The sequence below is a fragment of the Loxodonta africana genome, chromosome 10 (assembly GCF_030014295.1).
Source record: "Loxodonta africana isolate mLoxAfr1 chromosome 10, mLoxAfr1.hap2, whole genome shotgun sequence".
NCBI lineage: Eukaryota > Metazoa > Chordata > Mammalia > Proboscidea > Elephantidae > Loxodonta > Loxodonta africana.
The window spans coordinates 75,046,812-75,335,169 of record NC_087351.1 but is presented as its reverse complement, the minus strand read 5'-3'; the positions used below and the strand labels follow the sequence as shown (position 1 = coordinate 75,335,169).

General features: G+C 39.4%; 2 protein-coding genes and 1 long non-coding RNA gene across 4 annotated transcripts; 2 read left to right on the top strand and 1 right to left on the bottom strand.

Moving 5' to 3' along the window:
• Positions 1-42,364: 42,364 nt before the first annotated feature.
• Positions 42,365-48,051, top strand: GPHB5 (glycoprotein hormone subunit beta 5). Its single transcript, XM_003408508.3, has 2 exons — positions 42,365-43,754; positions 47,826-48,051. The coding sequence occupies exons 1-2, from the start codon at positions 43,551-43,553 to the stop codon at positions 48,012-48,014; spliced, it is 393 nt and encodes a 130-aa protein (XP_003408556.1). The 5' UTR covers positions 42,365-43,550; the 3' UTR covers positions 48,015-48,051.
• An 11,369-nt stretch (positions 48,052-59,420) lies between these two features.
• On the top strand, positions 59,421-287,678 carry LOC111750161 (uncharacterized). Of its 2 annotated transcripts, none has more exons than XR_010323174.1 (4): positions 59,421-60,010; positions 121,829-121,914; positions 260,854-260,977; positions 274,961-287,678. It is a non-coding gene; the product is annotated as an uncharacterized LOC111750161 (long non-coding RNA). The 2 variants fall into 2 exon arrangements; XR_002785316.2 differs by lacking the exon at positions 59,421-60,010 and adding an exon at positions 73,539-76,006.
• Positions 70,959-178,715, bottom strand: RHOJ (ras homolog family member J). Its single transcript, XM_003408697.4, has 5 exons — positions 177,701-178,715; positions 95,230-95,288; positions 83,834-83,998; positions 81,605-81,700; positions 70,959-73,544 (listed from the first exon to the last, which is right to left on the bottom strand). The coding sequence occupies exons 1-5, from the start codon at positions 177,876-177,878 to the stop codon at positions 73,398-73,400; spliced, it is 645 nt and encodes a 214-aa protein (XP_003408745.1). The 5' UTR covers positions 177,879-178,715; the 3' UTR covers positions 70,959-73,397.
• Positions 287,679-288,358: the final 680 nt, after the last annotated feature.

Sequence of the window (288,358 nt, the reverse complement as noted above, 5' to 3'; positions counted from 1 at the left end):
GTTTTTTCTTTTATACTAAACTCTTTAATCGAGCTTGAGTTGATTTTGGTATATGGCATGAGATGAGAACCTCAACTGAATTTTTTCTGAAAAACCAGTTTTCTCTTCATCATTTATTGACAATTCCTTCTTCATTACACATTTTGAAATTTTTTCCTTCCGTATTCTCACCCAGTGGTTCTTCTAGCTGAATTTCAGTATCATTTTTCAAGTTCCCCAAAATAACCCATTGGGATTTTATTGTAATTGCATTAAACTCAGGAATTATTTTGGTCTAAAATCAACATTCAAAAGATTATCCTCCAACTTTCAAACCCAGATAACCAAACCCCTTACTGCGTGACATCCAGTCCCTCAGCCTGCTACTGACGTCCCACAGGCTGTCTCCCCTTCTCCCCTTCAAACTCTTCATTTCAAGCCAGTGTCCTCCATGTCCCCTAAGCATGCCTTATTTATTTTTTCCTCCAAACTTTTGCTCATGAAATTCCCTCCCACCAGAAATGCCAGCCCTTCCTTCAGCTTCTGCTTGTCTTGTTTATTCAGACCCAATTCTCTGATTGAGTTTGATTAAAATAATAAGAGGGAGACAAGGGGAATTTCTCTGGAGAGAACTCAGTAAATAGGTTGCTGGTAAGAGGACCAGTAGCCAGGCTAGGCATGCCACTTTTGACATCTAGCCCTGAAGTAGTAAGACAAGTGGAAGGAAGAAGCTGGTGCTATTGCCTCAACACCCCACCATGCCCTGATGTGGCCAGACACAACAGTCATGAAGCCAAGTAATAGAGCAATCCATCATCATCATCATCAAAAAGGACTTAAATTTGAATAGTGCTTTAGTGTTTGCCAAATTGCACACGTATCTCGTCATTTAACCCTTGCAACAACTCTTGGAAGCAGGTGACATAATCATTTTACCAGTGAGGACATTAAGGCTTAGAGAAGTTAATTGGCAAGACCAAGGTCACACAGCTAGGAAGTGGTAGTGCCAGTTTTGCAACTTGGCGTTCTAATTGTCCCCAATTCACTGCTCTCTCTACCATACCCACCGCTGCTTCCATATTAACTGTGTTAACTTTTAAACAAATACCCCATTCTCACTGACTGTGCTGCAATATGTTGTCATTGTTAGGGCCATTGAGTTGATTCAGACTCATAGCCATCCCATGTAACAGAGTAGAACTGCCTCAGAGGGCTGCCTAGGCTGTAATCTTTATGGGAGCAGATTGCCGGGTCTTTCTCTCGCAGAGCCGCTGGTGGGTTCCAACGGCCAATCTTTCAGTCAGCAGCCGAGTGTTTAACTGTTGTGCCACCAGGGCTCCTTCTGCAATGTGTTAAAAGGCAGCATATTGCCTTCCCTCTAAGTACATTGAAAATAGCAATCATGCTCATATATAACCATTAAAACATGCTTAAACTTCTTATTTAAGATGCATCAATTATAATTTTGGCAACTGTAGACACTTCCATTTCCTCTCCAGCCTCAGCTAACAAGCTGTTCTTCACTTTTAATACCCCCTCCCCCAATATCAGGATCAGTAGATCAGAAGATGCACAAGGGAAGAGCCTATCTGTTTTGTTCAATAGTGTGCTCCGGGTGACTATCACAGTGTCTGGCATATAGTAAGCACTAAAAATATTGTCAAATGAATGACTGCATGAAGAAAAGACTATGTTATTGGGTATAATATAAAAATTTTTTGTTATTGTACTTTAGACATAGATTTAGAGAGCAAATTAGTTTCTCATTAAACAATTAATATACACATTGTGAGAATGGTTGCCACCCCCACAACATGTCAGCACACTCTCCTTCTTGACCTTGGATTCCCCATTACCTGTCGCCTCCTGCTTTCTCGTCTTTGCCCCTGGGCTAGTGTGCCCATTTAGTCTTGTTCTGCTTTATGAGCCTGTCTGATCTTAGGCTGAAGGGTGAATTTTAGGAGTGACTTCATTACTGAGCTATGAGGGTGTCCAGAGGTCATATTCTTGGGGTTTCTCCAGTCTCTGTCAGACCGGTAAGTCTGGTTCTTTTTTGTGTGTGTGTGAGTTAGAATTTTGTACTCCATTTTTCTTCAGCTCTGACCTGGTCCTTCTGTTGTGATCCCTGTCAGAGCAGTCAGTGATGGTAGCCAGGCACCATCTAGTTGTGGTAGACTCAGTCTGGTGGAGGCTGTGGTAGTTGTGGTCAGTTAGTCCTTTGGACTAATCTTTCATTTGCGTCTTCGGTTTTCTTCATTCCCTCTTGCTCCAGACAGGGTGAGGCCAGTGGAGTAGTTTAGATGGCCACTAACGAGCTTTTAAAACCCTAGACACTACTCACCAAAGTAGGATGTAGAACCTATTTTTTATAAACCGTGTTATGCCAATTGAGCTAGATGTTCCTTGAGACCGTGGTCCCCAGCCCTCAGCCCAGTAATTTGGTCCCTCAGGGAGTTTGAATGTGTCTGTGGAGCTTCCATGATCTTGCCTTCGTCAAGTTGTGCTGGCTTCCCCAGAATTGTTTACTGTCTTACCCTTCACCAAAGTTATCACTTATCTATTGTCTATTTAGTGTTTTTCCCTCTGCACCCCTTCCCTCCTTCTTAACCATCAAAGATTGTTTCTTTTTGTGTATAAATCTTTTCATGACTTTTTTTTTTGTAATAGTGACCTCCTACACTATTTGTTCTTTTGTGACTGACTTATTTCACTCAGCATAATCCCCTCTAGATTCATCCATGTTGTGAGATGTTTTGCAGATTCATCACTGTTCCTTATCTTTGCATAGTATTCCATTGTGTGTCTGTACCATAGTTTATCCATTCATCTGTCGATGGGCACTTAGGTTGTTTCCATCTTTTTGCTATTGTGAATAGTGCTGCAGTGAACATGGGTGTGCATGTGTCTATTCGTGTGACAGCTCTTATTTCTCTAGGATATATTCTTAGGAGTAGAATTGCTGGATCATAAGTATTTCTATTTCTAGCTTTTTAAGGAAGGGGCATATCATTTTCCAAAATAGCTGTACCATTTTGCATTCCCCCCAGCAGTGCATAAGTGTTCCATTCTTCCCGCAGCCTCTCCAACATTTGTTATTTTGTTTTTTTGATTCATGCAAGTAATGTCAGGGTGAGATGGTATCTCATTGTGGTTTTGATTTGCATTTTGCTAATGGCTAGAGATCCATATTTATGCCTATTCCCAAGCAAGGTGATCCAACCAAATGTGGAAATTATCAAACGATATCATTAATATCATGCGCAAGCAAAACTTTGCTGAAGATCATTCAAAAATGGCTGCAGCAGTATATCAACAGGGAACTGCCAGAAATTCAGGCTGGATTCAGAAGAGGACCTGGAACCAGGGATATAATTGCTAATGTCGGATGGATTCTGGCTGAAAGCAGAGAATTCCAGAAGGATGTTCACCTGTGTTTTATTGACTATGCAAAGGCATTCGACTGTGTGGATCATAAATTATGGATAACATTGAGACAAATGGGAATTCCAGAACACTTAATTGTGCTCATGAGGAAACTGTACATAGATCAAGAGGCAGTTGTTCAGACAGAACACGGGGATACTAAGTGGTTTAAAGTCAGGAAAGGTGTGCATCAGGGTTGTATCCTTCACCATAACTATTCAATCTGTACGCTGAGCAAATAATCCGAGAAGCTGGACTATATGAAGAAGAACAGGGCCTCAGGATTGGAGGAAGGCTCATTAACAACCTGCATTATGCAGATGACACAACCTTGCTTGCTGAAAATGAAGAGGACTTAAAGCACTTACTGATGAAGGTCAAAGACCACAGCCTTCAGTATGGATTACACCTCAACGTAAAGAAAACCAAAATCCTCACAACTGGACCAATAAGCCACATCATGACAAATGGAGAAAATACTGAAGTTGTCAAGGATTTCATTTTACTTGGATCCACAATCAATGGCCATGGAAGCAGCAGTCAAGAAATCAAAAGACACGTTGCATCGGGCAAATCTCCTGCAAAAGACCTCCTTGAAGTGTTGAAAAGCAAAGATGTCACCTTGAAGATTAAGGTGTACCTGACCCAACCCATGGTATTTTCAATTGCATCATATGCATGTAAAAGCTGGACAGTGAATAAGGAAGAATTGATGCCTTTGAACTGTGGTGTTGGTGAAGAATAGTGAATATACCATGGACTGCTAAAGAACAAACAAAACTGTCTTGGAAGAAGTACACCCAGAATGTTCCTTAGAAGTAAAGATGGTGAGACTGCATCTTACATACTTTGGACATGTTGTCAGGAGGGATCATTCCCTGGAGAAAGATATCATGCTTGGTAAAGTGTAGGGTCAGTGGAAAAGAGGAAGATCCTCAACGAGGTGGATTGACACAGTGGCTGCAACAATGGGCTCAAGCATAACGATTGTAAGGATGGCACAGGACTGGGCAGTGTTTCGTTCTGTGGTACATGGGGTCACTATGAGTCAGAGTTTGCTCGACGGCACCTAACAACAACAACACATTGGCTAGTGATTGTGAGCATTTCCTCATGTGTCTGTTAGCCACCTGAATGTCTTCTTTGGTGAAGTGTCTGTTCATTTCTTTTGCCCATTTTTTAATTGGATTATTTGTTTTTTTGTTGTAGAGGTGTTGCATTTTCCTACAGATTTTAGAGATTAGACCTTTGTTGGATTTATTGTAGCCAAGTTTTTTTTCCCAGTGTCTATGTTTTCTTTTTACTCTTTGGTGAAGTCTTTTGATAAGCATATATAACATGTTTAATTTTTAGGAGCTCCCAGTTATCTAGCTTATCTTCTAGTGTTTGTATATTGTTACTTATTGTTTGTATCCTGTTTATGCTGTGTATTAGGGTCTCTAGCATTGACCGTATTTTTTCTTCTATGATCTTTATACTTTTTCATTTTGTGTTTAGGTATTTGATCCATTTTGAATTAGTTTTTGTGTATGGTATGAGGAATGGGTCCTGTTTCATTTTTTTGCAGATGGACATCCAGTTTTGTCAGCACTATTTCTTAAAAAGACTATCTTTTCCTCATTGATGGACTTTGGGCCTTTGTCAAAGATCAGGTGACCATAAGTGGATGGATTTACATCTGGGTTCTCAATTTTGTTCCATTGGCCAATGTGTCTGTTGTGTTACTTCTTCCATACCAATTTGAATGCCGTTTATTCCTTTTTCTTGCCTTATTGCTGTAGCTAGGATTTCCAGCACAAAGTTAAATAGGAGTGGTGATAAAGGGCAACCTTGTCTTGTTCCTGTTCTCAAGGGAAATGTTTTCAGCTTCTCTCCGATAAGAATGATTTCGGCTGTTGGTTTTGTATAGATGCCTTTTATTATGCTGAGGAATTTCCCTTCTATACCTATTTTATTGAAATTTTTTGTCAGGAATGGGTGTTGGACTTTGTCCAAGACCTTTTCTTTTTCGATTGAGATGATCATGTGATTATTTTCTTTTATTTATGTGTTGGATTACGTTGACTGATTTCCTAATGTTGAGCCATCCTTGCATATCTGGTATGAATCCCACTTGGTTGTGGTGTATTATTTTTTTGATATGATGCTGAATTCTATTGGCTAGAATTTTGATGAGAATTCTTGCATCTATATTCATGAGTATTCGTCTGTAATTTTCTTTTTTTGTGGAGTCTTTGCATAGTTTTAGTATCAGGGTTATGCTGGCTTCATAGAATGAATTCAGAAGTATCGCTTCCTTTTCTATGTTCTGAAATAGTTTAAGTGGTACTGGTGTAAGCTCTTCTCTGAATGTTTGGTAGAATTATCCAGTGAAGCCACCTGGACCAGGGTTTTTTGTTGTTGTTGATGGGAGTTTTTTTTAATTACCTTTTCAATCTCTTCTCTTGTTATTATGGGTCTGTTCAGATTTTTAACTTCAGTTTGTGTTAGTTTGAGCAGGTAGTGTTTCTAGAAGTTTGTTCATTTCCTCTAGGTTTTCAAATTTGTTGGAATATAGTTTTTCATAATACTCTGTTATGATCCTTTTTATTTCGGTTGGGTTTGTTGTAATGTCCTCCATTTCATTTCTTATTTGGGTTATTTGTGTCCTCTCCTGTTTTTCTTTTGTCAGTTTGGCCAATGGTTTGTTGATTTTGTTGACCCTTTCAAAGAACCAACTTTTGGTTTTGTTGATTCTATTGTTTTCTTAGTCTCTATTTCATTTATTTCTGCTCTGATCTTTATTATTGCCAGTGTTTTGGTGGTTGCGAAGTTCTTTTGCTGTTCTCTATTTGTTTGGATTGTGTAGCTAATGTTTTGATTTTGTCCCGTCTTTTTTGATGTGTGCATCTATTGCTATAAATTGACCTCTGATCACTGCCTTTGCTGTGTCCAAAGGTCTTGGTATGAGGTGTTTTCATTCTCGTTTGATTTTAGTAATTTTTTGCTTCCATCTTTGATTTTATTACCCAGTGTTTTTTAAGCAGGGTGTTATTCAGTTTCCATGTATTTGATTTTTTTTTCCTGGCTCTTCCTGTTATTAATTTCTACTTTTATGGCTTTGTGATTAGAGAAGATACTTTGTATTATCTCAGTGTTTTGGATTTTATTGAGGGTTGCTTTGTAGCCTAAGATCTGATCTATTCTGGAGAATGTTCTATGTGCATTGGAAAAGAATTTGTAATTTGCTACTGTTGGATGGAGTGTTCTGTATTATGTCTGTGAGGTCAAATTTGTTGATTTGGCCTTTAGATCTGCTGTATTATTGTTGAGTTTTTTTCTAGATTATCTGCCTTTTCCAAGAGCAATGTGTTGAAGTTTCCTACTATTATTGTGGAACTGTCAATTTCTCTTTTCAGTGCTGTTAGAGTCTGTTTTATGTATTTTGGAGCTCTGTCATTGGGTAAAAAAAAAAAAAAAAATTTTTTTTTTTCATTGGGTGCATAGATATTTATTATGGTTATGTGTTCATGGTGGATTGTCCCATTAATCATTATATAATGTCCTTCTTTGTCTTTTATGGTGGATTTTGTTTTAAAATCTATTTTATCTGAGATTAGTATTGCCACTCCTGTTCTTTTTTGGTTGCTGTTTGCTTGATTTTTTTTTTTCTGTCCTGTGATTTTTAATAAATTTATGTCTTTGTTTCTAAGGTGTCTCTTTTGTAGACAGCATATTAATGGGTCCTGTTTTTTTAAATCCATTCTGTCTCTGTCTCTTTATGGGTGCATTTAGGCCATTTATGTTTAGTGTTATTACTGATAGATATGAGTCTATTGCTGTCATTTTTTAGCCCTTTTTTTTTTTTTTTTTGGGTGATGCTGACATTTTCTTTGTTCCTCTTACTCTCCTGTGCTGAATTCCTTATGTTTATGGATTTTGTTTGTTTGTTTCATTTTTGTATTTATAGAGACTTTATGTTTTTCTTTATTTTTATTTTGATGTGTAGGTTTTGCTAACTTTCTTGTGGTTACCTTGAAATTTACCCCTATCTTCCTGAGTTTGAACCAGGCTTTTATTACTTGATATTGCCTTGACCTCCTCATCATTTGAAAGTTCTATACTTACACGTTTTAGTCCCTTTTTTATTGTTCTGACATTGTTGTCATTTACAGATTGATCTTCCTGGTTCACTGTTGTAAATCTTTTAGTTTTTTTTTTTTTAATCATTTAGAATTCATTACTCACGTTGGTATCCAGCTGATGTGGTCTTGCATCCTAGATTCAGGCTGTTATCTGATGTCGGTTCTCTAACTTTAATAATTCTTGTAAGTTTGGTTTGGCTTTTACGTATTCCCTTAATTTCTGTTTATCTGGAAATGAGGATATAGCTAATTTTTTTTAAAGTTCTTTTTTGTAGCCTTCCAGCAAACTTTTAATGTATATCTTTGCATATATAATATACTTATACATCTAACATTTAAAAATTTTACCCTGATGAGATCACAACACTGTTCTATATTTTTTCTCTAGTATTTTATTATGGAAAATTTTAAACATACAGCCAAGTTTAAAGGATTTTACTGTGAACACTTGTATAAAAAAAATCAAACCCATTGCTGTTGAGCTAATTCTGGCGCACAGCAACCCTATAGGACAGAGTAGAACTCTCCCATAGAGTTTCCAAGGAGCACCTGGTGGATTCAAACTGCCGACCTTTTGGTTAGCAGCTGTAGCACTTAACCATTGCACCATCAGGGTTTCCATACACCCTTATAGGCACTATTAACAGTTTACTATACTTGTTTTATTGCATCTATCCGTCACTCTATCCATTCATTAATCCATTTTATTTTAAAAATGTATTTCGAGGTAAATTACAGACATAAGTACACTTCTCTTTAAATATATTAGCATTCATATTAACTAGAGTTCAACGTTTGTTTACAGTTGTTTTTTTCGGGAAGGGGTGAAGTTTACATACAACGAAATGAGTTTTGACGAATTCATACACCTCTATAACCCAAGCTCCTACCAAGATATAGAACATTACCATCATCTCAGAAACTTTTCTTATGCCTTTTCCCAGTCAATCCCTGCTAAACCCTCCGCTGACCAGGCAACAACCATTCTGATTTTTTCTCACCATAGATTAGTTTTACCTGTTCTAGAACTTCATATAAACCATGAGGAATGGAGATATGTAGTCTTTTGTATGGAATCGTGAGCTATGTACTCTTGCGTAAGACTTTTTTCAGTTGGCATAATGCTTTTGAGATTTATCCATGTCAATGCATTTATCAATTCATCCCTTTTTATTGCTGAATAATATTCCTTTGTATGAATATGTCAGTTTGTTTATACATTTTCCTGTTGATACACACAGGGTGGTTTCCAGTATTGGGTTACTATGAATGAAGCTGCTGTGAACATTCTTGTACAAGTCTTTTTGTGGACATATGTTCTCAGTGTTCTTGGGTACATACCTAGGAGTGGAATTGCACTTGTTGAAATGATCTTATAGTTTTTTTCTCCTTTATTCTGTTAATATGGTAAATTATATTGAATACCTGGGATAAAGGACTAGTTTATCATGATGTATTATTACCCTTTTTATATATTGTTGGGTTCAATTGCTAATGTTTTGTTTTGTGTATATGTTCAAAAAGTACAGCCAGAGTGCTCCCTGGAAGTGAGGATGGTGAGACCATCTCACATACTTTGGACATGCTATCAGGAGCGACCAGTCCCTGGACAAGGACATCATGTTTGCTAAAAGAGGAAGACCTTCAATGAGATGGATTGACATAGTGGGTGCAACAATGGGCTGAAACATAGCAACAATTGTGAGAATGGTGTAGGACCAGGCCGTGTTTCGTTCTGCTGTACATAAGGTTGCTGTGAGTCACAACCAACTTGATGGCACCTAACAACAACATATGTTCCTGAGGTTTATTGGTCTGTAAATTCCTTATTTTGTAATATTTTTGTCAGGTTTGGTATCAGGTTTATGGTGCAGAGTATTTCCTTCTCTTTTTTTTCCTGAGGGAGTTTTTGTAAGACTGGTGTTACTTCTCCCTTGAACACTTGATAGAATTTACCTGTGAAATCTTCTGGGTCTAAAATTTTCTTTGTAGTGATGTTTTTGATAAGGGATTTAATTTCTTAATAGATTCAGGGCTCTTCCGATTTACTGTTTTATCTTGTGTATGTTTAGGTAGTTTTATTTTTCAAGGAATTTACTTGGATCTTACTTTTTTTCTTATCCATTCTGAAAATGTCTGCTTTTTAATTGGAGTGTTTGTTCCATTTTCATTCAATGTAATAACTGATAAGATTAGTTATAGGCCTATATTTTATTATTTATTTTCTGTTTGTCTCTTTGACCTTTTTTTTTCTGTTTCTCTTTTCCTGTTTTTTTGAAGTATCTTAATATTTTTTAGAATTTTATTTTAACTATGATTTGTTGTGTTATTTTTTCAATAGTTGCCCTAGGGATTCCGGTATACATTTTTAACTATTTGCTGTCTATGTAGAGTTAATATTGTACAACTTCATGTAATGTAATATATACGGAGATGTGTGTGTATATGTATATATACGTGTGTGTATGTAATCACCCCATTTACTTCCCACCCCCTCCTCATTCATCATGGCATTTGTATCACATGTTTATATTTATACTCAATGCATGCTCCACAGGACAATATTATAATTTTGCTTCAAATGGCCTTGGTAGAAAAACTGGTATAACATTTGGACAGAATTACAGAAAGGTAGAAGGCAGACAGGGTAAGAGGATGGGGGAAAAAAGGTAGGCAATTAGAAACTCCAGGGAAAACAAAAGCTTTATAAGAGAGCAGTGTAATCATGGTATATTACTTGACTTACTGACAGAGAAAGTTTACACAGTCATATTAATCTAAACCCAGATTACTGATTACTTAAAAATGATACAGCTATTTTAGAAGGATGGGAGAAGGGAGATATATTTAATGCAAGGAGCCTAAATCCTTACAAAATAGTATCTGTAAGTTGCTAAATCAAGAAACAGCAGCATAAGCAAATCGGAAATGTGAAAACAGCTACTGACAGTTTAAAGAGTTAAAAGTAGTGAAAAAAGGAAAGAAAAACATGACCATGCAAAGGAGGCTTAACTGCCCCTTACAAAAGTCTTAGTGCCTGGAAAATAGGTCAAATAGTAATCTTTTTTCAGAAGTTCACTCTACCAGACCTTGGACGACCTCAACAGTGCTTGAGATCTGCCTGTTAGTATAAAAGGGGCTTTCTTTGGACCAGAGTGATCATATATGTAAGGATGAAGCTCAACCAGGGCAGCAATTAGGAATTAACTGGTTGATTTTCTCCCAAATACAAACCTATTTTTTGAGCTTTTGAGAATGCAGAGGTCAGGAATTGACCTGTGCCACTGTTTACTGTATCCTAGATTAGAAAGAAACCTGGCAGAGATAGCCTTTTAGTTTGCTTGAGTGAGGAAATGTGAACATCAGATGAGCGTTCATTAGTTAGGAGTTTACAGGCTATTTCACTGACACAAAAAGGATATTATCACTCTTCTCTACTGCACTTCAGCACCTGGAGCTTCTCAGACAATAGTGAATTCACATAATGAGCAAGCCTAAGTGCTAAGTGATTATGATTGAGCAAACTGAGCTTGTGGAATCCCAAAAGAAGCCCGATTTCCTTGTTAGACCTCTGAAACAGTACTATCTTTTTAGAAAGCCCAGTGTGGGCTACAGGAAGGTTGGTCTACCTGGAAGGGGCATGTGGAGGGACTTGTGAGGAGACAACTAGGAGCTGAGAGAGGGAGCTTTCATTATTGCCTATTCAGACTATAAATTTAAGGTCCTAAAAATCACTAAGCATCTGTGTGAGGGAAGTAGTGTAGTATTCTTCTTATTGATAATTTGATGAGGAATCATCACAGAGAGAGACCTCTGAAGATCCATAAAACACTGCATGAGCCATTTAGCTAAATTGCAGTGGAGGGATGAGGGAGAAGGTGGAAGTGCAGGGGAGAACCATTTTAAAATCTCATGAATAAAAAGCACATCAATTTGATAGGCTTTATTTTTATTAAGAAATTTTACATAATTTTTCTATACTTGCAGTAAAGTACACATAGACACGAACAGCTTGATGAATGTTTACTTATCTCTTTTTAAAAATGAAAACCAAGAAACCAAAATGAGATGTAGAGGACAGGATGGGAGAGACTGTGTTCTGCTCTGTCACCATCTAGTGACAAGTGGCTATGATGCTCCATTATACACCCGATGGTCAGGTGTGGCTGCATCCTCCTGGAATTGTCCCTACTCCTGGATGGTCCCATCAGGATTGCTTCTGGCAGGATCTCTTGTGGGGATACCCACAGCAAATGGCTGTGCTGGCAACTACAAGGTTGCACTGCAGAAACATCTGATAAGGCAGTGAAAGTCTTTAGGGCCAGACTATTTAAGAAATAGGACTACCAGCAAGTTTGATAATAAATATAAGGGCTTTAGGCCTTCTACGGTCTTTCCAGGAAGCTCATGATTTGTTTTTGTCTCATAATTCATCACTGGCTCAGACAAGTAAAAGAAAGCCTGAAGGAAAGGTGGCAGATTGTTCTGAATATCAGATCATGTCACTCCACTTCCTACTTCCTTCTATGGTTACTTGATCCATTAGGAGTAAGAACTAGATTCCCAACTGTGGCCTACAAGGTCTAAGTTATCTGGTACCACCTAACCTTCTGACCTTCTCTCCTGCTACACCTCTCCCTTACTCACTAATCTTATCTCTATTGGCCTCCATCCTGTTCCTCGGCCATGCCCCAGGTCCTTTGCACTTGCTGTTTCCTCTGCCCCAGGGTCTTTGTATGGTTGGCTGCTTCTCTCCTTTCAAGTCTTTGCTTAAAAGTCACCTCTTCAGTGTGAGAACTGTGCTTCACCTAAAACAGAATCGCCTCCCTCAATCATGTCCATTTTGCCATTTATTTACTGCATAATCAATCTATTTACTGTGTAGCACATTTACCATAACTTGAAACTACCTTTTATTTGTTCACTTGCCTTTTAACTACCTCCCCTTTCTAGAATGTGAACTCCATAAGGCAAAAAGACTTTTCCTGCCTCATTCATGGCTGTAACCCGGAACCTAGAACAACAGTGCCTGGAACATAGTAGGTGCTCAGGATGTGTTGAATGAATAAATGATATGGAAAATAAACATATACCCTAGACTGATGATTTTCAGAGGATAATCTCATCCATTTCTCCTTTCGGAAGACCCCACAGAGTCTTGAGCATAGAGGACTGAGTGCTTGCTCTCATGTAGACTCCTGGAAAGCCCAGGCTAGATTATCAAAACCTGTATTAGTTATCTATTGCTGTCTTAACAATTTATCACAAAATTAATGACTTAAAACAACACGCATTTATTATCTCACACTTTCTGTGGATTATAAGCCCGGGCATAGCTTAGCTGGGTCCTCTGTTTCAGGATCTCTCATGAAGCTACAATCAAGGTGTTGGCTGGTCTCATCTCAAGGCTTGACTAGGAAAGAATCTGCTTCCAAGCTCATGGTTGTTGGCAGAATCCAGTTCCTTGTAGTTGTTGGAATGAGGGGCTCACTTTCTTGAAGGCTGTGGGCCAGGGGCTCCCCTCATCTCCTAGCTGTTTGGTGGCTGGAGGCTGGCCTCAGTTCCTGCCAGTGGGCCTCCACAACATGGTCTCTTGCTTCAACAAATTCAGTAAGGGAGAGAATTTGCTAGGAAGAGGGATATTATAATCTTATATAATGAAATAACACACACAAAAAATATCTCATCACTGTTGCCATGTTGTATTGGCTAGAAGCAAGTCACAAGTCCCATCCACACTCAAGGGGCAGGGATTATACAAGGTATGAATACCAGGAGCTGGCAGCCATCTTAGAATCTGTCTGCCACAACCTGCCTTCTTGCCCCCAGTGATTCACCCCCTCCCTCATGTTCCCTCCTACATGCAAAATACATTCACCGCCTCCCAAGGTCTCCAAGAGTCTCAGCCTATTACAGCATCAGCTCAAAGTCCAGAGTCTCATCATCTAAATCAGGTCCATGTGTGCATGAGGCTCTTTAGGTGTTGTTTCCCTAGATCTATCAATTTTTGAAACTATAGAGACAAATTATTAGCTCGTCCCGCCCCCCCATCCCCCAACATGCAGTTGTGGAACAGGCTAACAGCTATATACATTTTCATTCAAAGAGGGAAAAATGGGAGGTACAAAGTAGTCCTGGGAATAATTCTCCTTGGCTTTTGCCTCTGCCTCTTTGTCTCTTGTGCACTTTGTTCCACCCATGGAGTCATCCTTCCTTTTTCATGAATTTACAACTGAGCAGTTTTATCAACCTGCTTCCTGCCAACAGAATTTTGGAAGTCCAGCTACTTCTTTTTGTCTTACACTCTTTCTATCCCTTTCAGTCCAAGCTGGCAGTGTTTTTGCTGAAATAACTTTCTCAAAAAGTTTGTGGATCTTTCATGAATTTCACTGGAGTTCATTCCATTTGACAGCCACACCTACAGATTTTTTCAAGATAAGCCCTGCTCTAATTTGGACTCCTGCTGAGATGACTGAGGGACAATGGTCTTAACATTTCTAGTGGCTCTCTGATTTGCTTGAAAGGATCTGTGAGGCACATGCTTAATGTCTTGAAAGGGTCCTTTGTGTGACTTGAATATACTACTCCAATTCTTTGGTCTTTCCTGTGATTTTAACAAAAGACTGTACAGTTATACTCTTGGCTTTTTCTCTGTGCTATGCTTTCCTGTCTGTGCCAGGGAGCCATTTCTTAATTTTAGCGTCCTTTACCATCTGAGAGACTAAATATTTTCAAAGTAATTAAGACATGGTTCTTTGTTGTTTAACCGTTTCTCAATTTTTCTCTCACCTTTTGCATTTTACTACATGCAGTAAGAAGAAACCAGGCAGTGGTTTCTTTGGTTTGGTTGGGAGCCTCTGGCTAAATGGCCAAGTTCATTACTTACACGGTCTGCTTTCCGTTTAACTGCAAGAGACAGCTTTGCTAAGCTTTCTGCCATTACATACCAAATACTTCCCTTCCTCCATTTTCCTATAATATATCACTCACTTCCTTTGGATTCCTCACTGGAAGTGTCCTCAAAACCCCGACTTTTGCCAACAGTCTATTCAAGGGGGTTTAGTCTTTCTTTTTTCTTTTTTTGTGCTTTAAGTGAAAGTTTTACAAATCATGACAGTCTCTATACAAAAATTTATATGCACCTCGCTATGTACGCCTAGTTGCCCTCCCCGTAATGAGACAGCACACTCCTTCTCTCCACCCTGTATTCCCTGTGTCCATTCAGCCAGCTTCTGTCCCCCTCTGCCTTCTCATCTCCCCTCCAGACAGGAGCTGCCCACATAGTCTCATGTGTCTACTTGAGCCAAGAAGCTCGCTTCTCACCAGTATTGTTTTCTATCTTATATATAAAAAAAAAATATAGTCTAGTCCAATCCCTGTCTGAAGAGTTGGCTTTGGGAACGGTTCCAGTTTTGGGCTAACAGAAGGTCTGGGGACCATGATCTCCACAGTGGTGGTTTAGTCTTTATCATGCTTCTTAAAATTCTTCCAATCTCTGCTGGTTCCAAGACCACTCCCACATTTTTATGTATTTGTTACAGCAACATTTGACTTCCCATTATCTAATCTGTATTGACAGACTGTCTAAGCCTCCCACCAAGCTGAGTTAAGGGGAGTTTAGAATTGATTCACTTTGATCCCATAAGTCTTGAGTGAAATCTTGCCATGCTCCCAGGGGAGTGTTAAGTTTAAGAAAAGTTTTGATGATAGATATATTTTTGGGAGAGGATGGTGCTATTTCCATTCCTGTTATTCCATCATCATGGACAGATTTATTTTCTCTGTACACTTATAGGAAATCCTGGTGGCGTAGTGGTTAAGTGCTATGGTTGCTAACCAAAGGGCCAGCAGTTCGAACCCGCCAGGCACTCCTTGGAAACTCTATAGGGCAGTTTTACTCTGTCCTATAGGGTCGCTATGAGTCGGAATCGACTCGACAGCACTGGGTTTGGTTTTTGGGTTTGGTACACTTAAAAGCCTTGTGAGGTTCAGTCTCTGTGTGCTGAGTGCGGACAGAAACTTCCCTTGAAGCCAAGCCATTGGGTGGGGATTCTGGGCTTGGAGTTCCTGGGAATTAGCACCAAGCAGGACATAATTGGGTGAGGGTGGTTTACGGGGGTATTAGGGATAGGACATTTATAGATAGGTTTGTGCTTTGTCATCTCTGACTTCTCTGAAAACATGTGGATTTCCCACAGCTCACACACTTCCTCCAGCAGTTTGACCTTTCAGCAGGATGAGCGGTCCCTCTGATGGCTGTCCCCTGGGGTGGTAGCCAGGGAACCCAAGCATCCTGACACAGGATGTGGAAACTCCAGGCTATAATGCCCTCCTGGCAACCCTGCTCTGGTTCTAACGAGCCAAGATGGCAGTAGACCACCGTAACTTATACCTGCTCCTGGGGATACATCCTTAAAGCTGAGCCTTGGGACCCCAGCTGGGAGCCTCCCACAGCTCAGGAGAGCTACTTGACCTTCATGCTTGTTCCTAATAATCCAGAATGTTTCTCTATAGCAAATACCAAAATGACAAATCTACAGACATTTGAGTACCCTAAGATCATGCCTGTCTAACTTAGTATGTATCCTATGAGCTTAATTCAGCATGATGTCATAAATGCCACAGGCATGTCCTTACATCTCAATTGACCGAGTGAAACATTCTTTTGCATGGGAAACGATTTCAAAATTGCTACTTCATAAGCAAGGTACATCCTTATAGTTGTTCCCATTTCCTCTGGATCCATGTATTCCTCAGTTCTAGCCAGAATCCTTTTATCCACAATTATGTAAATGTATTCTCGTTCTCTTTTGAAAGATTTATTTTTACTCCACTGTCAATTAGGAAGACTCCCTCAGGTCATGGGTGGCCCTGCCTTGTGATTACCCCTGAGAGCCTTTGTCCAGCTTTCCCATCAGCTTTAATTAAAACTCATTATCTGTGTCATTTTTATGAGGGAATAGGAGACAGGGCTCCCAGGGACAGGGTCATATGGGTAACAATAATTTTAGTTGATGTGAGAAACAGGCAGTCTTGGAGTCTCCTGCTAAGTAGAAAATGGCAATTATTTAGAGAAAGACTCAGAAAAGTAATTTGTATTTTATTAACTCTTTAGGAGGAGGTTCCTATTCAGGTCAAGTATGTCAGAGAGAAGCTATTTGGATCTGGGGCGTGGGTCCAGAAAGGCTACTGCAAGACCTTTGAAATGAAAGGAGGTGAAGGCAGGGGCTGGAAGCTGCCTTGGCCCCATAACACCAGGCACATGGCTGAAGGAGGACCAGAGCCAGGTTACTATGAGAAGTTTATGTGAGACTAGTCTGTGGAAAATTAATACTTGCTGGGGCAAGATTTGTTTACCCTTAGATAATTTCTGAGGAACTATTGCCAGTGGAGAGCCTGAACTGGAATTGGAAACTATCATTTTCCTCTAGCTCAGGGCGTTGGAACACCCCTTTCCCCCTTTGGAGCCAGCAAAAATCTGTGCATAAATGGATGAAGACCAAAGTTTATTAGTGGTTACCAAGGGCGGGAGGAAGGGCGGAAATGGAGTCCTTGATTAGAGGGCCCTGAGTTTGTTAATGCTGGTAGAACAATTTGGAAATGGACAGTTGTGATCACTGTACAACATGGTGAATGTAACACATGTCACTAAATTGTACGTGTAAAAAATATGGAATTGGCAAATGTTTTGTTATATATATTTTTGCCAAAATAAAACCATAAAAAAAAAACAAAAAACCTATGCATAGGAAAGTGTTCCTTACCACCTGGTTAATGCAGATGTTAGACTTTGTCAGATATAAACAATCTGAGCCTTTTTCATGTGGTGAGGGGTGCGGTTTCCTGGAGAGTTAGGGAATTCCAGGGGGATTGAGAGGGGCTGCCTGTGTCTATGTGCAGTGAATAGGGCACATCACCCACTTTATGAACAAGAAACCCTTTGTGGTCTGCTACGTGGAGACGGCTGCAGGCCAGCCCAGACTCTCCAAGCATGAGGAGATTTCCATGGATTATCTTCTCCTAGGCCAGTACTAATGGTCAGAAAAGAGGTACCCAGGCCCATTCTGGATATATTTGGATTAAGAAACAGTGTCTTCATGCCTTGGCAGGGTCCCTTTTAGCCCTGAGTTACTATATATTTTTTTTTGAAAGAGTTGTTGAGAGCTGGTTTATTTGACATTTTGTCAGCCTGGCATCGTTTTTATAGGGTCGTTATGAATTGGAATTGACTCGATGGCATTTTTTTTTTTTTTTTTAAATAGGACAAAAGTATTTCGAAATAGCTAATCCAAGTAGGGTGTCTCTGGGTGATGCAAACAGTTAATGCGCTTGGCTACTAACTGAAAGGTTACAATTCGAGTCAATCCAGAGGCACCTCAGAAGAAAGACCTGGCTATCTACCTCTGAAAATTCAGCCATTGAAAACTCTCGGGAGTACAGTTCTACTCTGACATGCACAGGGTCGCCATGAGTTGGAATTAACTTGGCAGCAACTGGTTACTAGTCACTGGTTAATCTAAATAGAAAAGAGAGAAAAATGGCCACTCTCCCTTCCTGATTAGCCATAATGGCGAATCTGTGGCTTTTCACCAATGATATGATCAGGGCTGCTAAGTTCTAACCAGGGGCAACTTTGTGGATGTGTTGCCTTTATTGAGATAGAACAACTTACTAAAGACAGTGTGACAGAGGAGCGAGACTAGACTGGTAGCCATGAAACCTGAGTTCCCATTTCAGCTGGGCTATGGATTTGCTGTGTAGTACACGTTTGAAGGGCTTTTGACTGTCCAATATCTGAACCCCTTCCTAGTCTTGGGACAATCCACATAGCTGCATCTCCCAGCTACCACTTTCCTGGGCTTTAAAATCTAGGGTGTAACAGAAGAAGCATCCCCTTCCTGTCCCAGGGTCCAGTGATGGGGGTTCCACTGGGGGCATCCAATGTCCAATGGAGGAGGCACAAGCAGAGCTGCCCAGTGTCACAGGACCTGGCCATTCCTGGTCTGCTTAGTGTCTGAGCATGTTCTCTGGCCTTCCTGTTGATTTGGTGAGCAGCCTAACACCCTTTGAATAAATTTCTCTCTCTTAAGCCAGCCAGAGTTGGTTTCTCTTGTTTGCACAACTGTGTAATTTTGTAAAAGTTAACCTTTCTGGTGTTCAATTTCACATTAAGTCCCTTGGAGCCTTAGGATGAAAGACTGATAGCTAAAAGGATCAGGGATCTGGCTATAGGGTTAACATACAAGCTTGACTATACTTCCCTCCTGATCAGGAGGCAAAAGGCTAGGTTTAAAGAATAGTCATATGTTCAATTATTCATTGAAGCATAGTTTGTGGTAGCAGAAGGTTGGGGACAACAAAGCAATAGGGAACTCATGGAACAAATTATAGAGTACTATGCAGATTATGTATGTATAGAATAAAAGGATATCTCTGAACTGGTAAGATGAGATCTCCAGGATATACCATTAAGTGAAAAAAGCAATATTCAGAAGAGCTTATATAGCGTGCTTAGATTTTTTTAGGAAAGAAGGAAAACAAGATTTATTTTTATAGTTCCTTATGTTTACCTGACAAAACATTGGAAGTTTAAATAAGAAATTATATAAATGCTTACCTGTAGGGAATGAGGATAGAACAGGGTGGATGGGGACAGGGCAGGGGCAAGACTTTGAATATTTGTTGTTGGTTTTTTTTTTTAACTATGTAAATATATTACCCTTCCAAGAAAAAGAGAGCAGCCATAAGATTTAAGCTCTTTATTTCTGTCTCTCAATGTAGTATATATTGTGTGATGTTGTTGTTTAGGTGCTGCCAAGTTGATTTTCAACTCATAGCAACTGCATGTGAAAGAGTAGAACTACCCCCTCGGGTTTTCTTCGTTGTAATCTTTATGGGAGCAGATTGCCAGGTCTTTCTCCCACAGAGCTGCTGGGTGGATTTGAACCACCAGCCTTTTGATTAGCAGCCAAGCACTTAACCATTGTGCCACCAGGACTGCTTATATTATGGGATATATATAAATGTGTATGTATCTCTATCTATATGCTATCTATTTAGTATTTTTTAAATTCAGTCTGACAGTTTATTCATTTACTATGAGTAAAGGCCCTGAGAAGATGAATGTTCAGAGTGGAGAGACAGCAAGGAACAAGACTGACGACATAGGTAGGGACTCGATCATGTGTAGCTTTTCAGGTCATATTAGAAAGTTTGGATTTTATCCCAGTAGTTTAGATTTTATTCCAGTAGCCATCAAAAGCTATTAAAGGGGTTTCAGAAGGGGAAGGACAGAGTCTGATTTCTGTAGATGGACCTTTTGCTTGCCCATTTCACTGATAGGTCTAGGGCAGTCAAGTTATTTGTGATTCCCAGCATCATATCCCAAATAATTGTGAACTGACCATATGGTAAGGTAAACAGTTTTTGAAATGTAAATAAAATCTAACTTTATTAAGAGATTAATGATCTAATATAAAGTCCATTTTATTTTTTCAGTTAAAACAGATTTTCCTAAAAACCTCTAGGAATTTGATTTTGAGATTGGGGAAAAAGTCTGTAGTAATCAGAGACAGTTAATATTTTACTAACCTCATGATCATTAATGAAAGTTGGTGATTACAGAAAATGGGTTCAGATTTTATTTGCATTAGTTCTACCACAAATAAAGTTTTGGCAAAAAATAGTGAATTCTAGAAACGAATTAGCCCAGAATAAAGTAATTCTGTCTGTCTTGGCCTCTTTTGTTTGAGTTCAGTCCATCTTTTTTTGTAGGAAGTAGTTCTCAAAATGTGGTATGTAGACCCTGAGACCCTTTCTGGAGGTCTGCATGGTGGGAACTACTTTCAGAATAATATTACAATTTTATTTGCTTTTTTCGCTGTGTGTATTGACATTGGTACTAATAGTATAAAAGCAATTGAGGGTAAAAGTGCTGGTGCCTTAGAATGAATTAAAGCAACAGCACCAAATGGTAATAGTACATGTTGTGTTTTTCACCATCACATGTTCTCAGTTAAAAAAAAAAAAGCTAGTTTCCCTTAAGAGTGTCTTGATAAAGCAGTAAGACTTACTGACTTTGTTAAAGTATGATCCTTGAATCATTTAATATTCTGTGTGATGATGATAAGGGAAAAATGCATAAGGCATTTCTGCTGTAAATCCATATAGGATGGTTGTCTAGAGAGAAAACACTCCTGCCTTTGAGTTGAGAACTGGGTTAGTTGGCTTCCCCTCCCCATGGGGTGCCACTTTTATTTGAAAAAATGACTGACAAACTGTGGTTATTTTGAAATGGATACTTGGCAGATCTTTTCTAGAAAATAAACCAAGTGGACCTGTCACTTCAAGAAAAGCAACTGATGGTATTTGATGCCAATGATAAAATTTGAGTTTTCAAGGGAAAATCTGAATTTTGGAAAACTTGTATGCCCTACTGTAAGCTTGACAGCTTCCCCAAACTTAAAAAGACTTTTCTGATGAGAGTACTGATGGCATTAATGAAGGAGGTTTTTTTATATTATATCAGGAAATAGGTGGGCATTTGGAAGATTTTCCCGAATTGGTGAACTAATGTTTTCTGAACGACCGATGTATAATGTTACAAAATCCTGTGTGAATAAAACATTCGAAGTGCAAAATTGATTAATGGATTTTCATGTAACTGAGTTTGAGAAGTTCACTGATATGCTTTCAGATCCACATTACAATCAACCTTTAAGAAACTACCCCTTGTTGAGTTTTGGCTTAGGACCAAAGAATATCTGTAACGATCTCAAATTTTTCTCATTTCCAACTAGGTATCATTTTGAACCTGAGCTTTATTCATATTGCTTCTGTTAAAACAACATTTCACAACAGATTCAATATAAAAATACCCATGAGATTCCAGATGTTTCTACATGCCAAACACGAAAAGAGATTTGCAAAATGGTGTAAAACAGAGCATTCCTCTCATTATTTTTTTTTGGAAAATATGGTTATTTTTCATTAAATGTATTATTTATCTGAATATGTAATGGGCTTGTTAATTTTATTTTTAAATTAATTAATAAATAGGTATTTTAAATAATTCTTAGTTTTAGTTTTTAATGTTGGTCGATAGAACCCACATGAACAAAAGGTCTCGGGCATCCTCCTCAAACATTTTTAAGAGTATAAAAGCATCCTGAGACAAAATGTTTGAGAACCACAGGTCTAGAAAAAGCTTATTGATTTATCTGCGCATGCAACGTTACTCTTGTGTGCGATGTTTTCACATCATAGAATCTTTCATTTCGAAATTCTTAGTTGAAGTGGAGCACAAATTCATAGACAATGACACATTTCAAGTTTTAAATGCCACTCTTGGTGTCACTTTATTATCTCATTTTTCTGTAAAATGGGATTTACAATGCCAATCTCATGGGGTTGTTACTGGGATTAGATGATGTCTGTAATATGCTTAGCATGATTGCCCTTGTCAGTCTCCGCATGGTTTCCATTATTTTTCAAGTAGATCTATACATATATGGAATATGTTGATGTATCTGAGTGTTACGTTCCTCTCTGATGGTTTTTCTAGCTCATTCATGTGTGATATGTGTAGTCCACAGCTTTCCTGTCCTCAACAAGTGAAAGTTTCACAAAAGGAGTATTTTAGATATTTTTCTTTATACCCTATGTGGGGAGTGAATCCAAGTGGTAGCCTCTAAGCAATTGCTGTTGCTTTTCTAAAAGAAAGAGTGATGAAGCCTGAAACAGAAAATCCCTATGGAAAGCTGGAAAACCCCATATGACAGCACATCATCCTAAAGCTATCCTGGATCCTCGGGGAATTTGAGTGGCAAGTTCCTAAAAGGAGAGATTACAGAGTTCTTTTAAGGCATTGAAAAATCCCCTCAAGCAACAGTGTTACCCTCCACTTGACAAACCATTCCTAAAAACCATTGTCATTACTACCATTTTCTGTTTTATAGAGTCACCTACAATCCCTCTCAAAAACCCTTGGCTGTGATGTCTGAGATTTGGGAACAGACTGTGGGTCATTATTGTGACTAGAAACCAGATAATGAAATGTGTGTTTGGCTTAATTACCAGGGAAAAGAGCACAGAGAATAAGCCAGATGTAGTCCTTCTAGTATTCTCCTTTGATCAAATGTCATGTTTACAAAAAATAGAAATCCTGGTTTAGTTGGAGCATTGATTAAATAGCACAGAGTCACTATGTAACTCTAAAGTAAATAAAAGTATCTTTGTCATCTTTGTGTTTCTTCATACAAGTGCATTTTTAAAAGTGTTATGTTTTAATAATATGGATTTCATTACCATTGTTGACATCTGATTGACAGCCTAGGAACATGAGTTGGAAGAAGATTAATTATCTAGAAGAAACTTTGGAAACGGTTGTAAAGTGTTTTGTTAATGTGTGGGCATCCTTTCTGAAGTAAGCTTTCCCAGTAATTAATCATGGAAGAGCTGAGATAGAAACCCATTTAGAGCACACTGGAGAGAAAGTGAATAATGAAATTGGAAGAAACTGATGTAAAAGTTAACTTTTCCATGTTATCTTATTCTAAGTCTTGAATAAGTTCGCTTTCTTTGCCTAAGGATGGAATAGGTTTATGATAGCATTGGATTATTGAAGTCTCTTGCTTTTCTGTCTTTCTCTGACTTCCTGATATTTGAATATTTCACTGCTCATTAACATGCATACTATAGGATGAAGATTATACAGAGAAGAAACTCAGAGCAAGATGGAAGTGCGATGGTTACTTCTAGCTGGACAGCCTTCATTTATAAATGGGAATGATAATCGTCCCTACTTCATAGGATTGTTCTGAGGATTCAAAGGCGTAATATGTGTGAATTGCTCAGCATCAAACCCAAAACCAAACCTATTGCTGTTGAGTCGATTCCGGCTCATAAACAGACCCTATACAACAGAGTAGATCTGCCCCATGGGGTTTCCAAGGAGCGACTGGTGAATTTGAACTACTGACCTTTTGGTTAGCAGTAGAGTTCTTAATCACTGTACCAGCAGGGCTCCATTATTCTTGGCATAAAGTAAGATCAATAAATACTAATTGAAAAACATTTTATGAGAATTGGTGGTGTCAATTGAGGGGAAGAGGAGGCTGAATTATTGGTTGAAATGAGGTTCAGATTTTATCTGTGTTTCTATTGGTTTCTCCTGAATTAGCTGGGCAGAAATATTGTCAGCAATATATTCATAAGCAAGCCCCAAGTAATCATGCCTCTGAACTTCCTGACCAGAACACGGTGTTTCCATTTAAGTGAATTTAACGCTACGTCCCTGCAGCAGCGACCTTATGTGACTAAAAGCTTGCAGGTGCACATTCTACTCTGTTGGTCTCATTGTATCATTGAGGATGGGGCTGCAACTAACAGATAGTCTGACTAACAGTCTTTTAAATAATAAGAACATTTGTAAACTCACATAGTAAGAAGTCTGAGGGCTGGTTAATTTAGGGGAACAATGGGGCCCAGGGACTTTCATCTCTCCTTCTGCTGTGCTCATCACATTGACTTTCATTTGTAGACTTGTCCTTCCTGTTTGCAGGATGGCTGCCACAGGTGCAGGCATCATATCTTCATGTTGCTGAATCCAGAAAAAGGAAGAAAAGTTTCTCCTTATAGGTCTCTTTTCATCAGAGAAGAAATTCTTTCCCCCAAGCCTCCCAGGAGACTTCCCTTTCTTCACGTGAGTTCTCCAGAATGCAGAGCCATAGTAAAAGTCTAAAATATTAAAGGGTAGAACAGCGGAAGGAAGAATTCAACTGCAGTAACAAGGATTAGCAATGATTAATAATAATAAGGAGCCCTGGTGGCGCAGTGGTTAAGAGCTTGGCTGTTAACCAAAAGGCCGGCAGTTCGAATCCACCAACTGCTCCTTGGAAACTAAAAATAATGTTGATGGATTTTGTCTAATGATGATGCTGGTCTTCTAGTGTGTATAAGGCTCAAGTGGACATGTATGTACTTACGGTTGTGTGTGGATTCATCCACCCATTTCCTTCACCTGTACATAAAGTTAGTATGTACTGAACACCTACTGGGCTGGGTGCTGGGAGTTCAAAGACGGATGTGACATGGCTATTGCTGCAAGGACCCCATGGCTTGTCAGTCCTCCCTTGTTCTGACTCTTTCATCTGTCTAGTTCAGACCTCTCTTCATTCTCTCACTCAGTTTGTTGGCAGTACTCTTTCTATTTTAGAGAGAAAAGATAATGAAATATATATTTCCTAAACTTCTTATTGACCTCTCTCTGGCAAACTCATCTTCTCTTTTACTGAATCCTGCTTTGGTACCATGTCATCGACTTTCAATGAGAAACAACATGATATTTAATATCATCGTAATAACATGAAACACAACCTACTCAATCTTGTACTTCCTATGGAGATGGTGTGGGGACTACTGTTCATCACATCACATGCTTAGTGAGGGATGATGGGAGAAAGTTCTTTCAGGTACTAGAGCCTGGAATAGCTGTGGTTCTTTCATGCTATTTTACTTACTATCACTATAAAAAAATAAAGCCTCGTGAATATTTAAATCTGTACTGGGCCATTGCTATGGATGAAAGGAGCCTCAGAGTTAAATTTGTGCTTTACTATAGTACAGGAAGGAGCCCTGGTGGTGCAATGGTTAAGCAGCTGACTACTAACCGAAAGGCTGGTAGTTGGAACCCACCCAGCTGCTCCACAGGAGAAAGACCTGGTGATCTGCTTCTGTAAAGACTACAGCCAAGAAAATCCTCTGGGGCGGCGGGGGGTGGGGGGAGCAGTTCCAGTCTGTTACATGGGGTTGCAATTGACTTGATGGCACCTAACAGCAATAACGATAGCACAGGAGCAAGGGCCAGTTGTGCACAGCAGGACACACCAGAAAGGGACTTGGCTGTCCAGCTTATGGGAGAGCCTAACACAATAGGGGCATTGTGGTAGTGGAAGGAGCCAGGGGGCTGGCAACCTGGAGTCCACTCCCAACTCCGTCCCTTGTTGGTTGTGTGTTCTAGAGCCATTTATATCTACTTTCCTGGCTAGAAAGACAATATTGTACATCTTTAAATTTCTACCACTCCCTTTCATTCATTGCAAAATCATTAGAATTTTTCATAAAGGATCTTATAAATGCTGAATAATGTTGAGGCTCGTGTCATACAAGTACCAGAAGCCCTTTTGAAGATGACACCCATGCAAGGCAATTGAAAAGAAGCAAGAAAGTTATACTCAAAGTTTTTTCTTCTCTGTGTTGGAAACAGGAGGCTTGCCTTTTGCTATACCTTGTGTGCAGCCTCCAGCATTGGGGATGGAGGGAGGGGGCAATTTATAACAGTATTGATGTATCTATCATTGAGAAAAGCATTTTCAAGGCATGTGAAATATTCATCCAAAAATGTCTCAGTGGAATAAGTGACACCTCAACAGCTAATTAGAAAGAAAATAAAAGGAATTCAAAGCATCTCGGTGAAGGAGTCAAATCGTAAGGAAATGATCAAATCTTTTTCAGGGATGGTTCATTAAAAATCAGTTTGCCAGGTTTTTTTGTTTGTTTTGCAGCAGGTGAAAATGGGTATTGTAATATTGTTCAAAGGGTAAACAATACTTCAGATGTGTTTCAATGTCTCGTGGTGGCTCTAGTAAATTATGCTAAGGCAGCAGTTGTGTTGGCCAGAGCAACTTCTTAGACATTTGTTTAACAGTTTAGGGGGCCTGGTTCGTGATTTGTTCCAGTAGTTTACAGCCTTGCTCATTTTGCTGACCAAATATTTTCTCCTGTGCTGAGCTCCTGCCTTTATTCACTTTGTCTGAACAGAAATTAAATGATTTTTAGTTTCTGTGGAAAAACACTATACTTTGTAGACGCTTCGTAGTTTGATGTGATTTGCAAAAGATGGTCTCTGATGAAATGTGTTTTGCATTGCTGTTTTGGTCTCCTTCTCATTCCCAAGAAAGAGATCTATTTGGCTTGGACTCCCAGCACTCAGCCTTTTCTAGGAGAGAAAAATTTTGAGGCAGCAACAGAATCAAAGAGTGGTACTTAACTCAAGAAATATCCCTAGAAAATAATTGTTTCAGACCTCAAGAGGCCAGCTACTCCAGGAGAAGGGGTTCCCTGAGCTTGAGGAGTTCCTCTAAGTCAGAGACTGAAGTGATTATGGCTGGTTCCCTATCAAGGAACCATTTCCTTCTGCTTCCCTCTTCCACATAACCCACTGCGGAACCATTTGATTCTGATACATGGTGACCCCGTGCGCTTACAGAGCAGAACTGCTCCATAGGGTTTCCTTGGCTGTAATCTTCATGGGAGCAGATTGCCAGGGCTTTCTTCTGCATTGCTGCTGGGGGGGGGGTTGAACCACGGCTTTGAACTGGTTAATTCTGGCTCAACTCCCTACTGAGAATTTGCATTTCTACCCCCAGAAATACTGAATCAGAATCTTCATTTTGACAAGATTTAACTCAGTATATCTGGGATGGAAATGCAAATTCTCAGCAGGAGTTTGAACCAGAATTAACTGGTTTGAAGCCCTGGTTTGAACAGCCAAACTTTAGGTTCGTAGTCAAGTGCAAACCATTTGTACCACTCAGTTGAAATGTAAAACATTTGTGCCACCTGAGGCAATTCTCTTCCACATACAACCCTGATTTTGTTCAAGGATCCATCTACCTCTTCACCATGGAACACATGTGACTCAGGGGAGACTCTGTCCATTTTCCAGGGGTGGGTCCTGATTCATGTGAGCCAATCCTGGAATTCCATCATCCTTGTCAGTGATTAGCTCAGGGTTAGGCACATGAACTAAGGAAACTCAATCATATTGAAGAGAATGACTTTTATTCCATGATGGGAGGAGAGTCTTGCTCTTTCCCATCGGACATGAAAGAGAAAGCATGTTGCCTTAGTTGCTGCTGTGGCCATCTTATGACCACGGGGGCAGCCTCCATGCGAGGACAAAGCTGGTGGTACACTGTAGAGGGAAGAACAGAGAGAATCTCAGAGAAAGAAAGAAATAGTCTTGCTTTTTCTTGGAGTCTGTCCTACCTCTGGGATTTTTCTCTGTGAGAGAATAAATTTCCTAATTGTTTAAACCTGCCTGGGTCAGGCTTTCTGTTGCTTCAACAGCAGATTGAACATAGCAGGTATTATGTACCAGGCACTGCCCTAAGTACTGGGTATGCAGTAGTGAACAATACTAAGTGTTTGCCCCTATGAAACTTAACTTTTGGTAGCAGAGAAAACAATAAACATATAAATACAAAATCTAATGTCAGATAAAAAAGCAGGGTAAGGTAACAGAGAGTGTTGGTGAGGCGGGGGGTCATATGTGTGAGAAGTATTCTAGTTGAGACAATGTGGCCCAGAGAGTGAATAAAGTGAGGGAGTGAGCTGTAAAACATTTGGGAAAACCTTTGCAGGCAAGGGGAGCAGCACGTTCAAAAGTCCAAGGCCGGAACGTGAATGGTGTGAGTTAGAAAAAGCTGGTGGAACTGGTCTCATCCTGTGTGGAGCAAGGGAGAATGAAGAAAACCAAAGACGTTTTAGATATTTTTTTTTTCCATTTAGGACAAATTTCCAGGGATGGATATGTAGAAAACTTTCTATGACTTTTGAGATGTACAGGAAAATTGTTTTCTAAAAAGGTTTTATCAGATTACAAGGGCCCTAGGAATTTGGGTATTCTTGGGTTGCATACGTTTGCATAACATACTGCCAGTGTTGGGTGTTATTTACCTAGGTTTCTCCATTATTAGGTATAAAAATGGCACCATAACATCTGGTCTCCAGTCTCAGGGGTGGGAGGCAGAGAGTGAGGAGAGTACTTTCCTTCCAACACTAACCATCCATCCCACTGAGCATCTTGGAGTCATCTCCCAGGTTTAGTAACAGCTAGTCCCGAGCTCTGTCTACGGTTTTGGGTCCCAGCTCTTGACTGCATTGTACTAACTAAAGTAAGAGCCCAGAACTCAGATTTCGGCACCTTTTTGTTTTGCTTTTCAGTTAACATTTACTGTGCTCCTACAATATACCAAGCACAGAGCCTTACCTGGATTTGCTTATAGTTACCAAGCAAGATGCAATGATTGGGAAACACAAGAAATTCTAAAAGCAGACAAAGCATGAGCCTGTTCTGGAAGCCTCCTTCTGAGGACAAAAAGCCTTCCACCTTTATTTCCTCTCTAATCCTCTGACATAGTGACTATAAACACAAATCACTACCTTCCGTGTATGTTGGTAGCTGGCTAAGGGGAGAAATCTCTTGGCTCTTCGACACTGAACTTGTGGTCCTTCCCTAGTTATCTGCAAAAAACCACTTGACACTTCAGCCTGTGCCTAAGGAAAGTAACCTCTTATTTTTGTGAAATCAAAGTACTTTGTAACCATGACAAATTTCCGGTGGCAGTAAACTGTCCTCTGGGAAAGATTCTGGTTACCAAAGTCTCACGCAGAAAAACCAGGTTCTCGTCTCCATGTCCTGGGAGTGTCACACAAGTGACTTCTCCAGGAGGGAGCCTGATCTTGCCCTCCCTGCCAGGGTCTCAGAGAAGGATTAATTGGAGAGCAGAAGCCAATTGCAAACATGGTTTTCAAATTTAGTTTTGAAAGTGAACCAGGACAATTAAGAAAAATAAAATACTTCTGTTTTCATAGTGATGTGAAGAAGCAAATGGTAGAGTAGAAACTAGGTTTCTGCACTGAAGTGAGGAAGAGAATGAGGGGTCTGAGAGAAGTATGCTCTTAGATTAAAATTCTTTCTGAGTGACATGCTGTGGGTGTTGTCGATTACATTTGTGTGGCCTTTCTAGTCATGGTCTTCTAACTCTTACCCAGGTGATTGTGTGATAGGGTAATTGTGGCCTACCAAGGGGATTGGTCAGTTTTACCTTAAAAGAGAACAATTCCAGAGCAGAGAGGAGGAGCTCACTAGCACTGAGAAAGGAGAGACCCTGCAGCAGGAGACCTCCAGGTGGGCTGGAGAGAAAAAGCTGAGTGCCTTTGGGCAGAGACTGAGGGCCAGGAAAGGACATGCCTGTGAGCCCAGCTGGAGAAATGCTGTCCTGATGGGAAGAACTGTATCCTGAGTGTTCCTGAGCCTGAATTGTAACTATTATTTCCCTAATAAATCCCATAATTGTGAGTATAGTCTGTGAGTTCTGGGTGGCCATTGCAATGAATTATCAAACCCAACGGAAAAGTAGAGAGTGCTATGGGAGGGATGGTTGGTGTCAGAATTGGTAAAGATGGCAGAGAGAGGAAGCTTGTCTGGCCTCCACCTCCTGGGAGTCAACCTTGTGCTGTTGATCTTGGTTCTCCTTTCTCCTTGAGAAGTTAGAAGAGGTCAGACACTTCCCCCACGCTGTTCTTACACATGTGAAAGCCTGGTGCTTTCCTGAGTTCAATGAATATTAGACTTGATATTTTCTGTGTCTTTAATAAACTGTGTGAGTACATATTCATGGTTTAATAAATATTTATTAAGCATGTGGAATATTCCTGGTTGTGTATTTGATCCTTGGGATACCAAATCAAATAAGATTTTGTCCCTACTTTCAAGTTGATTATGTCTCATGTGGAAAAAAAATACATGAATGTAAAAATGGTGGACATTAGATTAGAGTGGTTTGGGAACCCTGAGAAACTTGTCAGCTGCTATTGAGTCTGTCCTTGACTTATGGCAAACCCAGTGTACAACAGAAAGAAATGCTGCCTGGTTCTGTGCCATACCCATAATCAGTTATGGGTTGAAATATTGTGACCTGTAGCATTTTCATTGGCTGATTTTTGGAAATAGATCACCAGACCTTTCTTCCTAGTCTGTCTTAGTCTGGAAGCTCTGCTGAAACTTGTTCAGCACCATAGCAACATGCAAGCCTCCACTGGCTGACAGGAGATGGCTACACATGAATGCGTTGGGCAGGGATTGAAACCAGGTCTGCCGCGTGGAAAATGAGATTTTTACCACTGAACCACCAATGTCTTCATAAGTAGATAAACAGTTCGGTCTAAATATCTGGTTGGTAAACTATGTTGTTGTGGTTAGGTGCCATTGAGTTGGTTCCAACTCATAGCGACCTTAACCCCAAGAGCCAAAACTTGTTGCCATCGCATTGATTCCAACTCATAGCTACCCCATAGGACAGAGTAGAACTGCCCCATAGGGTTTCCAAGGAGTTCCTGGTGAATTCGAACTGCTGACCTTTTGGTTAACAGCTGTAGCTCTTAACCACTACACCACCAGGGTTTCCACTTAAAAGTATTAGCAATTATTATTATTATTGAGTATGTGTGGATATAGGCTGATGATTGGCTGGGAAGGACCTTTGATGCTATGTCAAAGCATTTTAGGTTTTATCCTGTAGACATTAGAAATTACTTCAATACAGAGATGCAGGAGACAGTCACTTTTAGTGCCTTATCATTCTGCTTGCCTTGTAAAAGTCATTTTCAAGGGAGCAGCAATTTTCCTAAACCCTTGCAACCCCATTACATGGCTACCCTCAATAACATGACAGGCCACTTCCACAAGTTCTTTTTTTTTTTTTTATTAAACTGACACTGGCCTCAAAGTTTATCTTGGCTTACTATTTTTGACTCCCCAGGGCCAATATGAGTCAATAATCTGTTCCTTTCATAACGTATCTTAGGCTGCTTGTGGTTTATTCGCTGCTTAGAGACATTTAAATGAATGCACTGTCGTGGGGTCAAAGACTGTTGGGGCTGGAAGGGACTTTGGAGGTGCTCTTATCCATCCCAGTTGCTTTCCAGATGAAGAAACTGAGGTCCAAAGTGGAGGTCAATTTTCTTATGGTCAACAATGCTCCTGGCTATAATCGTTAGTGTTTGGGGTGATAATTAATCATGTCCTATTTAAAAAAAATTTTTTTTTTTATTTCCTGCTCTGAGCTTGGAACTAGTAGGAAAATAAGACATGAACTCTGTTAGGAAGAAATAAACATATTGACTTTCTTACTGAATGAAGTGAAATTAGAGAACACACCTTGCTATGTGGTCAAATATACTTCCTAATGCCTTTGCTCTGAACTGAACCAACCCATCTGACAGGCACTGGTATTTGCCTGGAACCCTGGTGGCATAGTGGTTAAGAGCTCAGCTGCTAACCAAAAGGTTGGCAGTTTGAATTCACTGGCTGCTCCTTAGAAACCCTATGGGGAAGTTCTACCTGTCCCATAGGGTTGCTATGAGTCAAAATTGACCTGTTGGCAATGGGGTTGCTATTTGCCTAGGTCCTTAGGTAGCACAAGCCATTTGCAATCAGCTACTAACCTAAAGGTTGACAGTTTGAACCCACCCAGTGGTGCTGTGGAACAAAGGCATGGTTATCTACCTCCGCAAAGATTACAGCCAAGAAAATCCTATGGAGCAGTTCTACTCCGTAGCACATGGGGTTGCCCTGAGTTGGAATCGACTCAATGACAAGGGTTTTTTTTTTTTATTTTTGGTGTGTGCCTACTCTGGAACCATACCCTACCCTTCTTCTTTTCAAGCAGAGCTTGTCTCCCACTATAAAAAAAATCCCACTATAAAAAAAAAATTCACTATTTTTTTTTTTTTTTGGTGGCAAAATCCTGTACTTGCATTGCCAGCCTCCTTTTCAGCTAGGGCAAGATCATGTGACCTGATTCTGGCCAATGCGATTAAAGGGAAATCTGTAGGAGACTTCTGTCAGACATTTCCTTTCTTAAAAGAGAGAAGCTTGTGACAAGATACCTTTCTCTCCTTATTCCCTTCTTTTCTGTTTTTGTACACTAAGTTTGGAGTTGGGCAGGTCATGGGGGAAGGCATGTCAAGATGCTGAGGATGGCAGAGCAGAGAAAAGGAAGCATCTGGGTCCTTGATGTCATTGTTGAACAATGCCAGTCTTCTTGGCTCTTGGTTTCTTGTTATATAAACTTAAACAGAGAATTCATGACTCCATCAGCCACTCCTTGCAAATCCCGTAAGGCAATTCTACTCTGTCTTATAGGGACACTATGAGTCGGAATCAACTCGATGGCAATGGGTTTGGTTTTTGGTTTTCAGTGGCTTGCAGGTATTACTTGCAGTCAAAAATCATCCCAACTGATATATTTACCTGAACTCTTAGCCTCCAGGATGTTGAGTCATCATGTTTATTTCCCAAGCCCATCAATCAGGTAAGAGACTCAAGTGGAGCATGGAGTGTAGAGAGGCCTGCAGTATCCTACCCGTAATTTTCCCTCACCCTGTGTGGGAATATAGGAATGGGAGAAATACATCCTTCCACCCTGGTAGCAACATTGGAAAGAAAATATTAGACTGGAGTCAAAAAATAAAAGCTTCTTGTAATTTTTAAAATTGAAGCATTAGATCCATATTATTATGTCATGACCGGAGTTGAATTGTGTGTGTGCTCTGATATTATTCCTAAAGGTTCACACTTTTGGCTGTCAGCTGCCAGGTTCATTGATCTTCAAGGCAGTTCAGAAAACAGAGCATTAACAACAGGGGTTAGGCATGCCTGAAATACGTGTCTTGTTTCCAGAGTCCTGGACATGAACAATGCAAAAAGGATGAATCTAGTGACTACCTCTTTGAGGCACAGTGATTTCATTATGAAGTTTCCTTCTTTATCTTTTCCCCTGAGGGGAGAAGATCATCAGAATTATGTCATTGTCCATGATGCTGTCAGAGGAGCACAGAGAGCTACAGAGCAGCAAATGTGATCTAGGCAAATAGCTGGCTGTCAGTCAAGTCTAAGTTCAATACTCCCACATTTCCTTGATGTGATATTTCAAGCTGAAAAGAGGGAAAATGTTTTTTCCAAGTAATTGAAGTTTGTAATAAAACTCAACTGAATAAAACAAGGTACTGACCCTGCTGCCTGGGCCTAATGGTCCCAGGATTGCTGGTTGCCTGAATAAGTTCACACTGCTGTGTGTGGGCCCCACTACACCCTCATGAAGCTCTTGGCATTTCGTGATGACACCTGCACTGGCCCACTGGGTGCTCATTTTGATATGGGAAACCAATTAATTTTGCATTGACCATTTGCTCCTCTGGAATATTTGCCAAAACTTAATGGAAACTTTGACAATGTTTTGAGCAGAGAGAAAATGAGGATAAGTGATATTTGACTTTCACTATAATCGTGCAATAATTTATTCATTTACTTAAGTGTTTATTGCCTACTATGTGCAGGTATTAGAAACCCTGGTGGCATTGTGGTTAAGCACTACGGCTGCTAGCCAAAAGGTCAGCAGTTTGAATCCACCGGGAACCCCTTGGAAACTCTACAGGGCAGTTCTACTCTGTCGTATAGGGTCCCTGTAAGTCAGAATTGACTCAACGGCAAGGGTTTTTTTTTTTTTTTTTTTTCCCCTTTGGTATGTGCAGGCATTGAGGGCTTAAGTATGAACAGGAAAGTCATGGTGCAGCTCCTTAGAGCTAACGGCCCAAGAGGGCAAACTGTTGATGATGATAGAAGGTAAAAGGAGCTGCGATAGGGAAGGCACAGGGCACGATGAGAGCACTCATGTGGGCACCCATCTCAGACTTGGAAGATCAGGGAAGGCTTCCTGAAGGAAGCAGCAGCTAAGTCAAGTCCTAAAAGATAAGTAGGGAGTGAAGCAGAGGTAGAAGTCAGGGAAGGATGTTCTGAGCAGAGGAAATGGCAAGTATGAAGGCCAGAGGTAAGAGGGAAAGTGGTGCTTGGCTCAAGCTGCAAGTCATTGATTGTTAATTATGTACAACCTGAGCTTGAATAGGGGCGGGAGAAGAGGCAGGGTCTAAGGAAATGTCTTGTGAAGTGTGGAGCGGTGAAGAGTTTCAGCCAGAATGTACAAGTAATGATCATCAGATTAGATTTACATTTACAAATGACCATCCCAGCGAACAGGTAAGAAGGGAGCAATGCAGGAGTCAGGGGCATCAGTAAGGAGGGTACTCAGAGGTTCTGAGTTAAGACTGATTCACAAGGTCTTTGGGAAACAGTTGATGAATTGCATGTGTGTGTGTGCACGTGTGCTCATGTACAGGGCTGTATGGAGAAGGAGATGCCTAGAATGATTCCTAAGTGATATCTTTTACAGAGATGGGAAACACTTGTTTATTCAGGTTGGGTGTTTCTGTGACGTCCAAATAAAGAGGTCAAATATAGCAGGGAAATTAATGAATGGTATTAGATGTTTTATGCTTAATATCAAGAGTCCTGGTGGCACAATGGTTAAAGTGCTCAGCTGCTAACTGGAAGGTTGGCAGTTCAAACCCACCAGCGACTCTGTGGGAGAAAAGACCCGGCAATCTGCTCCCATAAATATCATAGCCTAACCCTGTGAGGCAGTTCTACTCTGTCCTATAGGGTCACTATGAATCAGAACCGATTCAACAGCACACAACATTAAAACATGCTTAATATTCAAGGTGTTTCAGCTTTAGGCTCTGGGCCTAGTTTGCTTTCTGTCTGTGGCTTGTTGGCTCAGAACCGTGCATTGAGACCTTTGCATTACTCAGCTCTTAAGCCTCAAACTACTTCTCTCTTCTTTGGCCAGCATTTTGCAAAGATGCATAACTGATTCCAAGGGACTCTGAGTGAGTTACCCCAGGACCCAGGGGCCACAGCTCCAAATAGAAATAGGTCTTAAGCCAGCCTTAAAGATGCTGCGGTTCACTACACCCACAGCTGTCACAGCTGCAAGAACTTGTATTTTCCTTGCTTCGGCCTTTGCCTGTCCAGCCTGGGCTGGCGATGTTTACAAGCTTATCTTCTGTTATGAAATTCCTCCGCCCCCTTGATTGTATTACCTTCCCTTCTCTGGACCTGATTACCACTCTGCCTTCATCTTTCACTAAGTGTCAGGGCCATCTCTGCTTAGGGGGAATTTCTCTCTGTAATTTATTTTGATAGAGGCTCTTCAGTGATGTTAAAGAAGCAGTGAGTCATCCAGGCAAACAGGCACATTTCCATAGAAAGAGACCCTCAAATCAAGTAATTAGGCTCACCAGATCAGAAATGAGGTTTCAGATAAATACGCATTTCGATAAATTCTGGAAAAAAAAAAAAAAGTTTCTGTTTAAGGGATCCCTTGTTACTTTAATTTTTTTTTTTTTTGTTACTTTAAGCTTTGAAATTTCATATGTATCAGCTGTGTGGGCTCAGCTGGGGAGGGTTTAGAATTTTCTGTAAGTTTGATCTAACGATTCCCTCACTGTAGACCGCGGTTTCTCACTGGAACGGCCTAACACAGTGGCCAAAGCAGCCTGATACAATAGAAGTCAGTCAGTCAGAGCTATGTGTGAGTCCTAGGTCTATCGCTGAACAGCTGGAAGGCCTTGGTTAATCTGTTTAACTTCTCTGTGCCTCAGTTTCCTCTTCATAAAGTATAGGTAATAGTACCTCATAGGATTGTTGTTAGAATTAATAGACATGCCACATGAGAAGTTCAAAGAATTACTCCTTCTCTGCCTCTTTTTTATTTCTGTTTCACTCTTCTAACATTGCAAAGGCCACTGGGTAGCACCATCTGTGTTATGGACTTGGTGCTGTCCAATATGGTAGCTGCCACATGTGACTCTTGAGCACTTGGAATATGGCTGGTTTGAGTTGAGATGAGCTGTCAGTATAAAATACAGATTAGAATTCAAAGTTGTAGCATAATAAATCAATGAAAAAAGAATGTATTTAATAATTTTTTATATGGACAGATGCTGAAATTAAAGCATTTTAGATATATGGGTTAAATAATATCTATTTCATTTATAGCACTAGCATACTGAATTAATTATTAAAATTAATTTCACCAGTTTCTTTTAATTTTTTTAATGTGGCTACTAGAAAATTTAAAATTGCATCTGTGGTGGCTTGGATTCTATTTCTATTGGACACTCCTGCTTTAGACATAGGACTTATCCCATGTGGCTTCCAGTATCTGAGGTTATAGCAAACTACTAACTTGGATTGCCACAGCCACCTTCTCAGCTTGTCTCTGCCTCAATCTGTCTCCTCAGTATTCCTTTAAGGTCTTTCTAAAACACAGACTTGGCTCCTACTTCATGTCAAGATAAAGGATGAAGCATCTTCGGAGTACCCGACCCATCCCTGTCCGCACTGCCACCATCCTGATGCCTGCCCACCTCCGTGAACACATGCCCTGCTCTACCATGGTGAACTCTTTGTCGCTTCCCAAACTCACCGTACTCTATTTCACATCTTCAGTTATCCATTCAATAAACATTTTTAGAGAATTAACTATAAGCCAGGCTGTGTTCTAGGCATTAAAGAAATAGAGGTGAACAAGACTGACAAGGGACCTGCACTCAGGGGTCTTACATTCCAGTGGTGGAGTCAAAATGTGGAATCCTTTGCCTGTGATGTGAATTCATTTTCCCTCTCTTTCCCCTAACTGAGTCACCTTTCTAAGAAGCTTTTCCTGACAACCCCCCATTTTACCCCCAGCCTAGGCTCTCATATTCCTATCTTCATTTTTATCATAGCATTTATCACACTTAGTGTTATTTTGCTTTTTCACATTTAATTTTATATTTTGAGATAACTGTAGATTTATATGCAGTGGTAAGAAATACAGAGAGAGCCTGTGTACCCTTAATTCAGTTTCTCTCCGTGATAACATTTTTCAAAACTATACTGCAATGTCACAACCAGGATATCAATATTTATACAACCCACTGTTCTTATTCATATTTCCCCAGTTTTACTTCTACTTGTGTGTGTGTGTGTGTGTTGAGTTCTATGCAATTTTATCTCACGTGTAGGTTCGTGTATCCAACACTACAGTCAAGATAATGGATCATGTCCATCACCACAAAGATCCTTTGAGTTGCCCTTTTCTGACCATGCTCAATTCTCTCCTGCTCTTTACCCCTCTTTAACCCTGGGTAAATGGGAATCTGTTCTCCATTTTTATAATTTTGTCATTTCAAGAATGTTGTACAAATGGAAACATACAGTATGTAACTTTTCAGAATTGTCTTTTTTTTTCACTCGGCATAATTCTCTGGAGATTCATCCAAGTTGTTTGTATCAGTAGTTTATTCCTTTTTATTGCTGAATAGTATTCCATGGTATGGATGTACCACAATTTGTTTATCCATTTATCCATTGAAGGTCACTTGGGTTGTGTCCAGTGTATGGCTATTATGAAAAAATCTGCTATAAATATTTGTATAATTTTTTTTTTGGTGAATATAACTTTCCATTTCCCTAGGATAAATAAATGCCCGATACCTGGATCATGTGTATGTTAGTTTATTTATCACCCTCACTAGACTATTTGCTGTTTGAGGGAAGGTTCCTAGCTCTATTCATATTTGCATCACATGAACATATCGTGTGTCTAACATGTGGTTGTTGTTAGTTGCCATCGAGTAGGCTTTGATTCGTGGTGATCTTACATGTAACACAATGAAACATTGTCTGATCCTGTGCGATCTTCATGGTCATTGGATGCTTGAGTTCATTGTTGTGACTATTGTGTGAGTCCATCTCATTGAGGGTTTTCCTTGCTTCTACTGACCTCTAGTTTATCAAACAAAGAACTTTAGTGATTGGCCTTTCCTGATGATGTGTCCAAAGTAAGTTACCTGAAGTCTCACCATTCTCGCTTCTAAGGAGCATTCTGGTTAGATTTCTTCTAAGAGTGATGTGTTTGTTTTTCTGGCAACCATGCCATACTCAATATTCTTCACCAGCACCATAATTTGAATGCACTCAATAAAATACGTAGTAAAATATGGAAAGACAGAAAGAAGGAAGGAAAGAGAAAGGAAAGGAATGGAGGGAGGAAAGAAATCTATCTTTACTGTCAGTTGTTAGGTATCCCCATCTCCATGCCTCACAACATTATTATTTTTTTAATCAACCCAGTGTTCCCAGTGCTAGAACAGTGCTTGGCCCATAGTAGTTGCTTAATAAATACTTATGAAGTTATTTGATGAATATCCTAGAGGGTAGAATAGCTTTCCTCCCTTCCCCATCCTCTCCTATCACCATGCCCCCTCACTCAAGCACACATAGACACACACATGCACACACTCTGGGACCATGATCCTAGGAATCTTTTTCTGGAACAAAGTCAATAGCTAACAAATGAGAAGCAGTTGCTTTGAAGCTTGGCTAACAACTTTGGCCTTGTCTGTGTGCCTGCCTTGGGAATTACAAATGAAGGGTTTGGGGACCCAGCAGTTTAGTGGACTCATTCCAATGAGAGAACAGGAGGCACTTGAAATAAAGAATGCTTCTTTGTGACTCATTAAGCTCCTCTCTGTTCCTCTCTATTAGGCGTGTGTCTGCCATGCCCGGCAAAGCGATGACATTCGAAAAGTGGAAAAGTCAGGCAGAAATAAAAACATTCCACTTCAGCATCTAAACCATGTGCCCCTTAATCTGAAATAAATCTGTGACAACTGACAGATACCTCTTTCAGACAATTGTGGAGAAAGGCTTGACTTGTCCTAGTAAATGTGACACAGGCTTCATTATTTTTAGTCTCGTTAAAGAAATGTTACCATAGCAACAGCACCATCATCTAGGGCAGATGTTATCTCTCTAAGTCAACAAAATGAGGAGCTGTACCACAAATACCCTGTGCTTTGAGGGCAAGAAATGGCTGTTCAATAAAATTAATTTCTTCCAAGTCTTCACCATTCATCTTCACTTGTAAGCCTAGACATTTTCCCCCGGTAAATAAGGGATATTAAATGCAACATCCGACTAAGATCCAAAGCTGACCTGTCCTATATCTGCAGAAAATCACCAATTCGACCACTTTCTTGAAACATGTAGTTTCATTTGTGACTTTTTTATTGACCCAAGGGAGGCATAATGCTAATTAATTTACCCTTAGGCCAAACACTGTGCATTCTGAGAGGACAATGGAGAAAATATATTGGAGCATACACAGCTTTTTAAAACTGCTAAGAGATCGTTTTAATGATGCAACAACCTGCTTAGTTCCTGTGGACCAGCGCTTAGTACCTTGTGGAATAGAGTGGGTACTTGGTAAGTGCTGGTTAGCTCAGGTAATATGACTCCAGTTTTTATGATCATTTGTTAATGCACTGAATTTTGAAAGTATGGTAAAGCTTTCCCAAAACTGTGAGATTTGGATCTTTATAATTAAACATGTCAGGCTTTTTTCTCTACTGAAAAGTGTGTTAACTTTAGTGTCAGATCAGTGAACCTCAGGCTGGGGAAACAGAGTTGGTGCCTACCCATGTGTCATGGTTTAAGAAGGCTGGTAAAGTCTCATAGCCCTCTAAAACTTCACTTTCTCTCTGTCACTTTTTTTTTTCTTCACTTTTAATACCTTTGGAATCAGGACTTACCTAATAGTTGATAGTGTGACATCATTTTTTGTTGGCAGCTTTTTATTGCTCAGTGGTCCATACAGTGATGATGTGTTCTCTGGGAAGGAAAGAGAAACACTTGTTGCCTGCTTATTGTGTGTCATGCACTGAGATAAACAATTTATAGCCATTATTTTGTTTGATCCTCATATAAACCCTATGAAAGAGACATTTTAAGTTAAAAAAAATTGAGACTCAGGGTTTATGAGACTTGTCCAAGATCATAAGTTAGCAAGCATCAGAGTCAAGATTTGCACACATATCCGGCTGACTTTGTTGTAACATGGCCCCTCAGATTTTCTATTTGACTTGCCCTCATCTTGCTCTGTTCATAAAAAAGTTTGCAAATCCATTGATTAAGGAGTTGGGAAAATTCTTATGAGTCATCATGTCTAACGCCATCATGCTACAGATGAAGAACCTGAGGCTGAGAGATTTGTCCAAGGTGGCCACAAAGGAAGTTATGCCACTGAGAATCACATGGCCAACCAAGGGGAGAGAGTGCTTCCAGGTTTTTTGAATGTCTCTGTCTCCTGGACACAGTGTGCACCTGCAGGCCCTTCCCATCTAGGCTGCCTTCCTAGGAACAAGACTCAGTGGCTCATTCATCCCTTCAAGGCACTGACACTTGGCTCATTCTTCCTCTGTTGTCATGTTCCTCAGACTCAAGATGATTCTCACATGTGCCCCTTCCCCCCTCCCCTTACCCCTGGTGAACCTGTACCTGTTGACTCATCCTCCAAGGTGACAACAAATCCATGTGAAGATGGTACTTGGAGACATTGTCCACGTCTTTGTTTACTGTCTCAGTGAATGACTTTAATGGTAAGAATTTCAATGTAGGTGGGAGGGAAGGTGGCAGAGGCACAGGCTCTGGTGCAGAGATATCTGCAGGTGACTGGGGCTTTGAGTAGCCTTTGAAATCGTACCACAACCTCTCACTCTGCCTGAGAGAGCCAAGTGGCATGGCATAGTGCTTTGCATTATAAACAGGTCAGAGATGGTGAAAGAAAGGCACTTTTGACCTCCGTTTTTTGTCTTTATCTGTGACATTGCAGATATAAGTACATATGTTTCAGGACTAAAAGGATTGAGTAGCCTTCTTCTGAACACAGCTCAGGATGGCAGCTCAGTGACAGCTGGCCAGCTCTTGGTCTAGCAAGTTAGAAAGATTAAGCCAAGTAAGTAGTCTGTCCCCATAGGACCCTGGTCTAGTTGTACTACTCACAGGCTGAAAGTCTGGAGAAAGTCCTTTTAACTACTCCCACCTAGTTCGACTATTTATAAAATACACATAAATAACTGACTCTAGAGAAATGGATGATGTATTGATGGACTCACTCTGTTATATGCTTTGAAAAACCAAGCCTTTAGTGAGTAATCGATTTATTTAAACAGCTCCTTTCATTGCAAAAAAAGGAAATGTTTTATCTTTTTTATTTAATTCACTATTTAATAAAAGGAGCCCTGGTGGCTTAGTGGTTAAGCACTTGGCTGCTAACCCAAAGGTTGGTAGTTCAAATGCATCAGCTGTCCACAGGAGAGAGATGTGGTAGTCTGCTTCTATAAAGTTTACAGCCTTGGAAACCCTATGGGCAGTTCTACTCTGTCCTGTAGTGTTGCTATGAGTTGGAACTGACTCAGTTACAATGGGTTTTAGGGGTGAGGATCGTGTCCGCTTCTGAGCACCCAGAAAAATGCCATGAACAACCAGACTTTTAATCTATTTGTATGCTGCTGTTGCAGATTGGAATATAAACTATGTCCCATGTCAAATAAATGTAAAGAATACTATTTAAGAACCAAGAATAGAATGAAAACACGTGTTTCTGATACAATAGCATTGAATATCTTTACATGCAGGACAAATGTATACTTACATGGTTTATTTAAAAAAAATTAATATTAATTGACTTGCTATGATAAAAGTCTACCCAATGTAAGCAACGTGAAAAATGTCGAAAACTAAGTAAGATAAATGAAAAGTCACTTGTAATTCCCATGCTGGAGGATAATGACTTTGAACGTTTTGCTTTTTTTTCCTATAAGATTTATTCTAAGGTGTTATTAATTTTATCTAATACTTAACTAGTTTCAGGATTTCCAAAATGTTCCTTTTCGCTGTGATTTCCATTCTTCAGTTCATGATTTTGTGTTCTTTCCAGTAGGAATTATTGTTTTGCTGTTTTCCAGTGTATTGAAATATGGGAATTAGGGGAAAGAGTTTGCCATTAGCTGCTAGTGACTTACTCCTCTTTTAAATGAAACTTGTTACCACGAAGGAAACTTTAATCCATCTTGCCCCAGTGCATTTGTTCTCCCGAGGGCCAGGTGAGCTACCTCTGAATATTTCCCTAGGATTATGTCACCCACCAAGGTAACTTTCTGTTTTACTAGGTGATGTTAAGAAACAAAACAACACCCTTTAAGTTAATCAGTTTTGGAAAATAGAGACTGGCTTTATATTCCAGGGCTTTGATGTGTTTAGTAGTTCCTGTAAGGATCTGCCTCTCTTTTGTTTTGATCGACAAGACCTTTCCTATATATTTGAGCAATCAAGCAGCCCAGTAACAGAGGTAGAGACATTTACCCAGAGCAAACTTCTACCATTCATTGTGACTTTCTGAACCTTGAGTATAAGTTTCAGCTCTAAAAGAAGAGTTAACTCCAACATGATCAGGTAAGTGCTTCTCTATATTTGAAACTTCATTCCACTTGAGGAGAAGCCCATAGAGCCCTGCTAAGGTGACAGGTCAGAAGTAGGAGCCATAGAGATAAGATTTGGAAATGAATAACCTCATGACCCATTTTAAATGATAACGAATTAGGGGCATTCCATAATGCAATGTCTACTTTCAACATTCCTACGTTCAACATTCAACATAGAGGGCCAAGCCTGATGATTCTGGTCCTGAAAGAACACAGAAAATGACCAAGATCCAGAGATGATAGACTTGATCATAAATTGGGATTGGATTTTAAACTCCTTCAATGCTTTACATCATTTGGATTTAAATGGATTCACAGCTAGGTACCTGTTACAGCAAGAGCCTTCTGCAGAGCCAAGTGGTAGGGGGAGGACACATTTTATGAAGGGGATTCTAAGTCAGGTGACCAGGTTTCATATCTCTTCTGCACATCCATGTTTTGTGGTAGGTTGGGTTAGTAACAATATGCGTAGGGCATAGAGTTGTTAATATTTGTTTATTCCCCACCCATCATGCTTGAAAATATAATTTTGAGCGAAGCATATAACATGGCATCCAAATACTCGGGATCTGAAGAAAAATAATTTACATGTGTTATGTTAGAATGTGCATTACTTTTGGTGTTATTCATACTTTACATTCATTTTGAAGAGACTGTTGGAACAACCTTTGCTAACACCCTAACAACAAGTCAAGTCCAGCAGTTGGGTCACAATAAGGAGTAGCCTGAGTATGCCCTTGGATGAGGGGTATCAAGAGGACACAGTGGGTCTGTGGAGCCAGCTACAAGGAAACCATGGGTACCTGTGTTGGAATTTGTCAGCATTTATAATTTCGTGGCCCATTTTTTCTAAGATGCTAAGAGCAAGGTCCCTTTGAATGCAACCAACATATTGTTGGCCTTCTGTCCCATCGGGGCAGCTGGTTCTGTAAATTAACTCTCCTTCCTCTCCCTCTCCTGAGGAACAGCATGAGGCCTGCATACCTTTTCCTTGGCCCCATGGCCCTCCTCCTTCTGGTTGGCTGCAGCTGTGTCCTCAGCACCTCCAATGAGAGCCTGCACACCTTTGTGGGCTGTGCTGTGAGGGAGTTTACTTTTGTGGCCAAGAAGCCGGGTTGCAGAGGCCTTCGAATCACCACGGATGCCTGCTGGGGCCGCTGTGAGACTTGGGAGGTGAGTGGCTAAAACAGGCCCAGGGTGGGTGCCTTTGGGGGCAGCCACTTGGGCCTGACTCTTAAGTGTTTGCTTTTTTTTTTTTTTTTAATGAAATTAGGTAGAATTGGGAATCTGCCTTTTCCTGTGGATTTAAAAAAAACAAGGCAAAAACAATTATTTGGCATCCTCCAAAAGTTATCTGAAAGAAATATTATTATGCCCCTCCAACAAAGCCTTGATAAGATTAATAATTTGATTTACATGGAGTCTGTGTGTTTGGGAATCATCTCTAGGAGGGCAAGATGTACTATTCTACCTATATTACAAAGGACATGGAGAAATTCAAGGTGTGAGTGACTGCAAAGTCACATAAAGAGTCAGTGAACAATTGGGAATAAATTCTTGGTTTTAACCTATGACCAAAGCTCCTCCCTCGCATCTATCACACATTGCAATAGGCTAGCATCTTGGAGCTCTAGTGTGATAATGCCAGACAACGACCAAGAGAGAGGCCCTAAACTGAATGGTGAGGTGGGTGAAGACTGGATCTCAGCCTCTCCTTCAGTGCCTCTCCCACAGCCCTGAGGTTGTTAGGTGTCATCAAGTCAGTTCTGACTCATAGTGACCTTATAGAAGAGAATAGAACTGCCCCATAGGGTTTCCAAGGAAGCAGCTGGTGGATTTGACCTTTAGGTTAGCAGCTAAGCTCTTAACCACTATGCCACCAGGAATCCCTCAACTCCCTAGGGCCCTCAGGGATTATCACTAATGGATCCGTTAAATTCCTTTGTATTCAAGTATCTACCTGTTGTCATCCAGTGGATTCTGACTTACAGTGACCCTATAGGACAGTGTAGAACTGCTCTGTAGAGTTTCCCAGGAGCTGCTGGTGGACTTGAACTGCCAATCTTTTGGTTAGCAGGTGAGCTCTTAATCACTAGGTCACCAGGGTTCCCTATTCAAATATATAAGGTTGTTTTAGAGGCATTTACATTTAAAATGGGGATAAAAATCTCAAGCAAACTTAGAACTCTGTTGGTCTGAGATGAGGAGTTTGAGGGAGGAAGAGAGGGCCATTCAGCACTCCGTCAAGTCACACCACAGAGCAACTGTCCATTCTTCTCACTGAGGCCCATGTTTGTTACTGAGGAGCCCTAGCTCTGATCTTGTCTCATCTTGTCACCTTTAATGATCACCCAGTACTGCCAAATCAAGAACCAGCTTTCAAGGTCCTTGGCAATATGGCGTCTGCTCGCTTTCCCAGCACACATATTCTTATTTCTGGCCCTGTTTGACTGATTATTAAAAGGCTTTATGAAACATTCCTCATGGAATCTCATTTTTCATCCTTTCCCAATATTCCTTCTCATTTCCACCAGTCATGATCATATTTATTCATAGGTGACCGTCTTCAGTGCCAACTCCTTATCTAAGCCTTTTCTAACTCCTGGGAAGGCCTTGACTATATTCTACCTTGTCTTACTTTGTTCCTCAGCACTGGATTTTAAGTTCTTGGAGTGCAGGGACTGAGGGTCATCCTCGTGTTTTCATAACTCTTGCCAAAGTGTCATGTATGAGCAAGGCATTCAATAAATATTCATTGCATTAAATGGAATTGACCTCTACCTGGAGTTTTATAGGTTCTAACCTAATCAATGCTGCCCTAGAAGCACATGAGTGCTGTGCAAAGATGCTACTATTCAGAAAAATATTCTTCTATTCAGGGATGCAGAATCTCCGGGTGGTGTAAACACTTCGGACTGCTAAACAAAAGGTTGGAGGTTCGAGTCCACCCAAAGGCACCTCAGAAGAAAGGCCTGGTGATCTACTTCCAAAAAGTCAGCCATTGAAAACTCTATGTGGCACAGTTCTACTCTGATGTACATAGGGTTACCATAAGTTGGAATTGACTCCACAGCAACCGGTTTTTGGTATTTAGGGACTCAGAGAGCAACTTGCTATTACTTAGATAAAATTATGGTCCCATGAATGCACTTGGGTTATGGTGATGAAACTTCTAAATTAAATGAAACTACTCCACTAGATTAGTTCTATTTTTTGCATCATTCAGGGGCTTAAGACCTGATCACCAAATGAAAAAATTCAGTTGCTAAGGATACTGTGGCTGTCCCTTGACATCAATTTTATGCAAGGAACTTTGGCACGTTCTCATATTCAGGGCCTGGCCTGGCATTGCCTCTCCTCACTTGTATCTTGCATCTTGGAGCTCTTTGTGGGCCAAAACCTCAAACCACTGTTTATCTTCAAGTCATCCCATCATCTCTTCTTTTTATAAATTGATGAATGTTTTTAAGGAGATCACAGTCACCAAGGGAGGGCGGTGCTCTTGCTGGAGAAGTGGACACACCAAGCATTAAAAAACAAGATTATCCTTACTTTGAGCCAGTTTTTATTTTTGTCTTTCTGTGTTACGAAAAAAGAGGTTACTTACAGGGAAAAAAAAAAAAAAAAAAAAAAGGAATGAGGTTTATTTTCCACGCAATCTGAAAGTTTCTCAGATAGGAAGCACTTTTTTTTTTGTAACTCAACTGAGGAGCATGTCTGACAATAAAGATGTTCATGAAGACGAAGTGGCCAGACTTACATCTGAAGGTGAATCTGTTGCTGAAAATAGCTTTTGCTCCTGACAAGGGTTTAGGGTTGCCAGATTTAGCAGACAAAACAAAACACAAACAGGACGCCCATTTAAAATGGAATTTCAGATAAACAACAAACAATTTTTTAGTAAAAGTCTGTTCCATGCAATATTTGAGACAGGCTTATACTAAAAAATTATTTGGTAAATTATTATTTATCTGAAATTTCTATTTAACTGGGTGTCCTATATTTTATCTGACAACCCAGTCTAGGTTCTGAGAATACTGAGGGTGAGAGGTCATGAGGCAAACTGAGGAAGGTTAAAATGCGGACTTAAAAGTTTGCAGAAAACAGTCAAGGACAATTCAGCATTTCTGTATGGTAGTCATCAAAGGCTAGACGGCTATTTTTATGACATTCATGTAAATACTTCCTCCTGAGCCTCCATTAAATATATCTATTTTTCCCCAGAACAAGTGAAGGTGCTGCCCTTTTGGAAATTTGTTAATTGTCATTTTTATTATTATTTATAATTGCTCACATAGCAATAATTGATGTCATTTATTGAACACTTACTTTGTGCAAGGCATTAGGCTGAGTGCTTTAGAAATACCGTCTTACCTTTTTCCTCACAACAATTGCTATGAGGTAGTTATTTTGTTTCACAGATGAGGAAACTGAGATTTCGAGCCATTAATTGGATTTTCCAAGGCTCCCAGCAAGTGACAAATCGGCCGTAGATCATGCTCCATCTATCTGACTGCAGGGCTTGAGATTTTATTGCCTGCCTTATGCAGGTTTTCTGATCTACATGCTCTGTTTATTAAAATTATCTTTGAATTTAGGATTCATAAAGGTGAAGAAGGAAATGAATCCTTGGATTAGCAGAACAACTCACAGGGCATTCAGCAAGTTGCCTTGCTCTATTTTGTTTCATTTATTCAACACAGTTACTGAGAATATCCTGTGTGCCAGATATTGTTTTAGGTCCTGGAGACACAGCAGTGAGTAAAATGGACAAAAATCCCTGTCCTAACGGAGCTTATTTTCTAGAGGGGAAAGAAATATAACTCAAATAAGTATATAATATGTCGGATGGTATTGATAAATGCCTCAGAGAAAAATAAAGCAGGAAGGAGGTTAGTAAGTTCCAGAGCGTGGAGGTGAGATGTTGCAATTTTAAAAGGGATTGTCAGGAAAGGCATCCCTGAAGGGGTGATATTTGAACAAAAATCTGAAATTGATGAAGGAGTGAATGTATAGAACGTTCCAGGTGGAGAAAATAGCAAGTGCAAGGACCCTCAAACTGCACTGGGAGCTCAGGATATGATGGTGAACAAAACAGATTCCTGCTTTCAGGAGTTGGCTTTCTACTGGCAGGAAACAGGTCAACAAGGAAACAACAATTTCTGATAGTGATAAGTGGTACCAAGAAAATGAAAAAGCATTGCTTGTTCTAATGGGTTTCCTGTTTTTTACCTGTGGGGACAGAAACCCATTCTGGAACCTCCCTACATTGAAGCTTATCATCGAGTCTGTACCTACAATGAGACCAAACAGGTGACCGTCAAGCTGCCTAACTGTGCTCCTGGAGTCGATCCCTTCTACACCTACCCCGTGGCTGTCCGCTGTGACTGCGGGGCCTGCTCCACTGCTACCACCGAGTGTGAGACCATCTGAAGCTGGCGTGGTCTGCACAACATAGCTGGCGGCCTTGAGCCTCACGGACCCACCTGCACAGGCAGCATAAGCAGTTCTACCCCCGGGATTCAAGGACTGTTTAATTTTGACCTTACCTGTGGAGGTTACCTTCTCCATTAGGTGCAGCCCACTTATGCTAAAAATGTAAAACAATATTTGTGCTTTCACCAAAATAATTGATGAGATTCATGCGTCTCCAAATTCATGTTTCTTTGCCTTGAGTCTTGGAATATAATTTGTGTATGGCAGTTCTCTCCCAATATGCTGATAATTCAAATGCATTAGGTGTAATTGGGAAATGAGGTGAGAAATTCTTTACATTCTCACATCCTATTTAACCACCAGCTTCCAGCTGAACTCTATGATCCAAGGGCCAGAAAGTAACAAAACCAGCGCTCTAGTCCTCCTGCCCCCAAGAAAATCCAGCTGTGAGCTTCCTTGGAGAAAACACCCATTCCCATTGTAACTGAGCAGTGATCTGTACGTAGAGACTGCTCACGTTAACAAAGCCGGGGGGGGGGGGGGGAGCAACAACTCAAATTAAGAGGTGTTTGCATTTTGTGTGGTTATTTGCCCAAGTGAAATTTCCTAAGTTTCTTTAAGAGCCTTAATAAAGGGACCCCTTTGTGATAAGAGCAAACAAACCAAAAACAAAAACTCAGAAAAAAAAATGTACTGGAGCTATCATTTAGGCTTAAAAACGTCTGGAACTAAACCCATATTTTTAAAGTGCGATGTTCTCCCAGAGCTATCTCCAAAATGTTCAATCACAAGTATTCATCCCCACTTAGGATATTTTAAACTTAAACAGAAATTCATTAAACTCAGAAATTTTACACGTTTGTTGGGGTAAAACCGTACTGCTGTCTTGGAGGAAAAAGTCTGTGATTATCTAGCTCTTGCCCTCAAATCTTACAGCAGCTGATCCTCTGTGGCTTTTTTTTTTAAAGTCTGTAATGTCATGCAAGTGTCTTTCACTAATTCTGGTATTTTGGGAGGGGGGGATTTAACCTTGTTCCTTTTTCATAATACGCCAGAAAAATCTATATTAATGCCAATAAAGCATGCCTTCTGCCTTTTGAATTCATAAAACTTAAAAAAAAAAACAAAACTCTTTTTAGTCATCAATACACTTGAAATAACAGTAAGAAATATACTTAAAATGAACTACAAGGTTATCTTGTGCATTAGTTTAGGGTGTCATTTTTAATAAGAGACACAGAGAGATGACTCTGGGTAGTCTGAGCCCCACAGGTGGCCTGATTTGCGTACATACCCCTGGCATAGCTGGGAGCCAGGAGTTCTGTTTCAGAAATCAAGGTGCTTCCATGCAAAACAGCCAAGTAACTGTTGATATTGATGGTCAAGCCCTGGGATGCTGGGGTGAATACCTGGGACCAAGGGGCATTAGCAAATGTCACCCTTAACTTTCAGTGCAAATCTACTAGTGGGCAAGGAAGTCACTCTTACATAAAAAGGAGTGCCAGGGGTCTTTGCTGGGACAGTAGGTGATGCTTAGGGAAGATACTGGGTGGTACCACTCAAGGGGTTTCCAACCCATCCCTAAGAATTTTTCCCAGGGTTTTCTGAGAGAAAGAGTTGCTTCTTAAGAGAACGTAGGGAGAAATAGCAGAAACAATAAGGGCTTGACAGAACCTGAGAAAAGATGGCCACTGCATTAGCAAGGGTCCTACCAGGAAACAGACATTCCATTTCAGTGGGATGTTGAGGAAAGTTTAATGAAGAAAGTATTTACAAATGTGTGGCCAGGGTAAAGGAAACCAAGGGGGTGGTGAAACACCTGCAGTTTAGAAGCAACGGGGAGTCCTATGACTCTAGGCTGAAAGAGCAAGAGGATGGAGTGGTTATCAGACCCAAAGAGAACTGTAGGAGAAGGATGTCTGGCAGGAGCTGTGGTCTTTGGTAGGAGGAGGCAGCCATTACTGACTTGAGGCCTGGTAGGGAGGGCGTTGGGGAAGCAAATACTCAACTCTCCTCCCATCCCCTCATCTGCTTGTGCCTCCCATTGGCTGAATCAAATAGGAAGGCAGATGGCGAGGGTGCCCATTGATTCAGTCATAAAGGTGAGCCTCCTGGGTGATAGGTTGACAAAGTGTGGAGAGTGGGTCAAAGAACATAAATGGATACAATCCAGCACAGCTGTCTTTTGGGAACTTAGCCGGCATGTGGTAGGCAGAAATGTTGGCTCTGAGAGCAATAAGGTATGTTGGTGCATCATAATTACTAAGACTCACATATGGTAAATTGGGATGGGATACATGTGGAAAGGTATGCGCTGGCTAAAACAGTGTCTACAACATTCCAGAGACAAGGAACGATAGCAATGTTAAGGACTGTAGGTTGGGGTTACTTGGTTGTTAAGTGCAATCAAAGCACTCAGGGCATGGTATGAATGCCAGAAGGTAGCTGTCACAGATTGAATTATGGCCCCCCCCACAAATGTGTGTATCAATTTGGCTGGACCATGATTTCCAGTATTTTGTGGTTGTCCTCCATTTTGTGGCTGTAATTTTTTTGTTAAAAAGGGTTAGGGTGGGATTGTAACACCCTTACCAGGTCACATCCCTGATCCAATGTAAAGGGAGTTTCCCTGGGGTATGGCCTGCACCACCTTTTCTCTCTCAAGATAAAAGGAAAGGGAAGTAAGCAGAGAGCTGGGAACCTCATACCACCAAGAAAGCAGTGATGGGAGCAAAGCGTGTCCTTTCGACCTGAGGTTCCTGCACTGAGATGCTCCCACAGCAAGGGAAGACTGATGCATCACAAGGACCTTCCTCCAGAGCGGACACAGACAGAAAATCTTCCCCTGGAGCCGGTGCCCTGAATTCGAACTTCTACCCTGCTTAACTGTGAGAGAATAAATTTCTCTTTGTTAAGCCATCCACTTGTGGTATTTCTGTTATAGCAGCACTGGATAACTAAGACGGTAGCATTTGAAAAGACTCTTTTCTTCTGCAGCTAGAGGGCAGACTGTGCTGAAAATCAGGCCCAGCCTTAATGGCAGAGCAGCTGAATTGTTTAAACGGCTGCATTCAAAATCCTGGCAAGTCTCCTACACTTAAGTCAAGATCCTAATAGGGAAGGAGTGAGGCACAGAGAGCTGCCGGCATGGGGACAATTAGGTGGATGCCTTTGAAGTTCCTGTGCAGGAGGGGTCCACTCTTCCTTGCCAGAGCAAAGTAGGTTCTCCTTGCTTAGAGACCATATAGAGACCCCATCTGAGAAGGCTGCTTTACATGACACTTCTTGCTCTCAACCCTTTATTGGTTCTAGATGAGTATGAGGGATAACCTGGCTGGGGAAGGACTCACCTTGCTGTGGGAGAAACGGAAGGAAACTCAGGACTTGACTAATGCAAACCAGGAGATACCTGTAGCATATGCCTGGGAATGGATCTTGAGGGTGTTGGACTGGAATGAGATGGGGAAAGTGGCAGAATATAAGAAAACCTGAGCAGAGCTTATTGACATGGAAGCATTCTCCAGGGCTTGGTACTTAACGTCCTCATAAGGACACCTGGATCTGGTCCTAATGTGCTGTTGGGATGGCTTCTTAAAGTTTGGGGAACACGATGGCCTATGGTAATGAGGAGGAGAAGCCCAAATGGCCCTGGCAGAGTACTGAGGAGCAAAAGACTCAGAGAGGTGGGCCTGCTAGAATGGATTTATCACACAAGACCAGAGAACTCACCAGTTGGTCCGTGGGAGGGCACAGCTGACGCTCCCTTTGCTAAAGCAACAAGGTGTCACTAGTGAGGAACACCTGCATCATAGAAAAGCTTAACAGCGGCTGTCCTTTGTAAGCTGGGGCTGATGACAGAGGAAGCTGTCTTGGTCTTGGGCTCCCTGGTATTATTAGTGGACGTGGTAGGGTTCTGGAATAGCAGAGACTGGGTGTTGACACATAGCTATAAGAGGCCAGATGGACATAATCCTGTAACAGGCAACAAAGCCACAATGGCCACTAGGGGTCTGTGGTGCTGGCTAATAATCCACGGTGTTCTTAGTCTATGGTCTTCCAAATTTTCCACACTAAACATATGTTTATAATCGGAAAAGCTTAAGAGAAAAGAGGAAACTATCTCTGTCAGGATTTATACCAGTGCTAAGCTTGCATTTTTCAAATCCTCCTTTTCCCTCTCTCGCACAAATATTTATTCTTATTTCATGCAAAGACACTGTGTTTGGGGAATAAAGACATCAACATTGTTATCTTTGGGGGGAGCTCTTACTATAAACCTCACTGTTTGCATGAATTATTCTTAATTCTTGTGACAATCACGCTAGTAGACATTGTTATTCCATTTTATGGATGATAAAACTGATGCTCAGAGAGGTCAAGTAACTTACCCAAGGTCACACAGCTAGTAAGTAGAATGTGTCAGGTCTCTGACCCAGAACCAAAGCCCTTTCTATGAGAGCACAATGGCTTTTTGTGAATGCACCTTCGAAGTCGTTCCTGCCTGGAAAAGCCTTCGGGTTGATTGACTTCAGATCATCTCTCACCACTGACTAGCATCTTTGTGACCTCTCCTACATGTGGCTCAGTGTGAGTATGGGTTGTTTTATGGAGATTGGAGATTTTTTTTCTGGTTTCCTATATAAACCCCAGGAAGATTATGTTTTGCTGTAGCTCAAATCAAAGCTTAAAACAACAGAGAGAATGAGGAGGTAAAGAAGCAGAGCCTCAAAAGGAAATTCAGAGGCTGCTGTGGAAATGAGGGTTATATGATCTTAACTCTTTTCCAATGCAGTGTGAAAACTGGGTGCAGGGGAATGGTGTTCCTGTACCTTTTAGGAGAGCTGTAGATAAAACCGAGAGTCCCTGGGTGGTGTAAACAGTTAAAGTGCTTGGCTGCTAACCAAAAGGTTTGAGGTTCAAGTCTCACCGAGGTGGCTCAGAAGAATCCTGGCTGTCTACTACTGAAAAACCAGCCACTGAAAACCTTGTGGAGTACAGTTCTATTCTGACACACATGGGGTTGCCGTGAGTCGGAACTGACTGTATGGCAACTGTTTTTTTTTTTTTAAACATCTTATTTTTTGAATCTTTTTTTTTTTTTGTACTGTGCTTTAGGTGCAAATTTACAGCTCAAGTTAGTTTCTCATACAAAAATTTATACAGACATTGTTGTGTGATCTTAGTTGCTATCCCTATAATGTGACAGCACACTCCCCCTTTCAACCCCAGATTTCTCATGTCCGTTCAACCAGTTCCTATCCCTTTCTGCCTTCTCATCTCTCCTCCGGACAGGAGCTGTCTGTTTAGTCTCATGTATCCACTTGAACTAAGAAGCACACTCTTCCTGAGTATCATTTTATGTCTTATAAAAAAAAAAAAAAAACTAGTGCTATCGAGTCGTTTATGTCTTATAGTCCAGTCTAATCTTTGTCTGAAGAGTTGGCTGCAGGCATGCTTTTAGTTCTGGGTTAACAGAGAGTCCAGGGGTCATGTCTTCTGGGGTTCCTCCAGTCTCAATCAGACCATTAAGTCTGGTCTTTTTACTAGAATTTGAATTCTGCACCCCACTTTTCTCCTGCTCCGTCAAGGATTCTCTGTTGTGTTGCCTGTTAGGCAGTCATTGGTGGTAGCTGGGCACAATCTAGTTCTTCTGATCTCAGGCTGATGGAGTCTCTGGTTTATGTGGCCCTTTTTGTCTCTTGGGCTAATATTTTGCTTGTATCTTTGGTATTCTTTATTCTCCTTTGCTCGGGGTGGGTTGCGGCCAATTGATGCATTTTAGATGGCCACTTGCTAGCTTTTAAGACCCCAGACGCCACTCACCAAAGTGCGATGCAGAATATTTTCTTAATAAACTTTGTTATGCCAGTTGACCTACATGTTCCCTGAAACCATTGTCCCCAAACCCCCACCCCTGCTACTCTGTCCCTTGAAGTGTTTGGTTGTTTCAGGAAACTTCTTAGCTTTTGGTTTAGTCAAGTTGTGTGGACTTCCCCTGTATTGTGTGTTGTCCTTCCCTTCATCTAAGATGATTCTTGTCTACTATCTAGTTAGTGAATTTCCCTCTCCTTCTCCTCATAATGTTTTCTTCTTTGTTTAATCCTTTTCTTGAGTTCTTATAATAGTGATCTTATACAATATTTGTCCTTTTGTGACTAATTTCACTCAGCATAATGCCTTCCAGATTCATCTATGTTATGAGATGTTTCAAGGATTCATTGTTATTCTTTATCGTTGTGTAGTATTCCATTGTGTGAATATACCATGATTTGTTTATCCATTCATGCATTCATGGGCACCTAGGTTGTTTCCATCTTTTTGCTATTGTGAACAGTGCTGCAATGAACATGGGTGTGCATGTATCTGCGTGATGGCTCTTGTTTCTCTAGGATACATTCTAAGGAGTGGAATTGCTGGATCATATGGTACTTCTATTTCTATCTTTTTAAGGAAGTGTCAAATGGATTTCCAAAGTGGTTGTACCATTTTACATTCCCACCACAGTATATAAGTGTTCCAGTCTCTCTGCAGCCTCTCCAACATTTATTATTTTGTGTTTTTTGGTTTAATGCCAGCCTTGCTGTGGTGAGATGGTATCTCATTGTAGTTTTGATTTGCATTTCTCTAATGGCTAATGATCATGAGCATTTCCTCACGTATCTGTTAGCCGCCTGAATGTCTTCTTTGGTGAAGTGCCTGTTCATATCCTTTGCCCGTTTTTTTTTTTTTTTTAATTGGGTTATTTGATTGTTTGTTGTTGAGGTTTTGCAGTTTTGTAGATTTTAGAGATTAGACCCTGATCAGATATGTTGTAGCCAAAATTTTTTTCCTGTCTGTAGGTTGTCTTTTTACACTTTTGGTGAAGTCTTTTGATGAGCATAAGTGTTGATTTTTAGGAGCTCCCAATTATCTAGTTTCTCTTCTGGTGTTTGTGCATTGTTAGTTATGTTTTGTATTCTGTTTATGACATGTGTTAGGACTCCTAGTGTTGTTGATGGTCAAGTGGTTTTTGTTGGTTAGATAAAACTAACTCTCAGGAACCCCTTACAGTTGGAAATATGCTTATTTTGCAATTAACAAAAGATAAGGGGAGGGAGAAGTTCCCTGTAAGTTTTTTTTTTCTTCCCCCGTGGGAGCATTTTCCAGTGAAGATAAATTCTCACAGCTTATTTCACTTCTGGCTTTAGGAGTGGTGTAAATCAATATTAGATCCATTAATAGAAATGGTAATATATGCTTCCCTTCTTCTTTTGGTTAGGAAATGAATGAGGCACCAAGAAAGTACCAAGCTTTGCTACAGTGACCCAACTAATTCTTCAAATTAATTAGTTTCTTAATCAATAAAAACATTTCAGAGATAATAGGTGAACTGTGTATATAATGTAACATTAATAAAACACATTGTATTTTATGAAGTTTTCCAAGAGGACTGCGTGCCTTCATTCAGGAGACATTTTCTTCAAAACAATGTGTATTATATCTCTTTTTGGTTTCCTTTTTCAAAACATTCCAGGAAACAATTAAGAAGTCATTTCAAACTGTTCTTTAGCAAATTCTGCAAATTTAATTTTCTGTTGAAAATTTCTACTAGTGAAACAGCTTATTGGATCGGAAAAATTTCAGTCCTTATTCGCAAGATGAATCTTCTGGCATTTCTTTTATAATGATTTCCTTTGGCTTAATGAATGGAATTGCTTAAAATTTTATATGGGGAGATATAGAAAGCTTCGTGTCTTGTTGCTATGATCCTGGAGTATCTGAGTGGGGTGTGAAGACCTCTGAGGAGGGGATGTCTAGTAACAGGGAGAGGATGAGAAGAAGCTCCGTAATTGGCAGTGCCAGGCAGAGGCTTGTCTCCAAGGTCAAGGAATTTTGTGAGATTATGCTATTCTCTTTTCCAAGTCCTCATTATCAGAAGTTAAGTAAACATTTCCTAAGTTCTTTGGTTTTATATTTGACCTTAAGTTTCCTCAGCTGTACGATTTCTTTGACATACTGAGTAATTGAGTTAAAAAAAAAAAAAAAGGCCTCTTGATACACAGGATCAATTATATGCTCTGACCTTGATCATGAGCCATCAGGCCTTCTGGAAAGTCACAAAAAGACAATAAAACAAAGAAACAAGACCCCTACCAACAAAGAAACCTCAAAATAGAAAGGAAGAAGCCATTTTGCTTTTAGAAAGAGTATCAATACAGGCAGTCTCTGGGTTATGGACAAGTTCTGTTCCTGTCTCTCTTTAAGTTGAATTTGTATATAGGTCAGAAAGGTTAGATATAGTTCATACATAACATTAGTTAGTCAAATGTCTACCTTGGTATATAGTGTATACTGTACCTTCCTATGCATAAAAAACATTAAAGAAACACTTTCAGATACCCTAAAACATCTTTAGCATAATAATGTTTTGTTGTTGTTAGGTGTTGTTGAGTCTGTTCCAGCTGATAGCGACCCTGTGTACAATAGAACAAAACACTGCCTGGTCCTGTGCCATTCTCACAATCATTGTTATGCTTGAGCCCATTGTTGCAGCCACTGTGTCACTCCATCTCATCTGGGTTCTTCCTCTTTTTCGCTGAACCTCTACTTGACCAAGCATGATGTCCTTCTACAGGGACTGAGCCCTTGTGATAACATGTCCAAAGTATGTAAGACGAATTTTCGCCATCCTTGCCTTTAAGGAGCATTCTGGCTGCACTTGTTTCAGGACAGATTTGTTTGTTCTTTTGGCAGTTCATGGTATACTCAATATTCTTCACCAACACCATAATTCAAAGGCATCAATTCTTCTTTGGTCTTCCTTATTTATTGCCCAGCTTTTGCATACATATGAGGCAATTGAAAACACCATGGCTTGGGTCAGGCACACCTTAGTCTTCAAGGTGACATCTTTGCTTTTCAGCATTTTAAAGAGATCTTTTGTGGCAGATTTGCCCAATGTAATGCATCTTTTGATTACTTGACTGCTGCTTCCATGGGTGTTGATTGTAGATCCAAGTAAAATGAAATCCTTGATAACTTCAATCTTTTCTCATTTATCATGATATTGCTTATTGGTCCAATTTTGAGGATTTTTGTTTTCTTTATGTTGAGGTGTAATCCATACTGAAGGCTGTGGTCTTTGATCATCATCAGTAAGTGCTTCAGGTCCTCTTCACTTTCAGAAAGCAAGGTTGTATCATCTGCACATTGCAGGTTGTTAACAAGTCTTCCTCCAGTCCTGATGCTGTGTTTTTCTTCATATAGTCCAGCTTCTTAGTTTATTTGCTCAGCATACAGACTGAATAGATATGATGAAAGGATACAACCCAGATGCACACCTTTCCTGACTTTAAACCATGCAGAATCTCCTTGTTCTGTTCTAACAGCTGCCTCTTGATCTATGTACAGATTCCTCCTGAGCACAATTAAGTGTTCTGGAATTTCCATTCTTCACAATGTTATCCATAATTTGTTATGAGCCACACAGTTGAATGCCTTAGCACAATCAAAACACAGGTAAACATCCTTCTGGTATTCTCTGCTTTCAGCCAGGATCCACCTGACATCAGCAATGATATCCCTGGTTCCCGGTCCTCATCTGAATCCAGCTTGAATTTCTGACAGTTTTCTGTTGATGTACTGCTGCAACCATTTTTGAATGATCGTCAGCAAAATTTTACTTGTGTGTTATATTAACGATATTGTTTGATAATTTCCACATTCGGTTGGACCACCTTTCTTTGGAATAGGCATAAATATGAATCTTTTCCTGTTGTTTGGCCAGGTAGTTGTCTTCTAAATTTCTTGGTGTAAATGAATGAACACTTCTAGTGTTCCATCTGTTTGTTGAAACATCTCAGTTGTTATTCTGTCGATTCCTGGAGCCTTGTTTTTCACCAATGCCTTCAGTGCAGCTTGAACTTCTTTCAGTACCATTTGTTCGTGATCACATGCTACCTCCTGAAATGGTTGAATGTTGACCAATTCTTTCTGGTACAGTGACTCTGTATTCCTTCCATCTTCTTTTGATGCTTCCTATGTCGTTCAGTATTTTGCCCGTAGAATCCTTCCACTATTGCAACTCAAGACTTGAATTTTTACTTCAGTTCTTTCAGCTGAATAATAATACATTAATGATAATAATGATGCTTTGATGGGCATCGCAAAGTAGTGCCTGTTTGTTATTATGAACCATTGTATATACCTCAAAATTATAATATAATAGGCTTTACAGGGCTAGTTTGTAACTACGGGTTGTAAGTAAGTCGGCCATTCCTAACTCAGTGACTGCTTGTATTACCAAGATGAGAAGGATAATTATCTTTGGGTGATGCTGAAGACAGGATTATGAGCAAGGGATAAATGTGAATATCCCCAAATGTCAAATAATATCCAGCTTAAAATAATTTGAAAGAGCATTTATTCACTGCAAACAAACTATATACAAACACAACAAAGGATACTGATGAATTATTCATTGTCATTACCTCAAGGAACTGTACATGTAGAAATTTATCCTGTTAGTTTGAAAATTGTATGCGAAGTGTTTGAGAGATCATGTTTTCTTGGCTTCACTGGGCTGCTCCTGCCAAGTGTCCTGAGATGTCCGCAGCATGGAAAGGTGGGCCATCAAAGGCAGGTGATCTAAACACCCAGGTGATTTTGACCCTTCATCTTCCATTTCCTCTTGGAATCTACATACCGAAATTAAAATATTCTGGGGGAACCAATTTTACCGAGTGGCATCAAAACATCTAGTGTTTTAAAATATGTGGGAAACATTTTCAAGCAAGAGATTTTGACCAACTTTTGGCTCCTGCTTGGCAAGCTCAAGAAGCCAATGCTGAAACATCTCCCCATTGAACCATAAATACCTTTTAGTGAGAAACAAGGTCCAAATGAAATCAGTCACAAATTTCAGCATTAACCAAATCTGAGCCAACTTGAGGACAAAAGCTAAAAGGAACTAATGTACCACATGTTTACTCATTCTAATTTCAGCATTCCGAACTGCAGTCAAGCGGAGGAGAAGAAGCGAGTGGGCTCTGATCAGGGGGTCTCGCTTCTTCAGCACTTGATTATTGCCATGCACTTAATTCAGCAGAAGCATTTTTATTCAAATGAAGAGAGGCTTTCGGATATCTTGGGCTGGGATTTTATTTTACTGTTGTAGTAAACTCGTTGCCATAGAGTCGATTTCGACTCATAGTGACCTTATAAGACAGAGTAGAACTGCTCCATAGGGTTTCCAAGGAGCGGCTAGTGGATTAGAACTGCTGACCTTTGGTTAGCAGCAGAGATTTTAACCACTGTGCCACTAGGGCTCTATTGCAGTAAAGGGACTGGGAATTAAACATTTTAAATTTACAAGTAAATAAATTATTCAAAAGAAATTTTGTGTTGATGCCGGTTTTCTTTCTATATTAGTTTCCAATGAAGAGGGTAAAATAGACTTTGTGACTCTAGGCAGGAAGTGAATGGGTGGGTGTGCAGTGGTGTGGCAGGCTGTGGGCAGATATGCAGTCCCAGGTGAAATCTTGAAAATAGTATGAGAAATACTTTTTGGAAAGCACCAGTGGTTATAAGCAAAAAATCAGGGATAATTAATCTTTGGTAAGACTCCAGTTTTGGATTTGATCGAACCCTTTCAAGAATGCTAACTGCTTTGGGTAGCCAAACTGCTCCCAGATGTAAAAGCAGTCCCAGTTTAAAAACCTTTCATTTTGTGGGCACTCTCAGGACACAGGTGGGTTCCTACATCCTAGAGCATGATGGAAGACACTGAAAGTATTTAAAGCCTGCTCAGACAGAAGTCAGGCCAGCAGTGCAAAGGGAAGCCTATTGCAAGAAGTGGAGGTGGTCCTTCAAAGAGGAAGTGGTCCCTTAATGACTGCACCTACGCAAAGACACCAGGGCCACATCCTGTGAGAGCGTTGTTGACAACCTAGCCAGGCCATTTGCAGGTGCAAAAGAAGTGGTGATCTTTGTGCTCTGTCTTGATTTACTTGAAGGTAGGTGTAATTTGCCTTTAGATCTTTTTAGTAGCGATGGGATTTGAAGACGACCATAGATTTCAGTGTGTGTGTGTGTGTTTACAATTTTTAAGGATTCTTGTACACAGGATGTGCTGTGGGCATGGAGAACACAGCATGGTCTCCAGTGATGTTTAGCAAAATATGTTGCTTATGTCAACAAGGGGGATAAGTGAATAAAACTCTGGTCTGTGCTTAAGGCAGTAAAGCAATGAGTCTGTGGGATGCCCTGTTTAGAGAACAAGTAGTTTGCAATTAACCCTCATTCTGGCACTGTATTAGTTATCTCCTGCTGCTGTAACAGAAATACCACAAGTGGATGGCTAAATTTATTTTCTCACAGTAAAGTAGGCTAAAAGTCCAAATTTGGGGCGTCAGCTCCAAGAGAAATCTTTCTCTCTGTGTCGGCTCTAGAGGAAGGTCCTTGTCCTCAATCTTCCTCTGGTTGAGGAGCTTCTCAGGTGCAGGAGCTCTGGGTCCAAAGGATGTGCTCTACTCCGGTGGTGCTTTCTTGGTGGTTTGAGGTCCCCAACTCTCTGCTTGCTTCCCTTTCCTTTTCTCTCTTGTAAGATAAAAGGAAACCCTGGTGGCATAGTGGCTAAGTGCTACAGCTGTTAACCAAGAGGTCAGCAGTTCGAATCCGCCAGGCCCTCCTTGGAAACTCTACGGGGTAGTTCTACTCTGTCCTATAGGGTCGCTATGAGTCAGAATTGACTCAAGGGCAGTGGGTTTGGAAGATAAAAGGTGGTTCAGGCCACAACCCCAGAAAACTCCCTTTACATTGGATGAGGGCTGTGACCTTAGTAAGGGTGTTATAATCCCACCCAAATCCTCTTCAATATAAAATTACAATCACAAAATGGAGAATGACCATATAATACTGGGAATCACGGCCCAGCCAAACTGATACACACATTTTTTGGGGAACACAATTCACAATCCACGACAAGCACCTAGACCACTATGTCTTAAGCAATGAAGACAGAAACTTCATCAAAAGCTTTATGCCTAAGGAATTTATTTTATCCTCATTTTATAAGTTTACAAATTCATGTGATATAAATTCTTATTTCTTTAAGGAAACTAATTTTTGGGAGTATTTTTCTCTCCCTTATAAACTTCAAAAAGACTTTCAGAACAGAAGTACTTTAGATTTAACAGATCTTTCAAACCAGATGCAGCTTTTCTGTTTTTGATTCCAAAATATGCTATTCCTTTCCTGCAGCTGGACAGCACATGATGAAAAAAAGCAAGGACTTTTTATTTATCCAGTAAATATGAATAATTCATACATTAGCCTGAGGAATGCCCAAAATCTATTATCACAGAGATGGGCTAAGTTGATGGTTTCTTCATCACCTTTTTGTGCCAGGCAGCTACATTTTTTTTTTTTTAACTTTTGTTGTGCTTGAGGTAAAACTTTACTGAGCAAATTAGTTTCTCATTCAAAAATTTATACACAAATTGTTTCCTGACATTGGTTGCGATCCCTGCAATGTGTCAGCACTCTCCCCCTTTCCACCCCGTGCTCCTTGTTTCCATTCATCCAGTTTTCCTGTCCCATTCTGCCTTCTTGTCTTTGGTTTTGGGCAGATGTTGCCCATTTGGTCTCATATACTTGACTGAATTAAGAAGCACCTTCCTCACGTGTGTTATTGTTTGTTTTACAGATCTGTCTAATCTTTCTGGAGCCCTGGTGGCATAGCGGTTAAGAGCTCTGCTGCTAACCAAAAGGTTGGCAGTTCAAATCCACCAGCTGCTCTTTGAAAACCCTATGGAGCAGCTGTACTCTGTCCTATATGGTCACTATGAGTTGGAAGTGACTTGATAGTAATGGAGTACAGGTCTAACCTTGGGCCCAAAAGTGGACTTTGGGAGTGGCTCCAGTTCTGCATTAGCAGGGAGCTCAGGTACCATAGTCTCAAGGGTTCCTCCAGTCTCTGTCAGGCCAGTAAATCTGGTCTTTTTTTGTGTGTGTGAATTTGAATTTTGTTCTACATTTTTCTCCCACTCTGCCTGGGACTCTCTATTGTGATCCCTATCAGAGTGGTTGGTGATGATACTGGGCATCATCTAATTTTTGGGGCTTAGGCTGGTGGAGGCTGTGCTTTATTAGTCCTTTGGACTAATATTTTCCTTGTGTCTTTGGTTTTCTTCATTCTCCATTGCTCTGAATGGACTGATAGATGTATCTTAGATGGATGATCTCAAGCTTTTAAGACCCCAGACACTACTCACCAAAGTAGGATGTAGAATATTCTCTTTATGGACTAGGTTATGCCAGTTGACCTAGATGTCCCTGAGACCATGGTCTCCAGCCCTTAGCCCCAGTAACTTGGACCCTCAAGGTGTTTGGATGTATCTAGGAAGAGTCTCAGTTAACGTATTTTAGATATAAAGACTGATGATGAACGTGAATGTCCATAGACCAGTACTTCCCAACTTTTAAGATATGCAAGAATCACCTGGGGTCCTGTTAAACTGCAGATTCTGATTCACTAGTTCTGGGGTGGGCCTGAGATTCTACAAGTCTAACCGGCTCCTGGAGCCCTGGTTGTTCAGTGGTTAAGAATTCGGCTGCTAACCAAAAGGTTGGCAGTTCGACTCCACCAGCTGCTGTTTGGAAACCTTATGGGGCAGTTCTACTCTGTCCTATAGGGTTGCCAGGAGGCGGAATCGACTCACTGGCAACAGATTTTTTAACTAGCTCCTAGGTGATTCCAATGCTGTTGGTCCATGGGCCACTCTTTGAATAATGAGGGGGTAGGCAATTTCCGATCATAACACTGGCCTGAGAAAAGCAGTTTCCTTGAATGGCTGGTGAAGACACTCTCAGACGGTGCAGAAATAAGAGTTGGAAGAAGACTATTTAATTACTTAAAAGTCAGGATATGGTACAACAAAATAAACTGCAAGGCTGAAGGGTGCTTGAAATAATGGTCCATTAATTATAAAAAGTGTTCATAGAATAGACATTGTATGAGATGCAGATTATAAGATGCCAACCCATGAGCAGGCCAGCCATACTCCCTTGTCTATCCTCTGTAGAGATTGCAGTGGGAGCAACATGAACTGTTTCCTTTGGAATGAAACTTTGCTGAAATGTACTTAAACAGTAATTACTGTTTAATCCGGGCAAACCCCAATTTAAATCAAGTGACGAGAAGAATGTAGAATTCTATAACTTTCCTGCCCATATCTCCCATAAAGGGGGAAAAAATCTGATTGCTTAAAGAATTTGTTTTAAAAAATGACAAGTGGTGGGATTTTTGATGTGTATTTACAAAGCTTTCCCAAACACATTGCCCTGCTTTGAAGGGGTTTCCATGTTTTTTCCTCCAATGAACTAATATAAACTCAAAAGACTGACTTGTGCAGGGTCACTGGGAAGCAAAGCATGCTAAGGTTGCTTCTAGGTGAGACTTGGATCTAGTCCTTGAGGTCCTTCTACTCAGATTGCTCCAGACATTATGTGCCCTACAACACTGATCAAATCCTGTTAAGAAAAGATAACTGCATATAGGGGGGTTTGGAGGACATGGTTAAAAATACAACACAATTACTCCAGCTATAGCATCACAAAGCTTCTGAATCACCACAGAACTCATACAGCAGAATGAAATTGTCACAGTGGAACATATTTAAAACTTATACACACTAAAACAACTTTGGCTTTTGATATAACATCCTCTGGGGAGAATAAAAAAAATAGATTATGACCAAGATTAAACATGCAACTTTCACTGTAATTTCCTGTAGTGGAATTTAAAGCCAAGTACTATTGTTGAACTTGCATCCCACCAGTTCACAAATGAGTCAATGCCTCTCATTTCTCCCTAACCCAAAGAGATCTCCAAAGAGCATGGTCAAGTCTCTGATGACTGAAGTGTCTCTGAGTAGAGCCTGAAGTTTTAATTTCCCTTCTGGTCTTTGATGACCATTGACGCACCATGAACTGTTGCTTTATCTCATATTTTTGTATCCTGTCATTGCTGTGTGCATTTTAAATGCAATCTATCCATTTAGAGATAACCCACTGAAGATGAGTAAATATCATTCATATGAATAGGTTCCCAGGTATCCCAAAGTCGTGGTTTTCAGATTTTATGCCAGTTTGTGCTTAAGGAAAACTGCAAATCATTTATTCACTCAAATTTCTCCATAAGCTTCCCTTGACTGTATGTTCTGTGTAAGCGGAGAAGGTGAGAGGATGATGGCCCAAGCTGCTATTAAAGATAGAGACTCCTGAAGGACTTTGCCCAGAATTTTATTCATTTTGAACCAATTGCAAGGTGGAATCATCAAGGATTCTAAGATATTAATAGTCAACAATATTGGCTGATGCTGTACCACTCTGCTTAAGATACCCAGAAACGTGAACCTTATCTGCAACTCAACCAAACCCATTGCCGTTGAATCAATTTCGACTCATAGTTATCCTATAGGACACAGTAGAACTGCCTCATAGGGTTTCCAACACTGTAAATCTTTACAGAAGCAGACTGCCTTACCTTTCTCCCACGGAGCAGCTGGTGGGTTCAAACTGCTGACCTTTTGGTTAGCAGCCTAGCGTTTTAACCACTGTGCAACCAGGGCTCCTATGAACATTAACAGTCCTTCTTTATTAATCCCTGTGCCACCACCTGTCTGTTAGTTTGTCATACTGTGGGGGCTTGCATGTTGCTGGGATGCTGGAAGCTTTGCCACTGGCATTTCAAATACCAACAGGATCACCCATGGTAGACAAGTATCAGTGGAACTTCCAGACTAAGACAGAGTAGGAAGAAGGGCCTGGTGATCTATTTGGACAGTGAAAAAAATTAGACAGTGAAAACCTTAGGAATAGTAGCAGAACATTGATATAGTGCTGGAAGATAAGCCCCTTAGGTTGGAAGGCACTCAAAATACAACTGGGGAAGAGCTGCCTTGTCAAAGTAGAGTTCACCTTAATGACATGGATGGAGTCAAGCTTTCAGGACCTACATTTGTTGATGTGGCATGACTCAAAATGAGAAGAAACCAGCTGCTAACATCCGTTAATAACGGGAATGGGGAATGTACAAAGTATGAATCTAGGAAAATTAGAAGTTGCCAAAAATGAAATGGAATGCATAAAGATCAATATCCTAGGCATTAGCGAGCTGAAATGGACTGGTATTGGCCATTTTGAATCAGACAATTCTATGGCCTACTATGCAAGGAATGACAAATTAAAGAGGAATGACATTGCATTTATCGTCAAAAAGAACATTTCACCACTAGGATGGCTAAGATTAAAAAAAAAAAAAGGAAAAACCCAGAAAATAACAAATGTTGGTGAGAATGTGGGAAAATTGGAACCCTTATCCATTCATTGCTGGTAGGAGTGCAAAATGGTACAGCCATTGTGGAAAACGGTGTGGTAGTTCCTCAAACAACTAAAAATAGAATTATTATATGACTCCACTCCTACGTATATACCCAAAAGACTTGAAAGTAGAGGCTCTAAAAGAGACTTGTACACCAACGTTCATTGCAATACTATTCACAATAGCCAAAAGCTAGAAACAACCTAAATGCCCATCAACAGATAAATGGATAAACAAAATGTAGTATACACATACAATGGAATACTACTCAGCCAGTAGGAGAAATGAAGTTGTGATACATGCTACAGTATGGATGGAGCTTGAAGACATTATGCTGATCGAAATAAGCCAACCACAAATGGACAAGTATTATATGACCTTGCTTATATAAAAAACCAAGAAAAAGTAAATGTATGGAGACAAAAGATTATTAGTGGTTAACAGGGGTAACAGGGAGGGGGAAAAGGGGTTAATACTGATAGAAAAATCACATTGATTAAGGATAGAGTTGCACAGCCAATTATTGTGATTGCTATCAATATGTTGTACACCTGTAAAAAGTTGAATTGTCAAAAGTTGTGTCATAGATATATTTACAATGACAAAAAAAAAAAAGTAGCTGAGGCTACTTTTATACAACTAAACACCTCATGGGATTTGGTTCCTTGGTTTGGAGGTTTAGGGTCATAGTTTCATGGGACGTCTCAGGTAATTTGCCTAATAACATGTTTAGTGCTTCTCTTCTACTTCCTAGTTCACTGTGTAGTGTATGAGGTCTTAAAAGCTTACAAGTGGGCATCCAAAGCATAACAATTGGTCTCTATTCACCTGGAGCAGCAGAGGAAGGAGAGTCAGAAATAGGAGGAGGATATGAAATGTGTGGCTAATTGACTCCATGAACAACTGCCCTGTTTGATGTGAGACCAGAAGAACTGGATGATGCCTGGCTACCGTTACTGAACATTTTGATCAAAGATTCTATAGAAGAATCCTGATGAAAAGGGGGAAAATGCAGACCTGAATTTCAAATTCTCATAGATTCTAGATTTACTGGAGCCATGGAGGGTGGATGAACCCCTGAAACTATTGTCCTGAGATAATCTTAAACCTTAAACCAAAAATAACCCCTGAAGTCTTCTTTAAACCGAGCAATAATTTAGCTTAACTAGTAAAAAAAAAGTTTGCCTGGAGTATTACGCTCTTTTAAGAACTATATATATGGACTCAAATTGACCACAGCAATTCGAAAGATTAGGTGGGAACCAGAGGCAGCAGTGAATTCATGTTAATGAGGGTGAAAGAATTCAGAAAAGGAGGGTGAGAATTGTTGCACAACTGTATCAATGTATCAATGTCACTGAATTGTACATGTAGAAACTGTTGAACTGGTGTATGTTTTGCTGTATATTTTCTCAAAAAGAACAACAAAATAAATCAAATTAAAAAAAAAAAGAATATTGCGAGATCCATCCTGAAGTACAATGCTGTCAGTGATAGCATAATATCCATATGCCTATAAGGAAGACCAGTTAATATGACTATTATTCAAATTTATGCACCAAACTTTAAGGCCAAAGATGAAGACACTGAAGATTTTTGCCAACATCTGCAATCTGAAATTGATTAAACGTGCAATCAAGACGCATTGATAATTAGTGGTGACTGGAATGTGAAAGCTGGAAAAAAGAAGGATTGGTAGTTGGAAAGTATGAACTTCGTGATAGAAACGATGCTGGAGATCGCATGATAGAATTTTGCAAGACCAATGACTTACTCATTGCAAATACTTTTTTGTGACAACAAAAATGATGACTATACATGTGGACCTTGTTGGAAGGAACACACAGGAATCAAATAGACTATATCTGTGGAAAGAGATGATAGAAAAGCTCAATATCTTCAATCAGAACAAGGTCAGAGGCCAACCGCAGAACAGACGATCAGTTCCTCATATGCAAGCTCAAGATGAAGCTGAAGAAAACTGAAACAAGTCCATGAGAGCCAAAGTATGATCTTGAGTATGTCCCACCTGAATTTAGAGACCATCTCAAGAATAGATTTTAATGCATTGAACACTAATGATTGAAGACCAGACAGTTGTGGGATGACATAAAGGGCATCATATATGAAGAAAACAAAAGGTCATTAAAAAGACAGGAAAGAAAGAAAAGACCAGAATGGATGTCATATCAGACTCTGAAACTTGCTTTTGTGCATAGAGTAGCTAAAGCAAATGGAAGAAATGATGAAGTAAAAGAGCTGAACAGAGGATTTCAAAGGCTGGCTGGAGAAGACAAAGTAAAGTATGATAACGAATTGTGCAAAGACCTGATGTTAGAAAACCAAAAGGGAAGAACACGGTTGGCATTTCTCAAACTGAAAGAACTAGAGAAAAAAAATACAAGCCTCAAATTGCAAGGTTGAGGGATTCTATGGGATATCATTACTGATGTCAGATGGATCTTCACTGAAAGAAAAGAATACCAGAAAGATGTTTACCTGTATTTTATTGACTATGGAAATGCATTTGACTGTGTGCATCATAACAAATCAAGGATAACATTGTGAAGAATGAGAATTCCAGAACACTTAAATGTGCTCACGCAGAATCTGTACATAGACCAAGAGACAGTTGTTCTAACAGAACCGGGAAACTGCATGGTTTAAAGTCAGGAAAGGGGTGTGTTGGAGTTGTATTATTTTGCCATATGTATTCGATCTGTATGTTGAGCAGATAATCCGAGAAGCTGGACTATATGAAGAAGAATGCAGCATCAGGATTGGTGGAGATACGCAGATGACACAACTTTGCTTGCTGAAAGTGAAGAGGACTTGAAGCAGTTACTGATGAAGATCAAAGACTACAGGTTTCAGTATGGATTACACTTCAACATAAAGAAAACTGCACCAATAAGCAACATCACAATAAATGGAGAAAACATCGAAGATGTCAACAATTTCATTTTAGCTGGATCCACAATAAAGGCCCATGGAGGCAGCAGTCAAGAAAACAAAACAAAACAAAACAAACAAACAAAAAAAACAAAAAAAAGAAAACAAATGACATATTGCATTGGGCAAATCTGCTGCAAAAGACCTCTTTCAAGTGTTAAAAAGCAAAGATGCCAATTTGAGGACTAAGGTGTGTCTGATTCAAGCTGTGCTGTTTTTCAGCCCCTCATATACATGTGAAAACTGGGCAATGAATAAGGAAGACTGAAGAATTGATGCCTTTGAATATTATGGTGTTGGTCAAGAATACTGAACATACCATGGATTGCCAGAAGAAAAAATACATCTGTCTTGGAAGAAGTACAGCCAGAACGCTCCTTGGAAGCGAGGATGGTGAGACTTGGTCTCATGCACTTTCAACAGGTAAATCAGGAGGAACCAATTCCTGGAGAAGGACATCATGCTTGGTAAAGTAGAGGGTCAGTGAAAAAGAGGAAGACCCTCAATGAGATGAATTGACATAATGGCTACAACAGTGGGCTCAAAGATAGCAACGACTGTGAGGATGGTGCAGGACTGGGCAGTACGTAGGGTTGCTATGGGTTGAAACTGACTAGACTGCACCTAACAACACAACAACCATGCCTCTAGAGACCAGGGAGAAGTTAACAACTCTTGCAGAATTGTCAGTCCTGTGTTTTCGCCTTGTGTTTAGTTTTAGCTGCCTGTCCATTCTCTAAATGCTTTCTTTTAAAAGTGCCTAGCTTCCCTTGTAAGAAATTTAGTTTCTCTGATATTCTCTTTTCCTTTATAATGGCCCTTGAAATGAAAAAAATTGTCAAGTTTCCGTCTTTGTACCCGAGCAGTCTACGCGATGACTCTTAGGAGGATAGTTGGTGATTGGCATTTCTCACTGTAGAGAAAGAATGCACATTTTTGTATTCTGGCATCTGAACATAGAGATGCATTTCAAAACATGGGTTAGGTTGTAAACCCCAGTGTCGTTTCAAACATTCCTTTAAAGCAAAACCTCAGTTTCTAATTTTCCATCACTTTGGCCTCATGGATGAGTTTGTTTTTATGAATGTCATACCCTCTTTTAAAGGCTTACCTCAAGTCAAACATTTCATATTGAAGACCCCCTAGTTTGTGAGGGTAGTGTTTACAGGAACTTACACCTTAAATAACGGCATTTTTGTTGGCTTCAAGTTCTGGATTAACTTTATTTTCTCCTAAAAGTGTGAGTATCCTTGTCATGGATGGCCTTTTGGCCGCCACTTTAATACTAGTTCCTCACTGGTGGTGCTATGAGAATTGTGTGTGGTTACACCCACTGCATTTGGCACTTCTCTTATGGCCCAGAAATCTCTCCGAACAGTTCCTTGCTTATTATGATCAGACATATTGTCACTTAAAACTCAGAACCAAGTCCTGCTTCTTGTCACATGTATATGATGTAGTTTTTAACTTTCTAGTTTAGGGCTTCCTGGCTTAGGGTTGCTGTGGTTACTGGGTTCAGTAATTATTTTTTGAGTTAAAAAAAAATTTTTTTTTTTGGCAGAAATCAGCCCAGATTTCTTACTGTGGACGTGGCTTTGACTTGTGTCTTAGTCCTTTTGTTGTTCCAAATTAGCTCAAGAATTCCACCAACCAACCATCTGAATGAAAAAATATCTGTTAAACTAGCTTACTTGAATGAACAATTCGACAGGGATTACATCTCTGTTTATTGTGGGTTCCAAGCATATGAGTGCATAGATCAAATTCTTGTCTCTAAGATATTACTAGTGTGATAAAAAACAGTGGTTCCACGACATGAAGTCTTATTTTTGAAATGTGGCTGGATTCTATAAACAGCTACAACTCCAATAATATGCCTGTAAAACTCCAACACAGTATGTGTGATAACAGATTGTTGTGTGGAGTTGAAGGGCACTGGATGGGAAGTCAGAAAATCTAAGATCTGTCCCAACTCTGCCACACACACCTCTTTTAACCTATTTGGACTTAAGTTTCCTCATCTGTAAAATGGGGTAGAGGGAGGTTGGACTATAATTTCTGAGGCCTCTTTGGGTTCGAAAAGTTAAGACTATACCTTTAAATAGAGCTCAGCTGCCTTTTCTTGACTTTGGGAGATAGTGTGAACCTTTAAAGGAACCTTCTTCAAGTTTCTATGTCTCTTCTTTGGTTTCAGAATATAGTTATATTTAATCTTGTGGCAAAAAGCACTTTTTAGTGTACTAGATCTTGTCATGAAACAGGAAATAAGTGCTCATGGTAAATTGGTGGAATGACATTAACTCATTTAGGTTTCTTTCTTCTTCATTGCTTTATTCAGCAATTAGCTCCTAAGGCCCCTGGGAGTCTGCTCCACCCAGGCTCTAACCGTCTTTCACAGGGATCCGGTTCCAGGTGAGAGGGTGATTTTCCCACTGTGAGCAAGTGAAGCCCTGTGGCCCATTAAGGAGGTGATGTCTTGGGGAGCCAATTGCCAGCTGAGTGCACATATCTGGAAAATTCTCCGTGGTGGAGCAAACATACTGCTCTCAATTTTTCAAACACATCAGTGAGAAGTGAGGAATGGCCCATTAGCAAGATGTAACTATGGAATAATGTAACGGAACTGGTCAATAGCAAGTCATTTATTACAGAACTAAATGCCCATTACCGTTTGTAAAGGATGAATTTGTAACCTTCATGGAGTTATAGTTCATACACAGTTGATTTCCATTTACAAAGGCGGAAAGCCCTTGTTTAATCTAAATGTCAAGCTTTGACTTACAAAACTCCCGTTTTCTTTTAGGCTGTGGGATATGTGCGTGTGTGTGTGTGTGCGTGCGTGTGTGTAAGAGAATGGTTGGCCATTAGAGAAGGGAAATAGAACTTGAAATGGGGAAGAAAGGAAAAAATTTCAGAAATTCTAAACAAATGATGAAACAAATAATGGAGGGGGTGGCATGGAAGGTCTTAATGGAGAATGACCTATACCATATGCTTCTTTGTTTATGTGCTTCCTCCAGGAGCAGAAGGGACAAGGAAGGCTGGCTTTTTCCAGTAGAGGGAGTTTTAATCTGGAAAGTCTTAAACTAAAATTTCTGTAATATTGTGCTGCAAAGCAGCCCTTTCCTTATGCAATTGAAATAAAAAATTAAGTGCCTATCTGGGAGTTTCCAGGGTACTTGTTAGCAAATAAGATTAATTAGAAGCCCTCATAGCCTCTAATTAAAAGCAAAGAAGTAACTCACTTCATGATATTAAGAGTTCCTGGCATTTTGTAAGGTTTGTATAGAATAAACAGCAACAAAAAACCTGCAGCCATCAAGTCAATTTTGACTCATAGTGACTTTTTTTTTTTTTGACCCCATAGGACAGGGTAGGACTGCTCCATAGGGTTTCCAAGGCTGTAATCTTTATGGAAGCAGACTGCCACAGATTTCTCCAGTGGGGCAGCTGGTAGGTTTGAACCACTGACCTTTTGGTTAATAGCCAAGCGCTTTAACCGCTGCACACCAGGGCTTCTATACGTAATCCCTTACTGGAAGATTTTACTTCCCCAAAGTCTCTGTTCTAAATAGTGCATCATTTTGGACAGCAGGGGATAACACATAAACGGATCCAGAACTTGGTACCCACAGACCTAGCCCTTAAAAAGACATTTGCGACAATGACTATAGGAAACAGGGAGATGTAATGTTTTAGTACTAGTTGTACCTGAAAAGGAGACCTGGGTGGCACAAGCAGTCAAGCGCTCAACTACTAACTGAAAGGTTGACAGTTTGAATCCACCTAGAGGTGCCAGTGAAAGATCACAGCCATTGAAAACCCTGTGGAGTGCAGGTCTACTTTGACACACATGGGGTCATTGTGAGTCAGAATGGACTCGGGGACAATTGATTTGGTGTTTTTTTTGAAACTGGAAAATGTCGTTTAAATGGAATGGCAGCCCATGTGGGGGTAAGCTGAGAAGCATTTTTATTTGAAGCAAATGGAAAAGTTGAGACACTTTACTTGACCTTTGAAGAGTTTTTAAATATTGGATTTTCCTTCCCCAATGGCAGATCCTTCTTTTAGATCAAGTTATGACTGGGGAGAGCAAAGGAAGCCTGGCAGGGGAGAAGGGGTGAAATCAAGGGAGGGACAGAGCATGTGCTCACTGGAGGAGGGAGGAAGCAGGAAATTTCACTTTGCTGAATAAGGAATATCTTAGAAGATGGGTCCTGCCACACTCTTCTACCCAGGCAATTTGGATGAAAAGCTGAAATACTACAGTTCATTTCTAATTTACCATGGTCATATAATATGGCAAAAATCAGGCCACCCATCAACCGAAGTGTTTCTAAGGTGAATCTTTGGCAACAATGTGGACCTGCAACAACTCAGATGACATTTTCTTTCAATCAGGTTCCACAATCATGGCTCTGTATGGATATGTCCATGAGGTTTTAAGTTTTCCTTTGTCTTTTCATAATCAGGCATTCAGAGGTACATGTTGGTTCTAATAGCTTTGGTAGAAACAGGCTAAAAACAGATGTGAATATAAAAATCCTGTCTATACCGATTTGGTATGAATCTGTAAGGCCTGAGTAAATTGGAAATTAGCAAATTTCTTGAGATAATACAGATGAATGTAAGACACATGGGTAGAGTAGCAGATTCAGAAAAAAGGTTAGTATTGTATTCCAATGTTCTGTAAAAAGCGTCAAAAATGGCCGCTGCTACAGAAACCAAGTTCTTTTGGTTTTCCTGCAGTAATTTCTTGTCAGCTTCATGTTGACAGAGGGAGGAGATGTAAAAAGAAAGATGGTCTCTGACTTTGTTTCCGACACAAAGCTGAAATCCGGGCTCAGCGCTCTCTTAGAGTGTGCAATGTGGGTGCTTCTGCTGGCAGGGGTTCGTGGCGGTTGGCTGACTAGCGTGTGGTGCTTGGGAGGGCTCCCAGAGGGAAGGAGCAGCTTCTGGCTGAAGTGAATTCCTTTCCGGTCATGCCCTCCTTTTTGACTTGAGCTTGGACCCAGGTTCGGCTGCTATTTCTACCCTTCTGTGGGTGCAGGTAAGTGTCAGCAACCTCAGACAACTGAGCAGCACCTGTGGCAGTCGGAGCAGCGTTTCTTCTTTTTCTTGGGGTGGAAGATAGTGAGGATCGCTTCATCAAAAACCGCTTTGAGACCTTTCTGAGTCAGGGCCGAACATTCCAAGTAGCACTGTGCTCCGATCTTAAACACAAAAGAGAGAAAGTCATGAGATGCTGTTGCCTGGTAAGGAGAGAAAAACATGGTGGTGTCAGCCCTTTGCCCAGCCAGGTACTACTGCTCTGTCCCACAAATGTGTCTGCGGGTTGGCTTAGATATTGTTTTTTTCTTTGCATTTAAATTTCAATCTGTTCTTCTATGTTTTTGTTTTGATTTTTTAAAATTCTTGTATTAGCAGTGGAGTCCCTGAGTGGTGCAAACAGTTAACACCCTTGGCTGCTAACTGAAGGGTTGGAGGTTTGAGTCTAACTGAGGTGCCTGGGAAGGCCTGGCAATCTACGTCCAAAAACTCAGCCATTGAAAGTTCTGTGGAGCAAAGTTCTACACTAACACACGTGGGGTTGCCATGAGGTGGAGCTGACTCTGTGGCAACTGGTTTTTTATATTAGCAGTAAATGGCTGTGGATCGCTTCCGGTAAGCAGTAGATTCTGAAAGTGATCCACAACCATTTACTCCTAATATAAGAACATAAAAACACACAAATATAAAAAATTAAGAGTAGATTTAAATGTATTTTGTGAACAACAGGGTTACATGGTGGTGTTTTTAGTATCCGCTCATTTATATGCAGAATGTATAAATTTGTATGAAGAAAGTGAAATGTATTTCATTCTGTATGTGGTGAGGCAAACTTGGTTCACAAAGCATTAAGAAAGAGGGCAGGTGGTATGGTTTGGCAGGTCATTCTTGATTAAAATGTGCTTCTGTTAAGGTATCTCTCAGCAAGGTAATCTCTGCTTGGCATTATTATTGAGTTTTAATATAATGTTAAAAGACCTAATTAGAAACAGTTTTTTTTTTAAAAAACCAAAACATGTAAAAATAAAAACCATAACACCACCTTACTGACAGACATTCTTTTTGTCAGTACTGAGTCTATGTGTATTTAAATGATAACAGGTTTTGTACACAGTTAGGGACTTATTTAGAAGCTTTTGATAATTTCATAATATGGCATATTTGATAATCACAAAATCCCTGTATGAAATATAGAAATTCAGGGTAGAACTATAAATTCTTGTTAAGAAATCACAGGTCAGAGCAGACCATGTTTGACAAGCAGTTTCATGTGAAGAAGACGTGGTGGTGTCATTACAAGCTCACTCTGAGCCACCAACATGAGGCAGGCATTTTAATAGTCAGGACATGTGGGGAAATGCTTCTATTTTATGCTTCACATTAATAAGAATCACTTTGAAAAATTAGAGCAGATCCAGTGGGTGGCTGGATGGTGAGTTCCTGGAAACCAAAACAGCAACAACAATGACAACAAAACAAAAACCCAATCCATTGGGCAGATAACTAGCTAAGGCAGGAGAGCAAGCTCAGATTCCTTTTAGGGCCAGAAGATATTGTACGTGAGCAAAGCAGAGCCAGTGCCAGGCAATAGGGAGAGGTGGGCTGTAAAATCTGACCCCTCTAGAGTAGGAAGTCTAAACTCAGCTTTAGACGATTGTTGTCAGATGGGAACATTGGTTCACTGTTGCCCATCTTTGTGTTTTTCAAGAGGAGCTGGAAATGCGGGTTTTTATTTATTATGTACCAATTTCAAAAACACTTTCTGGGCCAAACAAAATATTCATGTGGGATGTATTTGGCAGCAATTGGCCAGTATGCAATGTCTGGACTAAAGGAACGTGTGGCTTAGCTTAGAATAGAGTTAGAACAGACCCAGAGAGTAAAGTGAATCGTTGAAGGGCACCCAACTAGTGAAGGTAGAAAACTTAGACCTAAAATTTAAATCTCTTGATGTGTGTTCTTTTCCTTCTTCCGCCATGACTGTAACTGTGGCCCTTATCATTGAATTCTGTAAGAAGCTAGTTAAGTTGCAATTAGCAAAATAAAGTTGCCCATTCCTTTGAAGACCGCAGGTATGAAAACAAACCACAACATGAAGTTCTGTTGCTCAAGGGCTTTGCCTGATACTCCAAGATATGCTAGGTGGGTCCAGAAAAAATATTTCCTAGTTTTCCCAGAAGGTATTATATACTTTTTTTTTTCCTCCCTGTACAGAATGGTTACCATATGAGCCAAAGGAAAGTACGAAAAGATGTTGGATATTGAAAATCTGTATTATGGCTTTCATTTTGACTATGGCCTGGCCTTTGGACTAGGAAATAACTTTTTCATAATTAAAAACAGATGAATGAAGAGATGGATAAAGGGCAAAGAAAATTTTCCAAATAATGCCATGAAATGTTATCAGTTGCACTTTGGGATTGTGTCCAATACTGAATATGAACACACATGAAGAGCACACACATTTCACGAATGTGTCAGTTGAGTGGCTGCTTGCATGCAAAGACTCTCATCAGTCATCCTGAAAAAGCACCCAGGAAGTACTGTATAGTGGGGGCTGTGCCCTTTGGAACACCTCGCCACCAATGATCACAAGCCTCAGGTTGTTTGATTCTGGAAATTACAGGTGAGCTGGGCTGAGTTTGGCTAACACACTGGGGATCTGTGATGTCTGGTCCTGAACATGGGTGGGCTCTCTCTTCCTCTTCCTCCAGGGTGCTGCTGACAGCCTGTCAGAGTTTGCCTTTTTGATGGTGCAGGAGGAGCCCACGCTTGTCTTTTCCAATTTAGCCATTTCTGAAGATAATGAAACATTAGACAAAGGCATTATTGTGATGGGATTGATATAACATTGTGTTGGACTAAGAGTTCCAGGAAAAGTAGCAAACAGATTTTGGGTGTGATTTGGGAAATAGGTGTGAAAAATAGAACCGAGTTAAGAGGTGGGTATTCTTAACCACTTATCAAGTGCTCTGAAGGTGAGAGGTTCATCTTGGCTCAGGGAAGAGGCAAAGCCCAAATCATCACAAAACTGTAAAATGGAAAAATTTCTCAAGGAAATATGGCTTTTCTTACAGCAGCAACTTCATCTACCTCTTGGAACAAAGCGACCTACACAGCCAAGTATTTAGAATCAATTTGTAAAAGCTTAGGATTTGAGGATCCTTACTTGCATAGACATTAGCAATCTGGAATGTGCTTACCGAAATGATTTGTTTTCAAGAAATAGCAGAGATGGAGGAATGTAAACTGAGAGAACATTTTTTTTTTCTGATAATTTTATAATAGTAGCTAAAATATAATGTCTCAAAAACTGGGAAATTTATCAGATGTGTGCAGAAGATATAAGATTCCAAAAGAAGAAATAAAAAAATACTTTACCAGGCATATCTCTGGCCATCCTCATTCTATAGCTCAGGAGATGGCTGCCTAGAGAGGTGAAGTAAGCTCCCTAAGATCAGGTAGAGCTGAGACTTGAATTTATCTCCCGACTCAGAAATTTAACCACTCAGCAATGCTGTCTGTGGAAAAGGTAGGGAAATTGTGGCTGAAAGAACAAAAACTAATGAACAAGTGGAAGACGTGGTTATGGATGGACACAGTGCAGGGTGATGAGTGAAGAAGGGAAGAAAAAGTAAGGCATTTCCTATAAATGGAGAGAAGAGAAGATGTTAGTGAAATAAACAGAGTAAACTGGTACGTAAAGAAACAAAGTTATCAGAAAAGTTCTTTATTCCTTATTTAAGAATTAGGAAAGGTACAAAGATGGCCACTAGAGAGCCAAGGAAAAGAAAAAGAATCAAATGGCTGTTAAGAGAACTTCTTTGTCAAGAAATCAACTTTATGCTCAAATTGCTGAAAGACAGAAGTGTTTCTAGGACAGATGGCTTTACCGCTTTGTTGCTGATGTTCTTGTTTTCGAAGACTGTAAAGCAGAGATTGCCTACTCAAGGGCAGATGATGTAAATGCACTAATTGTGTGAAGGACAATATAGAGTGTTGGGGATTGTGGCTAACGGAAGAACACATACCCTGACTAAAAGACTTTAAAAGTTGCAGTTAATAAGGAAATGCTGGCCTGCTATTACCATATCTTTTGATTTTTTTTTTTCCTTTAGAAGCTGGATGTGGATACATATGTTAAGTGATACCTTCACATGGACTGGTCTCCCTGTCTGGGGTTTTAGTTCACAGTCCTTAACTTTGTCAACCTGACAAATTTGTCCTTATTCGTCAAAATCTGGCACAGATGTCAACTGTTCTAAGTAATTTTCTCTGATTCCTCCTTCCATGAATGGACTAGCCCCTTCCTTCTCTCTGCTACCTTAGCGCTTTCCACACGTCTGGTACCGTATATATTCAGCTTGAAGGTTTTTGCTTGCCTGCTCACTTCTCTCCTGGCCTCAGGGCCTCTTGAGAGCAGGTGTGTGCCTCCCTCCTTTCTGTAACTCAGACCCCAGCAATGAAGTGAGTGATTTTTAGTGATCATGGGAGAAAGAGGAAATGGACAGTGCAGAAAATATTGTTGTTAGTTGCTGTCAAGTTGATTCCAACTCATGGCAACCCTACTGTGCAGAGTAGAACTGCTCCACAGGGTTTTCAAGGCTATGGCCTTTCAGAAGCAGATCGCCAGGCCTACCTTCGAAGGCACTTCTGGGTGGGTTTGAACTGCCAACCTCACGACTAGCAGTCAAGCACTTAACTATATTTATGCCACGTGCAACAATAGGAGGGTAAAAGCAACTTTTTTAGTCAGGAGAAACGTATTAGAAACCGTAGTTATTAACATGACTGACATTGATTTTTTGCGGCAATTTTGCGCCGTAAATCCCACATGTGTGTGTTAAAAACCCAGCAGGAAATGGGTGCTAAGCCAAAGAGTGACAATAAAAACAAAAGGCCTGAAGAAGAGAGGAGGGAGGACAGGAAAAGGCCAAAGGCTAAAAAGGGAAAAATGGTAAATTGTTGTACCAAGAAATACCTTAGGAAGTCTGGTCTTAGAAAATCATGTTTCAGTTGCATCAAATGGAATTTGGAAAGAGAATGAACCAAAGATAATAATCTTAGAGATACTGCACGTTAGGTGTTCAATCAATTATTGTCAAATAAATCTAGTAGCAATACGGACATATACAAATATGTAAAAAAACAGGAGAAGTAGACTAGGATAAAAAACACATTAGTGAAAAGAAGAGGGAGGAGAAAACAAGTGAATGAATATTTATGTTATATTGATACAAAATATTCATGTAAATGTGGTTGACTTTGGAGTGTAACGGATTGTAAATATGTATGATATGAAAACGTCCTTTAAAAATAAAGTAAATGGCCCTTGAGAGTAAAAAGAGATGATAGATGAAAAATGCTTTGGGTATTGAAAAGTACTGAACTAAAGGACTCAGATACGAAAAATCTGAACTTTACAAAGAATTTAAACTATGGGGAGAATATTCGCATTAAATAGGGACCTTCAGAAATTGACAAAACAGAATCTCAAAAGGCTAGATGAGAAGTTTAGCGGGTAGTGAGCTTACATTAATGGTGATAGATAAATTTGGAAAAGGATAGCAAGAACAGTTATACTGTCACCATAATGTCACTGAATTGTACATGTTGAACTGGTTAAAATGGTGTATCCTTTGCTGTGTATATGTCCGCAAAAGATAAAAAAATAAGGATCTTCAATACATAAAGGTGCCCCAAACCTCAGGGTTTCTTTTTCCGATTATAAAAGGGAGGCAGGAGAACATGGTGGTGAAGGCGGGGTTTCCTATTCTAGCTCTGTCACTTTCTAGCTCTGTGACTCTAACCTGTCTGAAACTCAGTTTCCTCTAGGAAAGTGAAGATAATAATATACACACCTCAGGGGGTTGCCGTGAAGATTAATTAAGAGCTAGAGCTTGGCACCGTGCCTAGTGCATTGCAAACACTCCATAAACGCTAGTTGTTATTATAAACGACTTGACAGAAGAGTCAGAGACTAGAAAAACTTAAAGCATCTCTATAATTACATGAATTGTGATGAAACAAGTTAAAATCTTGCTTAGTTTTTCTTCTACTTTGGGTTTTGTGAGCTAAACATGATTCTGTATCTGAAAGCAGTTGCTAGGAGAAACTGGCAAAAGGCAGTAAAGTGGTGAACTCAGCCATTGTTCCTAAAATAAGTATGAAATGAGATGGGAGGCTTTGCAACGACTTCTTTTAAGAGGGAAAAAACAACTTCCCAAATGCAGAAGTAAGGCTAGGATATTGACGGAATGGTGGCGGGAGGTGGGAGAGAGAAGCAAGGGATACAGAAATCAAGTACCTGCCAAGAGCCAGTGGGACCTCCTGGCTGTGAAAAATGTATAGCTGGGTATCGCATACAATTACTTATGGAGCTATATATTCGTGTACCTTAATGAGAAAATTTGAGGCTGAATGTTTGAGGTGGTAGAAGAACCTATAGACACATACCCATTTTACTGGAGGAAAATATACAGTTGGAAAGACAAAGTCCCTGGGTGGTAAAATAGTTAACGTACTCAGGTGCTAACCAAAAGGCTGGAGGTTCGAGTCCACCCAGAGGCGCCTCGGGAGAAACGACTGGTGATCTATTTCTGAAAAATCAGTCACCGAAAACCCTACAGAGCACAGTTCTACTCTGACACACGTGAGGCCACCATGAGTCGGAGTTGACTCCACAGCGACTGGTTTTGGAGAGGAGACAGTTTACGCAATGGTCAGGTGCATAGGTAGTGAAGCCTACAGACATGGATTAGAATTTTTGGACTTGGTTATTGTCAGCTGTGTGGATCAGTCAGGTTAATCACTTCAAGAGCTCATCCATGAAATGAGAAAAAACACTGCCCACTTAGTAGGGTTATCATGAGGATCAAATGAGATAGAGTCTGAGAAGTACTTAGCATTCCAAGAACTCCATGAACGGCTAGTACCCGTAACATTAACATGACTAGTAACAGAAGTAGGAAGAGGGTAGAATCTCAGATATTTGTGGATATTCTCACGTACTGCACTCCTAAAATGTAATTCATCTCTACTCATTAAGGTACACGTTTAATTAAGATAAATGCATACATTTTTTATTAATGAAGAAACTATAGTTAATCTTATTCTTGACAGTCCTAAAAAGGGCAATTCCTAGCTTTGCCTGGGACATGTGTTTTACAGGGTTAGCGACTTAAAAGGTAAAACATATTTTTAAAACCTCTGACATAGGGTTGATGGATCTGTGACTAAACAAACGCTAGGAAGCGAACCCAGGTTACGGATATGTGAGTTATAAGCCTCTTCTTACATCCTTTTCTAGCCCTTTTAGTGTCTATTTCGTACACATCTTATGGAGCCCTAGTGGCGCAGTGTTTAAAAGGTTCTATTGCTAATCAGAAAAAAAGGTCAGCAGTTGGAATCCATCAGTGGCTCCTTGGAAACCCTATGGGGCAGTTCTACTCTGTCCCATGGGGTCACCATGAATTGGAATCAACTCGATGGCAATGGGTTTGGTTTCTTTTTTTTTTTGTATACATCTTGGTGGTAATGGGGAGACAAAAATTTGGTGTCTGGTGAATACTTTCTAAAATCATTATGCATGTTAAGCTCTCAAGAATGAAGAAAGTTCTATGAAAACAATGCCAGCTATGAGCAAGTTGCTACTATCTGAGAAGCAGCCACTTGGGTTCCCCAACTAGTTATTTTTCGGTCTATGTTACTCTTCCAGATGCTGACACAATGCAGCCTTTCTAAGTGGCTATTCACAACACAGTGAGAAATGTTGAACAAACACAACACTGCCAGACGCTAATCTAAGTTTCTCCCAAGAAAATAACAAAATGCCTCTTATGGGGTCATTTAAATGAGTTATACCCATGATAAGCAGTGAGATTTACAAATACACATCTAATGACTCCCTTTATTCATACTAAATATGGCAAGTGGTTGTTCTGGAGGTTGCTAAATCAAATAAGAGCTTCAGCTATTTACATTCACCAAGTTTCCTTCTTATGAAAAACAGACAACGCTGGTTGACAAGATCCCTAACCAAATGGCCCCCTTCCAGCCTTACTAGAACAGAGGGGATAATATAAAGCAGAGAGAAGATTCTAAACACGCTGTACTTTAAAGCAAAACCCTACGTAGCTCCCCCATACAAAGCATTTGTTTGTCATACACCAAACTCTTCTTTCAGCGAGGACACATTTAAAATGAAATTCAAATTCGACTGTACCGCTTTTGCAAGTTTCACACCGTGCTCATAAGTGAGAGGTTTCTCTTTCATATACAGCAAACGAGCCAAGGTTTTGGGGTCATCACGAAGATCAATCTGGCAAAAAACATACATGTGAGAAACTCATTTGTTTTTTCAGGCCTTACCAAATGTTCTAAACTGATATGGTAGACTTTTCCCTGTTAACACTGAGTTTCCTCAAAGGAAGCATGCAGATATGCAGATTTTGTGTGTGGAAACGTAAAGTGATTTCTTTTTAAGCAAATATACCATATAATTCCCCCTTCAAAGCAGTTACCCTGGGAGACTGAGAACTTTAATGATTCTGTTGCTGTCTTAGATGTTTTTGAAATTTCCTGTTTCTTTTTAGATCCCATTTATAGGTCATACAAGATCATCAGTCTTATTACCTTAACAGTGGTAAGGTAATTCCACTTTGATCCCAAATCATAGTACCCAGTTGTTCATTTCCTGGTTCTGAATACATCTTTGCGTGTGTGTGTGTGTGTGTGTGTGTGTGTGTGTGTGTATGTGGTTTTTCTAAATCAAATCTCCACCCTCTAAGGGATGACGTTTTGCCACCTATGAAAATATTCAACAAATGGGCTGTAGGCTCTGAAGGCAAGTCCCAAGGAGGAGTTTCCAAAGGGTTTGCTTAAGGAATAAGCATTAGCCTTTTCAAACATAGAACTATTTTGAAGATAACATATGTATTTGGATTAGATTTGATAATTTAAATATTTTGATTGCCTTAAAATCTCACAGTCTATGTGAACCCACGCATACATGAATGGTGTGAATGTGGGTACATGAAGGCTCCTGTCCTAAAGAAAAACCACCATATTCATATATTAACCCTTAACCACCCAGTAAAATCTTAGGGTCCCACATATAAGTGTGTTGCTCAGCTCTTATAATTTATTTTTATGGACTTAATTGTTCAACTTAGTGCCTAAAAAAATATGCCTACCTGTTATAAAATAGGCTCAAATGACTCAAAGGTGTTTAAATGTACCATCAAATATCTTGGCAGCAGAGATCCAAGCTCCATCAATATGTTCAAACATTATCAGCTAAAATTTAAGGCAAAAGGCTTCATTCAAACAAATAAGTCTGTCCTTCATAGTTGAGGCATTAACTGAATTTTAATTTCTGGATGTGTGAATGTGAATTCTTCTACTTAGTCTCTAGCTAAACACATATATTATATATCTTTGTATTTTCACTGGGAAATATTTTACTTTCCTTTATGTTTTTTGAAATTTCTTTTTGTCAAGCCAAAATGTGAACTGGGAAATATTGAAGGAGACAACGTATGGAATGGATAATAATAAGGCCATTTCTATGCCTTTGGGTAGTAATCCGGATTTAAAAATAAAGCAAAGAAAATCCATTTAAAATATGAAAGGTTGGAACAACCTTTAATACATTTGTGCAATTGGCTTACTGTTGGAAATTCAAACTATGGAGATTTATTAGCTTTGAAAACACATTAAAAGTTATTACAGTCACAGGTTTATGTGGTATACCTGTTGTAACTTCTAAAGTCTGGAAGCGAGGAGCTTAAAGGCAATAGAGAACAATGAATTTCTGTCTTCTCTCTCCATGAGTGTTATTAAGGGCTTCCTGTCATAATGTGCCTATTCTGATCACTGGGGTCATTTTGACATTGACACCTATTTTGGGACTTCAAAAGAACCATGCATGTCAGATATAAAAAGTATTAGGTAATATGTGCAGTTGACACCCTCAGCCCATTCCTCTGGCACAGGGCTGAGGTGGGGCTCAGGACTGGAGAAGGACGTCTATTTCAAAAATTACTTTTTTTTTTTTCTCAAAGCTGAGCGTTAAAAAAATGCCATATAAAAACTCCTTGCTTCGTATTAAATAACTCTACTGTCTTTTCAATTACAGGCTAAGAACTGCTGCTCTGGCATTGGTATCTCTGAGACATTCTTTCATAGGCTTTGGTAGACTCTGAAGTTCGTGAGGTTCTAAAGAGTCTTTCCTGATGGCTTAGTGGTTAAGCGCTACGGCTGCTAGCCAAAAGGTCGGCAGTTTGCCATCTACCAGGCGCGCTTTGGAAACTCTATGGGGCAGTCCTACTCTGTCCTATTGGGTCGCTATGAGTCGGAAATCGACTGGACAGCAGTGGGTTGGTTTGGTTTTTGTTTTTTGGTTCCTTTTCCGCCCCTTCCCTGCCCCACCCTGCCATCCCCAAGTTTTCACCTGGGTCCCTATGAGGACGTAAGGCACATGAGGCATGCAGTCCTTCAGCTCTGGGACCCATTCCTCCTGGACATTGTGGTAAGAGGCAGGATTTACGACAGAGAAACAGATCAAAAACACGTCCGTGTTGGGATAGGAGAGCGGTCGCAGCTGGTTGTAGTCCTCCTGCGGGGAGAGCAGACCAGAGTTTGAGGAGCCTGGGTAATTGGGTCCCATGTGGTTCCAGGGAGTGGTACAGGCAAGATTCCTCTACCGCCCACTGAGACTGTAATCCTTTCTGTGCCCTGGATGTTTTTTTTTTACTAGAAATAAAGGAGTCATCAGTCAGGAAACAGCCTATCTGTTGTGTATGGAGACTGCTGTTGTCTTTTGTAAGATGAACATTTTAAAAAATGATTTTTAACAGTTTTATGGAGAAATAATTTATGTACCATGAAGTTCACCCCCATAAGGATTATCACAGTTCTTCTATCACACTGGAATTGTGTTGTATTGAATATGAATTTAGATTAGTGGACCATTGGCTGAGGCACAGAAATCCTTTCTTTGTATAATTTAAAAAAAATTTGTGTTTGGACTTAATTTTGAAGAAACCGACTAAAATTCAAAACAAAGAGTTGTTACCCAATTAGTCACCACAATATTTGAAGAAATATATTGGGTGAGGGTTTAGAGCTAAGACTTGGGGATTTGTTTCTAAGTTTACCTAAAGGCCACAGTGTGGCCAGATAAGCATCGGGCATTCGTTATTTTCTCCCCAAAGACTTGTCTGACGGGAATGTGCTCTGTTTGCAGAGCCCCTGGTTATATAAGATGTCTGTATGTCTGGTATTTTAGTGGGTGTTGATAAAGGCAAAGTAAAACATTGGGTCATCTCAACTTTGGGAGAAATGTCAGCAGTACCTTTTGTTGTATATAAGAGGTCCCAAGGTAAAATCTGCTTTTTCAATAAAAAGTTTTATATATTTTTACAAAAATACACACATGCTGAAATTAACACATCTTCATATGTGGCACATATGACACATGTTCACACACACTACACACAACTCATCTGTAGATACGCTATATAATGCATATACGCTACATGAATACATGCAACAGGACTGATATGTTCACACATATTACATACATATGTACATAGCTACAGACAGTGTATCTATCAACAATTTATCAACTCATTCATTAGGGCCTTGATTACTCTTTCTAACATTAAAAAATATCAGACTCGCATTTGCTTGTCCTAAAAATTCAGACATTACAGAAATATGTAGAATAGAAATGAAAGTTTGTTTTCATACCCTACAGGATCTCTAATAGCTTATCCTCTGAACACTGCTGAACAGTACCCCACCAAACATTTTGTATTTATTTTCATATATAATATACACATTTATAGTTTAAAAAACACAAATTGATTACATAGCTCCTATTCTTGTTCCACCTGTTTTTAAACATTTAATACATCATGGATATTTTTCAATATCAACTGCACTTCCTACTGTTGACTCTAATAATGTTTTTGTGTCAAAGGGATACATGCATCTGGACACATGTGACTGGCAGGCACTACCTTAGAATGTTAAGTGTTTCCCTCTCTGGCTGGTGGACACGCACTGATCTGTTGATCAGCTACTCAGAGTACCCAGTACATAAGGGCCCGGGCTGCCTGGCTGCAACTTTTCCTACTGCTGCTATTAAAATCTAAGCAAAGGTTTTAGCTACTTAAGCAAAAAGCAATGCAAAATGGTGAGCATGCTGAATAAATTAGAGTCCTAAAAAAATACTAATTTGAAAAGAATCTGTTATTGTGGCTCATTTACCAGATCTCTATTAAAGCAAATAATTGGGGGTTGGGTGCATTGCTGAGTAAACATTGGTCATACAGGGCAGCTGGGCCAGGTCTACCGGGTGCATCTCAGCCCAGGTGTGTCCATGTCTATGTATGTGTGTGTGTGTGTGTGTGTGTGTGTGTGGCAGTGGGGGAGGGGGACAGCTTGTCTTTTGGCACCACGCTCTCCTTTTCACACAACTAACTCTGAACCAAACTTTCTCTCCTATGGTTTCTCCTTTATTTCTGGGGCTTTCCCTAAAAGAGCAGCTGTGAGGCCTACAGGGTAAGAAATCTCATCCCTGGGCTATAATCCACAACTGTCCATAATACCACCTGATCCCTGTCACTTCATACTGCCATCTGGATTGTCGTCTGTGCAGCAGGGACCATGTTGATTATATATACTTTTTCTCATTCCCCACTGGTGCTCTGTCCACAGCAAATATTGCATAAATACTTTTGATGACTGGAAGAGGTTGGTCTACAATGACCTGTAAATGAATGCATGGCTTTTCTGAGGAATTGGAGCCCTGTTGGTTAAGTATTTAGCTGCTAACCAAAAGGCCAGCAGTTTGAATTCGCCAGCTGCTCCTTGGAAACCCTATGGGGAAGTTTTACTCCATCCTGTGGGGTCACTATGAGTCAACTTGACGGCAATGTTTTTTTTTTTTTTTCCGGATGAATGAGCCATCGTTGACTGCAATGGTTTTCATTAGAATCACCCGAGGAGCTTTTAAAACTTCCTAAGTTCAGCTGCTAACCAAAAGGCCGGCAGTTGGAATCCACCAGCTCCTCCTTGGAAACCCTATGGGGCAGTTCTACTCTGTCCTATAGGGTGGTTATGAGTCGGAATCCACTCGACAGCAGTGGGTTTGGTTTTAGCTAATGCCCTGCTAACCACCCTTACCCCTTACTCTTAGAACAATTAAATCAGAATCTCTATACAGTGAGGCTGCCTATCTAGGAATTCTGACTTAATTGATCTGGGGTTGGCCTGGAGTTGAGAACAGCTGATTTTACCTCATCATCATCTTCATCGTTGTCTTCATCATCTTCATCATCCATGTGAGGGTGTATCAGGGTTTACTACCAAATCCCAGGCATTGTTTCAGGCACTTACATGCGTTATGTCATTCAGTCTCACAAGAGGACTGGAAAGACTGTACCATCACACCCCCATTTTGTAGATGAGGAAGTTAAGGTTTAAAGAAGTTCAGTAATGGGCTGTAAATAACACAGCTTTACCTGTTACAGAGCTATAAATACCAGCCAGGGTGGGTTATTTAGTCTGGCTCGTCTCTTAATGATGACTACACTATTTGCTTCAGCTTAGAATTTTAAGACACAAATGATTTCTTCAAAAATTCAGTTATTCAGAAATCTTAATATAGGCTCATGCTTTTACCCATGGATCTATTAGGAGCTCTGCTGGTGCAGTGATTATAAGGAGCCTTAGTGGCACAGTGGTTAAAGCGCTCTGCTGAGGTCTGAAAGGTCAGCCATTTGAACCCACCAGCCGCTCCTGGGAGAAAGATATGGCTGTTTGCTTCCAGAATGATTTACAACCTTGGAAACGAGGGGCAGTTCTACTCTGTCGTATAGGATTGCTGTGAGTTGGAATTCATTCGATGGCAACGGCTTTTTTTTTTTTTTTTTTGGTATAGTAAAGTCAGCAGTTTGAATCCACCAGGCACTCCTTGGAAACCCTATGTGGCAGCTCTACTCCGTCCTATAGGGTCACTATGAGTCAGAATCGACTGGACAGCAAAGGGTTTGGTTTTTGGTGTATTTTTTTGAGCTGCAGCTGCTTGCATTTACCACCAGATGGCAGCAGACACTGTATATGTTAATCTTCAAAGCCAACAAAACAAAAGGGAAAAAAATCCACACAGAAATGCCACAACTGGACAAAAAAAAAAAATTTTTTTTTTTTTTTTGGTAGAAGCAAATAACTTGTCTGAAACGTTCATGTTTATTTGATCCTTTACCCAACAACTGTCAAAGGAATTCCTGATCTAAGCTTTTTCACATTTTGGAAAGTTAGGAAGACTATGGGTTGTTGGGCTGGGCTGGCCAGGTGGGAAGGTGAGAGAAATTTGTTTTTCTGATCATCTGCCCTCTTGCCAAAGGAGCCCTGGTGGCACAGTTGTTAAGCACTCGTTGGCGTGAACCCACCAGCAGTTCCACGGAAGATGTGGCAGTCTACTTTTGTAAAGATTTACAGCTTTGGAAACCCTATGGGGCAGTTTTGCTCTCTTCTGTAGGGTCACTATGAGTTTGAATGCACTCAGCTGCAACGGGTTTTGTTTTGTTTTCAGGTGAGCCAAGGCCTTTCAGCTGAGTGACCGCTGATTGGACTGCTCACTGGACTTTACCCTGCTCTGTTTCCTGGATCTATCTTCTGCGGAAACTTAGTCCTGCTGTGCAGTTCCATTTTAAAAAGATTTATTAATTGCCTACTGAGTGTCTGGCTCTATTAAGGATGCTATATGGAATTTGGAAACCCTGGTGGCGTAGTGGTTAAGTGCTACAGCTGCTAACCAAGAGGTAAGCGGTTCAAATCCACCAGGCACTCCATGGAAACTCTATGGGGCAGTTCTACTCTGTCCTAAAGGGTAGCTATGAGTCGGAATTGACTCGACGGCAGTGGGTTTATATGGACTTATAAAGTGAATAAGAATTGGAAATACAGTTGGGGAAAGAAAAAAATACACAAAGCAATTCAATGTATGCTAAAGCAAGACAGGTGAGGCTTCTGTTGCTCTTTGTTAGCTAATCTGAAAATGGACTAATGTAGAATACTTATCTGACTGAATTGGAACAATACAATTTTAAGGCTGGAACAAGCCTTAGAGATCAGTGTTTCTGAAAGTATGGCCTCTGGACCAGCAGCATTAGCATCACCTGGGCTTTTGCTAGCAATGCATATTCTTAGGCCCTACCTATCCCTCCTGAGTCAGAGGCTCTGGGGAGGGACCACACCACCTGAGTCTTAAGAAGGTCTCCAGGTGATTCAGATACAGCCGAAGTTTGGTTAGTGTTCTTCCCTCCTTCCACCCCCACCCTGGACAACTTTATAGTTTAAAGAAACTAAGGTCTAGACAGATTGAGTGATTTAATCTGTCTAATGAGTGAGCAAATCTACTTTTAAAGAATGCCAACACCTAGGCTGGCCAAGGCGTGGAGCTTCTTTCAGCCCCTGTATGCCACTGGCTGCTGCTCTGAAACTTGGCAGGGGATTTGTAACTACAAAAGGAAGCTTCTCTCTGCTGAGTGGTGGGTGGTGGGAAGCTGGGGGATTTGAATTTGTACCAGTTGGTAACAAATAATTTTTGGAATGAGATGTGCTTTGGATGACCACGTGTCGAGATGATGTAAAGGGGCTGTGAGGAATGGATAAATGATCTAGTTGGTGTCTGAGGCCCCTTCCCGCTTTCAAATGGGGAACGAAGACAGGTGTTTATGTGCCTCTTGAAGAGACAATGTTTGAATCTAAAAAAGTGATTTGGATGGGGCTTCGGAGGGCTAATGTGGACACAGCCCGGGGCGGGCATGTAGGGAGGGAGTGGGGGCAAGGTAGGCTTTTGAGTGCTTTCGACCCAACTTTACCCTGCAAATAAAGGAGAATATTTGGTTTGAGGGTGGATCTGGTGGTCTGGAGGGTAACTATGGATGATTATTAAAAAATGAAATTGCCAGGGAAAGTCTTAGTATCAGGTGGGCCAAACTCCTGGACCCTAAGTTTGTTCTGGGAAAGCAGCATAGTGATGGTACAGGTGGCAAGAAAGTAAAATCCTTAGACCAGCACTTCTCAGACTTTACGTACATTTGAACCATCTGAGGATCTTACTGAACGTGCAGATTCTGATTCAGTAGCAGGTCTGGGCTGAGGCCTGAGGATTTTTATTTCTAATAAGTTCTCAGGTGATGCTGGTACTGCTGGTCCAGGGTCCCCACTTTGAGAAGGAAGGGAAATTGCATTTAGTACTCCCACCGTCCCTCTTCCATGCCCACATTAAATTGGAAATAGAATCTGCTTCCAAGTCCTCTTGGATTTAGTGACATTCATCCCAGATTTTCCAGCACAGCCTCATTTCCATATTTTCCCATAAGTGTGCTTGCGCTTGTCGGGCTTGGTTTGGAAAACATGGCACCATGTGTAGAGCAGGAGCACAGCGCAGTGCTTAAGAACATGGGCCATAGGAACAAATTTTCTGGGCTCAAATCCCAGCTCTGTGACTAACATGAAGTCTTGGGTAAGTTCTCTCTGCTTCAATTTCTTTATAAAAACTGGTATCATAGGTTATTAGAATACAATGTGTTACTATTTGGAGGGTAATTTGAACAGTGTCTTGAACATAGTAAGTAGTTTTGTGGTCAAGCAACAGGGTCCACCGTATGTTAACAACAGCTGCAGTTCCTGGTGCTGTTTCCCTGCCCTCATTGGATATTGTTGTTGGGTGCTGTTGTATCGCTTTCTAGTCCTAGACACCCCATGTGACAGAGTAGGACGGCCCCAGAGGGTTTCTTGGCTGTAATCTTTATGGAAACAGATCATCAGGTCTTCCTCCCCTGGAGCCACTGGGTGGGTTTGAATCGCCAACCTTTCGATTAGCAGCCTAGTGCTTCGTCATTTGTGCCACCAGGGCTCCTTCCTCATTGGATTCCGGGGCTGAACCCGAAATTGCATTTTTCTAAACACAACAGTAAACTCTAATTGAATCTCTAAATCAATGTTCCTTCAGCTTCATATTTCATAATTTGGGGAGACGTGAGATGGTGTTTTAATAAGGTTACTTTTACCGATAACGTCTCATGCGTGTAAGCTTTTCCCTAATCCTACAAATCGCGCACTTCCAAAACCTTATTAAGACTCATGTGAACAAGATAGTTTGATTCGTTCATTGAGGAAAAACATGTGTTCTGAGGTTTTAGGCAAACTTTCCAAGGGTTGATGCCAGACCTCATGCTCCAGATGGCTCTGTCAGTCCAGCCTATTGCAAAGAGGAAGGCTTGTGTCCTTCCAAGTTGACCCTGAGTTGCTGATAATGAACCCCAGCTGTACTCGCCTCCCTGCCTGGTCACATGCCTCTTTGGCCCTTGGAGGAAAAGGGGCTTCAAAATCAGGGCAGGATGAGGGTATGTAGAACACAGCCCCGGCTGAGTGACAGGTGCAGATGATATCCTTCCTGCACTCACTCTCTCACAGTCCCTGGTGACACCTGAGCTGCGGTGGGCTGTGGTTTCTTAGTGACAGACACCATCCTGTGCTTGCCCACATGCAAACAGCCCCCAATTCTGTGGTGCTTGTCTGTAGAGAACTCCAGGGTTTATCCTGCTGAGAAACCTGGCTGCTGGTGAGGTCAACCAGCAGGCTGCACCTGGTTCTGACACGAGGTGACGTTCATTCTGCTGTGGCAATATTGCTGACTGCCACTTCCGCAAGGTTGCCTTGGAGATATACCCATCCTGGAGTTTGGCCCGAGAGGCCACAATCTGAGCAGGGCTTTGTCTGTGTCACATGGCTGGGTGAGGGCCCACTAAGAGAAGGCGGCAAAGAGTCTTAGTGCCGTGGCTGGCTCCACTCTAGGTGGCTGGCTCCCAGCCATGACTTGAGGAAGACCCTTCTCCTATTTTGGCATTCCTCAGCTAGTGAGTACCTGGGTTTGCGGCTCCATCCTGACCCAACATCCTGCTCTCCACTCGGTCTCTCATGAGACTCTCTAAACAAACTGGCCTGCAAGTACGTCATGGAAAAGGCTGCTCTAGGGCTCTTTCTATAGCTGAGCCAAAGATGTGAGCCCTGGAAATCCATTTCAGAGATTAGGGGCATGTGCCGTGCAGGATGAGTCTGCTGGGCCTCAGCAGATTTGGCTACTGGCTCCCGAGTGTGATCGGAGGGGTAACAAGTAAAGGCACCCTGAGAAAAATCCCTCACTTCATTGCCGAATCTAATGTTTGGAATTTTACCTAACAGATGAACCAAAGTTCTGGAGATTCTTTATCTTCAAAGGGTTCCACTTGAAGTCCAAATATAAATTAGTTTCAGGGGTTTGGGGAGGGAGTTAATGTTTAATAGCAGCTGCCATGTGCTGGCTGTGTATGTATGTGGCTTCATTACAAACTCTCTTTAGCAACTGCTTGGCCAGATTGTGAAGAGGTTGGTGTGTGTCTCAGGCTAGCGTTGGAGGGAGCTGCAACCATGTTCCGGGCAGACTAGGTGCTTCAAAAGTGGAGGGGAACCTGATCTACTGATTTTGTCCAGGGCTGACTTTGAGGGTAGAGATAATGAGAGGTGCTGCTCCTTGGTTTATTCATGTAAGAAAATCTAATTATTCCCAGCAAGACTGAACTCTGTAGCTAGATACTAAGATTTGTTATTTTTTGGTTGTGGTTCAGGGATTAATCAATCGGATTTTAGATCACCTCTTTTTTTTCATGAGTAACTTTATCTAAAATAAGTATTTCTGAGTTTGCTATAGATGTTCCTTAGCCATGTGACCTGAGCAACATTTGCTAGGATATAACTGAGGAGGAGTGGATTATTCGATCTAAATATGGGAATGGAAATTTTGGGACAATGCTTCTAAATTAAATTTGTTAGAAAGCCTTATATGCAAAGTCCTAGAACCATGGGAACCAACTGGGGCAATGGTTACTACTGCATTCTCCTAACTTTAGGGACAATGCTTCAATCACCAAAGACTTCTGGAGCAGGGCTTCTCAAATTTTAATATGTATATGAATCACCTGGGGATCTTGTTAAAATGAACTTTTAGATTTAATAGGTCTGGGATAGGGCTTGAGATTCTGCGTTTTGAACAAGCTTCCTGGTGATGCTTCTCCTGCTGCTTGGTGAGCCATACTTTAAGTAGAAGGTTCTAGAACAGTGGTCCTCAAAGTATGACTCCCAGACCAGCAGCACCACCAGGGGACCTGATAGAAATGCAAATTCTCAGATCCATCTTTGACCTACAGAATCAGAAACTGTGGTGTTAGAGCCCCACAGAAGGGTTTCAACAAGCCCTTCAGGTGATTCTGGTGCATTCTCAAGTCTCAGAACCACTGTTCTGGGAAATAGATTACACTCATCATTTAGGGTGTTATCCATTCCAATATTTTAACAATCCCTTACTGCTGAAAGATCTCCCTTGGATCTAACCTCAAATCTTTTTTGTTTACTTTCCTTCAACATTTCTTGAAGTCATCTTTTTTAGGTCCAAATCATGGAATTTTAGGGCCGGAAGGAATCTTAAGATGTGTTGTAATTCCTTTTCCCCATGCTTTATGCTTCCTACTAACCTTGTCCACCTCTGAGCTTTCCAAGTAGCTGGTGGAAAGCATTAAGGTAAAAGTTAAGTTGCAGAAATATCTATACCTCATTTGTTATATTTTATCAATGTTCATCATTTTCTCTCGTGTCAAAAGTTTGGACCATTTTATTTTCTTTGATATGGAGTTTAAAGATCTTTTTTAATGGGACTTTCTAATTTTAACTCCTATATTAGTCTCATCTAAAAAAAAAAAAAATTTTTTTTTTTTTTTTTTTTTAAGGAACAGAACAATGGAAAAGAATAATTGAACTCTACAAGAGCTTTGAAGCAGTTTTATTGGGTTCAAAACTAAATAGAGGCCTGTGGGCAAACAAGTCATGGAAGCCAACAATAGTTATGGGTTGCTGCAGAGGAGGGGACAAGTGGATAGGCACTAGGGTCATAGAGAGTTTTTTTTTTTTTTTAATAAGGCAAGGGAAACAGAAAGGTTGCAGAGTTATGACAAAATTCCTGCAGTATTGAATTTTTTAAACTGGATTGTATTCAGAAAACCTGATTATGGGGGAGAAGGGTATAAACCTCTCTCTCCTTTAGGCTGTGAAGACCTAATAAATGGGGACACGCCATAATTATATGATTGAACTAGAGTAGGCAATCTTCAGCCCAAAGAATGATGTACTCCTACTGTTGGAAGGCTTTCTGGTAAAGGGGCAGCCCAGTGTGAGTTGCACTGAGGTCCTTGTGGCTTAGCTCAGAAGAGCCATACTAATTCTCCTATTTGTGCACCCAGGGGACAGTCTTTCCTCATTGCGTGTCTTGCTCTTGACATAAGGGATTGCCTCCATCCCAAAGTTCCTGAGAGTAGCTTGCCAAAACAGCTGTCTGCCATTGAATGGGAAGTGGATGTTATTAGAAGCCTGGAGTCAGGTGCTAGATTTTCTAGGTTCCCCACTGCCCTACCCTGCCCACCATCAGGCTTTGATGTCCCATGTGCATTTATACCCAAACCAAATCCATTGCCGTCCAGTCAATTCTGATTCGTAGTGACCCTATAGACAGAGAACTGCCCCATGGGGTTTCCAAGGCTGTAAAGTTTTTATGGAAGCAGACTGCCACAACTTTCTGCCACAGAGTGGCTGGTGGGTTCAAACTACCAACCTTTCAGTTAGCAGCCAAGTCTTAACCACTGCACCACAAGGACTCCTTACATTTATGCAGTGGTCTTTGCAAATGCATACAGAAAACTGAAAGAGAATCCCATTTATTTTTCTTCTAGTAAAGAACTTTCAAGTTGAGCAAAAAGGCGTATTTCCAGATAACTGTGAAAAAAAGCTGAGACAAATGCATAACTACAAACAACAATTACCAGGAAACTCATGGTGGGAAATAGCATGGTCAAACATTCACTCCATAGGAGTTAAGATGTATGAATTTGGGCAGACGGAACAGCCTGCTGATTTTGACCTAAATAAATGACCCTAGACAAAGGGTAACAAAAGCTCTATTCAAGAAATTGGGCCATAGCTCTCAATTGCTTAACCATTTCCCCTTCTCTAACCCATGAACTTATAACATCAGAAACGTCTCATAGTACAGTGTGGGGTGCTAGGAAAGAAAGATGTCATTTTCACCCACGTAGGGCATGTGATTGAATGTTGTGGATTCTAGTCCATTGCCTTATATTATTGGTTGGCCAGGTTCTCCAACTTGAAGAAACATTTCTGACACAGTGAGAACGTATCAAGAATCTTAGAGGATTGAGTTGATTCCTAGTTATTCAGAGGTTGGCCTTCCCTTTTGGAAAACATCCAGGATCCTGGCTTTTCTTCCTTCCAGCACTTTTTGGACCTTTTCACAGCTCATTAGGCAACTCAAATACAGAGCAGTCAAAGAAAATAAGGTGAAAAAATGCGTGAAACTAAAAATCTATGAAATTGACTCATTAATCGTAGATCTGGAATAGTTTTGGGTGGGAGGAAATTGAAACTTGGTCGAATATGTTATTTTGGTTATTGAGGGTCAACAGTCAATGAGTGGATCTTTTTTTTTTTTAACTTATCAACATCTTAAGTAATGCAATGATTTATTTATAATTATAAATATTTTTAAAATATGAAGAATGTGCTTTTGGTTGTCATTTAGGTAGACGTTAAATTGGCCCCAAATAGTCAGTATGCGTAATATCTGTATTATCCCTTAGTTTCTTAGAAAGGTCCCCATATGCCTAGCCAAATGTGTCATCCTCCCCTCCCTCAAACCCTTAATAAATGAAGATAATGAAAATGTACCTGTCCTGCGGTGTCATACAGTCCGAGCAGGTGTTGCTTGCCTCCCACTGTCACAGTAACTGCGGAGAAGAGGAGAGGAGAGTCCTTAAAATGCAAGCTTCAACCAGGAACCTTCACATTTCTCCATGCCAGCATCTCCCTGGGCAGCACGGATAAGCATATGCCTCACCCATGTATATTCTAAACCAAGTTGCAACCTTGGGCTGCAGTGAGAGCAGATGGGTTGAGCCAAGTACAAATGTCTCAACCAAGATGAATATTATTGGAGCCACTAGGGAATCTGTAGATTGCACATTGATCATTACTAAACCCATTGCTGTCGAGTTGATTCTGACTCATAGCGACCCTACAGGACAGAATAGATTCCATAGGGTCTCCAAGGCTGTAATCTTTATAGGAGCAGACTGCCACATTTTCTCCCATGGAGGGGCTGGTGGGTTCGAATTGCAAACCCTTCGGTTAGCAGCCCAGCACTTTAACCACGCTACCACCAGGGCTCCTTATTAAGCAAAACCAAAAAAACCTCATCACCATTGAGTTGATTCCAACTCACAGTGACCCTGTAATGACAAAGTACAACTGCCCCACAGGGTTTCCAAGGCTGTAAATCCTTATGGAAGCATACCGCTACATCTTTCTTCTGGGGTTGCCGGAAGGAAAAGGATGCTGGATCCCTTCTGGTCAAATTACTTCTTTTGTTTGGCTTGAGCCACCTTTCAGGATACAGAATGTGTAAGCAACTTCTCTGTTAGAAATCTCTCTGCTTTTATCTGTCTTTGAAATACTAATAAAACCTTGAGAACAAAGAATATTAACACACCTGCACATTTTGTAGTAAAGCAAATAATTAAATGAAAAAAGCTTACCATTTATTAAAATTAAAAAAAATTTACATATTCCTGTTTTTTAGCTCCACCAATTTATTACCACTTTGAACCTTAGTTGCAGAAGGAAATGTTGGATGGGTTTGGTTTCAAAAACTTAAAGGACGTAGATAGAGCAAAAAGTAGAGAGCTTCATTTACCCAGCAGGCTTCCCGCCTGGCCAAGCAATGTATCTTAAAGTGAGAAGTGATACAGGGATACCGATCACTTCATACATGTCTGGAAATGAAAGTCTCAAACGAGACTGAGACTGAACAGATCAAATGCAAGAGTAGTGCAATTTGCTTGGAGAATGGAAAGGCAAATTTAAATTTCTAAAGAAATTTGATCTTTTTGGAAAAAGGAAATAGAATATGAAGGACCATGAAGGACCATGTGATTTTTTTCCTAGTTGAGTTAAAAAAAAAAAAGTTAAAATGCAATGTAAAGGTGGTTTTTGAGCCCTCCTACCACTAGCTTGGAAACCCTGGTGGCATGGTGGTTAAGAGCTACGGCTGCTAACCAAAAAGGTTGGCGGTTTGAATCTACCAGGAGCTCCTTGGAAACTCTATGGGGCAGTTCTACTCTGTCCTATAGGGTCTTTATGAGTCAGAATTGACTCAAGAGCAATGATTTTTTTTTTTTCCAAAAAGAAATGGAATAGCAACCTTTTATAACCACATCTCTGATATATGCCAGCTGGTTTCTCTAGCCTACTGCTCAGAGGTGCTGATTTTACTTTTGTTTTCAAGTTCATGGGCTACATGTATGCAAAAAAAAAAAAGAAAGCGTTGTGTTGACTCCTGAAGAGCTCATTCTTTGAAAAGTACTTGCTTCAAGGCACTGCCTCTCCAGACACTGGGGACTATTTTTCTAATCTACACGGGTCAACAAGTGTTCAGCTCGATAACACAGCTGTGGCCAGTCAGAAGAGCTTTTATATGTGAGTTTGTAAGTGGTGAACCCACCTCGATCCAATGCGAGTTACCTCACTGACAGAAAGGTTTTTCAACATTTTGACTTCTTTTCACAAGTCAGGCTAGCAATGGAAACGAAGGTGAGGCTGCATGGCCCAGAGTTCTTTGTCCTGTTTTATTTTCCTTTTTGTGTGTGTGCTGCCAGACAAAAACCTAGTTAGATGTCCCTGAAATCTGCCTAACTGGTTTCTTTAATGACCAAGTCACTACCTAGTCATGAATCAGGAATGAAGGGAAGAAATCCAGCTATTACAGCATGGAATTTCCTGCCTGCAGCGAGCCCAGGACATGCAGGCCAGGGGCAGCTGTTTCTGAGACCCCTTGGGCCATCCCATGACACAAAGGCCCAGAGTCATCTGTGGAGTGAGCACTAGAAGCCATGTCATCCTTGTTGCCCTGCTGGGCACTGTTAATATTCCTAAGCAATGGCTATGACCTTTGTCACTGGAGCCTGGAAGTGCCTGCTCACATTTTTGCCATTTTCTCAAGAGAACAGTCATTCCCTCCAGCCTGCTTTTCCTCAGGCCTCACCCTTTTCTCCCCACTTTGGCTTCAGAGAACTTCATAGGCCTGAGCCGAGCGTGAACTCAGGAAGGTTGGGAGGTCGCCTGAGAGTCAGAGCACAGCCTTGTCTTCCCTCTGTCTTCCTTTCCTCAGGGGACCTTTCTCAGTGTTGGGAATAGAAAGACCATGTACAATTCCTTCTGTCATGGAGCTTGGAGAAGACTAGTGATTTGTTAGCAAAGCACCAACACAATGTAGTGTAGTATACACTATGGTAGAGGTAGTATGGGTTGTGTGTGTGTGTGTGTGTGTGTGTGCCTCTGCGTGCCTCTGCGTGCAGGTGGGGGTGGGTCAGAGAAGGCTTCCTGGAGGAGAATATTCAAGCTGAGACCTGAAGGATGACCAAGAGCTACCCAGGGTGCACTAGGAGAAGGTGATCTTGGGAGATGGTGCTGAAGAGGTGACCATGCAGGGTTAGGCTTCCCTGGATCATTAACTTAGGTTGTATTCTAAAGGCTTTGTTAAGCTGTGGAAATCATGAGTTCTTATAACCAAAGAAAATAAAAGAGAATTAAAATAATTCCTTGGGTTAAAGTGGAATGGTGGTGTGGCAAAGGCGGGGGGCTGACATTTTGGGGTGAAAGCCATGTTGGCCTCTTAGCTTTGCTATGCAGTGACTGTTTACTCTGTGTGTAGGCCAGCGGTGCTGGAAGAATCCTAAAGGAAGGGGGCAGAGCTTGTGCCCTTATCTCTGGAAGTCACTTTTATTCCCTTTTTCTTGTCCTCTTCTCCTCCTGTACTATCTGAAGAAGGAAAAGTCGATCACACAGTTGATGCCAGAGAATGGCAAAGGGCAGCTAGAGACAGACAAACATCCATCATGTATTGTGGGTTGTATGGCTCATGGCTTTGTGACTTCTTATCTTGGATTAGCAGTGGATGTTACCTTGTTTGCCAACCTGAGTCCTGTGAGGTTCTTCAATTTGGAAATGAATCAGTCACGAGAGCACAGAAAGAAGGTATTGCCATACAATGCTAACGGTAAATGTACCAGTATAAGTTGCCATTGAAATCGACTCATGGCAACCCCATGTATGTCAGAGTAGAGCTGTGCTCCAGAGGATTTTCAATGGCTGATTTTTTTGGAAGCAGATCATCAGATCTGAGGTGCCTTTGGGTGGACTCAAACCTCTAACCTTTGGTTAACAGTGCTACCTAGGGGCTCACAGTAAATGTAGTAAGGAGGAGAGAGCAGGGTCTTCTAAATCAGATAGGTCTGTGTTTGAATCCTGTCTTTGCAATTTACCATCTGGGTGATCTTGGGGATATTACCTGACATCTCTGAACTCCTAATATCGCCTACCAGAGGGAGTGATTGTAAAAGGGAAAATTAAACAAGAAAATGCCGGGCACACAGCCCAGCACACAGTAGGTGCTGAACAGTTATTGATTTTCCCCCTTCAACAAATGCTTATTGACCCATTTTTGAGGACAGGGGTCAGCTTGCCTCGTTTGTAGCTCTGAACCCAGTGCACGTTAACTGGCACATTAAAAATCCCAACCCACTGCCATTGAGCAACTCGGGCAGAAGACAGTCCTTCAAAATGTGCAGGCCTATAGCTTGAAGTTCCTGGCAAGACATGGATTGCTGGGAAGTCCCTGAAGCCAGCATACCTGCCTGGCAGATAGTGCTCAGGCTGAAGTCCCAGATCACCTTCCTTTTGGAGCTATTACTGTTGTTTTCTGGGCTTTGAGAGGTTTTAAAGAGAGTGAGTCAAATGACCTGGTAATGGCTCAAATAGTTCTCTCAATAAAGTGTGGAAAGTTGTCAGACTTGTTAAGTGTGTAAAATGATGGCCTTCTTCCTCAAATCCATTTAATTCTTTGCTTCCTTGTTTTTCCGCTTTGGACCGGTGTGTTTTCTGCCATTTCATTTTGAGAGGATTGGAGTGGTCAGTTATGTGGGCTTGTGTGAGGTGTGTGTGTGTGTGTGTGTGTGTGTTAGGTTTTCTTTGTTGTGTTAACTGTACCTATCAGTGTAGGGCCTGTCCTAAAAAGAATCACCTCTGATAGGCGCAGAGGAGTCCTGGTGGTGCAGTGGTTAAGAGCTCAGCTGCTAATCAAAATGTTGACATTTCAAACCTACCAGCCAAGGGAGAGAGAGAGAGAGAGAGAGGGCGAGAAGGCGAGAAGGCGAGCGAGCGAGCGAGAGAGAGAGAGAGAGAGAGAGAGAGCGAGAAGGCGAGGGCGAGAGAGAGAGAGAGAGAGAGAGAGAGAGGGCGAGAGAGAGAAAAAGAGAGAGAGAAAGAGAGGGCGAGAAGGCGAGGGCGAGAGAGAGAGAGCGCGCGAGAGAGAGAGAGAGAGACAGGGCGAGGGAGAGAGCAAGTGAGGGCGAGAGAGAGGGTGGGGGCGAGAGAGAGAGAGAGAGGGCGAGAGAGAGAGAAAGAGAGGGCGAGAGAGAGAGAGAGAGAGAGAGAGAGAGAGTGCGAGAGAGAGAGGGCGAAAAAGAGAGAGATAGAGAGGGCGAAAGAGAGAGAGAGAGGGCGAGCGGGTGAGCGAGAGAGCGCGAGCGAGCGAGGGAGAGAGAGAGCCAGAAAGAGAGACAGGGAGGGAAGAAGAGAGGGAGAGCCAGTGCCCTGAATTGGGACTCCCAGCCTTCCGAACTGTGGGAAAATAAATTTCTGTTCTTTAAAGCAACCCACTTGTGGTATTTCAGTTACAGCAGCACTAGGAAACTAAGACTTTGTGCAAAGAGCATTTTGAGGAACTGGGTATTATAGGTATTTAAGAAGCAATTTTTTTATTTGAATAAGATGGCGAGGTGTGATAGAAAACTGGTTATTGTTCTACAGAAAAGATACATTTTGGTGTTATCTTTTCTACTAGACAAATGATTTGCATCTCTGCCCGGCAAGACTTGTAAGTTAGTGTGTAGCTTCATAAAGTGTAAGCCTTTAGTTAATAGCAGAATCAAAGAAAGGTACATTCTTCTTGATAATTAATCATTAATTATCAAGGGGTGTTAAACAATGTGCCAGGATGACATTGAAAGGACTTGTTGCAGGCTTTTGGCCTTCCTCCAAATTTCAGGTAATTTTTCTTAATGCCTGAGTTCCAGTTTGCGCTTTGCTACTCATTTGGATAAGACTTCAGGCAATCACTTGCCCTGTTTCATCTGGAAAATGAACAAATTGTATTTACCTTACTGCTGTTGTTGGGTGCTGTTGACTTGATTTTCGACTCATAGCAACCACATGTAACAGAGTAGAACTGCTCGACGGAATTGGGTTTTGGCTTTTTTTGGGTAGGGTTTTCTAAGATGTGTCTTTATGGGGGCAAATCTCCAGGTCTTTTCTACTGGTGGGTTTGAACCGCCAACCTTTCGATTAGTAGCCGAGCGCTGAACTGTTTTGCCACCAGGGCTCCTTGGGTTTACCCTAAGGGGGTATAAAGGTTTACCCTAAGGGGGTATAAAAGCTCTTTATAAACTCTTCAAAAGTCAGGGGGGATCATCTGACTACTTTGTCTATGGCTGGAGGGCTGCAGGCTAATGGAGAATTTAAATGAAAATTCATAATTGTGACCCTCATCATGCTGACTATTGGACTGACTGAGATAGTCAAAGACACAAAATATTTCTCTGTACCTCAGTTTCTTTATCTTTAAGATAAGAGTAATGATAATAGGTCCATTAGTCTAGAATATTCCAACCACTTTAGAGATGTTTTGAGAATATTAGATGAGGTAAAGGACAGTAAGAACTTAGAAAATTATAAAATGCTACACAAACATTTATTCTTTCGATCATTTCTGGAATACAATACAGGAACCAGGCAGGCTATATAACCACACCCTCCCCATCATGTCTAGAAACAGGCACTAAGAAAATGCAAACACTTAGGCAATGATCAAAAGTGGAATAGTGCATTCCCGTCAAGAGTTCTCACAGAATTATTAGGCTCGTAAAAATTCTATCAGGTACAAGCAATAGCTACTTAGAAAATATGATGGAAAAATATCCCTCTCACAATGACAACAAGAACTATAAAATGTCTAGTAGACCTTTATAAGAAAAAGCACAACACTTTGCTGAGATACATAAATGGAGAAATAGGTCATGTTCTTGGATGGGATTCTCTATATTGTAGAGATGTTAGGTCTCCCCCAATTTAATAAGTCTAAAGTAATCTCAGTAGGACTTTTGAGTTGGCAACATGACAAAGTGATTATGGTAGTTATAGGAAAAATTAAATTGGTGAGAATAGCTAATAATTAAAAAAAGAAAGACAGGATAATTGGGTTAACATATGTGAAAATGTATATAAAATTATACAAATTAAAGCAGCATACCACAGTGAGAGAACTGATAGATCAATGAAATAGAAGGGGATTCTCAAACGCAGAGCCAGTGCTATATATACATAAACTTATAATATCTGATAAATGGCATTTCAAATCAGTAGGAAAAAATGAAGTATTCGATATACTGTTTTTAGACAATTGGTTCCCTCACCCATCAGTTCGTTGTACTGTGATGCCTTGCATGTTGCTGTGATGCTGAAAGCTATTCCACCAGTATTTCAAATACCAGTAGGATCACCTATGGTGGACAGTTTTCAGCAGAGCTTCCAGTCTAAGACAAACTAGGAAGAAAGGTCTGGTGATCTACTTCTGAAAATTAGCCCATGAAAACTGTTTGGATCACAACAGAATATTATCTGGTACGGTGCTAGAAGATGAGCCCCTAGGTTGAAAGGCACTCGAAATTACACGGTGGCCACAGAATTGGTCTTGAGTATACCAACAATTGTGAAGATGGCACAGGACCAGGTAACATTTTGCTCTGTTGTATGTGGGGTCGCCACGAGTCAGAGCCAGCTCGATGACAACTAGTAACAACAACAAGATGATCGATTAACTATTGGGAAATAAAAAAGCAAATGAAGAACACCGTAAAGGAAAGAATTGTTATATTTGACTTAAAAAGAAAGAAAGGTAAATGTTCTGGGAAAATGGTTACAATATATGAAGGTCAGTGAAGGTTATTATACTTCATATATAAATGGTGCTTTGTAACCAATAAGAATAATAATTAACCCAAAAGAATGTAAGAATATAGACAGACAATTTAGAAAGAAATAAATATAAAGGGCCAGTGAATATTGGACTCTACAAAATTCAAATTAAATAAGATACAATTTTTGACCTGATAATTTGGCAAAGATAAGAGAATGATACCCAGTGTTGGGAAGTTCCTGAAGATACGGGCATTCATACTCTGCAAGAGGAAATGTAAATTGGTTCGAGTTTTCTGGAAAGCAATTTGGCGATGTAGATTAAAACCTAAACATGGGTCTATTTTTAACTCAGCAATCCTATTTCTGGCAATATATCTCAATTTCCAAATAAGAGTACAACTCTCTCTCTCTCTCTCTAAGAATATTCATCACCAAAGTGTTTATAAAAGCTAACAATTGCGAACAACCTAAATGTTCAACAACTGGGGACTGACCATCACCAGTTAGGAAGCACTCTTACAAAGGAAACTTTTGAAGAATAATTAAGAATGTGGTAAAATATTGAGGATATAATGTGTAGAAAATAGAATATAAAATTCTACATAAAACTAGTTGCCATTGAGTCACCCCAACTCATAGCGACACCATGTGTGTCAGAGTAGAACTGTGCTCCATAGGGTTTTCATGACTGATTTTTGGGGAGTAGAATGCCAGGCCTTTTTTTGGGGGTGCCTTTGGGTAGAATCGAATCACCAATCTTTCAATTAACAGCCAAGCGCACTAACCATTTGCACCACCCAGGCATAATATATAGCATGTGTAAAAATATGCATAGATAGAAAACACTTTTTTTGTCCTTTACATCCATGAGCATTACAGTAATAAAAGAATATTTCTGAGTGCTCAATGATTATAAGTTTTGTGTTGTTATTACTGCTATATGCAGATTAGATTAAATGTCATCTAATATATCTTTTTTTTTTTTTTTAATATATCTACCCTGGTGGAATAGTGGTTAAGTGCTACGGCTGCTAACCAAGAGGTCAGCAGTTCGAATCCTCAGGCGCTCCTTGGAAACTCCGTGGGGCAGTTCTACTCTGTTCTATAGGGTTGCTATGAGTCGGAATCAACTTGACAGCAGCGGGCTTGGTTTTTTTGGTTTTTAATATACCTTTTTTTTTACCATCTTTTTTTTTTTTTTTTTTACCATCACTCAAATTCTACTGTTTCTTCTAGGCTCACTCTCCGATTTTGTCTTTGGCTTGTCCAGTTTTATTTTAGGCTGTAGGACCAAGCTTATATTTTTACCAGTAGGAATGTGCGGTAAATAGGACTGCTGCTGTGGAAGTTTATAAATGGTGTATTGCAGAGCAGCTCATCTTCTCAGGGAGTTATGATGAACCACTAATGCTCTTCCCACACTTGCTTCTCCAAGGTGCTGAGAAAATATTGTGCATTTGAGAATGCTGGAATCTGCCAAAACGTATTAGTCGTAAACCAGGAGAAGTATATGAGCTGTAAAGACAACAGCAGTAAATTGGTTCTAAATATAACCCTTTACTGACAATATCTAGGCATAGTGAAATAAACTAGCCCAATAAATATTTAGAGCGTGGTTTTTCTGCTCTCAATAACTTCTTTTCCAAAGTATTACAAGATAATTTGGAGAACACTAAGCAGTTTTTCTCTGTTTTCTGCATTTGTGCACGGTTGTTATCCTAAGATTATATTTATTCATATGCCTCTTGGTTATTCAGGGTCCTAGAAATTTATGTATTTATGGGCTTTCTTCTTTGTTTACTTCATTTATTTTAGTCTAATATTCCCAACCAGAATAGGGTTTCTTTGCAGGAAACAACTTTATTTTGTGCTTCTTAGTGAGTGTCAAAAACATTAATATTTGCTGATTGATTCATTATGATCAAAGGAAAATGTGTATGTGACGATTTGAGATAAAACAGTTTGGGGATCCTTTCTGCGATAAATATATATGAGACTGTCTTTCGCTTGGAACTTTTATTATGAAGCATTTTCTCAGCATTTGTATAAGATAACAATTACCACTTTTATGTCCTGGTTCATATATTTTCCCCTCATCATTTTTCCTCAAAACCAAAACCAAACCAAACCCAGTGCCGTCAAGTTGATTTCAACTCATAACGACCCTATATGTCAGAGCAGAACTGCCCCATAGGGTTTCCGAAAAGCACCTGGCAGATTCGAACTGCCAACCTTTTGGTTAGCAGCCGTAGCATTTAACCACTACGCCACCAGGGTTTCCATGTTTTTCCCATCTAAAAACAAAAACATAATTTTGAAGATCCCTGTCAGTAACATGAAGTGCCTGCTGGCCAGACCTATTTAGGAGAGGTTCAGAGCCTTTAATAGGATACATGTAATGCTGGCTACCATCAGAACCTATGGGGCACATTGTCACTCAAAGCTAGAAAGAGGCCTCACGCTAGTGTTTTGCACCTGGGGTCAACTGAATCCATAGATGAGTGATCTGAGGCCTTGAATTTTTATTCTTCCTTTTGCCAGTGTTTTCTGTCAGACTTGTTGTTGTTGTTTTTTAGCTGAAGAAAGTAAATGAATATTCTGTCATAGAGGCAAAGACACCCATTATTCCCTCAGACCACCTGGGTTTGAAATTCACCTTAACACTAACTGACCCTAAGATCATGAGCCAATTAATTTCTTTTTGTGGGCATTTGTTTCCTCCTCTGTAAAATGTGCCAATGGTAGTACCGACCTCATAAAGTTGTGGTGAGTTTTAGATGGGTTAAAAGAAATAGAACACTTAGAATATGCCTGGAGCATTATAAGTGCTGGAAGACCAAAATAGTGGGACAGTCACAGCTTATCTTGGTTTTGATGCTAGATCTTAAGATCACCCTGTACATAAGTTTTAGCCTTTAAAATATTTTTATTTTATTATGTTTCAGGAGAAAATTTGCAGCACAAATTAGTTTTTCATTCAAAAATTTTTACACAAATTATTTTGTGATATTAGTTGCAATCCCAACAATATGTCAGCACTCTCCCCCTTTCTCTTCCCCCCCCCGGTTCTCATTGTTTTTTCATCCAGTTTTCCTGTTCCTTCCTGCCTTCTCCTCTTTGCTTTTGTGCAGGTGTTGCCCATTTGGTTTTGTATTCTTGATTGAACTAAGAAGCACATACCTCATGTGTGTTATTATTTCTTTCATAAAAATAGGATGGTCTAATCTTTGGCTGAAAGGTGGACTTCGGGAGTGGCTTCAGTTCTGAATTAGCAGGGTGTCTAGGGGCCATAGTTTTGGGGGTTCCTCCAGTTACCATCAGAACCGTTAAGTGTAGTCTTTTTTTTTTTGTGAATTTGAATTTTGTTCTATATTTTTCTGACTGGGACTGTCTACTGTGATCCCCGTCAGAACGGTTGGTGGTGGTAGCTGGGTACCATCTAGTTCTTCTAGGCTTAGGCTGGTGGATCTGTCATATTTTAAGTGAGGTACAATTAATCTTCCACATCACCTTTCTTGGGAATAGGCATAAACATGGATCTCTTCCAGTCAGTTGGCCAGGAAGCTGTCTTCCCTATTTCTTGGCATAGACAAGTGAGCACCTCTACTGCTGCATCCTTTTGTTGAAACATCAATTCCTGGAGCCTTGTTTTTTGCTATATGCCTTCAGAGCAGCCTGGACTTCTTCCTTCAATACCATTGATTCCTGATCATGTGCTACCTCTTGAAATGGTTGAACATTGACTAATTCTTTTTGGTATAAGGACTCTGTGCATTCCTTCCATCTTCTTTTGATGCTTCCTGCGTCGTTTAATATTTTCCCCATAGAATCCTTCACTATTGCAACTCGAGCCTTGAATTTTTTCTTCAGTTCTTTCAGCTTGAGAAACACTGAGGGTGTTCTTCCCTTTTGGTTTTCCATCTCCAGCTCTTTGCACATGTCATTATAATACTTTGTTTTCTTGAGCAGCCCTTTGAAATCTTCTGTTCAGTTCTTTTACTTCATCAATTCTTTGTGCTTTAGCTGCTCGATGTTTGAGAGCAAGTTTCAGAGTCTCCTCTGACATCCATCTTGGTCTTTTCTTTCTTTCCTGTCTTTTCAATGACCTCTTGCTTTCTTTATGGATGATATCCTTGATATCATTCCACAACTCGTCTGGTCTCCGGTCGCCAGTGTTCAATGTGTCAAATCTATTCTTCAGATGGTCTCTAAATTCAGGTGGGATATACTCAAGGTCATATTTTGGCTCTTGTGGACTTGCTCTGATTTTCTTCAGTTTCAGCTTGAACTTGCATATGAGCAATTGATGGTCTGTTCTACAGTCAGCCCCTGGCCTTGTTCTGACTCATGATATTGAGCTTTTCCATCATCTCTTTCCACAGATGAGTCAATTTGATTTCTGTGTGTTCCATCTGGAGAGATCCATGTGTATACCAAAACCAAAAAAAAAAAAAAAACCCAGTGCCGTCAAGTTGATTCCAACTCATAGTCACTGTTTATGTTGGTGAAAGAAGGTATTTGCAGTGAAGAAGTCATTGGTCTTGCAAAATTCTATCATTCGATCTCTGCCATTGTTTCTATCACCAAGGCCATATTTTCCAACTACTGATCCTTCTTCTTTGTTTCCAACTTTCCCATTCCAATCATCAGTGATTATCAATGCATCTTGATTGCATATTTGATCAATTTTGGTCTGCAGCAGCTGATAAAAAAATCTTCTATTTCTTCATCTTTGGCCCTAGTGGTTGGTGTGTATATTTGAATAATAGTCGTGTTAATTGGTCTTCCTTGTAGGCGTATGGATATTATCCTATCATTGACAGTGTTGTACATTAAGATAAATCTTGAAATGTTCTTTTTGACGATGAATGCAACACCATTCCTCTTCAAGCTGTCATTCCCAGTGTAGTAGAATATATGATTGTCCAATTCAAAATGGCCAGTACCAGTCCATTTCAGCTCACTAATGCCTAGGATATCGATGTCTTTGTGTTCCATTTCATTTTTGACAATTTCCAATTTTCCTAGATTCATACTTTGTACATTCCAGGGTCCGATTATTAATGGATGTTTGCAGCTGTTTCTTCTCATTTTGAGTGATGCCACATCAGCGAATGAAGGTCCTAAAAGCTTTACTCTATCCACGTCATTAAGGGTCATTAGGGTCAACTCTACTTTGAGGAGGCAGCTCTTCCCCTGTCTTCTTTTGAGTGCCTTCCAACCTGGGGGGCTCGTCTTCCAGCACTATATCAGACAATGTTCCGCTGCTATTCATAAGGTTTTCACTGGCTAATGCTTTTCAGAAGTAAACTGCCAGGTCCTTCTTCCTAGTCTGTCTTAGTCTGGAAGCTCAGCTGAAACCTGTGCTCCATGGGTGACCCTGCTGGTGTCTGAATACCGGTGTCATAGCTTCCAGCATCACAGCAACACGCAAGCCCCCACAGTATGACAAACTGGCAGTGTATCAACAGGGAACTGCCAGAAATTCAGACCTGTTTCAGAAGAGGATGTGGAACCAGGGATATCATTGCTGATGTGAGATGGATCCTGACTGAAAGCAGAGAATACCAGAAGGATGTTTACCTGTGTTTTATTGACTATGCAAAGGCATTCGATTGTGTGGATCATAACAAATTATGGACAACATTGTGAAGAATGGGAATTCCAGAACACTTAATTGTGCTCACGAGGAACCTTTACATAGATCGAGTGGTGGTTGTTCGGACAGAACAAGGGGATACTGATTGGTTTAAAGTCAGGAAAGGTGTGCATCAGGGCTGTATTCTTTCACCGTACCTATTCGATCTGTATGCTGAGCAAATAATACGAGAAGCTGGACTATATGAAGAAGAGCAGGACATCAGGATTGGAGGAAGACTCATTAACAACCTGCGTTATGCAGATGACACAACCTCAGTTGCTGAAAGTGAAAAGGACTTGAAGCACTTACTAATGAAGATCAAAGACCATAGCCTTCAATGTGGATTGCTCCTCAATATAAAGGAAACACAAATCCTCAGAACTGGACCAATGAGCAACATCATGATAAACGGAGAAAAGATTGAAGTTGTCAAGGATTTCATTTTACTTGGATCCACAATCAACACCCCTGGAAGCAGCAGTCAAGAAATCAAAAGACACATTGTATTGGGTAAATCTGCTGCAAAGGACCTCTTTAAAGTTTTGAAGAACAAAGATGTCACCTTGAAGACTAAGGTGCCCCTGACCCAAGCCATGGTATTTTCAATCACATCATATGCATGTGAAAGCTGGACAATGAATAAGGAAAACTGAAGAAGAACTGACGCCTTTGAATTGTGGTGGTGGTGAAGAATATTGAATATACCATGGACTGTCAAAAGAACCAACAAATCCGTCTTAGAAGAAGTACAACCAGAATTCTCCTTAGAGGCAAGTTTGGCGAGACTGCATCTTACGTACTTTGGACATTTTGTCAGGAGGGATCAGTTTCTGAAGAAGGACTTCATGCTTGGCAAAGTACAGGGTCAGTGGAAAAGAGGAAGACCCTCAACGAGGTGGATTGACACAGTGGCTGCAACAATAAGCTTAAGCATAACAACGATTGTGAGGATGGCGCAGGACCAGTCGGTGTTTCGTTCTGTTTGTGCATAGGGCGGCTATGAATTGGAACCGATTTGACAGCACCTAACAACAACAGCAACAATCAATCTAGTAGAATTTCTATGCATCTTAAGAGATTTAAAAAATGTAACTCAAATATAAGTGGGCAACCGTGTGGCACAGTTTCTATGTGGTTTCACATTCAAGGAAACATAGCACAAAAACTGTAAGTATGTTTAAAGCATTCTGATGTTTACTGGGGTCTCTCAAGGGACACACACACACACTCAAAATCAACAAAAATCAGTTGCCGTCGAGCTGATTCCGACTTATGTTGACCCTGTGTGTGTCACTGTGGAACTGTGCTCCATAGGGTTTTCAATGGCTGGTTTTTTGGAATTAGATCCCCAGGCATTTCTTCTAAGACACCTCCGAGTAGACTCAAATCTCCAACCTTTCATTTAGCAGCTGAGTGTATTAGCTATTTGGACCCCCCAGGGACTTAGGGACACCTAAAGGGGATTCAAATCATAAACCATAGAACTGACTTTTAAAATCGTCTTCTGCCACAGCTTTGAAACTTTGTCTCTACCCTCCATTTTTCACCAGTGTCCCTTCTATAAATGTATTCGACTCCTTTCTGCTTTTTAACGTTCTGTCTCCACTGATTTTTGTGTTCTGCCTTCTCTGATCAACACAAAAAATCCCCAGGGTTTGGCTGGCACTCTCAGACTCTTCCTTGGACTTCGGGGTAGAGGGAAGTAGAGTGGCCAAGGGTACTTTTCCTCTTCAGTAGACTAAGGGGAAAATAAATGGAAAGGAAAGATTACAAACATCTGTAATTTAATACCCTTTCTTTTATTCCTACACATTTATAATGTAAATTTTTGTTTTATAGGTCAAGGGGTCATTGCCAAACTCTCTTATGATACTAGCATCATGCATATCTTTTGGGACTCACAGACGCTCAGCAGTTTAAACTACCTCATTGCCAAGGCCACAGCAGATATCTGAAACTTCTTTGTCTACCAGACCAGAGATTAAAGCTCAAGGAATAGAAAAGGAAATTACAGGTTAGAGTTGGTGACTAATTGGTCAGAGGTGGGATGAGATTGTGCCAGAGGATGCCATGTGGATTCATGGCCAGGACTTTGCATGTATGGAGGGGTGTGAGATCCTCTTCCCTAAACTGGCCTTGGAGCCCTGGTGGTGTAGTGGTTAAGAGCTTGGCTGCTAACCAAAGGGTCAGTAGTTTGTATCCACCAGCTTCCCTTTGGAAACCCTATGGGGCAGTTCTACTCTGCCCTATAGGGTTGCTATGAGTTGGAATTGACTCGCTAGCAATGGGTTTGGTTTGGGTTTTAGACTAGCCTTGTCCTAGAGAAGTATAGGCATTCAGGACCTATAGTATGGCAGTGAAACTGGGCAGGAGTGGTGTTCGGTGGCTTTGCCAGTGACTACAGAGAAATTACAACCTCGAGGAAAACTCAACCCAAAACCAAACCAAACCCATTGCCAACTGGTTGACTCTGAATCATAGTGACCCTATAGGACAGAGTAGAACTGTCTCATAGGATTTCCAAGGCTGTAATCTTTACAGAAGCTGACTGCCACATCTTTCTCCCACAGAGTGGCTGGTAGCTTCAAACCACTGACTCTTTAGTTAGCAGCCAAGCACTTAACCACCACACCACCAGGGCTGCTTGTGGAAAACTCAAGAAGGAGAAAAAAAAAAAAGTCAAATTGGATATGGGCAGGATTAGGGGGTGAGAAGATACAAAGGAAAAGGGACTCGGGTAGGGGTGGGTTACTCTGAATTGATTCCATCTTTGGAAGCCATTGTGGGCTCCTTTTTCTGGTAGGCTTAAGGAGCTGGTTCAGTGTGGATACCTAGGCTGTTTGGGCCTAGCTCAGACCTTCCATTGTATCTCCGGTTGTGCCCTAAACTGACCTGACCACCCAGAGAGCTCTCTAATGTGTGGCCTCTCTGTACTGCCCTCAGTCTTGACCTGTGAAGCCTGTGGAGGATTATTATTATTTTATTGTGCTTTAGGGGAAAGTTTATAGTTCAAGCTAATTTCCCATACTAAAATTTATACACATATTGTTATATTAGTTGCAATCCTTATAATGTGAAAGCACGCTCCCCCTTCCCACCCCAGGTTTCTTGTGTCCATTCAACCAGCTCCTGTCCCTTCCTGCCTTCTCATCCTGCTTCCAGACAAGGGTTGCCCATTTGGTCCTGTGTATCTGCTTGAACTAAGAAGCACATTCTTTACTAGTATTATTTTATGTTTTATAATCCAGTCTAATCTTTGTCTGAAGAGTTAGCTTTGGGAATGGTTTTAGTTTTGGGTTAACAGAGGATCCGGGGCACATGGCTTTGGGGTTTCCTGCCCCTGGAGGATTATTAACTCCTAATTTGAGCTGGCTGTAGTAGGAAGGTCTATGGGGCCTGTGCACAGGCTCAGCTTTTCAGTGGAGAGCTGTTAGGGGTACCTATGACTGGGTGACAGAGGACTGATAAAGAGACTTTGTCAGTTCTGCCTGGCCTGTTCCCTTTTGGGTGGACTTACATACTACAGAGCCTTGTTCTCTGTCAGGGCACTGGTAAAGAGACAAGGTTGGACACCAAGATGTTACAGAAAAGCAAAATGTTGACATGGTTGGGAAGGCTACACCAGAGCATGGCTACTAACTTTACTGCAGCATTTGGGCTCCAAGCTTGTGACTTTATGCCTCTTCCTCCTGTTCAATCATGAATTTCTAATGAGGGCTAAATGGTAGGATTGCGCAGTCTGATTTATAAGCTCTTACCTGGAGGACAAGTGTCTAGCACAGTGTTTGACTATAGGGTCTCAATAAATGGATAGGAAATAAAAGGATATTTTTAGTTAGGGAGTTTGTTAGATGAGAACTCACACCACCCCATATTGGTGTGTAGTGTAGGTGGTAAGGGCACAGGGCATGAGCTATAAAAGCACTGAGTTGATGAATAAAGGTGCTAAGAAGATTTACAGATGCCTTGGTCACCAACAACATGGAGCATCTTTCTGTTAATTTGGAGGAAGCAGCCTGGGCAAAGAGCAACTTTTTAAGGCCCCAAGGAACACAGCTCTAAAATGGAGATACAAAAGGAGCACTTGGAGTGGCAACTCTTCAATTGGTTGTTAAGGCTGGGGAGAGAACAAGGCTGTAGCTGTTCTCATCTCCTGCTACCCTCAAAAGGAGCAATTGAATGCGGTAGGGGTGGGGAGTGGGGTGGTGTTGGTTGCCATTAATATGCAGATTCTGATTCAATAGGTCTGGGTGGGCTTCTAGGTGGTACTGTTGCTGCAGTTCTATAGACACTTTGAATGGCGAGGCTCTAATCCTTCCCTTTAAAGGGGGCTCTGTGAGCCTTTCTGGTGATTTACAGGTATACATAAAATGGGGAAGTAAACACCATGAAAGAAATGCAGAAAGGAAAATGGGTCTGGATAGCAGCTTTTGTATTGATTGTTGCTTGTCCCTTACCGGTCTTCAGCGATTGGGGTGGGGGTGTATGTAGGAATAATTATGTTAGGAAGGAACCCTGGTGGTGCAGTGGTTAAACATTGGCCGTTAACTGAAAGATTGGCAGTTTGGACCCACCAGCCACTCCACGGGAGAAAGATGTGGCAGGCTTCTTCCATAAAGATTTGCAGCCTTGGAAACCCTATGGAACAGTTCTATTCTGTCCTACAGGGTCACTGTGAGTCAGAATTGACTTGACAGCAATGGGTTCTTTTTTTAAAAAAATCGTATTAGGGAAGCCCTGGATGGTACAAATGATTATTGCACTTGGCTGCTAACAGAAAGGTTGCAGGTTTGAATCCACCCTGAGGTGCCTTGGAAGAAAGCCCTGTTGATCTACTTCCAAAAAATCAGCCATTGAAAGTCCCATGGAACATGGTTCTACTCTGACATACGTGGGGTCATCATGAGGCGGAGGCAACTCCACGGCAACGGGTAATCACGTTAGGCGTTCTGCAGAGAGCGGCAGGGGTCTGCTATCAGGAGAGATTCCTGGAGTGTCTGCCAGTGTCCTCGGTGGGGACTTCAGGCATGGCAGAGAATGTGGCCAAAAAGGAGAGGACTTTAAAAAGATGAGATTACACACAAGTAATCTTGAGGTTTGGAAAATTTTGCCTCACTCCCCTGGGTCATCATTGAGGGGAAATGGACCTCAGAATCTGACAGCATGAGTAAAGGGAGGGAGGCAAGTGACCTGGGCAAATGAGACCATGAGAAGAACTGTTTTTCTCAGTCATTTATTTCAATATTTCAGTACAGCGTACCCGGCAGCTTGGATCGCAATAAAAATCACAATGTGCTTTCTTCTATGTTGGGATTTCTGAGTGTCTTTTTAGAGTTTTGTGACCTAGTTTTTAAAAATGTGCTTCTGGATCTGTGGGTGTACCTACTGTTCTGACTGTCCACCCTAAGGACTTATGTGGACGTGGCTCTCAGAGCAGCTGGGGTAGTCAGTGGGGTTGATCTTTGGATGCCCAGTCTATTCCCTTCGCCTCATTTTCTCCTCTCTGAGACCAGTAATTGGTATCACGTCCTCTTCTCTCTTACTAAAATCTGTACTCATGAATCCTTTCTTTTTTTCCTCTCACACTCTGGTACTGCAAATGATGAATAGTTGACTGGCCTGTGAACTCCTTACAGACAAGGACAAACCGTGTCTTTGACCTCTAGGGTCCAGCAGAGTGCCTTGCAAGTAATGGGCTGTCTTAGTCATCTAATATTGCTATAACAGAAATACCACAAGTGGTTGGCTTTAACAAAGAGAAATTTATTTTCTCACAGTCTAGTAGGTTGCAAGTCCAAATTCAGGGCGTTGGCTCCAGGGGGAGGCTCTCTTTCTGTGTGAGCTCTGGAGGAAGGTCCTTGTCCTCAATCTTCCCCTGGTTGAGGAGCTTCTTAGGCACAGGGACCCCTGTGTCCAAAGGACACACTCTGTTCCTGGTGCTGCTTTCTTGGTGGTATGAGGTCCCCAACTCTCTGCTTGCTTCCCATTCCTTTTATCTCTTGAGAGATAAAAGGTGGTGCAGGCCATACCCCAGGGAAACTCCCTTGACCTTGGATCAGGGAGATGACCTGAGTAAGGGTGGTGTAACAATGCCACCCTAATCCTCTCAACATAAAATCACAATCACAAAATGGAGGACAACCACACAATACTGGGAATCATGGCCTAACCAAGTTGACATATATTTTTTGTGGGACACAATTCAATCCATGACATGGGCATTCAATAAATGGGTGTATGTTGAATGAGTGAATAGCTTAAAATGTATTTTTTTCTCCCAGGAAAGCCTGCATTTTAAAGGGGATCACACCAAACTGCTAAAGCTCTAATTGGGATCTCATGCAGCATCAGGTAGATTGGAGGGGAGTTGATGAAAACTTGAGGCTTTTCCTTGTACTTAGGAAATCACAACAGAAGGTCTTAGTGATACTTTCTAGTGTGGATGCCGGGAAAGACAGTCGTTGAATTGAAACTGATCAATTCTGGAAAACAAGGAAGGCTACTGAGCCCCCAGCTTGGGCTCACTCCAAGAGGGACACTGACGGAGTGTTTGGCTAGTTCCCAGAACTGATGGTTGAGAGAACCCAGATCCAGGCTTGTGTGACGTAGGCAGCCATTGAGGTTGTCAGTTTCAGGGCCTGAAGCGTCCTTGACCCTAACCTGTGTGAGGGGTTGGCTCTACCATCTCTCCAATCACCAAGGTGCCTGGGAACACTGTGTAGTCAGTGATGGAGCTGCAGACAGTCTGCGTCAAAGCCTGCCTCCCTAGTGGAGAAGCAGAGAGAAAAATAGCAAAGCATATCAGCTAATTACCTCTAGATTTTTTTTTTTTGAACATATAGAATTAGGGAGAATAAATGAACATTAATCATACCTCCTGAGACAAATGTGAAAATTTTTCTTTTTTTTAAACCATCATATGGCAAAAAGTTTTCCTTTTCAGACTTTGGTCCGAGGATCAGCCTCCTGGTTCTCCGTGAGGCAGGGTATTTGTGACTAGTTTTCTTTCTACGATCTCAGAAGCAGTGAGAAGGGAGTAGCCTGACAGATCAATAGCACTGACCCACCTAAGAATAGAAATGGCTGAAGGAAAGCAGAGATAGGAAAGAAGGAAGAAGTTGCCTAAACCAGCAAAAGGAGATTTTAAACAAATGACTTAAAAATATCATCGAAAACCTACATGTGTTGAAGGTATTCAAGGAAGTGTACTCTTAGCAGATGAGGGAATTAGGAATTGGCACACGTGGGCAATGACAGCTGGCTACTCGTGATTAATAACAAGTAAGTATCAATTAATGACTCTTTGGATAACACTACCGTGTATTCTGATGGGCTTTCAATTTGCAAATTGTAGAGGCCTTGACCTTCTGGAGTTTATAAGAAGAGTAAGTGAAGGCAAGAGGAATAAACAATTAATATAAAAATATAAACAATATGAAAAATCTAGGGCTAGTAGCAGGGCTGCAAAAGTTGTCCAAAAATCTAGTCTCCAGCCACAATCCTTCCCAAACACTTGTGGGGAGTTTCCAAATTTCTCTGTTAAATATTATCCCCTCTTTATATCCCTGTTCTTAAGAGATGTTTCTTATCCCATCTTTATGTCCCTGCTCTGACGCTGCTGCATTTCTGGAAATGGGAGTAGAACAGTGAAGGGTGGAGGTTAGGAAATAGCTAGGAGTGGGAGGTGGAGGGCGTGGGGAGGGTTTGGGGGACAACTGGGAGGGTGGTGAATTCCAGGCAGGAAGGAATAACAAAAGAGCTTCTTTCATTACAGCTCGATGACGATTGATTAGGGAGCGGAGATGTTTTTCTTAGGGTTTAAATCAGCTTTGGAAAGATCTGGGCTATTTTTCCAGGGTGAAAAAGTATTTTATATCTTACTGTTGAGCTGAACTGTTTGAATACATGAACTGGTTGGAATGATTGGTAGCAGATACTGGAGCTGGTTCTCTGATATGACTTTAACCACATCCCAAATTCATGCCTGGGCGTATCCATAGACCATTATTTACTGTCACTTTATGTTATAAAATACCTACTAGCTGAAATACCTACTAGCTGAAGTCAGTGTTATGAAGTCAATGATACTTGCGGAGAGGGGATGTCCTTTCCCTTTGCTTAATGTTTCTCTATGAAGGGACATCACTTGTTGTTAACAGTCTTGACCTCTCTGCCTGAGGGGAGTGGAGAGAATTGTCTGATTAGTAAATCTGGGAACATTGGCATGCAATGCTTGGGCCCTTTGCTGTTCTCTTTGGGATCTGTCTGTAGAGACCTTGCTGAAACTTAGGGATAGAAGCTCTCGGCATGCTCCTGTGCTCATACTTTCTGTCTACAAAGGCCATTGTCTTCCATTGCTGTTTGAGATGGATTAGTAAGCCTGCCATTGCCCATGTGGCTGGGCCCAGTCAGATCTTCTTCTGTCTGCTTCTTCTTTCTCTCCCTCAAGCAGGGAAAAGAGGTGTTAGTTATTGAATTCCCTTAAACACAAGTCATGGCATAGATACTTTTTTCTTTTTTCCTTAAAAAAGTTATCTCTCAATATTTAATTTATTTTCTATGTTTTACTTTTTCCAGAGAGTATTTATGTTTGCTTATAAATAGACTATCATTGAAAATAATTTCCCCCTGTGAGGCACAGAGGGAAAATGAAGGTAGAATTGATTAGACGAAACTTGGGTTGAGGTTAGAACGCAAAATGTTTATCATGAGAACCTGTCCTGGGGTGGAGTAGGGAAGGGCCATAATGCTCTGAGCTTCCTCCCAGCCAAAGCAAAGAGGAAAAGCTGATTGGTTACATGACTTATAGAATATGGTAGAAAATCACCAACTAGTTACTCAAGAGAAACATAACTATTCCTAGAATTGAGACTATGAAAAATTCTCTCTCCTATGGGTCTTTGTAAAGAGAACACACACACACACACACACACGTAGTAAACAAGGTTCTACACATCATCTTGAGTAAATATGGCTATATAATTCATAAGCTATTTTTTTACAGTGTTTCTCAGTGTAAGTAAATGGTACAATAAAACAGCTCTTGTCACTAAATTGTACATGTGAAGAACGTTAAAATGGCAATGATTTGTTACATATATATCTGCCATAATAAAACACAAAACAATGACCCCTCCGCAATTCTTTAATTTAAACTGAATAATTATTTATTGAGCAACTACTATGGGCCAGGGTGAGGCTGAGTACTGAGACATACATGGATGAGCAAAACAGGATAGTCCTTGTCATTAGGGAGTTTATACTCTGGGCTGGGAGCCAGATATTGTACAAATAATTCCACATGAGGAAGACAAAAAAAAAAAAAAACCAAAACACTAACAAAGTATAAACAGGGGACTCAGTTTAGACTGGGGGTCAGGGACAGTCTCTTTGAGGAAGTGACATTGAAGCTGAGACCTGAACAGTAAGTAGAGTGAGCAAGGCAAAGAATATTTCTATGTGTAGCGGGAAGAGGTAAGGTATGTGTGTGTAGATCATTCTAGGCAGAGGGGACAGCACACACAAGAAACCCTGAGATGGGAAAGCCATGGAGGAAAAGAAAGGCCTATGTGACTGGCGTGCAATGAATGAGTGCCAGCGAGGGGATGACAGCTGAAGAGGTTTTGCATTGCATAGTGTGTGCTATGGGAAGCCTTAGAAGGTTTCTGAGGAAGGCGGTGACATGTTCTAATTTACATTTTAAGTTCACTGTGGCTGCTATAGGGTCACTATGAGGCAGAATTGACTTGATGGCAATGGGTTTGGTTTTTTTTTGGTTTATGGCTGCTGTGTGGAGAATAATTTGGCGGCAGGCAAGAGAAAGGTTTGGAGTCTGTTGCAGTGGCCCAGGGAGAAGGTGATGGTGGCTTAGACCAGGTGGTGGCGATAGAGATGTGGGCAAAAGCGTATGCAGATGGGTGGATTGTTCTTGATCTAGAGAATATTCCTTCCTGTTTCTGAGTTTAATTTAATTCTTGGTCAACTCTAACCCTTTCTAACTGATTGGCTATGGCATTTAAATCAGTTACATTTGCAAATTTGGTATGTTTCTTAGGGACACATCTTCGTTTCTATAAAGGTTCTACTTAGAGCAGTGATTCTCAACCTTGACCCCAGACCAATTACAACGGACTCTTCAGGACTTGGCATTGGTATTGTCTAAAGCTCCCCTTGTGGTGTAGTGGTTAAGTGCTATGGCTACTAACCAAAAGGTTGGCAGTTTGAATCCACCAGGCGCTCCTTGGAAACTCTATGGGGCAGTTCTACTCTATAGTTCAGACTCTATAGGACTCTGTCTTACAGGGTTGCTATTGCTATGAGTCAGAATCAACTCGACAGCAATGAATTTGGTTTGGAAACATTAAAAAGGACTCATGGTAGCATAGTGGTTAAAGCACTCCTCTGCTAACCAAAAGGTGTGTGGTTTAAACCCACTTTTGTAAAGATTCACAGCCTTGGAAACCCTACGAGGTTGGTGATCAGGTGTAACATGTGGCTTTAAATTATATCAAGTGTTCTAGGTAGAAAACAAGGTGAAGAAGAACTATTTCTACCAACACAAGGTTGGAATGGAGTAGACTGCAGTTTTCTCTAACCAGTTCCAAATGAGGAAAATGAAATCACGATTAACAGAGGAAATGACAATCCTTGCAAATACTTTAACTTTCGGCAGCTCTTGTCACATTTATCTGAAACCCTAAAGTTTATAAATAAAGGGGAATTCTTAAGCAGAATCAAAGTGTAAGCTAATGGGACATGAAAGCTTTCACCTCTAAATCATTGCCAGAGGCTTTCTCAGGATTGGCTGGACTGAAAGATAGATAAAGAGAAACCAGGTTCTAGTCATGTTGTGTAAACCATATAAAAAGCTCCATCTGAAGCTAGGACTGCTCTGTAACTTGCAATGGTATAGAGACTGTGTCTCCCTTGTTCACTCTGTGGCTCCAGCATGCCAATAGATATTTGTTGAATGCTTAAAGGAGCCCTGGTGACACAGTGGTTAAGCTTGGTGAACACAGGGAAGAGGGCAATATTAGGACATAGAAATCAGGACTGAGTTTATGTAATTACAGAAGAGAAGACCATTATCTAAAGAGTCCCATATTTTTCTGACTCTAAATCTACTTGAAATAGCAAAAGATGGCATTCATTTCTGAGTATCTTAAAATGACAAAGGCAGCAAGCATCGGAGCTAGAATGCAAAAGAGCAGTAATAAAAAATAAATCTAACCGTGGGATGGGTGGGAGGGAGCAAATTCTTTTTCCTTAATGCTAGTATCAAGGGGAGTCTGACTCAGATTTAACACATGTAGGTCAATGAGTTCCTCAAATGAAGCATTTTATAATTTCCTTAGCTCTATCCATACTCCACTTAATTTAATCATATTAACCTTGACAGAAATTACCAAAATTTTGCAAATATCTAAATTTGTAGAATCACTATATTATGAAAAGAAAATGTGTAAAAGTATTCTGATACAGTAGTCAACAGTTAAAATACCTATTCAAAGATCCACATTATAATTTATTAATATGATACTCTATTGGGAATATGGAAACCCTGGTAGTGTAGTGGTTAAGAGCTATGACTGCTAACAAAAAGTTTGGCAGTTCAAATCCACCAGGCACTCCTTGGAAACTCTATGGGGCAGTTCTACTCTATCCTATAGGGTCGCTATGAGTTGGAATCAACTCGATGGCAATGGGTATGTTATGGTATGGTATTGGGGATATAAGTATTACTTTATATAAGAAATCTATCTCATTTCACACATAAATATAGGTGAGAAGGCAGCAAAAGGAAGGTCTTACAAGTGGCCTCTAACATGACTTTACCCAAGTACATATTCACATATGGGAGACAGCTCACTTTCATAAACAGACATAAAGATACTTTGCATTTGCCGGTGGAGGCTTATATAGTCTCATCCCAGGCAATTTGCAATGAATAATTTCATCATTTCCTCTCTTGAGAGGATACATGATTTTTTTTTTTTCTACTTTTTCCCACCCATTGTCTAGAATGCACTAGATTCTGGAGCTACAGGAAAGAGGGAATCAAATACAGAAGAATGGTGAAAAGACAGTTATAGGGTAGAGTCTGCAAAGGGAAAGGCTTTAATTAAAAATTTCATGCTTTGAAAACTCATACATATGGTGATCAGGTAACCACCACTGAAGGTGCTTCTCTAGAAACATGTACTGGCTCTAGGACGTACTCTCCCAAGTCTACTGCTTAAGAGACTTGGTGAAAGGTCTAAAGAGTCACTGTAACACTTAATGTCTATACTGAGAAAACCTTGATGTATTATTTCAAGAGAATCCCACAGACTTGCCTAGTCTTTGATCTCGCTACTCCATTCTTCACTATATCTAATATTAACGCCTAGTTTCATATGTCTTCTAGAGGGCTCTTCTAATTAGTGTCACTTCCACCTGCATCCCCTTCCCAAATCTGTGAAATGGTGCTGGGTAGGAACCCAGGGAACAGTTAAAATGAATTTATGAGTGGCTTCCACTAAGTGCTGACTCTAAAAGCCTTTTCTTGTAAACTTGCAAACAGGTCGTGATCTAAAGTTTGTCAAGGTGGATTTAGAACTTGGAATATATTTATCTCCCACCCCTCTCCCGGCAGCTTACAACCAAATGTTTAGGTTCCTAGGCTAGCCCACAATAGCACATAATGAAGCTGCTTTCTTGTAAATGTGTATGAAAAACAGTAGAAAGTTTTCTTACTCTACATACTTAGAATAAAAAAAATTGTTAAAAATTTATCTTGAATCCTGGTGATCAAAGAAAATCTAGATATGAGAAATAGGAGGAAGAAGGTAATAGTATTAATAATAGCTAATATTCACTGAATACTTGCCATGTAGGCTGTGTGCAATGTTGTTGTTAGGTGCAGTCAAGTCTGTTCTGACTCATAGCGAGTGATCCTATGTGCAGAACAAAATCCTGCCTGGTTGTGTGCCATCCTCACAATCGTTGCTATGTTTGAGCACATTGTTGCAGCCACTGCGTCAATCCATCTCATTGATGGTGTTCCTCTTTTTCGATGACCCTCTACGTTACCAAACATGATGTCCTTCTGCAGGGACTGGTCCCTCCTGATCACATGTCCAAAGTAAGTGAAACAAAGTCTCGCCATCATCGCATCTGAAGAGCATTCTGGTTGTTCTTCTTCCAAGACTGATTTGCTTATTCTTCTGAGAGTCCAAGGTATATTCAATATTCTTTGCAACACAATACTTCAAAGGCATCGATTCTTTTTCGGCCTTCCTTATCATTGCCCAGCTTTTGAATGCACTGTGCTATGTGCTTTATGTAAATTATCTCAATTTCTCACTTTAACAGTGAAGAAAAAAGGAGTTTGAGGTTATGCAGGTTTTCCAAGAATACGCTGCTAGTAAGAATTGGAGCTGGGAGTAGAACACAGGTTTGTATGATTTCAAAGTCCAAGCTTGAACCACTGTGTTTTTTTTGTACAGGTTCTGAAAAACTTCGGGCACTTGCAAAGCTATTGATGTCACTGGCTTGTTGTTAAGCCCAATTTTCCTAAATATTTAAGAGTTTAATTTTATTTTTTTCTTATTTCAGGTTGTGTTTTTGGCTTACACATGAAATCGGAGAGGAGAGAAATTGCCTGAGACTCAAAGAGAACTATTTAGAAGACCAAGCAGAAGGTAGGGGGTTAGAGATGAGTGGGGAGTATTCAGACTTCAGGAGAAAGAGGAGGGAGAAAGTGAGTACTTGAGAAGGTGATGGGAAACAGACATGGGGTTGTGCCCTCCCTGGAGCCTAGCCTAGTTCCCTTGGTTGTTGCCAGGAAAGAGATGGGGGTGGGGGAAGGGAAGCATGAGAAGCTCTTAGACTGAATCTTTGAAACCTAGGGAACACTTGCTCCATGGAGTCTTCTTTAGGTTTATGAAAATGTCATAAAATGATTGAATAATGACATTAGCTACACAGTTAATAGGTAATAGAACCAGGATTAGAATTCAGGTCTGTTTGAATTGAAAGCCTGAGCTCTAACCACTCCCTCTTTTGATGTCTCTGATAGTCTGTGTTTCTGTGATTTTGGAAGTCCTCTGGTATTGGTGAAGAATATCGAATATACCATGGACTGCCAAAAGAACAAATCTGTCTTAGAAGTACAACCAGAATACTCCTTAGAAGCAAGGATGGCAAGACTGCATCTTACATACTTTGGACATGTTGTTAGAAGGGATCAGTCCCTGGAGAAGGACATCATGCTTGGCAGAGTACAGGGTCAGCGGAAAAGAGGAAGACCCTCAACGAGGTAGATTGACACAGTGGCTGCAACAATGAGCTGAAGCATAACAATGATTGTATGGATGGCGCAGGACCGAGCAGTGTTTCGTTCTGTTGTGCATAGGGTTGCTTTGAGTCGGAACTGACTCAACGGCACCTAACAACAACAACTAGGAGGTCCCTGCCTGAGTGGTTATAGATTCTAGAAGTCACCCAAATGCTTCAGCTTCATAAGCATTTACCCACGAAGAAAGAGATCACACACAACGCTAGATTTATTCACTGATGTACACTTAGGTCAGATTTGTGCAGTATTTGAAAGATATTTTTCTAAGTAATATACCCTGTGTATTCATTCCTTTCAATGAAACAAGGCAGCCTTGAACTTTTTTCCATTACTAAATTTGCACTGTGCTAACTTAAAGATAAGGCAAAGCCATGCTCAGAAATGACAACACTGAAGGAGTTCAAGTTGCTTCAGTACCTTGATGCATACAGTCCTTTAGTACTAGATGGAAATGCTCTAAGGTTAATATTTCCATATCTGTGACTGAGGTGATGAGGAACTGTTTGTTTTTAGTTGTCCAGTGACTTGCTATTGTGTTGTGCTGAATCAAGGCTTCCAAAACCATAAATCCATTGCCGTCAAGTTGATTCCGACTCATAATGACCCTATAGGGCAGAGTAGAGCTGCTCCATAGGGTTTCCATGGAGCGGCTGGTGAATGCAAACTGCCAACCTTTTGGTTAGCAGCCCAACACTTAACTGCTGTGCCACCAGGGCTCTGGATCCAGGCTTAGATATGTGTAATTTTAAATTGCCTAGAGTACTTGGATCTACAATCAAAGCCCATGGAAACAGCATTCAAGAAATCAAATGACGTATTACATTGGGAAAATCTGCTGCAAAAGGCCTATTTAAAGTGTTAAAAAGCCAAGATGTCACTTTGAGGACTAAGGTGCACCTGACTCAAGCCATGGTATTTTCAATTGCCTCATATTCATGCAAAAGCTGGACAATGAATAGGGAAGACTAAAGAATTGATGCCTTTGAATTATAGTGTTGGTGAAGAATATTGAACATACCATAGACTGCCAGAAGAACAAACAAGCTTGTCTTGGAAGAAGTACAGCCAGGATGCTCCTTAGAAGCAAGGATGGCAAGACTTTGTCTCGTGTATTTTGACATATTATCGGGAGGGACCAGTCCCTGGAGAAGGACATTATGTTTAGTAAAATAAAGTGAAAAAAGAGGAAGACCCTCAATGAGATGGATTGACACAGTGGCTGTAAATACGGGCTCAAACATAGCAATGATTGTGAGGATGGTGCAGGACCAGGCAGTGTTTTGTTCAGTTGTACATAGGGTCGCTGTGAGTCAGAAGTGACTCGATGGCACCTAACAACAACAACAGTAACAATAATTGTAAAAATACAATTAACCACTCATACACAGGGTTTATGCATAGGATTAAAAGAAAAGAATTTAAATGGTTATCTCTAAGCTCAGGTAGGCAAATTGCTCTTTTTTTTTTTTCCTTCCAATGTCTTTGAATTAAGACTAGCTTTCTCAATGTCCTATGGAGTGGTTCAGGGATCACTGCTACTTGTGAGAATGAAAATTTGTCACATATATTAAAAGGACAGACTTTGAACAGTTTATCTAGATTTTTAATAAATTGACTGTGAAATGTTTAAGTTGTTAAGGTTAAATAAAGTCTTTTAAAACATTTAAGTCAGTGTAGTTTTCTCTTTGCTGGGAAAGTTATACTCCCTGTTGTCTATTTTAGCTCTTACCTGATTACTTTCTGCCACTTTCCCATAGATCACGCTGTATGACCATAATAACTCAAGGGTAAGATTTAAGATTTTATTTTCCTGCTTCTCGCTAATAAATTCTGCACCACGGCTAATTTGTCCCTCTTTTCCTTTATCATTTCTCAAGGGGTTATAATTTTAATAACATTTTTTTTTCTGAGTCTTATTTCTGCTCCACTAAAGCTTATAGAGATTCAAAACGTCCAAATAAAATGGAATGACTTGGCATTTATCTTGGATTTGCTGAAAGTCATCTTTTAGTAATTGTGAAGAAGATAATTTTTCCCTTCCGTACCTTGAATATATCATCCCACTGCCTTCTAGTCTCCATGGTTTCTGAGAAAAAGTCAATACTTAGTCTTATTGGGGTTCCCTTGTATGTGAGGGTTTGATTTTCTCTTGTTGCATTGAAAATTTTCTCTTTATCTTTGGATTTGGATAGTTTGATTATAATGTGTCTCTGCATGGATCTCTTTGGGTTTATCCTCCCTGAAATTCTATCTGAAGAATTCTAGAGATATAAGGCAATTTCTATCAAAATTCCAACAGCTTTCTTTTTTTTTCTTCTGCAGAATTGGAAAAGTTGATCCTCAAATTTTATGGAATTGCAAGGCACCCAGAATAGCCAAAACAATCTTAAAAAAGGAACAAAGTAGGAAGACCCACAAGTTCCAATTTTAAAACATACTACAAAGCTATAGTAATAAAAGTAGTGTAGTACTTGTATAAGAATCGACATATAGACGAATAAAATACAATCGAGAATCTGGAAATAAATCCAGTTGATTTTTGATAAGGTGCCAAATCTATTCAATGGGGGAAAGAATAGTCTCTTCAACAAATAATGCTAGGACCACTAGATTTCCACATGCAAAAGAATGAAACTAGACCTATTCCTCACACCATATCAAAACAATTAACCTAAAATGGATCAATGACCTAAAAATAAGAGCTAAAACCATAAAACTTTTAGAAGAAAACATAGGGGTAAAGCTTCAAGACCTCCTTTTAGAAAGTGGTTTTTTAGATATAACACAGAAAGCATGAGCAACAAGAGAAAAAACAGATAAACTGGACTTCATCAAAATTAAAGACTTTTGTGCATCAAGGGACATTATCGAGAAAGTGAAGAGGCAACCTACAAAATTGAAGGAAATATTTGGAACCACATATCAGATAAGGGCTTAATATCCAGAAAACTTAAAAGAACCCATAAAGTTCAACAACAAAAAGACTAACAACCCAACATTATTAGTCATCAGGGAAATGGGAGATCAAAACCACAATGAGATACCATTTTTCACCCACTAGGATGGCATTAAAGAAACAAACAAAGAAAACAGAAAACAATAAGCATTTAAGAAATCAAAACCCTTGACCATTGCTGATGGAAATGTAAAATGGCGCAACTGCTGTGGAAGATGTTTTGGTGGTTTCTAAGAAAGTTAAACCTAGAAATACCATACGACGCAGCAATTCCACTCCTAGGTATATACTCAAAAGAATTGAAAGCAGCAACTCAAAGAGACACCTGTACACCAATGTTCATTGTAGCATTATTTTCAATAGCTAAAAGGTAGAAATAACCCAAGTGCCCACGAACAGATGAATGGATAAAAACAAATGTGACACATAACACAGTGGAATATTATTCAGCTATAAATAAAAATGAAGCTCTGATACATGCTACTATGTGGATGAACCTTGAAAACATTATGCTGAGTGAAATAAGTCAGGCACAAAAGGACAAATATTGTATGATCTCTTTTACATGAAATATCTGGACTAGGTAAAGCCGTTGAAGCCAAAGAAGATAGTAGTTACCAGGAGGTTGGGGAAGGATGCAGAAAATTATCATAGTATCCACATAGTATCCACTCTGTCCTATAGGGTCGCTATGACTCGGAATCGACTTAAAATTGGTGAATTGTATTTTATATGAATTATTTCGAAAGGTTAAAAAAAAAAAAGGAGTCATATTCCTCCCAACAAGCCTATGAAGTCAGAACTCTCTCATCCCTGTCTTAGAGATGGTGAGACTGAAGAAGAGAAGTTAATAGAACCATCCATTTCAGAAATGAATGTGAGAACTATTGAGTTGGAACATGTACTATGATTAATCAGTTGACATTAATCAGTTGCAGGAGTTCATCTGTAAAATATGCTTTTCATAATGTTACCCTTTTAGCATTACATCAGAGATAATGACCTTTGTACAACTAAGTGTATGACTTATATTTGTCTTGGAAAGAGTTTATGGCCCTGACAATGTAATTCAAAAGATCACCATTTCAGAGTTGTTGTTGTTGTTGGGTGCCGTCGAATCAGTTCTGACTCTTAGTGACCCTATGTACCACAGAACAAAACACTGCCCGGTTCTGCACCATGCTCACAATCATTGTTATGCTTGTTATGCTTGACCCCATTGTTGCAGCCACTGTGTCAATCCACCTCGTTGAGGGTCTTCCTTTTTTCCACTCACCCTCTACTTCACCAAGCATGATGTCCTTCTCCAGGGACTGATCCCTCCTGACAACATGTCCAAAATATGTAAAATGCAGTCTCGCCATCCTTGCTTCTAAGGAGTATTCTGGTTGTACTTCTTCCAAGACATATTTATTCATTCTTTTGGCAGTCCATGGTATATTCAATACTCTTTGCCAACACCACAATTCAAAGGTGGCAATTCTTCGGTCTTCCTTATTCATTGTCCAGCTTTCACATGCACGTGATGAGATTGAAAATACCATGGTTTGGGTCAGGCATACCTTAGGCTTCAAGGTGACATCTTTGCTTTTTAACACTTTCAAGAGGTCCTTTGCAGCAGATTTGCCCAGTGCAATGCGTCTTTTGATTTCTTGACTGCTGCTTCCATGGCTGTTGATTGTGGATCCAAGTAAAATGAAATCCTTGACTTCAATCTTTTCTCTGTTTATCATGATGTTGCTTATTGGTCCAGTTTATAAGGATTTTTGTTTTCTTTATGTCGAGGTGTAATCTATACTGAAGGCTTTGGTGTTTGGTCTTCATCAGTAAGTGCTTCAAGTCCTCTTCACTTCCAGTAAGCAAGGTTGCGTTATCTGCAATACGCAGGTTGTTAATGAGTCTTCCTGTATTCTTAAAGCCCCATTCTTCTTCATATAGTCTAGCTTCTCGGATCATTTGTTCAGCATACAGATTGAATAGGTATGGTGAAAATATATACAACCCTGATGCACACCTTTCCTGACACCATTCCAGAGTAGTTGCTCTTATTGTCTTGTTTCCCATGTCATGTTTGATGGAGTCATTAGCTAAGCCTTCCTTACCTGCTGAGGAGTTTATTTTATGGAAATACTTTTCAGTGTGTCTTGTGATTTAGGCAATATAGGATGTGGGTCATTGGGTCAAATTCTATGCAGGTACATCAGTAGTATCTGGTTTTAGGTCAGCATTTCATTTCAAGGAGCAGAGGAATGGGAGGAGTTAGCCTAGGTGCGCAGGGATCTTGCCAGGTGAGAAACCAGTTAATAATAATGCCAGATGGATAATCTTGAGACATACAGGGGAGAAATACTTCTTTCCTTGGCTTTTAGAAGGGTTTTTTCAGACTGAGGATGAGAAAGGCCTGGAAAGTGTATTTTATTGCCTTTATTCCTTGTGGGGAAACCCTGGTGGCATAGTGGTTAAGTGCTACAGCTGCTAATCAAGAGGTTGGCAGTTCAAATCCACCAGGTGCTCCTTGGAAACTCTATGGGGCAGTTCTACTCTGTCCTATACTGTCCTGTAAAGTCACTATGAGTCAGAATTGACTCGACGGCAGTGAGTTTGGTTTTTGGTTTGGTTATTCCATGTGGGTTTTCATCAATAAGTTTTTAATTTTAATTTAAAAAAATTTGAAAAAGTGAAAGTATTTCAGTTGTCCATTTGGCTACCTTCTCATTTTTGTGCCAACAATAGATATTCACCTTTGTCCTGGAGTCTGATTTGTTCTTTGCATTTGGTGATGTGGAAGACACAGCATATGTCCTCTATTGATTTGGACTGTGAAACTCAGAATATGGAAAATTTATTTGAATTATTTGTGTTTCATTTATACAAAAATATTGCACATAGCAAATAATTGTGGCCATTTCATTTTACATCTATGAGTTATGATCCTTTACATAACTGATTGTATGGGTCTGTTGACAGTTGTATTTAGGTTGGGTAAGAGGTTATGGGTTTTCTTACAAAATGGGAATGAGGAATGGCTTATCTAAAGAGAACTGTGGCAAAGAATCTTATGGGATTGCTAGTGTGTGCATTCCCATAAGAACCAGGCTTCTCAAACAGAATGAGTAACAAGGCAAAGAGAGAAGGGGTATTTCTTCCTGCAGTATCAACGCCCAACAAAACAACCAAATAACAACACATCATTCTCATATTAAAACAAACAAGGATATATACCAGGGGATAGAATGCCAGATTCATAGGGGCAGAATGCCTAATTCATAAGAGTATAAAACATGACACTTCAAAAAAATCTTGTATTTGCCACTGCTGGTTGTTGTTAGCTGTTGTTGAGTCAGCCCCAATTCATGGCTACCCCATGCATGATGGAACAAATGCTGCCTGGTCCTGCACCACCCCCATGAGAGGTTGTGGATCAGATGATTGTGAGCCGTAGCAGTTTCATTGGCTGATTTTCAGATGTAGATTGCCAGGCCTTTCTTCCTAGTCTGTCTTAGTCTGAAAGCTCTGCTGGTACCTGCACAGTCCCATATATTGCTCCTCTCTTATTACCATTTCCAAGCCATTCATCGTTTGGGCTTACCACCATAGAGTTTACTTTGTAGCCATTTTTCAGCAAAGGACTACCTTAGACAGAAAATTTAGAGAGGCACTGGTGATTTCATCAATGAGGTTAATATGGTCTTTAAAAATGGTATCTTTATACAATTTATTCATTTATCTTTATAACATGGAATCTCTTGGCGTGAATACAAATTAGCTTGACATTTAGCTACTGAGTCAACCAGCACTCTCAGGGCTTTGCTCCTGCAGGTATTTGGGCCCTGCAGGCCTCAGGCTGACTTCCAGTTGGCCTGGTTGCCAGCCTGTACTTCTTTCCGCTTAAGCTCTTAACATCATAACTAACTGCTCTGCAAAGTTAACTGGATATTGATGTCCCTGTCATCTGAAAAGCTGCAGAAAGCACATAAAGGTAGTTAATGTGGGTGTCTTTTGCCTGTGCTTGCTTTCCTTTATATCAATAAATCCTAAACCCTCCCTTGAAGCTACCAAAACTACAGGTAAGTCATTCTTCTGAATGTGTGCCTAGAGACAGGAGGAACAAGTATTTGTCTGAAATATAAAAATAAAGCTGGCAAGTTGTTGATGGGATTAGAAATCTCTTCTTCTCTCCCTCTGTCTTGATTTCTTTCTAGTATTTATGGCTGTATCAAAGATTTGGGAGGATGCAAATAATTTTTGGTCCTTGTTTTCCCAGAAAGCTTAGAGGGTAGATGATCAATAAATACTATTAGGATGGCATCACATTTTTGACTCTCTGCTTAAAATGCAGATTTCTTTTTTTTTAAAGTCGACTTGGAATGAATACACACATGGTGTGGCCTCCCGCCTCACCTTGGCTGTTCCCTGAGCACCATTGTGTAAGACACCGTAGAACTCATAATAGCCTCAAAACAATGTTCCTGGGCAATGGCATTGATAGTTGGCATTAAATTATTGTTGTCATTATTTCTCAGGAGCGCTCTGAGAAGAAAGCAACTGAAATTATTGGGAGAGGGCTTGCCATGGGTTGAATTTAAAACTAAAAGTTTTAGATACTTAGTTCACTATTGAAGACTTTCTTAGCAAAATATAGTTGCCAATAGAACCAGTATCAAAAACGGGAAAACAAATACAGTGGAATCCTGTTGTAAATGTTTTAGTTACATGAAATAAGCTGAATTTTTTTTTTCTCAAATGACACAGGGGGAAATCCTGACATAACTTGATTACGTTATGTTCTGTAAAGCCAGTAGGTATTTACGAAGCATCCACTGCGAGATGTAATAACGATGTTATAAAGTGGTCCCAGAGTTGGTGGGTTTGATTGTTTTTCTTGATAGCTTCTGTTGGGCATTGATCATTCACTCCTTACCTCACTGTTCTGCCATGTATTTAATGCAGATATTCTAGAATCTCTGTATTTACTCACTATTTCTCTTTGGCTGCCCGGAGCCCTCAACACCTTCAGCTGTACCATTTTTTTTCTCTCTGAGATCAATCAACCAGCAAGCATTTGTTATATTGTGCTGTAGCAGGCTTTGCAGGAATTAGGCTATAATTCCTAAAGGAATGGGCAAGATTTCTGTCTAAATTGCTCTGCATAGCAACTAATATAGTAGCCTGTCATGCCAAAAGGCGGTTAATGGTTTTGATGGCAATAATAAATGTATATTTAGAAAAGGATGGCATCTTTATCTTTCTTTTTTTACACACTACACTTAGACTATTCCAGAAAAAAAAGAGTGTATTCACCTTCTCTCATTATTAAAACTTTTTATGTTTTTATTCAAACATGGGCCACCTCTCAGCCTTTTATTCTTTGTATTAACCAAACTCAACTCATTTAGGATTTTCTCAAAAGTCCTGTTTTCAACATTATAAATTATTCATTTTATAATTCTATTATACTTAGAGAGTATTTACTATATGGGATAAAATATATAATTCTGTGACACTTTATAAAGAAAATGCAAGTCAGGACCATTGGCCTTGAGGATTGGAAATAGTGAGATTCAGATATCCACAAAGGTTTCTATTTCAGTTCTTCAGAATTTTATCTCTGGTCTTTTCAGGATAGAGCCAATTTGCTTGATAACCTCCCTTTCCTCTACCCTATATCCAGGAAACATTATCCATAGACTCATAAAAACTTTCTTTTTTGCTACCTCCACTCATCTCGAAAGCAGTCTACTTTCTTGCAACTGTGTCCTGCAAGTAGACAGTTGTGACTGTTCCAAAGATTATAGTGGTCACTCTGGCCTGACTCCCTTTACCTCTGAAATACAGAAAAAAGCCTTGACAAGTACACTAGGTCAGCCAAGTTAGGTTCTGTTATGGATTAAATTGTGCCCCAAAAGTGTGTTTCAACTTGGCTAGGCTGTGTTTCCCAGTATTGTGCGGTTGTCCTCCATTTGGTTATCTGATGTAATTGTCCTGTTGTTATTGTTGGGTGCCATCAAGTTGGTTCCAACCCGTAGCAATCCTGTATACCACAGAACAAAACACTCCCCCGTCCTGCGTCATCCTTACAACTGTTGTTATGCTTAAGCCCATTGTTGTAGCCACTGTACCAATCCATCTCATTGAGGGTCGTCCCCTTTTCCACTGACCCTGTATTTACCAAGCTTGATGTCCTTCTCCAGGGACTGATCCCTTCTTACAACATGTCCAAAGTATGTAAGACCCAGCCCTATGTGTTGTAAATCCTAATCTCTGCCTGTGGTTAATGAGGCAAGATTAAGCTATGTTAAAGAGGATTAGGGTAGAATGTAACACCCTTACTCAAGTCACAGCCTTGACCCAATGTAAAGGAAGTTTCACTAGTGTGTGGCCTGCTTCACCTTTTATCTTACTAGAGATACAAGGAGAGAGAAGCAAGCAGAGAGATGAGACCTCATGCCATGAATAAAGAAGTGCTGGGAGCAGGGTGTGTTTTTTGGGACCCTGTGCTGAGAAGCTCCTAGACCAGGGGAAGATTGATGACAAGGACCTTCCTCCAGAACTGACAGAGAGAGAAAGCCTTCCACTACAGCTGGTGGCCTGAATTTGGACTTCTAGCCTCCTAGGCTGTGAGAGAAACTTCTGTTTGTTAAAGCCATCCACTTGTAGTATTTCTGTTATAGCAGCACTAGATAACTAAGATGGGTTCTAACAACTATACGAGTGGTTCCAGACAAAGCAACTTTTAGAAACAACATGAAGCCGTCTTAATTTCCCAAGGGAGTCAGTACAAATATTTGAACTCCTGACTACTAAGGTTCTTAGTATGATGTTGGAATTATAGAAAGTCTATGGGGCTCCCCCCAAGTTTCTTGTAACATGGGTCAAATTTGTTGGATGAATGCTCATTTCTGTTTACACTTAGAAGTGAGTTATTCATTTAAATAAGTTACACTCGGCAATGTGTAATGACATCAAGATACCATGGGCTGAATTTGGACCCCCATGTCCCAGCGGAAACCCTGATGGCATAGTGGTTAAGTGCTATAGCTGCTAACCAAAAGGTCAGCAGTTCAAATCCACCAGATGCTCCTTGGAAACTCAATGAGGCAGTTCTGCTTTGTCCTGTAGGGTTGCTATGAATTGGAATTGACTCGACGGCAATGGAATGGATTTGGTTTTTTTTTGGTGCCCCCAGCACCCATATCACTGTGACATTGCGGTGTAGTATTATGGTTGTGAGTGTGAGATGGAACTCCAACTCTTCCTCTTACTTATATATGATGTGACCATGGGCACATTTCTTAATTGTGTCTCACTGTTGTCATCTGTCCACACATGAGGAAATCACAATTACTTCTCAGGATCACCATGAAAATGCACTGATATATGTGAAAGTCTTCATCACATAAACTTTGTGTTGACTGTGTTACCACCTAAGCACTACTAAAAACACACAGCTCAAGATTTTCCCTGACCCTAATTTTTGAACAGCTAGTTTTATACCATGCCAGTGATGACTATTGCTTCAACAATTTACACAACTTCCTAAAAGTAGCCTGGTCTGAACTATGTTTTCCTCCCATCTCTAAAAAACATACAAGCAATGTAAAATGCAGGAGTTAACTTTAATAATACTTCTAAAATGGATTCCAATTTAGCTGTATAAAAACATACCTGACCCCTACAATTTCTTTCTCCTCACCTTTCACTTCTGAGTTATCTAGAAAAAAATTTTTCCTACATAATAAATTTGCCCTGTTAAGCTATGACCTATAGGTGGTAAAAACCAAAGCTGAGAGGTGACCCCATTAGAGTGAATCTCAAGTGTGGCGAATATGGTCTAAAGTAAAGCTTGCCAAAGCTTGACAGCTGCAAGACCATGAGGACAGAGCAGAGTGGGAGAACAGCCAGGCTTAAGTGGCAAGAAACATTCCTTTCACACCTAAGTTGTACTTGCTAAAGAATGAGAAGCATGTGAAAAATCCCTTTATCTGACTCTGCTGTGATAATAAGGCCAGGTGTGATGGAGATAGCCCAATGACAGACATCAATTATATCAATGAATTCAGCCTAACCTTTAAATACAGTAGACATTCATCCTTAAATGTGAGCTATAAAAAGATATAGCTAAATTTTCATCAGTGTTTCTCAGTTATATCTTTTGTTTCTACTGTGTTCGTACATTATTTTGAAAATTGAAGAAGAAATTACCCTTTGGAGCCACAAAGTTTTAAGTTAAATGGAAATTTATCAAGTATGTAATTAGAATTTTTTTACTAATAGCTAGCAAAATGCTGTATCATGCACGACTCTTGCTATTGGCCTGAGAGGGAAGCCAGGAGGATTTAAGAAATGATAATGACTCTCAGAGAATGGTATTAGTTTGACATTCATTCTGTTCAAGTGCTGTCTAGAGTACTTTGGAAACAAAAGGAAATTATTCCTTTAAGTTTTCAAGTTCTTTGTCACAAGGCTAATGTTTTGTCTCCCATGCTTTCTAGGTTGTGCCATCTTGTTTCCTACTACAGCCAAGCTCTTTCTTAAAAATAGGGAAACTTAGACACTTTTCTGCTCTGTTGCCAATATTTTCTCTTATTTCTATAGGGTAGCTATATCTCATGAAGCATCTTCTTTTGTCTACTCTGACTTTTTGAAATGAAGTTCTCCAGTGTGTGTGTGTGTGTGTGTATGTGTGTCAAACTTTTTCCCATGAAAAGACAATTCTGGACCCTTTTCTGCTTGTTGGCGACCAGAAAACATTCCATACCACATATGGACTTTGGAAAGAATATCCCCAAAAGGCATTCAGCTGTGTAATCTACCACCACAGCTGGTTCACACAGCAGACTTTGTTGAAGAGGCCTTGTTCAAAGCAAAGGTACCATGTCGAGTGATTTTTAAAACTTGTAGCCTCTTTTAGAACCTGCGGCTTCCCTTAGAATTTGCTGTCCATTTTAAGAAACTCTCTGGGGCTAGGGTAGGGATAGAGGCTGTAGAAGGGGAGATTTGATATATGTGGAAAAATACAGAAACAATTTAAACTCAGTGAGCACTGTTTAGTTTACAGAACATTCGGATGATGAAGAAATGCATTAATGATGGAGAATTTCTTCCATGTGTCTCATACGCACATTTGCACATTTTCTCTCCTGGGGAAACACTCAAGCAAAAAAGTATTTATTAGAGAAAGCCATGAACTTGTTTTTGATATTTGCTCTCTAGGAAAAAATAATTTTAACCTTACATCTTTTGGTAGGCTCTAGGGTAGGATTAAGGAATCGAATCTTCTGATTTAAATACAGCTCTAGACTTAACCATCAGAAACAACCACTGGCATTTCTATAGTATCAATCGTACCAGCAACAGACTTAAAACTTATCTCTACAGAAAAACCCATCTCAGTTAGAAAAAACTGCAACACACAGTTTTTTCTAATTGAGATAGGTCTTTCATAGAGATAAGTTTAAGTCTGTTGCTGGTACGATTGATACTATAGAAATGCCAGTGGTTGTTAACATGCTCTGTGGCTAATCAAAAGGTTGGAGGTTTGGGTCCACCAACTAACACCACAGAAGAAAGGACTAGTGATCGACTCTTGGAAAATCAGTCACTGAGAACTCTATGGAGCACAGCTCTGCTTTAACACACCAGGTTAAACACATGAAGACATGGGGTCTCCACGAGTTGGAATTGACTAAATGCCAACTGGTTTGTTTTGGTGTGTTGTAGCAGGGTGCAATCATTTAAGAAAACCATCCTTCAAAGAGGATTTTACTTCACTTTTTTTTTTTTTGAAACATATTGCAAAGTTGAAAGAATGGTATGAACACCCTATACAATGATAACAGTTTGCCATTTTTATTTCTCTCTATATGCACACTTTTTTTCCCCCCAAACTATTTGAAAGTAAAATGCAGACATGGTGACTTTTTACCCTAAATAGTTTAGTAGCATCCCCTAAGAATAAGGACAGTCTCCTACATAACCACAATACCATTATCATACCTCAGAAAGTGTCTTAATCTAATCTAAAAAAAAAAAAAATCTAATCTAGTCTATATTAAACTGTAACTAATTGTCTGCAAAGTAAATTTAATAGCTTTTTTTTTTTAAATCACTATCCAATCAGGTTAACATAAAGTGTTTTATTTAGATTTTCACATTACTTTTTTTCCTTTTATATATATGTATACTTTTTTTTTTTTTTTTGAAGAGTCTAGGCCAATTTTGTTGTGGAATGTACCACAACCTACAACCAGTAATGGTCTTAATATGCCTTTTGATGATTTAGAGTAGAAGCAGCACCTTGAGAACTTGGTTAGTATAGCAGCAAAGAGGTTGTCCCCACGGTCCTGAACACTTTCATATTAACATAGAAACCCCAGGAGGTTTAGACTAGAACAAATTTGGCAGGAAATGTAATAGTATTTTGGGATCACAATGTTTCTGAGTTTACTGGTTTTTAGATATTTTGAAATCAAAAGAAAGGGAACTAATTTCTTTAACAGGACATCATGCCCAGGAGGATATGTCTGGCCATCAACTGGGAATGTTGATTTGGGGCTTACTGAAGAAATTGTGGTTGAAGAAAACTGAAAGTTATCTGCATAATAGCATGAATGGAGATCTCTGGAGATGGAGAACTTCACCTTTTATTCCTCATAAGTATATGTTCATACATGTTTTTGGAAAAGAATATATGTGAAAAGTCAGAAGTGAGAAAAATCACTATCTTATGTTAATGGTTTATTTCATCTGCTTTAAATTCATGTTCAAATATGAAAATATATATTTGTGTGTACATATATATATTTATGTATATAATTATATACCCTAGTTTGGGCTGTTTTAACAACTTTAAATCTGAACAACCACAAAACTGCCACTACTGATACTACTAATAAAACGTATTTGTTTTGTATCAGTACCTTCTATTGTGATGAAAGGACAGTTTGGAAGTAATCTTGATAATATTCAAATGACCTCTTTAGTTCCTTTTTTCCATTTATTCAAGGAACTTATTAAGCACCTACAATGTGTCAGACAGTGTTCTAGGGGCAGGGATGCAAAGATGAACAGCAGAATATGATCTCTCTCCTTGAGGAGCCATAGTCTAGTGGGAGGAGGCAGCAATGTACAAAGTCATAGCAGTGTGAGACCTGCTATAATAAAGGTACACACCAGATACTATGTGCTCGGCCCACAGTAGCCACTCCAAAAATATTTATTGAATAAATGGCGGAATGAGAGAATCATAGAGTAGGAATCACCTAGGAGGCCATCTGGGAAGGAAAGACAAGATTGCAAGAAGGAAGAGAAGCCTTAGTTTTGTCTTGAAAAATATACATGAGTTTTCCAAGTGGACAAGGGTGAGTGGACATAGCAGGCAACTTACACACATATGGAAGCAAGAGGATGTGGACTTCAAATAGTTCAGTTTGGTCAAATCCCACATTTACATGGGGTGGTGGTAGGAGATATGGTTGGAAAGAGTAATCAGCACATGGAAAATGAAAGAATTTTAAGCCTTTCTAGAGATTTCTAACTCTATATTGGAGATGGTGGGAGCTACTGAATGTTATTGAGCAGAGGATTCACATGCTTAAATTTTCTTTGCTTAGGAAAACTTCTTAGGGGTGATATAAGGAGCCCTGATGGCACAATGATTAAGGATTCAGCTGCTAACCGAAAGATCAGCAGTTTGAACCTACCAGCCATTCTGTGGAAGAAAGATGTGGCAGTCTGCTTCTCTAAAGATTACAGCCTTGGAAACTCTATGGGGTAGTTCTACCTATAGGGTACCTATACAGTTGCTAAGAGTCGGGATTGACTCAATGGCCATGGGTTTGGTTTAGGTGTGGTATGGAGAATGAGTTGAATGGAAGACAAACTGATTAAAGGCTATTGTAAGAGTCCAGGGGAAAGATGATGAATGGTAAGGACCGATTCAAGAGTTATTTGGGCTGGTAACCAGTTATTACTCTCAGACCATTTCCTTTGAGTGGATTCTAACTCATAGTGACCGTATACTAAATAATATCCTGTATGTGTATTTAGGAACCCAGAACTTTGATGAGTTTATATAAGGGTTTAAAACAAAATTTTCCCTCACATTATTTCAGTTCTTAACTATTAAGCAGTTTCATTTTAGCTTTTATAAGCATAAGGATCATATTACTACCTTCATGTTTTCCCTTTTCAATTCCTTTTTTTTTTTTTTACAGTGTTATTGCGATATAGTTCACATATGATACAATTCATTCATTTAAAGCATACAGTTCAATGGTTTTTGGTACATTCAAAGAGTATCAAACATCACCACAATCAATTTTTGAGCACTTTATCACCTGAGATTCTCTCTCCACTAGAGTATAGAGTTCCAGAGAAGGTACAGTTGCTTAGAGCTAAAAAAAAAAAAAAAAATCAGATAGATATAAATAAATTTTCGTTCAAACACGATGCTGCTTTGAAATCTTCATCATAGTATATAATAATATTTCCATGTGTTGAATACTTATTAGGTGCTTTATGTATGTTAGCTCATTTATTTCTCACAACAGGCCTGTGAGGCAGGCATGTATCATGGACTGCCAGAAGAATGAACAAGTCAGTCTTGGAGGAAGTATGCTTCTTGGAGTGAGAATGGTGAGACTTTATCTCATGTACTTTGGACATGTTACTAGGAGGGATCAGTCCCTAGAGAAGGACATCATGCTTGTTAAAGTAGAGGGTCAATGAAAAAGAGGAAGACCCTCAATGGGATGGACTAACACAGTGGTTGCAACAGTGGGCTCAAACATAGCAACAATTGGGAAGATGGGATAGGGCCGGGCAGTGTTTCATTCTGTTGTACATAGGGTCACTATGAGTTGGAATCGACTTGATGGCACCTAACAGCAACACAACAACAGATGAGGAAATTAAAGTTTAGGCTGGAAGTTATTTATTTCATGTCTCAGTTCGTTTTGAGCCCAAAGCCCATGATCCCAACCACTGTTTGAGAGTCAAAGCTCCCTACATTATTCTTCTCCCATGTTCTACTCCCCACATGTGTTTGTCAGTTTGTCGTACTGTGGGAGCTTGTGTGTTGCTGTGATATGGGAAGATATGCCACTGGTATTTCAAATACCAGTAGAGCCACCCGTGGCAGACAGGTTTCAGCTGATCTTCTAGATTAAGCCAGATTAGGAAGAAGGACGTGGCTTTCTCCTTCTGAGAAGAATTAGCCAGTGAAAACCTTATGAATAACAGTGGAACATTGTCTGAATAGTGCTGGAAGATGAGCCCCTCAGGTTGGAAGACACTCAAAAGACAACTAGGGAAGAGCTGCCTCCTCAAAGTAGAGTTGACCTTAATGACGTGGATGGAGTCAAGCTTTCAAGACCTGCATTTGCTGATGTGGCACAACTCAAAGTGTGAAGAAACAGCTGCAAACATCCATTAATAATTGGACCCTGGAATGTACAAAGCATGGATCTAGGAAAATTGGAAATTGTCAAATATGAAATGGAACACATAAAAATTGATATCCTAGGCATTGGTGAGCTGAGATGGACTGGTATTGGTCATTTTGAATCGGACAATCATATGGTCTACTATGCTGGGAATGACGACTTGAAGAGGAATGGCGTTGTGTTCAAGGAACATTTCAAGATCTATCTTGAAGGACGATGCTGTCAGTGATAGGATAATATCCATACACCTACAAGGAAAATCAGTTAATATGACTATTATTCAAATTTATTCACTGGCCACTAAGCCCAAAGATGAATAAATTGAAGATTTTTGCCAACTTCTGCTGTCTGAAATTGATCAAACATGCAATCGGGATTCGGTGATAATTACTGGTGATTGGAATGTGAAAGTTGAAAACAAAGAAGACTTGGTAGTTGGAAAATATGGCCTTGGTGATAGAAACGATGCTGGAGACCACATGATTGAATTTTGCAAGACCAATGACTTCTTCATTGTAGATACCATTTTTCACCAACATAATTGGTGACTGTACGTGTGGACCTGACCAGATGGAATACACAGGAATCAAATCGACTATGTCTGCCTTATTCACTGTCCGGCTTTTGCCCGCATATGTGGCAATTGAAAACACCATGGCTTTGGTCAGGGGCACCTTATTCCTTAAAGTGACATCTTTGCTTTTCAACATTGTGGAAGGAGACAATGGAAAACATAAATATCATCAGTCAGAACAAGGCCAGGGGTGACTGTGGATCAGACCTTCCAATACTCATATGCAAGTTCAAGTTGAAACTGAAGAAAATTAGAACAAGTCTGTGAGAACCAAAGTATGACCTTGAGTATGTTGTTGTTGTTAGGTGCCGTCGAGTCAGTTCCGACCCATAGCGACCCTATGCACAACAGAATGAAACACTGCCCAGTCCTGCACCAACCTCACAATCGTTGTTATGCTTGAGCTCATTGTTGTAGCCACCATGTCAATCCACCTCATTGAGGGTCTTCCTCTTTTCCACTGACCCTGTACTCCGCTAAGCATGATGTCCTTCTCTAGGAACTCATCCCTCCTGACAACATGTCCAAAGTATGTAAGACGCAGTCTCGCCATCCTTGCCTCTAAGAAGCATTCTGGCCGCACTTCTTCCAAGACAGATTTGTTTGTTCTTTTGGCAGTCTATGGTATATTCAATATTCTTCGCCAACACCACAATTCAAAGTTGTCAATTCTTCTTTGGTCTTCCTTGTTCATTGTCCAGCTTTCACATACTTATGATGCGATTGAAAATACCATGGCTTGGGTCAGACGCACCTTAGTCCTCAGGGTGACATCTTTGCTCTTCAACACTTTGAAGAGGTCCTTTGCAGCAGATTTGCCCAGTGCAATGCGTCTTTTGATTTCGTGACTGCTGCTTCCATGGCTGTTGATTGTGGATCCAAGTAAAATGAAATCCTTGACAACTTCAATCTTTTCTCCGTTTATCATGATGTTGCTCAGTGGTCCAGTTGTGAGGATTTTTGTTTTCTTTATGTTGAGGTATAATCCATCCGGAAGGCTGTGGTCTTTAATCTTCATTAGTAAGTGCTTCAAGGCCTCTTCACTTTCAGCAAGCAAGGTTGTGTCATCTGCATAACGCAGGTTGTTAATGAGTCTTCCTCCAATCCTGATGCCCCATTCTTCATATAGTTCAGCTTCTCGTATTATTTGTTCAGCATACAGATTAAATAGGTATGGTGAAAGAATACAACCCTGATGCACACCTTTCCTGACTTTAAACCACTCAGTTTCCCCTTGTTATGTCCGAACAACTGCCTCTTGATCCATGTAAAGATTCCTCATGAGCACAATTAAGTGTTCTGGAATTCCCATTCTTCGCAGTGTTATCCATAGTTTGTTATGATCCGCACAGTCGAATGCCTTTGCATAGTCAATAAAACACAGGTAAACATCCTTCTGGTATTCTCTGCTTTCAGCCAGGATCCATCTGATATCAGCAGTGATATCCCTGGTTCCACGTCCTCTTCTGAAACCAGCCTGAATTTCTGGCAGTTCCCTGTCGATATACTGCTGCAGCCGTTTTTGAATGATCTTCAGCAAAATTCTGCTTGCGTGTGATATTGACGATATTGTTCTATAATTTCCGCATTCAGTTGGACCACCTTTCTTGGGAATAGGCATAAATATGGATCTCTTCCAGGCAGTTGGCCAGGAAGCTATCGTCTATATTTCTTGGCATAGATGAGTGAGCACCTCCAGGGCTGCATCTGTTTGTTGAAACATCTCAATTGATATTCCATTAATTCCTGGAGCCTTGTTTTTCTCCAATGCCTTCAGAGCAGCTTGGACTTCTTCCTTCAGTACCATCGGTTCCTGATCATATGCCACCTCTTGAAATGGTTGAATATTTACTAATTCTTTTTGGTATAATGACTCTGTGTATTCTTTCCATCTTCTTTTGATGCTTCCTGCATCATTTAATATTTTTGCCATGGAATCCTTCACTATTGCAACTCGAGGCTTGAATTTTTTCTTCAGTTCTTTCAGCTTGAGAAGCACCAAGCGTGTTCTTCCCTTTTGGTTTTCCATCTCCAGCTCTTTGCACATGTCATTATAATACTTTACTTGTCTTCTCGAGAGGCCCTTTGAAATCTTCTGTTCGGTTCTTTTACTTCATCAATTCTTCCTTTTGCTTTAGCTGCTCGACGCTCAACAGCAAGTTTCAGAGTCTCCTCTGACATCCATCTTGGTCTTTTCTTTCTTTCCTGTCTTTTCAGTGACCTCTTGCTTTCTTCATGGGTGATGTCCTTGATGTCATTCCACAACTCGTCTGGTCTTCAGTCACTAGCGTTCGATGTGTCAAATCTATTCTTGAGATGGTCTGTAAATTCAGGTGCGATATACTCAAGGTCATATTTTGGCTCTCGTGGACTTGCTCTGATTTTCTTCAGTTTCAGCTTGAACTTGCATATGAGCAATTGATGGTCTGTTCCACAGTCAGCCCCTGGCCTTGTTCTGACTGATGATATTGAGGTTTTCCATCGTCTCTTTCCACAGATGTAGTCAATTTGATTTCTGTGTGTTCCATCTGGCGAGGTCCATGTGTATAGTCGCCGTTTATGTTGGTGAAAGAAGGTGTTCGCAATGAAGAAGTTGTTGGTCTTGCAAAATTCTATCGTTCCATCTCCGGCATTGTTTCTGTCACCAAGGCCGCATTTTCCAACTACTGATCCTTCATCTTTGTTTCCAACTTTTGCATTCCAATCGCCAGTAATTATCAATGCATCTTGATTACATGTTTGATCAATTTCAGACTGTAGCAGCTGATAAAAATCTTCTATTTCTTCATCTTTGGCCCTAGTGGTTGGTGTGTATATTTGAATAATAGCCGTGTTAATTGGTCTTCCTTGTAGGCGTATGGATATTATCCTATCACTGACAGCGTTGTACTTCAGGATAGGTTTTGAAACGTTCTTTTTGACGATGAATGCAACACCATCCCTCTTCAAGTTTTTGTTCCCAACATAGTAGACTATATGATTGTCTGATTCAAAATGGCCAATACCAGTCCATTTCAGTTCACTAATGCCTAGGATATCAATGTTTATGCGTTCCATTTCATTTTTGATGATTTCCAATTTCCCTGGATTCATACTTTGTACATTCCAGGGTCTGATTATTAATGGATGTTTGCAGCTGTTTCTTCTCATTTTGAGTAGTGCCACATCAGCAAATGAAGGTCCCAGAAGCTTTACTCCATCCACGTCATTTAAGGTCGACTCTACTTTGAGGAGGCAGCTCTTCCCCAGTCATCTTTTGAGTGCCTTCCAACCTGGGGGGCTCATCTTGCAGCACTATTCAGATAATATTCTGCTGCTATTCATAAGGTTTTCACTGGCTAATGCTTTTCAGAAGTAGCCTGCCGGGTCCTTCTTCATAGTCTGTCTTAGTCTGGAAGCTCAGCTGAAACCTGTCCTCCATGGGTGACCCTGCTGGTATCTGAATACTGGTGGCATAGCTTCCAGCATCACAGCAACACACAAGCCCCCAGAGTACAGCAAACTGACAGACACGTGGGGGACCTTGAGTATATATATACCTTGAGTATAAAAATATATATATATATATCCCACCTGAATTTAGAGACCATCTCAAGAATAGAGTTGACGTGTTAAGCACTAATGACTGAAGAGCAGACAAGTTGTGAATGACATCAATGACATGATACATGAAGAAAGCAAGAGGTCATTAAAAAGAAGAAAGAAAGAAAAGACCTAAATGGACTTCAGAAGAGAAACTTGCTTTTGAAGGTTGGGTAGCTAAAGCAAAAGGAAAAAATGATGATGTAAAAGAACAGAAGAGGAGATTTCAAAGGGTAGCTCTAGATACAGAATGACGACACGTGCAAAGAACTGGAGATAAAAAAACAAAAGAGAAGAACATGCTGGGCATTTCCCAGGTTGAAAGAACTGAAGAAAAAATTTAAGCCTCAAGCTGCAATACTGAACAATTCTATGGGGAAAATATTAAATGATGCAGGAAGCATCAAAGGAAGATGGAAGGAATACACAGAGTCACTATACCAAAAAGAATTGGTCGATGTTCAGCCATTTCAGGAGGTAGGATTTGATCAGGAACCCATAGTACTGAAGGAAGAAGTCCACGCTGCACTGAAGGCATTGGCAAAAAACAAGGCTCTGGGAATTGATGGAATACCAACTGAGATGTTTCAACAAATGGATGCAGTACTGGAAGTCGTCTATGCCAAGAAATTTGGAAGACAGCTACCTGGCCAACCGACTGATAGAGATCCATATTTATGCCTATTCCCAAGAAAGGTGATCCAACTGAATGTGGAAATTATCAAACAATATCATTAATATCACACGCAAGCAAAATTTTGCTGATGATCATTCAAAAGTGGCTGCAGCAGTATATTAACAGGGAACTGTCAGAAATTCAAGCGGGGTTTAGAAGAGGACGTGGAACCAGGGATATCATTGCTGATGTCAGATGGATCCTGGCTGAAGGCAGAGAATATCAGAAAGATGTTTACCCTGTGTTTTATTGACTATGCTAAGACATTTGACTGTGTGGACCATAATAAATTATGGATAACATTGCAGAGAATGGGAATTCTGTTATACTTAGTTGTGCTCATGTGCTTATGAGGAATCTGTACATGGATCAAGAGGCAGTTGTTCGAACAGAAGAAGGGAATACTGCATGGTTTAAAATCAGGAAAGCTGTGCATCAGGGTTGTATCCTTTCAGCATACTTATTCAGTTTGTATGCTGAGAAAATAATCCGAGAAGCTGGACAATATGAAGAAGAACAGGCCATCAGGATTGTAGGAAAACTCATTAACAACCTGTGTTATACAGATGACATAACCTTGCTTGCTGAAAGTGAGGAAGACTTGAAGCACTTACTGATGAAGCTCAAAGACCACAGCCTTCAGTATGGATTATACATCAACATAAAGAGAACAAAAATCTTCACAATTGGACCAATAAGCAACATCATGATGATTGGAGAAAAGACTGAAGTTGTCAAGGATTTCATTTTACTTGGATCCACAATCAACAGCCATGGAAGCAGCAGTCAAGAAATCAAAAGACGCATTGCCTTGGTCAAAATGGCTGCAAAAGACGTGTTTAAAGTGTTGAAAATCAAAGATGTCACCTTGAGGACTAAGGTGCACCCGACCCAAGCCATGATGTTTTCAATTGCCTCCTATGTGTGCAAAAGCTGGACAAGGAATAAGGAAGATCAAAGAAGAATTGATGCCTTTGAATTGTGGTGTTGAAAGAATATTGAATATACCACGGACTGCCAAAAGAAGGAATAAATCTGTCTTAGAAGAAGTATAACCAGAATGCTCCTTGGAAGCAAGGATGGCTAGACTGCATCTCACATACTTTGGACATGTTGTCAGGAGGGATCAGTCCCCGGAGAAGGACATCATAATTAGTAAAGAAGAAGGTCAGCAAAAAAGAGGAAGACCCTCAACAAGATGGATTGACACAGTGGCTGCAACAATGGGCTCAAACATAGCAAGAATTGTGAGGATGGCACAGGACAGGGCAGCATTTTGTTCTGCTGTGCTTAGCGTCTCTATGAGTTGGAACGGACTCAATGGCACCTAACAACAACAACGATGGTCTACTCTGTCCTATAGGGTCAGTATGAGTTGGAATCGACTCAATGGCATGGTCTTTTTTTGTTTTTATGAAGATTTCCATTTCTTTTTTACATGCCGTGTTTCATAATTCTCACATGGTTCACAACTTAGAACGGCAAATTAAGCATGTATCCTTTGGCTACTGGCCTTACCTTTTGAAGAACTAAGAAAACTCATAAAAATATCTCCTGAAAAGTTGATAGGACCAATAGACTACTTGAAAAAAAGGTTGTTGTTAGGTGTTGTTCAGTTGGCTCCCATTCATAGCGATCCTTTGTACAACAGAATGAAACCCTGCCTGGTCCTGTGCTACCCTCGCAGTCATTGTTAATGCCTGAGCCTGTTGTTGTAGACACTGTGTCAATCCGTCTTGTTGAGGGCCTTCCTCTTTTTCACTGACCATCTACTTTACCAAGTGTGATGTCTTTCTCCAGGGACTAATCCCTCCTGACAGCATGTCCAAAGTATGTGAGATGCAGTCTTGCCATCCTTGCTTCCAACGAGCATTCTGGTTGTACTTCTAAGACAGATTTGTTCATTCTTTTGGCAGTCCATGGTATATTTAATTTTCTTCACCAACACCACAATTCAGAGGCATCAGTTCTTCAGTCTTCCTTATTCACTGTCCAGCTTTCACATGCATATGAGGCAATTGAAAACACCATGGCTTGGGTCAGGTGCACCTTATTTCTTAAAGTGACATCTTTGCTTTTCAACACTTTAAAAAGGTCTTTTGCAACAGGTTTGCCTGATGCAGGGCCCTTTGAATTAAAAAGTTAGTTAAATAATTATGACTATAGAAATTATGTTCTATTTAATATTGTCTGTCAATGTTTTTGTATGAGAAACATGATCATCTGATTTAATTTTTTAAAATATCTACACCAAAACATTGCCAGTACACCAACTTCCACATTTACAATTCTATGACATTGATTACATTTTTCATGTTATACCACTATTCTTGCTATCCTTTTCCAAAATACTCCACCACCATTAACATAAACTCAATGGCCCCTAAACAAAAACTTCCCCTTCCCCCCTACCTTGTAACCATTAATAATCTTTTGTTTGTATATATTTACTTATTTTATATAAGTGAGATAATACAGTATTTGTCTTTTCTAACTTGATTTTAACCCAACTGTGGTTTATTGACTTTGGATATAAACTGTGCCAACCATGCATTAGCTATAGACTCTATATTCCTCCAAATGTCCGTAAACAGTCAGGTAGCAAAACGACTCTAAGAGACGACTGTTTTCCTTGCTGCCTGCTTACCAAGCACCCCAAAATGCTTTTTTCCATTCTGCTATCATCTATATCCTGCTTGTGATTACTTTGGATCAGCAAACTGTAGTTCTGGGAGAATAAGATAGCTTTTTCTATTCTGAATTTAAATTTAATAAGCACTTGAGAAAAGCAATGCTTTCAAGTATCAAAAAGGAAGAAAGCAGGCCTGACTGCCCAAGAATGTAAGAATTTGCTTGAGGGTGGCAGAGTGATTCCCTAGTTGAAAATGATTTTACAAAATCCACAATGTAGGGAGGTTTCACCAAGCAAAATAAAACATAGATCGGGAAGGACACCAGGAAGAAGTCATTTTCATACACTTCACTGCCTCAGACATGTCTGCGTCCCAACTGCCCAAAGAACGTGACTGTTCTCTTTATGAAGAGATCTTCATGTATGTATATTACCATCCTCGTTCCAGTGTCTTATGAACCAAATCAACCAACATCAATCTATACTGGTTTATTCTATGGGAATTGTATGCTATTTCTCCTCCCTGAATACAGGAAACTGACTACAGCCAGGAAAGATACCGCCTAAGAGACGAGAAGTTTCAGAACAAGGTTGTTGGATGAAATGTCTCTCTTACATGAACAAAAACAACAATAGTAAAAGCCACCGACATTTATTTACTACTGCTCATACACTGATGAATTAGCTCACTTAGTCCTCGTAAATCCCAGATGAAATATGTCCTATTTTTACCCTCATTTTACACATGAAGAAACTATAACTTTGAGAAATTAAGTACCCTGGTCCAGATCAAATTAACACTGAATTAGAGAGATGGGTCTCTAATTTGGGTATATTTGATTCCAAAGCACATCTTATTGACTACATGCGTGTGCATCCATTTCTAATATGGCTGTGCACCGTAATTATAAGATGAAATTTTGCAAAAGCATGGCTAGCCTTTTGCTCACTTAACCAAGAAAAACAAGGGGTTAAGAAGGGTAGGTTATAAACAATGTAATTTCGATTTATTTGACTCTTTGTTAATGTGACCCAGCAAGGTAGTTGGGTTTACTAGTGAGTTATGGAACTGGTGAAATTTTCTGTCCTTTTTCATAAAGGTGCTCATATACTTTGGACATATTATCAGGAGGGATCAGTCCCTGGAGAAGGACATCATGCTTGGTAGAGGGTCAGTGAAAAAGAGGAAGACCCTCAATGAGATAGACTGACACAGTGGCTGCAACAATGGGCTCAAGCATAGCAACAATTGTAAGGATGGCGCAGGACTGGGCAGTATTTCGTTCTGTTGTTCATAGGGTTGCTATGAGTCAGAACCAACTCGACAGTACCTAACAATAACAACAACAACAGAGGATATTATTTAACTTATCTCAGGTAAAATTAAAAGGAAATGATAAGAAACAACCAAATGAGAGGGGCAAAACAACCTTATTTTGGAGCAAGCGAGAAGTTCAGATAAAAAATGAACATTCTGAGAAAATTTGAGGGGCGTGGGCAGTGCCATTGTACTACTAGATTTGATGGGAATATAACATGGAAGAACAATATCAAATAAAAGTGAAACAGAGAATAGAAATGCAAAAGTAATACCAGAAACTAAGAAAGAGAGGGAAGCATCTAGAAATATTTTATGAGGACAGAATCAGAAAACACAGATGTTAGTTGAGTTGGTGGTGACCTCAGGTACTTTTTATGAGCAACAGCATTTCTGTTTTTAGGTAGGACTTCACTCAGGTCAGGAGAATTTTCCTCTCTACCTTGGTCAGTCTTGGTTGCCTATGTAGATTACTGTCATCAGTTATTTTATTTTTTTTTCTCTGCTGTTCATCTTCCTGTGCCTTTTTTAGACTTGTCCACATACATGACCTTGCTTTCATCACCACACCCTCCCCACCTCTTCAGATACTGTTTTTCTATAAGTGTGGTTGAGGCAATCCTTAGAAATACTGACTAGTATTTTCAGGTCGTTAAATCCCAGGCATTGAAAGGAGGAAGAAATATGTGAAAAAGGGAGAAAATGCTTTGCTGCCTAAAGTAAATTCGAAGAATTATTCTCTAGGATAATCAATGTTGACATGTTACTTAGTCAACATGTTGTGGTACAAAGAATTGTGAGATAGCACTCATGATCTCTACTCCTGGTGTTACTCCCATGATTATATCACTGTTACATGCCAAAGAGGATTTTACAGACATAGTTAACCAGCTGATCTTCAGATATGAAGATTATCTAATGAACCTAACCTAATCACATAAGCCCTTTAAAAGCAGAACATTTTCTTCAGCTAGTAGCAGAAGAAGTCAGAGATTTGAGACATGAGAGGGATTTGATATGTGGAAATTCCCTGTTACTCACTTTGAAGTTGGAGGGGGCCATGAGTCAAGGATTGTGAGAGGCCTCTAGGAGGTGAGAACAACCCCTGGCCAACAGCCAGTAAGGAAACAAAGACCTCAGTCCTACAACTGCAGGGAACTGAATTCCATGAATACGAAGAATTAGCTTGGAAGCAGGTTCTTCATCAGAGCCTCCAGAGTAGAGCCCAGCTTGGCCAACAACTTGATTTTGGCCCTGTGAGATCCTAAGCAGAGAAGCTCGTCATACCTGCTGGACTACTAATCTACAGAATCGTGAGCTAATAAATGGTTGTTGTTTTAAACCCCTAGGATTGTGGCAATTTGTTACACAGTAATAGAAAACTAATACCCACAGTTAAAACAAGTTAAATTTAAACTAACACCTTCCCTCTCTTTTCTTTCTTTAAGCAGGTTTTTTTTGGCCCAGATAATTTGTATTCAGTTTGTAGATATACCGTCTAAGCAAATATTGTTGTTGAGTATTTTACTTCTAAACAGAAACAAATAATTTCCTATTGATTTTTCTCAACAAGGATTTTTGGGCATCTAGTATGACAAATTTTTTTTTTTAGTATGAAAGAGGCACTGTGTCAGATGCTTAGATGCATGGTCTCTGTTCTCATAAAACTTGTTTTAGTGAGGGAGACACCTCGGTACATAGGCAATTATGACACAATGTGGTAGGTGCTATGATAGGTAAGAAGAAAGAGCTATGGGAGCACGTACAGTGCAGGCAGTCCTCACTGAGAGCCCTGGAAGGCTTTCAGAGAAAAAAAATTAGAATATAATGCTGTCATGAGATTCTTCAAAAATTACTTATTTTTTAATATGTTATTCAGGTAGTTCAAACATAATAATGTATAAAATACATACAGTGAATTGTCTCTCTTTCACCCATGTGCTTCATCCATTCAGTTCACATACTCTAATAGATGACAAGTATTCTTAGTGTCTTGTTTATTCTTCCAAATTTTTAAAGTGTACATACAATGCAATTGTGCTTATAGTCTTTTAATAAACTCCTTTTTTTTTTTTTTTTTTACATATGTGGTAGATACTATAACATTTATTTCTGTAGCTTGCTTTTTTTTCCACATGATTTATCTTGAGATCTTTATATATCAAGGTACTTAAAGTGCTTTTCATTCTCTTGTCAACTGCGTGGTATTTCATTATATGGCCATGTAATACTTTATTGAATCAGCCCCCTATTAATGGCTATTTGGATTATTTCCAATTATTTGCTAGTGCAAACAATGCTGCCAAGAACAGCCTTGTAACTCATTTTGCTCATGCATCAGAACAGCTGTAGGATAATGTCCCAAAAGAGGAATTATTGGTTCAAATGGGTATGCATTTGAAATTATGATAAATTGCTCACCAATTTACACTCCCACCAGCAACGGATGAATGTGCCTTTTGGGCCTGAGTATGTATAATTTTAGGGACCTTATCTAAGGAAAAGAACTCAAAATTAGAAATACAAAATTAGCTGTTGTTAGGTGTCATCAAGTTGATTTTGATTCATAGTGTTATGAGTGTATTTATTTATTTAGAATGAGAAGGAAAATCATAACATAAAACCTAGCCTCACCTCTACGGCGGCTTATACTTACAGTGCTAGGTGTTTAGGTAGAGAGATAGCTGCTGCGAAGTTGACTATGACTCATGGCAACCTATATACAAAAGAATGAAACATTGCTTGGTCTTGCATCATCCTCCTGATTACCAGTTTGTTTAAGTCCATCATTGTGGCTATTGTGCCAGTCCATCTCACTGAGGGTCTCCCTCCCTCTTTCTGGCCCTCTACTTCACTAAACATGGTGCCCTTCTGTAGCGATTGATTTCTCTTGATAATATGACTAAAGCAAACAAGTCACTCAATGTTCTGTTGTGATTCATAAGGTTTTCATGGGCTAAGTTTTGGACATAGATCACCAGGCCTTTCTTTCTAATCTTAGTCTAGCTATATTAAAATCTGTCCACCACAGGTGACACTGCTGGTATTTGAAATACTGGTGGTATAGCTTCCAGCAACACAGCAACATGCAAGCCACCACAGTACCACAAAATGACAGGTGGTGTGGGCTGGGTGCTTAGACATGTGCATATGGCCCTTCATCTTTGCTTTACAACACTAGGTGAGTTGGCATGTATTCCTGGAATATAGAAGTATTCCTGAAAGTCATTCCAACACTAAGAATGCAAGCAATAACTTAACCATGCATAAAAATAACTAAGCTATACAGAGAGGTGACTAAACCCAAACTAATTAATCTGCAACCCTTAGCAGGATTCCAAAAGTTCCCACCACTTCAGTGATAAAAGGAACATTATAACGGAGTGAGAAGAGACAGCTAACTTAAACTGTCATAGTTTGAGAGCACTGAATTAAAGATTCCTTTTACCAATGTGCTTCTATTTATCTTTTTATATTATCTAGGTCTTGTTTTTTTGACTATCAATCGTATGTTATATTAAGAATTGATTGTTATAACTTATATTCTCATTGTGTCTTAAACCCTTCAGTGTTATAAAGTGCCTAATCTTTTGATACTTTTTGATTCGAGTTTCACTGTGTTTGGTATTACAACCAAAACGATGCTTTCTTTCTATCGCATTTTCTTTGTGAATTTTTGCCTGTCATTTTATTTTGGACATACCTTTTTGTATACAGCATAGAATTGGGTTTTGATTTGTGATTCAATCAGAAATTCTTTTTGAAAAATAGGGCGATTGAAGTCACTTACATTTATTGGTATAACAGTCATGCCTGATCTTAATTCTGTCATGTTATTTTAAATTATGTCATCTATATTTAAGGAGCCCTGGTGGCTCAACAGTTAAGCACTAGGCTGCGAACTGAAAGGTTGGTGATTCGAGGCTACCCAGTGGCTCTATAGGAGAAGGATCTGGTGACCTGCTCCCATAAAGATTACAGCCTAGAAGGTCCTATGGGGCAGTCCTACTCTGTCACATGGGGTCACTATGAGTCAAAATCAATTCAATGGCACCAAACAATGGAATTCTGTATTTAGAATAAAATATTCCAGTGTGTTATCAGTTTACTTTCCTTGTTATATGGCTATAGTTCTGATATTTAGGAATGTTTATATTTGTGTACTAGTGATTAGCTTTCATTTTATAGTTAATTTCAAATATTAGCCTTTTCCCTCTTTTTTTTTTTTTTTAGAGAGTTTCTGTTAGTTCTTCACTGTGAACAATGATAAATTGAATACATTTCTTATTTTCCTCTCTTCACTCTTTCTTCTCCAACAACCAATTTTAGTGAATAGTATTATCTTTTTTAGGATTTATCACACTTACACTTCTATAACTAAACTTGTTAGCTTTAAGTGTTCTTCTGGCTCCTGTTTTTTGCAGGTAAGGCAATTAGTGCACATATTCATTTTTTCCTACCTTCTTTCTTCTTTCTGCTCTAAATTGTTAATTATATTGTTTCTACATTGGTAAGGCCTATTATAGGAGCCCTGGTGGTGCAGTGGTTAAAGCACTCAGCTGCTAGTTGAAAGGTAGGCAGTTTGAACCCACCAGCTGTTCTGCAGGAGAAAGATGTGGCAGTTTGCTTCTGTAAAAATTTACAGCCTTGGAAACCTTATGGAGCTGTTTTACTCTATCCTTTAGGGTTGCAGTGGAAACTCTGGTGGCGTAGTGGTTGAGTGCTATGGCTGCTAACCAAGAGGTCAGCAGTTCAAATCTGCCAGGCACTCCTTGGAAACTCTATGGGGCAGTTCTACTCTGTCCTATAGGGTCGCTATGAGTTGGAATTGACTCGATGGCAGTGGGTTTTGTCTTTATGAGTTGAAACGAACTTGACAGTAATGGGTTTAAGGCCTGGTATATATACATTTCATTCTATCACTCTTACATGTTCAAAACGGTTTGTCTATAACCTTTACTTGAAATGCTGTTTGGCTGTACAGAAACATCCATGGCTCATACATTGTATCCTTGAGTACCTTTAGGTGTTGTCCCATTATCTTCTAGGATTGGGGAGAAATATTAGGATTAGGTGTTTTTTCCCTCTTATTAAGTAACTTCGTCTTTTCCCCTGTCTGTTCAAATCTATCATTCTCTAACTCTACTATCAGGTGTATTAGTGTAGAATGTTCCGGGTTAATTATCCTGGCGTATGGTGAGTCCTCCCAAGGTGGAAGTTCATATCTTTCATTCCATAAATGTTTTCTTGCATAATATTATTCGTATCTGTTCTATACATTATTTAGGTTTTAAGTCTTTGGAAACTCCAATTATACACGTGTTGGATCCTTTTTGCCTATTCTTCTGTATATTATTTTCTCTAATCCTTTTTAACTATTTATATTAAATTTTGTTTTTATATCTCTATCTTCATGATCCTTTCTGTGTTTTCTATATAATCTTTTTGTTTCTGTTGTTTGTCCCAATTTTATCTTCATTTCTATGGTGATTTTGCTTTTCATTCTCCTTCCTTCCTGGGATGCTAACCCACATTCTATTTTCTCCAGCTGTCTTCCCTGACTTCTGCATTTTTGCTGTGTGTTCCTTCTTCATAGAAGTGATTGCTTCATTAAACTTTTTTAAGTCTTAGCAATATTAACCCACCATGTGGCAACATTTTTCCTGATGAGTGAGCTTCATCTGTTAATATATTTTACTGCACTATTTCTCCGTTATTTCTTCTGGGTTATTTGATTAAATATATTGATAAAAATCAAACCAAAAACCAAACCCGTTGCTGTCAAGCCAATTCTGACTCATAGCGACTCCCTGTATGGTTTCCGTGGGGCAGCTGGTGGATTTCAACTGCCAGCCTTTTGGTTAGCAGCCAAATGCTTACCCACTGTGCTGCCAGGCCTCAAAATACATTGATAGTTTCTTTTAAAAAATAATTATCATATAAAGAGATAAATTTTTCTGTAGCAGGTATTTGTGAGAGGTTCCTTGAGGAGGAACCAAAGTGGTATTACAGGCTGGTCAGCTTTTACACTGTGAAGCCCTGTTCTTCCATTGTTACAAGGACCTGAAGTGCCCTGCAAATATGGCTTTATCTTTGTGATTCTTGATGAAGTTCTTGGCTTCTATGCTTTCAACCAGGTCTGTGGTGGCTTCTGACATTTCCAAGCTCATTCTCTTCTTCCCCTGCCCCTTTTATATACATGGGATATAGTTCTTTTCCCCTCCAGGTATGTCTCTTACTTTCAAAGAGGATATTTTTCTGGCAGTTTCTGAGACCTGTCACCACTGTGCTCTGTCTCCTCAGCTTCTTTCTACTATTTCTTTTTGTCTCTTTTGTGAATTCTGCCGCGTTTGGCAACTTTCAAGACATTTTGGAGTCAATGTCATAGTTTTACTGAAAATATAGTTTGTGGTATTTTAAATTATTATTTTGGGTAGTTTTCAGGAAGAGAAGAGGAGAAAACTGAATTTATGCAAACATGGTATCAGACATTCCAGTGAAATGTTATTTTTAATTAAGTAAATATGAATATATAACATTGATTTTCATAAAATTTCAGTATACATTTCAGAGTGGAAATTCCTGAAAAATGGTGAAAAATTTCAGTATTTTAGGAATGGGATGAGATTATTTATAAGTGAATTTCTGTTCTTTCCTTTGGTGGCAAATGTAACCTTCTCTTGGAAAGAAATTTATATTGCTTCAAGAGAGAATTTTTCTCTCCCAACAACTTCCAACTGATAATTGTATAAGTGACAAGGATTGGTCATGTGATAAAACCAAAGCTGTTGCTGTCTAGTTGATTCCAACACATAGTGACCCCATAGAACAGAGTAGAGCTGCCCCACAGGGCTTCTAAGGCTGTAAATCTTTATGGAAGCAGGCTGTAACATCTTTCTCCCACAGAGCGGCTGGTGGGTTTGAACCACCAACCTTTTGGTTAGCAGCCAAGTACTTAACTGTCTGTGCCACCAGGGCTCCTTGCTTATGTAATAAAATAGTTGGATGTAATTGGAGAAAATTGACCTCAATCATTTCCAAAATTGTTATGGGGTTGAGGGGCTGAGGAAAATAACTGGGAGTTTAGTGAGAGGCCCCCAGAGTGGGAGTGGGTGATAAGAGTGAACATTAACTTCAGGAGTTGAGAATGTTAGGAGAAATCAGGAAAGGAACAAAAAAGTCCACATAACCACTCTCTGGATTTTTCCTAGCAAAGACTAATAGTATTTATTAACTGCTCTGTGAATTTGGTAGAAAGCAGAACTGGATTTTTCACTAGGCAGTAAATTGTGGTATATTATCAACAGTAAACAGTACAATAACAATTATGTCTTTAGAATAGAGTGTTTTAATATCCCAATGTTCTTATTGTGAGTCTTTTTAAGTTCATAAAAAATGGATTTACATGCCTGATTAGAAACAATTCTTCTGGTGCTGCAGCTGCGTGATCCAGGCTGTGGAGGCTTCCCCACCCTCTCCCCACACCTGCCGCAGAGATAATGCCAACAGCTCTGAGGCATTTCCACCCATGGAAGGAATAAGCAGGCCATGTGCGTGAGCTACAATACATGATGCAGAGACCTCCAGTTCTGAGCTCTATTTCTGGCATTCACGCACCCACATTGCTTATGTATGTGTGAAGGAGTAAATAAGGATTAGCTGCATTCTTAGAGATACAGTGCTGAGCAAAGAGGATGTCTTTGATTTTATGCTTTCTCTGTACCTTTTGACTAATTACATCTTGCGTCATTCTATACTTGTGGCATATTTAATAAATAAAGTTATTTATTACTAATAACCAACAATAACATTTTATAGTGCTTTTGAGCACCCACAATGCTGGGGTGTTTAGCTAATACAAATCATCAGTTGCCTGGGGACCCCTATAACATTGTGTTATCATGAAGGCAGATTACTTCCTATATGCCTTGTTGCACGTTGCAAAAGTACGTGTTAGAGCTACAGTGGTAATAAATTTGCTCCGTAAGATATTTTTAGAAGCTCTTAGGCTAAGTAAAAAAAAAAAAAAATTTTTTTTTTTTTTTTTTTTACTTAGGGTGGAGTGAAATTGAAATATGAAATATGAAATAAAACTATAGAAAATTTTAAGGAGATTTTATGAGTAATGCCATCCCTTCCTAAAAAAAAAAAAAGTAAAACACGTTGAAGTCATCTTTTAAGGATGCAACACTAATCTGGAAGAGCAGAATCGTGTAAGGGCATTGGAGGGCAATACCTGAGGAATATATTAATATATCCTTCCTTCTTTTTAATCACCAAAAAGTCAGAGTCTGTCTGTGTGTCTGTCTGTCTCTCTTTCATACAAATATGCGTGTGCATACACACATAGACACACACAGAGTCAGGAACAATATAATATTGACTTGATTGTACTTAGTTCAGTTCCAAGAGGTGTCCATAAAATTCAAAGTCGGAACACTCATGTTGAAAACATCCTGCCCAGAACTGGGCAGGAAGTTAGCCTCAATGAATATTTCACAAATTTTCCATGAAACTGTAGTATGCACTTCCCTGTGAGAGAAACACTGACTCAGGGGTGATAGAGCGGGGTTTTGTTGCAATATTCAACTCACTGGGTATACCTCCTCTTTTATGGCCCTCTGTGAGTCACCTGAGGTGATGGCAGACTAGGGAAATTGCTAAGCATACCCAAACCAAACCCACTGCTGTTGAGTCGATTCCGACTCATAGCGACCCTATAGGACAGAGTAGAACTGCCCTGTAGAGTTTGCAAGGAGTGCCTGGCATATTAGAACTGCTGACCCTTTGGTTAGCAGCTGTAGCACTTACCCACTATGCCACCAGGGTTTCCACTGCTAAGCATATTATGCATAAATACAGAACTTGGGGTGGAGATTAGAGAAGAGTGATCTGTAACAATAAGGAAGCGCTATCTGTCAAGGCTAAGGGTTTGGATCAGAGAGGATGGGTGGGATCCTAGAGACAGAAGTGGGTATAGAGCCTCTTCCCTAGACCAAAAAGTCCTGTGAGAACCAATAGTCCTGTGAGAACCAATAGTCCAATTAGCTGGCCATTACTCCTATTTCTCAACTGTACTCAACAGAGTGGTTAAAACTTGGAGGAATACCCACCAAGATGGAATACCTTCACAAATGGTTTGTACCTCTGGATTCTGCCCATGGGCCCCCAAATTTGCTCCGACTCATTCTTGTCACTTATCAGTAAACAATAATAGGTGAGTTGAGAGCAGGAAGAGCTGTTCTATGTTCTTCCTTTCCCCCTTCCCTAGCTCCTTTTGTGTTTTCCATGTATACAGAGGTGAAGAGGACAAGAAATAATAAAACATTTTTTAAAGAACCTCTGCCTTTGTTCTCTTGACATTTAGACCCAACACAACACCAGGCTCCTCCAATTATGAAGTAGGTTCACTCACTCAAATCATTTCAAAACCTCTGAAGGGGGAGATGCCAAAACCACTTTGGAAATTGTTCAGCAATGTCATATTTAAACCTGTCTAATCTAATTCCTTCATTTTGCAGTTTAGGATGATCTCCTTGGGTATGTTCTTGGGAGATATATAATGCAGTTCTCATCACTAGGGCAACCAATTGTGTTCTTGACACTGGAAGAGGTGCTGTATCCTTTATCACCATTCCCTAGTGTTAGAAATACAATCAGCATTTATTACAAAGTGCCTACTATAAGCCTATGTATGACAAGAGGAAAGAGCCTTGCCTCATTAGGAAGAACAGCATGGCCAAGGGGATAAAATCAGCTATTTTAAGGTAGGTAATAAAAAAAAAAAATTTTTTTTTTTTTTTATTCTTGCAGCTGAGAGACAAAACAGGAGGGGTAGAAAAGTTTGGGGGCATGTTATTGCCTCAAGAAACTGAGAACAACAATGTGGATATTTAGAGATAGGGCATAGTGTCAGATTCTTTAGTAAAAAAAAATTCAGTCCTGCTCTTGAATTTCTACATCTTTAGCCATTAAGCGATAGCATATACAAAGGAAGGAGAAGTTTGGGAAGTCACATTAAAACCAAAATCTTTACATTACAAGGAACACTTTGACCTATTCTAAGAATATACAGCTCTGTCTCTCACATTAGCCTCCTACCCTGATTTAATGGAACAGGTCTCTAGGCAGATACTGATTTCAATAGCACCTCTCCTGGGGAGTGAGATGGAGTCACTCAGCAAGGGATTCCAAGGACTGGGTATTGCCTATGCCTGTTTTCGTCCCTAGGAATACTGCGCATCTACTTATTTGTGAGACTTTATTTTAAAATAAGCAAAGAGCAGAAGTTAGGGCAGTGATAGAGGAGAATTTCTGTCCATACCAAAGAAAGAATCCTAATGGACCCAAGTGGAAAGAGTACCAAGGGTTTGGAGCCATAGAAAAACTTGTCCTTGAAGAATCACAGAGAAAACATTTACTTAATTTTCTCTCTTTATAGATTTGATAGACATTGCTCAGGGGTAACTTGCATTATTCCTTCTGAATCATTGATTAATTCACCGAGGAAGAAATGTGCCGTCCTTCCTCATTCCCCTTGCGTCATGGCCTGATTTCCATAACTGAATTTCTATGATTCTCACATATGCCATTAAAATCTTTGTCTTTTTTTTCTTAATAAAGGACAAAATTTAAATAATATCAGCATGAAACTTGGTTTATCAGAAGATGCTCGTCAAGTTAATATGCCACAGCCTTACTCATAGCAGATGTATATTCTCCTTAATAAAGAATTCACCAGATAGAGGTGATTCAGAGGGAGAAGAAAACTCTTAGTGCACAAACCAAAGAAAGTTTAGGAAATTTTGAAAAACAGAAGTGAGAGAACATGAAAAGACTGAAAAGAACAAAAACAATTTTTATGAGGCTGTTTCAGTTCAATTCTGTTCTATAGGGTCACTATGAGTTGAAATTGACTCAATGACAAGGGGTTTTGGGTTTTTGGTAGCGGCTCCTCAGAAGACAGGTCTGGTTATCTGCTTCTGAAAAGCCACAGCCTTAAAAACTCTATGGAACAGCTCTATTCTGCACATATGAGGTCGCCGTGAGTCGGAATCAACCCTACAGCAACTGGCAACAAGGATATTTCTCAGAATATATACTCAATGTATGTCTAAATGTAGATATATTTTAATAACAGATTATCGGTCTTAAGAACCATGAAAAGGGAGAAAAAAGTACATCAAATTCTCTGAAGTCACCATTATTAGATACTTTGTTTAAAGATGTTGTTGGTACCCATTTACAAAGAAGTAGAAAAGTGCCAGCAATTTTTAACGGGAAATGGCTCATTCTGTGGGCTGATCCTTCATACCCTCACAATGCTTGAAGAGGTGCTCTCCTGCCCTGCGCTCTGACTTAACTGCAGGGTTTGTGGGAGTAAACAGACTTTGGCTGTAAAAAAGAGCTGTGTCCCTGTCAATAGAATAGAAATTCTCCTCCTTGTTTCACAGGCAATAGGCTTCTGAACTGCTTATGAGATTGTGAAAGACAGGAAAGCCAAGGAGTGAGGATATCACAAAAACTATGGTGGGTTTACTATCTCCCTGTGAGATTAAAGCAGTCCCCGGATGATGGAAATGGTTAATGTGCTCGGCTGCTAACTGAAAGGTTTGAAGCTTGAGTTTACCCAGATGTGCCTCAGAAGAAATGCTTGGTGGTCTACTTATGACAAATCAGCCACTGAAAACCCTATGGAGCACAGTTCTACTATGACATTCGTGGGTCACCATAAGTAAGAGTCAACTCAGTGGCAACTGGTACCGGTGACACTGAAGGCAAATTAGGTGTGTTTTTCCAAATACTGTGTGGATGCTTTGAAAGCTATGCATTTATTTAACCTGTACCCTCAAACTCCCTTCTACTCCATCCCCACCACCTTCCCCACCACTGTAAGCTCTAACACTTGGACATCAGTTGAAGTTTTAGAAGTCACTTGAGGATCCACATGTAGAAATTGACACATTGTGAAATAATTTTTTATTGTATGAATTGCTATACTTAAATTTAGTTGATGATGTAGTAGGGTCCAAAATAACTCATGGTCTCTTGTATATAATTCAGGGTTAGCTTGGAGCTTAAGATTTCTTCCTGTGCCCACAAAAATCCACTGAGTTTAGGTTACCCTGGGATAGAATGTCTTTTTTGAAATTGATTGATTTGAAGTGAATTCATAAGATGTTGCCCATAAAAAATGAGGAAAGAATAGGTCAAAGATCCATGAAGAAAGTTGGAAGGGTCTGGGTGTAGAGTTTGAGGGTGACAAGGATGAACTTTTCTTTTGTCTTCAAGTACATTAAGAGCCATTATTCTGAGGATGGTAATGAGGTTTTGTCCATTTTTGCTGAGTTTGAGGAAGAAGAAACAGTTTTGATCTGCAGCCCGATGGATTCAGTTTATCTAAAAGTAAGAACTTGGTGTGGAGAGTTATGAAGAGGGTAAGTGGACAAAACGAATAAAGCAGAATCTCTATAGCAAGGTTCGCACCTAATATTGACACTTAAGATTTAACATTCACTTCCTGTCTCTTTTGAAAAGTTTAGTTAAAAACATGTTTACCGTTGAAAACTCTTAAGGTCCTCATTTAGCAGTCTGAACTTTTGCAAATGTCATATGAAATTCATTTTAGTTGAGGAAAGAAGCATTTAGATCTGATAATGCAGCTAATCTAAGCAGAGAGAAGAAGTCTTAAGGAGAGAAACCACAGGTTTTTTTCTCCTAATAACTCTTATATGACAAGTATAAAGTGCTCCATTATTAATATATATGAACATGTTCATTGCATCTTTTGCAAGTACACCAGCTGAAAATTGATACACTTCTGAAAAATGAATAGTTACGTTTTAGAAACATCATTCATAATTCTTAGGAGCTTTATGCTTGGTATGCAGTAAGGAGATTAACTGCTTATTACTTTTCCTCTTAATTAATCTCATTATTTGGGAAAAAAAGTCATACAGCACAAAGGTGCGGAGCAAGATGGCATGGTGAGTAGGCGCTCCCATCTACTCCTCAAGCAAATAACACGCTGAACAATGAATAACAATAAACACAGACTGAGATCTCAGAACTCCAGATAGCAACATAGGAATTGGAGAATTGGGGTGAGTCCAGAAGCAGGGGAGAGGAGGAACAGGGTCAGCATAGAAACTGAGAGGTCCTACCCACTAACATCTGGAGTATGAGTTCATTGCAGCCATTTTGGGACAGAACTGGGTAACAACTCATGCAAGAAACACAGAAAGGCAGCTTATCTAAGGGAGATCTAGCTGGATTTTTTAAGGAGGCACAAATTGGCCTGGGAGTCTGTGGGCCATACAAGTGGGAAGGGGTCAAGGAAATAATGGTGCATGAGAGTACTGCTGAAATTTGCTGAGGTCTGAAACTAACGGGCACTGGGCCAAGAAGAGCTGCAAGGGCAACAGGGCAAGGGGAAAAGTCCAGACTGACAGGCAAGCAGGAGACATTCCTCAGCAGGGACACCTTGGGTAGTGAGTGTGCCAGTGCAGGGGTGCCAGTGAGAGAAAGACTGAAAAAAAAAGCAAACCCTCATCATCACCATAGTAAAGTCGATCCCCACTGTGTACAACAACAGAAGTGTCCAGCAAAACTCGCCCTCCTGTGCATAAATAGTGAATCCCAGAGACCAAGCATACAGATCGCTTGAATTTTCCCACAATAAACAGAATAAAAAATTTAAAGAAAATATAAGAAAATGGCTCAAGTTTAACAAAAACTAGTAGAAAACACAAAAGCACATGAAAAGAAGGGACACTCAAAAGCAAAACATGAAGAAGAGGAAATCTCTTCTATTGAGGCCCGAATAATGCAAAGAATTAATAATTTTCAGACTATGGTAGTAAATATATTTAAAGAAAGTAAAAAACGTACAGAAAACAAACTAGCGGGGTTCAGGAAGCACATGGAGGAAGAAAATGAGAGATACAACAAGGAATTTGAAAACATTAAACCAAACTAAACAAAACAAAGAGAACTACTGGAACTGAAGAATAAAACATCTGAACCTGAAAAAGCCAGAGAAACACTTAACAATAGAGTCAAATAAACAAAAGATAGAATATCTAAGTTAGAAGACAAAATAACTGAACTTATCAAGTCTCAAGAGAAACAAGAGAAAAGAACAAAGAAAAGCAAACAAACCCAAAAAGAAGTGTGGGATTCAATTAAGAAATCTAACATTAGAATTATTGGAATCCCAAAGCACCACCACCACAATAAAGGCAGAGAAACAATTTTCCAAGAGATAATCAGAATTTCCCAGGCCTGAATAGAGAACCAAGCCTGCAAATACAGGAAGCTACAAGAACCCCAATCAGAAGATCAACTCTGTGACATATCCCAATAAAATTCCTGAAAACCAAAGACAATGAGAGAATTTTGGAAGCAGCAAGAGAAAAATGCAATCAGAGATAAGGAAGATCATATCTGATTATTATGAAAAATTGTACTCCAAAATATTTGAAAATCTAGAGGAAATGGAAAAATTCCTAGAAACACACTATCTACCTAAATTATCACAGAGGTACAAAATTTAAATATGCCCATCACAGAAGAAGAGATTGATGATATCATCAAAAAAAAAAAAAAAGCTACCAAAAACAAACAAACAAAAACTCAGGACCAGATGGCTACACTGGAGAATTCTACCAAACATTCAGAGAAGAGTTAACACCAATCCTACTCAATGTCTTCAAAAACATAGAAGAGGAAAGAACACTACTGAACTCTATCTATGAAGCAAGCATAACTCTGATACCAAAACCAGAAAAAGACATCACACAAAAAAGGAAACTACAGGCCAATATCCCTTATGAACATAGATGCAAAAATTTTCAACAAAATTTTAGCCAACAGCAATAAAACAAACAAACAAACAAAACACAATGATCCAGTGGGATTCATTCCAGGATTACAAGGGTGGTTAAACATCAGAAAATCAGTCAATATAATTCACCACATAAATACAACACAGGAAAAGAACCACATGATCATATCAATCGATGCAGAAAAGGCATTCGATAAAATTCAACACCTTTCCTGATAAAAACTCTCAGCAAGATAGGAATAGAAGGGAAATTCCTCAATATAACTAAGGGCATATATGAAAAACCAACAGCCAACATCATACTCAATGGAGAAAGGCTGAGAATCTTCCCTCTGAGAACGGGAACTAGACAAGGGTGCCCAATATCACCACTCTTATTCAACATTGTACTGAAAGTCCTAGCCAGGGCAATAAGACAAGAAAGAGAGATAAAAGGTATCCAAATTGGAAAAGAAGTAAAATCACTATTTGCAGATGACATGACCCTATATATAGAAGACCCTAAAGATTTCACAAGAAAACTGATAGAATAGAAGAATTTAGAAATATTTCAGGATACAAGATCAACGCACAAAAATCAATTGGGTTCTTCTACACTAAAAAAGACTACTTTGAAAAAGAAATCAAGAAAACAATACCATTTATAATAGCCCCCCAAATCAATAAGATACTTAGGGATTAACCTAACCAGGGACATAAAAGATTTATACAATGAGAATTATAAAACACTGCCTCAAGAGACTAAAAGACCTACAAAATGGAAAGACATCCCATGCTCCTGGATAAACCCGTTGCTCTTGAGTTGATTAGGACTCATAGCAACCCTATAGGACAGAGTAGAACTGCCCCATAGGATTTCCAAGGAGTGGCTGGTGGATTCAAACTACCAACCTTTTGGTTAGCAGCTGTAGCTCTTAACCACTGTACCATCAGGGTAAAGGATCTGAACAGAACTTTCACCAAAGAAAATATCCAAGCAGCCAACAAACACATGAGAAGATGCTCACGATCATTAATTATTAGGGAGATGCAAATCAAAACTACAATGAGATACCACCTCACTCCTATTAAAATGGCACTGATTAAAAAAACAGAAAACAACAAATGTTGGCAAGGATGTGGGAAGATTGGAACCCTTATTCATGCTGATGGGACTGTAAAATGGTATAACCATTATGGAAAACAGTTTGGTGATTCCTCAAAAAACTAGAAATAGAGCTACCTTAGGATCCAGCAATCCCACTGCTAGGTATATACCCTGGAGAACAGAAACTACTGACATGACCAGATATGTACGCTCCTATGTTCTTTAAAGGGTTGAAACACAAAGATGTCAGCTTGAAGACTAGAATGTGCCTGACCCAAGCCATGGTATTTTCAATCCCATCATACGCTTGTGAATGCTGGGCAATGAATAAGGGAGACCGAAGAAGAACTGACACCTTTGAATTGTGGTGTTCGAGAAGAAAATTGAATGTACCGCGGACTGCCAAAAGAACCAACAAATTGTCTTGGGAGAAGTACAACCAGAATGCTTCTTAGAAGCAAGGATGGCGAGGCTGCATCTTACATACTTTGGACATGTTGTCAGGAGGGATCAGTCACTGTAGAAGAATATCATGCTTGGTAACATTCAGGGTCAGCAGAAAAGAGGAAGACCCTCAATGAGGTGGACTGACACAGTGGCTGCAATAATGGGCTCAGGCGTAACAACGATTGTGAGCATGGCACAGGACTGGGCAGTATTTTGTTCTGTGGTATATAGGGTCGGTATAGTTGGAACCTATTCGACAGCACATAACAACAACATGCTCATTGCAGCTTTATTTACAATAGCAAGACAATGGAAACAACGGAAGTGCTCATCAATGGATTAATGGATAAGCAAATTGTGGAACATACACACAATGGAATACTATGCAACCATAAAGAACAACGATGAGTCCACAAAACATATTATAACATGGATGGACCTGGAGGGCAAAGTGATAAGTGAAATAAGTCAAGCATATAAAGACAAATACTGTATGATCCCTCTTTTGTAAGAAGACAGAACAGATAAATATAGAGAGACCAATATTGATTGGTGGTTACCAGGGAGAAGAGGGGAGGAGTGATAAGTAACTTTAGAACTTAGAGACCTGTTACTTTTGGTGATGGGAAATGGGGCTCTGAGTGTGGAAGTAGTGAGCACAGTACGCCCATAGTAAAGGCGAGCACCAAAAGAAGGATATAGAGACACTTAAAGAGAACAATGACAAATTGTGATAAATATAACTAATGTGAATGAACAATTTATATGGAAATTTGAAAAAAATTAATTGGGGAATATACAATTTTACAATAGCAGTAATAACAATTAAATAATATGTGTATAGTTACATAGATATATATGTATAAAATACGTTCAGGAAGGCATATATGAATAACCATAGGCATATGTATATACATGTTTATGTGTGCTACATATATTTTCAAGTATAAAATAAAGCACGTGGGGGCACAGTTATGAATACTTCCTAGACGCAACCAAACGCAGGGTCGGCCTTCTGGGTTTGAGGGCTTAGGACCATCGTCTCGCGGGTAACTCAGGCTAGTGGCATAATATAGTCCATAAAGACCATGCTGTACATTCTAGTTTGGTTAGTAGCTTCTGGGGTCTTAAAAGCTTGCAAGCAGCTATCTAAGATACAACTATCAGTCTCTTTTTTTTTCTGGAGCTAAAAAGAAAGCAGGAAACCAAAGTCTCAAAGAAGAAACTAGTCTACAGAACAAATAGTCTACAAACACAATCACATTACCTACCTCGAGACCAGAAAAACTAGATGGTGCCCATCTACCACTACCTACCATTCTAACCAGGGACTCAACACATGGTCTGGAGAAAAATGTAGACTAAAACTCAAATTCCTAAAAAAAAAGCCCAGACTTACTGGACCAATAGAGACTAGATGAATCCCCGACTATCGCCCTGAGATACTCTTTAAACTTGGAACTCAAGCTACTCCCAGAGGTCACCTTTCAGCCAAATGACAGACTGGCCCATAAAATAAATATCACCTCTAAGTACTGTGCTCCTCAAAATAATAGTCTAGATGAAACCAAATGGTTAACATTTATCACAGACCAAAGATAAGAAGGCAAGAGTAGACAGAGAAGCTAGATTAATGGAAACAGAATAACCAAAATGAAAATAAAGACAACAGTGACATATTATGAAGAATGTAATCAGTATCACTGAACAATATGTATTAAAAAAAACAAAAACCAAACCAAACCCGTTGCTAATGAGTCGATTCCGACTCATAGCGGCCCTGTAGAAGAGTAGAACTGCCCCAGAGAGTTTCCAAGAAGCGCCTGGTGAATCTGAACTGCTGACCGTTTTGTTAGCAGCTGTAGCATTTAACCACTATGCCACCAGAGTTTCCAACTGTATGTACAGAAATTGTTAAATGGGAACTTAATTTCCTGCGTAAACTTTCACTGAAAACACACTAAAAAATATATATTAAAAAAAAAAGTCATACAGCACATACTTCTTTAAGAAATAAAATTTTTATATTTGCGTCTAGGATGTAGCATTAAAAACTAGAGATAAAACAGAAATCCTTAACATAATTAGAAAAACAACTTTTTACCTAGTTAAATCACTCAGATTTCTTAGGTTTGAAATATGACTGGGAGCAAAATCTTTTGCAATTTTTTTCTTTGAGAGATAAAATATTTTTATAAGTTTTAAATAAGGCCAATACAATATTTTTGAATGTATGTTCATGATGTTTAGGATATGTTCTTTTAGGGTAATTTCAGTGTAGCAAATTATGCTGACTGTTCTCACTTGGTCATGACTCAAGTGAAGTTCAATTGTTAAGAGTGTGAGACTCTTGGGTGTCATTTTTTCAATTCATTCATTCCTTTGTTCATTCAACCATTCACTAAGCATTTCTGGGTGCCTTTTGTGTTGTGGAGTCTATCCCAGGCATTGGTGATATAAAAGCAAACAAGACAGAAAGAACCTTCCCTTCATGAAGTGTACCTTCTAGGGGAAGACAAGCAATGGGACAATAACAATAATAACTAGAGAGGAAATAACTGTATATGAAATAGGTTATAAATGGAATCCATTTCAGTCTAGGTGGTCTGAGCGCCCTTATGATGTAACATTTGAGCTGATAGATGCAAATGCTACTTCTGTCCCTTCCTAGCCATGTGAGCCTGGCCACACTACTCTGAGCTTCAGTTTTCTCACCCGTGAAATGGGAATACCTGGGTAAGTGCCCAACTACTGGCCAAAAGCTTGGTGGTTTGAACCTACCTGGAGGTGCCTTGGAAGACAGGCCTGGAAATTTGCTTCTGAAAGGTCACAGAAAAGCCTGTGGAGCAGTTGTACTTTGCCAACATGAGTTCGCTATGAGTTGGAATTACCTTGATGACAACTAAGAACCACAAAAACCAAGATACAGTGAAGTTCAAAGAGGATAGCAAAGCTAACACAGAGCTTGACACAAAATAAGTATTCATCTAAATGACATTAACTAAAAAAAATTAACTAGCTACACTTTTTATTAATAAACTATGAATATTACTGCATAATGCTCAGGTAGGAATTTTGTCCATTATTGTGCATTCGGCTGAGTTCACATGGAGCATTGTTTCTGTCTTGTTGGCAAGTAGAATCCTGTTCTGAGGTCCGATTTACCAATTTGTGTTAAAACAGCTGAAGAGACTCCAAATGAAGGCTTGGACCCCATTAGGGAAAATTCTTGTCAATTGGTTGTCCAGATAAGGGTGCCGGAGTCCCAGTTACAAAATTTCTGCCCTTCCCAGAATTTATATGCTATCTCTTTCAGGAACTAAATTCTAACCCAAGTAGGAGTTTTTTGAGCTCAGAGAAACTGTATTTTACGAGGTTTTTTTTTTTCTCCTTTTGCCCAAATGTTAGGCCAAAGCATGAAAAAAACAGGAGGATTTGCTGAGAGGAAACAGATGTTTACTGTTCACATCATAAGCGTAGGGCTGGATGGGAAGAGAACAATAACGGCGTCCAAGACAGATCACCACCAAAACCACCCCAAGGAGCCCAGGCTCTTTCCTGTATTTTAAGACTCTTTTGCTTCTTCTCACCAGAGTTGGTGTTCTCTGATTTCCCTCAGTGACCCCTCTGAAGGTTTTACAGATGTGCTGACTATTTGTTTTATAGGCAGCAGGCTCAGTGGACAACAATTCATTCTTATGCAACTTTGCCAGTCACGCCCAAGGGATTTCTCCCAGCAGCTGGTCTTGGTGCGCCTGAGTTTGCCTGGCTTGTCTTCTTTCTGCCATGCTTTACAAGTCCCTCCTGCCTCTATTCTAACTCCGAGGCCTTTTTGCCCATCCTGCACAATCTTGCTTCCAGCGCTTTCTGATTCTCGGCCTTGTGTATTCTCTAATGGCCTCTTCTGCCTTACATGTGCTCTCTTCCATTAGAAACTCTCAAGTCAAGAAATTATATATATGTATATCTGCTTTTAAATTGCTTTTTAATGATTTATGGTTGAATGTGGAATTGTTCCTTTTTTGCTTGATTTATAGACACTTTAGAAGCTTTATTAGCATAAAGGAGGGTTTTCTAATCATGTTCAATTACATTAGCTTGAACTATATGAACTTGTAATATTCAACTGGCTTTGACCAACAAAAGGGCAGTTCCATACGTTTTACCTGCTGAGAAATGTCACAGCCTTGAAAAGCCTTTGGAGCAGTTCTACTTTGCCCACGTGAGTTTGCTATGAGTCCAAATTACTGGAATTCATAACTATGTATAAAATAGGTTATAAATGGAATCTACTTGAGTCCAGGTGGTCTGAGCCCCCTGATGATGTGACATTTGAGCTGATAGATTTGAATGCTCCTTTTGTCCCTTCCTAGCCTTGTGAGCCTGGCCACACTTCTCACAGGTCTTTCTCTTAGAGGGACTGCTTTAGCGGTCCTGGTGTGGACCCAATAATCTGCATTTTTAACAAACAATTTTTTCTTGCGTCCAGGCAGGTTTAAGGAGCCCTGGTGGCACAGTGATTAAAGCATTTGAGAATAACCAAAAGCTTGCAGTTTGAAACCACCAGCTGCTCCACAGAGAAAGACGTGGCAGTCTGCTTCCTTAGTGATTTACAGCCTTGGAAACACTATGGGGTCACTATGAGTCGGAATTGACTTTACAGCAGTGGATTTTAGGCAAGTTTGGGAAATACAGTTATGTCAATTATAGTTGAATAAATAGCTAATTAAGTGTGTTTAGTGTAGTTTGTATTGTTTATTTGGGACTATTTGATGTAAGCTTTTTCAGCTTAGTGACAGTGGTAAAGATTACTAAGTGTCCATTAAAATCTATCTGCTCCTTCTTTGGGAACAAAGTTGGCCTCCCTTAGAGTTAGTTGTATGTAGCCTTGGGTCTGAGTTCTCTCCATTGTCTACATGGAGAGCGCTACAAAGCTCTAGAGGATAATAGATACATAAGATAGAATAAGTAGATCCCTGAATGATCACATGGAGCAGAGCCATTTCATCAACCTGAATATCTGCCCATGTCTGGTATGTGAGTAAGAAATAGATTTCTAATAGTTTGGACCATTATATATTTGGGTTTATTTGTTACAGCCTACTCAGTAGTGTATGGGACCATTACAAAAACCTAAAAAATATGTGCTGTTGGCTTAGCAGTTAGGTGGCCAGTGGTGAGCAAATAAAGCAAGCTGAAAAGCTAAAGATTCCTGTGGCAAAAATTTTGTAAAGCTATAGCCTGTGAAACCTGGAAGGTAAACTACGCTCCTTCTGAGTGTATAGCACTAGATGAAAAGGTTTGAAAAAGTCAGGATATTAGTATATGTTAATTGTTACTGTGTTTAGCAAAGTGTTAGAGAGAAGAATCAAAAAAAAAATTTTTTTTTTTAACCACAGCTTGATAGAGCACAGATATTAAGAGCCTCTTGGTATTGGAAAAATTGACTGTCTCTGGATCTCACAAATAGAAGAAGATGTGATTTAAAAAGGTTCTGAGCTACAATGGTCTGTTAAGACTTCTCTGTTAAAAATAGAAAAATCAGTTCTGTGGCTAGGTGATAAGATCTAGGGTGTTGCTTTCTCATCTAAGCCTATTGTTTCATATGGTCTCCAGGTAGCTATCATTAATTTGCGAGAGAAAGGCATTAGCTAGAGGAAGTGGACAAATAAAACATATTTAAGAAGTTTGACTAGGAAAGGTATACATTAGGTTTGGATGTGCTTACTGGCACATAGAAATTGCCAGAAGCCTGGTAAGATTTTGAGGGAATAATGTTTCCAAAGAAATCCAAAGCCTGGACCCAAAATGCTTGTGACTGTAAAAATAACACTTCAGGCCACAAAATTGCAGAAGCAAGTAGACTGTGAAAGCTGTACAGTCTCCCAAAAAGGCATACTCTCTGAGGCCCAATTCAAATAAGCCATGAGAATAATGCACAAGGAAGAAGAACCTACCAGAGGGCAAAGCCAGGGAGAGTAGCAAACAATGGACAAAGGAGTTTCTCCCAGAGAACAGAATCAGAATCAATGAAAAAAACCTTCCCTCCACTGGCAGGGCAGAGGATCGTCCTAATGCCTGTCAGGGCTCCAGTGCCTGCCAGCAGGATTGTATTATTGCTGTGTGTCTCCCATTCTTCCTTTTTCTGAATGGGGGTTTGTATATTTTGGATATTCTGTTCTTGCTCCACAGTTGTATAAGGAGTGATTGTATGTATGAAGCAATAATTTGCCTTTTATTGGACAACAAGGAATCACATCTAGATCAAATAGAGAGGATTGTACATCAGCTACAGATGTTGCAGTGACTAGATGGGATGCTGGGTTGTCCCCGCTTTGGAAAAGTGAAGTGTGCTTTACATGTGGGAAAAGATATGCAAGAATATTTGGTGGCCACAGGGTCTGACCCAGGCAGAGATTACTGGTATCCATTAAAATCCATCTTTCCTTCGTGCACATACGTGGGCTTTATTTCCCAGCCTTCCCTGGAGTCAGGTGTGGCCTTATGAGTAAATTGTTTCCTGTAGAGCATGGACTGGAAATGATGTCTATTATGTCCAGGCCTGGCCCATAAAACTTCCCATTTAAGATCTTAGGGGATGGTAGGGTCACATGATGAAAGGAGCCTGTGTCCCTAAATGATCACGGGAAGGAAAACAGCCCCACTGACTTACATACCCAGGACCATAACATGAGCAAGGAATACTCTTCCAGTGGGTTAATCCTTTACATGTTTGGATCTATTTGTTATAGCAGTTTAGCATACCTAACTAATCCAGATATATTCAGATGTAAGTGTGTGGATTTATATATTCAGATATATTCAGACATAAATGTGTGGACTGCTTGTGTTGTTTGCTTACTGTACTATGGCCTCTGTTTACTGCATTGCAAGCTATTTGACCTTGGCCAAATTGATTAATATCTTTGTGTATTGCTCTCTTCAGTAGTAAAATTGTGAAAATAATAACACCTACCTCATAGGCCCATTGTAAGGAGACAATTAGTTGATATATGCAAAATGCTTCAAATATGCCTGAACCATGTTGTTATGGAGTTGGCTGCAGCTCATGATGACCTTATGTATAACAGAACAAAACGTTGCCTGGTCCTGTGCTATCTTCATGATCGTTGGTGTGTTTGAGTCCATTATTTTGGCTGTGTCAAGCCATCTCATTGAGGGTTTTCCTTATTTTAACTGACCCTCTACTTTACCAACCATGATGTTCTTTTCTAGCAATTGGTCTTTCCTGATGACATGTCCAAAGTAAGCAAGCCAAATTCTCACTAGTCTCGCTTCTAAGTAGTGTTCTGGTTGTGTTTCTTTTAACACTGATTTGTTCTTCTGGCAGTCAATGGCAAATTCAATATTCTTCAGCAACACCACAGTTTGAAACATAACAAGCACCATATGAATGTATAGCTGTTGTTGTTGTTAGCACATATTCTAGAGGCATTCCAGTTTCATAGTTAATACCACCACACTGCTTGTCGAATCACATGTGGTCATAATAAAATTCATACGGAGATTGAGAACGAAGAATACCATAGAGGAACACTGTAATATGAACTAAGAAAAAAAAATGCTGAGTAAATACAGATGGATCGAGTGTTTGTTTTGTGCAGTTTGGGCACATCCAAAAAGTTGGTGAACTCTATAGTCTTCAGGAACAATGCCAGGCCACTCTGTAGCTAAGAGCTGGCCTCTACTGAATTCAAGATGGGAATTTTCCTGACTGTGTTTTACAAAGAAAATGAACTGATTTCTACTAACTAGCCCAAAGGGGCATCATGAATTTTTGTTTATGCGAAGTAACTTTTTAGCCAAATCTGAACTTACATCCTTACACAGAGGGTGCAGTCCCATGGGACCTCTTGCAGACCTTGTGCTCAGGACTGATGAGGGAGACAGTTTCTGTTGCATTTTCTTACCTGTCCTTTCCTAAGAGACCTTATGCGCGTTGCTCAGCTTCACGCTGTCTCTGTAGACTAGGGCAACTGTATCCAAAAACATAGACATCCAATTTGTTGAGCCATTTCCGGAGCCACATTTGCTATTTGCTCCCCGAGGAGAGGGAGAGGTGGCAGATTTTGGTAAAAGTTGCCCCAGAAATGAAAAACTATTTACCTGAAGCCCAGTTTCAACAGGTGGTAAGTTAGTAAGGTTTATGAAAGCTTTTTAGCTGAGACAATGAAAGGAGCCAGGCTGCGCAGCACTGAAAGTTTTGCTCACAGCCTGTTCATTGAGGCCTGAATTGGTCACAATCCTTGGCTTGTTGTCAGCTACAATTGGAATGCAGGAAGGTCACAGACTGCAGGTGCAGTTTCCCGCCTTGGGGGCGTGGCTTTTCTTGTACTGTCTGGCAGGTGCCACTCTGGTCACAGACACTTAATTTTCTTTTTCCCTCCCCTAGTCTTCCTTCTTCCTAAGAGAGGCAGCTCACCATTTACTATTTCCGCAGTGTGTTTGGCCTTCCTGGGTGTGCAGTGTCTGTCCTTGAAGCCTCTGAATGTGTTTGCTCTCGTAAGTATTGCAATGTAGATTGCAGAAAGAACTGTCACTGAGTTTTTAGTGTAGCCTCACTGAGTCCAGAAAAGGCACCAGAGACATATCACACTTGCCCCAAAAAGAGGTATTAGAGAATTGAGTAACTACAAGACTTGGTTTTTTGAGTATCATTACATTTAGGAGGAAATGAGTGAGTGATTCAACTGGCCTGTTCTTGTCTCCTCTTTCACAAACTTTATTCATTCTTTCATTTATATCTAAAAGTTTATAAACCAAAAACCAAATCCATTGCCATCATGCCAACTCAGACTCATAGAGACCCAATAGAACAGAGTAGAACTGCCCCATGGGGTTTCCAAGGAGTGGCTGGTGGGTTCGAACTGCCAACCTTCTGGTTAGCAGCCATAGCTCTTAACCACTGCACCACCAGGGCTCCTATATCTAAGGTGATTTATCCCATAGTCCCATGAGAGTTGTTTTAGGTTTCCTTTTGGCTTACAAAAAAGTGAACCTCACTCATTCTGCATAGATTCTCAGGCGTCTTCAGAAAGAGCAAAAGAGAAACTCCTGAGTAAATAATCTCAAATGGTCAGGAGTATGTCACAACCCTTTATAGACCCAGAACTTTGTTTTTATTCACTCTATGCTATTGCTTCCCCCCATCCCTGGTGGATTGAACATACTAATTTTTTTTCCCCTGGTCATTAAGATTGTGACTGAGCCTACTTAGACCTACCACCAGTTAATTTAGCAAAAAAAAGTTAGAACCAATTTTTAGCCCTCTGTAAAAATAATTTTATTTGATTTTACATCTCACTCAGCTGTTAGAGTAACTAGATTTTCCCCCCTTTCCATGAATTGTGCGAATTTCCTTTATAGGAGGCCTGGTATTGTAAACAGTGACAAAATGACTTTCCAGACTATGTGGCCTTGACAAAGAAACCATAGGAGGGATGGGTGAAGGAAGAAAGACCCACAGATGAAATCAATTCGAATACAGAGGGTGATGAAAATGGCAAATCAGGTACGTCACGCACAGGTTTCAGCTAGAAGAGGCTTGTTTTACACACTCATGCACACAAACATACAAGCCATGCACACAATCCAATTAACTGAAAATGCAATCTAATTAAACTCAAAACTAGGTCTTACCTTTATGTCATATGGCATGTGAAGCATTTATTGGCAAGAGTATATCTTACCAGTAAAGGATCTGCTATAAAACTCAAAGCTAAAGATAGGTAAAGAGAGGATGTGAGAAGAAACATGATCGTTCCTAGGTAAGTTGCGGACATTTTTGAGTCATCCCTATAAGGGAGTAGAAATCTGGGCTGTAAGGCACACTTGTAAAAAGCACGAGTGACCTTTTCTACTGGCCTGGTCTATAGTGCTAGCCATTGGACTGTGATGATTAAGACATTCTTTTTTAAATTCAACTTCCAATGATTATCTATTGAGAGCCTGTTATGTATCAGGCTGTTTTAGAGGCTAGATATAGAGCAGTGTACAGGACAAAGTCCGTGCCCTCATGGAGTTTGTGTTCCGGTGTTTATAGAATTTATTATCTAAAACGATAAACAAATATGTATATTGTCAAAAACCAAAAACCAAACCCATTGCTATCAAGTTGATTCTGAGTGTTAAAATGCTGTGAAGACAAATTCAGCAGGATAAGAGGTTAAAGAGTGACTGTATGTGTGTGTGCGTGTGTGTGAAATAATGTTGCTAATTAAAGGCCTTTCTGAGGAAGATCTGGAAGATAAGCATTAGGTAATCAACTAAGGGATGGGAATAAATAGAGAAGAGAGAGGACTGAAGGACTGAACACTGAGGTATGCCAACGTTTTGGTTAGGGAGAGATGGAGGAGGCAGTAAAGGAGATGGAGAAAGATTTGCCAGTGAGGGGAAATAAGGTACCCTAGAAGCCAAGAGAAAAAACTCCTAGAGTTTCTTTGTCAAGGCCACGTAGTCTGGAAAGTCATTTTGTCACTGTTTACAAATCCAGAAGATCAGCTAAGATGAGGAATGAGAAGTGACCATTGGATTTGGCAAGACACAGCCCTTTCCCTTAAGGAATTCATCGTTTCTTTAGAATGGTCCTCTGATGTAAGTGCTATTATTTTCCTAATCAAGAGACCAACACACAAAGATATTAATCAATTTGTCCAAGGTCAAATAGCTTGCAAGGTAGTAAATAGAGGCTATAGTATAGTAAACAAACAACACAAGCAGTCTACACATTTGTGTCTGATTATATTAAAAAGCCACTGGATTAGTGAGGGTATGCTAAACTCTATAACAAATAGACCCAAACATGTAAAGGATTAGCCCAGTGGAAGAATATTCCTTGCTCATGTTATGGTCCTGGGCAGAAAAATGGGGAAACAGGTAACTTTCAATACAATGGTGGAAGTTGAGTTCTAGAGATGCACACAAATTTTTGGAGATGGATTGAAGATGGAGCAAGGAAGTCTTCTTGATGAGTGAAGGAATGTTACGTGGAGGAGACGTAGCTTTTTTGGATCCTGGTAGGTAGGAAGAAGGGTTAATAATGAAGATTCGTAAAACTTAAAACAATTTTTTCCACATGCTTGTTGATTTTTCTACAGTCATCCATGTAACACTAATGTTTCTGCTCCCATTACTATTAATCCATGTAGGCATATCTGTCACTGACTGTATGATAACTATTTTGTTATCATGACCGGCCACTGGAGAATGACATCATGCATGGTAAGGTAGAGGGTAAGAAAAAAAAGAGGAAGACCCTCAATGAGATGGATTGACATACCCGCTGCAACAATGGGCTCAAGCATAACAATGATTACAAGGATGGTGCAGGAGTGGGCAGTATTTTGTTCTGTTGTACATAGAGTTGCTATTAGTTGAAACAGACTCGATGGCACCTAACAACCATTTTGTAAGGGCAATGCATATACTCAAGCACATTCCATTTCATCTGGAAGATAATTTTTGAATTATATTTTTCCTTGTTGTTGTCTTTACTTTTAATTAAACTTTAATTCCCTTTCAGAGTTGTGTGCCAGTGTAGAGAGCTTATTCTTAATAATAATAGCTATCATGTACCTACTATTTACCGCGTGTGAGACACTGTCCTAAGAACTTTGCATGTATTAATTTATTTTTACAAATAACCCAGGAAGCAGATAACTTTATTGTCCATGTTCTCAAATGTGATAGCTGAAGCACAGAGAGGCTTAGTAACTTGCTTGAGGTCACACAGTTAGTAAATGGCAGAGCCAGTATGAGAACTTATGTCTAAAACTCAACATCTTGAGCACTATGCTATACCTCCATCTTCACTGTGGCCCAGCGTTTGTTTTCTCTCTAATGTGTTTGTTTTTAATAGGCTGACTTTATCTTTAAAGGTGGTTTTCTCCTCTTCCTGACACCTGTACTCTAACTGGTTCTCCCAGCAGGTGGGGGTTTGGATGCATCATTTTCATAAGCCTTTGAAGCCTCTCCCTTCAGTAGATTTTGGGTTCCACCTTGGATCTAAAAGTTTATAGAATAAGGTACCAGCCAGATTTCCCTTTAGTGACAGAAAGAAGGTCTAGAGTACATAGTCTTTGTTAAGATGTTTTCAGGTCAAGAATCTGAGTAACTTTCTGAAGGTACAATCCACTAATTTTAATATTATTATTATTTTTCCCAAGATCAAAGTTTACCTATTCTTTTGTTTATTCTGTTCTCATTAAAATGTTCTTCTGTGGGCATAGTCATTATATTTTCAGAAAAGCTTAAGGGAGTCAGAGTTAAAATTTACTCTGAACTTCTGCAAATGTAGAAAAACCTGCTGGGAAATGGGTATTATTTTCCTTGTGGTTTTTTCCCTATCTGCTATGTAGTAATGTCATAAATCATGTAAATATAGGTGGAGGAGGGGATTTAGGTGATCGCTCAGCTCTGGAAAAGAAGCTACCTCCTGTAGAAAGAGAATTTCCAGCGGCCACATGGGGAACCAAGCACTCACACAGGTTTCCTGTGGGCCGTTTCCCCTCTGCTAAACCTGACTCAAAGCCAAGGTGAAGGAAAAGAAATTTTCCTCTGACAAAATCTCAAATCTCTGATAATTTGCCACATCGATCACTAGGTTCCAAAAGTTATAATATTTAGGGTAGTATAAGCTTGAAGAATTTCATAAACTTGATTCTGAGGAACTTAATAAGATTTGTTTTAGAAATTAAGAGGAAAAGTAATACTCAAAATAGACCCAGATAATATGATTACCCTGATGAGTACACCTAGAAGTTTCTGAACACTCAAAACAGAAAGGTTGGCTGAAAGAATTACGTTGTGGCTACCGTATCTTAAATGTCATGATTTGAAATATCTCATGCCCAGTTTTGTCCTTTTGGGATATTCTGTACTTTAAAAGGATCCAAATTTTTTTTTTTTTTTATCTTTTATGTTTACTTTTACATTTTTAAAAAATATAAATTAAAAAAAAATTTTTTAACATGTGGATTAACAGAGATCTAAAATCTGTTAATACTCCCCCCCCCATTTACAACACCAGGAAAATGAAAGTACAGTATTACGACACCAGTTGTTATAGAAAAATGAGCGTTCTGATGTTAATTAATCTTGGCCTTTTCATTTATGAGTGGCCGGAGGTGAAATCTTTGAAAAGTAGCAAGAATACTTCTTTCACCAGTCGTGTGTCTAACGGTAATTTTTGCCTTTTGCAGATAGAATTGTGATGCAATTACACTACGTTAGAAAAAAACGTTCCCAGTGAAAAACTGATCAATCTTCAGGCACATGTTGAGTTAAAATCTTTGGCGCCAAAGCCTAGAAGCCATTTGAGGCTATTTCCCCAGTATTATTCATTTGATTTAAGCAGGGGTGGGGGGAAGGTGTTGTCATACAAATGGAGGTACAAATTGTTCCCCCAACAATTCCAGCAAATTCCTTGGTTGTATGTTATGCCAAGCTACCTGGTGACTGCCAGGCCCACTCCCAGGAACGACAGAAATAAGCCAGGCCCCTCTGCGTCGTTCTCCCCGTGTGCAGACAGGCTGTCCACCTTCTCTTACCTGCATAGTGGTCAAACACAGTGGGCACGTATTCCTCTGGGAAGGCGTCGTTGGCGTAGCTCATCAGCAAGCAGGTTTTCCCCACGGCACCGTCACCCACCACCACACACTTCAACATCTTCTTCTCGTCGTTGCCACCACAGGCGCAGCTGCTGTCATTTCCGTCTCTGCAGTTCATTCTTGCGGCTCCAGCTGCTGGGACTCCTGCTGCTGCTGTTGCTTCTGCTTCTCCCCAAAGCACATGAAGCGGCGGGCAGCAGAGCCGGGCTTGAGTTCACTCTGCTTTACTTTGAGTACCTTGGCTCACACAGACATGGCCGAGGCAGCTGGTACATGCCCTCTTGCTCATCATCCTGGTCAAGAAAAGTAACACACACTTGGGGGAATGATGAGAAGGGTCTGTCCCTTTTCCCTGTAAGTTTGAGCTAAGAAATCCTCATTTTCACAGAGTTCTAGGGGCTTCCTGGCAGTCTAGAAATCTCAGCAGCCCCGAGGGTTTCACTCTGCTTCCCCCTCACCAGCCTGGTTCAGGACACGGTGGAATTTTGCTAAATCTTCTGCATTTTCCACTTCACATCTAACATGGAGGAAAGCTGGGCTTTTTAATGGAGTTTTTCCCTTGCTTCCTTTAGTTTGCCGAGTGTCAGGAAATCATGGGTTTCCTGCTGCATTCCATATTAGGATCAGTGGGCTGGGAAGGCTGTAACAATGGGAGCTCTGTGTGTGTGTTTGTACTTCTGGGGAACGATGCCAGGACATGGAGTGGGAAAACACTAGGGGTCCCACTGCAGACTCAAGCTGTCAGACTTCCTGTTTCTTCCACTGCTGTGGGGTTGTTTGCCCGTGGCTGGCTGGGAAGAAGCTGACGACAGGATGAAAACCGAGGAGGACAGTCTGCCACAGAATCAGAGGGAATGGTTTAAGTGAGCAAGAGAGAACCACACCAGAAATTGTAGGATAACAGATGACATCATCCCTGACTGAGTCATCAGTTAAAATCGCTGCAAATTAAAAACGGACAGTTCCTAACATCCTTAAATAAGAAGCTTTCAGCGGTGCTCCCCTGCAATAAAGAAGAAAACCCTTCAGAGTTACATTGTTTGAGAGGGAAACATTTTTGTAGGTCATAGGTAGAGTATGTGTGATCAGGTTTATAAGCTGCCTCATTTGAGCACCGCACTTAAACGTGTTCCAGACACAAACATTTTTATGATTGTAGCACATAAGAAATCAATCAGATGTTGGACAAACTTGCATCTTCTTATTAGTGCATAAACACACATGTGCTTGGCTCACACTTAACACTCTTGGAAATGGGAGTGGGTAGCACAGCTTTTTGGTTTGTTTCAGGTCTCAAATGCTGCTTTGGCTTGGAAGTATCCCTTTTTGATTTAGTTCTCTTGGGTCACCTTGGCCCTCTTCAATTACAAAAAAGCCATTGGCAGCTAATTTATTTGTCTGTTGGGTCACTCAAAATGAAGCCCCTTTGAAGCTCTGTGTTCGATTAATGTACTTGGTCTTAGAAAAGAAGTGGAACTCTGTAAGTGATTTTGACAAATGGGTCAAGTTTTTTTTTTTTTGATGGAGAAGTTTTTATTTGGGATTTTTGGACACTGATTTTTAAGAATTCAAATTATCCATTTGCTTTGAGATTTCTTTTTTGTTAGTATGTTTTCTCCTTTTTAGTGAGAGAGACTTTTGCTTTAATAAGTTACTATCAATAAAAAAAAATATATATATATAATTTGTTGTCATTGAGTTGATTCTGAATCATGGTGACCCCATGTGTTTCAGAGTTTTAATGGCTGTAATATTATCGAAGTAGATCACCAGCCCTTTCTTGTGCACTCCTGGGTGGATTCAAGAAGCTAATCTTTTGGTTAGTAGTCAAGTGCAAACCATTGCGCCACCAAGGCAGCCTCATCATATGTATAACCAAACCAAACCCATTGCCGTCGAGTCAATTCTAACTCATAGCGACCCTATAGGACAGAGTAGAACTACCCCATAGGGTTTCCAAGGAGTGCCTGGCAGATTTGAAGTGCCAGCCTTTTGGTTAGCAGCTGTAGCTGTTAACCACTACGCTGCCAGGGTTTCCCATAATATGTACGGCCATATCTAATATATGTGCCACTGTATAATAGATATAGCCCCAAATTTCTTGTTTTTGATTATAGTAACATTTGCCATAGTGCTTAATGTCCTGATATTTCTTTCTTTTGAGGGATGGCATTTTAGTCAGCTTGTGGTGCATCAGCTAGGTTATGTGGCATTAACCACCACCCCCCAAAGCTCAATGATTTAAAGTAACACATTTCTTTTTTTTTTTTCCTCTCATACTTATTAGCACACCACTGCCTGGTTCCCATAATTCAGCACACTCATCTTTTTCTTGTATTTCCTTCTATCAAGCTGTATTCACTTATTTTAAGGAAAAAAGTCCTACACATACTATTTAGTATCTTTAGTTATCAGGAATGTGCTATTAAATGTTCTAAAATTGTCATAATTACTATTTTTTTAAATAACATTTTATTGTATTTTAGGTGAAAGTTTATACAGCACATTAAGTTCCCTTTTAACAATTTTTATACAAATTGTTGCATGCCATTGGGTACAATTTTTACAATGTGTTAGCACTCTCATTATTTCTGTTCTGTTTGTTCTGTTTCCGTTGATCTAACTTCCCTTCACCTCTTTGCTTTCTCATTTTTGCTTTTGGGTAACTATTGACTGTTTGGTCTCATATAGTTAATTGTTTAAGAGAGCACGTTACTTACTCATGGGTGATATTTTTTATTTTATAAGCCCATCTATTATTTGGCTGAAAGGTTACCTGCAGAAATAGCTTCAATTCCAAGTTCAAAGGGTATTCTAGGGCAATAGTCTCAGGGATTCCTCTAGTCTCCATCAATCCATTAAGTCAGGCCTTTTTTAGGAATTTGAGTTTTGTTTTACAGTTTTCTCCCATTCTATCCAGGACCTTCTATTGTGCCCCTGGTCAGAACAGCTGGTAGTGGTAGCTGGGCACCATCTAGTTCTTCTGATCTCAGGCTAGAAGAGGCTTTGGTTCATATGGGCTGTTAGTCCTGTGGGCTAGTTTCTTCTTTCAGTCTTCGTTTTCTTTCATTCTCTTTTACTCCAGAAGAGTAGAGAGTATCTTAGATGGAACACATTTATTTCTTGCTTACACTATACCGCTATTGTTTATTATTGTCATCTTCATTCAGGGATCTAGGCTGATGGGGCAGCCACATTGAGAACACTGGTGATCACTGTGGCAGATGAAAAAATGAATGTGGTGAAGCATCACTGGCTCTTAGAGCTCCCTGCTGGAGGTAACACTTCTGTTCATATTCATTGGCCAAAGCAAGTCACATGCCCATGTTTGACCCTTAATCCTACCATGTGTGAAGAAGGAGTGAACCAAGTATCAGTGAACAGCCTGAATGACTACCAGAGATGACTTGGTTGAGGTTAAGTTTCAGTCAGAAAGTTGAATTTTTTACATTTAGTCCCATTCTGAAGCTTTTGAAGGCACCAATGATGACATGTGATTTCTATACTTATTTTCATTTAGTCTACCTGGAACATCTGGAATATATGATAATAAAATTTCAATTTGAAAACGTTCGTGTTTCTTCTAAAAAAACAGCCTGAGTGTGAAGGTGGCAGCCAAACATCTGTGCAGGTTAAAGGAATGGTTGAGAGGGTCAAGAGCCCAACCCTACAGATTAACATGATCACTTCGAGCACGAGGTTATGATATGTGTTTGGCAGAACTTTGAGGGGATTCTGCCTTTGACCTTGTCCCTGAGATCAAGCAGTATGTATGGCATGGCGCTCCATTCAAATACAGAGACCTGAAACATGGCTGCTCAGCCTGATCAAATAAGACCCTGCCTTCCTCCACTGCAGCTATGCCCCAGCTCACCTAGGACTTGAGAAATTGGACTGAGGTGAAATTTTGACACATCTCTATATAATCTAAACCTTGCACTATCAGACCACAGATTTTTTTTTTTAATTTTATTGTGCTTTAAGTGAAAGTTTACAAATCAAGTCAGTCTCTCACACAAAAACTTATATACGCCTTGCTACATATTCCCAATTGCTCTCCCCCTAATGAGACTGCCTGCTCCCTCCTTTCACTCTTTTCTTGTCCATTCTGTCAGCTTCTAACCCCCTTTACCCTCTCATCTCCCCTCCAGGCAGGAGATGCCAACATATTCTGAAGTGTCCACCCGATCCAAGAAGCTCACTCCTCACCAGCATCCCTCTCCAACCCATTGTCCAGTCCAATCCCTGTCTGAAGAGTTGGTTTTGGAAATGGTTCCTGTCCTGGGCCAACAGAAGGTCTGGGGTCCATGACCACTGGGATCCTTCTAGCCTCAGTCAGAACATTAAGTCTGGTCTTTTTACAAGAATTTGGGGTCTGTATCCCACTGATCTCCTGCTCCCTCAGGGGTTCTCTGCTGTGTTCCCTGTCAGGGCAGTCATCGGTTGTAGCTGGGCACCATCTAGTTCTTCTGGCCTCAGGCTGATGTAGTCTCTGGTTTATGTGGCCCTTTCTGTCTCTTGGGCTTGTAATTACCTTGTTTCCTTGGTGTTCTTCATTCTCCTTTGGTCCAGGTGAGTTGAGACCAATATGATGCATCTTAGATGGCCGCTTGCTAACGTTTAAGACCCCAGATGCCACTCTCCAAAGTGGGGTGCAGAATGTTTTCTTAATGGATTTTATTATGCCAATTGACTTAGATGTCCCCTGAAACCATGGTCCCCAAACCCCCGCCCCTGCTATTCTGGCCTTCGAAGCATTCAGTTTATTCAGGAAACTTCTTTGCTTTTGGTTTGGTCCAGTTGTGCTGACCTCGCCTGTATTGTCTGTTGTTTTTCCCATCACCTAAAGTAGTTCTTATCTACTATCTAATTAGTGAATGCCCCTCTTCCACCCTCCCTCCCTCCCCCCCAACCATCAAACAATATTTTCTTCTCTGTTTAAACTATTTCTTGAGTTCTTATAATAGTGGTCTTATACGATATTTGTCCTTTTGCATTTGACTAATTTCACTCAGCATAATGCCTTCCAGATTCCTCCATGTTATGAAATGTTTCACAGATTCATCACTCTTCTTTATCGATGCGTAGTGTTCCATTGCGTGAACGTACCATAATTTATTTATCCATTCATCTGTTGATAGGCATCTTGGTTGCTTCTGTCTTTTTGTTATTGTAAACAGTGCTGCAGTGAACATGGGTGTGCATATATCTGTTCGTGTAAAGGCTCTTAATTCTCTAGGATCTATTCCAAAGAGTGTGATTGCTGGATCGTATGGTAGTCCTATTTCTAGCTTTTTAAGGAAGCACCAAATCGATTTCCAAAGTGGCTGTACCATTTTACACTCCCACCAGTAGTGCGTAAGTGTTCCAATCTTTCCACAACCACCCCAACATTTATTATTTTGTGTTTTTTGGATTAATGCCAGCCTTGTTGGAGTGAGATGGAATCTCATTGTGGTTTTGATTTGCATTTCTCAAATGGCTAATTATCGTGAGCATTTCCTCATGTGTCTGTTACCTACCTGGGTGTCTTCTTTAGTGCAGTGTCTGCTCATATCTTTTGCCCATTTTATAATTGGGTTATTTGTCTTTTTGTATTTGAGTTTTTGCAGTATCACTTAGATTTTAGAGATCAGGCGCTGATCGGAAATGTCATAGCTAAAAAGTTTTTCCCAGTCTGTCTGTAATCTTTTTACTCTTTTGGTGAAGTCTTTGGATGAGCATAAGTGTTTGATTTTTAGGAGCTTTTTTCCAGTTATCTAGTTTTTCTTCTGCATTGTTAGTAATGTTTTATATACTGTTTATGCCATGTATTAGAAGGCTCCTAACATTGTCCTTATTTTTTTTTCCATGATCTTTATCTTTTAGATTTTACGTTTAGGTCTTTGATCCATTTTGGGCTCGTTTTTGTGCATGGAGTGAGGTATAGGTCTTGTTTCATTTTTTTTGCTAATGGGTATCCAGTTATGCCAAAACCATTTGTTAAAAAGACTGTCTTCCCCGTTTAACTGCTTTGGGGCCTTTGTCAAATATCAGCTGCTCATATGTGGGTGGGTTTATGTCTGGATTCTCAATTCTGTTCCATTGGTCTATGTATCTGTTGTTGTACCAGTACCAGGCTGTTTTGACTACTGCGGCAGTACAATAGGTTCCTAAATCAGGTAGAGTGAGGCCTCCCACTTTGTTCTTCAGGCCACAGATGTTTAAGGCCATGCCCAGATTGCTATGTGAACGAAAAATTAAGAGAATTGAATGTGCACATGAATAATATTGAATTGGCAAAAGTTGTATTATATATATTTTTTAAACAATAAAAAAAAAAATTAAGAGAATTGAAGCAGCCAATTATGGGTCCTAAACCTCTAACCAAAAAGATTGGTATATTTGCCAGATTGGATTGTATGCAAAGACAGATCATGACCATGGAGAATGTTATGTATATTTCTCAAAGTAAACTTGTTTTGTTATTGTTTACAGCCCCCTAAATTGAATATTTATGGGTAATAATTTTTGAGACACCCTAGCAAAAATGGCAAAATGGTTTAAATGTGAATATCTCAGCTTGCTGATTATGTGGATCATATTCTCTCTTTCAGAATAAATCTTTTTGAAGACGAAAAGATTGACCTGTACCAGAGTAATAGCCTCTTCATGTAAATGCAGTTGAGCATTTTTCTTATAGGTCCATGAGTCCTTAGATGTGTGGTTACTTATTCTATTCTGGTCAAGAATATACTTCAATTCCAAAGTTTATAGGTACAAATTTTGAAGTGGTATGAAGACCATTTGCTAAAATATTCTTTTTCAAATGCTTGTACTTTTGGATGCTGGACCATGTAAATGATTGGGTCGTGGTTACATAACCATTAATTATTTGGTTTACCTCAAGCACCAAGTTTACATAAACTTACCAGGACATGGTGAAATCTTGTTGGGTGATTTTTTACTGCTTTTCCCAAGAGATCTTAATTTCTTGGCTCCTTCTTGTCCTCTGAGCTTTGACTTCACATTAATATCCCCCAAAGGCAGCAGAACATTTTTGCATAAAATTCTGACTCTTCTTATTGGTTCCAGTTTTATTGTAACTTTTATCAAAGAGCTCAGACTTCTCTCCCTCATCTCCCCCTGCCCCTTGTGATTAAAACTAGAAGTTACATGATGCAATGGGATCAGATACTCTAATTCTGAATTAGCCTCTATCTAGGAGGCTGTTTTGACTCTAATTTTAAGAGCATGGACTCTGTTGTTGTCGTAATGATACCAGGCAGGATGCCCAGCTGAGCCATGAGAAAGGCCTCTCTGGGGTCAGTAGGGGCATTAGATCTGTAGTGGTGGTGGGGCAGTATGAGCGGAAAGAGGCTGTGTAGTTCTAGGTATTCTGACTCAAACCTCCCACTGGGCCTAAACCTCCAGGTCAGTTGCGGTACTGCTAAAACTGAACAGGCTGTCCTAGGATTGGCCTGGACTGGAACCACCCCTCCCCAAGGGGAATGAGTCATCACCATCAGGGACACTCCTGTGTCTGAACTTTTTATCTGTCAGGCCACCTGCATTCAGCCTCTAGCTATTGCCCGTATCAGTTGTATTAGATATTATCTTTTTTTATAGTTTCAGAAATGGTTTTCTTTTTCTTGTTTAGAATTCTTTCTCTTTGTCCAAATCTCTTAGTTCTAAGAGAAGTAGGTTACTTGAAAATCACAGGTAAATGGGGACTTCCATGAAAAAAAAAAAAATTTTTTTTTTTAAATCTGTCCTAGGAATGAAGAGGCTGATGTGGCCAGTGATGGTAAAGATATATGTGTGTATGTATGTATGTGTGTGTTCCTTCTGAAGTTCATGATTGCATACCTTAACTCTGAATACAAAGTCTTGTTCGAAAATTGGGAGTCTTGTGGGTGATCTGATTGTCTGTTTTTGCTCTCCCTCCATAGAAATTCAGAAGTTAGGGACCTTTCAAGTTCTCCCTTCTAGATATGGGGAGTCTTTTCTGGGGCTATTTTATTCTGGATATAGATAACAGTCTGGGAAGGTATTTGCCATTAATTCCTGATCTTCCACATGTAGAGTTTTGTTTTGGAAGGTGGAGGAGCTTAAGGTTGAGGTGGTAGTGGGTGTTCCTCCACCAAGGCCATGGAGTATGAGACAGCTTGTAGAAATAAACAACATGGAGTCAAACAAAGATCTTGGTGCTCACTTCAACTAGTGAGTGACATGTGCATGTGGGATCTATTGGGAGAGTGAGAAAGATTGGTAGAAATCTTCTAACACCTGAGGAAGGACAATTCAAAGTTTGCCCTCTACTTAGGATGCACTGTGGCAGCATCTTTGTCATATAAAAAGTTAATGTACACAGACTGAGAACTTGAAGGGCCTCTCAACAATAGTAGGGGATGTGGGTTTCTGCTGTGTACAAGGAAGCGTTTTAATTGTTATGATTGGATTAAACAGAAAAATGAATCTTCCTAAAAGCCTTCAGGTTACCAACCAGCTCCTTGGTGTGAAATATTAAATGCAGAGAGCAATGCAATTCTACTCCATGGATTTAGTGTGTCCGCCATACTTTCTGACCAGCTCATGTACTAATTAATTTGTATCCAGAAATCACCTGCATCAGAGTAATGAGAGACATAAAGACTGTTGTTGGTAGCTGCAGTGGAGTTGCCCCACAGACTCATGACAACCCCATGCACATGGAATGAAACGCAGCACCTTCTCCATGATCAGTTGTGAATAGGACCATGTGATTCATAGGGTTTTTATTGGCTGAATTTCAGAAGTAGATTGGCAGACCTTTCTTCCTAGTCCATCTTAGTCTGGAAGCTCCACTGAAACCAGTTCAGCATCACAGCAACACGCAAGCCCCCACTGACAGACAAGTGGTGGCTGCGTATGAGGTGCACTGAGTGGGAATAGAACCTGGGTCTCCCATATCGACGGTGAGAATTCCACCACTGACCCATCACTGGGCCCTTGACAGGGCTTAAATGGGAGCACAGCTTGGATCTCAGATTCAGTGCCTGTTCACGATAGGGACAGGGAGGAAAGATCCAGAAACTAACCCCAAGCTGAATAAGTGGAAGACAGAGTCGGGAGAAAACCCAAAGCAAAACAAAAAACAGAGCTATTAAAAATTCCCCTGACAAAAGAAGGAAGAGAATAGAAGTCTTCCACAGTCGTAACCCCAGCAAGCATGGCAGGGCTTTGATAGAGTCATGATGTGAAAAGACACATGGCCTTCAGACTGAATGCCCTTGAGAAGACTCTCACTTACTGTCAAGATGGAGATTTCTTCCCAAGTGTTTATTTTCCAGACAATTTTATAAAACCTCATTTTTTTTTTTTTTTGTATTTTTCTATTCACACTTTATAGTGCTGATTTACTTATTAAAAGCACTATGGGTGCTTACACAATGTTAAATAGTAGTTTTTATTTTGCTTCTACTCTTTTTGATCATATTATATTTGCAGATTATTTTGTATTTGACTTCACTTTTTGGGAAATTTTAAAAATCATAATTGATCTTGTAAAAATGTTTCTCTCTTGTATGCTCTGGAAGTCTAAACGTAACTTATTTTTACATTAAATTTATAATAAAATAACAGCATTTATTAGTGGCTTTATAACAGAAAAATTGGCAATATGTTTAAAATGGTTTGGTTTTTGCAGATATCAAGTATGTTCTTTCATTTGCCTTTATTTCATTCTTGCATGTCAAAGGGAAGATGAGCCTTCAAAACTACTCATATCTATAAAGCATTCACGGGGAATTCCAATGATGTCCAAACCCAAGGACCCGCATTCATTTATCTCAAATATGAGGCCTTTATAGTAACACCTGCCAATTCTGTAGATACCCAGAGATTGATTATTATCATACTTAATTTTTAATTATGCTTCAATATTTTTCTAAACCTCAATCTTTTTAAATCCGGGAAGAAATTTTATAATTATCAAATCCAACTTTCCAAACAATAGAGGAATGGCTTTTGCAACATGCTTCGCATGCTGTCTTCTCTTCATGAATACTGTTGCCTACCGTGTTAAATAACAACTGTGATTTACTGTTTCCAGAATCAGGACGTAGTTGGCTCTATAGAAGACATTTTTTGTTTTGTCTTTCTAAGAGATCTTTCTAAGAGCTCTTTGTTCTTTTGGTGACAAATCAAAGCTAAACCAAACCTGTTGCCATCAAGTTGATTCCAACTCATAGCGACCACCTGGTGGATTCAAACTCCTGCCTTTTGGTTAGCAGCTATTGCACTTAACCACTGTGCCACCAAGGTTTCCCTTTTGTTAACAGCACTCCAATTTTCCTCTGGGAAACCCTTGTCTTCTACCTTCAGCCCAAGTTGTTCTACAAAGGCTGATCCAGGTGTGGGCACATGATCCAGGTTTGGAAAATGAGAATTATTTCTGAGATTTTAGCCGGAACTCTCCAGAGAGAACCGGTCTTTCCCCCGGAATTTTTCACTAAAATCACATAAGCTTGTTGGGGCTATCGTTACCACAGATAGAAAGAGCTTGCCTGATGCTGATGCTGATAAGGAAACCCTGGTGGCACAGTGGTTAAGAACTACGTATGCTAATCAAAAGGCTGGCAGTTCAAATCCACCAGGTGCTCCTTGGAAACTCTATAGGATAGTTCTACTCTGCCCTATAGGGTTGCTATGAGTTGGAATTGGCTCGACAGGAAAGGTTTTTTTTTTTTTTTTTTTTTAAATGCTGTTGAAAATGATGGTGATAGCATATTTTATATTTTTGAACTCATTTAACACCCCCCCGCCACCAAACCCATGAGGTAAACATTATTATTTCCATTTTTGTTTTTAAAAAACAGGCTAAGTGAAATCAGGTGATGTGCTTAGTGTCAAATGACTGGAAAGTGGTGGATCCAGCATGCTAAAACCAGCAGGCTGGCTCTAGAGCCATGTTTTTAGCCATTATACTACATAAAGGATAGAGAAAAACATTCTTAATCCCATAGCTTGAGGCCCTGGATCCAGCTATTCCTAACACAGGAAAGGTTTAGAAAGGTTTGAGGCATAATTTCTCAGAAAGCCCTGGCTTCCCCTTTTGAATAAACCAGTATATTCTCTTTTTAGTTTAAATTAATTTGGAATGAATTTCCATTATCCCTAATCAGTGCCTGCATAAAAGATGGAGAAGTCTTGGATAAATTGTATGTTGCCATATGATTTTTGAGACAATACATATGCTTGCTTGATAAATCTATGAAATGCTCAAGGAGCATTCTGGGTGTATGTGATTATAATTTGAGTTTATTTTTCCCTTATATTAGTTTTCTGGAAACCCTGGTGGTGTAGAGGTTAAGTGCTATGGCTGCTAACCAAAAGGTCAGCAGTTTGAATCTGCCAGGCGCTCCTTGGAAACCCTACGGGGCAGTTCTACTCTGTCCTGTAGGGTTGCTATAAGTCAGAATTGACTCGACGGCAGCGGGTGGGTTATTAGATTTCTAGGGCTGCTCTTAGGAAACTGCACAAAGTAGGTGGCTTTAAACAACAGAAATTTATTGTCTCACAGTTCTGGAGGCCGGGTATCTGAATGCATGGCATCAACAGGGTCATGCTCTCTCTGTCTGCTCTGGGGGAATATTCTTCCTTGTCTCCTCCTGCTTTTGGTAATTTCAAGGGTTTCTTGGTGTTCCTTGGCTAGTAGATGCATCCCCACATGGCGTCTGTCTCTCTCTTGTGTGCCTCTTCCTGTTTGTTCTCTGTTATAAGGACAGCACTCAGACTAGATTTGGTCTCATCCTACTTTAGTATGACTTCATGTTAACTAATAAGATCTTCAAAGACAAAATCTTCCAAACAAAGTCACATACCAGTATATTTTTTTGGAGGGAGACACAGTTCAATCTGTAATAGTCTTCCCTCAGCTCTGTCCCCATCATTTTCTTTCCATGTGCAAAATACATTCACGCCATCCCAGCATCCCCAGAAGTTTTGACTCATTCTAGCATCAACTCTAAGTAAAGTCTAAGTCCAAAGTCTCATCTTCTAAATCATCTAAACCAGGCATGAATGGAACTCTGGGTATGGCCCATCTGGGGAAAAAAATTGCTGTCCTCTGTGCACCCGTGGTATCTAGAATTCAGATTACCTGCTTCCAAAATACAATGGCAGTACAAACGTAGGGTAGACGTTCCCATTCCAAAAGGAAGATATTGGGGGGAAAAAGGGGGACCGTGGATCCAAAGAAAGTCCAAAACCCAGCAGGGCATTAGATTTCAAGACTTGAAAATAATCCTCTGTTCTCTAGCCCATCTGGACAGTAGCCCCTTTCTTCCGGCCCAGTGGGATGGTAGCCATATCCCCCTTCTCTGGGCAGAGGACCCCACCTCAAATGAGGAGGTGGTGGTCCCATCCCTCAGACCTTTGCTGGCAGCCCTGCCTGCCTCTGAATCACTCTACTCTTGGCTCCACTACTTCTGGGTCAGCTCCATCCTCAGGCTCTACAAGTAAGCTCCTGGCATTTCTAGGCCACAGTCACAATGAAGTTAAGCTTCACATTCTCAGCCACCCAGCCTGGTAAGGAGGAGAGTGTTTATCTTGGCATTCCCTGTGCAAGGGCCAGATTTCTCTCTGTCCTGGGTTAGATGGGATATGCTGATAAATTTAAGCCAATCAGGCCTTACCCCTGGTGTCCACTCAACCCCAGGGCTGCAATATGGGGGTAGGGGGTGGGGGAAGAAACTCCAGATACTGATGTTAAGAAGGGGGAATAAATAGCATATCTTACACAAATAGCACATTGTATGTTTTCTGCCAACTGCATCCTCCCGCAGGTATTTTTGTTAGCATGCTATGCTACTTTTTTACATGTTGCTATAAAAAAAATTAGCACACTTATAAAAGTACCTTGCAGGGAGGGACAGATGGTAAAAAAATTATAACATGCATGCTTTTTACATAAAAATATGACAGTAATAGTAGTAGCAGTAGTAGTAGTAGTAATAGTAGTAAATGGCTAACAACCAAGTATATGCTATGTGCTGACATATATTAGCATATCTAATCCTTACCATGACTCTGTTAGATAGATACTATTATACACCTCATTTATAGATGAGGAGACTGAGGCACAGAGAGATTATTTCACATAGCTAGTAAGTGGCAGAGCCACTGTTAAGAATGGATGTAGGATCACAAGAAATGAGTGTCCCCTACATCATATTTCACCCCTCAGTTATAATCCTTGCATCTCTATTTAACAGCCCATGCAATGTTGCAATATTCAGTGCTGTGTTCTATAGTCCACGCATCTCCTTCGGTCTGTTTGCAGTGATTGTGTAAGCCATGTGGGATAGCCTATCAGTTTCTGAACTCTTGTACTTTTAAGTCATTATCTACATGCCTGTGTTCTTACTGAAACTGTTAGTAAAGCAGTATACTTCTCAGTGTGTTATCTCTGCAGCTGATTCCAACCACACCCAAATCAAAGATGACTCTTAAATGTCCTTCTCCCCTGTTTTCATGGCTACCTTTTGTATAACCAAACCAGGATTAGGACTACGAAGAAGTGTGAAACTTCATTGCTTGGATGTACCATCTACACCTTTAGCTGCAATTTTGTTGATTTGATGTAGAACAGGAGTCATCTAACCTTTTGCTTGGTTTTATTTTTGTTTTCTTTTTTCCGGTAGGTAAATTTGTCACATAATAGAAAACGTTTATTTTCTTCTATTTTGGGTACAAAAGCTTGTTGTCAGGTAAGTTGACTGCCTTTTATAGCTTTTTTTTCTTTTTTTAAAGAGCTAAATACCAATTTACTTACTGTCTTCCTTCCCTCCAAATGTATTTTAGACATAATACATATTTTTAAAAATTAAGCTATTATATTCTCTACACCATGAAAACCTAAGAGATGCTGTTACTGGGCCAAGTCAGTTTGATGAATACCGAGCATCTTAGCAGAAAAATCATATTCAGCTCTAAAGATCTTTTCTTCAGTTAACGTTTGTTTCATGCACTTAGTATTTCTTATACCACAGGATTCAGTACGATGCTTACTCTTAAATTATTCTGGACTGAAGGGCTTTAAAAAAATGTTGAAATTCTCTTTTATTTTTGGGAAAAAAGCTTTCTTGGAGTCAACGTGGGCCTTCAAAATTTGGTTGAGGAGATGGAATTTGTAAAGCCTGATTAGCTAACTTGCTTTGGTCTTAGGCCCAGGCCTGAATATACTGAAAGAGGCAGACACTGTAAAATGAAGTGACAGCTCAATTGGATTGATTAGGCTTTGTAGAAATACAAATTTCTACTCTCTTTCCTTAAGCCTTTCCTTAACCTCAGAAATAATTCTACAGTTGACTCCGGCATAACATAAATAGTTCCCCTGACAGTTGGGCTAGAAAATTCAAAAGTATATTTTGAGAAGCAGAAGAATCTTCTATGAGGCAAGACAGATAGATAGATAGTAGTTGTTATTGAGTCAGCTCCCACTCATAGTGACCTTACGTACAACAGAATGAAATAGAGCTTGGTCCTGCATCATCCTTATGATTGTCAGCATGCTTGAGTCCATCATTGCAGCTATCGTGCCAATCAATCTCGCCCAAGGTCTTCCTCACCCTTGCTGACCCTCTACTTCACCAGGCATAATCAGGGATGGATTACCGAATACGCAAGGTAAGCATGTGCTCAGGGCATCAATAAAACATGGGCACCAGTTGTCCCATGCAAAGACCCATAGATACCAAGCGGACAGGACACAAGGAAAAGCAAGTGCTGCAGTAGAAAGGAACTAGCAGGGCGCTAAATGAAATTGATACCAGCTCTAGTGCATGAGAAGTGCTGGCTAGAAATAAAGCTCACACAGAGTCATAAGGTTGTTTAAGTTATGAGGCTCCTACCACTTTAATACCTTCATTGAGATCTATCTCCTGCAGTCCTGTCCTGTATAATTGAAATTATCTCAGTGGATCTTCTGGGTACATACTTTTTTTTCTAATGAATAAGAGGTGGGGGTGGGGTGTTGAGCCTAACTGTTGCTACATTCACCCAATATGCAACTGGATTCAACAAGAACAGTTACTGGGCAAAGACAGATTATATTAATAGATAACAGGTCTCTGATCCATTTTGAGAGAACTGTCTTGTACATCCATATCTCCTGATCCATCAACTCCAGCTAGGAGGGCCAGCAACGTTCTTTGCCATGATACAAACATGAGAGTAAGCTCTTGTGCATCTCCTGGTAAGCAACCAATGGGAACTTCAATCCTAGATGATGCGCAAAAGCAAGGGAGCTCAAATAAGTTGACCATTGCAATGAATTCAATCAAGTTACTTTTTAACTGTACAGCCTTTACGTATAGAGTTATGTCCTAAGTTTTATAAACAATAATATTTATAACTTTAAAATACGTTTGGCATACATGTGGATGCATCAAAGCAAAATTGGAATTTTTCATTATGGGAGATCAGCAGAATTTTACATTAATTGTTGAAACAACCAAATTCACTGACTCATTTTCTTTGTTGTATAATATGTGGAATATTATTTTTATAGAAAATGTGGTATATAGTAAAAATCTTAGTACCCCACCCCTACTAAAAATTTTATAATCCAGTTCATCTCATCCCGTGAAAATGGCATTTGCCACTTTTGCGTTCAACTGCTAATACTATAAAAAAATAGTTGCATTTAAAAAGAAGTTTTTACATCATGGATAGCTAAAACACACACAGGCATATATACATGTATATATATAATGCACGTATCTTTTTCGAATGTGTGAGTAAGCAGAGGAAGGGACACCACAGATTACCAGTGTTTAGGGCCATCACATGCCTTAATCTGGCCCTGGGCATGATGTTCTCCTCTAGTGATTGGTCCCTCCTGATGATGTGTCCAAAGCTAAGGAGTCAAACAGTGTTCTCTTGTGATCCAAGAGGTTTTCGTTGACTAATTATTAGAAGCAGATCAGCAGGCCTTTCCTCCATGAGGTGCTAGGGTACGCCTTTAAATCCGGGATGGTAGATCCCACTCGGATGCTACCATTTTCCCCACTGATGCCAGGATGACGTTGGTAATCTATCATCCCGCTGGTTCTTGCTGAATCTGGACATGGCCTCCAAATCCTTCTCAACACAATGCTCCAGGCAGTTAGCATAACCTGATTGTCATAAAAAGTGAAACTCTTCCGCCAGCCCTACGAAACCTTCATCCAATAGAGGAAATAACTTCCCCTGTAATCAAAGGAAGAAGGAGAAAAGGGAAAGAAAAGCTTGCTAATATTTAATCAACACCTATTATATGCCGGGGACTGTGCTAACACATTTTGCATACTTATCATATTTAATCTTTTCAGCAGTCAGAGAGGTAGGCGTCATAATTTCCACTGTTCTTAAATGGAAACAGAGGCTCAGGCTCAAAGTCACAGAACTGGTAGGTTAGGTGATGGAGCAGGGATTCAAATCCATGTGTGCATCTGAAAAATTGTTCTTTCTACCATATCACACTTGCTCTTCAAGCCCCTTAAAAATCCTTGTTAATAATCAATTGTTTATATGATTTTAAATGTGTAGTATAGGTTTGGAAAAATGGCTGGAAGAACAGTTTATCAGGCTTTATTAATTTCTGCAACAGATATTCATTAAGCACCTTTTAGATTCTGGGGATATAGTTTAGAACAAAACAGATGAAAAATTACCTTTGCCCTTATGGGACTCACATCCTACTGGGAGAAAATAAATAATAAACAATAAACACAGTAACTACGTGAATAATACCACATCTTAATAGGTGATAAGTCTTATGAGAAAATTAGAAAACTATAGCAAGATAAGGAGAATTCGCCAGAAGAGATGGGGAGTCTCAAAGACTGCACATTTAGATGGGAGATATCTGGTATCTGGGGGGAGAATGTTCTAGGCAGAGGGACTAGCAAGTGCAAAGGAGCTAATGTGAATGTGAGGGCATCCCTGAAGTGTTTGAGCTTCAGTGTAGCTGGAAAAGAGCGAGCAAGGGAAAGAGGAGAGAAGATGCAGGGATGGAGGGAGCAAAGAACCAAATTGTATGGGGCCGTTTCAGGCATGATATGGACTTTGGATGAGTGACATGGGAAGCCACTGAAAGTTTGGAGCAGAGGAGTAATGTGATTGGATGTATTTTAAAAGGATCACCCTGGGCATTGCGAAGAACATAGGTTGTAGAGAGTAAGGCAAGGAGATCAATTTCAATAATCCACATGATATATGGTGATGGCTTGGGCAAGAGCGGAAGCAGTGGAAGTGGGGAAAGCAGGTCATATTCTAGAAACACCAGTGTTATGAAAGGTTTTCTGAAGGATTGGATGTGGGTATGGGAGAATACAAAGGGTCCAGGATGACCCCTAAGATTTTGGCATGAGCAACTGGACAAATGGAGCTTCCACTAACTGACCATGAGTGGAGGTTTGGGAGTTGGAAAATCAGGAGCTTAGTTCGTGGATTGTGTGTCAATTACACAAGTGAAGATGCCAAGTAGGCAGTGGCATATATTAGCCCAGTTTTCAGTTGGGAGTCAAGGGATGGAGATATAAATTTGTTCCCTGGAAAAAGGATAAACCTCTCAATGTTAGAGGAGCAGAAGAGACTGAGAAGGAGCAACAAATAAGCTAGCAGAAACCTAAGGAACCGTGATTTCCTAGAGGCCAAGTGAAGAAAAGTGTTTTGTGGAGGAGGCAGTGATCAACATGCTGCTGATTGGTCAAGTAACATGAGGACTCAGAACTCACCACTGGATTTAGCAATGTGGAGGTCACTGGTGATCTTGATAAGAAGATTTTGATGGGGAGTGAATTGGGAGTAAAAACCTAATTAGAGACGTTTAAGATAGGGGTGAGAGAAATTGGAGATTCCTTTTCTAAAGCAAGGAATAACAACATTTTTTTTTGGCTGATGGGAATGATTTAGTAAAGAAGGAAAAACAAATGGTGCAGAATTAGTCAGAGAATAGTTGGTAAGAGGAAAAGTGATCATAAGTTTTTGCAATGCGGAAAGAGATAAAAATAATTCATCAGAATGATCTGATAATGATAACCTTATGTCACAGAAATAGGATTTTTAGTGGTTTGCTCAAGTGGTGTATCTTAGAGATCTCAGACTCTCAAAAAGCCTGATCTATTGTTTGAAACCTAGCATATCATGATTTTTAATGCTGAGGATAAACTAACAGGATTTGTTGCAAAGACTGACCTACAGTAAAAAGGGCTCCATTGATGAGAGGTTGACTTTTTGCAGGCACATGATGGATGATGTTCTTCACCAGTCTCAGAACAAGGGATTATGTATTATTGGGGGATATTTTAAAACCATGTCTAAATGCTACAATAAAACCTGAAGAAATGCTGCCAGAAAGGTTTGGGAATTCATTCAAATCATTAATCTTTCTGCTTTTGTTTGTGATATGCTCGTGGAATTAACATCTGATAGAGCTCCGCAAGTGACCTTCAGTGAGAAATCCTCTCCTGATTTTTGGGTCCTCTGGTTAATTCAATTATGAGCCCTTTGACAAATATACTCTAAATTGCTGTTTCTGATGATCTATAATTGTGAGTTAGGGTTTTCTAGTTTATTAGAAATAAAATGTAAGAAAAGAAATCATCTAAATGTAGATGGAAACTGACCTACAGCTTAAGCTGACGTGGAGCTGGACACCTTGGCAAATAATTGCAAATAATCTTCTACTTCTCACTTATAAAAAACCATGACCATTTTTATTTTTAAGTGACTTTTTTTATTATTTAAGGTTGGGTTGGGCCTTTGTATCCTTTTTAAACCTGAAATTGGTAGCACAGTGTCAACTGACTACCCACCATGTGGTTCTCAGCTGTCAAAAGTTGGAGAAATACTGAGTTAGATCATGTAGGACCATGTAGGCTTTGGGAAATGTTTGGATTTTTTTCAAGGGTAATGGGGAGTCATTAAAAGATATTAAGCAGGAGAATGACATGCTCCTCTAAGTGTTTTTATAGAGATCCTCTAGTTGTGGTAAGGGCTAGAGAGACACAAAAGTAGAATTGGGGAGACTAGTAAGAGGTTGGTCTAGTTGAGAGATGATGGTGATTTAGACCAGAGTGGCGAGAAAAGAGACAGTAATATCTAACATTTATTGAGTACTGTAAGTCGGAATCAACTCGACGGCACTGGGTACTGGGTTTATAACAATCCAATGAGATAGATAATATAATTGGTCTCACTTTTACAGGTGAGAAACTGAGGCCAGTGATGCAAAGTAACTTGTCCAATGTCCCAGAATTATGAGGGTACAGCTTGGATCTGATCCCAAGTAATCTGACTCCAGAATTCATGCTCTCAATCACTAAGCTAACTTGACTCTGTTTGATGGAGATGATTAAAGTAGATTCAAAATATATCTAGGGGTAGGATCACTTGGACTTGGTAAATGATTAAATGTGGATGGTGAGGAAGATGGAGAACACAGAGGTGACTCTTAAATTTCACTATGAATCACCTAGAAGAATCGTGGAAATATTTATTGAAACAGAAAAGACTGGAGGATACACAGATTTGGAGGAGAAGATCTAGAGTTCAATTAGGAAGGTATAGTTTAAGAGACACGTGAGACATCCAAGTGAAGATATGCAGTAGACATCCCAGGGAAGATACACAGTGGACATCCAACTGAAGATACACAGTCAGCCTCTAAGTGAAGATACACGCTGAAAATATCTTTCAGTGGCTTCCCACTACCCTTGCAGAAAACACAACCATTTCCGAAAGCCTACATGTCCCTGCATGATCTAGCTCAGTATTTCTCCAACTTTTGGTGGCTGAAGACCATATGATGGGTCCATGTGACTCCACAGCTCAGGAGGGAGGCCTGGGCTGTAGATATCCATCTGGGACCTGGTCGTTTTATTAGAAACCAAGGTAGTGGTTTAACCGCAAAAGACACAATGCCTGACATATAACAGGGACCCAGTAATATTGAGTGAACAGAATCATAGGGGAAACCATGGATGCCTGGGCTATGAGCACATCTTATAGTAAGTATTCTTGATATTCCAAGTTGCATGTTCTGGATGTAGATGGTTAATAATATCCACTCAAAACATTCCTTCTCCTAAGATCTTGCCAGTGAAACTACTGTGAAAGAAAAGCACTCCAAAAAATATCCATTTTGAACAGTACACGAGCACTTAAAACTATTTAATTAACAGCTCTAATTAGCTGTATGCTTAGTTTACTAAGAGATAAGCATTAATATTTTAGTTCTAGAACTCACAACATTATTAACCAAGAGAACAGATATTGGAAACAGAGATGACTTTTTTTTTTTTAAATCTTTAAGGTCTATTATCTCATGTTTTAAAGTGTTGAGTTAAAAATTTTATGATTTACAATAACTTTAAAATTGGAGAAAAGATGCAAGCCTTTTGAGAACATTTTGCAGACATCATGTCCCTTTATGCCTAAACATTTCAGTATGTATTTCCTAAGAAGGAGCACATTCTCTTATGTAGCCATAGGACAATGATCAAAATCAGGAAGTAGAACATTTTTATAATGCTATTGTCTAATAGGCAGTCCGTACTCAAATTTCTTAGTATCCATTTCCCCCCACAACAGAGGATCCACCTAAGCACACGAATTGCCTTTGGTCATCATATCTCTTTAATTAAATCTCCTTTAATTTGGAACAGTTCCCTAGCCTTTATTTTTCTTTCAAGATATTTTTATTTTTGAAGAATATAGGCCAGTTGTTTTGTAAAATGTTCTTCACTTTAGACTTATCTGGTGTTTCCTCATGGTTGTTGTTGTTGTTAGGTGTCATTGAGTTGGCTCCGACTCATAGTGAACTTACGTACAACAGACTAAAACACTGCCCAGTTCTGCACCATCCTCACAGTCATTGTTATGCTTGAGCCCATTGTTGCAGCCACTGTTTCAGTTCACTTTGTTGAGGGTTTTTCTCTTTTGCATTGGCCTTCCAGTTTACCAAGAAGCATGATGTCCTTCTCCAGGGACTAGTCCCTCCTTACAACACGCCCAAAGTACGTGAGATGAAGTCTCGCCATCCTTGCTTCTAATGAGCATTCTAGCTGTGCTTCTTCCAAGATAGAATTTGTTTGTTTTTCTGGCTGTCCCTGATATGTTCAATATTCTTTGCCAAAACCATAATTCAAGGGCTTAGACTATGCATTTTTGGTGAGAAGATTGTGAAAGTCGAACTGTGTCCTCAGCGTGCCATGCTAAGAGGCGAATGTCGGTTGCCTGATTATTGGCCTTAATCCTGATAACTTAGTTAAACTTGTATTTGCCAGATTTCCTCACTGTAAAGTTATAATTTGTCCTTTTTATAATTAATAAGTAATCTGACTGAGCTAAGTTTTGAGATAAAACCTTTTGCCTAAGAGCAATATCTACTACTCAAAACCTGGTTTGTTATTTGTTGGATCCCTGGAAAGAAGATGCATTAGGAATCTAGGAACAAGCTAACTAAATTTGATGGGTGGGTGCAGAGGGGCAATGTTAATTTGTTCAGCCACAAATATGCATTCATGTTTAAGACTCTCAGTTATACTATAAAGCTAAATTAGAAGAGTGATGGTACAAAATAATATTTGAGGTACTTCTAGCCCATTCTGGTAGACAGAAGAAAACATCTGCTCTGTATACCACCCCCCTTCCCCCACAGCCCAATTCTAAAGAGAGTTTGCCTGAATATTATTTAACATTAACACACACCCAAATTATTTTACATGAATTACCATTGCCTTCTTATCCCCCTTGGCAAGGTTTTAATATTCCTAATATCTTAGATATTGGCTTTTTCCCCTTGTCCTTTACTCCTGACACATATAAATCTTAGAATGCAGAAACAAACCTTGAAACATCAAGAATCTCCTTATATAAATATGAAGAAATGGACACTGAGCTTGTTCTTGCTTCATTCTTGAGTTAAGTGATTATTCTCTTAGGCATATTATCATCAGTTTTACCACAAAATGTGTAATAGACATGAAAACATGAAAGAACAACATACTTGTGTAAGGCTTTATACATATTTTACTCATTTTTATTTTTTAAACTTCTAATGAGTCATCCAATATGAGTTTTGGCAGACTAGTGTGAAATAGCACAGTTCTATGATTTTTTTAGACTCTGGTAATATTGGGTCTCATTTTGCCTTGTTCCACACCTGCTCAAAGCTTGCAACAAGTTTACCAAAATTTCCACTCTAGGAAACCCTGGTGGCATAGTGGTTAACTGTTACAGCTGCTAACCAAAGGCGTCAGCAGTTCGAATCCTCCAGGTGCTCCTTGGAAACTCTATGGGGCAGTTCTACTCTGTCCTGTAGGGTCGCTATGAGTCGGAATTAACTTGACGGCACTGGGTTTGGGTTTTTTGGTTTTAAGGACTGCTTAAAAATGAGAAATTTCAGAGAGAATTCTTATCAAGCATGAATATTTAGATAAGGCATTTTTGCTCAATTTCTTCCATAAAAATTGGTTACTTTTTCCCGTGTTTCTACTTATTTAACACTCAAATGAGCTTTAAAAACATTAAGGGAAAATTTTTTCCATTCAATCCTGTTGTCTCTATGATTGACCCCCAAGGTAATGGAATTAACCACAAAATGTAAATGGAAGTGCATTTTGATACTCTTTAGTAGTGTATCAAATCTAGCAAAAATCAGTTGCATTCTTTAATGTTAATAAATTGAAAAATATTGAATATCCCAGTTGAAATAGGAACTGAGCCTCATTTGGTCAAGCATTGAGATTGGACACTTAAAAATATGAATTGCTAAAATGAGCAACTAATATTACCCCCAAAATCTGCTGAATACTTTGAGTGCTCTTAGAGTACTTTTCCTTTTTTTTTTTCAATTTGTGCTTTAAGTGAAAGTTTACAATTCGAGTCAGTTTCTCATACAAAAACTTATACACACATTGTTATATTACCCTAGTTGCTCTCCCTACAATGTGACAGCAAACCCCTTCTCTCTACCCCGTATTTCCCGTGTCCATTCAACCAGCTCCTGTCCCCATCTGCCTTCTCATTTTGCCTCCGGACAGGAGCTGCTCACGTAGTCTCATGTGTCTACTTGAGCTAAGAAGTTCATTCCTCACCAGTATCATTTTATGTCTTATAGTCCAGTCTAATCTTTGTCTGAAGAGTTGGCTTCAGGAATGGTTTTAGTTTTGAGCTAACAGAGATTCGGGGTGCCATGACCTCTGGCGTCCCTCCAATCTCAGACCATTTAATCTGGTCTTTTAACTAGAATTTGAGATCTGCATCCCACTTTTCTCCTGCTCCATCAGGGAAGGATACCTTTCAATTAAAATCAAATTTACAGAAAAATTACTTGTAGCCTTGAATACATTGTGCTTTATAATAAATTATAAGAAATTTTCTTGCACAACACTGATTTAGGCTATGTTATAGTGTTCATTTTTAGCAAGACACTTCCTGTAGGGGAATATTGAAAGACCCTAATAATTGTATAATATTCATATTATTTCCACTTCATGAAAAAAATATCAGCCAATTTCAAATTGACCTGAAGCATGAATTAAAACTAAGGCACAGAGAGTATATTAGTTAGGATAAAGGTGAAGGTGCTCTGACAATGAAACTGAACCATAATGTAGCTTAAAGCACGTAGGGACCTCCGGGCGGCCCAAATAGTTAAGGCATTCGGTCAAGAGGAAGATTCAAGATTGGAGTTCACCAGAGGCGCCTTGGAAGAAAGAGCTGGTGATGTACTTCTAAAATCAGCCATTAAAAACCCTATGGGCCACAGTTCTACTCTGACATACACGAGGTTGCCATGAGTTGAATCGACCTGATGACAACTGGAATGAACATAGACATTTATCTCTCTTGAGTTACAGTCTGATGAGTCTAGGCTGGTGGGCAGCTCTGCTCCATGCAGTCATTCAGAAAACCACGTTCAGTTCATCTTTTTCTTCACTATTTTCTAGGATATTGTCTTTGTTTTAGCATAGTTGAAGCTAGGTCGTGGCCACATCCATGTTCCAGCCCTGGGGAAAGGGAAGAGAACATGAAGAAGTACATGCCCAAAGTTGTAAGGTCCAGACCAAGGAAAGCACACATTTATTCTGTGCCCATTCTGTGTCATAAGGTTACTAAGTGTAAGGGAGACTGGGGAATGTAGTTTAGCTGAGCAGTTGTGTGCCCAGTGAAAACCCTATTAAAAAAACACAGTGCCGTCGAGTTGATTCTGACTCATAGCGAAAACCCTGTTACCAAAGAAAAATTAAAATAAAGCAAAAAAAAAGAAACTCTCTTGTAGCCCACATACTATAATGTAAGAGTTTGCACAAGAATATGCTTTGCAAAGTGTAAAAAACTCAATGTGTTCTGGTTATTATTGCTATTATTTTTATATCCTTTTATTTTAATGTGTTTTCATCAGTAAACCCTACTTTTAATAATTTTTTTTTTTATTGCTTAGTAATTTAAGTGACAGTGGAAAAATTAGAAAACCACAGATAAAGCCAAAACAAGAAAGAAAAAAACTCTGTGGTTATCTTAGTTGTGTACTTTTGGACATAATCATATCTGTTAATTAAAGCACATTGTACTGTTCAGAAAATTGATATCACTCCTCTCTACATGTCATTTAATGTATACTACAATGTTATTTTAATACCAACATAATAAAACACTCTACAGATGTACACTAATTCACAATATTAATCCTGTAATCTTGAACATTTAGGTTGTTTTCTACTCATCATCATTCTAACAACTGTGCAAAGGGCAATGCTAAGTGAAATCTTTGTGCTCATCCCCAATTGCTTTTTTAGGGTAGATTTTTTTTTTGTCACTGCAGTTATTTTTGTATATGTCACTTAATTCCTCTTTTATAATGTTTGTTCCAATATAATAAACTGTTTCAATGTAAATGTAACTTTTTCCTTTATCAAAATTACCTGGAAAAAAAATGATAGTCTTTCTATTGTTTTGTAGGCACATTCCAAATCAGGAAATGTGCTGTTTTGACTTTGAGAAAATCAGATCCAAGACAAAAGGTTTGTTTGAAAAAAAAGAGAAGAGAGTTTGTGCTCCAGTGGAAAAATCATGGCTCAGGGATTGACCCATTATGCTTCCTTCTTCCTGTTTGGCTGATGTATTACTGGAATCGTTACATGGTCGTATTATGAGGGGAAAGAATGAGAAGGAGACAGTGGGGAACAGGAAAAGGAACAGATTGAGACAGAGTCTAGGTACAGGCTGAGGGAAATAGAATGAGGATGCTGTAGGCAATGAGCAGGCAAAAAAATGACCCCTGAAGGTGTCTGTGTTCTAATTCTCAGAACCTGTGATTGTTACTTTCATGCAAAAGGGACTTTGCAGATTTAATTAATTTAAGGATCTTGAATGAGGATATTATCTTGGATTATCCAGGTGGGCTCCGTATAATAACAGTGGTCCTTATAAATAAAAGATGGAGAAGATGGAGAGAGAGAAGACGTGACAACTGAAGGAGAGGTCAGAGTGATGAGACTGCTGACTGGAAGATGGCTATGAGCCAGAAAATGTGAGCAGCCTTTAGGAGCTAGATAAGGCAAGGAAACAGATTGTCCCCTAGAGCCTCCAGAAGGAATGCAGCCCTGCTAACACCTTGATTTTAGCCTAGTGAGATCCATTTTGTATTTCTTACCTCCCAAACTGTAAGATAATGATTTTTGTTTGTTTTAAGCCAGTAAGTTTGTGGCAATTTGTTATAGCAGCAGTAGGAAACTGACACAGGTGTCAAATTTAATGGGAACAGTTAAGGAGTTTTGTGATTTGGAAGAATGTGAATGTTTTCAAAATAAGTTTGATGTTTGAGTGGAGAGACAATAACAGAAGAAGGTACAGTATTGGTGAAACTGCAGGGGTGGGGTCAAATAGAATAAAGTTGACTCCAAGACAAGGTCATGACCCCTTGCCATTTTTCCTCAGCTGTGTGTAACTCTCCTTTATAGAGTAGCTTGTAATTAGATATTTATTTGTGCAATTGTTTGTTTAATCTTGGTCTTTCCCTCTAGATTGAAAATTCTATGATCATAATATCCTCAGGAGTGTCATCCATAAGTTATTTAATAACTGAAAGAACAAATGGCCTTCTGGATGATAAGGATTAAATGAATGAGTGAATTAGAAGAAGCTACAGAATAGGTGAATAGAAAAATAATAGGAAGTCCAGTATATGTCCATATAGCTGGCCTAACACATAGCCAGCTTCTTGAAGACATGAGAGAAATTCATTACATTGTCCTATAGTAATTTTCAGCCATTAGGTTGTTGTTGTTTGCCATCGAGTTAATTCCAACTCACAGTGACTCTGTAGGTCAGAGCAGAACCGCCCAATAGGGCTTCCAAGGCTGTAATCTTTATGGAAGCAGACTCTCTCTTGGAGTGGCTGGTGGGTATGAACTGCTGACCTTTTTGTTAGCAACTGAGTACTTTAATCACTGTGCCACCAGGGCTCCTAGGTTGTAGTACCCTAGTATATCATTTTCCGTTGCAGAATGCTGGTGTAGTAATTGATTAAGAACATGTGGGGGGCTTTGGATCTAGATTTCTTTGTTTCAAATCCATATCGCTGCGTATACCATATTTTTACACAAATAATGTGTGCCTTCTATATTTGTTTGCCAACTGCTCCTTCCCCCAGGGAGGCATCCTCACAAGTGCTGCTATGCCAATCCTTTTCCAAATGTTGTTGTAATTAGTATAGTGCACTTACGAAAATAGCTCATGGCAGAGGGCGTGGCTGGCAAACAAATGTAGATGTGTGCATTATTTGCGTAAAAATATGTACTGTCCCTATCGTACGTTAACTATGTCCCTAACATTGTTAAATGTGATACTTGTCAGGTCAGCAGGACTGAACTACAGCGAAAGAGTCCATCCGTCCCTCTGTCCGTCCATCCAGTTCAGTTTGGTAGTAGATGCATGAGCTGTGGAGCCAGACAGCTTGGGTTCAATTTCACCTTTGCCACTTACTTACTATGTGATCTTGGGCAAGTCATTAAAAAACTCAAGTTTTTGATCTGTAAAATGCAGGTACTAATAGGGTGGTTGTAAGGATTAAATGTAAAGCAATCAGAAAAGTTGCTGCTTCTGGCAGCTACCTATGGAAAGTAAGTCATGTATAATATATATTACATATATTTATTATCATTATTAGTTGAATATCTAAAGATAAATTTTGGGTTGGTAGGAAGAACCAGAGGTCAGGTCTGACACTGTTACGCTGTGTGACTGTGGCCAGACTTTCCTTCCCGGTTAGGGGAAGAAAAAAAAAAAAAAAAGGACTGTACTAAACCAGCGGTTGTCAGTCTTTACTGTGCATGTGAAATGCCTGGAGGTCTTTTTAAAATTCGTCTGCACTTCTAACAAGTTCCACTAGTGCTGATGCTGGTGGTTCATGGACCACACTTAGAGTAGTGAGGAACAAGACACCCTCCAAGTCTTCTAGTTTTAACGCTTCTGCTATTGATATCACTAATCTGTTAGTTCCCCAGGCCATAAAACTTGTTTACTTTTTCTTCTTTCTCATTGCCTAAATCTAATCTTTTTACTGATACTGTTTCCCTCTTTAAAAGGTCTCTTCAGTGTCCATTGCAGCACCAATCATGTGCAGTGAATGAACTGGGAGGAACTTAAATTATGATAGAATGATTTAGAAAATTGACATATCTGCTTGATTATGCAGCCATTAAAAATGGTTAGGAAGACTGTTAATATGCCAACATTTGTGTAATTGAACATAACGAAAAAACCACATATCATAGACATCATACACACACATACATATGTGATTAAGTCTAAAAGACAAAACACCAGCATTTTATACGTAGGGGAAAAAACTGCTGGAAGGGCATCTCCAAAATGGGCTAAGTTTGGGTGGTAGAAATATGGCTCTCGTTTAGAATATATTGTTTCTTTCTTTTTCTATGGTTTATTTATTTAATGAGTATGTATTATTTGAAAACTGAATACATTGTTCTCAGAGAATTATCAGACCCAAATCCTTCCGATTCAAAGGTATTTCTGGAATACTGAGAGACTATTGCCCCCCTTTTTCTCGTAAGTATCTTAAATAGCCTCATTTCCTCATTCTTTATCTTCAGGCTTCACTGACAGAAAAGGCCCCACTCTCCAAAAAGATTTTTCATCTCCCCTGAGAACAGAAACTCATTTTTTCCCCCAGGTCCTGTCTGACGGAAGAGTTTTACCTCTTATCTAAGCCATAACACGGTGACTGAACACCAGTCACCACACAGCCAGGTCTCACTTCCCACGGCTACCGAGGGCCTCCGGCCAGTGTGCTGACACACCATTCTGTCTTTTTCCAGAGTCTTGCCCTGACTCCTTTGGGGTCTGCCTCACGTACGAGGAATAAGGGGAGGATGTGGGAGGACAGAGTCAGATGTTGCACAGCTGCGGCTTGGATACAGCTTCACAGCTGCTTAAGCAAGCCAATCAGCCAGCCACGTCCACAGCCGCTGAATTTCCAAGGAGAAAAAAAGCCAGAGAGCCAGATGTTACTTCCAGAAAAAAAAAGAAAATTGTTGTGCTGAACTTGGCCTCTGAATGGTGCAACTGTCCAGCTTATCTTCTACTTGGTCATAGATAATAAAAACTCTGCTAGGAAGGTCTGGAAAAAACAAGGAACATACATAGCTAGATTATGAAAAGAAAGTCATGAAGTGGTCATATATTTTTGCCCTAGCACTTATTTTGTAGTTTCTCAGCTTGAGTTCATATTGAAATGTCCTTTCGGAGAGGAAAACAATCTGTAGATCAGCCGCTGACACATGTTCCGCTTGATTCTACTTTTAATCTCCCACAGGGCATAAGGAGAAGGCTTGTTTGTTAGACCTTAGAGCACAGAGCTCGTGCCTTTCCATCAGCTCCAGGCCTATCCAGAACAAACCTTCCAGGTCTGCTGAATATGGTTGGACGGATTGTTCACTGCCCAAGGGTGCCTGACTGAGGGATCAAGAGGCCAGAATCTAGCCCGGGTTCCATACACTAGGGTGTGCTCGGAACAGGCTGTGTCCAACTGGGAGGAACACATTTTTTAAATTAAATAACATTACATTTCAACTATATGTTGCCTAGTCAATACAAAAGGTTATTTGGAGCTAGTGAATGGATGAATTTTCACCAAAAATTTTTTGAAATTGATAGAATTTTCACATCCTATTGTATTGGGGAAACCCTGGTGGCATAGTGGTTAAGTGCTATGGCTGCTAACCCAAGGGTCAGCAGTTCAAATCCACCAGGCAGTCCTTGGAAACTCTATAGGGCAGTTATAGCGTCGCTATGAGTCAGAATCGACTCGATGGCACTGGGTTTGGTTTTGGCCATTTTTTTTTTTAATCATATTATGGGTCGCAATGAGTTTTTTATGAGTCAGAATAGACTCAACAGCGCTGTTTTTTTTTTTTTTTTAATTGTATTATGCTATTTTCACACCTTATAGATACTTCAATTTTTTCTGGTCTCTGTGTTAAACCTGTCAGTGGACACCGTTGCAGTGTTCAGTAGCTGAAACCTGATATAAAGTATGCACCCCTTTTTAAAACAAAACACGACAAAAAAGAATTGGTTAAAATTTGACATGTATATTGTTCAGATTTCATCAGCTTCTTTGTATCAGTGATATAAGTTGGTATTTATATAAACAATGAAACAAAGAGGTTGGCATTTATGATTAGTGAACAAAAGGTATCAAATATCAAACAATTTCTAACTTTCTTAATTTTCACTGTGGTGTTATTGTTTCTGTTAGGTGCCTTTGAGTCTGTTCCAACTCATAGTGACCCCAGGTATAACAGAATAAAATATTACCTGGTCCTGTGCCATCCTCTCAATAGTAGGTATGTTTGAGTTCACTGTTGCAGCCACTGTGCCAATCCATCTTGTTGAGGGTAAATCAGAAATTACTAATGCTAATTTAATCTTTACGGTCCCATGGTGGGCTGGTAACTGAAAGGTTGGTGGTTCAAACCCACCTGATGGCATCACAAAAGACATGGAAATCTGCTTCCAATAAGATTACAGCCAAGAAAATCCTGTGGAGCAGGTCTACTCTGTAATCCAGGCGTTGGAATCGACCTGACAACACAAGACAACAAGAAGTAATTTCTTTATTGCATCACTTTTCATGTAAGGTAGAATTTTTTGGCCTCATTTTAAAGATAAAGAACCCACAAGCTGTGATCTACTGTGTTCTAACAAAGCAGCCCTGGGAGATGTTGCTCCTTGGGAAGGGGCTGGGGAATGGTTAGTAAAATTCATGCCTTGTGTCTGGCCTTCCAAATTTGTACCCAAGTGAATTGGTAGGTGAGGTTGGAAAATAACTTGGCCTCTCTGGCCAAAGGAGAAGTCTCCATTGTTTAATGGAGGAGCATCACTTGTCTAAGGTGCCCTCCCCGAATCAGCAGGCACGTTCTGCCGTTGTTGCTGAGGCTATCATTTAATGATTTCCCATTGCTCTAAACTGCTTCTGGCAGCCACCCATAAAAGATAAATCAGGCAGATTCTCACCTAGGTTTCAAATAAATGCTCAGTTTATTAATATTCCACAATGTGTTTGTCAGTGATGGGAATCTCAGGACAGGCAACTGGACCCTGGGTCTTGAAGCCTATATGTATATATTTTCTGATACCTGACATCATAACCCCTTCCTTTCAAGCAGATGTGATGAGGCACGTGGCCCCTGGACATCAAGTGATTGTGCAGATGGTTATTATGAGATCACTCTTTATCTTACCTCTTCCTACCAATGGAAGAATCCTGGAAGTGGGTGAGAATGTGACGTGGAGGCATTTTGAATTTTGGGAGTATGCATGTGCCGGAATGAGAAATGAGTGCAGGCCATCGAGCCTCAGTGAGTCCAGCCTAACCACCTCCATCAAAGGCTTCTTCTTAGAGGGTGTGTCTGTTTCAATGCGTTGTGTGTGTCCATTGGCATCTGCATTCTAATCAACCAATATCAATTGAGTACCTGCACACTTAGCTCACACTAAGCACATGCATCACAGGGATGTTACACACTTATACATGCTTAGCACACACAACAAATGCATGTCATAAGCATGCTTTTGCTTTGAACCCTTAGCACATATTTAGCCCAAGTGTGTCACAGGCATCTCACAGACATGTCACTTGCTTAGACATGCTTATCACAGGCAAGTCAAAGCCATGCCACATGCTAAGTGCATGCTAAGTGCACACCAAACACACCACACACGGCACAACACACACACACACATGAATCACATGTGTATCACACATCAAAAACACATGTGCACATACAAAACACACAATGCACATGCCAAGCACACACCTAAGCCCAGAATCCTTGAAGCACATGCCAAGGAGATGCTAACCAGACATTAAGCACATGTGTGCCACAAACATGCCACATGCTATGCACAATAAGCACATGTCAAACATACACCAAGCACACATGTCACACACTAAAGCACACGCACGTCATATGATAAGCATACACCAAGCAGGTGTGTCACAGGCACGTGAAAGGCAACACACATAGCATACCCGTAACACACGCCTTTTTGATAGGTTGTTTTTCTGGCTGTCTGTTATTTTTTAAGACATAATTTTCTTTGTATATGTTTATTTCTCCCTTATCGCTTCTTATTTTGTCTATTTGTGCTTTCTTCCCTTTTTCCTTGGTTAGGTTAGCTGCTTGGTGTTTCTATTTTATTAGTTTTTCAAAAGAATCAGATATATGGTTCAGTTATTAGTTCTATTAATTTTCTGTTCTAACTTTTTTTCTGCTTTTGTCTTTGTAATCCCTTCTCACTGCTTTCCCTTGATTTATTTTGTTACTCCTTTCAACATTTTTGGGTTGTATGCTTTATTTATTTTCATGTTTTAATGATGTAACTATTTTAAGGCTATGAATTGTCTTCTGAGCATTGCCTTAGTTGTATCCTATAGGATCTGATATGTACTGTTTTTATTACTATTGTTTTCCAGAAATTCTATAGTTTCTTTGCATTTCCCATTTTCCTTAAGAGATCAGGAAGCTCCCCCCTCCCCCCGCCATGCCGACCCTTCTGGGGGAGCTGTTTTAACTTTGGATTTGTATTAGTTTCTATTTTTTATTTCAGTTTATTAGAGAATATTATCTGAACTGTTTGAATATTTTGGGATTTTTCTTTGTAGCTTAAATGTAATCAACTCCTTCCTTCCTTCCTTATTTCCTTCCTCCCTTATTTCCTTCCTCCTTCCCTCCCTCCTTTCCTCTTTTATTTTCTCCTCAAGGTAAGATTCATTTTAACAGTTGTCTCACTTTCCGGAAGATAGATTTGAAAATTCCATAAATTTTCTAGTAAGTTTCTACTGTAACAATTGACTTAAAGTTTTAGGTTCATACTTTAATCCTTGGCATCTGTGGTCAGGGCAGTGTTAAATTTGAAGTAGTTTAATAAAAAGTGATAGCAAAATAATAAATTCTGGCATTTTAAGGAAACTTAATATTAATAGTGATGAAACTAAAATTTGATACTCTAGAATTATTATCTATTTATATCTTACCTGTATCTTTTTATTTTATTTTTTTAAACCATTTAATATAAAAAATTTCCAAGGACACAAAGATAGAAACTAAAAAAAAAAATTTTATGTACCCATCTCTCAGTGTTGGCAATTTTCATTATTTTCCAAAATGTGTTCTATTTATCACTCTGATTTTTTTTATAAAGTATTTTAATGCTAATTCCAAATATCCTATCATTTTACCTGAAAATTGTACCTAAACATATGACTAAAATCTGAGGTGGATGTTTCTACTTTCCACTCTTCCTCCCGCTGCACTGTTATAACCAATTTGGCTACCAGGGGCACTCATTGTTACTTGGTTGTCATTGTTTCTACACCTGTGCTGTCCCATAAGGTCCAATATGGTAGCCACTGGAAACCCTGGTGGCATGGTAAAGTGCCCCAGAAGCTAACCAAAAGGTCGGCAGTTCGAATCCACCAGTTGCTCCTTAGAAACTCTATGGGGCAGTTCTACTCTGTCCTATAGGTCTCTATGAGTTGGAATCAACTCCACGGCAATGGCTTAGTGACATATGGCTATTGAGTACCTGAAATACAGCTAATGTGAATTAAGATGTGCTGTAAATGTAAAAATATCCACTGGATTTTGAAGACTTAATATGATAAAAAGAATGTAATATTCCCCTTTGATATTTTTTTATATTGATTATGTGTTGAAATAATAAGATTTTGTATATATTGAGTTAAGTAAGATATATTACTAAAATTGAGTTTTCCTGTTCCTCTATACCTTTTAAAAATGTAGCTACTAGAAAATTTAAAATTACATACTTGGCTTACAGTATATTTCTAGTGAGCAGTCTAAATTTGCTAGAATCTCCTGACAGTATGACTGTTTAGTATCACCAGCCCTTATCTTTTCTCCTCAAGTTCAGTCAACCTGTTTACCTGTTGCCATTGAGTTGATTCTGACTCGTTGCAACCCCATAGGTTCTTGGAATATCACTGACAACTTCATACTTTTTTATTGCCCCAGGCAATAACTGAAGAAGCATTAATCACTAAGATTTTATCAAAATCTCACTTATTTCTGTCTGTATCTGAAATGCCTGTTGTCATTTTAAATTCTTTTCTCCAAGCTTGAGGTCCTTATCATTTCCCCAATGCCATAAATTTCTTTCATTTGTGAAATCTTCCTCCTCATCATGCTCCTCCAAGTATGAAGCCTTGTGTGTTTCGCATTCCCTGATTTGGTGCGCACCTTCCTCGAATGGGGTCTCATTTACATTTTCAAATTGATTTCAGCCTAGTTTATGCCCTTCCTTTCCTGATTTCAGTATTGTCTCCTGTCTTAGTTATCTAAGTCTGCTATAACAGAAATACCACAAGTGGATGGCTTTAACAAACAGAAATTTAGTTTTTCACAATGTAGGAGGCTAGAAGGTCAAATTCAGAGTGCCGGCTCTAGGAAAGGCTTTCTCTCTCTGTTGGCTCTGGAGGAAGGTCCTTGCCTCCTCTGAGCTTCTGCTCCTGGGCAATCTTCATGTGGCTTGACATCTCTCTTCTCCCATCTCTGCTTCTCTCCCTTGATTATTTAATCTCTTTTATATATCAAAAGAGATTGCCTCAAGGCACAAGCTACGCTAATTCTGTTTCATTAACATAGCAAAGACAATGTATTCCCAAATGGGATTGTAATCACAGGCATAGAGGTTAGGATTTACAACACATATTTTGGGGGGACACAGTTCAATCTGTAACACCTCCCATGCTCTGAGACCCAGGGAGAGTGTAAATTTCTTCAAGACAAGGACTTTGTCATCTATATATTTTGTGCCTACCTCAGATATTAACAGAACCTGTTACTTCACAGCTGTCCCATAAATGTGCTCAGCAGCTAAATTACACCTTCACATAACATTGCCTTTTAGTTGCTCTATATCTAGTTCTTCAAGGTTATTTTTTCCCCAAATTTTATTCCCTAAAATTAACCCTTTCAGTAAACAATTTGAAGCAAAAAATGTGCTCCAAGGACACCATAAATATTGTGAATACCAATTTCCCATGCAGTGCTATAGAGCAGGATTTGTCAACATTTTTCCATGAACCTTAACTTCAGGGACTTATTGCATCAGTGAAATAGAATGTATACTGAATTTCAGGATGCAAGATCTCATAATATTAAGTTTTTGCAAAAACAAATACAGTGGTGCAGTGTGAATATTGTATTGATTTGGAGGGGCTGGGCACTTGTGTCATGTTGCGCTGTGACTGGGGTGGGGGTATGGTTATTCAATGTGCAGAACTGCCCTCATTTGTGATCCATTAATCTTTTGCCTTTGGCCTTTTTGTGAGTGGATTAATTGAAATAGAAAAATGTGGGCTATTTTTAAAATGAGAATCAATTTATTATTGAAATGAAGACCATAAATGAGTGTTTTTCTTCTTGTATTTTCTGACAGGACTTTAAAATGATACTCAAAAATAAATGTTAGGAATATCTAGATGTTGGTCCTAGAAATTGAAAATGATCACGAACTCTTGAATTACATTTCATCTAACACTGAGACCCTTATTTTTCACACTGAGTTTTCCTCTTTTGTGAGAGATTAATGTTTCCTCCTTAGTCATATAAAAGATTAAGTAGGACATATAAATATAAAACGTATGGTTCTCATTAATCAAAACTTTAATCTATCTTCTTGATAGACGTTGAAAGACATGAATTGCTGTTTGAGAATTAGAATTACATAATACAGCTAAAATGAAGTGAGGAACTTTATTTTAAATATGTATAAGTATTGAATATATTTCTTTATACTCATGCTAGACATGGAGTTCTGTGATGGGTAATGTGCCTTCCCCATCAAGAATTATTCTGCTTTTTCTTTAAAAAATTTTTTCATTGTGGTAAATATATATATATATGCACATACACATGTATATGGGCCCTGGTGGCACAGTGGTTAAGCGTTTGGCTGCAAACAAAATGATCAGCAGTTCAAATCCACCAAAAGCTCCTTGGAAACCCTATGGGGCAGTTCTAGTCTGTCCTATAGGGTCGCCGTGAGTTGGAATCTACTCCATGGCCATGGGTTTATGTATGTTCTACTCTGTCCTATAGGGTCGCTATGAGTCGGAATCGACTCGATGGCACTGGGTTTATATATTTATATATATATATATATATATATATATATATATATATATATATATACCAGTATATATATTGATTCAAAATGGCCAATACCAGTCCATTGCAGCTCAGTAATGCCTAGGATATTGATGTTTATGCATTTCATTTGATTTTTAATGGTCTCCAATTTTCCTAGATTCATACTTTGTACATTCCATGTTTCAATTATTCATGGATGTTTGTAGCTGTTTCTTCTCATTTTGAGTCATGCTACATCAGCTAATGAAGGTCCTGAAAGCTTTACTCCACCCACGTCATTAAGGTCAACACTGCTTTGAGGAGGCAGCCCTTCCCCAGTCCTAGTTGAGTGGCTTCCAACCCAAAGGGCTCATCCACCAGCAGTATATCAGACAATATTTGGCTGTAATTCATAAGATTTTCACTGGCTCATTCTTTTCAGAAGTAGACCACCAGGTCCTTCTTCCTAGTCTGTCTTAGTCTGGAAGCTCAGCTAAAACCTGTCCACCATGCGTAACCCTGCTGGTATTTGAATACTGGTGGCATAGCTTCCAGCATCACAGCAACATAGAAGCCCCCACAGTAAGACAAACTGACAGATGAGTGGGGAATCAGATAATCATGTAGTCTACTATGCAGGGAATGACAAATGGAAGAGGAATGACATTGCATTCATTATCAAAAAGAACATTTCAAGATCTATCCTGAAGTACAATGCTGTCAGTGGTAGGATAATATCCATATGCCTGCAGGGAAGACCAGTTAACAAGACTATTATTCAAATTTATGCATCAACTACTAAGGCCAAAGATGAAGAAATTGAAGATATTCGCCAACTTCTGCAGTCTGAAATTGATTGAACATGCAATCAGGATGCACTGATAATTACTGGTTATTGGAATGTGAAAGTTGGAAGCAAAGAAGGTGGATAGGTAGTTGGAAAATATGGCCTTGGTGATAGAAGCGACACCGGAGATTGCATGATAGAATTTTGCAAGACCAGCGACGTCTTCATTGCAAATATGTTTTCTCACCAACATAAATGGCAGCTATACACATGGACCTCCCCAGATGGAATACACAAGAATAAAATTAACTACATCTGTGGAAAGAGACAATGGAAAAGCTCAATATCATCAGTCAGAACAAGGCCAGGGGCTAACTGTGGAACAGACCATCAGTTATTCATGCAAATTCAAGTTGAAGTTGAAGAAAATTAGAATAAGTCCACGAGAGCCAAAGTACAACCTTGAGTGTATCCCACCTGAATTTAGATACCATCTCAAGAATAGATTTGATGCATTGAACACTAATGACTGAAGACCAGAAGAGTTGTGGAATGACATAAAGGACATCATACATGAAGAAAACAGGAGGTCATTAAAAAGACAGGAAAGCAAGAAAAGACCAAATTGGATCTCAGAAGAGACTCTGAAACTTGCTCTTGAACACTGAGTAGCTAATGCAAACAGAAGAAGTGAGTGATGAAGTAAAAGAGCTGACAGAAGATTTCAAAGGGCGGCTCAAGAAGACAAAGTCAAGTATTATAATGACATGTGTAAAGACCTGGAGTTAGAGAACCAAAAGGGAAGAACTTGCCCGGCATTTCTCAAGCTGAAAGAACTGAAGAAAAAATTCAAGCCTGGAGTTGCAATTTTGAAGGATTCTGTGGGGGAAAATATTGAACTACACAGGAAAACTCAAAACAAAATGGAAGGAATACACAGAGTCACCACACCAAAAAGAATTGGTCAATGTTCAACCATTTCAGGAAGTAGTGTATGATCAAGAACCAATGGTATTGAGGGAAGAATTCCAAGATGCACTGAAGGCATTGGCAAAAAACAAGGCCGCAGGAACTGATGGAATTCCAGTTGAGATGTTTCAACAAATGGATACTGTGCTGGAGGTGCTCACTAGTCTATGCCAAGAAAATTGGAAGACAGCTACCTGGCCAACCAACTGGAAGAGATTCGTATTTGTGCCCATTTCAAAGAAAGGTGATCCAACAGAATGCAGAGATTATCGAACAATATCATTAATATCACACACAAGTAAAATATTGCTGAAGATCATACAAAAACGGTTGCAGCAGCACGTCTACAGGGAACTTCAAGAAGGTCAAACCAGATTCAGAAGAGGACATGGAACAAGGGATATCATTGTTCATGTCAGATGGATCTTGACAGAAAACAGAGAATGTTTATCTGTGTTTTATTGACTATGCAAAAACATTTGACTGCATGGATCATAAATTATGTATAACATTGCAAAAAATGAGAAGCCCAGAACACTTAATTGTGCTCATTCAGAACCTATATATAGACCAAGAGGCAGCTGTTTGAACAGAACAAGGGGATAGTGAGTGGTTTAAAATCAAGAAAGGTGTACGTCAGGGTTGTATACTTTCATCATACTTATTCAATCAGTATGTTGAGCAAATAGTCTGAGAAGCTGGACTATATGAAGAAGAACATGACATCAGGTTTGGAGGAACAACCCACAATATACAGATGATACAACATTCCTTGCTGAAAATGAAGAGGACTTTGAAGCACTTACTGATAAAAACCAGCCTTCTGTCTGGTTTGCACCTCGACATTAAAAAAAAAAAAATCCTCACAACTGGACCGATAAGCAACATCATGACAAACGGAGAATACATTGAAGTTGTCAAGGATTTCATTTTACTTCGATCCACAATGAACACTCATGGAAGCAGCAGTCAAGAAATCAAAAGATGCATTGCATTGGGCAAATCTGCGGCAAAAGACCTCTTTAAAGTATTGAAAAGCAAAGATGTCAATTAGAGGACTAAGGTGCACCTGACCCAAGCCATGATATTTTCAATCGCATCATATGCATGTGAAAGCTGGACAATGAATAAGGAAGACTGAAGAAGAGTTGATGTCTTTAAATTATGGCGTCAGTGAAGAATATTGAGTATGCAGTGGACTGGCAGAAGAATGAATTAGTCTGTCTTGGAAGAAGTACAGTCAGAGTGCTCCTTGGAAGTGAGGATGGTGAGACTTTGTCTCACTTACTTCAGATGTATCATTAGGAGGGATCAGTTCCTGGAGAGGGACATCATGCTTGGTAAGGTAGAGGGTCAGTGGAAAAAGGGAAGACCCTCAAGGAGATGCATTGATACAGTGGCTGCAACAATGGGCTCAAACATAGCAATGGTGCAGGACTGGGCAGTGTTTTTTTCCATTGCACGTATGATCGCTATGAGTCTGAACTGACTTGACAGCACCTAATAACAACAAATATATATATATACCACTAGAGCCCTGGTGGTGCAGTGGTTAAGCGTTTGGCTGCCAACCAAGAGGTCGGCTGTTTGAATCTGCCAGCCACTCCTTGGAATTGCTATGGGGCAGTTCTACTCTGCCCTGTAGGGTTGCTAGGAGTTGTAACCAATTCAACGACAATGGCTTTGGAGTCCTGGTGGCATAGTGTTTAAGAACTTGGCTGCTAACCAAAAAGTCAGCAATTCTAATCCACCAGTTGCTCCTTGGAAACCCTATGGAAATCAACTCAAGGGCAACGAGATTTTATTTTTATTTTTTGGTTTTATTTATATATATTCTGCATTATGAAACAGCACCTGGTCTAGTATTTGGCCAAATTACTGGGAATCATAGCCTAGCCAAGTTGACACATAAAATAAACCATCACATGCATTTGTTGTTGTTATTAGGTGCTGTTGAGTTGGTTCTGACTGTTAAAGACCCTGTGTACAAACATGAAACACTGCCTAGTCTTGCACCATCCTCATAATCATTGCTATGTTTGAGCCCATTGTTGCAGCTACTGTGTCAATCCATCTCACTGAGGGCTTTCCTCTTTTTTGCTGACCCTCTATTTTATCAAGCATGATGTCCTTCTCCAGGGACTGGCATATAAACTCAGTTTTTAAAGATCTTTTTGGCAGTGTACAGGAAGGTCCAATGTGCACACATGAAGGAGTCTCATTCTTGTGCAGGATGTCTGGCACCTATTCTCCAGCTACCTGATCTCACAGCTGGTGTGCCAGATCCCATCTGTGAAACCAGGAGCCCAACTCAGGAGGGATTTTCTGAGATGGAGAGAAATAGAACTAAATGTAACACTAGTTCTAGCACTGCAGAATTTTGCTGACTAGTGCAAGGTAGCTTTATCATTGTAAATAAAGGCAAAGTGGCGAAAGGTTGAGATGTTTGGTACTTCAAAACCTGTAAAAATTACAAAAATGAACTATGTGTCTAGAAAAATACTTAAATATCTCTGAAGTGGAGTTTCCACTTAGTCCACCCTCCTTCCTTACTGCGTGGTACCCACTGGCATAATTCTCTCTCTCTTTTTTTAATGTGTATGTATTAGTTTCTTAGGGCTGTTGTAATGTAGTACCAAAAACTAGGAGGATTAAAACAACAGAAATTTATTTTATCACAATTATGGAGGCTTGTTGTTGTTGTTAGGTGTTGTCGAGTTGGTTCTGAACCGTAGCAACCCCATGTACAACAATGAAACGTTGCCTGATCCTGCGTCATCCTCACAATTGTTGCTATGATTGAGCCGCTTTTTGGAGCCACTGTGTCAGTCCATCTCATTGAGGGTCTTCCTCTTTTTTGCTGACCCTCCACCAAGCATGATGTCCTTCTTCAGGGCCTGATCCCTCCTGACAACATGTCCAAAGTATGTAAGACGCAGTCTTGCCATCCTTGGTTCCAAGGAGCATTCTGGTTACACTTCTTCCAAAACAGATTTGTTCATTCTTTTGGCAGTCCATGGTATGTTCAGTATTCTTCATTAACACCACAATTCAAAGAAGTCAATTCTTCCTTATTCATTGTCCAGCTTTCACATGCATATGAGGTGATTGAAAACACCATGGCTTGGGTAAGGAGCACCTTAGTCCTCAAGATGACATCTTGCTTTTTAATACTTTAAAGAGATCTCTTGAAGCAGATTTGCCCAATGCAATGCATCTTTTGATTTCTTGACTGCTGCTTCCATGGGTGTTGATTGTGGATCCAAGTAAAATGAAATCTTTGAACAACCTCAATCTTTTCTCCATTTATCATGATGTTGCATATTGGTCCAGTTGTGAGGATTTTCTTTTCTTTATCTTGAGGTGTGATGCATACTGAAGGCTGAGGTCTTTGATCTTCATCAGTAAGTCCTTCAAGTCCTCTTCACTTTCAGCAAGCAAGGTTGTATCATACGCATAATGTGGGTTGTTAATGAGTCTTCCTCCAATCCTGATGCCCTGTTCTTCTTGATATAGTCTAGCTTCTTGGATTATTTGTTCAGCATGCAGATTGAATAAGTATGGTGAAAGGATACAACCCCGATGCATACCTTTTCTGACTTTAAACCATGCAATGTCCCCTTGATCTCTTCCAATGATTGCCTCTTGATCCATGTACAGATTCCTCATGAGCACAACTAAGTGTTCTGGAATTCCCATTTACCACAATGTTATCCATAATTTATTATGATGTGCACAGTCAAATGCCTTTGCATAGTCAATAAAACACAGGTAAACATCTTTCTAGTATTCTCTGCTTTCAGCCAGGATCCATCTGACATCAGCAATGATCTCCCTGGTTCCACGTCCTCTTCTAAATCCAGCTTGAGCTTCTGGCAGTTCCCTGTTGATATATTGCTGCAACCGCTTTTGAATGGTCTTCAGCAAAATTTTGCTTGAGTATGCTATTAATGATATTGTTAGATAATTTCCGCATTCGGTTGGATCACTTTTCTTGGGAATAGGCACAAATATGTATCTTTTTCAGTCAGTTGGCCAGGTAGCTGTCTTCTAAATATCTTGATATAGGTGTGTGAGCACTTCCAGCGCTGCATCCATTTGTTGAAACATCTCAATTGGTATTACGTCAATTCCCGGAGCCTTGTTTCTCTTCGGTACCTTCAGTGCAGCTTGGGCTTCTTCCTTCAGTACCATCAGTTCCTGATCATATGTTACCTTCTGAAATGGTTGAACATCAACCAGTTCTTTTTGGTATAGTGACTCTGTATATTCCTTCCATCTTCTTTTGATGCTTCCTGTGTCATTTAATATTTTCCTGGTAGAATTCTTCAGTATTGCAACTCGAGGCTTAATTTTTTTCTTCAGTTCTTTCAGCTTGAGAAATGCCAAATGTATTTTTCCCTTTTGGTTTTCTATCTCCAGCTCTTTGCACATGTCATCATAATCCTTTACTTTGTCTTCTTGAGCTGCTCTTTTACCTCATCGTTTTTTTCCTTTTTTTTAAGCTACTCGAGAGCAAGTTTCAGAGTCTCTCCTGACATCCATTTTGGTCTTTTCTTTCTCTCCTTTCTTTTTTACTGACCTCTTGCTTTCTTCATGTATGATGTCCTTGATGTTATTCTGCAACTCATGTGGTCTTTGGTCATTAGTGTTCAACATGGCAAATCTATTCTTGAGATGATCTCTAAATTCAGGTGGGATACCCTCAAAGTTGTACTTTGATTCTCGTGGGCTTATTCTCATTTTCTTAAGTTTCAGCCTGACCTTGCATATGCGTGATTGATGGTCTGAATCTACAGTTGGACCCTGGCCTTGTCCTGACTGATAATATTAAGTTTTTCCATTATCTTTTTCCACAGATGTAGTCGACTTGATTCCTGTGAATTACATCTGGTGAGGCCCATGTGTATAGTTTCTGTATATGCTGTTGAAAAAAGGTATTTGCGGTGAAGAAGTCATTGGTCTTGCAAAATTCAATCATGTGATCTCTGGCATCATTTGTATCACCAAGGTCATATTTTCTAACTACCAGTCCTTTGTTTCCAACTTTCGCGTTACAATCAGCAGTAATTATTAGTGCATACTGATTGCATGTTCGATCAATTTCATGCATCTGTCAGTTTGTAGTACTGTGGGGTCTTGTGTGTTGCTGTGATACTGGAAGCTGTGCCACCAGTATTCAAATACCATCAGGGTTACCCATGGCAGACAGGCTTCAGTTGAGCTTCCAGACTAAGACAGACTAGGAAGAAGGACCTGGCGGTCTACTTCTGAAAAGAATGAGCCAGTGAAAATCTTATGAATAGCAGTAGAACATTGTCTGATATAGTGCTGGAAGATGAGCCTTCAGGTTGGAAGGCACTCAAGTAGGACTGGGGAAGAGCTGCCTCCTCAAAGTAGAGTCAACCTTAGTGATGTGGATGGAGTCAAGCTTTCTGAACATTCATTTGCTGATGTGGCACAACTCAAAATGAGAAGAAACAGCTGCAAACATCCATTAATAATTGGAACCTGGAATGTACAAAGTATGAATCTAGGAAAATTGGAAATGGTCAAAAATGAAATGGAGCACATAAAAATCGATATCCTAGGCATTAGTGAGCTGGAATGGACTGGTATTGGTCATTTTGAATCAGACAATCATATGGTCTATGTGGTCTACTACGCTGGGAATGAGAACTTGAAGAGGAATGTTGTTACATTCATCGTCAAAAAGAACATTTCAAGATCTATCCTGAAGTACAATGCTGTCAGTGATAGGATAATATCCATATGCCTACAAGGAAGATGGGTTAATATGACTATTATTGAAATTTACACACCAACCCCTAAGTCCAAAGTTGAAGAAATTGAAGATTTTTACCAACTCCTGAAGTTTGAAATTGATCAAACATGCAATCAGCATGCACTGATAATTACTTATGGAGGCTAGAAGTCTGAAATCAAGGAGTTGGCTGGGCCAAGCTCTTTCTGAAGCCTCTAGGGGAGGATCCTTCCTTGCATTTTCTAGCTTCCTGTAGCCCCAGGCATTCCTTAGCTTTTGGCATCATAACTCCGATCTCTGCCTCTGTCTACACGTGGATGTCTTCCTTCTGTGTCTGTTCTTTGTGACTCTTCTTCTCTTCGTAAAGGACACTAGTCATATTGGATTAAGGGCCCACTCTATTCCAGTGTGATTAAATCTGAACTAATTACATCTAGGATGACCTTGTTTCCAAATAAGGTGATGTCCAGGAAGGAGATGAATTTGGTGGGACACTCTCAAACCCAGTACATTTACACAAATTAAATAATTAGGATTTTTTTTTTTTACAAAAATGAAACTATTCTGCATACTTGTTTTGCTTTTTATCCCCAAACATCTTTCTTGGATTGCACTCCATATCAGTGCCCAGCTCTACCTCTTTCTTTACATAGCTACATAATATTACATAGTAAGGTATTCTGTCATATATTGTAACATTTCTATGTTGAAGGACACATAAGATGCCTCTGATTTTTTATTATTATGAATAATACTGGAATGATTATCCTTATACACATATCCACGTGAACACGTGTAAGTATTTCTTTTTGCTAAATCTGTAGAGATTGAATGTTTTGGTGAATGTATTTGGGCATTTAAATTTTTTCTAGGTACAGTTGGTTCATTTTAAGGATTTGATATAGACGTGAAAACCAGGTAATGAGATATATCTATATAAATGCCTTGAGTATTCTGAGTACCAAAAATCTGCAGGTAGAAAGAAACTAAAATAATTGGTTCCTCTCATTCATTCATTCATTTGAAATGGCTCTGAGTGAAGGGTCCCAAAGACCACCCTCAGGCTTGATGATTTGATGTAAAGACTCACAGGACTGAGGGAATATGTTCTATTCATGGTTACAATTTATTACAGTGAGAAGACACAGACAAAAATCAGCAAAGTGAAAGCCCGCGGGCAAAGGCTGGAAGAAACCAGGGGCAAGCTCCCAGTTGTCCTCTCCCAGTGGAGTTGCATGGACAGTGACAACGTGTGTTAAATGTTGCCACCAGGGAAACTCACCCGAGTCTTGAAGTCCAGGGTTTTTATTGGGGTCAGTCAAGTAGGATGCAGTGACCATATGACTAAATTTAGCTACTCTCCAGGCCCCCATAAGGTCAAACTGGTACAGGTTAGCTCAAGGCCTCAGGCACACAAAAACGGGCATTCAAGATAGGTCACATTGTTAGCATAAACTATCCAGTCAAACAGATATATCTTGGCCCAGGGCCTCAGAAATACAAAATTCCTTTCATCAGGTCAGATATTCCAGGGAATAAGAAGCTATCTCCCAGAAGTTGGTCAAGGACCAGTCTTCCTGAAGACAGGCTCTCCTTTGGGCAACTGGGCATGAGTTAATCCTTTACTGTATAGGGTCCTTGTATTTTATTGGAGTGATTCTATGATCATAGGTCTTGATCTACTCCAAGAAAGGGAGCTATTAGGGCTACTTTGAGGATGTTCAATTATTTAAGACTAGGTAATTTTTACTGGTTCATAAAATGGAGCCATAATAAACATGGTAGGGCCAGTATCTGACCAGGGCTGAGTTAACATGATATGAGCCCTAGCCTAAGAAAGTTCTGAGTTTGAGTTTAGAGAGTCTCATCTTTTCAGTAAAGGTCAGGGATTTGTACATGTGGTATTGGTATTTGGTCTGGTGGGGAAGAAGTGATATTAACAATTGTTCAAGGCCTGATGCCAATTAATGTCTCTTCAAAAAACAACAATTCGTTGTATACCTACTACATGCAAGTACACCCCCTCCTTTTTTTAAAAAACAAACAAACAAATGACTAAAAACTAAATATTAGATAGGAAAATCTGGATTCAATTCATTTATGGAAAGAGGGGGAGGTAGTGGTATGGGTTGTGGGGCAATATGTCCAAAAACATGAAGGAAAGATTTTTGCAAAGTGTGATGATTTTAGGTGGCTTATTGACAAGATATAAACTTCTCTCAGTGACAACAGGCAGCATCAATTCTATTTTAGTTTATTTTCAGAAAGACCCATACCTCACCTCTCGCCTCTGTCTACTATGGGATTTCTCATGCCTGCTTTCTAACTGTAAAAATTTCAGCCTATCTTTTACCCTTGTCTTATATTTTCTTATGTATCAGTTCTCCTTTAAAGTAAGTATATTTGAGTGAATAGGTCAATAAGACATTACATTTGGTAAATAACTGAATAAAAAATAGGAGTCAGTAAAAAAGAAAAATAAAGAAAGCAATAGAACAAATGTCATTAAGAAAACACAGGACCATTCAAGGCTATTCAGTTTCAGGTAAGTTGCTGGTTGGGATAAAAAAAGAGAGGGAGGGAGAACTCCCTTAAAAAACCTGCCCCAAGGAAGTTTATCCCTTCACCGAATAAGGGACTAAAAATAATCTTCTATGATATTAACACTACATTACTGGTAAGTTTTGATATGTAGTGATTTTATGTTTGTTATCCTTAGTCTAAAATGATCACTTTGATCAATTTTTTCTTATAAAAGTTTTTGCTTTATGTAGTTGGCTTATAAAAATTTATCATGGTTCCTTCCTTTTGTCCACATAAATTTCTCCCTTGGTGCTACTTAAATCTTTGTCTGTAATTGGTATTGTGTCCCCAGCTTACTTTTGTTTGTGTCTGTCTTCATCCTCTTGCGTTTGACATGAAGTGCTCCCAATCCAGTTCCTAGTGTCTGGTGGGCATTCATGTGGTGTGGCACTGCCCGGTTGATATAAGATCCTACTGTATTTCCACTGACTCTATGAATCATTGTGGCACATGAAGAATTATAATTCCCAGCATCTACTGCAGCCAGGGCTCTTCCTTTCTCTACCTTCTTCCAAGATTTTACATGGGGGAATGCACCTCTAACTGCCTCATGCCCCTTTTCCGTACCTTCCTGTTCAGTCGTTTCCTTGAAGCCGAAGCCTTCTGATGGATGTAGAAAGAGATGTAGTACTGTCTGAGCAGTCCGGAGGGTAGTGTCCCAGAATGAAGTAGACCCTGAGGACAGAGACTGCTGATCAATCATCTGTGAGTGCAAATTCTAACTTCCTGAGCTGAGGGCAGACAATAGGCATAATGGACATTATCTTTGCCGTTCTATGTGTTCTCCATTCTTCTGGTATTAACTTCAGTTTTCTTTGAAAGAACAATTCATTCTGTCTTCTGCAGGGCTGATATGGGATAGGAACAGGGAAGCAACAGCTTCACTTGAGCACATATTCCCAAAGTGATGCCTTCTCTGAAAATCAGGTACATTGATAAAGTGGCCAAGATGGAGCTTTGTATATGTTTACTCTCCCTGCTGGTAGAAACTGGCAATGAGTGATGATGCTCTACTCAGTCCCTGTGCTTTTAAAGGGGCTCTTCCTTTGGCTCCAGGGAGGAGGCAGATAGCTGTGGCATAGTCAATCAGAGTGTTGCATGTTCCCAGCGATTCATTCAAGAGTGAGATGTGACCCAGTTAGAGCCAATGAAACATAATGTTCCCAGGCTGAGAAAGATACAGGTTTTCTTTCATTTTACATTTGAACCCTGGAAAATATGTGCCTGGAGCTGCTAGGGGCCACCACATGGTGTCTGAGACCTATTTAATTCAGCTAACACAAGAGTCAAAATATGAAGAGGAGACGAGTCTTAATAATATTGTTCAACCCCTTAGATTAAGGTCAACCTGAACTTTTCTGATAATTTGAGTTGGATTTCTGTCATTGGCAAACAAAGGAACACTGGCTGATGTCTGTATATCTCCTTTTTGGTCATCTTATTAGCTATGCTTCTGGTAGCAAAGAATGTCTGGGTCACCAATTATTTTTCATAACAGCAGCAGTTAGTTGAAATTCCTTCCCAATCTCACAGTACATTAACAGTCAGTCATGGTTTTCTCTTCCTGGTCCTTGTAACTGTTCAGGGGGAGGTTGAGTTAGAGTTAATGAAGGACTCTTAGCCAGATGCATTTTAAACTGGAATGGTGGTGCTAATTGCTCAGCTTTATCATATTTTCATTTTGACAATATTTCCCAGTCATCTCATGTTGATCCCTTATTAATTAGGCTTTTTTAGTTTGGCTTCATGTAATGGAAAATTCAAATGATAGTATCTTAAACTAGTTACTTTTATTGTTTTTCTCAGATAATGAGGTGTTGGAGGTGGGCAATCTAGGGATGGCAGGATGGTTACATGATGTCATCAGAGACCTGGCTTCTATCTTTTTGCTCGAATACCCCAAACATGAGTTCCAGCCTCATGGTCTCAGGGCCTTGACACAGAGTTCTAGAAAGAATAAAAAGATATTGTGCACCAGCTGAGTGAATCCCTTCTAAAGAGCCTTCTGGAAGCCCCACCCGGTGACTTTCACTTACTTCTCATTGGCTCGAGCTGTCACGTGGCCACTACTCACTGCAAGAGAAGCTGGAAAATGTAGTTTCTTAGTTGGACACATTGCTGTTCCAAATAATACCATTCTTTTAATAAGAATGGGTGATGGATAGGAACTGGTGGTCTCATCTATAAGGAGAATAGATATTGGATAGGTAACCTACAGTCTCATCTATGGGGACCTTCATGCAACAACCTTTTCTGGTGTACTTAGTGTTTTGGATCTATTTCAGTATGTTTTTTGTTGTTTTTGAGAGAATCTATAGTTTTGTATCTCTTTTCTGCAGTGCCTTGTTCTCTGAAGTCTGTGTTAAATTGAAAGGTAACTCATACTCATGTGTTAAAAGATACAAGTGGATTGTATGTTACTCTTATCCAAGATAATATTTTACATTTTAATTGGGCCAGTGGTATACTAGAGCCCACTCTGTGGGTATCCAGGAGCCGATTGTTAAATTTCTAGGATTTGCAAGATGGCTGTTAAACATGTTGTTGTTGTTGTTAGGTGTGGTTGAGTCCATAATGACGGTTCCAGCTCATAATGACCCTGTGCATAACAGAATGAAACACTGCCAGTCCTGAGCCATCCTTACAACCATTGTTATGCTTGAGCTCATTGTTGCAGCCACTGTGTCAATCCACCTTGCTGAGGGTCTTCCTCTTTTCCGCTGACCCTGTACTCTGCCAAGCATGATGTCCTTCTCCAGGGACTGATCCCCCCTGACAACATGTCCAAAGTATGTAAGATGCAATCTCGCCATCCTTGCTTCTGAGGAGCATTGTGGTTGTACTTCTTCTAAGACAGATTTGTTCCTTCTTTTGGCAGTCCATGGTATATTCAATATTCTTCGCCAACACCACAATTCAAAAGCGTCAATTCTTCTTTGGTCTTCCTTGTTCATTGTCCAGCTTTCACATGCATATAATGTGATTGAAAATACCATGGCTTAGGTCAGGCACACCTTAGTCTTCAAAGTGACATCTTTGCTCTTCAACACTTTGAAGAGGTCCTTTGCAGCAGATTTACCCAATGCAATGTGCCTTTTGATTTCTTGACTGCTGCTTCCAGGGGTGTTGATTGTGGATCCAAGTAAAATGAAATCCTTGTCAACTTCAATCTTTTCTCCGTTTATCATGATGTTGCTCATTGGTCCAGTTCTGAGGATTTTTGTATTCTTTATGCTGAGGTACAATCCATACTGAAGGCTGTGGTCTTTGATCTTCATTAGTAAGTGCTTCAAGGCCTCTTCACTTTCAGCAAGCAAGATTGCGTCATCTGCATAACGCAGGTTGTTAATAAGTCTTCCCCCAATCCTGATGCCCCATTCTTCTTCATATAGTCCAGCTTCTCGGATTATTTGCTCAGCATGCAGATTGAATAGGTATGGTGAAAGAATACAACCCTGATGCACAACTTTCCTGACTTTAAACCACTCAGTTTCCCCTTGTTCTGTCTGAAAAACTGCCTCTTGATCTATGTAAAGGTTCCTCATGAGCACAATTAAGTGTTCTGGAATTTCCATTCTTCACAATGTTATCCATAATTTGTTATGATCCACACTTTTTTACACAGTCCAATGCCTTAGGATAGTCAATAAAACACAGGTAAACATCTTTCTGCTATTCTTAGCTTTTGGCCAAGATCCACCTGACATCAGCGATGATATCCCTGGCTCTGCGTCCTCTTCTGAAACCGGCCTGAATTTCTGGCAGCTCCCTTTTGATACACTGCTGCAGCCGTTTTTGAATGATCTTCAGCAAAATTTTGCTTGCATTTGATATTAATGATATTGTTCTATAATTTCCACTTTTGGTTGGATCACCTTTCTTGGGAATAGGCATAAATATGGATTCTTCCAGGCAGTTGGCCAGGAAGCTGTCTTCCATATTTCTTGGCATAGACGAATGAGCACCTCCAGCACTGCATCTGTTTGTTGAAACACCTCAATTGATATTCCATCAATTCCTGGACCCTTGTTTTTCACCAATGCGTTCAGAGCAGCTTGGACTTCTTCCTTCAGTACCATCAGTTCCTGATCATATGCCACCTTTTGAAACGATTGAACATAGACTAATTCTTCTTTGATGCTTCCTGCCTTGTTTAATATTTTCCCCATAGAATCCTTCACTATTGCAACTCGAGGCTTGAATTTTTTCTTCAGTTCGTTCAGCTTGAGAAATGCTGAGTGTGTTTTTCCATCTCCAGCTCTTTGTACATGTTGTTATAATACTTTGTCTTCTCCAGCTGCCCTTTGAAATCTTCTGTTCAGTTCTTTTACTTCATCAATTCTTCCTTTTGCTTTAGCTGCTCGACACTCAAGAGCAAGTTTCAGAGTCTCCTCTGACATTCATCTTGGTCTTTTCTTTCTTTCCCGTCTTTTCAGTGACCTCTTGCTTTCTTCATGTACGATGTCCTTCTACAACTCGTCCAGTCTTCAGTCACCAGTGTTCAATGTGTCAAATCTATTTTCAGATGGTCTCTAAATTCAGGTGGGATATACTCAAGGTCATATTTTGGCTCTCGTGGACTTGCTCTGATTTTCTTCAGTTTCAGCTTGAACTTGCATATGAGCAATTGATGGTCTGTTCCACAGTTGGCCCCTGGCCTTCTTCTGACTGATGATATTGAGCTTTTCCATCGTCTCTTTCCACAGATGTAGTCAATTTGATTTCTGTGTGTTCCATCTGGTGAGGTCCATGTGTATAGTTGCTGTTTATGTTGGTGAAACTATTTGCAGTGAAGAAGTCGTTGGCCTTGCAAAATTCTATCATTCGATCTCTGGCATTGTTTCTATCACCAAGGCCATATTTTCCAAATACTGGTCCTTCTTCTTTGTTTCCAACTTTTACATTCCAATCACCAGTAACTATCAATGCATCTTGATTGCATGTTTGATCAATTTCAGACTGTAGCAGCTGATAAAAATTTTCTATTTCTTGATCTTTGGCCCTAGTGGTTGGTGCTTAAATTTGAGTAATAGTCGTATTAACTGGTCTTCCTTATACGTGTATGGATATTATCCTATCACTGACAGCGTTGTGCTTCAGGATAGATCTTGAAACATTCTTTCTGACAATGAATGTAACGCCATTCCTCTTCAGGTTGTCATTCCCAGCATAGTAGACTACATGATTGTCTGATTCAAAATGGCCCATACCAGTCCATGTCAGCTCGATAACACCTAGGATATTGATATTTATATGTTCCATTTCATTTTTGATGATTTCCAGTTTTCCTAGATTCATACTTCGTACATTCCAGGTTCTGATTATTAATGGATGTTTGCAGCTGTTTATTCTCAAACCTGTCCTCCATGGGTAACCCTGCTGATGTCTGAGTACTGGTGGCATAGTTTCCAGCGACACAGCAACACACAAGCCCCCGCAGTAGGAAAATCTGACAGACACATGGGGGCTGTTAAATATAGCCATCATTACAAACTAAATAATATAAATTTACAATGAGATAAATTATGTTAAAAATGAAGTACATAAACACTCAAAATGCATCACTGCTTAATTATTTTACTGCTTGTAATTATTATCTGTAATCTTGAGGTTATTTATGTTTATCTTATCTGTATGCTTTGGTTTGCACCTTTACCAACTCTGCATTCAGTAACATCATGTTGGTAGCTTGAAGGGGCTATGATGGGAGTTTTACCTCATGGAAATTGGCAAACGCTACAAAATAAGACTTGAGTTATTGTTTTGTTGATTGTATATGACTAAGAAAGTGAAGTAGAGAATGTTAATGGAGATTAAATTTAAGTGTGGTTTACCTTTAGCTGTTTCATTGTAAATATCACAAAAAAACTGAGGAAGTATTCTTCCAGTATTATAAAACCATTATCTGATTCTGCAAAGAAGTTGTTCACTTCATTGATGAACTAGTGATGTTCAACTAGGGCTTCTAACTGGCTCAGTCACGGCCAATGAAGCAAAACTGGAAGAGACCCAAATTTTTACAATTTGGGTGCTCCAGGATGGTAACCAGAATGGAAAAAATTATGGGTTGAAGCCAAGGAATGGGGGACTTGGAAGAGGCATAGAGAGCCCTTTCAGGAGCTGGATGGTGAGACTGGATTATTGGCAGGACTGTGGAGAGTGACACATATTCAAAGCAGAGTAGTCTGCTGTCATCTTTGAGTGGGGTAACACTGTTTCCACCTCTGCTCAAGATCCAATGGGCAAGAGGTTTAGCTGCTATGCAACTAGAACGTTGCCCTTGTTTTCTAAGAGGAGATTAGATTTATAGCAGGGTTTGACCCTTAATTTTTCCCATTCTGGCCACCATTCTGGTTCAGCCAAATTTTTAAAATTTGAGTCTGTTCTGGTTTCACTTCCACAGCCATGACTGAACCAGGAAGAACCAGTTCAAAGCCCTGGTTTCAACATACATCTTAATTGTTTCAACTTCATCTTACTTGTTAACACTTAAAAAAAAAAAAATCAGCAAAACTTAAGTCAGAACTATAGAGTTGTTGATAAGTGTCGTTGACTCAATTTTGACTCACAGTGACCTCATGTGACAGAGTAGAACTACCAGATAGGGTTTTCTAGGCTGTAATATTTATGGGAGCAGATTGCCAGGTCTTTTCTCCTGGGTGGGTTCGAACTGCCAACCTTTTGGTTTGCAGCCAAGAGCTTAAACATTATATCATGAGGGCTCCTTCCAAGAGCCAGGTGTTAGACATTCATCAGCACACCGTGGTTGGATCCTACAGGGAAGGAAGTCACGTTCTTGACTTCTAGACTAGAGCTGGTTTATACTGGAAAGATACATCAAAGAACTTACTTTACTCGTGGTGCAAGGGGCAACACAGAACCACTATAACCTGACTCTAGTTTCTTCCTACCTCTTTGCCCTCAAACTGAACCTACCCTCCACCGTGTTCACAGACTCACTTTGATAATATTCCTCACTTCATGTTTGGTTTTCTTAAATCAAGTTAAGCTTTTTTTGGAGTTTAAAACAATATATATTTGGTTGGTTGACCATATTTGACCTATATTTGCAATGTGCTACAGGCTTTTTTGGACAACCCCTAGTGCCACACACTCAGTATCTCTCATTTTCTTTCTCCCACTACTTACTAGAAGGTTGGAAAGTATAGCTTCTGCTCTGTTAAAGTTTTAGACATCCTAATGACCAAGCATGCAGACTAGCAATGTCAAACCAAAACCAAGCCTGTTGCTGTCGAGTCAGTTCTGAGTCAATGACTCTATGGGACAGAGTAGAACTGCCCCATAGGGTTTCCAAGGTTGTAATCTTTTATGGAATCAGGCCACCACATCTTTCTCTTGCAAAGTGGCTGGTGGGTTTAAACTATCGACCTTTTGGTTAGCAGCCAAGTGCTTAACCACTTTGTCCACCAACAGAAGTTCTTAGAATTGTTTTCCAAAAAATTAAAAAAAACCAAACCTGTTGCCGTCAAGTCAATTCCAACTCATAGCGACCCCATAGGACAGAGTAGAACTGCCCCACAGGGTTTCCAAGGAGTCCCTGGTAGATTTAAATTGCCAACCTTTTTTGGTTGGCAGCCAAGCTCTTAATCACTGCACCACCAGGGCTCCAGACTTGCATTACACCCACCTTATGAGGCTGTGTCCTCACTGAGGAGTACCATGATGGTACAACTTCTCAAAGAGTTACCATTCTAATGAAAACTAATCGAAATAAACTAAAATTTGTAGTTAGCTATTTTGAAGATAAGAAAGGCAGCAGGATCCTTTAGAACACTAAAAAAAAAAAAAATAGGAAGGAGAAATTGGACATGGTCCATGTGCTCAGTAAAACAATTTTACCAAATTACTTTTTCCTCCCAGCTCATGATATTGTTGACTACTAAGCTAGTGGCATTCTTCGGATAAATAAAGCAAAATCTTATTGTTTTAGATTCCACTAACGTGTAATGTAGGAGCCCCTGAGTAGTGCAAAAAATTAAGGGCTCTACTACTAGCCAAAAGGTTGGAGGTTGAGTCCACTTAGGGGTGCCTCAGAAGAAAGATCTGGTGATCTGCTTCTAAAAGGCCACAATCTTGAAAACCCTAGGGAGCAGTTTTACTCTGCACACCCAGGATCACAATTAGTTAGAATCCACTTGATGGCACAGGACAACAACAATGTGTAACGTGAACAAAGCCTGGTTTGAAGTTTATGTGTATACCATTCATGAAGAACAAACTTTACTAAATGAATAGTCAGACAAGAAGAGGGAAGCAAGCGTACAAAAATTTTCAAGTACTTTAGCAGAATACTTGTAAATAGTTTTGTTTGCTAATGTTGCTAATTAGCTAACAATTAATGCAGATCTTGAAGGCTTCCTCTTGACAGAGCTTTGTCGGTCTCTAGGTGTGTTTAACATCCTCAAAAGCAATGCAATTGTAAGACTTTAAAAATCACCTATGATTCTGATTTCTCACTAATTCATACAAGGGTTTTTCTTCAAGTAAACTCAATTAGGTATTATGGTGGAGCTTTAGGCACAGTGCTCAAGTATTGCCCAATGAATTGCACATAAGCTTATTTTGGAATGCATTTCTCACTGTTTTCAAAGGGTCATCATTCTCTAGTGTATTTATGTATTTGTGAGTGTGTAGAGCTGCAGATACACCCTTTGTATTCCTTGTCTAGTGATTAACTGTTACCTGTCTCTCTCACATGCATGCGTGTGCACACACACACACCACATTACAGCACACACACACTCCTTTGGAAAAATATCAGTTCTCAGAGATAGTATAAAGAAAGCCATTGCCGTCAAGTCGATTCTGACTCATAGTGACTCTAAAGGACAGAGTAGAACTTCCCCATAGTGTTTACAAGGAGTGCCTGGTGGATTTGAACTGCCAACCTTTTGCTTAGCAGCCAGACTCTTAACCAGTATGCCAAAAGGGTTTCCAGAGATAGTATTAAAAAAAAATTGCTGTCAAGTGGATTCTGACTCATAGTGACTCTATAGGACAAAGTAGAACTGCCCCATAGAGTTTCCAAGGAGCACCTGGCGGATTCAAACTGCAGATCTTTTGGTTAGAAGCCGTAGCTCTTAACCACTATACCACCAGGGTTTCCAGAGATAGTATAAAAAGAGATAGTATAGTACAGTATAAATCCATGAGATGGAAGAATATTCCCAACCACATTATAATTTGTGAGACTATCTCTCTCAAAAGAAAATATTTCACATTATTATGCAGAGCATTATTCACTCATCTTTATTTATTCATCTCCATTCCCTCCATATTGTGCCTCTTCAGTCCCATCAAGGTTAAAAGACAACCTGATGGGATATACTTTGTAATGAAAACATTCACTGACACAAAGCCCCAGCTTGTCAAAGCTTCATTAAGCATTCAGAGAAGTTACTGACCACTTCTCTAGACTCTATCTAGGCTAGAGAAAGTTTAGGTTTCCATTTGCATCACTCTTCCCCTTCAAGCAATCTCCTATTTATTCTTTGTGGCTAAATATTCACAACTTTCCCCAATTCCTCAAAACAATGGTTGCCAGCATCTCTGTGCTTCATGTTTCTTTATACATATCTTCTGTAGTCCTGGTCACCTGGTAATTATTTGTTTATGAATTGCTCTAGACTGTGATGTTCAAAACTGCAGCCACTAGTCACATATGGTTACTTAAATTTAAATTAATTAGTATTAAATAAAATTGAAATATTTATTTCATTGGTTTTGTAAGGCACACTTAAAGTGCTCCATATTGGACACTTGCAGCTAGTCCACATATGACTCTCATACCCATTTCTGTTGAGTGAATTCCAACTCATAGTGACCCTATAGGATACAGTACAACTGTCCAATAGGGTTTCCAAGCTGTCAGTCTTTACAGGAGCAGACTCTCTCTTTCTCCCCTGGAATGGCTGGTAAGTTTGAACCATAGACCTTTCAGTTAGCAGCTGAGCACTTAGTCACTGTGCCACGAGGGCTCCTTTCCCACATATGACTAGTGGGGAACATGTTGGATAGAGTAGATATAGAACATTTGTATCATTAAAGAAAGTTCTTTTGGACAGCACTAGTCTGGACTTTAGACTACGACTTCTTATATTAATACTATTTACACCTTTAGCGTAGAGCCTACAATAGATGCTCACAAATGCTTGTTGAATAAATGAATGAGTGAAAGAATTCCTTGATACTAATTTTGCAATCTGAAATAAGTTTTCCAGAAATCTTCCACCTCTCTTTTTATTGGAATAGAGACACAGGCTCAAGAGTCTGTTCCTGCAGTTTTAAGCATACAGTAGAAGTGACTTCTGAATTGGGAGAAGTACTTTGCTAGCAAACAAAGCAGGGAAGAGAATTCAAGGAAGATACTCAACTTCAGAAACATTCTGGGCGGCTGGTGTGGAGTAGTAAGTGTTATTGAACACTTACTATCTGTCCGGTGTTGTTCCATATACTTTGCATATATTACCTTAGTTAATTTTCAGGGAATATTATTATGTCCATTTTACAAATGTCAAACGGAGGCACAGAGAGGTTAAGTATCTTGCCCGAGCCACTCAGTAAGTGGCAGAGCCAAGATTCAAACCCACACATTCTAGCTTAAAGCCTGGGCTCAAAATCAGTGAGACGGACTACCTCTCCACATAAGTCAGAAAGGCTGAGAGATTAGACTAGAGAGGGAGTGATAGACAAATGATGATGGATGGCACTCTGAGGAGTTTGAACTTTATTTTGTAGCCTGGGGAAAAACGTTTAAGAAAAAAAATAACTTTGGATATTTGTTTTAGAAATATCACTGTGGTTGTAAAAAAGAAGATGAATTAGAGAGGGCAGATGTACCACCAAGAGGTTTACGCCAATGAACTAGACAAGCAATGATGCAGGTAGTGTGCAGGAGATGAAGTAAGAAGAAGTAGGCTTGAGAGAAACTTAAATGTTTAGAAGTAACAAGACTTGGCAACTTTTTGATGAGTGAATGAGTGAGCAAAAGAGGGGCGCTGGACAATGACTGGTAAAGCTTCTTGTCTGGGTGCTTAATAGATGGGGAGACATTTTAGGTGTGTTGAGAACATCTGAGAAAGGGCAAGTATGGGTGGGGAGGAGGAGACAATAGGTGCTGAGTGTCCTTTTTGGACACCCGGATTTGGAGGTGCTTGTGGGGTATTTAGTGGAGACGACCAGTGAGCAATTACAAGTTCATGTGGAAGCTTGGAAGGTAAGTCTGTCCTAGAGATAGAAATTTGGGTTTATTAGCAAAAAAAGTGGTAGTTGAAGTTGAGAGAAGAAAACATCTGAGACAATAAGGTATGGAAAGAAGAGGCTGCTTAACATTTAAGGGGCAGGTAGAAGAGGGGTCCTAGCAGATGGAGAAGGGGTTTTAGAGGAGGAGAACCAAGAGCCATAGGACAGTTGTTGCCTTATCTCAACCCTTGAAAACGTCCTCTGATCAGATGTTAGCTCTACCTGGAAGACTAACACCAGTTATCCTATAAATTTGGGGTGAAGCAAACTGTTACTAGGTGTCTTAGTTATCTAGATGCTACAACAGAAATACTGCAAGTAGATGGCTTTAACAAAGAGAAATTTGTTCTCTCATGATCTAGGAGGCTAGAAGGCTGAATTCAGGGTGTCAGCTCCAGGGAAAGACATTCTCTCCCCTCCTGGTTCTTCATTCTTGGTGGCATGAAGTTCCCCTCCTCTCTGCTCTATTCTCTCTTCTATATCTCCAAAGAGATTGACTCAAGGTACTACCTAATCCTGAAGACTGAGTCCTACATCATTAATATAACTGCCTCTAATCCTGCCTCATTTATGATGGAGGTTAGAATTTACAACACATAGAATAAGTACAACAGATCACAAAATGGTGGATGACCACATAATACTAGGAAGTATGGGCTACCAAGCTGATACACATTTTTAGGGGACACAATTCAATCCTTAACACCAGGTATCATCAGCTTTGGTTATTGGGGCCTTGAATTGGTTCTATTGTTTGTCCTGGGACTGGAGTTCCTGCAGATGTTCTCTTTTACCAGAATGTTTGGCCAATAAGTGACTTACACAAATCACTTAACCTTTCTGGAACTCAATCTCTCATTTGGAAAATGTCGGACTTAAACCAGAGCAGTAATTTTCAAACTCCTTTTTCTTTTAGCCATAGAGCCCTTCTCTCAAATGAAATATTTTGTGGATCCTAAATATATTAAACAAAACAAAACAAAAAAGGCTTTTGTTGGGGGAGGGGTAAATAGGGGAGTGAGTCGAAACCAGAACCTGTGCTCTTAAATATCACGCTAACTACTCCAGTAAATTTGTAGAATTAAGCTTAAGTCTGCTTAAATACACTCTAATGTCCTGATAACTTACTTAAATAGAAGAGTGTGGTTTGACCAATAATATTTTTGAACTTAGTGATGATGATGATGTACTTTTGTGGCAACCTTTTCCTTGTCAATCCCACTCCTTATTTCTCCCTGCCTGTCAGCTTTTCATTGCTGGCAGAGTCTGATTTTTTTCTTTTGACTGCTTAAGAAAAGTAAACTTCTTCCTAGCTCCAGGGAATAAATCATAATTAGTCTGAGTTAATTGTGGTGGTCTTATTTTCTTTACCAGTAATTTGGATTGGGATGGGCAGGACATATAACCCTATCTTAACCTATGGGACTGAAGAGAAGGCTTCTAAGAAGCTTCTGGGAAAAGGTTTGTTCATTAGTAAAAGATGCTGCATGGAGGAAACATTCCCATTCTTAGCTGGATGTTGTCATCTACTTGTGATACCTGGAACTGCTCAAGCCAACTTGTGACCACAAGGAGAGACATTGCATGCTATGAATGCAGAGCAGAGAGAAAGAAAGATCCTGGAGTTCTGAAGATGATATTCAGTAGCTGAAATAACTGATCCTGAGCTGCTCTATCCTTGGACTTCTAGCTGTATGTATAAATAATTCTTTATTGTTTAGTCTTGTGTTGTTGGATCTTCCATTACCTGCATCTGAAAGCATTATAACTGGTTGATCTCTTCTGGCATATAGGTTGTGATTCTCAAAACCAATTCATTCTTTTATACATTTAATATATATTAATTGAATACCTACTAAGTGCTGAGCATTGCTTAAGCCCTGAATATAGAGCTGAGAAGAGCCCAGATATGGAACCTAGCACAGAGAGACAGTGTACCTGGAGCATAGTGAGTAAAGAGAGAGTGTTGTGAGATGCAGCTAGAGAGATAGGAAGGAACCAAATGATGCATGGCATTGTAGTCCATGTTGAGAATTCTGAACTTTATTCTAAGAGTGGTAGGAAGCCACTGAAGAGTTTAAAATGAGAGAGACATGATCAGATTTACATTTTTAAAAAGACACACTGGCTTCTCTATTGAAAATGCATTGGGAAGAGTCTCGAGTAGATGCAGAAAGTGCAGTTATGCACAGTAGTTCAGTAAGAGATGAAATTGGTTTGAATTAGAGTGTTAGCCATAGAAATGGAGACAAATCTGTGACTTCAAGTTATCATTTAGATGCAGAATAATTAGATTTCATCTATGGAATCGGGGTGGTAAGAGAGAGAGAATTGTTTTGGGTACTGGGGTGGAATGAGGTGCTATTTCTTGAGGTAAAGAATAATGGAAAAGAAGCAGACTGGGGTAGCATAAAATACAAGAGTCCAGTTTGGGCCATGTTAAGTTTGAGATGACTGTGAGACAACCAAGAGGAAATTTTAAGACATGAGCCTGGATTTCAAAAAAGAAGTCCAAGTAGGAGATAAAGAATTTAAATTATCTGACATTCCATTGGAATTCCTGGTGGCATAGTGGTTAAGTGCTGAAGCCACAGTTCTAATCCACCAGGCACTCCTAGGAAACTCTATGGAGCAGTTCTACTCTGTCCTATAGGGTTGCTATGAATTGGAATAGACTCAATGGCAATGGGTTTAGTTTGTTTTTCTTTGGACATTCCATTAGTGATAATAGATTTATATTGTGTTGGCCTAACTTTCTGGGCCTGAGGACTAAACACATGCAATTGCAAGATGGCTGTTTTTGGAGCCATTAGCCAGATCTTTAACCATAAAGAGGAGCAAAGTTGAAAGAGAATTGAGTCCATACTCTGCCTCATTGTGTTAGACTTCTAATAATATGAGCTAACCTGCAATCTAAATGTCATAGACATTCCTTTTGATGCAACTGTCAAAATATATTTCCTAATCTATAAAAAAAAAAAAATTTTTTTTTTTTTTTTAATCTATACCACCATCATATTTCATCTGGACCAATCCCATATGCTTCTACTGTCTCCCGGTGGCGATATTGACAAAGCAGTTAGATATATGATTCTGGGGATCAGGAGAGAGTCTGGGATTAACGATGTAACTTTGAGGATCTTTAGGTTGAGGTAGGAGTTGGTAGAGAAACATTCAAGAGCAGAGCGTGTTCCAAGAAGGAGGAGGATGTGCAAAGGTATAGAAGCTTGAGATAGTATTGGTTTGTCTGGGGAACTATAAGTTCAAAAAAAAAAAGGAAAGTTAGGATTGAGCCTAATTAGTCGCTAGAATAAACACTAATAATTTAGAGAAGTTAACAATTAGTTCTTTTTACATAACACAGTGTATTGTTATTTAATCAATGTGGCTTAAAATATGTATGGGTTGGGCAGGTAGATGGGAGTGGTTGGGAGAAGTTAATGCTTAGAAATAAGGTTGATTCAGAAGCAAATATATGGCCAGTCTTGTATACTGCACAAGCTATTTAGATTTTATGCTGTAACTAAGTTTGCTTGAACCCATGTCAGAGGAGGCTTGGGAGATGATGAAAGAATTAATTCAAATTAATTCAAATACAATAGACAATTAATTCAAATTAAACAAATAATTATTGAGATGAACCTATTATGTAAGCATGTACAACATGAATCAAACTTGACTCTGGCCTTTGAAATGATTATCTAGCAGGGGAAATGAGACACACAAACTAATAACTACAGTACAAGGTGCAATGTGAAACCAGGGAGCTTTTAAGTCAGGAAATGGGTAAATGAAGATAGTCCAGGAAGGCAGTGAATCGTAGACAAAGGTTTTGTGAATGTCAGTGAGTTTATGCAATGTTAGGAGATTGTGAGTAGAGTGTGTGGTGGGATCAGGAAGGGCAGAAGATGGAATTTGTGAGTAAATGAAAGTCACTCCAAGATAATCCAACAAATATAGATCCAGGCATAAAACAAATAATATTTGGTTCTATGAAAGAGTTCACCAGAGAATAAATAAGCAGTGGTCTCTCTCTAAAGATAAGAGACTTTTATTTAAAAACTTTTATTTTTATACATACAACTCTATAGCTATCACAGGAAGCAAGGTCCACCTGCCAACACTGCATATGTGCCACTAGAACTTTCTTTTCTCTTGTGGGCATATGTCTTATTTCCTGAACCTGTAACTTACGAACCCAAAGGCAACTAGGAGCATACATACAAAGCAGAATAAAAATGTTGGTAATAAAAGGAGACATTAATAGCCTGAGCAGCTAGTGGGGGCTGCTGCTTTGGGAGAAGCTGATCACTTTGTTTTATGGGATAAGGCCATTGTGATAATGTTGGTCAATATCTGCCCAGGAGAAGCCAACTGTTCTTATCTTTACTGCTGTTGATTGGCAAACCATTATACTGTTTGTTGTTTTTGTGTTTAATTCTCCATTCAATTTAGATAATACTATCAGCATTAAAAAAAAAATTTTTTTTTCTTATCAGCATAAAATAGTAGGCATAAATCAGAAAAATTCTGAAATTTACTCTGAAATTATGACAATGTATCTTTAGGGAGAAGAGAAAGCAAAATTGAGTTTGTCAAAGCTAGCCATTTCTGCTAAAAAAAACTGAGAAATTCATAAGGTAAAACAAGAAAGGGTTATATTTTGATAGTCTAACATTCAGAACAAACAGGTGAAAAAAGAAAGTCCAAAAATCTTAACGCTTATTTAATAACTAGACCAGTGTCCATTAAAAAAAAAAAATATGCAGAATTAAAACGTGCGTTCTGAAATGGTGTGTCTTTCAGGAATCCAGGATTATGTCTCTCTCTTGATCTCTGTCTACTATGCGTTGCATAGGTTGGAGGTATACTGTATTGTGTGTGTGTGTGTAAAGCTTTTGCTAAATTGGATTTTTTGTACCAATCTTACAGGAGGATTTGTGGAATCCTTTCCAGGTACGATATTACATTATCATAAAGGCTTTACTCCTCTTATCTTTGTGGGCAGAAGGGTCACAATGGACTGCATATGAGGATTAAAATCAGCCTGCTCTGGAGCAAATAAACCAGGATGGATTACACAGAACATTTTAACAAATGCTGGAGGTCCTGGCCTGCCTTTTTCTTTTACCTCTGAGATTTCAGAAAATGTTCCGAGAACATCATTTGGAGGAAAGTAAAAATCAGATATAAAAATCCCAGCAGCCACCAAGGCTGAACTTATCTAAAACTTGATCTTAGTTTCAGGAACCACTTAAATTCTTTCTTTATACTAGTAGAAATGTTCTTCGCTCTTCCTGGGCTGGTGAAATAGGGCACCCAAGGCTCTGCCCTACACAATTCTCTCCCTCCTCTCTGTCAAAGGAGCACATTTCCTTCCCTGGTTTCTGGGCAATTTCCAGCCGCACTTCTGAGATTGCCTCACATCCAGGGGCATCCTCTTGCCTGCGGTGCTCTGATTGCAAATTCTGGAACTGCCTCTCAACCCGTGTGGCTAAAACATTGACTAGCCCCTTTATTACTAAATTGTTATCGCTAAAGCTTTTGTGGGAAAGTATTAACTCAAGAGTATATTAATAGCATGGTCTGGGATTAATATAATACCTTTCCCCCAGAATGTTATAACCTAAGAACTGTGCTGGCCTCCCAGTGTGCCCTAGAGAATTAGTAAGAGCACATCTTGCTACTCCATTCGAAGAGACACAAAAAATGTACAATTAAGGTATTAAGAGAAGTTATTATTAAAATCAAATTACAATGAGCAGCTTCTGAATTTTAAAGTAGGTAGAATAATTTATGAAGGTGAGAGAAATAAAGCTCTTTTAGAGTACCGATGGGAGAGAGGAAAAGAAAAGAGAAAAATACAGGTCTCTGTCCTGGTCCTCTGGACACCCGAAGAAGGAAACTTAGAGAAGATGGTCCATGGTTGAGCAAAACGCATTAAGAACTCTTAGAAAAGGAGTACATGCCCAAGCCATAGGGACCAGAGTGCTAAATTGTTCTGCAAATTAAAGAAGGGAATTGAGTTTCCAGAAGATTCCCGAGGGAGAGAGTTTTGGAAGCAGAGAAGCATGGAGACTTGAGGGTATAGGTAATGTTCAAATTTTGTTTGCTGCATAGTGCACAGTATTCAATCATCATGCATTGTGTTTTGAGTGGAAATTAAGGAAAAGGAGCCACATTCCTTCTCTGACACAGAACTGGGAGGGTAGAATGAGTGTGACTGGAAAAGAAACAAGCAACCTCTTCAACCATCCCTCCTCCTTGCCCCTGCTTCATTTATGGAGAATCCCAGGTGAGGATGGGCAAGGCAACACTCAGGGGGGATGGCATTCAAGAAAGTGTCCTCCTCATCTCCAGTGCACCTGAATTACACTTGCCTACAGATGGCTACTTAGTGGGCATTCTCAAACTGAAATTGAGAAATAGTAGTGAAGAACACACTTAAAGTTCAGTCTTTGGAGCCACTCTGACCTAGGTTTGAATCTTGGATGTGAAAATACATAGTCTGTATGACTTTGGGTACATTTTAAAACTTATTAAAACTTTTGACACCTGACCTATGAATTGGGGACAATGATACTTGCTCCAAGATATTGTACTGAAGACTGATATAATTTTTGTCAAGCAGGTACGACTGGGAAATTGCATGAGAGAACTTTGCAAGACCAACAACTTAATCACTGCCAGTACCTTTTTTCAACAACATAAATGGCAACTGTGCATGTGGACCTCACTGGATGGAATACACAGGAATCAAATCAACTACATCTCTGGAAAGGAACGATGGAAAAGCTAAAGGCCTATCATCAGTCAGAACAAGGCCAGGGCCGACTGTGGACAGGCCATCAATTGCTTATATGCAAGTTCAAGTTGAAGCTGAAGAAAATTAAAGCAAGTCCATGACAGTCAAAATACAACCTTGAGTATATCTCACCTGAATTTGGAGAGCATCTCAAAAATAGATTTGACTCATTGAACACTAATGGCCAAAGATCAGACAAGTTGTGGGATGACATTGAGGACATCATACATAAAGAAAACAAAAGGTCATTAAAAAGACAGGGAAGAAAGAAAGACCAAAATAGGTGTCAGAAAAGACTCTGAAACTTGCTCTTGAACGTCAAGTAGCTGAAGCAAACTGAAGAAATGACGAAGTAAAAGAGTTGAACAGAAGATTTCAAAGGACAGCTTGAGAAGACAAAGTAAAGAATTATAACGAAATGTGCAAAGACCTAGAGTTAGAAAACTGAAAGGGAAGAACACACTTGGCGTGTTTCGAGCTGAAACAACTGAAGAAAAAAATTCATGTCTCAAGTTGCAATTCTGAAGGATCCTGTAGGCAAAATATTGAACCATGCAGGAACCACCAGAAGAAAATGGAAGGAATGCACAAAGTCACTGTGCCAAAAAAAGTTGGTCAACATTCAGCCATTTCAGGAAGTAGCATATGACCAATAACTGATGGTAGTGAAGGAAGAAGCCCAAGGTGCACTGAAGTCATTGGCAAAAAGCAAGGCTTCAGGAATTGATGGAATACTAATTGAGATGTTTCAACAACGGATGCAGTTTGAAAGTGCTCACTTCGTCAATGCCAAGAAATTTGGAAGACAGCTACATGGCCAGCCGAACTGGAAGAGATTCATATTGTGCCCATTTCGAAGAAATGTGATCCAACAGAATGTGGGAAGTATTAAACAATGTCATTAATACTATATCTGAGTAAAATTTTGCTGAAGATAATTCAAAAAATGGTTGCAGCAATACATCAACAGGGAACTGCCAAAAAGTCAAGCCAGATTCAGAATAGGATATGGGAGGAGGAATATCAATGCTGATGTCAGATGGGTGTTGGCTGAAAGCAGAGAATTCCAGAAAGATGTTTACCTGTGTTTTCTTGACTATGCTAAGGCATTCGACTGTGTGGACCATAACAAATTATGGATAACATTATGAAGAATAGGAATTCCAGAATACTTAATTATGCTTATGAGGAAACTGTACATGGACCAAGGGGCAGTTGTTTGATCAGAACGAGGGTATACTGAGTGGTTTAAAATCAGGAAAGATGTACGTCAGGGTTGTATCTTTTCACCATACCTATTCAATCTGTATGCTGAAGCTGGACTGTATGAAGAAGAATGGGGCATCAGAATTGGAGGAAGACTCATTAACAACCTGTGATGTGCAGATAATGCAACCTTGCTTGCTGAAAATGAAGAAGACTTGAAGTACTTGATGATGAAGGTCAAAGACTACAGCCTTCAGTATGAATTACACCTTAACATAAAGAAAACAAAATCCTCATAACTGGACCCATAAGCAACATCATGATAAACAGAGAAAAGATTGAAGTTGTCAAGGATTTCATTTTACTTGGATCCCAATCAACACCCATGGAAGCAGCAGTCAAGAAATCAAATGACATATTGCATTGGGCAAATCTGCTGCAAGAGACCTCACTGAAGTGTTGAAAAACAAAGATGTCACTTTGAGGACTAAGGTGCGCCTGACCCAAGCTATGATATTTTCAATCCCCTCATATACATGGGAAAGCTGGACAGTGAATAAGGAAGATCAAAGAAGAATTCATGCCTTTGAATCATGGTGTTGGCAAAGAATACTGAATATACCATGGACTGCCAGAAGAATGAACAAGTCTTTTTTGGAAGGAGTACAGCCAGAGTGCTCCTTGGAAGCGAGGATGTTGAGACTTCATCTCACATAATTTATATGTGTTATCAGGAGGGACCAGTCTCTGGAGAAGGACATCATGCTTGGCAAAGTAGAGGGTCAGCGAAAAAGAGGAAGACCCTTGATGGGATGGATTGACAGAGTGGGTGCAACAGTGGACTCAAACATAGCAATGATTGTGAGGATGGTGCAGGACCAGGCAGTGTTTCCTTCTGTTGTACATAGGGTTGCTATGAGTCGGAAGTGATTTGGTGGCACCTAACAAGAACAAAAACATGTAGCACTGAGCCTGATATGTAGTACATATGCAACATATGGTAGCTTGTATTAATACTAGCAAGTTAGGCTTCTATTTCCCCACGTGTCTGTCAGTTTGTCATACTGTGGGGGCTTGTGTGTTGCTGTGATGCTGGAAGCTATGCCACCGGAATCCAGATACCAGCAGGGTCACCCATGGAGGACAGGTTTCAGCTGAGCTTCCAGACTAAGACAGCTAGGAAGAAGGACTCAGAGGTCTACTTCTGAAAAGGAATTAAGCCAGTGAAAAAAACTTTATCAACAAGGGGATACTGAGTGGTTTAAAGTTAGGGAAGGTGCGCGTCAGGGTTGTAGCCTTTCACCATACCTATTCAATCTGTATGCTGAGCAAATAATCCAAGAAGCTGGACTATATGAAGAAGAATGGGGCATCAGGATTGGGGGAGACTGATTAACAACTTGCATTATACAGATGACATCAACTTGCTTGCTGAAAGTGAAGAGGACTTGAAGCACTTAATAATGAAGCTCAAAGACCACAGCCTTCAGTATGGATTGCACCTCAGCATAAAGAATACAAAAATCCTCACAACTGGGCCAATAACCAACATCTTGAGAAGCAGAGAAAAGATGGAAGCTGTCAAGGATTTCGTTTTACTTGTATCCACAATGAATGCCCATGGAAGCAGCAGTCAAGAAATCAAAAGACTCATTGCATCGGGTGTATCTGCTGCAAAGGACCTCTTTAAAGTGTTGAAAAGCAAAGATGTCACCTTGAAGACTAAGGTGTGCCTGGCCCAAGCTATGGTATTTTCAATTGCCTCATATGCATGTGAAAGCTGGACGATGAATAAGGAGGACCAAAGAAGAATTGACATCTTTGATTTGTGGTGTTGGTGAAGAATATTGAATATACCATGGACTGCCGAAAGAATGAACAAACCTATCTTGGAAGAAGTACAACCAGAATGCTCCTTAGAAGCAAGGATGGCGAGACTGTGTCTTACATACTTGGACATGTTTTCAGAAGGGATCAGTCCCTGGAGAAGGACATCATGCTTGGCAAAGCACAGGGTCAGTGGAAAAGAGGAAGACCCTCAACGAGGTGGATTGACACAGTGGCTGCAACAATGGGCTCAAGCATAATGATTGTAGGGATGGTGCAGGACTGGGCAGTGTTTAATTCTGTTGTGCACAGGGTTGCTATGAGTTGGAATCAACTCAATGGCACCTAACAACAAAGACTTCTATTATGAAACTTCAGAATATCAATAGGCTAAGACAGTAGTTTTTTAATCCTTTACTATCATCTGTTCGCCCTGCTCTGAACTGGTACTGAGATGATACAAAAATTAAATTCAGGAGGTAGTTCCAGGTGAACGTGGGTGGAATCATTAGCAGTGAGAAAAGAGGAAAGGAAATGCAAAGATAGGGCCTTGGCAGCCAAGGGAAATTTTCTTGGCCTTCTGGTCAAGGCAGTATTTCCTGGTGCTCACTTAGTTGAGAGAAGGAAGCCGGGCAGTATACATAAACGTTAATGACCTGTATTCTCATCACAATGGGAAGTTTTTTTGGACACTTCTTTTCTAATGCGGAAGAGTGGAGCAGTGATCTTGAATGAATATAACATAGTGATCATGTAAGTGATCATATTCTTGTAAGAATATGATGTATCAAAGAGCAGCAAGATAAGGCTGTGGAAGTAGGAGTAGTAGCCCAGAAAGCATACGAATGCATTGTTCTGAACCATGCTCTTATGACAATAATGATATTATTAACAATATTATTATAACAACAGCAATTTCAACAGCAATAATATTTACTGAGCTTTTACAATATCACAGACACTTTAGTACTCAAAATACATGATTTCATTTAATCATTACAACCCTGAAATAGATACTATTATTAACCTATTTCACAGATGAGGACTGGAAGCACATTAAGTGCCTCGCCCAAGGACACACAGCTTAGTATGTGAGGGATCGGGGAAGCTAGTACATGTCTTTCTGATGCAAAACAAAAAAACAAAAAACCCAAAACTCATAAATCCTAAGCAATATTGCCAAAAGGTACCCTTTCTTTGGTTTATAAACACCCTTACTGTTTTCCTTTTAATTTATCTCCCAGAAGGCTTCTCCGCAGAGTCTGTCCAGCCTCCTACCTCACCTCTGTTCTCCATGCTCAAGCCCTCATTACTGGTTCTTAATCCCTAGGTTCCTACTTTTTCATGTCAGAAACCATCTTCCTTTTGTTTCTGGGTTTGTTGTGTTGGTTTAATTACAGTTCTCTTTTCACAGCATGCTACCAGCACAGTTTATGCTAAGTGACTTTCAAGTTTTACTTTTTTCCACTTCATCCCCATCCTCACTCTATTTTCCTCCCTCACCATATACACTTACTCTAATGTGTACAGTATATATGAATATATCCTTGAAAGACATATAATATTGTTTTAAACCAAACCAAATCCCCTGCTGTTGAGTTGATACCGACTCATAGGGACCCTATACGGTTTCCAAGGCTGTAAATCTCTATGGAAGCAGATTGCCACATCTTTCTCCCTCGGTGCCACTGGTGGTTTCGAACCGCCAATCTTTTGGTTAGCAGTCCATCACTTTTAACCACTATGCCACCAGGGCTCCTTAAGTTTTGTAATTTATCTACATAGTGTTGTTTTATGCATTTCATTCTATTTCTCACTAGTTTTCACTTAACAGATGACTTTGACTGCTGGGGAATATTACATCTTCTGCTTTTTTACCTATGCTTCTAGCCCCGGGCTGAGAAATTTTAATAAGGGAAATGGTGCAGTCCTGGTGTAACCGCAATGGAGGTGTGACTGACTGACCAGCATACTACAGACATGATCTATTGTGTATACATCACAGCTAAATATCCAAGGTCTTCTAGAGAATTCTTAAGTGATGGAAATTATTTTCTTTTATGACACAAAGTTATCCAGGGGTAGAATACTCCAACTGACTGACCTCTTTGCTCACCAACAGCACATCAGCAATTTACCCAGGAAAAGAAAAATAAAGTCCATTATTTTCCAGGTAATCAGGCTTTTTCCTTCTCCATCCTCTCTTCCTTTTCCAATATGAATTTTGCTTTGCCTTTGTTAGATGAAATTAATCTTTTTTTTGGTTACAAGCAAAATAGGGAACTATTTGTTTATATTTAACTATTATAGGAAACCCTGGTGGTGCAGTGGTTAAGAGCTACAGCTGCTAACCAAAAGACTGGCAGTTTGAATCCAGCAGGGACTCCTTGAAAACCGTATTGGGCAGTTCTACTCTGTCCTATAGGGTTGATATGAGTCAGAATCCACTAAACAGCACCTGGCTTGGCTCTATTTTTTTGGTTTAATTTTAACTGTTTGAGTTTTTAATTGACAACTCTTAGTTGGTCCCCAAACCCTGCTACCACAAGAAGCCTTTTGGTGAACTTTGTGATAAATATTTTTGAAGATGTCCCCTTATAGACTTGGGCAAGAATGTCTCTGAAGATCCTAAAGAGAAGGGATTGAATGTTTTAAACACATATTCAATTCCATTCAATATTGTCAAATTGCTTGTTAGAATGGTTGTGTCAGTTTACAGTCCAACTAACCATGCCCTTTCCCACATTTTTTCCCCATGCTTGATATTGTTTGACTTACTAATTTTTGGCAATATTTTATTTCTCTGGTAAGAGTGAAATGGAACACCTTTTCACATACTTGTTCATCATTTAAATATTTCCTTCTGTGAATTGTTTGCTCATATATTTTGTTTATCTTAATATTGTTGATTTTCAGGAATTTCTTGTATATTTTATACATTTATCTCTTGTCAGTTTTTGGCATTGCAACTATCTTCTCCCTTTCTGCAAACTATATGTTAATTTTGACTATAGTGTCATTTGTTTAAGAAAATTCTTATTTTTAGTGTATTTAAATCTACAGTTTTTTGATTTATGTTTTTTGGAGAGGTATTGGTTTAGAAAGACTTTCCCATGTCAAAATTGAGAAATCTTCTCCTACACGTTCTTCTGCTAGCTTTGTTATTTTGCTTTTCACATTTAGTTTTTTTTTCAGCTTTACTGAGGTGTGATAAATGACCTATATTTAAGATATATAATATGATGAGTTTTAACACATGCATACACCCTTGAAACCATCACTAGAATCAAGATAATGAGCATTCCCTTCACTCTTACGTCCCTTTGTAATCCATTGCTCCCTCCCCTTCATTCACAGGCAACTGTTGCTCTAGTGTCTGTCACAATAGTTGGCAATGTCCAGAATTTTATATAAGTGAAATAATGCAGCATGTAATCTTTTTCTAATCTGGCTTTGTTACCTCAGCACAATGGTTTGGAGATCTGTGGTGTGGATCAGTAGGTCATTCCTTTAAATTTTCAAAAGCAAACCCAACCCAACCCACTGCCATTGAGTAGATTTCGACTCATAGGGACCCTAAAGGACAAAGTAGAACTGCCCCATAGAGTTTCCAAGGAGTGGCTGGTGAATCTGAACTGCCGACCTTTTGGTTAGCAGCCGTAGCACTTAACCACTATGCCACCAGGGTTTCCTTAAATGTCCAAGTAGTACATTATTTGGATATACCGCAATTTGTTCATCTGTTTACCTGCTCGTGAACATTTGGGCTGTTTTCAGGTTTTAGCTATCACAAAAAGAGTTGTTGTTATGACCATTTGTGTATATGTAATTCTTTCGGTGAGCATATGTTTTTAGCTCTTTCGGGTAAATGTTTGGAAGTGGAATGGCCCAGTATATGCTAAATGTCTGTTAAACAGTTTTTAAAAGAGTTTTGAAACTGTTTTACATTTCCACCAGTAGTATATGGTCAGTCTTTTTAATTTTAGCCATTCTAATAGGTGTGTTGTGGTATCTCACTGCGGTTTGAATCTTTTCTTGTGCTTATTGGCCATTCATATATCTTCTCAGGTGATGTGCCTGTTCAAATATTTTACACATTTTTTGGAAGGTTGTTTATTTTATTATTATAGAGTCACAAGAGATGTTTATGTATTTTGAATACAAATTGTCAGATACAGGCTTGGCAAATACTTCTCCAAGCCTGTGGTTTGCCATTTCATTTTCTTAACATTATTTATTGAAGAGAAGTTTTTAATTTTGATAAATTGTAGTTTATTGATTTATTCTTTTATAGTTTATGCAATTTGTATCCTCTTTAAGAAAACTTTGCCTAACTCAAAGTCACTAAGATGGTCTCTTTAGTTTTTTTTATAGAAGATTTTTAGTTATAGCTCTTATTTTTAGGTCTCTGATCCATTTCAAGTTAATTTTTACATGTGGTGTAAGGTAAGAGACAATTGTTTATATTTTTGCATACAGCTATCTGATTGTTTCAGCACTATTTTTTGAAAAAATTTTTCTTTCCCATTGAATTGCCTTGGTACCTTTGTCAAAAATAATTTGGTCATATGTATGGATCTATTTCTGAGGTCTCTATATTAAGTTCTGTTGATTAGAAGATATTGAAAAGTTCTATTGATTAAAAGACAGTACCACATCGTTTGGATTACTGCAGGTTTATAATGTCTTGAAATCAGCTAGTGTATAACCATCAACACTGTTCTATTTCAAAATTATTTTTCCTGTTACAGGTTCTTTATATAAATTTTAAAATCAGCTTTTCAATATCTACATAAAACATCTACTGGGAGTTGTACTGGCTTGTTGTTAAATCTATAGATCAAAGTGGTGAGATCTGACAACTTAACAATATTGAGTATTTTGATCCACAAAATGGTATATCTCTTTTTTAGTTCTCTTTTAATTTCACCTGTTTTGTAATTTTCAGTGTACAGGTCTTGCATATATTCTGTCAAATTTATGCCTAAGTATTTCTTATTTTTTTGTTTATAAAAAAATAATTTTTTTATTTCTTATTTTTTTGTTTATAGATGGTATTTTTTTAATTTAAACTTCCAATTACTCACTGTTAATATAAAGAAATGCAATAAATTTTTGTATAATTGACCTTGTATACTGAAATCCTGCTAAACTCACTTATTAGATCTAGCAGTTTTTGAGGTTCTTTAGGATTTTTTGCGTAAATGATCATGTTTTCTGGGACTAAAAACTGTTTCAATTCTTTTTAATTGGTGTGCTAGTGCTACTGTAACAGAAATACCACAAGCGGATGGCTTTAACAAAGAGAAATTTATTTTCTCACAGTCTAGTAGGTTAAAGTCCAAATTCAGGGCATTGGCTCCAGAGGAAGCGTTCTCTCCCTGTCAGCTCTGGAGAAAGGTCCTTGTCCTCAATCTTCCCTTGGTCGAGGAGCTTCTCAGGCTTAGGAACCCCGTGTCCAAAGGATGTACTCTGCTCCTGGTGCTGCTTTCTTGATGGTATGAGATCCCCCTGTCTCTGCTTGCTTCTATCTTTTATATCTCGAGAGGTTGCCTCAAGACACAATCTAATCCTGCAGGTTGAGGCCTGCCTCACTAACACAGCTGCCGCCCATTATTCCTCGTTAAACATCATAGAGGCATAGAGGCAGGATTTACAACATATAGGAAAATTACACAATACCAGGAATCATGGCCCAGCCCAATCAATATACACATTTTGGGGAGGGGGGAGACATAATTCAATCTATGACAGTCTGTGTACCTTTTATATTATCTTTGTGAAGCTTTATTTTATTTTTTCAACTTATTTTACTTGCTAGAACCTCTAGTGTAATGTTGAATAGGAGTGGACATACATGACTTGTTTCAGATCTTAGGGAGAAAGCATTCAGACTTTCACTATTAATTATATTGTTAACGGTATATTTTACATATATGTTTTTGTCAGATTGAAGTTCTCATCTATTCTTTGTAATGAGTTTTTTTTTTTAATCATAAATGAATGTTGAATTTTGTCAAATACTCTTTCAGAATCTATTGAGATGATATGTTTTTTTCCTTTTTATTCTGTTAATGTGGTGAGTTGCAGTGATTGGCTTTCTAATGTTAAACCATCCTTGCATTTCTGGGAACAACTCTACCTGGTAATGATGTCATTTCCTTTTTATATATTTTTGGAGCCAAGTGGATAAAATTTTGTTATAAATTTTTGTATCTTTGCTAAGGAGGGACATGAGGCTGTTTTATTTATGGGTAAAGTTTTTAAGTACAAATTCAGCAGATAATAGATATTAGGCTATTCAGGTTAACTATTTCTTCTTCAGTAAGCTGTGGTAGTTGGTGTATTTCAACGAATTTGACCATTTCACATTAGTTTTCAAATTTATTGGCATAAGATTGTTTATAATGTTGTCATATTATCTTTTTAATGTAGGCAGGAGCTGTAGTTGTTTCTCAGTCTGATTTTGATAATTTGTCTTCTCTCTTTTGTTCTTGATCAGTCTGGCTAGAAATTTATTAGTTTTATTGACTGACTTTTGATTTCATTGATTTTCTCAATCATTTTCCTACTTTCTGTTGCATTGATTTCTGCTCTTATCTTTATTATTTCCTTGATTCTTCCTACTTTGAGCATGTCTCAAGGTGGAGAAACTCTTATATACAACCTGAGCTTGCAGATTTCCTGTTTGCTCCTCTTTATCTGACTCCTGATCCCGTTCTTCTCCTCAGGGCACTTCTCTATACTTTTGCTTCAAGCATTTTTCTTTTCTACCAGAGCTTCATGAGGTTGCAATTGTCTAGGCTGTAGGGCTGGATGGGGGTGGGAAGAGAGACTGACCCGTCTTTTGGTTATTGGCACGCCATTGCATCTGGATGATTTAATATGCAAGGCATGTCAGGAGGGAAAGTGGCTTCTCTCTGCCTGTTTACTGCCCGTGGTGTCTGGCCTCCTTATACTTTTGGTAGCCATTTCCAGCTACCTCTGGGTCCCAGCTTCTATTTTTCCAGAAATTTCTTACGTTTTTTGCTTTTCTGAGTTTTTTAAAAACGTCTTTCTGCTGTCTGTGCATCTCCAGGGTTCGGTTCAAAGATGAGGCAGCCAACGCTCTGTGTGTGAAATCCTTTTCTCCAATTCCCTTTGGATATGCCCTTTTTTTTGCATCTCTGATTCTCTTCAAATGTTACTCAGCCTATTAGAGAATTTAATTTTGTCAGGGGTCTTTTGAATCTGAATGAGTCTACTCAGTGTTCCAGGACCTTGGTTCCATTGATTAGATAGGAGGGAGTGTGACTTTGATTTCAGTAAGGAGAAATTCCATTAGGTGCTCATTCATTGTCCTAGAGAGAAATTTTGTAATGTTCTAAAAAGAATAATTAAAAAAAATACTTGCAAGTTGTCGCACAGTACAATTTAGAAAATGACAGTGTCAAGCTTCTCACTAAACTATACAGGATAAACAGTATTAAAATAATAGAGTTAGAGGTGTTATACTGTTACCAATTACCAATTTGACACAAAGGGTCCTTGTCTTTTCCCGAGTAAGAATACAAACAAAAGACAAACTTTATCTTCAGCAAGCTTTATTTTGCTTGAGTCAAGCAAAAGGAGTCATCGAGGATCTAAGCCTCTCCAAAAGACTGACTCGAAAAGGGAAGTAAGGCTAGGGCTTATATGGGTTTGTTGGAGACAACAGAGTAATGAATATTTAGTGGGCTTCTTTCAAGGGGCGGGTACTTCTCAAAATGGCGGCATATGTTAATTAGGTTGTGCACGCATCTGGAATCTAAGATGGAACCTACTGATATTCAAGATGGAGTCCTCTCAGCAGCCCTTGGCATCACTTATTATGGGATATAGCGCAAGCACACTTGATCTTCCGCACTACCTTTGGAGGGCGAAGGAATGTCAAACAGCAGTCACACTCTGCTCCTCTGTGCATGTGGAGCCTGCAAAGGAGGAGGGGACTAGAAAAACACTAAGAAGGAGATGGTAATTCAGGGGCTGCCCCAATCCTATCTCCTGTTGACAGGGTGGGTTCCTGTTTACCCAACTTCTAGATGGTAATCTTTTTAAAAGCTCTTTTGTTCCACCAGCACAGTTAACCCTATCTGTCTCACAGGGTATGGTTCCTGTTTACTCAACTTCTAGATGATAATTTTTTAAAGGCTCTTTTGTTCAGCCACTGGCACAGTTAACCCTATCTGTCTCAACACCTTTTTATTTTAAGTCTATAATAAAGTTTTCTAGATTCTAGATAAGGCCGTGGAGAAAATCAGCTAAGAAGAGCCTTCGTTGCAACATGCAGATTAACTATCTTGAGCGGTGGCAGAGGTAAGCATGTTGGCAATTTGGCTAACTTTATTTCTTTTATTGAAGGGAGGATTTGATACTCTGAAAGCATTGTGCAAAGGAAAACACTGTACCCACAAATCATGTCTTGATGAGAAACAATGACAAAACTCTCCAAATCAGCTTACATGCCACATCAGCTTCTCTGTGCTAGGGAATTTCAAAATGTAGTTACTGGGCCAAGCAATGAATTAGTTAAAAAAAAAAAAAAAAACCAAACAACCAAGACAAGGACACTCCCCAGTGTTTCCTTGGTTATGTGTAACCCACATTGCTTCAAAACAATAAACAATCCCTTGGTTTTTCTAAAGCTTCCTTAATACTATAGTAAATTAAATAACCTCAGAGATTAATTATTTTTGCTTAAATTGTAATAATAATTATTCTGTGCTGGATTTACATGGCCACATTTCTCCAAAGAACTGATACTGTCTGTACTTTTATTATACTTTTGTGTCTATATTTGTGATTTTATCATATTTTTTTTAATTATCAGATATGTCATACGTATGTCAATGAAGTAGATTTGTGGGAATAGGGAAACCAGTGTCAGATATTAGGTTGGCCACTGAGCAGCTGAGTCATCTTGGTCAGGTAAATTAACTCTTTTGTGCTTTCATTTCCTGATCTGTAAAATGGGAATGATCACACTTTATGCATAAATTTGATAGGAGGTTTAAAGGAGATTATGAATGTGAAAGTAGATTGTAAAGCATCGTGCAAAATACACATATTACTTGTTTTAATTACTCAGAAGAAGGTAATAATTACTGTCGTAGTAGAAGCATGTTCCTATCTTTGTTAATCACTCTGATTTTTAGAGTATTTCTACTTGGACTCAATGGAATTTTTGTATCAAAATCCACAACGGTAAAAGTCGATGTTTCTAATTTTACCTTCTACAGTTAGCTTCCTTTTTATTTCTCAGGGATATATTCCACCAATGAGGAATCTGAAGGAAAAGAAATTGCAATGTACCCAACATGCCCTGCCTGGGACCTGTCTTTGGCAATGTCAGTCCTTCGGCATATGTAATTTTTGAGAATATTTTTTTTCGTAAGTGACCATCATGCCAACAGTTTGCTTACTTTTTGAATTTATCCGATTTATTTGCTTTGTTCTATCACCAAAACTCCAGTTTAGACTTTAGCACTGATAGTTGTGCAAATCTGTCATTTTTTAATGTCCTGGGGTTCCACATTCATGACTGGTATGATTCAAGTGGTCCCTCGTGTAGCATATTTGTCTTTGTCTGAGATCACTGCAAAAAGGAAGCACACGGAAGATTGAAGTCAGCCATCTGCCCAGAGGTTAATTTTGTACATTCCTTGAATTTGTTTCAGAATAAATGGCCTTTGAAAGATTTCTATACCAGCTATCCCAGTCTTATTTTGTCCAACTGACCTCACCCAATTTCAGACAATTTTCAAGGAACTTGTTCTATGAATTTTGTTGCTATGATTTAGGTTTGCAAACCTTAAAAAGTTATAAAAAGACTCTTAAAATGATAGAGGCTCCATCTATCTGCCATGGTTAAGTCAGTCCAGGTGTGAGTACAGTAAGATTCACAATAGCGTGGTGACATGCCCTGGCCTAAAATTATAGGATTCCCTAAAGAATGTCATACTTAACTGCAAAATGAAACACTTCTTGCACCATCATACTCTTTCATAGTTTTCTTTTATCTCCAATATTGTGACTTTGTAGGACGATTTCTCTCTTTGATCCACCTGTAAGGAATGATTACAGGTAACTTTCACGTGTTTGTATTTGAACTTAAGAGGTGCTTACACTATAAGTTTTGAGTTTATAAAATGCAAAGTCTTTAAGTCCATGCCTTAAAGCAAAATGTCTCAAAGAGATAAATTCCTAAAAAAGATACATTTCAAACTGAAACTTATAATTCACTTTCATAGAAAGATAGCTGGAGGTTATTTCAATTTTAGATCATTTTATTCTGAGTTTCTAAATATTCTATCTAATTTTCCAGTTATGTCCTGTATTTTTTTGCCTCCCTATATTCTTCATTATTTTTTCAAATATGAGATTGTGGCTTACTTACCTTTGTGAAGCAATACATTTGCGAGCTTAATTGCACCTTCTACACTCTTCATAAATGAAGGGACCTGACATTTATTGGCCACCTACTAGGTATTAGGTACATTATCTGTATCATCTTGTTTAGTCTATAGGACAATACCGTAAGGTAATGCCACTATTGTACTCATTATATGAAGAAACTAAAGCAAAACAAAACAGCAAGCACAACAAAAAATGAGGAACAGAAATGTTTAGCCACTGTCCCAGCTTGATAGTAAACAAATAGAACATGACAGACTTGGACTTGAATTCAGATGTTTGACTCCAAAGTTTATGCTTTTTCTATTATACCAGGTGGCACTAAGAATGTTTTTAAGAAATCATCACGTTATAATAAGGTGCCACAGTGTGCATAAATCTAATATGTGTGTGTTTAATTATATTGCAAGCTAACTTGCAAATAAAGGTCCAAAGTGTCTCAGAACTCTAGTAAGCCTACTGACAGCAGCTTTTGCCTGGTTTGCAGAACCTAAACATGGACTTGGCCCAGTATTTGCCTGCACTGCTTAGTCAGCATAGACATGGAAGTAGAACTGTTGCCTTTGGGATTTCTCTTTGCTGACATCTGGTACAGGGGTATCATTGCTAATGAATATAAACTGGAATTTAGAAAACCCCAAATTATGATGAAACCCAGTGCCATTGCTGTCCTACTGGGGTGACTTTTAATCACTATGGGACCTAAAGTGCATAATGTTAATGTAATCAACAGGAATTATACCAGTGTCCTAATTACAGACAGAAATCAACACTCAGGACTCAATATTAGCAGTGGTCCACACTTTCATCTCCCTTGAAAGGAACAGGGATGGTGAATGAAAATCAATGGCAGGATTCAGCCTTTTCATGCTGATTCAGATTTTACACAAATTTTAATTCCCCAGATGAACTGAGACTTAGGCAATGAGGGCATTTTTATGGCTCCAAATTAAGTAACGTGGTGTTTAGATAAAATAATATGAACTATATGTGGCTTTAATGAACTCTCCGACATGAATACAAATCTGCCTTTGGCTGATTGAGGAGGAGCTCATCACAAAGTGTAGTAAATTCTCCTGCAGGGATAATTGTATATACATACAGATTGATAGAGAGTTAGATTCATCCATCCATCAATCATCCATCCATCCATCATCCAACTATCCACTCATATATAGCATAAGAAAAATGAACAGTAGGTAATAATATTTAAGATATGGGCAAATAAAGCAAATGTAATGGGTAGTAAAATGGAATAGCAGTACTAATATTTGGATAGGAAATCAGAACCCGAATAGTCACAGTAACTCCAAAAAGGAATTATCCTGGCCTTAGCCTATTTTGTGCTTGTATTTCCTTGTCAGCAGAAGAACAGTGGTACCCATGTCTTCACAACTCTCAAAGAGTCAGGAATCAGGAGTTCTGCTTTAGCTCCTTTAAGTTTCCCCATATACCAATATATAAAACAAAAAAGGTAATCATTTTAGATAAAATCTACCATCTTACTAGTTATTTTCTATTTGCTTCATTTTTTATTTTATTTTCATTTTCTTCTTTTATGTCTGTTTTTGGATTTAGTATTTTTTATGATTCAACTTTATCTCCACTATTGGTGTATTATTTATACTTCTGTTTATGTTTTTTTAGTAGTTGGCCTAGGGTTTACAATATACCCACTCTCACTTATCAACGTGGTTAGGTTCCAAAGACCAGATCATTATGTGAAAATTGGCATTATGCAAAAATGGAGGATGACTACATCAGATCACAAAAATGGAGAATGACTACATTATTACCTAACTGCCAAATTACATCATTGTGTAACTGCCAAACTACTGAGAATCATGGCCTAGCCTTGTTGACACATAACCTTAACCATCACAGCCAGCGTTACTGTCGCCTCGCACCTCGGCATTCGTTACTGCCAAGCATATTTCATCAAAGCACAAAATAGTTGGATAGTAGATTTTGTATTGTTGTTGTAAATATGAAATATAAGTTAACAAGATAGTCACTAAGTGAGGGGTAGGCATATTGATCTTTAATTAATCGCCATCTTCTTTAAGATAATCTTCTACTTTACTTGTAGTGTAAAAACCTAAGTGTATACTGCTTATGCTTATTCTCTATTTCTTTTTCCCCTCCTTTATTTATTTATCTTATGCTAATTTTTTTTTTATTGTTATAACTGTCCTTTCATGTATGTTTTAAACACACAGTATATTGCTATTATTTTTATTTTAGGTGGTCAAATCATATTTTATAACTATTAAGAATCAGAAACTATTTTTAATAATAACCTTTATGTTTATATTCCTATTGCTCTTTATTTTTTTGTGTAGACCTATGTTTCTGTCTGCTATCATAGACCATCTGTCTGAAGAACTTCCTTTTCCTTTTCTTTTAGTGTAGTAATAAATTGGTAATAAATTCTCTCAGTTTTCTTTCAGTGGCTTTATAGTTTAGATTTACCTTTAAATTTATCATTCATCTCATATTAACTTTGAGTTGAGTTGAGATTTACCTTTTTTAATATAGATAATTTTTTTTTTCAGCACATTTGAAAAAAAGATTTTCTTTGCTCATTGAGATGCTTTGGTACCTTTGTTTAAAATCAAATGTCCGTATAATCTTGGTTCTATTTCTAGGTGCTTTAGTCTTTTCCATTATTTTTAGTTTATGCTTATGCCAGTCCTACAGTCTTGATTATAGTACTTCATAATAGGTCTTGATTTTAGGTGGTATAATTCCTTCATATTTATTCTTTCTTTGCAAGATAGCTTTAGATAATCTACATTGCTTGTTTTCTCATATTAATTTTAGAAAGAATTCATCTATTTTTACAAAAAACTCATGCTGGGATGATGTTTGAAACTGTGTTGAATCACTAGGTCAACGGGGAGGTGATTGGCTTCTTAACAATATTGTTTACAATACATGAACATGGTATATCTCTGCTTTTATTTAGGTCTTTAATTCATCTCAATGTTTTTTATAGTTTTCAGTGTAGCTATCTTATATGTTTTTTTTTGTTAAATATATTCCTAATTATTTAATGATTTTAATGTTTTGTAAATGATATTTTAAAAATCATTTTCTAATTGCTGCTAGGATATACACCTTTTTTTGTATATTGGCTTTGTATCATGAAACTGAAAAATTCACATATGATCGTTAGAATTTTCTACTTAAGAAGCAATGTAAGCTATAAGTACAGACAGTTTTACTTTCTTGTTTGCAATCCTTATGCCTTTTTATTCATGTCTTTTTCCACTGGTTAAAAAAACAAAACAAAACAAAGCAAACCTGTTGCCACCAAGTCATTTCTGACTCATAGTGACCCTAAGGGACAGAGTAGAACTGTCTCATAGAGTTTCCAAGGCGCTCCTGGTGGATTTGAACTGCCGACCTTTTGGTTAGCAGCCAAAGCTCTTAACCACTACGCCACCAGGGTTTCCATTTCCACTGGTTAGGACTTCAATATAATGCTAAATATGAGTGGTGAGAGTGGACATGCTTGTCTTGTTCTTGATCTTAGGGGTAAGGTATCAATATCTCATAATTACATATGCTGTTATGTGTCAGTCTTTCCTAAATGACCCTTATTAGATTAACAAAGTTCCTTTCTGTTTCTAATTTGCAGAGATTTATTATACACGCCTGTTGAATTTTGTCAAATGCTTTTTCTGCATCTGTTTAAGTGATCATGCTATTTTTCTTTTTTATTCTGTTAACATGATGAATTGCACCAATTGATTTTTCAATGTTAAACCAAACCTACATTTCTAGAATAAACTTTTTTTGGTCACCCAGTACCTTTCTTTTTATGCAGTGCTGGGTTACATTTGCTAGTATTTACTTAAGAAGTTTCGCATCTATGTTTATGAGGGATGTTGGCCTTGATAAGCTTAAACATAATAAATTTCAACCTGTACGTAAGTATAGGTTATAATGCCTACAACTAATGAGTTGAAAAGCAGTGATGAAAATGCATGAAAACTTCTGAAAATGTTTTTACGGATTTACATACAAAAGAAGGCTTACAAATCCTCTACTGAAAATTGTCACATAGATTATATACAAAGAGAATAACGCTAGAATTTGTGTTTTTTGGGTTCCTTGTAATGTAGCAAAATTATTCTGTGCCCAGATAAGAATTTTATTAAAAATTATTTTGTTAACTCTGCTTTTTCAGTACTCTGTTGTAGAGAAACAACTTTCATCCAAGCCTTCTGCAACAAAGAGATTTTTATTGTGACATAACAGAAAACAGAATGGGAAACTGGCTGCAAGCACTCAGGCTATTAAAAAAAAAAAAAAAAAAAAAAAAACAGGCTATTAGCAGACCAAAATCCAAAGAAGCACAATCTCTAAGTGCTTTTTATACAATTTTGACAGGTGTGATTCGTTATGAGTGAATTACTTACAGACTATGATTGGTTAAAGTAAAGACAAGGAACTAAGATCACGATTGGCTGACCTTTTCTTGTTTTTCTGTTCTAACAATTTGGTCTCTTGACGCAGGGGTCTCCAGTCTGTCATATGATGGTTGTTTTTTATTTGTTATTTGGGCTAAGTATGGTGTTGGGTAGATCTTTAACTCACTTCCTGGGGTAAATTGTTAGTTTCCCTACACACATCCACTGTCCATTGAACTAGTTAGAGCACTCTGCCTCACTCCTTTGATGTAGTTTGCTATTGTTTCAAGCTTTTCAGATTCTGACGAACAAGTTGGCCTTTTTCGGTTATGGCCTGCTGTGGTTAGGTTAACCCTTTATCACTCTCAAATTATTTTGAAAACACATTTACTTCTTTTTAAAAGTACAAAATAAAAAAAAGTTAATTGTCACTGTTACTTCTTTAAAAATATTGCGTGTAGCTATTTCTTGTCTTTGGGTACTTACAACTTATGTTCTTATTTTCTCTGACAAGTCTTGATTTTGCCTTTCCCAAATTCTGGCCCTGAATGCACAATAATAAAACTGTTAGGATGACCTTTATATCTAAACTGTCTCTGAGTTTCCTGGAACGGCCATCAGGAAACACAAAGATTTCCTCCTCCACCTTATAAAAGGAAGGATATAGGAATAATTATGTTTGCTTAGCATTTTCCACACTTAATTAATTCCAGACCTATGTGAGAGCTCTCTTGTTTACCAACCAAAAAAAAAAAAAAAAACTTCGGATAAAAAAAAAAAAAAAACCTGAAATCAACAAATCAAAAGAGAATTCCAGCCTGTCTAAGGCATTTATATGTAAATAAAATGTGTTAAGATGAGTAGATTCCAATGATTCTTTATCTTTCATATTAAAATAAACATTATCATGTTCATGTACAAAGGCTGACACAATAGCTATCTCTAAAATGGTTTTGTTTCTAGGTTTAAATACTCTTGTCAATCAGGGGCAATCATTACACAGTTTATGGGATAAATTAAAGTCCTAGGAGTTTGTTGGTTTTCACACTTTCCATAATATTATCTTTCTTTCAGCATAACCAGTGAATAAATCTTTATAAAATTGATAATGTTTTGTAGCTGAATAGAGTGTTCCACCCTCCTCCATTCTAATAGATAGTTGTATAATAAATTAACCAAAGACATTTTGTTTTTTTACCCACAGGGTTTCTGCTTCCTTACATTCATTTAAAGTCCTCTGATTTAAGCTTAAAATCTGGATTGTGACTTCTGGAAGGAACACCCAAAGAATCTGAATAAGGGACTTTAACAGATTCTCTCTCTTTTTCTTTCCCTCTTTCTCTTTCAGGGAGATGTTCACCCTTGGAAACCTGTCACCTTGTTGTGAGGAAGCCAGGCCTTGTGGTGTAGGCAATCTGGCCAACATCCCTAGCTAAGCTGTCAGCCCCTGGCCAACATTAACCATCAGCCAAGTGAGTGAGTGAGCTTTCAGGTGATTCCAGCCCCCAGCCTTCAAGCCCTCTGAGCTGATACTCAGTGAAGCAGGAATGAGGTGTTTTTACCAAGCCCTGCTCAAATTGCAGATTCATAAGCAAAGTAAATATCATTTTAAGCCACCAAATTTTGGAATAATTTGTCATGCCGTCAGTAACTGGAATTGATTTTAGTACTGGAACATAGTCACTGGAACAGATAATACATTTTTAGGTATCACAGACATCATCGTCACAGACAGGTGACTGAGTCAGGATTTCCAGAACTGTTTGGTTTCAGAAGCAGAAAATTTTTATTGGCCTTTACTTTAATTTGGATATGAATTGTTCAACTTTGCAGTAGTAAAGGTGAAGGCCAATTAATGGTAACCGCCACTTGATTATTTAAGAAAAATCCAGATAGATAATGGATATATATGGGATATGCTTCATACTCTAATAATCCTGTGGCTGGAAGAAACCTGTAAAAAGGATTTTGATGTATTGGCAAGTTATTACCCAAGGGTAACTACCACCAGAAATATATGGAGGATCGTTTTTACGTATTAGAAAAAACACAAGTTTTATAAACAAAAAGTATCTTAGCAAATCTGATAAGTAAAAACAGATATCATTTTTGTTTAATTTGAATTTAATTACTAGTATAGTTGAACTTTTTCATGTTTATTAGGTACTTTTTTATTCCTTCTGTTGTGAATTGATTGTTCATGTCAACTGCCCCCTCAATGGAATGTTCATATCTTCTTACTGATTTTAAGAATCTTTTACATAAGAATATTAACCTTTTGTCTATCATTTATTTGAACATAGTATTTTGGCTCATGAGTTTAAAATTTTTTATAGTGTCTAACATATAGAAATTTTTAATATTTTTATAGCTATATCTTTTGATAGCTATATCTACGTTCTGTTCCTTTATGATCTTCCTAAAGTCCTTTCAAACTCAAGATTACAGAAAACCATCTATACTTTCTTATACCAAAGTCATTACTTCAGTTTTGAAAATTAAATCTATATGTGAGGTAAGAATCTAACATTTTTCCTATGATCAAGGTATCAACAGATCATTATTATATTTATTATCATAAAACACAGCAATTACTGTATCCTCCATTGTTTTTTTTTTTTTTTTTTTAACCATTGTTTAGTTGTCATATAACCTTTGTAATAACAATCAAAAACACCTCTTCCTTCATTGTTGCTGTTAGGTGCTGTCACTCTGATTCTTGACTCATAGTGACCCCATGGGACAGAATAGAACTGCCTCATAGAGTTTTCTAGGCTGTAATCTTTATGGAAGCAGATCATCAGGTCTTTCTCCTTTGGAGCTGCTGGGGAGATTTGAACCAACGACCTTTTAGTTAGCATATGAGACCTTAACCATTGCACCACCCAGGCTCCTTTTCCTTTATTACATATTCATATTTTTGCAGAAGATCCTCTTGTTCTGAATTCCTACAATAAATTGACAATCTTTCCACAGTATGTTTCTAATTTTTCTTTTTTTCCATTATATCCTTATTTATTCACTCACCAAACATTTGTTGAGTGCACTAAAAGCAAAATACTGTGTTGAACTCTTTTCCTACCACACCTGATTATATTTCTGTTAACAGAGTACTAGTATCAACAAAAGATGGAATTAGGGATCTTATATCCAAGGGTATAATTTACATATTTATGGAGTGTGTTGTCCATATTACTCTTATTGAGTTACAATGTACAGAACCTAATTTTGGAGAAGAAAAGTTTTAGTATGTTTTATAAATTTTTTTGTTGAGCATCAGTTATTTTGAAATTGTTGAATACAAATCTATCAAGGTATGAAAAAAATTTCCTGATGACTTAAAAAAAAGAATCCGACCCTATACATAAAGCAAACCAAAAAAAAAAAAAAAACAAACCCATGCTGTCGAGTTGATTCCGACTCATAGCAACACTATAGAACAGTGTAGAACTGCCCCATAGGGTTCCCAAGGAGCTGCTGGTGGATTCAAACTGCCGACCTTTTGGTTAATAGTCAAGCTCTTAACCACTGCACCACCAGGGCTCCTAACCTTACACATAATGGAGAAAATTATACATTTTAAAATAAGAATCATAGAAAAATTTCTATTATTTATATTTGTAGTAAAAAGAATAACTGAGATGTATAAAGAATGCAAGCCCCTATGTATCTGTCCGTTTGTCGTACAGTGGGGGCTTGTGTGTTCCTGTGATGCTGGAAGCTATGCCATTGGTATTCAGATACCATCAGGGTCACCCATGGTGGACAGGTTTCAGCTGAGCATCTAGACTAAGACAGACTAGGAAGAAGGACCCAGCAGTGTACTTTTGAAAAGAATTAGCCAGTGAAAACCTTATAAATAGCAGTGAAACATTGTCTGATATAGTGCCAGAAGAGGAGCCTCCCCCAGGTTGGAAGGCACTCAAAAGATGAAGGAGGAAGAGCTGCCTCCTCAAAGTAGACTTGACCTTAATGACGTGGATGGAGTCAAGGTTTTGGGACCTGCATTTGCGTATGTGGCACAACTCAACATGAGGAGAAACAGCTGCAAACTCCATTAATAATCAGAATTTGGAATGTATCAATCTAGGAAAACCAGAGATCATCAAAAATGAAATGGAAACACATAAGCATTGATATCCTATGCATTAGTGAGCTGAAATGGACTAGTATTGACCATTTTGAATCGGACAATCATATGGTCTACTATGCCAGTAATGACAACTTAAAGAGGAATGGCATTGCATTCATCATCAAAGAGAACATTTCAAGATCCATCCTGAAGTACAATGCTGTCAGTAATAGGATAATATCCAAATGCCTACAAGGAAGACCAGTTAATCTATTATTCAAATTTACCCATCAAGCTCTAAGGCTAAAGATGAAGAAATTGAAGATTTTTATCAGCTTCTGCAGTCTGAAATTGATTGAACATGCAATCAGGGTGCATTAAAAATTACTGGTGATTGCAATGTGAAAGTTGGAAGCAAAGAAGAAGGATTAGTAGTTGGAAAATATGGCATTGGTGATAGAAACGATGCTGGAGATCGCATGATAGAATTTTGCAAGACCAAAGACTTCTTCATTGCAAGTGTCTTTTTTCACCCATGTAAATGGCAATTGTACACATGGACCTCACCAGATGGAATATACGGGAATCAAATCAACTACATTTGTGGAGACAGACAATGGAAAAGCTCAATATCATCAGTCAGAACAAGGCCAGGGAATGAATGTGGATCAGACCGTCAATTGTTCATACGCAGTTTCAAGTTGAAACTGAAGAAAATCAGACTAAGTTCAAGAGCTACAGTACAACCTTGAGTATATCCCACCTGAATTTAGAGACTATCTCAAGAATAGATCAGATGCGTTGAACACTAATGACTGAAGGCCAGACAAGTTGTGGAATGACACCAAAACATCATACGTGAAGAAAGCAAGAGGTTATTAAAAAGACAGGAAAGAAAGAAAAGATCAAAATGGATGTCAGAAGAGAGTCTGAAACTTGATTTTGAACGCCCAGGAGCTAAAGCAAAAGGGAGAAATGATGGAGTAAAACAGCTGAACAGAAGACTTCAAAGGGCAGCTCTAGAAGACAAAGTAAAGTATTATAATGACATGTGCAAAGACCTGGAGGTAGAAAATAAAAAAGGAAGAACACCCTCAGCATTTTTCAAGCTGAAGAACTGAAGAAAAAATTCAAACCTTGAGTTGCAATAGTGAAGAATTCTATGGAGAAGATATTAAGTGACACAGGAAGCATCAAAAGAAGATGGAAGGAATACACAGAGTCACTATACCAAAAAGAACTGGTCAATGTTCAACCATTTCAGGAGGTAACATATGATCAGGTACCCATGGTACTGAAGGAAGAAGTCCAAGCTGCACTGAATGCATTGAAGAAAACAAGGTTCCAGGAATTGTTGGAATACCAACTGAGATGTTTCAACAAATGGATGCAGCACTAGAAGTGGTCACTCGTGTATGCCAAGAAATTTGGAACACAGCTACCTGGCCAGCCGACTGAAAGAGATCCATATTTAGGCCTATTCCCAAGAAAGCTGATCCAACTGAAAGTGGAAATTATCAAACAATATCATTAATATCACATGCAAGCAAAACTTTGCTGAAGATCATTCAAAAGCAGCTGCAACAGTATATCAACAGGGAACTGCCAGAAATTCAGGCCAGATTCAGAAGAGGACATGGAACCAGGGATGTCATTGCTGATGTCATATGGATCCTGGCTGAAAGCAGAGAATACCAGGAGGATGTTTACCTGTGTTTTATTGACTATGCAAAGGCATTGCACTGTGTGGATCATAACAAACTATGCATAACATTGCCAAGAATGGGAATTCAGAACACTTAATTGTGCTCGTGAGGAACTTGTACATAGATCAAGAGGCAGTTGTCTGGACAGAACAAGGGGATACTGAGTGGTTTAAAGTCAGTAAAGGTATGCATCAGGGTTGTATTCTTTCACCATACCTATTCAATCTGTATGCTGAGCAAATAATCTGAGCAGCTGGACTATAGGAATAAGAACGGGGCATCAGGATTGGAGGGAGACTCATCAACAACCTGCGTTATGAACATGACAGGACATCCCTGGCTGAAACTGAAGAGGACTTGAAGCACTTACCGATGAAGATCAAAGACCACAGCCTGCGGTATGGATCATCCCTCAACATAAAGAGAACAAAAGTCTTCACAACTGGACCAATAAGCAAGATCGTGATAGAGAAAAGATTAAAGTTGTCAAGGATTTCATTTTACTTGGGTCCTCAATCAACACGCATGGAAGCAGCAGTCAAGAAATCAAAAGATGCATTGCATTGGGCAAATCTGCTGCAAAGGACCTCTTTAAAGTGTTGAAATGCAAAGATGTCACCTTGAACTCGAAGGTGCCCCTGACCCAAGCCATGGTGTTTTAAATCGCCTCATATGCATGTGAAAGCTGGACAATGAATAAGGTAGACTGAAGAAGAATTGATATCTTTGAATTGTGTTGGCAAAGAATATTGAATATACCATGGACTGCCAAAAGAACGAACAAATCTGTCTTGAAAGAAGTACAACCAGAATGCTCCTTAGAAGCAAGGATGGGGAGACTGCATCTTACATACTTTGGACATGTGATCAGGAGGGATCAGTTCCTGGAGAAGTGTATCATGCTTGGTAAAGTACAGTGTCAGTGGAAAAGAGAAAGACTGTCAACAAGATGGACTGACACAGTGGCTGCAACAATAGGCTCAAATATAGCAACTATTGTGAGAATGGTGTGAGACTGGGCAGTGTTTCATTCTGTTTACATACAGTCTCTATGATTTGGAACCCACTCAATGGCACCTAACAACAACATAAAGAACGGATAAAAGTAATATGGGAAGTTTCTTAAATGATTACAGAATTGAGGATATGTAATTGTTCTTGCTAGAAATTGGCTTCTTGATTGGTAATAGCATATATGGAGTCCCTGGATGGCACAGACAGCTAAGCACTAGACTATAAGCTGAAAGATTGGCCATTTAAAACCACCCAGAAATGCCTCAGAAGTCAGGCCTGTGATATGCTTCTGAAAGTTCACAGCTTTAAAAATCCTATGGGGTAGTTCTACTGTCCACACATGGGGTTGTCATGAGTTGGAATCAACTTGATTGCAACTAATAGTAACAACAACAACAGCACTTATATCTCTATGTCTCCAAAAAACCCCAAACCTGTTGCTGTAGAGTCGATTCCAACTAATGGCTATCCCACATGTTTTAGAGCAGAACTGCACTCCATAGGGTCTTCAGTGGCTGTTATCTTGGCAGTAGATCACCGGTCCTTCCTTCCACAGTGCCGCCGGGTAGATTCAAACCACCAACCCTTTGATTAGTTGTTAGTTGCCATTGAGTTGGCTCCAACTCACAGGGACCCCATGAATAACATAACAAAATGTTGCCTGGTCCTCTGCCATCCTCACAATTATTTCTACATTTTAGCCCTTTGTTGCAGCCTCTGTGTCAGTCCATCTCATTGAGAGTCTCTTTTTCGCTGACCCAGTACTTCCCTAAGCATGATGTCTTTCTCCAGTGATTGGTCCTTTCTGATGGCATGTCCAAAGTAAGTGAGACAAAGTATTTTCCTTCCTCACTTCTAAGGAGTGCGTTGATGGTTTGCACCACCCAGGTACTCCAGAGAAAGATATAGGGTTTTTGTGTGTGTGTGTGTGTGTGTGGAGCAACCCGCATATATCCTAAATTGCCTCTAACCCTATTTTTTTTTATAATTTTTGTCGTACTTTAAGTGAAAGTTTACAAATCAAGTCAGTCTGTCTCATATAAACTTATATACACCTTACTACATACTCCCATTTACTCTCCCGCTAATGAGTCAGCCCGCTCCCTCCTTCCAGTCTCTCCTTTCCTGACTCTTTTGCCAGTTTCTAATGCTTTCTACCCTCCCATCTCCCCTCCAGACAGGAGATGCCAACACAGTCTCAAGTGTCCACCTGATACAAGTAGCTCACTCCTCATCAGCATCTCTCTCCAGCCCATTGTCCAGTCCCTTCCATGTCTGATGAGTTGTCTTTGGGAATGGTTCCTGTCCTGGGCCAACAGAAGTTTTGGGGACCATGACCGACAGGGTTCTTCCAGTCTCAGTCAGACCATTAAGTCTGGTCTTTTAATGAGAATCTGGGGTCTGCATCCCACTGTTCTCCTGCTCGCTCTGAGGTTCTTTGTTGTGCTCCCTGTCAGGGCAGTCATCGGTTGTGTCTAACCCTAGTTTTGACGTGCCTCATTCCTACCCAACCTTAAGGTCCAGGTTATTTTCGACCTGTTCATGAAGCTCTTTCTGATCCTCTCCCTTTGCTGACTGGTAATAACTTGTCCCAAGTCTGTGTCCAAATCACCTTCAAATGAATTTGTCTTATTATAATATACATAATTATGTGATAAGGAGCTATAAATTAAGTTATTGTACGATGTTTTGCCCCAGCACCTAGGACAACAGCTGGTGTATAACATATGATGAATATTTATTGAAATGAATTATTATTATCTCTGTGATATTTTGCTTTCCTACTCACTGGTGGAAACCCTGGTGGCATAGTGGTTAAGTGCTACGGCTGCTAACCAAAGGGCCAGCAGTATGAATCTGCCAAGTGCTCCTTGGAAACTCTATGGGGCAGTTCTACTCTGTCCTATAGGGTTGCTAAGAGTCACCCTCCTGATGATCAGGGACCGTGTTGTCTTCATGTATTTGTTTCCCTTGGAGTCTATGACCTTTCATGGAGTAAGGGATCAATACCTACATATTGAGTGGTATATTTATGATGCACTGCTTACATGTAAAATCTCATTTAATCCTCACAAAACCTGGGATGTAAGCAGTATAATTATTTTCATTTTATAGATAAGGAATATGTCCATGGCCACCCAGCCACCAAGCAACAGAACTGGGGTTCAGCCACACGATCTGAGACTCTGCAGTCCACTTTCTTAACTGCTTCACAGTCTCCCTGTTGTGAACAGAATGCTGTAGTACAACTGGAGACTTTAAAAAGCCTGCCTTAGATTCGAAAAAAAATATTGAATGGTATATCTGATTTATTTCTCAAGCTATAATTTTCTTATCTAACTACTTTCCAGGGCTACATTGTCTTCATTTTAAAATATGCATCAGTGACACTTATTAGGCATATAACTTATTTTCACTCTCTCTGAGAATTTATAATTCTGCCAAGGTAAACATTATTAAATGGTGGTACCTGAAATTACCATGTTATCTTTTAACAGTAAAGGCAGCAAGCAGAGCAGAATAATAATTTTATTTTCTGTAAACCCACCATTGTTACTATCTATGTTAGGAACTCACACATTTGGGTCTGAGCATACTAAAGGGAAGGATTCAATACATAAGAGACTACGGATCACAGGGAGGCTTTATCCTAGCTCTTTCTACTCTGTTGTATTTTTTTTTACAGTTTTGTCTATGAGTGGATTAACACATGACTCTACTTGAGTTAAATAAAATGACTCATTATTTTGCCACCTAATGCATCAGAAGGCAGACACTTTTATGGTTGGCAGAAACACTTGTACTTGAACATCTCTGGTAATTTTGAATATTCCTGGAAACTTCCATCTTCAACAATATTTTCCAAAACTATAGTTTACTTTCCAGATGCTAATGCAACTAATATATACAATATGGCTGTTTGCTGTCTCCTTTTCTCTTTTGCAACCTGAAATATATACTCTGTTGTCGCTGTTAGGTGCGTCGAGTCAGTTCTAACTCACAGCTATACTCATAGTTGTACTCATAGTACAACAGAATGAAACACTGCCCAATCCTGCACCATCCTTGCAATCGTTGCTATGCTTGAGCCCACCATTGCAGGCACTGTGTAAATCCATCTCATTGAGGGCCTTTCTCTCTTTTGCTGACCCTCTACTTCACTCAAGCATGATGACCCTCTCCAATGACTGGTCCACCTGCTCATTTCTAAAGAGCATTCTGGCTGTACACACATGTTGTCTAGCAGAGACAACATGAAGGCAATGGTCCTTCAGTGGTAGAATTCTCGCCTTCCATTCAAAAGACCTGGATTTAATCCCCAACCGTCACCCATTTGTCAGTGGAGTTTTGCCTGTTACTGTGACTCTGAACAGATTTCAGTGGAGCTTCCAGGCTAAGATGGACTAGGGAAAAAGGCCTGGTGGCCTGCTTCTGAAAGTCAGCCAGTGAAAACTTCATGGATCAGAACAGTTTAGTTCCAGGTTCGACTTAAGGGCAGCTAACAACAACAGCACAGAGCAGGGAGCTTGGTGTCGTTTATAGCACCATGATTTTTATTTAGAACCTGTTTCCTTCTATCTTATGGTCAGATTGATTTCTCTTAAATTACAACAGCAATAGCAGTAACAATAACACTGCTCAAAGTGTCTCTAGTTCAAGCTCACCCCAGGCCTCAAACTTATTTAAAAAGAGATAAGGTATATATTATTACAATATTTTTCCTACTCCTCCTCTCCACCATCTGGTGGGCCTCTACAATTTCATTTCTGATTCCTCTACATCTCTGCTTGCCCCCTGCCCTTGATTCTTTAGCCACGTTGAATCCTTGGAGTCCAGAACACTCCAGGCTTTTTTTCTTTTTTTTTACTCAGTGCTTTGGATTCTGCTTCGCTCTTTCTCTTTGGTTGCTCATCCTTTGATTCTAAGTATCACTCTGTTTCAGGAAGCCTTTCCTTTAATTTCAGGGCCTTGATGGTGCAGTAGTTAAGTGTTTGGCTTCTAACTAAAAGGTCAGCAGTTCAAATCCACCAGCTGCTCCTTGGAAACCCTATGGGGCAGTTCTACTCTGTTCTATAGGGTCACTATGAGTCAGAATTGACTTGACACCAATGGGTTTTCCTTTACTCCCAGACTCCATCATCTACGTTCTTATCCCATGTTGCCCATTACTCTGTAAAAGCACTTTTTGTGTTTTGTAGTAATTTAACTGCATTCATGTTTTTATCTTCATTGAGACTTGAGGGAAGGACCTGACCTTAATTCTTTTCTGTATTCCTATTACTTATGACAATGCATTGCAAAAAATGTATTGGATGAATTAATAAATAATTGAAAAGCATAGGTTTAGTAATTAGACCTGGGTTGAAATCTCAATTCTACAACTTAACTTCCCATATGACCTTAAGCAAGCTACATACCTTCTCTGAATCCTGTTTTTATTACTTACAAAATGAGGACATAACAATCTTTCCCACAGTGTTATTGCACAGTTTAATAAGATTTCATATATAAAGTTCCTAACACAGCATTTGGCACATATTTTTCTTTTAGATATTAGATATGGCCTTGGTGATAGAAATGCTGCTGGAGATCAGATGATTGAATTTTCCAAGACCAATGATTTCTTCATTGCAAATACCTTTTTTTCACCAACAAAGTATTGACTATACACATGGACCTTGCCAGATGGAATACACAGGAATCAAACTGACTACAGCTGTGGAAAGATGATGGAAAATCTCAATATCATCAGTCAGAGCAAGGCCAGGGGCCAACTGCGGATCAGACCATCATTACTCATATGTGAGTTCAAGTTGAAACTGAAGAAAATTAGAACAAGTCTATGAGAGTCAAACCACGACCTTGAGTATATCCCACCTGAATTTAGAGACCATTTCAAGAATAGATTTGACATGTTGAACACTAATGACTGAAGACCAGACAAGTTGTGGAATGACATCAAGGACATCATACATGAAGAAAGCAAGAGATCGTTAAAAGGACATAAGAGAAAGAAAAGACCTAAACGGATGTCAGAAGAGACTCTGAAACTTGCTCTTGAACGTTGAGTAGCTAAAGCAAAAGGAAAAATGACGAAGTAAAAGAGCTGAACGGAAGATTTCAAAGGGTGGCTCAGGAAGACAAAGTAAAGTATTATGATGACATGTGCAAAGATCTGGAGATACAAAACCAAAAAAGAAGAACACGCTCAGTGTTTCTCAAGCTGAAAGGACTGAAGAAAAAATTCAAGCCTCGGGCTACAATAGAGAAGGATTCTATGGGAAAAATATTAAATGATGCAGGAAACATTGAAAGAAGATGGAAGAAATACACACAGAGACTATACCAAACAGAATTGGTTGACGTTCAACCATTTCAGGAGATAACATCTGATCAGGCACTGATGATACTGAAGGAAGAATCCAGGATGCGAAGAAGGCATTGGCGAGAAACAAGGCTCTGGAAATTGACAGAATACCAATTTGAGATGTTTCAGCAAACAGATGCAATGCTGGAAGTACTCACTAGTTTATGCCAAGAAATTTGGATGAGAGCTACCTGGCCGACTGACTGTAAGAGATCCATATTTATGCCTATTCCCAAGAAAGCTGATCCAACCAAATGTGGAAATTACTGAACAATATCATTAATATCATACACAAGTAAAATTTTGCTGAAAATCATTCAAAAGCAGCTGCAGCAGTATATTGACAGGGAACTGCCAGAAATTCAGGCTGTATTTAGAAGGAAGTGGAACCAGGGATATCATTGCTGATGTCAGATGAATCCTGGCTGAGCAGAGGATACCAGAAAGATATTTAACTGTGTTTTATTGACTATGCTAAGTTATTCAACTGTGTGGATTGTAACAAATTATGGATAACATTGCCAAGAATGGGAATTCCAGAACACGTAATTGTGCTCTTGAGGAATCTGTACATGGATCAAGAGGCAGTTGTTCGAAAAGAACAAGGGGATACTGCATGGTTTAAAGTCAGGAAAGGTGTGAGTCAGGGTTGTATCCTTTCACCATACCTATTCAACCTGTCTGCTGAGCAAATAATCTGAGAAACTGGACTATATGAGGAACAGGTCATCAGGATTGGAGAAAGACTCATTAACAACCTGTGTTATGCAGATTACGCAGCCTTGCTTGCTGAAAGTGAAGAGGATTGAAGCACTTATTGATGAAGATCAAAGACTACAGCCTTCAGTATGGATTACACCTCAACATAAAGGAAAAAAAAAATCCTTACAACTGGACCAATGAGTAACATCATGATAAACGGAGAAAAGATTGAGGTTGTTAAGGATTTCATTTTACTTGTATCCACAATCAACACCCATGAAAGCAGCAGTCAAGAAATAAAAAGACGCGTTGCATAGAGCAAATTGGCTGCAAGGGGTCTCTAAATTGTTAAAAAGCAAAGATGTCACCTTGAAGACTAAGGTGTGCCTGACCCAAACCATGGTGTTTTCAATCACCTTGTATGCATGCGAAAGCTGTATTGCGAATAAGGAAGACTGAAGAAGAATTGACACCTTTGAACTGTGGTGTTGGTGAAGAATATTGAATATACAATGGACTGCCAAAAGAATGAACAAATCTGTCTTGGAAGATGTACAACCAAAACGCTTCTTAGGAGCAAGGATGGCGAGACTACGTCTCATATACTTTGGACATATTATCAGGAGGGATCAGTCTCTGGAGAAGGACATGCTTGGTAGAGGGTGATAGAAAAAGAGGAAGACCCTCAACGAGATGAATTGACATAGTGGCTGCAACAATGGGCTCAAGCACAGCAACAATTGTGAGGATGCCGAAGGACTGGGCAGTGTTTTGTTCTGTTGTGCATGGGATCACTATGAGTCAGAACTGACTTAACAACACATAACAACAACAACATCAGTTAACATCACCTTAACATTTGCAAAATACATTCTCAATTATGTCAAAATAATCAAATACAGCATCAGGTGGTGACATGGGAGAAAAGAAAGTCATCCTGGGATTGGATATTTGCTACTGGGAATCTATAAATTGAATCATCCACATGTCAGTTGAAAACTGACTATCCAGGATAAGTGGGAAGTAGGACTTTGAGTAGACTTGCCGTAATTTTATCTTGTGGAGGGAGTGGGGAGAACATTTTCCCTTTGTCTTATGTGACACACTACAATCTTGTCTGTAGTATATGAATACCTATAGCAGTTTCCCCCTTATGTACCTGTTGGGTTGAATGCCTGGTTTATCACTGCTTTCATTTATTTGCTCATTTTGATTGCAAATGACAGAAAACATAGTAATTTAAATTACCTTAAACAATCAAGGGAATAATATGTTACCTAAGATAATAATCAGAGCTGTAAGGCTTGATCTAGAGCTAAAATGATAGTTCTAAGGATCCACTGTGTGGGTTCAATTAGCAACTGCAATTATTAATTTTAACTCCAGGTTCTTCCTTTATTGGTAATAAAATGGCTGCTTTGGTTCTAGACTTCATAATCCACCAACTAGGGGAAAAGAGAAGGCTTCTTCCTTCTGGGAATCCTCAGTAAGGTCTTTCTATGTCTCTTTGGTTTTGACTGAGTAATGTGCTCATCTTTGAATGAATCTTGGTGGCCAAAGTGGGTAGGAAATGCTGATTGCCTTAAGCCAAGTAGACTTCTCTCCTGGAGCTGGTAGTGGCAGTGGGCTCAAGGCAATCTGTACCTCACGGCTGAGAACGGAAGACAGATGTTGCCAGAGGATATCTGGGTGCAACTGAAAAAAGGGCAGAAAAGTAAATTTCAGGGAGTGAGCCAATAAACGTCTTCTGTACATCTATTGCATATCTATGTTCTACTTGGCTCTGTGGTCATTAAAAAAAAAAAAAAATTTTTTTTTTTTTTTTTTTTTTTAGAGCTGCTAAATTTTGGCAGCCTTGCTGGCTTGCTCCTTTTTTTTTTTTTTTTAAGGTAGAATCTTGGACAACAGAAAGTGCGGAGGGGATGGAAGGGAATGTTCTTTTGGCATGTGTACTAAGGGGAGCGTGTTGCTAGCATTATCCTGAATATTGTGGAGAAAGAATGAGCTTGCTTGACTCTATTTAGAATAGAGTCATTTTTTTCCATTTAATTTTTGTTACCACGGGTAGCTACATTATGCTGGGTGTTTGCTCAATTAAATCCTTGAGCAGCACCTTTTTTCTCTGATGAAGAGGTGCTTTCTGTTTTCTTCTTTGTGGAATATAGTTTGAAGCGGAATGGATTTTTAGCATTCCTGAACAATGTGAGTGAATTTTATGACCCTGACATACAGAAAAAAAAAAAAAAATTCTTTAAATCTTGTGGGTGGTTCTAGCTTTATAATCCCCAATTTTGTCTGAGCCTGATTCACCTTGTTACAAGACAAATGATTTGAGGAATTATTAATAGATTATAAAGCCCTATTGTGTGAATAAATAAAATTCACACCCTGGAAATTTTATTCCAAGTGCTCCTTTTCTAGGTTACATAGGTGCCTAAGTGAGAATTTTATCATTTTTCTACTACATTTTGGTCAATTTTTCCATATCTTGAATTTAAAGCTTAAAAGTGAATGTGCCATATATTACCTAAGGATTTTATAAGTCGACAAGAGTGGTTTTCTTTATATGATTATTTTTATTAATTTTTTTCAGGTATTTCTGACCATCTGGTTCAGATTTTACAAAGAAAGTTGGAAGAACCTCCGTGGTGATAAGAATCGTACTGCTAAAAGTTTGAGTTTGTGGATCGTCTATAAATGTGCCCTGAGAGCCAGGTATTCACTTGTGAACTCATAGAGGTCTGGGACTAAGATGAATTCATCTGTACACCCTCGGCAGATAACCAGAGGCTTGTGGAGTAAGTGCATGGGAGGTGTTTGTTGAATTCAATTGAAAAAACACAACCATGTTTTGATCAAGGCAGTGGCTGAGCGGCTGCCTGGCAGCCTGGCTTTTACCAGCTACCACCTGAAGTTTCCAGACTCTTGTCTGTCTTGTTTTCCCTCAATGAAAATGGCTCTTTTGCTCTTTCTGATTATAACAATTAATGTAAAAATACGTGCATTGTAAATATAATCTGGTAATATTAAAATATGAAAAAGAAAGTATAATTTCCCCATCCAAAGTAACTACTGTTCAAATTTTGGCATATATACATATCCTTTTTTTGGTCATATCAATATGGTGGAAACCCTGGTGGCATAGTGGTTAAGAACTACGGCTGCTAACCAAAAGGTCAGCAGTTTGAATCCACCAGGCGCTCCTTGGAAACTCTATGGGGCAGTTCTACTCTGTCCTATAGGGTCGCTATGAGTCGGAATTGACTCGACGGCACTGGGTTTGGTTTTTTGGTTTATCAGTATGGTTATTAATTTCTCCTTGACAAAAAATGGCATGATTTATATAGTATATGTTATTTTTGAGATGCACTTTTTTTCCATGTAATACATTGTGGATATCTTTTCTAATCAGGAAATAAGTAGATAAATATAGATCTATAGCAGCAATTTCAAGTCGCTGCATTATATTTCATTTAAGGAATGTGCAGTAATTTATTTTGCTTAGCCTCTGTAGGTTGGAATTGACTTGATGGCAACAGGGTTTTTCTACTGATGAATAATTAAGTCGATTCCAGTGTTTTCCTGCTATGAATAGTGCTGTGAGGTTTTGGTCTCTTTCTCGTGGTTCCTATCTCATTATTCCTCTTTGCACTTCCAATCTCTTTATTTGTAAAGGCAGGAAAGATGTAAAAGAGTATACGCTCTAACATATGTGGGCAACTGTGGAACTGGTAATGTAGACACAGAGGTAATGTAGATGCCTTTTAAGAGGAAATTCTGGCCAAAGTTTTTGTCCTCGGTTGGGACATCTCCATCTGCTCCTAGGAGCCCAGCTCTCTTCTCTGAGCTCCATATTTAACCCTCAAATTGTTTTCTTGATGTCTCCGCTCAGATATATAAAATTCAAATTCAAAATATCCAAAATGCCCTTGATATCTTTCCTGAAACATGTCGTACACTAACCAGTCTTCCCCATCTCAGTCAAGAACGCCACCATTCACCCAGGTGCTAAAGCCAGAAAGAGAAGTTATCCCTGATACCCACCCTGTCCTCCCTTTGTACAACAGTTCCATCAGGAAATCCCTGTTGATTTCCTCTCCAAAATATATCTCCCATTGGTCCTCTTCTTCTTATCTCCTTTGTGTATTTTATTTCAGAACGCTATCACTTCTCTTCTAGATGATAAAAAAAAAAAATTGTTTTTTCATAATTCCATATGAATTTGGCTTTTCCTTTTCTGCAAAAAAAGGCAGTTGGAATTTTGATAGTGGTTGCATTGAACCTATAGACCGCTTTGGGCAGTTTTGACATCTTAATAATATTAAGTCTTCCTATCCAAGAATGGACCCCTGGTGGTGCAGTGGTTAAGAGCTCAGCTGCTAACTAAAACATTGGCAGTTGGAATCCATCAGCTACTCCTTGGAAACCTTATGCGGCAGTTCTACTCTGTCCTATAGGTTTTTTGTTTGTTTTGTTTTTAAATAAATGGAAAGACATTTGGTATTCTTGGATAAAAAATAAAAACCCACTGCCATCAAGTCAATTTTGACTCATAGCGACCCTGTAGAACAGAGTATAACTGCCCCGTAGGATTTTTAAAGAGTGGCAAACTCTTAACTGCTATACCACTAGAGCTCCTCCATTTATTTAAATCTTCTTTGATTTCTTTCAGTAATATTTTATGGTTTTCAGTGTACAAGTATTTCATCTACCTAGTTTTCAGCTTACATGTGATCTCCACAGAGGAACTTTCTCTGAACATTTAATCTGTAGTATGTCCCCCTCTTAATTTTTTTTTCTTTTATCCCATCCTGTTGCTTTTTCTTTTGTTAGAATTTTTTGACTTGCAAATATTTAACTTGTTTGTTGGTTTTCTTGTTTATTGTCTGTCTCTTCTACCAGAATATAGTCTCCATGAGGGCAATGCTGTTCCTGTGTTATGCAAATACATACATCCAGAGCCAGGCAATAACTATTAGGTGCCATGGAGTCAGTTCCAACTACTAGTGACCTTTTGTACAACAAAACAAAACGCTGCCTGGTCTTGCATCATCTGCACAATTGTTGCTATGTTTGAGCCCATTTTTGCAGCCACTGTGTCAATCTATTTCATCAAGCATTTTCCTCCTATTTCTGGCTCTCTACTTTACCAATCATGATGCCCTCTCCATGGACTGGTCCCTCCCGATAACATGTACAAAGTATGTGAGATAAAGTCTCACCATCCTCACTTCTGAGGAGAATTTTTGCTGTACTTCTTCCAAGATAGATTTATTCGTTCTTCTGGCAATCCATGGTATATTCAATATATTCTTTGCCAACACCATAATTCACAGGCATCAATTCTTCAGGGTTCCTTATTTATTGCTCAACTTTCACATGCATATGAGGTGATTGAAAATACCATGATTTGGTATTTTTGGTATTTTTTGGTATTTAGTCCTCAAAGTGACATCTTTGTTTTTTAATACATTAAAGATTTGCCCGGTGAAATACATCATTTGATTTCTTGATTGCTGCTTCCACGGGTGTTGATCATGCACCCACGTAAAATGAAATCCTTGACAACTTCAATATTTTCTCTGTTTATTATGTTGTTGCTTATTGGTCCAGTTGTGAGGATTTTTGTTTTCTTTATGTTGAGGTGTAATCCATATTGAAGGCTATAGGTTTTGATCTTCATCAGTAAGTGCCTCAAGTTCTCTTTGCTTTCAGCAAGCAAGGTTGTGTCATCTGCATATCGTGAGTTGTTAATGAGCTTTCCTCCAATCCTGCTGCTGCGTTCTTCTTCATATAGTCCAGTTTCTTGGATTATTTGCTCAGCATTCGGATTGAATATGTTTGGTGGAAGGCTACAACACTGACACACACCTTGATTTTAAACCATGCAGTATCCCCTTGTTCAAATGACTGCCTCTTGGTCTATGCACAGGTTCCTTATGAGCACATAGTCAAATGCCTTTGCATAGTCAATAAAACAAAGGTAGACGTCTTTCTGGTATCCTCTGTTTTCAGCCAAGATTCGTCTGACATCAGCCATGATATCCCTCCTTCCACATCCTCTTCTGAATCTGGCTTGAATTTCTGGCAATTCCCTGTTGATGTACTGCTGCAATTGTCTTTTAATTGTCAGTAACCTTGGACAAGTTATTGACTTCTCTAAGTCTTGGTCATCTCATCTGCAAAGTGGTGCTAAATATCTCTCCTGAAAAGTTGTGAGGTTTAGTGATTACCTATGATAAGTACCTAACACAGAAACTAGCACATAGCTGGTATGCAAATCTCTACCTGCCAGCTCCAACCCCTCTGATCCTAGCTTCTCTCTTTCACCCGTCTAGACAATCGACTTGACCGCACTGGGTTTGGCTTTTTTTGATTAGACAAGAATGTGGATTCTGCCTCTGTCCAAGTATTCTATGATGTGATAGTTAAGTGTGTCAACTTGGCTGACCCATGATTCTCAGTGGTTTGGCAGCTACGATATAGTTTGGCAGTCATGTAATGACGTGATCACCTTTATGTTGAGATTTGACATAAGGCGATCACCACCATGATGGGATCTGCTGTGAATAGCCAATCAGTTGAAAGGTGTTTCCTTGGGGGTGTGGCCTGCATCCAATGGAATTTCTGGTAAGCCTAATGGGCTTTTGCTCGCTCTGGATCCTGCAGCTGTCTCCGGGTCATCCGACCTCTGGTTCTTAGAACTTGAGATAGCAGCTTCCCTGCTGTCTTGCCTGCCAGACTTGGGATTTGTCGGTCTCTGCAGCCTATGAGTACGAGCCCTGCTGTCTGACCTGCAGATCTTGGGTTCACCAGCCTCCTACAGCTACGTGAGTTGGGAGAAGTCTCCACCCTGACCCAGAGACTTGGAACTTTCCAGCCTCTACAACCACGTGAGCCATTTCCTTGATATAAATCTCTCTCTCTATATATATTTATATGCTTTACTGGTTTTGTTTCTCTAGAGATCCCAGCCTAAGACATATGGGCTATTTCAGGCTGTTCTTCCTTTCTTGATCTGAGTGAACTGATTCCTTTAACTTCCTGAGCTGCTGTTTTCTTTTTGGCCCATATCCTTTAAACAAAAACTCTTTTTAAACTGCCTCTGTTTTACACATCTGAGCCACTTTGATCTTACTTCTTTCTGGCATAAGGGCAATTTGTTCACTTTTGGAAGTAAGACTCATGCCATAGTTTCTTCAAAGCACTTTGTAGTCATATCCAGAGAAGATGCTGGCCTGATTTCCCCAAAGATGGTTAACAGAGTGGACAGAATTCATTACTTTCACAGGCAAAAGATGCACTTAAAATAGGGAAAATTTTTGCTCAATTTTAAGAATGTAAAAAAAGCTTTATATCACAAATGCAATATAATGTAATGTCCCTTTGTGATAAGAATCTTCTTTGCCATGACTTTTTAAATGCGCGATTTATTTTTTCAAGGTTGTAATTTGAATTACATGACCATACAGCTTCTCTGGAAGGCATAAAGCTGCTTTCTGGAGCCCAGCCCTCTCAGACACCTTGGTATGAATAATTTGAAGAATGGCAGGGATCCCATATGTTTCTGCATTCCTCCTAGACGGCTTTGACATTTGGGGATTTATTCTTAGAGTTTGCTTCTTTCAACATGTTTAGTTCAATTAGTCTACTGAAGCTGAGGTGGCATTACCATTTTTAAAAGTAGTGGTACCAGATTCAGAACAGGATGTTTGAGACACAACAGACAGGCTTGTGTTCAGACTAGACGGCCATTTATCAAATTTAGAGAAAACTGAAGTGAATCCACAGCATGTAACCCAGTTTCTTAAACAGAGTAGGTGCTCAATAAATACTGGTTAAAAGAAGGAAGAAGGAATGAATGCATAAGCAACTAATGGCTGGAACTCTTAATGCCTTGGGGAAAGAGGAACATTTAAATGAATTAGGGATTATTTAAGGAGCCCTGGTAGCACACGTGTTGAGAGTTTGGCTAGTAATCAAAAGTTTGGCTGTTCGACTCCACATAGCCCTCTGCGAGCAAAAGACCTGGTGATCTATGCCCATAAAGGTTACAGGCAAGAAAACCCTGTGCGGCAGTTCTACTCTGTCACACGGGGTCACCGTGAGTTAAATATTGACTTTATGGCACCTAACAGTAATAACAAGTTGTGGAATGACATCAAGGATTTCATATGTGAAGAAAGCAAGAAGTCATTAAAAAGACGGGAAAGAAAGAAAAGACCAAAGTGGCTCTGAGAGGGACTACCATTTATTGAGGACTTACTATAGTGGGCATCCATGGGTCTGTCAGTTTGTCATACGGTGGGGGTTTGTGTGTTACTGTGATGCTGGAAGCTATGCCACCAATATTCAAATACCACCAGGGTCACCCATGGTGGACAGGTTTCAGCTGAGCTTCCAGACTAAGAAAGACTAGGAAAAGGATTCGACGGTCTACTTCTGAAAAGAATTAGCCAGTGAAAACCTTATGAATAACAGGGGAACATTGTCTGATATAGTGCCGGAAGATGAGCTTCCCAGGTAGGAAAGCACTCAAAAGATGACTGGGGAAGAGCTGCCTCCTCAAAGTAGAGTTGACCTTAATGATGTGGATGGAGTAAAGCTTTTGGGACCTTCATTTGCTGATGTGGCATGACTCAAAATGAGAAGACAGCTGCACGCATCCATCAATAATCAGAACGTGGAATGTACAAAGTATGAATGTGGGAAAAATGGAAATCATCAAAAATGAAATGGAACATGTAAAGGTCAATACCCTCAACATTAGTGAGTTGAAATGGACTGGTATTGGTCATTTTGAATCAGACAATCATGTGGTCTACTATGCCAGGAATGACAACTTGAAGAGGAATGGCGTTGCATTCATCATCAAAAAGAACATTTCAAGATCTATGCTGAAGTACAATGAAGTCGGTGATAGAGTAATATCCATATGCCTACAAGGAAGACTAGTTAGTATGACTATTATTCAAATTCATGCATCAACCACTAAGGCCAAAGATGAAGAAACTGAAGATTTTTACCAGCTTCTGCAGTCTGAAATTGATCAGACATGCAATCAGGATGCACTGATAATTAGTGGTGATTGGAATGCGAAAATCGGAAACAAAGAAGGATTGGTAGTTGGAAAATATGGTGTTGGTGATAGAAACGATGCTGGAGATCGCATGATAGAATTTTGCAAGCCCAATGACTTCTTTATAGCAGATACCTTTTTTCACCAACATAAATGGCAACTGTACATGTGGACCTGGCCAGATGGAATACACAGGAATCAAAATGACTACATCTGTAGAAACAGATGATGGAAAAGCTCAGTATCATCAGTCAGAGCAAGGCCAGGGGCCGACTGTGGAACAGGTCATCAATTGCTCATATACAAGTTCCATTTAAAACTGGAGAAAATTAGAATAAGTCGACAAGAGCCTATGTAAGACCTTGAGTATATCCCACCTGAATTTAGAGACCATCTCAATAATAGATTTGATGCATTGAACACTAATGACTGAAGACCAAACGAGTTGTGGAATGACATCAAGGACATCATACATGAAGAAAGCAAGAGGTCATTAAAAAGACAGGAGAAAAAGAAAAGACCAAAATGGATGTCAGAAGAGACTCTGAAACTTGCTCTTGAACGCTGAGCAGCTAAAGCAAAAGGAAGAAATGAAGTAAAACAACTGAACAGAAGATTTCGAAGGGTGGCTCAAGAAGACAAAGCAAAGTATTATAATGACATGTGCAAAGAGCTAGAGATAGAAAACCAAAAGGGAAGAACACGCTCAGCATTTCTCAAGCTGAAAGAACTGAAGAAAAAATTCAAGCCTCGAGTTGCAATAGTGAAGGATTATATGGGAAAATATTAAACGACGCAGGAAGCATCAAAGAAAATGGAAGGAATACACAGAGTCACTACACCAAAAAGAATTAGTTGATGTTCAACCATTTCAGGAGGTAACATACGATCAGGAACCGATGGTACTGAAGGAAGAAGTCCAAGCTGCACCGAGGCATTGGCAAAAAACAAGGCTCTGGGAATTGACACAATACCAGTTGAGACATTTCAACAAACAAATGCAGCTCTGTAAAAAAAAAAAGCACTTGCTTATCTGTGCCAAGAAATTTGGAAGACAGCTACCTGGCCAACTGACTGGAAGAGATCCATATTTATGCCTATTTTCAAGAAAGGTGATCCAACCAGATGTGGAAATTATTGAATAATGTCATTAATATTGCACACAAGCAAAATTTTGCTGAAAGCGGCTGCAGCAGTATATTGACAGGGAACTGCCAGAAGTTCAGGTCAGATTTAGAAGAGGATGGGAACCAGGGATATCATTGCTGATGTAAGATGGATCCTGGCTGAGAGCAGAGAATACCAGAAAGATGTTTACCTGTGTTATATTGGCTATGCAAAGGCATTTGACTGTGTGGTTTATAACAAATTATGGATAACATTGCCAAGAATGGGAATTCCAGAACGCTTAATTGTGCTCATGAGGAACGTGTACATAGATCAAGAGGCAGTTGTTCAGATAGAACAATGATAGAATAATACATGGTTTAAGGTCAGGAAAATCGTGAGTCAGGGTTGTGTCCTTTCACCATACCTATTCGATCTGTATGCTGAGCAAATAATCCACAAAGCTGGACTTTATGAAGGAGAGCGGGGCATCAGAATTGGAGGAAGACTTATTAACAATCTGTGTTATGCACATGACCCAACCTTGCTTGCTGAAAGTGAAGAGGACTTTAAGCACTTACTGATGAAGATCAAAGACCACAGCCTTCAGTATGGATTACGCCTCAACATAAAACAAAAATTCTCTCAACTGGACTAATAAGCAACATCATGGTAAACAGAGAAAAGATTGAAGTTGTCAAGGATTTCATTTCTCTTGGATCCACAATTAACACCCACGGAAGCAGCAGTCAAGAAATCAAAAGACCCATTGCATTGGGCAAATCTGCTGCAAGGGACCTCTTGAAAGTGCTGAAAAGCAAAGATGTCACCTTGAAGACTAAGGTGCGCCTGACCCAAGCCATGGTATTTTCAATCACCTCATATGCATGTGAAAACTGGACAATGATTAAAGAAGACTGAAGAAGAGCTGATGCCTTTGAATTGTGGTGTTGATGAAGAGTATTGAATATACCATGGACTGCCAAAAGAACGGACAAATCTGTCTTGAAAGAAGTACAGCCAGAATGCTCCTTAGGAGCAAGGATGGCAAGACTAAGTCTTACCTACTTTGGACGTTTTGTCAGGAGGGATCAGTCCCTGGAGAAGGGCACTATGGTTGGTAAAATAAAGGGTCAGCAGAAAAGAGGAAGACCCTCAGCAAGATGAATTGACACAGTGGTTACAACAATGAGCTCAAGCATAACAATGATTGTGAGCATGGCACAGGACTGGACAGTGTTTCGTTCTGTGGTACATAGAGTCTCTATGAGTCAGAATTGGCTGGAAGGCAGCTAACAGCAACAGTATAATGGACATCTATTGTTTAGTTGCCTAGCATCTCTGTTCTTTTTGTGGAACTGTGCCTTTCTCCATAGTCAGTGAGTCCATCAAACATGGTATAACCCAGCAGCCAGGAGAGGGCATATGCCCCAGACTGAGCTATTTATAATGCTGCGTCCTCTTTGCAACTTTCTTGGTGAGAGCATATGCATGTAGACATGAGACCTGGTAGGACCAATCAGGGTCTTCCTCTTGAGTGATAGATACTGGGAAGAGAGAAGGAAAAGGGAAGCTTCTTTTTACACCATGATTGTTAAACGTGGAATAAGTGAATCTGGGTAGTGGTGTGAGGGTAACTGGTTAACAATTGGCTCTCAAGGAAAAAATGCATGCATATATATATATATAAAAGTTTAGTATGGATTCTACTGATTTAAAGAGTGTGTAGCAGAGAATTTTCAAGTAACATTAAAATAGTCAACTCTTTATTGTAAATTTCACATGACCACTTGATTCTCACAGCATGCTTTCACTGATTTTTTGCTGAACTCTTGAATCCATAGCCAATCTCTGGTTGCAATTGATGATTTATGTTTGTTAATGAGTAATCTCTTTGCTAAATTGGACAGTAGTTTTAAAATACCAGAATTTTTTTCTATTCGTGATATCATATCTAAAGACACAAACATGTTTAAGTTTAATCTGAATTATTTACAATCTGTATTTTCTCCATCACTTTCTTAAGTCTAGGTAATCAATAAATCAAATCCTGATTTGTAGCATTAGCTGATTTCTGTGGCTTATTTCAAAACACTAACATGAATGACTATGGAGCCGGAAAGAGATGTGCGGTAGCACACCATTATATAGTATTTCTACCATACAAATATGATAGATGGAAATAAACTCAAGAGCGTAGATATTAGTAAAATAACTAGTAAGTGATAAGTTTTGAGTATTAGTTGCTTTTGTTTTAAATATAATTTTTTATTGTTTTTGAAAATATTCACAGCAAAAGATTTACCATTTGAACAATTTATACATGTACAATTCAGTGCCATTGGCTATTCAGGTTATGCTACCATTCTTGCTAACCTTTTCCACATTATTCCATCACCATTACCTTAAACTTAAAATCACGGCCTTTAAGTTTCCCATCCCCCCTTCAAGTTGTCGTCATCAATTTGATCTCACATAGATAATTCTTTAAAAGACCACAATGCTCGAAGCAAACATGCTTTACCTATTAAAATAAGCTTTTTTTTTTTTTTTTTTTGGTTCAGAAAAGACTTCAGGGGATAGTTTTGGTTTAAGGTTTGAGAAGTCTGTTTTTATTAATCTGTATCTGTCTGTCTGCCTGTATGTATCTATTGATCAATCAACCCATCTACCTATTAATTTTTTGTCCTCACTTTTTCAGATAAGCTGTGAGAAGGTAAGTGACTTGTTCCAGGTAGAACTCAAGTCCAGTTCTATCTGACCGTGAGGCAACATCCTCAGATGAATTCTCACCAAATGGAGGGTTACTTAGTGCTAAGTAGATCAGCCTTTGCAAGTATAACTAAGCGGTAGCTCAGAGAAGAATCTCTTAACAAGCTGTCTTCATCCACCTCTCAGCCCTCTCCTCAGTCTTCTATGATTCCTTGATGATCCCTTTTCTCCATTTCTCACACATTTCACCATTGAATCCTTTTTAATCTTCTGTTATCTAAAACCTAGGGATGTTAACAGTTTAGGGGAATAAAAAGTAGCTCCTACTCACTAAAAGGGAGCAGGCTCCGGTGCCAGTCCTAACCGCATTTCACAGATGGGAAAACTGAGGCTTAAGGAGTTAAGCTAGTTACCTGAGTCATTGCAGACACCAGCAAGAGCCAAGACACTGCGTACTAACTGATGCTCATTCCCTCTTGCAGACTGCTCAAAAAAAAAAAAAAAGACTCCATTGTATCTCAGTAGACTAATTTTTCAAATGACAGAAGGAAATTATGCCTTAGTTACTATTAATGCCCTAGGACTGCAGTTCTCAAAGTTTACTGTGCACCACAGTCACCTGGAGAAAGAAAAGAACTGCTGATACACAGAACGTGGCTTAATTTCAAAGTAGGTATTCTGAGTGAAAGAAGGCAGACAAAAAAGAATATATGCAGTTTGATTCCATTTATATACCTTTCTAGAAAATGCAGACTAATCTATAGTGACAGAAAGCTGATCATTGTTTGCCTGGGGACCAAGAAGGAGAAGAGAGATGAATTATAAACGGACATGAAGGGGATTTTGGGAGGGGGATTTCTTGATTATGGTGATGGTTTAATGGATATATGAAAAGTAAAAGAAATGTCAAAATGTATCAAATTCTACATTTTAAATATACATAGTTTATTGTATGTCAATTATACCTCAATAAAGCTTCTTCTTCTTTTTTTTTAACATGTTGCTTTATACTTGTTCCCTTGACATTTTATGTGTGTATATGTGTCTTTTCTTCCAGCCATATTTTTACTATGGTTTTTAATTATTTAAACAATTGACAGTGAACACTAAATAGAAAAATCAAATGTCAGTAGAAACATGAAATATTGGTAGAAGGGAAGAGAAAACAGAACCCCAATATGGTAAATTATTGATGAGTTGTAAAACCTATAGCCTTTTCCCATACTCCTGCTTATAGTCAAAGTGTATATTGTAGAAATCAATCAATATATAATATTCTGCATTGTATATTTTTCCATTGGCCTGTATTTTTTTTTTAAGGACTTTTCCATGTTTCTACGTAGTCCTTGGATTTGTCGATTTTAATAGGATTTTACATACAATCAAATCAACGCACTATGATCCCCCTGTTTATTCATTCACATTTAAATAGTTGAGTCATTTAGATGTTAGTAACAATATGTAATTCAGTTTCAACCATTTTTGCATATTTGCTTTTTCATTTGAATTATCTCCTTGCCCTTTATTATTAATATCCTAATGTCAATTAGGGGAAAAGACATTAAACATGATGTGAGAACTGAGCTGAGCCTTGACTTTGCCACTTACTGGCTGAGGACCTTCTGAAAATCACTTACTATTTGTAGAGATTTTTTTTTTTTAATTTGAAAAATAGAAATAATTATATTTGCTCTAGTAATCTCACAAGTGCTGTTGGAGGACCGTGATGGTTAAGATTGTGTGTCAAGCTGGCTGAGCCATGATTGTTGGCGTTTATGTGTGATCACTCCCATGATTATTGAATTTGCTGTGAGTAGGCAATCAGTTGAAAGGGACTTTCCTTGGAGGTGTGGCCTGCATCCAAATATAAGCAGATGTTTGGCTTTTTGCTCAGTCTGGATCCTGTGGCTGCGTCCTGTTTGTCTGACCTCCGGCTCTTGGGACTTGAGCTACCAGCTTATCTGCAGACCTTGGGATTCGTTGATCTTCACAGCTCGAAAGCAGGAACTCTGCTCTCCAACCTGAGGATCTTGGGTTCACCAACCCCTGCAGCTATGTGAATTGAGAGAAGCCTCTATGCTGATGCATGGACTTGGGACACTCCAGCCTCCACAATTGTATCAGCCATTTACTTGATATAAATCTCTCTCTCTATATGTTTATACACTTTACTGGTTTTGCTTCTCCAAAGAACCCAGCCTAAGACAAGGAGAATGGCAAAGATGAACTAAGTTAAATGAAGATGTTTTGTGGCCTATTATGTATCTAAAAGTACTGCTTTTATCATTCCATCCAGTTTGGTGTTACCTTATACGTGTTAAATTCATATTGCTTTATTCTTTTTTGGTTTTGAAAAATTCACAATTAAAAAAAAAACCCTTCGTACTAACATTTATTACTATTATCCATCTATTTACTTTGACCATTGTTCTTTGGAAATTGTTTTTCATACAGATCTGTATTAGTTCCAAGCAGATTTTGAAGGAAAAAAAAATTTCCCAATCATATAAATTATAAACAATTTTTATTACTCCTTTAAATTTCTCTATATTCTGTGTTATGCTTCGTGTGTGTGTAGGTGATATAGTATGTAGCAGAACCTGTGTTACTTATATTTTCCTATGCTTTAAAAATAGTTTTTAAAAATATTTAAAAAATGTTAACTCTATTAGAATTTATTGTGGTGCATAGTGTGAAGTGTTGATAGAAGTTAAAATATTCCATTCTAGTCTAAAATTTTGCCAACCAAAAAAAAAAAAAACCAAACCCACTGCCATCGAGTCGATTCCAATTCATGGCGACCCTATAGGACAAAGTAGAACTGCCCCATAGAGTTTCCAAGGAGCGCCTGGTGGATAAGAATTGCCCACCTTTTGTTTAGCAGCCGTGGCACTTTACCACCAGGGGTTCCCATTTCACCAACAGCATTAAATAATTAACTAATCAGTCTATTGAGTGGCTTGTATGTTGTCGGCACTGAATCATAGCTAACTAATATACATACAGAAGACATGATCCTTGACCTAAAGGAATTCACAATGTAGTAAGGGAGGTAGAAGGGTAAATAAAACCAATATATCTGATAAAATTTCA

Coding starts and splice junctions, on each gene's coding strand:
- RHOJ (XM_003408697.4), bottom strand. CDS start 177,878: ATGAACTGCAGAGACGGAAATGACAGCAGCTGCGCCTGTGGTGGCAAC. Junction 81,701..83,833: donor ACGTCCTCATAGGGACCCAG/GTGAAAACTTGG, acceptor GTTTTTTGCCAG/ATTGATCTTCGTGATGACCC. Junction 73,545..81,604: donor GTGTGAAACTTGCAAAAGCG/GTACAGTCGAAT, acceptor TTTGTGTTTAAG/ATCGGAGCACAGTGCTACTT.
- GPHB5 (XM_003408508.3), top strand. CDS start 43,551: ATGAGGCCTGCATACCTTTTCCTTGGCCCCATGGCCCTCCTCCTTCTG. Junction 43,755..47,825: donor GCCGCTGTGAGACTTGGGAG/GTGAGTGGCTAA, acceptor CTGTGGGGACAG/AAACCCATTCTGGAACCTCC.